The sequence below is a fragment of the Moschus berezovskii genome, chromosome 14 (assembly GCF_049115385.1).
Source record: "Moschus berezovskii isolate FMDL1 chromosome 14, NW_MosBer_1.0, whole genome shotgun sequence".
In the NCBI taxonomy this organism is placed as follows: Eukaryota; Metazoa; Chordata; class Mammalia; order Artiodactyla; family Moschidae; genus Moschus; species Moschus berezovskii.
Genome location: NC_142473.1, coordinates 11,188,212 through 11,432,004, shown reverse-complemented (window position 1 = coordinate 11,432,004; position 243,793 = coordinate 11,188,212). Strand labels below are relative to the sequence as shown.

At 38.6% G+C, this 243,793-nt stretch overlaps 1 protein-coding gene across 2 annotated transcripts; it reads right to left on the bottom strand.

Moving 5' to 3' along the window:
• Nucleotides 1-2,419: 2,419 nt before the first annotated feature.
• On the bottom strand, nt 2,420-134,110 carry PGR (progesterone receptor). Of its 2 annotated transcripts, XM_055422893.2 has the most exons (8): nt 131,923-134,102; nt 130,628-130,779; nt 74,540-74,656; nt 43,800-44,105; nt 34,844-34,988; nt 33,194-33,324; nt 22,460-22,617; nt 2,420-19,717 (listed from the first exon to the last, which is right to left on the bottom strand). In XM_055422893.2, the coding sequence occupies exons 1-8, from the start codon at nt 133,488-133,490 to the stop codon at nt 19,562-19,564; spliced, it is 2,733 nt and encodes a 910-aa protein (XP_055278868.1). In that variant the 5' UTR covers nt 133,491-134,102; the 3' UTR covers nt 2,420-19,561. The 2 variants fall into 2 exon arrangements, with proteins under 2 accessions (XP_055278868.1, XP_055278869.1); XM_055422894.2 differs by lacking the exon at nt 22,460-22,617 and having other exon boundaries at nt 131,923-134,110.
• Between the last annotated feature and the right edge of the window lie 109,683 nt (nt 134,111-243,793).

The following is a 243,793-nucleotide window of genomic DNA, read 5'->3' as shown; positions in this document are numbered from 1 at the left end:
GCTAAAACCTTTGTTAATGTAATTGAGAAGCTGATTTGTTACATTTTCTTTCAATTGCCTCTCCTGGCAATGAAAGGACTCTGACCCTGTAAGGGACCACAGTCTGCTATGGGACCAACTCACCCACCTTCCTCCCAACCTCCAGCACATGTTCAGGCTCTTTTTCTGTCTCTCTTTGGGTTGCTTGTAAAGTGAGTGGCTGCTCTGTTGACATAGTTGGGTTTGCATTTCTCAGATGTTGAAATTTTTATTTGGAAAAGAAACATAAAAATAAGTTATAATATCAGCAACAGAGCTTTGAGAAATAATTAGCTATTAAATAATTCCTAAATGAAAGGCCCATGCAGATGACTGTGGGGACAAGATTTATTTACTGTGACATTTTTCATGTGATAGTACAGTTTAATTCTTTTTCAAGTTCTAAGTTTTCTCTTTCAATAATCTTTCCTGTTTTTCTTATTTAACATCTTTTTAATGGCACTGTCAAACCATGGTAGTTTTCTTACTTAAGATACTTGTCTTAGGCCCCTTCTTTCACTGACTGTGTTTTCACAATATGAATTTCTCAGATACTCAAGCACTACTGTTTTCATTGGCTTTTTCATCACCTTGTTCTCCAAAGACTTTGTCAAAAGTTTGCAACTATGAAGCATTTCATGCTACCACTTTGACTTGCTATTTCCCTTTTTGTCAACCTTTCCAAGCCCAACAGACCCAGCTCCAGATTACTTTCCTTTGGGCTACACTAGCCTCTCTCCCTTCCCTGAATTATAACACTAGAATTGAAGCCTATGATTTAAGATTTAGTTATAAAATGGCATAAATTCCTTTGAGTTTTTATCATGTGTGCAGTATTCCTCAGCTCTAATAAGATCATGAATTAAATGTGGATGGACTTGTCTTCTACTTAGATAACCTTTTAAGATCTTGAATGGCACATGATACAACCTTGATGTATGTTGGTTAATTTCTTGGGAACTGTGGGGGACATTCCATCTTGTCATTTTTCAGGTCCTTAGATGGTCTGAAGAAATGTTTTGTATTTCATTCCCCCCCTAATCATTTTAATCCAATTTATTAATAGACCTTCATTCATAAAAGTAGGTTTCATTGGATCAAGTATTTAGTTGACAACCTACATCTTCTTTTTTTCTTTTCTTTTTTTTTATCTTGGTCACTTTTGGAAGATAATGCAGTTTCGTTCCTCTTCCAGGTCTGTAAAACTGTGATTTTAAATGCTTGAAAACGTAAAATATAGAGAAAGATCATTTATTTATTCATTTCATATATGAAATCACTCTACTGAATTCTGTGCCGATTAGTGATGAGATGTAGATAAGTTACAAATTTCTAGAACTAATAAACTCTTCATTAAACTTTATTCTGACCTTTGCTTTTGTCTTTTAGCCTGAAAAAATAAGAAAGTAAAAGATTTCACACACTTATTGATGAATAGGTCAAAGATAATCATCAGTGGAGCAGAAATGTCTACTTCTATCATTCTATCATTGTTTTTGGTTGAGAAAAAAGAATGATAGAAGTTTAATGTGTCCCAAAACAACTTCATTTATCTGCAGAAATATGAGAAATTCATTTAAACTTTTCAATAAATCCATATTTTATTGCTATACATATTAATCCATAAAATATGGATAGCAAATAATAATTATCTTATAGTTGTATCAAAATAATATTGTGAGGCTAACTGAAATGGGAGGTTAAATTCACTAACTCAAATCTATGTGAACAAAATTAAAGGGAACCCGCAATTTTCCAGCCTCTGTATCAGCTGAAAACCCACTTCTGTTGGGAATTCTACTTGAGCAATAACATTAAGTGTTCAACCTACAAATTGGTGCCTCACTCCAACTTTTACATTCACAACCTCCATGACTTTGGATGACTTGTGCACTCATTTGAGCTTCAGATTCTTTATTTGCAAAATGAGGTGGTCAAACTGTTTTGTTTCCTTACAAGTTTTTGTTGTTGTTGCTGAGTTAAAAAGTTAATGAAAGCAATGGAAGACACGAGACTGTGTTGGGATTTAAGCTGCTCAAACCACTCCTTGAACCACAAATACAGAACTCATGAACCAGAGGATTTTTAAAGGCCAGTGTAACTCTAATATCCTATGACTCTCTGAACATTTGCTTTAAATCACCTTAAATAGTATAATGAGAGAAAAAAGGGAAAACATATTACATATATAAGGAAAAAGATAATTCAAGTACAACATATATCTGGGTAAGAGGATCAATTTAGATACTAGATTGTGATGTTTGGAACGTGGTTAAAATAATGAATTTGATAGGCAGAAGTGAATAAAATATATCAACACTAATAATGCATTTTAACAGTAATGTTTTAAATGATAGATTTCTATTTATTATAAGATGAATTAACTTATACATCTCTAGAGGTACATGTTCTTTTCATGTCATTCAAAAATTCCATATAGAAAAATATACTGATTCAGAAAACAATTAAAACATAATGACTTTCAAATTAATAGAGAAGACATTATTAATTTGAAATACACATTTTGAAGATGATTTTTAAATAACTAATTTTTACCTTTATCATGCACACTGTTAATCTTAAGTTGAAATTATTTCACAATTAACTTGGACTTAATAAAATGACTTCCATATTCCCGTCTAAACCATTTATCCTCGGGGTATGGTTTGAAGCCATTCGCTTATTAGTTTAAGCAGTTATAACAATAAGATTACATGAAAATAACTGGGAAGAATTAAAATGCAAATTAACATTTTGAATTATAACATTAAAATCAACTTCAAGAAAGTATAATGGAAAACGTAATTTGTTTTTCAGAACCAAAGTGTTAATAAAGGGAAAGTGTAGAGAGGAGATGGAAAGGCGAAAGGATATTGTTTTTGCATATCAGGCACAAATCACTATTTCAGAGAATTACAATTTACTGACAATAAAGTACAAAAAAGTAGGTTTTAATGCAGGAAAAATACATTATGTTTGAAAATATCACAAGTCAGTATTTTAAGTTTCATTAGTGTTACATACTATAGCTATCCAATTTTATAACTGAGAGAGTAAAAATCACTTTGGGGAAATTTCTGTAAGTACCATAATTTTCAGATTATTGATAGATGTATAGGAAATAGAGTAAGTTTTCCTTTCATTTTTTCAGAAATTAAATGGAAACACTCAAGTTCAAATTGCATGAGGTTAAACAAAGCCAAGATATAAATTAAAAATCTGTTAAAAGTTACATTGAACTACTTTCGTCTAGATTTCAGTGTAAAGAAAAGGCAAAGTTGAAGAGTCTACAATGCAGTGAATAGAACTGTAAGTTCCAAACCTTTTGAGATACCTGTATATCATATGTCCTCAGATAGGGAAAATGAGGCTCAGACAGGTTAGGTAACTCACACTGGCGCAGTCAGAAGTGTCAGAGTACAGCATGGAACACAAGTTTTTTAAACCTCCAAACTATTTCCCCCTGTATTTGAGTCTGCACTGATGACCCTTGTTCTCTCTTGTTAAAGGAACTTAGCTACATCTTTCTCTAGATTGCTGTGTACACGAGCTTGCACAAATGCATGTATGTGGAGTTGAGACATTCTGCATCCCAGAATACTTTCACCATAAGCCCTACTTCAGTATAGATAACTTGACATTGCAATAAGTTAAAGAGTTATAGCTCCACATGATATATGCAACTTAATTCTGTGCAAGAAAGTTATTAAAATTATGAAAATGATGTAACGATGAATAGCCTCTGAATTGAGTATTTTCTTAGTTTTTGGAAGAAATTTATTTTGTATCTCCACAGCAAAGGTAAAATGAACCATCAGACAAGAATCTTAGATGGCCAACTCAGATAATTTAGAAACAAACAATAACCTCTTCCTGTCCCCAGATCACCTCTACTTGAGCCAGTTTCCTCACTGCGAAAACATATTTGTTATTAAAAAACACTCTATTAACTGAGCTACTTGTAGAGAAGATATTAAGTATACATGAACTCTAAACATGGAATTATTTTATTTTCATAAAATGTGCTTTAAATGAAGTCCTTTTAAATAGTAGTCATGAACATGAGTCTCCATTAGGAAGGAAGAAAAATTCACAAGATGTGCAAACAACCATTTTTGACAACATTCTTTTTTTTTTAAGTAAAAGCCCTCTTAGCAATCGCCTATGACAGGTTGTGGTCGAGCAGACTGAGCAGGTCCACAAGCTCAAGCCTGAGCTTAGCAGCCTGAAGGTGCACAGAGGACTGGGGAGCCCAGCCCCCAGGCAGGCTTCCACACACACTGCCTTCTCTCACGTGCTTCTGTGCCCGATCAGCACTCTCATTTGCAGGGTGAGGATTTTCACTTTTATGGCTTTTCAACAAATAAGGAGCTCTATCAGTGAGTTTACTGGTTTGTTTATTAAAAATCATATTTGTTTGGCCACCAAAGGTTGATTTACTAATGTTAACTACCTACATCATAAAATATATGTTGTAACTATTAAGGATTTTTAGCATGTGCTTATCTATTTCTTAGAAAAAATATATCTGTATAGTGTTTTACAGTGTGCAAAGGAATTTTATAGACATCTCATTTGAAAGCAAAGCTCTTTGTTGAAATATTCTCTGCTAGGTAGGTGAAGACATTGAGCTTCAAAGAATTGAAGACAGATACTATGATCACAAAGCATTACATTTTAGGGAAGTGATGAATCTTTTAAAACTAAGTGCAATATTGCTGTTTGTTTTTTCTACATGTATTTGGGTAATCTTAAGAAGGTTGGGGGCGGGAGGAGAAGGGGACGACAGAGAATGAGATGGCTGGATGGCATCACCGACTCGATGGACATGAGTTTGAGTGAGCTCCGGGAGTTGGTGATGGACAGGGAGGCCTTTCATGTTGTGGTTCATGGGGTCGCTAAGAGTCGGACTCGACTGAGCGACTGAACTGAACTGAACTGAAGAACTATTTGAAACTGATTCTTAGACCTCTATTTACGAGATAAGTATGCATGTTCTGGTTCACTCCATGCTTACCTTTTATCAACCAGGTCATTATTATTAATTATTATTTTTAGAAATTCTTAGTGATAATTATTCTTTAATAAATGAACAACATACTTCAACCAAAATTCCGAAATTTGACCAAGCTAACTGTAGATAACCTGGCTAATTAATGTGAATATAGTAGTTCTCCCCTCACCTTAAATTTTGTTGCATAATTTATAGATTTTCCCCCTTTTCTATATTTTCTCACATTTTGTGGGAATTTAGATAATATGAATTTCTTACTGTGCATAATTTCAATAATTTAAATGTCATTTAGGAACTTGAATAACTAATATTGGCATGTAAACGATAAAAATTTCACAAAAAATCTAATACTTTTTGGACATTGATCCAAATTCTTAAAATTATTCTTTCTTTTGATAAATTATTTATGATTCTATAATGTTTCAGCAAGAAGAGTACATCTTTAAATCACTGTCACCATTAGGAAATGTGTAAAATTTGTGAAAAACAAAATAACTCTTACAAATAAAAACATTTCTTCTATTCTATATCATCCACATTGGTCTGATTTAAATCTTACTTAAAGGAAGCAATTTCATCGTGCAATTCCACTAAAACCGTCACTAAATTCAGGAAGAATTTCAAAATTTAAATATGAATTCTATGAATATTTTTATATTTACCACAGTTGTTTCTCTTTACGTAGAACACGGTCCAACTTTAAGTAATTTTCAACAAAAATACTTTGTGTCTGTATCTATCTTACCTCTAAATATAGATGGTTATTTATCTTAGCCTTCTGGTACATAAGGATTAAAACACAAAGCAAGATATCTGAAGTAGGACAGGCACTAAGGCATCATTTATCAAAACCACTTAGTAAATATAATAATGGAAATATTGAGAATATATCCTCAAAATTCCAACCATTAAAAAGCACTCATTGCCAAGGCACTTGGAGCCACCCTGAGGCTACAAATCAAGAAACTCTGACTTTGAAGGATGTATATTATACTCCCTAATTTCACTTGGAGTAGGATTTTAAAATATACTTTAATATGTATATATTTCAAAAGGCACTGTATTCTAGTAATTTTTAAGACCTAGAAGCTATCAGTGAACTGTTCGATCCAAAGTTATTTCTCTATTAATAAAAGACCCGTTTTTACAACTACACAGACCATGTCAATTAACTGCTTGCATAAATCTCTGTCTTTCTCTATATATAATTTCCAGTGATTAAATCTGACTTAAATCTTTAGTAATAAATTTAGTAGGGGAGGAGTTGAGTTTCTTTGGATATTTGATGAATTCCTGAACAGAGGCTATAATGTTGGGAAATTGATGTTATTTATATTTTGGTTTCCCCAGAAAAGTGACTTCCCATTCCAGAAGCTTTTTATACTTCTAGTAAGAATTCCAAAGCCAATTCACCTTCATGAGGCTTAAACATACAGCACATCTATTAATAAGGATGATTTTGTTTCTTCATTTCTCAAATAAAAACTATTACAAAAGATTTAATATGTATGCCAGGAAAACTAATTTAATTTGGAAAAAATGTGACAGAATGTCCTTTTTTCTCTTTTTTTTGAAGAGCAATAGTGCAAGAAATTGTTTTTCAAATTTAATGAACTACTCTGAACCTCTGTCTTCTCTACTGTAAAATGTAACTCAGTATTTAACTTGCAAAATGACTGTAAGAACTAGAGATAATATATGTAAAACTCCTTCCCAATACAAGGCCTGTGCATAGCATCTACTCAGTGAAGTGAAGTTGCTCAGTCGTGTCCGACTCTTTGCGACCCCGTGGACTGTAGTCCACCAGGTTCCTCCATTCATGGGCTTTTCCAGACAAAATACTGAAGCGGGTTGCCATTTCCTTCTCCAGGAGAGTTTCCTGATCCAGGCATTGAATCCGGGTCTCCCTCATTGTAGGCAGACACTTTACCGTCTGAGCCACCAGGGAAGTCCTACTCAAGTAGCAGCTAAAAAGACTGGTAATATTTATTGAATGCATATTGATTCCTGATCTAAATAAACAGAAATTAATAAAAGAAGTAGAAGCAGTGGGATTCTATGAATGAAGAATGCATATATACTCACACCATATTTCACTGATGCTAGGGATGTTTGGAGAAGGAAATGGCAACCCACTCCAGGGGTTCTTGCCCGGAGAATCCCAGGGACGGGGGAGCCTGGCGGGCTGCCATCTATGGGGTCGCACAGAGTCGGACATGACTGAAGCGACTTAGCAGCAGCAGCAGGGATGTTTGGAGAAGGAAACGGAAACCCACTCCAGTGTTCTTGCCTGCAGAATCCCAAGGACAGAGGAGCCTAGTGGGCTGCTGTCTATGGGGTCGCACAGAGTCACACACGACTGAAGTGACTTAGCAACAGCAGCAGCAGGGATGTTTTTTGATCTTACAAGGGGCTATCAAGGGAATGTCTTTACACAACTATATATGACTTCAACAGGAACTTATTTACCAAAGGAGCATATTTGCATATGTCCAGTGTTAAATTATATTCATAGTAATGAAACCAAATTCACAGTAATTGTCTGAAATACTTTGTTAACTGGATTACATTCTTTTCACTTTAGTGTTAAGTATATTAAATTTCACATGAAAATCAATAATATTTTGTATAATAAACATTAAAACTTTTACTTCACCAGTGTGATACACTGCATTATTGAATCTTCTTAGAAAACAGTTGAGGGCATTTTGTCATCATGAACAATTAGTTGGGTTCAATGTAATTGTCTTGAGATTCAGTCCCTTCTTCATTAAAACATACACACAGTCAAGTATATTACCTACATAATATATAACCTATATAATCTCCACATTCACTACCATACAACCTGAAATGTTGATCATAAATTTAAAGTGACTGCTGACTTTTATGCATCTTGTATATAACTATACTGAGGTTTCAGGTGCTCTAATTCATTAAGAAAGACATATAGAAGTGTTTATTTTTAATATCACACAGACTAGTAATAAGAATACTAATTAATTAGTGGTAAATTGTTGTTTGGAAAATATATTTCTTTACTTTCAAACTACCAACCAATTTAATGTCAGACCCCTGTCAAGTGGAGCAGACTGACTGAGTTTTTTCATGTGAATCACAAGATATTTTCTCTGAAGTCTACCTCTAGTGTAAAAACTAAGCAGAGTTCTGAACATTAGATTGAAAAGAAGTGTGTAACGGTAGTGTCAGGCATGCACTATCACCTGATTCTTAGTTAGGCATTTGCCATTTGACCATCACCAGGGAACCAGTGCCAGGCAAACACAAAAGGAGAGTCTAATCCTCTCTGTAAGACCCTCAGATGAACTTCAAACATCGTCTCTCCACTTAAAAATGAGGAGCTAGGAGCGTGGAACTGGACTCAAGAAGTATATCAGGGCTAAAATATCTTTCAAGGTATAAATCTTCTGTATTAACACTACAATCTACTGAAGATAGGATAGGCAGTGGAAACCTAAAAGGGTATGGATCTTGAGAGAGGAAAATGATGATTCCTTGTATCGCTTGCCAAATATTACACTAGTTTAACAAGGAATAGAGAGGATTTTTCATCAACTTCAACATAACAAAATGTAAAAATCAACTATGTGTAAAGAAGTCTACTAAATCTGTCAGGTGAGTACAAAGCATTAGATTAAAAATAAGTATGTGATGATGCCATTACAAGCCCACTATGCTATAATTTTTATAGGTTTGTTACCAACCAGTAATTCCATGGACAGAGGAGCCTGGCAGGCTACCGTCCATGGTCTCACAAAGAGTCAGACATGACTGAGCACACACACACTGAGCCTGGCAGGCTACCGTCCATGGTCTCACAAAGAGTCAGACATGACTGAGCACACACACACTGAGCCTGGCAGGCTACCGTCCATGGTCTCACAAAGAGTCAGACATGACTGAGCACACACACACACACACACTGAGCCTGGCAGGCTACCGTCCATGGTCTCACAAAGAGTCAGACATGACTGAGCACACACACACACACACTGAGCCTGGCAGGCTACCGTCCATGGTCTCACAAAGAGTCAGACATGACTGAGCACACACACACACACACACACACACACACACACACACAGAGAGAGAACCAGGCATGTACAGGGGAAGGGAGAGTCTCACCCTCTTGACAGAAAAATTCACGATTCCAAAAGCACATCCAAATAATACATTTATTGAGATATGTTAATTTTTGTGTTTTTCTTTTTGACACCTGATCCTATTCTTGGTCAGTTGGAAGCGGCCATGTTGCTCCAAGAAGAATCAGAGTTGTTACAGCAGAAATGCTTAAAGGAAGTTGACATTCACCTTCTGATTTCACAATCGGTCCTTGAAATCTAGAGCAAGACAAGTCTGGAGAATGGGACTTTCCAAGAAAAAAACAATGATTGCCTAAATCTCAAAGACATCCTCAAGTGATGGACTCAAACAGAAAGGATTCCCATGAATAGATGAAGAAAACTCAGTCTAAGACCCAGGGGAAGCTTCCAACACACAGGAAGAGGAAGTGAGACGAGTCTGTGATTCAGAAGAGGGAACTGGAAGAGTAAGAAGATCAGATGATAGCATCCCAGTTTTGAAGGAAGTGGGATGAGCAAAAGAACATCCAGACTAGTCAAGGGAAATCCAAGAAAATCATGGCTTCTGTGCAAGGCTATAAAGTCTGCAAGCATCTCAGGAAAGCATGGATTCAACATGGTGCCAGCTGGGTGGGGGCTTCACAGAAAAGGTGACCACACACAGAAGCCAGATGGGTAAAGCTGCTTGGCCTCAGAAAGATGGGCTGAGCCAGGAAGGAACAGAAGATTCTTTCAAAATCAGACAAGTCAGACAATCAGACAAAATCAGACAAGTCACAGCCCCCTGCCACCCTGGACAAAAGAGAACAGATGCGATCATGAGCCGGTGTCTTAAACAAGAGGTGACAGCGGTGGGTTCTGATGACCATGCGTGGTGAGGGACGGGCAAGACCACTGAGGTCCAGAAGAAAAAAGACCCCTTTCCATCGCCACTGCCCCCATAGAAGTGTCTTCCTTTTCCCAGTTGTCATGGGTTAGTGGAAGTGAAAAGGAAGAACAGCACTGGATGGAAACTGGAGGAGGTAATTCAAAATAAGGCTCTGTGAAACGAAAAGCCATAGATACGCTATTTCCATGTGCCAAGTTCGTTCCCCACTCTCTCACTCACCAGCCCGCCTTCCTTGACTCCCCTCACTCTGTGAAGGTGTCAGGAAGAAGTCTTCATGAATAAGACATCATCAAGAAGTCAAGACTCCTTGCAGAGAACTAAGCAATTTTGTACGTACTATTTTGCAATTACACTGAATAACGGCATCTGAAGAAGGATCTATACAAAAGATGTCTTTATTTTCTTTAAGCTGAATACAATTTAGTTTCCCTCTTTTCCCATTTGCTGATTCTTAAGCTGTTTAGTCTTACCTTTGTGCAAAAACCAGGATCTTGAGATTTAACAGACGTGCAAAGGTAGAGCTGTAGATTGTTTGGTAAGATTCTAGAACTTGGTACACTAATTTTATCATCTTTTTTAATGAAAATTTTGAAATTTCAACAGTGACAGAACAGGCATCTGACCTATGTTTGACAATTTATACGGCACCTATTTCCATAAACTCTGTCAATAATTCTTCTTTTTTTTAATCTCTGGAAAACTAGGGAGGAAGAAATGATCACCTCCAACTCTTATGTTTATGGCCACTATTTTCCACTAGAATACTGCAACTTCCTAACAAATGTTCTGTCTGTCTCCAGAATCAGCCACCTCCAACTCTATTCTCCAGATGGCAGTGAGGGTGAGCTTTCTTATACACCAATCTGAATTCTACAGGCGTCAAGACTGCACGATTGGACTTGGCTACAAGACGCTTCATCTCCTGGGCCTGGTTTCTTCCGCCTCCTCATCGGCTCCCACCCCGTTCCCACACCGTCAGGTCTGGGCCTGTGCCGTCACCTCCTCCCTGGAATACTCTTCTCTTCCTGGCCTGGGCGTTTGCTGATTCTGCATGCTCAACTAATTATTAAACCACTTTTAGATCACGACTGAGAAACCTTTTATCAAGATGCCTTTGTCCACTCTTCTTCCGTTCAGCCTGGGTGCCCCTCGTGTGCTCTGACGGCTCCCTGTACTTTCTCTACAATGACATTCAATACACAACATTGTAATTATCTATTTACCCGAGTCCAGTCCCCATCCAACTATAACCTCAGAGAAGGTAGGATTGCTGTCTAATGTACTCACTGCTTATCTCCACATTCTGGTAGAATAACTGACAAGCAACACAGTAATATTTGTAACTGGTTGGTGAAGAACAAAATGATTCCTAAATAAGATAAATAAATTTTAAAAATTACTCCTAAAGTAAGACTTTTCAACTTTGCAAAAAAAAAAAAAAAAAACCCACAATTTTTTTTTTTATATTTCAGAGCTTTTTTTCCCTTTCTATTAACATAGATAACTGAGTCAGTTACTTTATATTAACGTGAACTATTAATAAAATTTTAGTTCAGGTTGAAATGGATAATTTGTTCCTAACTTTTTCCTCCCTCCCCCTCCTTCCTTCTTCCCTTCCTGCCACTTCTCTTTCTTTCCCCCTCTTGTCTCTCTCCCTGTCTCTTTCGCCCCTCTCCTTCTCTCCCTGCTTTTCACCTGTTGACACCTAACTGGCAGTAAACAGAAACTTAGAGATCAGTGATTTTTTTTCTAAACTATTTACCCACAAGTTAGAAAATGGGCATCTTTATTAAAAAGCAAAAAGTAAGCTTCTGGGCATATTTATACTTCATATGATTGGAGAGTATGTGATAATTTTCTAACACTTACCCTTGTTATCACGGTAGATAATCATTCATGTTTTGTATCATTAGCATGATTGTTCACTCCATAATAAAGGGGAAAAGCTACTGTTTAGAGTACTTCTCCATTTCACTTCTGTAAGTTGTATTTACTCCTTGCAAAATATGAAGAATTTTTATATTTTTTCTTGTTTTTGTCCCAAATTTCAATGAAAAATTAAAAAAAAAAAAAACTATGTTCTGACTTTTCTTGTGGATGTACATGTATCAGAAAAAGTGAAAATGCACATTATACTCAGTTCATAAGAAGAAACTAAATTGGTTAAAATGATGAGTTCTAAAGACTACCACTTGAAAATCTCTTTCTACCCTCAGTTATATCAAATATAGGACTCACCATTTTAAGTAAATGTTGGATACTATTCTTAGCCTACAGAGAATAAGCAAAGCTGCATGTCTCTGTTTTGATGAGAATATGGTATGATTATATTAACTTTCCATAAAACTTCTGGTGTTTCTCATGAATTTTAAAGCTCTTAAGAGAAAGCTATGATAGATGCCCGTTGATTATTTTTCTATTACATATTTAAAAAACATTTTTTCATTTATCCAGTGAAAGTTGCACAAAACCCATTAAATCAGAGTGGACATGATTGCTATCCTACTCAGCAACTCTAATTGATATGTCTTTGAATAAACAATGTGAAGAAAACAAAACAATTATTTCTTAATAGGAATACAATTTGGTGGGGAGATACTTTAAAATCTAGCATTCTGAAGGTGGGGGTTAGTAAAAGTTTAATGGCAAAAAGTTTTAAACTACTGCTTTCTATAAATAATTCATAACAACAACAAAAACCTCTCACAGGTAAGTAGATTTCATAGAAAGAGGTGTTAAGCTTTATATGTAATTGACAAGAGGAAAACATTTTAAGTAGGTTTCATTTAGAAAAAGTTATGCTTGCTAAATTGGCTATATTAGCATTTGATGTATTAAGAGCAATTTCAAAAGATTACAATACCATTTAAATAGTTTGCTCATATATATCTAAATGTTGACCATGATACTGATGTCACACTGCAGTTAATAATTTAATTTTCTTTAAAGCAATGGAGAGAGTAAGCTTTCTTAGCGGCTTAATTCATATTTCTCTGTAAGTCTTTTGTCAGTTAAAGCTTTCAACCAGCTTTAGCTTTCAAAAGCTTAAAGTAATGCCTTCCCATCCCTCTGCAAGTAGAAAGAAAGCAAACAAACTCATGTAAGGTCATCATGACATAAAGCAACAAGAGCCAGTAAATTGAAAATGAGGTTGACATTTTGGGGCTAATCCAGCTGTCCTGTAACACTCTTCCAAGCTCCACAGCTGCACAGGGCTGTGGACAAGCCAGGGCGCAGCCTCCAGGCAAGTGCCCGGAGCGCTGCCTTGGAACACCATCAACTCCAAGAAGAGGAGCAGAGCCCTTTGAGATTGTCTTTGCTTTGGCGATAGGATATTTAGGTAACGTACATGTTAAATCACTGCCACTATGAACTTCAAGGAGAACAAGTCACTCAATCTAAAGGAAAGCAACCCTGAATATTCATTGGAAGGACTGAGGCTGAACCTCCAGTACTTTGGCCACCTGATGCGAAGAGCTGACTCACTGGAAAAGACCCTGATGCTGGGAAAGACTGAAGGTAAAAGGAAAAGAGGACAGCAGAGGATGAGATGGTTAGATAGCATTGCTGACTCAATGGACATGAATTTGAGCGAACTCCAGAGACAGTGGACGACAGAGGAGCCTGGCATTCTGCAGTCCATGGAGGCACAAAGAGTCAGACATGACTTAGCGGCTGAATAACAACCATGAAATGCCGCTCTTTAACTGATCACCAATGCCCCCTTCCCTAAGTTCTCAAATCTTGTCTAATGACAGAGAGGACAAATTATTAAAGAAAGCTACACTTAGCCTCTTTTCTTTCATGTTTTTAAGGCCATACTGTTTCATGCCTAACTCTGGACGTACAGGTTTTATTGGCCCCAAGTAACTGATGGTCTGTAAACCTGAGTTTAACGGGAATGTGAGCCAACCTGAATGCAGTTGTCTAGACCCAGTTCACATTCTGGATTCATATGGACGTAGACCAATCCAGGTTGGATTGGATTCCATAATATGAAGCAAGCAGTCATTTATTTTACTGCTTTTTGTTCAACTTGTGAAATTTGATAATTTGATAAGGACCAGAGAGTGTGGAATAATGGTATATTAAATAGATAATGGATGCAAGATGGAGAGATAGAGACTGCCTTTTTCACTAAATTTTGAGTAGGGAAAACATAGTGAAACCACAGAAATCAAGCAATATTATCTTCATTAAAATCATTACATGGCTTAGTCTAGTGTGGATAAGCAATTTAGGACTTGGCAAACCTGTGAGATTTTCTGGCTATGTATTTCCTGCAAAATTTAAGAGCTGCAAAAATTCCCCATATCCAACTAGTAGTTACCCTTTCTTGATTGTCTGCTTATCCATTAACTTTATGAATGGAGACATGGTTGGTGAGTTCTCAAGTATAAAAATAAAATAGCTTTAAAATTGAGAAAAAATGCTCTTTTGAGAACTTATACACAGTTCTCTGGAGATTGCATGAATATTTAAAAGAATTCATATTCGATTCTGAAATCTGATAGGTAAAGAGTACATGCACATGAGAGAAATTGCTCAGGTATTCATAGTAAAACTCTAGAAATTTAATAGCTTTCTTACCAAAAGAATGAAAGATCAAAGCAGACATGAAGATCTCTTTTGGGAATTTTATAACATGGCCTTAAGGACAGGAATTTTTTTAGAGAGCTGATGACTTCATTATGATTTCCAGACCCGTTGTTCCTTTATGCAGAATTATTACCACAGTAAAAATAATCTGAGCATGAACTATATAGCATAGATTTTTGGAATGGCTGTGTTTTAGTCAACCTCTCTATATTTTAAAGAAATACTTTTTTTAAAAAGGTCAAAATCAGTACCTTTGTTCTTTGTATTGGAACAGGCTCTTTAGATTTTTGATAAAGCAGGCCACAAACTCAAAAGACTGTATTTTTTTCAGAGGAAGAAATTAACTGAATACTTTGAACTCTAATTTCAAATCAAATATATTAAATATTCATATGTACACAGAGGTAGCAATAAAGCAACTTCCTTTTCTAGATTCCTTGGTTTCACTATAGAATATACCAGATTAACCTGATAAAATCATAACTAGAACTATGGCTTAAAGAAAACATAAAAATAGCAGTTACTATTTCTGAACACTTGTGTATTTCTTTTCATTTTCATTTCTATTAATCACAAAACAGTTGGCACAGGCAAGTTTAATGAGACTTGCTCAGCCAGGTATTAAACAGCAGAGAAAGGGAGAGAGGGTCTAGATCAGCTCTCTGCACAGCACTCACTGTCCACTGTAGCTGTTTAGAAGTTGCAGGTTGACATGGTATGGCTATTTGAAAGGCATTCCTTCTGTAGAAAACATACTACCTACCATATTTGCATATTATCTGTGCAGCAACTAATTATTTTAATGTGAAATATGAAAAACGATAGTTCTGCCTAATTTAAAATGCCATTTTAAAAATAAAAACACAATTGTTATTTAACAACTGACACTGGAGGTCTAATTGCTTCAGACCCAAATAGCTTCTCAAACCTTTTTCAGGGAAATAGTTTTATTAACTCAATAATCTATTTCACTATCCTTCAAGTACTGTCTGAAGTATAACCTTCTTTTTCTGATTTAATTTCACTTTAGAGCCTCCAGAAAGCACATGACGTATAAAATTAAGATAAAAGTTATGTGACTACATAAGAACAGAGACATTAGTAAGCAGAAATTTGTAGAGGAAAAGATTTAGAGAATACAAATCTTCAATTTGGTGATGTCATGTTCTTTTCCAAAAGCTTTAACTTTTTTAAACCTTAGCTTGAAATATTAAATCCTAGGATTTAGACACCTTCATTTACTTGTGCTGTAACAGGCACTCAATAAATATTTATTGAATGAAATCAGAGATGAGAAAATTTTGTATACTGAGATTTTTAATACAAACCTCAATTGTATTTAGAATAAAATTTAGAGCTACTTATATTTTCTTAAGAAACAATTATATTTGTGGAATTTTTTTTAGGGAGGAAATAATATTCCATTCTGTTTTAAGATTTAGAACAGGCAGCATAAAGTGTGTTCTTACTAAATGAAAAATGTACTTATATTTTCTATGTTATAGTCAGTACAAGGAGAAAACTCACAAAGCAGGAAAAGAAAAGGTGGAATATTTAAAGAGATGAAGATAGGGGCCATGGGAAGAGAAAGTGATCAAGTCATGCACACAGGAACACGTCTTGATGCAACAAACCCACATGGGATTCACTGTAATACCGAACCCAGAGAACAAGGCATTCGACTCCCTGATGAGGAACACGACTGTCTTCTATCCAAGTGGCTCTCAGACTAGTGGTAGAGTAAGAATACAGAATAATGCACTATTGTAATCCAGATCTGCACAAAATCTGGGGAACCTTAGGAGAAAACAAGTCACTCTCTGGAAGACACAGGAAGACATGACAGAAGTGACGTTTCACAGACCCTTGAGCTGAGACAGGACTGGTATCAAAAGGGGGAAACAAAGGCAGGAGACTGACCCTAAAGATTTGTGCGGCTGGAATAAAAGGTGAATGTATGACAGTGGAGGATGAGGAGAGTCAAGTTACAGGAACCGATGTTTGAACACCATTTCAGAGTGACTCCTATGTCACTGCATTGATAAGAAGCGTAGACCAGTTAAAATACAATCTTTGAAGATGGAGCCCAGGAAAGGGTATTTGTAACAAGCTCTCCTAGAGACTGCAGTGGGCTTCCCTGGTAGATCAGATGGTAAAGACTTTCCTGCATTGTGGGAGACCTGGGTTTGATCCCTGGGGTGGAAAGATCCCCTGGACATGCGAATGGGTACCCACTCTGGTATTTGTGCCTGGAGAAGTCCATGGACAGAGGAGCCTGGTGGGCTACAGTCCAGGAGTCACAAAGAGTCGGACAGAGTTGAGTGATTAACTCTTTCAGAGACTGTAATGTGCAGCTAGCTATACATATAGTTGAGAAACTGCAGTAGGTGACTGGAAGTCAATGAATATTTTCCAGTGAGGAAATGGCAAAATTAGATCCATTTTAGGAAAATAACTTTGGCCTGGAGAATGGAGAGAGAATGAGTCTGTGTGTTTAAACTTTGAAAGACCAGATAGCCGTCAGCATTGTATTGGAACACACATGTATTCACTTAAAAAGACATGTAGATAGACACACTAAGGAAGAGACCTTTTTTTTAATAATGTTAAGACTATTTGAAATTCTTGGTTTAAACTCTTATTGAACGTTATAACCAAGCATTATGAAATTTGTTTATTACCTGTTTGGCACGTGAACCTGAAGAACTCAAGCCATGGGTCCTGGTTTGAAATTGTTTTAACCCCCATTGCAAATGCCTTATGAGGATTCACTGTTTACAGTTGCACTATATCTAATTCATTCTGAAAATGGAAACAGTTATTGGCAAGAAATAGTAATGGTAACATTATGATATGCTACGTTTTTTTGGTCAGATGAAATCACCTTGTTTTGGGGGTCTTATTATTATTCATTAAGATGATTCTATGTTATTGTCCCCTGGTAAACTTTAAGTATCCATCAGTTGAAGGGAATGGGTAATTTAAAAATGCATTAAGAAATCAAACGTTTTAGTAAATGTTTCTTATATTGTTTTCAAAATTTTTTTTATTTTTCTCATTAACAACTATTAATCTGCATAAAGTAGTATGCTTTATTTATAAGACAGTATCCAATTTTAAAGAAATTTCAAAAAGGAATTAGGTCTACTAGTTTCTCTGAACTGTTAAAAATTATATATATGCCTAAAATTGGTATAAATTATTTTATTTAGAAAAAAAATGATTGGTTTTTGTTTTTACCAGTGGTTCTTCCTGTTTTATGTGTGTGTGTGTATTTTTTAAAAAATAGGTCTATTTAAAAAAACAGTGACACCTATTTTATTTTTTACATAGACCTGTTTAAAACAGTGACATCTAGGTGTCCAGTGTTACCTCAGAAAAAACTCTTGTGTCTCCTAAAGGGGTGTTTTCAGCTCATATAACAATGTGAATTGTGTGCTTTCCAGTTATTGGTTATATTATTTTAAGCCGGTATTTAATGTTTCCTAAAATGCTTTTGAACTGTGGTGCTGGAGAAGACTAGTGAGAGTCCCTTGGACTTCAAGGAGATCCAACCAGTCCATTCTAAAGGAGATCAATCCTGGGTGTTCATTGGAAGGACTGATGCTAAAGCTGAAACTGCAATACTTTGGCCACCTCATGCGATGAGTTGACTCACTGGAAAAGACTCTGATGTTGGGAAAGGTTGGGGGCGGGAGGAGACAGGGACGATAGAGAAAGAGATGGCTGGATGGCATCAGCGACTCGATGGACATGAGTTTGAGTGAAGTCCGGGAGTTGGTGATGGACAGGGAGGCCTGGCATGCTGTGATTCATGGGGTTGCAAAGAGTCGGACACGACTGAGCGACTGAACTGAAAATATCTCTTAGACTGGATCAGAGACACTGAACACATTTTAACTGTGATTTGTCCACTATGCCCACTCAGTAGAGAAAGACAGTAATACTTCTCTCTTTTTTCCCCTCTTTTTTTTCCCCCACCTACCTTCCATACCTTTCTGCTTTGATGTGAAAAGTGAGTAACAAGCTCTGACCAAAAGGAACATCCTACAGGAAAGTTATTAGTACACCAATATTAAAGATGAGGAAATATAATAGAGACTCGGTAAGGATAAGTGACTGTCCACATGCCCTACATGTAGCGGGGAGAGTTAGACCACAGACTTTCTGGCTTCCTATTTCAATTCAGAATGCCTTGTTAAAGGACAATTCCCCCCGCAAAAGGCTAGTAGAAAACTGCAAAACTCATGATATACTTGTCATAACACTATGGCTCTCCTTCCTTAATAACCTCCTTAGAGATCTGTGTTTCAGATCTGGGAAACAGTCTTAACATATAAGCTGGTTTTCTTAGTTTGAGGAGCATCTATCTATTTCAATAATTTTAAACTCTTTTTCTATATATTTTTTGCATTAAAAACCCTTTGGAAAATATGGTTAAGGTTATAAATTACCTTCTCACAAAAAAGTATATACACTCATATAGCTACAATTTTGCATACCGATTTGTTTCATTTTTGTAAATATAATCAGGGAGACAAAAGGAGCTATATAGAAAGAACACAGAACAGCTTTTTTTTTTGCATGTGAGATTCCTCTTTTCTCTAAAGTAGATCTGTTATATGTGAAAGTTAAAAATGTCACCTAAACGATATGAAATGATAACGGATAAGATAACACTAACAATCACTTTAGTATTGTTTCAACCTTGTAAACTCAAGGGAAATATGGGTGAGCAAAAACACTAAAAATTTGAATTATGCTTTAAAAGGAAAACAATTGAACCTCACAACTTTTCTTTGAAATTTACACAGTATGGCACATTATAAATGTAAGGCTTTGAGAAAAACACAGTAAAAACTCACGACCTCATAATCATGACCCCCCAAAAAAACAGACATAGCACAAAATTTAATTTTTTAAAGATAAAAATGGAATTCACTTTTTATGAAAGAGAAGAGGTTTCACCATCCCTGCCAAGATCTTGGGTAATTGTGCAGCAATAACCTCAGACATCATTTCTGGAAATTCAACACTCAGTGCCCGGGACTGGATAAATGTATTCAAGCAGTATAGATGAAGTTGTTTGACAAGCTGTTGGTTTAACAAATGGATAAGAAACATGTAAGGAAAATAATAAATTTCTATACTATATAAACATCGCAGCTTATTTTTCTAATAATATAAATGCTTCAGATGTTGTTTTTTACCAAAATGGAAAAACTCCCTCCATTTCCAGAATAATACATACAATATTACATACATATGATGAAATATTCTAATATATAGAAAGATTTAAAGAAATTAAAGTATTCTGTAATCCTATTGGATAAGCAGTGTGAACATTTGGTATATTTCAAGTTTTTTTGTTTACACATACTCAAGTACATGCATAATATATATGCGTCATCATCATCATAATATATATGCACATATATATTTCCACAAATGAAATTACTTTATTTCTTAATCCAGTTTTTCCCACATAACAATAGGCAGACTCTTCTATGTCAATACAAACAACCCAACCCAATTCATTTTAACCTCACTTTCTTGGCCACACCACACCACATGCAGGATCTTAGTTCCCCAACCAGCGACCGACCCCATGCCCCCTGCACCAGCGGCTCAGAGTCATAACCACTGAGCTGCCAGGAAAGCGTCATTTTAATCTAATTTTAATTCTGTCAAAATAATTCATGAACATATTTTTGAAAGTCAGATAGTACAGGAGCAAAAACACAGATGCAACCTCTCTGAATACTTTAGTCTGGGTGGTTTGACATTTACCTCTGTATTTCTAATAAATTATATTTCCCAAAGTTTACATTATTAAGATCCTATTAAATAAGGATTTAGTTTTCTTGTTTTATACACCCATCTCCTCAACTACACACACTTTCTTTTCTTCCTATTCTCTATATAGATATATTTCAATTTTTGGCTAAATCAATATCTAGCATTTATATTATAAAGATTTTTATTGTTTCTTGCTGGATTTCATTTCCTTTCCTATAGGAGTTACTTTAATTTTGCTAGTGCTAATCGCCTCATGTTTCTGTGGGTTTTTTGGTATTTTTCTATATTTATCACAAAGCCATAGTCAAATTCTCTGACAGAATTGTAAAAACTTACTTCAGTGTGTTCATACAATTAGTAATGTCTCAAATCTAACTTTTTTTCCTTGGTGCTAGTACCCTGAGACCCTGTGCATTAGTTACTGTGCGGGGACGCCCCTTTGCGTCTCTCCTGGGTTGAATCTCATACCTCTTTGGCTTACGTCAGTGATCTGTTGTAAGAAATCCTGCAGAAGCCCTTGAGAAAGGCTGTATTCGAGGTAAGGTCTAAGAGACCTTGCAAGTCTGAAAATACCCTTACGATGCCATCATATTTGTTTGATGGTTTGGCTGGTATAAAACTCTTTGAAGATTTTTCTTTCCTTCAAAATTCTCCATTATTTTTTGGGTTCCAGTATTTTTGTTGAGAAGTCCTACAACATTCTGAATCCTGATGATTTGATGTGACTTGCTTCTTTTTTCACTGGTATATTTTAGGATACCCTCTTTATTCTGGGTATGCTGAAATTTTACAATAATGTGCCTTGGTTCAACTGGGTTGAGTCTGTATACTGGGTCCTTATGCTCAGAAAATTCATATCCTTCAGTTCTAGCACCCTTTCTTTTAAGGTTACTTATGCAACTTCCTCTCCTTGATTTTCTCCACCCTTTCTTTTGGAAATTACTACAAACTAAAAAATGAAGCCCTGTGGATTAATCCCCTAAATTGCTATCTCTCTATATTTTCATAGCTTTTTCTTTTTTGTTACTTTTATCTGAGTTTTCCTGAAATTTATATTTCCTGAGTTTTATATTTATAGTGAATTTTTAATTTATGCCCTCCTTTAATTATCCAAAAGTATTTTCTCACTGAATGTTCTTTTTAAAATGTTTTCTATTCTTTTTTCATGGATGCAACATCATTCTTACTTCTGTGAGTATTTTAATTTTTGATGCTTTCTTCTGTTATCTGCACTGGAGCTTTTTCCTTCAAGTTACATTTTTTTTCCTGTTTATTTTGTTCTCTACCTTACATTTGAGAGACTTCATCTGAATGGCTAATAATTCTTGGCTGTTCACATTTAGCAGTGAGGCCTCATATTTGATCTAGTGAGCAGAGAGCTTTTTATGCCTTGATTATTATTTTAGTGTTGTTTCTGAACACAGTAATGATAAAAGTTTGTGTGCAATATGTCTTGACTAACCCTATATATTTATCCAGTTTGGTGTTAGGTATTTCTACGGGGTTTTTTTTTCCCTCTTGTATAAGTAGTGAGGCATACATATCTTAAATACTTGCCTAATTATTTAAGATAAACCCTAAAAAGTGGGAATGTGAGAAGCATGTAACCTTTAACTATTGCCACACACTGCTAGATTGTCCATTAGCATTATTGCTGACTTATAACTGAACCCAAAATGGTATGAGAGTCTTATTCTCCACATCCATATCTTTGCTTTTCCAGTTTACATAAAATATTTTCTAACTTAAGACAAAAACATCTTCAAGCATTTTCAGGAATATGTATCACAATTCCTATCAACCATTAAATTACTCTCAAATTTCACAAATACTAGTAAAAGGATATTTCAGTGATCTACACTGAAAATGAAAAAAGCCCAGTATAAATTGTGGGCAGTATGATTCAAGTACTCTTTTAAAGTGTAAGTACAAACATAAATTTAACAAACACACATGAAGTAAAACTTGTACTTCACACTTAAGAAGTAACAGAATTCAGAAAATAAGCACTGATATTCTAAAAACCAAAATACTTACATCATGCAAGTTATCAAGAAGTTTTGTAAGCTGATAGAAACGCTGTGAGCTAGGGACAACTCCTTTTTGCCTCAAACCAATTGCCTTGATGAGCTCTCTAATGTAACTTGATCTCATTTCTTCAAACTGGTTTTGACTTCTTAGTCCTTCTAAAGGAACTGTAAGAAGATAATTACAAGTGGCAGTTATGTTTAAAAAGATGGCACTAGCACTTTATAATATAAATTTCTGAACTGTACAGTGATTTCTTTTGATATGCAACTCTAGAAACAAATATCTGAAATAGAAGAGTGCTACTATCAGTTTTAGGACATGTAAAACTTCTAGTTCTTTTGAAGAATATAGTAACAAAAACTAGGTAAATTAAAGAACATCTCAGCTTACTTTAGAGCCATATCAATAGATTACGCATTTGACTTAGCATCTGCTCAAAAGAGCATCTGACATTATTGTACATTCCTGTCTCATATATTTAGCTTAAGTTTACAACTACACATACGCTGCATCTTTTTTGTTTTTTGTCTCCTGACTATTGATACAAGTCACTGATGTTTGAATTTTCTCTTATATTCAGCCACTTGGCTATACTCTATTTTATTTATTCATTTATTAATATTGTTAAATCTAACAGTTTTGTTAGATTATGTTTTTTTTTTTTTTTTTGGTATATGACAATACCATACTCAAATAATATCCTTATTTTCTCCTTTCCAACAGTTGTAGCTGTCATTTCTCCTTCATGGTTCAATATGTTGTTTAAGTCTTCCAGAACAATATTAAATAATAACAGTAATGGTAAATACTCCAATTTTGTTGCTGATTTTATTGATAAAGCCTCTCATTTCCATTATGATGTTAACTGGTAATTTACACTTCTACCTCAGAAATCTTTAATTCATACTTCCAAATCTTAGGCACCACATCCTATTATAGCCCATTCTCTTACATAATCAATAAACCTACATACAGCCTTTCTCCTAAGTCTTTCCGGTTCTTCTGTTGTCACCTGTCTGAGATGTTCTGGTTGGTTTCTCTAGCAACTCTATTACCAGAACTCCCAGCTCCCTTATTTCCTTTTCCTTTGGTCGCAACTGTCCCACAAACAAATCTTCAACCATAAGTGAAGTTTCTGCAACTATACCCAGATTACTGAAAGAAAAATCACATAATCTATGGATTTATGCATCTAGATATTTATGATCTTGACCTTTAGCAATGTTTCTAGAGAGCAGTGTAATTCATTTGAGCAAAGTCAACTCTATGTCTCCAGAAAAGGTAGATAAATGAAGCTTTTTAAAAACCTCTTTATTCCCTGTATCCCAACAGACCTTGACTTCTACTTCCCTCGGAAAAAGAAGGCCAGAGATAACAAGCCAATAGAAACTAAAAGTTAACTCTGGTTTAGAGTCTTCAAGAGCTCAGATCCTCAGTATAAAAGGGCCTTAGGTAATTTGGGCAATAGGACACGTTTGCTCCAACTGAAAACTTAACTGTATGTATATGTTATGTGTATAGTATTATAACATAATACACATATATTATCATAACATATAGTATTATAACATATAGTATCATAACCCCTTCCCTCTACTTCATATAGTAACTATTTTAAACATCCATAACTCTTGTTAAACATCCCAACCAATTTTCACATCTCCCTCACTCTTCAACGTGACTATAAAATTATTTTTTCTTCTGATTACTGAAGTATTGTTTTCTCATTGGGCTTTAAAGAGCTGGAAAACTAGTAATCCAAAGCGTTCCACTCTATTAATTACCTGTTGAGGACCAGACTTGAAGCAATTATCCTCTTTACAAGAAAATCAGGCCTAATCTCATCCTGCCTCATCCTATTAGTATCAACCACTAACAACATGCTCCCAGGATATGATAATCTAATCACTAGGCTCTAATCCTATGCTCCTGGGATATCTCTGAAAATTATTCTCCTCTCCTACTCTCTTCCTTAGATTTCAGATATACGATGAACAAGCTCTAAAAAAAATTATTTCTATTTTATTTGAGCTCTTTAAATTAATTCATTGTTTTCTTAGTTATTACACTCAGCATTACATGACTGGAGAATTTTTCTCTGAGATTCTTATTGATTCCATATGAGGGTTTCCAGCATTTCTTGTAAATATATTAGTGGCAAGTAGGAGAGAGTAAGTGAAGGGCAGCTAGCCATATGCTTGCTATGTTAGATGAGAATACTTTAAATAATGCTTATTCTTGGTTTAGTTATTTAAAAATAATGTGTATCAATTAGAAAAATTTTGGAAAATACTGAAAATACAAAGAAAACTATCAGTCACCTGAGATCCTACAATCCAACAGTTTGGGGTATTTGATAATATTATATTGAGAACATTTACATAATTAAATCATTCAAAATTATTCAAAAATGAATGCTTTAATTCTCACATAAAATTTAATATCACAGAAATGTATAATAAATGCAATTTAATTATTTTATCATTCAACGCTTTCATCATGCAACATAATGCAATACTTTACTAATATAAACAATACTTGAACTCATCTCACATGCTAGTAAAGTAATGGTCAAAATTCTCCAAGCCAGGCTTCAACAGTACGTGAACTGTGAACTTCCAGATGTTCAATCTGGATTTAGAAAAGGCAGAGAAACCAGAGATCAAATTGCCAACATCCACTGGATCATCAAAAAAGCAAGAGAGTTCCAGAAAAACATCTACTTCTGCTCTATTGACTATGCCAAAGCCTTTGACTCTGTGGATCACAACAAACTGTGGAAAATTCTTAAAGAGATGGGAATACCAGATCACCTGACCTGCTTCTTGAGAAATCTGTATGCAGGTCAGGAAGTAACAGTTAGAACTGAACATGGAAAAACAGACTGGTTCCAAATCAGGACAGGAGTATGTCAAGGTTGTATATTGTCACCCTGATTATTTAACTTATATGCAGAGTACATCATGAGAAATGCTGGACTGGATGAAGCACAAGCTGGAATCAAGACTGCTGCGAGAAATATCAATAACCTCAGATATGCAGATAACCCCATCCTTATGGCAAAAAGTGAAGAAGAGCTAAAGAGACTCTTGATGAAAGTGAAAGAGGAGAACGAAAAATCTGACTTAAAACTCAACATTCAGAAAACTAAGATCACTGCACCTGGTCCCATCACTTCATGGCAAATAGATGGGGAAACAGTGGAAACACTGAGAGACTAATCTTTTGGGCTCCAAAATCACTGCAGATGGTGACTGCAGCCATGAAATTAAAAGACACTTGCTCCTTGGAAGAAAAGTTATGACCAACTTAGACAGCATATTAAAAAGCAGAGACATTATTTTTCCAACAAAGGTCCATCTAGTCAAAGCTATGGTTTTTCCAGTAGTCATGTATGGGTGTGAAAGTTGGACTATAAAGAAAGCAGAGTGCCAAATAATTGATGCTTTTGAACTCTGGTGTTGGGAGAAGACTCCTGAGAGTCCCTTGGACTGCAAGGAGATCCAACTAGTCCATCCTAAAGGAGATCAGTCCTGAATATTCTTTGGAAGGACTGATGCTGAAGCTTAAGCTCCAATACTGTGGCCACATGATAGAAGAACTGACTCATTTGAAAAAACCCTGATGCTGGGAAAGATTGAAGGCAGCAGGAGAAGGAGATGATAGAGGATGAGATGGTTGGATGACATCACCAGCTCAATGGACATGAGTTTGGGTAAACTCCAGGAGTTGGTGGTGGACAGGGAGGCCTGGCATGCTGCGGTTCATGGGGTCGCAGAGAGTCGGACACAACTGAGTGACTGAACTGAACTGAATTGACTGAATTGAACTATGAAAAATGTCATTTCTGATTTTTAAAGGATATATTCTTAGAAGTGGAATTGTTAGAGTAAAAGGCACTAACTTTCTTAACACTCAAAATATATATTTCTAAATTATCAATACTTCTTACTATTTAACTGTTGGGTGGTTGGTTCTCAGCAATTTTCATTTAGGATAATTTTTTTCATAGAGACAAATAATTATCATCTCATTTTCATTTCTCCAATTGTTAGTGAGGTTGAATAATTTTTTTAATGCTCATTAGTGATTTGATTTAAAATTTTTTGTTTTGTACTCATTTTTTTTTGTACTAAGGTACATTTAAAATATTTTCTAAGTTTGTGGTTTAAAGCCCAGTTTTAAAATATTTAATCAGTGCTGTAACTTTATTAAGGCAAAGAGTACTACCTAGGCAACCCCAATTGTCCAATGCTCAGAAAGCCAGTGCTTTCAATTTTTTCAACTATTTATTTTGATTTTTCCTTCCATAGTTTTAAGTAACACCCTTATATTGCTGTTACTCGAGTTCTTAACAGTATGTCAAATAGGGCTATAGCTCTATTTCCATATTCCAGATCATCACCCCTACACCACAATCACATACTCAAATACGAAGAACTTCCTATTCCTCATCTTCTTAATATAATTTTCATAATATTTGTTAGATCAATATTCAGTGTTTATTATTTTAGCTATGTAAAATGCTACCACAGTCAAGTCATATAGAATACACTAGTATTTCTTTTCTTATCAAGGATAATTTTTTTGTTTTACTGAGAGTAAGTAACCATACTGATGGGTGTGAATTGGTATCCACCTGTGGCTTTTGTGCTTCTTGAATGATTAGTGATGCTGAGCATCTTTTCATGTGCTTAACGGCTATTTGTAAATCTTCTTTTGAGAAATGTCTATTAAAGGCCTTTATTTTTAAATTGGTTTACTTTTTGTTGTTGTTGTTGGATTGCAGAGATTCTTTATGTCATCTGGATATTAATACTCTTACTTTAGCAGATATCTTTTTCAATATTTTCACCAAATCAATGGATTAACCTCTCTTTGTGTTGGGTCCTTTGATGCACCGAAGTTTTAAATTTTGCCAACGTCTATTTAGGGCATCCCAGGTGGCTCAGTGGAAAAGAATCTGCCTGCAGGAGATGCAAGTTCAACCCCTGGGTTGGGCAGATCCCCTGGAGAGGGAAATGGCAACTCATTCCAGTATTCTTACCTGGGAATCCCAAGGACCGAGGAGCCTGGTGGGCTACAATCAATAGGGTCACAAAGAACTGGACACAACTAAATGACTGAGCATGCACACAAACACACTTCCTTCTGAACAGTGATATTTCTTCCTCTGCTTGAGAGGTTTTCCAACTTTCAAAGTCTCTACCCACTTTAAAATTTTATATATATTTCCAAGAATTTTTTTCTTTGTGTTATTCCTTTTTCATATACTCAGTATTGTTTCATGAATAGAATATGTTCTTTTATCTTTCTAAAGAAGAGAAGTGAAAGGCAAAGGAGAAAAGGAAAGATAAAACCATCTGAAGGCAGAGTTCCAAACAATAGCAAGGAGAGATAAGAAAGCCTTCCTAAGTGAATGCTGCAAACAAACAGAGGAAAACAATAGTATGGGAAAGACTAGAGATCTCTTCAAGAAAATTAGAGACACCAAGGGAACATTTCATGCAAAGATGGGCACAATGAAAGACAGAAACGCTATAGGCCTTACAAAAGCAGAAGATTTTAAGAAGAGGTGGCAAGAATACACAGAACTATGCAAAAAAGATCTTAATGACCCAGATAACCACGATAGTGTGATCACTCACCTAGGAGATATCCTGGAATGTGAAGTCAAGTGGGCCTTAGGAAGCATCACTGCAAACAAAGCTAGTGGAGGTGATGGAATTCCAGCTGAGCTATTTCAAATCCTAAAAGATGATGCTGTGAAAGTGCTGCACTCAACATGCCAGCAAATTTGGAAAGCTCAGCAGTAGCCACAGGACTGGAAAAGGTCAGTTTTCATTTCAATCCCAAGGAAAGGAAATGCCAAAGAATATTCAAACTACCACACAATTGCACTCATCTCACACGCTAGCAAAGGAATACTCAAAATTCTCCATGTGAGGCTTCAACAGTACATGAACCGAGAACTTCCACATGTTCAACTGGATTTAGAAAAGGCAGAGGACCAAGAGATCAAATTGCCAACATCTGTTGGATGATAGAAAAAGCAAGAGAATTCCAGAAAATCATCTACTTCTGCTTCATTGACTATGCTAAAGCCTTTGGCTGTGTAGATCAAAATAAACTGGAAAATTCTTAAAGGGATGGGAATACCAGACCAACTTCCTTCCATCCTGCAAAAACTGTATACAGGACAAGAAGCAACAGTTCAACACAGACATGGAATAATGAACTGGCTCCAAATTGGGAAAGGAGTACGTCAAGGTTGTATACTATCACCCTGCTTGTTTAACTTCCATGAAGAGTACATAATGCAAAATGCTGGGCTGGATGAGGCACAAGCTAGAATCAATATTGCCAGGAGAAATTTAAATAACCTCAGATATGCAGATAGGGCTTTCCTGGTGACTCAGATGGTAAAGAATCCCCCTGCACTGTGGGAGACCTGGGTTCGATCCCTGGGTTAAGAAGATCCCCTGGAAAAGGGAATGGCAACCCACTCCAGTATTCTTGCCTGGAGAATTCCAGGGACAGTGGAGCCTGGCAGGCTACAGACCACGGGGTCACAAAGAGTCAGACATGACTGAGCGACTTTCACTCACTCATTCACTCAGATTTGCAGATGACACCACCCTTATGGCAGAAAGCAAAGAGGAACTAAAGAGCCTCATGATGAAGGTGAAGGAGGGGAGAGAAAAAGCTCGCTTAAAATTCAACATTCAAAAAACGAAGGGGAAACAATGGAAAACAGTGGCAGACTTTATTTTCTTGGGCTCCAAAATCACTGCAGATGGTGACTGTAGCCATGAAATTAAAAGACGCTTACTCCTTCAAAGAAAAGCTATGGCCATCCTAGACAGCATAATAAAAAGCAGAGATATTACTTTGCTGACAAAGGTTCGTCGAGTCAAAGCTATGATTTTTCCAGTAGTCATTGTGGCTCAGCTGGTAAAGAAAATGCCTGCAATGCGGGAGACCTGGATTTGATCCCCGGGTTGGGAAGATCCCCGGGAGAAGAGAAGGGCTACCCACTCTGGTATTCTGGCCTGGAGAATTCCATGGACTGTATAGTCCATGGGGTTGCAAAGAGTCAGACATGACTGAGCAACTTTCACTTCCAGTATTCATGTATGGATGTGAGAGTTGGACCATAAAAAGGCTGAGTGCTGAAGAATTGATGCTTTTGAACTGTGGTGTTGGAGAAGACTTGAGAGTCCCTTGGACTGAAAGGAGAAACAACCAGTCCATCCTAAAGGAAATTAGCCCTGAATAGTCATTGGAAGGACTGATGTTGAAGCTGAAACTCCAATACTTTGACCATCTGATGCGAAGAGCTGACTCGCTGGAAAATACCCTGATGTTGGGAAAGACTGAGGGCAGGAGGAGAAGGGGACGACAGAGGATGAGATGGTTGGATGGCATCACTGACTCAATGGACATGAGTCTGAGCAAGCTCTGGGAGTTGGTGAAGGACAGGGAAGCCTGGAGTGCTGCAGTCCATGGGGTCACAAAGAGCCGGACATGATTGGGTGACTGAACAACAACAAAGGACAGCTTTTAAATTTCTCCGTGGTCTCTCTTTCCTCTAAATTATTTTTCTATTTTGTCTTTATGTTTGATATCAAAGACCTTCCTCAGAAGCCCTGGTTGTTTATTTATATTCAAGCATGGAAACTAAAAAGCCGACTGCTAGTTCTGTTTGAATGATTAGTTAATATTGACTGTAAGCTTTAGTGTAGGGCATTCTGGCTGAGCTATTTCAAAGAGAAAGCCTTTCTATTAGCATATTTAGTTCTTTTTTTTTTCTAGCTTAATAAATTCTTTATAAAAGAATCTTTCAGTTTTCCTATTTGGAGAATATATATATATATATATTTTTTTTTCTCTCATCTTATATTTATTTTTTTAATTTTTATTTCATAAATGGTACAAAGCACAATGCCAAAAACATTAACAGTTAAAATTTCACCAAATGAAAAAACACTATAGAATACACAGTTGTAAAAAGCTACATTAAGTTATTTTACAACTGCCTCAGGCTGCAGAAAGAATATAAACCCGGATGAGAGTGTTCTAGAGGACTGGTGATTTTAGAAGATGTTGTTGCAACACGTGGTATATAATCTTAATCTGTTTCCACTATCCCCCTTCCCCCTCATCAGTGCCTGCAGCTCACCAACCCAACTGCCTCTTCAGGGAATAAACTTGCAATCTCTGCTTAGTTGCAGAACAACTGCACTGTTGGAGGATATTTAGAAACAGATTTTCAAGAGAACTTGGTGTTATTAATTCTACTTTCACTCTCATAAAAAAATCACCATTGTCACTACCTGCAAAACACGTCAGAGGTTCAGTGATACAAATCAAGGTGCTTGCTTTTTGACTTTTCTTACTTCTGGCTTAGAAACCACTTTCTCATTCAGCTGCATCTGACTCTTTGAGACCAAACTGTAGCCTGCCAGGCTCCTCTGTCCACGGGTTCTGCCAGGCAAGAATACTAGAGTGGGTTGCCATTTTCTCCTCCAGGGGATCTTCTTGACCCAAAGATGAAAGCTTGCATCTTCTGTGTCTCCTGCACTGGCAGGCAGGTTCTTTACCACTGAGTCACCCAGGAAGCCCTCTACCTTCTCAGCTACACTAAATTAGTTTCTGCTTGCTGGCTTGCAGAATTTTATTGCTACTGATTTTTCTTTCATTTTCATTTTTAAAATAAGTACTTAAAATTTTTGAAAGCTACTGAGGTTTAGGGCTTGTTTGGTTCCCTGCATAATGTAGCCTACCCATAAATACAGTATTATGTTAATCATATCAACTAACTTGGGAGACCTAGGACCATCTATGATATGTCTACTATTGAATTCATTACTTTCAAGAAAAGAATTGACAGGAGTTAACTGCTGCATTATTAAAGTTCTTTCAGTTGACTCTGTTGGCCAGTCTCATATCAATTCCTTTGTCTACTTTGTGCTTTTTTTTTTTTTTTTTTTTATCAAATTAGGCTTGAAGGTCTGTGCTCCAGACAGAGTTTCCAAGGGTCAGGTAAAGGGCTATGGTTCCCTGCTGCTGCTGCGTCACTTCAGTCGTGTCCGACTCTGTGCGACCCCATAGACAGAAGCCCACCAGGGTCCCCCGTCCCCGGGATTCTCCAGGCAAGAACACTGGAGTGGGTTGCCATTTCCTTCTCCAATGTGTGAAAGTGAAAAGAGAAAGTGAAGTCGCTCAGTCGTGTCCGACCCCTAGCGACCCCACGGACTGCAGCCTACCAGGCTCCTCCATCCATGGGATTTTCTAGGCAAGAGTACTGGAGTGGCTCGCCATTGCCTTCTCCATGGTTCCCTAGATCCTGTATTAATCTGTGTCTGGGCACAGACTTCATGAGGTAAACTGCCTTCTTAAGAGTTCAGTTTTTTTGTCTTTCCTCTTGATATGCTCCCCCGGCCCTACCATGTAAGATTCATGCCTCTAGAAGGAAACCCTTGCAGAAATCTTTTCTGAGAAAGACTCCTGTCTCACTTTCTACCTCAGGGCTTAGCTCTCTGTGGTTTCCTTTCAAATCACAACGACTGAAGGAGGAACCAATTCAGTCAAGCCTGAGTCTACCTATGTGTGGGAAGGGCACAGGAAAGGGTAAAAGGTGGAAGCAATTTAAAAAGTTCTCCACTCAGACCCTGGGAGATCCATGGAGGCAGAGGGGCACATGTTCTTTGTGTGTGAGAATGAATGAATGGACGTCTGCCCACTCTTGTGGTGACCAGCGCTCTTTCTTCGGGGTACACAGCTAGGGTGAGTTCCCGAGCTCTCCTGCAATTAGGGTGGACCATAGACCGTGGGTGGGAGATAGTTCCAGATCTAGTCTCCAAACCTTCTCTTACTCAGTGCTCATCTTCTAGACAGATATAACAGAAGACTCCAAGCTGATACAAAGGGTAGAGCCTCTGGATGAAAGGAGCCTGGATTTTCTTGGCCAACCCACTAGACTGACTGTGAGTGGTCCATAAAGTGTTATAATATTATGCTACTGATTCTTGCAGTTATGTGTTATAACTATTAGACCATCCTGACATAAAGTGAACAGTTACAAATAAAACTGTGTGTTTTATAGAGTAAACCTTTTGTAGGATGGGGGTTGCTGCTGCTAATTCGCTTCAGTTGTGTCCCACTCTCTGCGACCCCATAGATGGCAGCCCACCAGGCTCCCCCATCTCTGGGATGCTCCTGGCAAGAATACTGGAGTGGGCTACCACTTCCTTCTCCAATGCATGAAAGTGAAAAGTGAAAGTGAAGTCGCTCAGCTGTGTCCGACTCAGCGACCCCATGGACTACATCCTACCAGGCTCATCTGTCCATGGGATTTTCCAGGCAAGAGTACTGGAGTGGGGTGCCACTGCCTTCTCCGAGGTGAAGGGAAGCATAGTCTGTGTTTATGCAGTATTAATTAGTTTATAATATTTAATTGGATGAATATGAAAAAGTCATTTAATCATGTTTTACCTAAAAAAAGAACAGAAACTGGCTTACTTGATGGGCCATTTTAGTATTAGGTGATAGAAAAAATCTGAGAAATATGAAGTAATTTTATTATAGTCTATAGATGCTTCTCTTTTGCAGTTTCCAACTCATTAATATTCATAACTCATCTATAATCTTACAGTAGTACTGTTGTTTGAGACTTTCTTAATGAATTAAAAATTAAGAAAGTAAATCTCTTGCATTCAGTTACTTATGCTCACTCACTTGTATTAAGAAGCAGCAATACTTTCATGCAGAGGAACTCTTCTTGGCTGACTTGAAGCTTCACAAACTCCTGTGGGATCTGCCACATGGTAAGGCATAATGAATAGAACGATGACTCCTTCATCCGCTGTCTTGCACCACACACAACACACAAAAGAAAAAAACAACAGGGAAAAAAAAACACACACAGGGTCTCAGCTAGTTAATGTAATTTATGAGCGATTATGAGTTTTAGTTATTACCTGATTTATTGAACATGACTTTTTATAAACAAATTCAATATTTGGAATTTTAGATGTCTTCTAAATTTACTCACACTAATGGATTATGAGGTTAAAAATTTTTGAAGTTAGAAGTTTATGTTAAATACACATTAACTAAGATTAATGTTGCTATTTACTTTTACTATCACATTTTAAAAACCTAACCCAAGAAAAGAGAGAAAAGTTGTAGCAGTTAAAAATGTGATTCTGAGAAACACTCAGAAAATATTTACTGATTTTTTCCCCTTGTGAATAAAATATATAAAATTTTGTGTGCAATCCAATGGGAGAGTGAATTCAATTCACAGAAATTGAATAGTGTAGAATACTTTGGTGCATTCAGTTTAGAATATTCGTGTAAAATGGTTACACTCTGAATGATTTGAGAGGAAATATATGGTGGTATAGAAAAGAGAACATTAGCAGCATTAAATAATCGACAAGACAAACATGAACTTTGAATACTGAGGACATTTACGTAAGGTATTTTCTCAGCTATGTACTATTTTGTAGTAGCTACACTAGTCAAAGAAGTGATCAGGAATGGTGGGAAAAACAAGACAAAACGAGATTTGACTCAGGAGAGAGAAAATTAATCCCAACCATCACTTGGATTCTTTGGCAAATTATAAAGTCTCCTCTGCCTTAGTTTTCTGAACTGTAAAATAAAGGGTGCTGATTCCTTACAAATTTCAAGGGACTGTGGGATAAAATAGAATAAGATATATGAAAGTTACCTGCAATCTCTAAAGACTTATACAAGTATAACTTATCATTTTGTATAATTCTGAGTCAATATAATTAGGAGAGTACAAATACTTTCATGAAAAGATTCTTATTCAGTTTAAAGTTATATGTAGAAAGTTAATTATAGTAATTCCAATATAATTAAGCAAATTGGATTCAATTTTTATTATCTTTCAATGTTTTAAATAAATTACCAGTCTAATTTGTCCTCTGTGAAGACAATATTTTTACTTTTTGAAGGTAAGTCAATACTTTTAAGCAAAAATATTCCTCATTTACTTCATTATCTTCATTACTGCCAATGTAAAAATTTTAACTTGATAAACAAAACATTTATTTGGTCTTTAAGAAGACCAAATGTATTTCTTGATACAGTTCTGAAGTTTAAGAAATTTTTATTTGTGACAACTACTACATACTGAAATAAAAGAAAAAGCTCTAAATATCAAATCACTGATAATACATTTTTACTAATATTGTCAGTTCAAGTTATATTTTGGGTAGTTCTGAGAAACATTTCAGGAAAATGTTATTATTTAGGACACTAGGTGTATGATCATCTACTGAAATGTAGTTTTCAAGATTATCCTACATGTACACTTTTGATAATAATAACAACAAAAGTCAGGTTACTACTTACTCATTTAGTATTAGATCAGGAGCAAAATATAGCATCTGTCCACTGACATGCTTATAAGATCTCCATCCTAGTCCAAATACCATTAAACTCATCCAAGAATACTGGATGAGAGTTATTTGGTCATCAATATGTAAGTTGCGAAAACCTACAAAACAAATTTAAAACAGAATGATCACTGTGTCAAAAATCACCGTGTCAAAACCTGAAAAATAAACATTTGAAAACAGATGTAAGTAGGGTATGCTCCAATACCTTGGCTACCTGATGCGAAGAGCTGACTCATTGGAAAAGACCCTGATGCTGGGAAAGATTGAAGGCAGGAGAGAAGGGGACGACAGAGGATGAGATGGCTGGATGGCGTCATCGACACAACGGACACGAGTTTGAGCAAAAGTCTGGGAGACAGTGAAGGACAGGGAAGCGTGGTGTGCTGCAGTCCATGGGGCTGCAAAGGGTTGGACATGACTTAGCAACTGAACAACAACAAGGGTAATGTTTTCAGTCAAAATATTCACATACAAAAAAAAAAAAAATCAGGAAATAATAAAGTCAGAAAAAACTAAAAAGGATAAGAGACTAGAATTCATTAAAACTAGTCATTGTAAATTTAGCATTTCTGGGAACTCGCTAATTAAATCAAACATGTATCATTCATTCATGCAACATTTATTTATGGAGAGTCAATTACGGACCAGGCACTGTATTAAAACGCTGGGTTACAAAGATGAGTAAGACAAAACCCTTGCCCTAAAAAGAATCTTAATAGATAGAGAAGGTAAAAAGGAATATACCAGAAGATAGAGTAGGAAAACTGCCCCAGACAGAGACAATGCCTGAGCAGAAGAAAATAAGACAGATGAGGCATCTCAATTCTTTGGGATTTAAACATAAATTGGTTTATTTTGTAAAACCCGTTTTCAGTTTTGCTATGCCTAATTTTTCTTTAACAACTCTTAATTAAAGTTTGCGTGGATTCCACAGGTTTCTGATCACTTTTGCTTTCTGAAACTTAATCCAGTTTCATTTTAAACTCCTATATGGCTTAAGAGGTTTAGAGTCTATATGTATATGGGTGTATGTGGGGGCAGGGGGGGTGTGTGGTGGGGGGTGGTGAGTGTCCTGGTCTTTCACACCTTCACAACCTCTCCCTTTTAGACCTTTCTCTGGTTTTGGTGGCAGAGGAAGAATGGCAGGAAAAGGACAAATGCATCGTGACTTACATAGTCAGCATTTTTTCCCATCTCTTTCCAATTCTCTTTTTGCCTGTCTGGGGAAAGATAACCAGTTCAGCACTGATAACGTAAAGGAGGGTAAGGCGAAGAGGTGTTTGGAGGCGTGGGCTGGTGTGGATCATGGCTGGTCTTGCACGCCTATGAAGCAGCAAGGGGAGTGGCACAGCCTGGTTTACACTATGCACGGCTCACTGGTAGCCATGTAGAGGATGTGTTCGAGGGAAAAGGGCTAAAGTTAGGGAGAGAAGTTGGGAGCTATTGCCAAAGGCCAGGAGAGAGATGATAAAAGCACGAAATAAGTCACCAGGTAGGAGTAGAGACGACAGAGCTCACAGGAGAAAGTTTTAAAGAGTAAAATTAGAGAAACTGGCAACTGACTGTACACAGATCGGAAAAAGAGGAAGGCAAATAGATGTTTTGGTTTTCACTTGAATGGTGCGTGATGATGATGACCGCATTACTGAGACAAAACAAAGGAGAAAAAACAGGCGAGAGAGAAGATAGTAAGCTTTGGACCTGTTTGAGGGACCAATGGAAGATCCATTTGCATAGGAATTAGAGGTATGGGGAGATATCTAGCAAAAGATATAAAACTCTAAATTACTTGTACTTGAGTACCTGAAACAGTAAACATGGATGAAATATTTCATTAAAGGTATAAAGAAACAAATATTTTGGCAGGATCATCAACCATGTTCTATAAAACTTTTTAAACGACATCTATTCCTTCTAAGATTCTGCTGAAGTCCACTTACAAAGGACCTCTTTCGAGTCAAACTTAACTCCTTAGATCTCAAGTGTGAGAGAACTTCATTTCCTGATTGGGTTCGTTATCTCAAAGTAGACAGAAAAGGCTGTCTTCCCTTCATGTACTTCCTGCTATTCCCATCTCTGTATGAATAGCAGGAGGGCTACTCTTTTCTTCCTGGAAATTCTTAGTCTCAGAGGGACCGCAAACCACCTTAGCACACATTCATAATCAGCGGAACCGCAGGTACTTGCCCCTTTAGAGGCGCGGGGCCTCTCCAGTGTTTACCTTTTCTCCTCCCTCCAACTCCCTGTCTCTTTTTCCCTCTATGCGAACAGCTTCCCATTGTTTGCAGTTTGGTCAACCAAACTACAAAAGCAAGCACCCTGTGTTCCCACAAGGAAGTTCATAAGGCCTCTGGTTCCCTGGGCTTGTGATCTAAGTTTGATCCGTAGAATTAACCTACTCTCTGGACTTTGAAGCAAAAAATAGTCAAACAAAGATCAAGATTCGGTTGGGCTTTACTTCTGATGGTGGCGGTGCCTAACGACAGTGGGACCCAGTGGGGTCATTTGGGATGCTTGCCTTGGCCCTCCAGAGAGGCCTTGGTTTCTGCCTCCTCTTCAGACTTGTCCTTCTATTCAGTGAATCCCTGACGTCTTTTCAGAAAATTATGCTTTTCTTTTTTGTTTGGTTTTTGATAGCAGGATGTTTTTGGTTTTTAAAACTTAGTAGAGTTGGAGTTTATTGCTTAATTCCTGACTGACTCAGGTGCAGAAAGACTCTCTAAAAATAACTAGCCAAGAAAAACTTGACATGCAATTTTCATAATTCTCTATTTTCATGTCATACATGCATCTTGAAGTTCATGTTTGTATATTACCTGTTGTTTTGTTAATTATGAGTCACTCAATACATCTAGTACAGAAATGCCACTTGTAAACTGCATACTTTATGCTGCTAAGTCACTTCAGTCGTGTTCGACTCTGTGCGACCCCATGGACAGCAGCCCACCAGGCTCCTCCGTCCACAGGACTCCCCAGGCAAGTACACTGGAGTGGGCTGCCATTTCCTTCTCCATTTTTTAATACTTTATAGGCTTTAAAAAATGGGTAATTATTTCTTCCATTAAGTTTAGGATCATTTGATAAGAGATAAATAATAAAGCTTCCTAATTCCTGAAAAGCAAGACTCCCTCAAGGGAGGCACATATAGACTTGGCTTATTTTTGGTATGTTATAATATAAAAGGCAAATCTTGGTGAAATAAAATATAAAATTATCAATATTTATAGCAGAAAGTATATTCCTTCTATGTAACAGAATGAAAAAAAATCGGAAAAATAGCTTTATTTACTCCCCCTTTAAGTGGGTTTATCTGAGATAGGTGTATAATGTTAAATTGACTTTAACATGCTTAGTACAGAAGTGCAATTTTTTTAACCATTAACTGTAATATCATTCATTACTTTATACTGAAACAAAGAAGGGAACACTGAGATCAAATTCCCACTGATGATAATGATCAGGTAAACTTAGTACATTTGCGATGAGGATCAAAATGAAAACCTGCACACAGAGAAGTGATGGATGACCCGTAATTGTGTTCAACAAGTAGTAAAAAAAATGCTCGTTCCTTTTAAGTGACTTGACCTGATAATTTGTCACAAACTGTCCAAGCCTTAATGCCTAAAACAAATTGAAAAGAAAGTGTACGGTGACACCTGGCCTACATGACCTTCTAGGTTCTCCTGGCTTAATCCCAAAGATTTGGTAAAATATACTGGTTGTGCTCCTGTACAAACAGTCATGTACTGAAACAGTTACTCTACAACAAGGGTAGAGCATCAGCTATCTCAGCACCTTCCCACACAAGCTATGAACTTTGAGGAACACAAAGAAGCTTCAGCACAGCAAGTGTAATCACTACCATACGTCTGATGAACTTATGAATAAATGCGAACTTGAAGTGTAAAGATTTAAGGCAGCATAGTTCTTAAAAAGCTAAGGGACCTTCAACTCAGTCTGGGGAGCCTTGGGGAAATCTTCCTAGGGCAAGCTGATTAGCATCCTGAAGACTAGTTAGGGACTAGCTAGGGGAAAATGTGGGAGAAGCGAAGGGCCACCAGGTAGGGAAAACAAAGTGGATGAAGAAAGGCTGGAAACTGAGTAAAGAGCTTTGTGGGAACCAAGCCGCAGAGGTTCTTGAAGTGGGAGAGTGAGAGAGAATGTAAATTCAGGAGATGGAAGGACCTGAAATATTAAGGTTAAGAAGTTTGACGTTGTTCTGGAAAGGGAAGGGAATAATATAACAGATTATAATTGCTTTTGAAAAGATGAGCCTAGTGGCAGAATTGAGGACTATCTGCAGGTAGTGTGAAACTGTGATAATAGTGTCAGTCTGAAACCTAGGGGAAAATGATAAGGACTTAAAATAGCTCAAGGCAGTAGCAGTGTAAAGAGCACGTATAATGAATCGTACATATAATAAGCAGAGCTGACAGAGGTGAAGGAAAAAAGTGATCGAAGGATTATAAACAAGATTCTGTCTGCAGTGCCATTTCAAGATACAGAGAAAGGTCTTAGGCTTATGGAGTAGAAGGTCATGCTGGCTTGGAAGCTCATTTAGGTGGAAATGTGTCATAGCCCAAGAAATATATGGTCCAATACTTCTGTAGAGGATCTAGGTTGTCACCATATAAGTAGGAATCATGAGAATATAATGGGAGCCGAAGACAAGGCCGTAAGTGAGCACATCCAGCCTTGCAGACCAAGAAACTACTGGAATAGAAGATGGAACCAGGAAAAGGCAAATTCATGGGAGAACAAATCCACATAGGAAACAGATGTGTAAATCGAGAGAAACATATGTTCTTTGACTAGCACGGATTTGAAGATGGGTTGACTCACCCAAGACTGTTTTCAGTACTATAGTACTATATGATCCATGGCTGGTTGAATCTGTGGGTGCAGAACTGGTCTAATTTATTACTCACGAAACATACTTCTTGATTCCCTTATTTCATAGCATTAGCCACACCATTCCTTCTATTTGGAATGCTTTCTCTTAACTATACGTGGACTCTTGACTACTTGGACAGTCAGTGCCCATAACTTCCTCGCTGTACTAGGGTCAATTGTACAGTTGTTTGGGGCTTCCCTGGTGGCTCAGATGGTAAAGAATCTTCCTGCAATGCAGGAAACCTGGGTTCAATCCCTGGGTCAGGAAGATCCCTTGGATAAGGGACTGCTACCAACCCCAGTACTCTTGCCTGGAGAATTCCATGGACAGAGGAGACTGGTGGGCTACAGTCCATGGGGTTGCAAAGAGTCAGACACGACCGATCGACACTTTCACTTTTTTGCATATCTTTCATTCCACTGTTTTGAATGTTCCTTAACAGAGGGAATATATCTTGCTCATTTTTTAAACTTTGCAAATACTATGCTACTTCAAGTTTCAAAATGGAAAACATTACCCACTGAAGTTGGAGCTAAATGTCAATGTAAAATCATTCATATATAGATACAATATGTCAGAGACAATGTATCCTCAGAGATCACTTGTAAATGTACTGTAGTGAGGCATATTTTGTGAGTCTCCATTAAATAGAAAAATAAAGATATTTCTGAAATACTGTGATAAACATGTCAGATATGCTGTGATCACTGTAACCCGTCGAAGACAAAAGGAGAGCACAGACGAAGATGCAACAGGAATCCCTGAGCAGGCAGCACGAGTCCTCTCGGGGGCTTGCAGACACACGCCCCATGGCTCTCATGCGTGCTGTCACCTTGGTAATGGTCATCAGCCTGCATCTGATCTTTTTCTTCCCCAGAGAAATGTTTAAAATTATCTTTTTTTTTCTTTGCAAAGTTAAAGGGCATTGGTTTATTTGGATAAACATATATACCCAAGGAATTTTAGGTCTTGAACAGACACTTATTACATACAGTGTTTTCACTTCAAATCCCTGCTGCTGCTGCTGCTGCTAAATCACTTCAGTTGTGTCCGACTCTGTGTGACCCCTTAGACGGAAGCCCACCCGACTCCCCCGTCCCTGGGATTCTCCAGGCAAGAACACTGGAGTGGGTTGCCATTTCCTTCTCCATTCAAACGAGCCTAACCAGACAACACAGGATATTGTGAATAAGTGCTGTCCCTGTTTAGTTTAGGGCCATGATTCCTTTCCCTGGAGCTTCGGGGCAGATTTCTCTTCTCTGATGCCTTAGAAGGCCTACCATCTTATCTTAAGCTGTCTCCCAAATACACTTTCTGTTTGTGAAAGAACTGCCTGATCTACCTACATGTTTTCTGAGCAGTTTTTTTTCCACTTTAAATAAGTAAATTATCAATAAGCTTCATTTAACTAAGTCCATCTTTCAAGGACCAATAACCCTGTAGTGAGTAGATAAAAGAAGTTTCCCTTATGGACAAAACTGACGACCAGGTGCAAGGATGTGCTGCACTACAGTGCAATGCCATCATGAGCCCAGCCTGCTGGCTTCTCTAACACCACCGTGTAAGGGTTACGTCGTGCACAAAGGAAACACGCAATAGACATTTCTTGAGTGACTCATGTGAATAAAGCTGGAAGTTTCTGAGCAGCTAGTAGCTTTGAAAGCAAATTGTTATACACATGTCCTTCTGAGTCCTCTCACAGAGGTCAGTATGGTTACTCTGCTTCACTGACTGCTTTCATCATTCATTCAAGTTACTCTCAGAATTCAGACCATGAAAATATGGTTTGAAAGACCACGGGCCACTCAGTACTTTGATAATTTTAATGCTTCCCTTATTATACAGTTAATGAAAACAACATATGTAATACTGGTGATGCCATCATTCTTGTTTACTTATACGCAAATTACATTTTGCAACATTAAAAAAGTTGCCACCAAATGCAATGTGAAAATTTTCTCTCACTCTTTTGGAGGGTGTGTGGGGATCAAAAATCTAGAAAGATGGTTGTATTTCAACTTAGGAGACTCAACTAGATTTTTCCAAAATGAATAAATTATCTTTGTAATTATAATTGGTTATTTTCTAACTTTGTCAAATGATGATAGTCTTTTTTTAACAGTAGAGAATCTACAAAATGAAAACAAAAGAAATATGAGCTATTTCAACAAAAATCAAAGAAAGGACCTTTCCAAATAATAGAAAAACATAAATGTTTAAACACACACTCATATTTTAAAACAGAAAAAGTTCACCAATGTTATTGTAATATTTTAATTTAATAAAAATCTATCAAATTTGATAACCACTTTACAGTAAACTTTAAAAAAAATTCAGAACTTTTCTAATAAAAAAAAATTACCTGTCCAAAGCCTTTCAACAAGAGTGAAGCTAATAAGAACCTGGGCATTTTGATTTTTGATGTTACTTTATCTTCACTAGAATAGTGAGTTTAATTAACTTTCTCAACATGTATTTTTTAAAGAGGAATCTATATTTCTTTCTGTCTCATGTACTTGACTTTTCAATAACAATTCATCTATTATATTTCAAACCTTTCAGGTAGAATAACAGAAATGGTATTAAGGCAAATTAGGAAATGAATTCTTTTTTAAAAAAAAAAGGTTATTAAATTTACTTGGAGACTAAAATGTATAATATGTTTAATTCTTGATCAGATATTGGAAAAATAAACTAGTCTAAAGGAATATAAGGTTACTATCAGTGTGAAGAGAAAATAACTTTAAAAAAGGTATTTTATTTCTAATAATGGGATTAATGCCTCCACAAGTAATTGTGTACATGCATGTGAAATTGCTTCAGTCATGTCTGACTCTTTGTGACTCTAAGGACCGTAGCTTGTCCAGCTCCTCTGTCCACGGGATTATCCAGGCAAGAATACTGGAGTGGGTTGCCACGCCCTCCTCCAGGGGATCTTCCCAACCCAGGGATCAAACCAGCATCTCTCACATCTCCTGCATTTACCACTAGCGCCACCTGACAAGTAATTACCACCCACGTATTATTCTCTTAGCTCTGCAGTCTAAGCAGAGAACTACATCCCTGTAATTCTTTCAGTCTCTTGGCTCCTATTAAAGCGTGTTGAGAAAGCAGAAGTAACTTATAGATAAAGTGACTAAAATCCTTTCATGATGACATAATTCAAATTCTCACTTTCTGGGTATAAATTCACAAAAATAGTGACTGGAGGTTTCTCTATGTCCAAATTATTTGTTTTAGGTTTAGAAATTTTCTTAATTGACTTTAGATACTCTGCTACACTCTGAATGCTATTTTGATTTGTTATATGAACAGATACATTCAGTTTTATTTTCAACCACATGAGGTTGGTTAAATTTGGATTTGAAATGAACTAGACATTTCTGAGAAGATGGTCAATTTGTCTTTTTCTGAACTACGATACTATCTAGAAGATAATATAGAGTTATGCTATTCCTTAACTGCTTCATAGATGTAATTACTGATTCATCAATAAGACTCAAAATATTATCTATGTCTTTTTTATTTCCAAAGCACACATTAGGGTTCTAGACAAACAGTATATAATATAGGGGCCTAGATAAATATTTTGAACTGCTGAAACACACAAAAAACCCCCCTGTTTATACTCCATTTAATTTATTGCATGGCCTGTTTTATTTAGCCACCCACTAGCATGAAGCCGGAGAAGGCAATGGCAAGCCACTCCAGTACTCTTGCCTAGAAAATCCCATGGACGGAGGAGCCTGGTAGGCTGCAGTCCATGGCATCGCTAGGAGTTGGACACAACTAAGCGACTTCACTTCACTTTCACCTTCATACACTGGAGAAGGAAATGGCAACCCACTCCAGTGTTCTTGCCTGGAGAATCCCAGGGACAGGGGAGCCTGGTGAGCTGCCGTCTATGGGGTTGCACAGAGTCGGACACGACTGAACCAACTTAGCAGCAGCAGCAGCAGTATGAAGCCATAGTAAAAATTTTTATTATGTGCTATTATACACAAGTTAATATTACCTGGCAGTGACTTAGACCACTTGACCACTGAAAGAAGTTGTCTCTCGCCAAGCTGGTTCAGACTTGTCAGCAGAGAGCTGGAGGTATCAGGTTTGGTGTTGTCATGTCCTGCATAGACCACATCTGGTTCAATGCTCATGAGCAAGTTGATCAGTGGTGGGATCAACTGCAAGTCTTGACTTGGTGAAAAAGTGATTCTCTGGCTTAGGGCTTGGCTTTCATTTGGAATACCCACCGGCTGCGGGAGAGCCACGGCATCTAGTGTTCTCATAACTCTAACTTTATTGAACTTTTTAAACTTTCGGCCTACAGAGAAGAAAAAAAAGAAGAAGAAGAAAGGAAGATCATGTAAATACACAGAAACTAAATATTCCAGCAGAAAATTATTTCTAATGTCTTAAAATTACAGCATTATAGCATTTTAGGTTTTGATATCTGTCTAATACAATGAGACCTAGTAAGTAAAAATGTTAGGTCTCAGACGTGGATTGAATAATTACAGCAGCATTCATTGGATAGGTTTGGGTAATTACACCAGTATCCAAAGCAAGGCTTTGGAGCTTTTCAGTAAAAAAAAAAAAAGTAGAAAAGACAAATGGCTTTTAGTAGAGACTAAGCTCAGTGTTGGGGGCTTCCCAGGTGACGCTAGTGGTTAAGATCCCGTCTGCCAATACAGGAAACAGATGCAATCCCTGGGTCTGAAAAATCCCCTGGAGGAGGGTACAGCAACCCACTTCAGTATTCTTGCCTGGAGAATCCCATGGACAGAAGAGCCTGGTGGGGTACAGTCTGTCTATAGGGTTGCAAAGAGTCGGACACGACTGAGGTGAACTTAGCATGCACGCACGTAAGTTCAGGGTTGGTCAATATTCTGATAGGAGTATCAGAATAGTTATTGATATTCTGACCAAATTGTCCCAAAATTATTGCTAAAAGCTACATTAATTAAAACATAACCTTTAGTAGATATTGAGTCTTATTTTGAATTTTATTCTTTCAAGAATCTATTAAAGGATATGTATATACACACGCAAACCCCACAAAATCTTGTACACAATTTCAATGAGTTCACGATCAGTTGAAGTTCCTTGAAATCAATGCATGGACTAGTTTGAGATCTAAGCACCCAAAATAAAGAACTTCATTTCTAAACTAAGGAGGGAGACAGTCCACATCTTGTGCTGATCAGACAACATTTGTATTTCTAGACCATTTCTAGAATTTGTACTTCTAGAATTCTTTCCACTGCTGAAATGTGGAAATGTGTTAGGAAGAAAAACTGTCTGACAGGAAGATGAGCAGAAAGTCTGCCACATGAGGAGTGGTTGAAGGAGACCAAGATGTACAGCTGGGCCCCTGCTAGTTCCCAGAGGCCCTGGGGTGATCAGAGGGCAGGCCGGACTCCAGCCCTTGCCAACTCTTTGCCAGGCATGGGCTGCTTAATGGTATCAAGTGTCTGTGCTGTTCCGCTTGGAAAAAAAAAGGCTAAGGGAGGCCTGATAACAGTTTGCAATCATCTAAACAGAGGTTGCAGTCGGCTGTCTCCAAACACCTGTTCTGGCTCACAGACATGTTTTCTTTGGCTTACACAATTCTTCCCAGATTTATGAAAATATCTCTGAATTAGCTGGGTGGCAACAATCTGTTAAAACCAAGCTGCAGCTGCTGCTTTGGACGGGGCACAGACAGCCTGGAAATTGGTGGTAGGCCATTGGTCAATTTTCTTAAATCAGATCACCCTGCCCACTGAAGTGACCTGCCTGATCTCTGCAAGCACTTACTTGCCCTTGTGATTTCTCAGCTCAGGTATTGTTATTAAGAAAAAGGATTCTATTTATTCTATGGAGTTCCCCCAAATTGTGCTAGAACCTGCAGGGGACAAAGAAACAAACTCCAGTCACAATACAGAAAGGATCCAGAAGTGTTCAAGGAGATGAAGCAAGTTTCTTTGAGAAGAAATGAGTTCCTAGAGGGGAAGAAATTAATGTTTGTGGAGTATCTGCTTTACATATGTATCATGTTGCCTCACAGTAAGTGGGAATTATTAGTTCCATTTATAAATTAGGAAGAAGAAGAGTAAAGAAGATGGCATGCCCAATATTAGAGTGATAGAACTTGGATGATGTGGACTCTGAGTTCAAACTCTTTCTCACACAATCTCCCTGAGTTTTCAGGCAAGGACTTCTGGTCATTTGGGGGGATTCTGAAAAAGAAGTTTAGGTGAAAGATGCTGGAAAAAAGCACAAAGGTTTGATTTCTTCCAATGCTAAAATATTTTGATTAACAGAAAATAAGACATATACCCTTACCAGCCCCTTCTATCCCCAACAACTCCAACATGGATTTCTCTTTAATTTACATTAACGGCCTCTTTTTTTCATTAAAACATTAATTAAATTGGAGGATAATTACTTTACAATATTGTGATGGATTTTGCCATACATCGACATGAATTAGCCATGGGTGCACATGTGTCCCCCCATCCTGAAACCCCCTCACACCTTCCTCCCCACCCCATCCCTCTGGGTTGTCCCAGAGCACCAGCTTTGAGTGCCCTGCTTCATGCATCGAACTTGCACTGGTCATCTGTTTTCAGTTCAGTTCAGTTCAGTCGCTCAGTCGTGTCCGACTCTCCGCGACCCCATGAATCACAGCACGCCAGGCCTCCCTGTCCATCACCAACTCCCGGAGTTCACTCAAACTCATGTCCACAGTCGGTGATGCCATCCAGCCATCTCATTCTCCGTCGTCCCCTTCTCCTCCCACCCCCAACCTTTCCCAGCATCAGAGTTTTTTCCAGTGAGTCAACTCGTCGCATGAGGTGGCCAAAGTATTGCAGTTTCAGCTTTAGCATCTGTTTTACGTATGGTAATGTACATGTTTCAATGCTATTCTCTCAAATCATCCCACCATCAACTTCTCCCACATAGTCCAAAAGTCTGTTCTTTACATATATGTCTCTTTTGCTGCTTTGTATATAGGATCATCATGACCATCTTTCTAAATTCTCTCTCTATATATATATATATGTTAGTATACTGTATTGGTGTTTTTCTTTATGGCTTACTTCACTCTGTATAACAGGCTTCAGTTTCATCCACCTCATTAGAACTATCTCAAATACATTCCTTTTCATAGCTGAGTTCAGTTCTGGCTTTATCAGGATTTGACCACACTATGAAATTATGTAATTTTACTGAAAACCAAAGCAAGTATTTTACACTTTGATCAGTATAAAAGTCTTATACACAAAATAAATTCCAAGACAATTTTCTAACATGTTGATTATATAAAGTGCAATTTGAATTAATATAGAAATGTTCACATTTCTGTTTGTGATCCAGTCTTTTCATGAATCCCAGTGAAAAAGAATGGGGGACTTGTGATAAAAGCAAAATTGAAAGGTGAACTAACATTAAACTAGACCATTTACATATCTATCTTACATAATTTAACTTGATGCTCAACCATTTGAAATAAACACTAGCATTTCCATTTTTTAAGATGAGGAAGAGGTTTACAGAGGCTGAGTAACTGGCTAAGTTTATAGAGATAATAAATGCCAGAGCAGAGATATTAATCAAGGGTTAATTTCTTTTAGTCTTTCTTTTACTTACTCATAAAATATTTATTGAGTGGTTTTATGTGCTAGGCATCATTTAAGGTTCTGAAACTGCAGCACTGAATAATCAGACAAACTATCTGCTTTCATGGGGCTTATATTCTGAGGGGAAGATGGAAAGGACCTGTAAACAAATAAAGAGCAAGATAATACCAAACAATAGCGTGTTCTATGAGTGAAATGGGTAACGGTAATAGAAAGTAACCCGAGGGAACAGGACAGAATTAAAATGGTCAGGGAAAGACTATGGCCTATCCCCCAGACCAACACAGCTGCCCCTTCATATAGCCTTTATTTCTCTAAATCTGTAGGAATGACTCTTTCAGAGCAGATCAAACAGTGTATGTTAAAGGAGAACTTTGCACACCAGGAGAATTAACTTAAAGAATCGAATAAATGTACCATATTATTAAGAGATGCTTTCCTGAAGCACTCAGTTCAGTTCAGTCTAGTCGCTCAGTCAAGTCTGACTCTTTGCAACCCCATGGACTGCAGCACACCAGGCCTCCTTGTCCATCACCAACTCCTGGAGCTTGCTCAAACTCAGTTCATCAAGTCAGTGATGCCATCCAAACATTTCATCCTCTGTCGTCCCCTTCTCCTCCTGCCCTCAATCTTTCCCAGCAACAGGGTCTTTCCCAGTGAGTCAGTTCTTTGCATCAGGTGGCCAAAGTATTGGAGTTTCAGCTTTCTCATCAGTCCTTCCAATGAATATTCAGGACTGATTTCCTTCAGGATTGAGTGGTTGGATCCCCTTGCAGTCCAAGGGACTCTCAAGAGTCTCCTCCAACACCACAGTTCAAAAGCATCAATTTTTTGGCACTCAGCTTTCTTTACAGTCCAACTCTCACATCAATGCATGACTACTAGAAAAACCATAGCTTTGACTAGATGGACCTTTGGTGGCAAAGTAATGTTTCTACTTTTTAATATGTTGTCTAGATTGGTCATAGCTTTTCTTTCAAGGAGCAAGTGCCTTTAATTTCATGGCTGCGATCATCATCTGCAGTGATTTTGGAGCCCAAAATATAAACTCTGTCACTGTTTCCCTTGTTTCCCCCATCTATTTGCCATGAAGTGATGAGACCAGATGCCATGATCTTAGTTTTCTCACTGTTGAATTTTAAGCCAACTTTTTCACTCTCCTCTTTCACTCTCATCAAGAGGCTCCTTTAGTTCTTCTTTATTTTCTGCCATAAGGGTGGTATCATCGGCATATCTGAGATTACTGATATTTCTCCTGGCAATTTTGATTCCAGCTTGTACTTCATCCCACCCGGCATTTCTCGTAATGTACTCTGCATATAAGTTAAATAAGCAGGGTAACAATATACAGCCTTGACGTACTCCTTTCCCAATCTGGAACCAGTCTGTTGTTCCATGTCCAGTTCTAACTGTTGCTTCTTGACCTGCATACAGATCTGTCAGGAGGCAGGTCAGGTGGTCTGGTATTCCCATCTCTTTTAAGAATTTTCCACAGTTTGTTGTGATCCACACAAAGGCTTTGGCATAGTCAATAAAGTAGAAGTAGATGTTTTTTGGGAACTCTTTTGCTTTTTTGTTGATCCAACAGATGTTGGCAATTTGATCTCTGGTTCCTCTGGCTTTTCTTGAAGCACTTTTCCTGAAGCTCTAAATTGTTACGATCTTGCCACCTCTACACTCCACCCCCTACAAGACATGTTTGTTCTTTCCAGAACACATCTTAAGAGCTGTAATAACTCATCTATCTCATGTGTGGCATGTGGGAAAAATAAACCTTGGGTTGGCCGTATCTGTGTATGAATCCTATTATTTAAAAGCGTTATATGGGGGGTAGATTATTTTATTTATCCAAATATCGGTTAATTCAGCTTTTAAATAGGGAATTTACCTCTCAATACTGTCATCAGTCTAGGTAAGATAATACGTAAGGTATGTGGTCCAGTGCCTGGCATATAGCAGACACTCACTAACATTAGCTCTGACTTTTGAAACATGATTAGAAACAATTGAGAGAGGAAGTGAAACTATAACTTTGTTTGAATTTTCTGATATTAAAACATGTTCCTAATCACGTATATTCATCTTCCTCCAAAACCCAAGGAAACAAACAACACAGGCTTCTATGGGTATATATGTTTAAGCAATGCTGTATTAATTAAGTTAAAGTGATATCCTTACCTTACTTAGTCCTGTATCTCAGAACCTTCAATACATTGTTTGGATTATGGATCTCTAAGAGAAAAATGTTAATACACCATGCTTTCCAAGTCTATCTGGCCTTTTTACTTGATGAAAGATCTGTTAGTATCTCAGGGAATTAACAGTTTGGAAAACACTTCAGAGTATTTTTCTATATGACGTTTACACTTGAAATCAAGCCTATAGCTCATACGGTAAAGAATCAGTTTGCAATGTGGGAGACCTGGGTTCAATCCCTGGATTGGGAAGATCCTCTGGAGAAGGGAACGGCTACCCACTCTGGTATTCCTGCCTGGAGAATCCCATGGACAGAGGAGCCTGGTGTAGATACAAAGAGTCAGACATGACTGAGTGACTAACACTTTTACTTTTTCACTATGAATTGGACCTCGTTAGTTCCACTGTCCAGCATCCAGTCTCTGACTTTTCTCTTAGAAAGTTAAACAATCAGCTGTTATTAAAAATACAGTTAACTTTAACTCCTTTTGACATTATATAACATGTGAAATGTAAAAACACAGGTACATCTGCACCAAACTTACTTTTAAATTGCGTTTGTTTCATCATAGAGCAAAATATAGGAGTAGTGTTCTTTATTTCTGCCACAAATGGCAATTTTAAGTTAAGGTCCAGAGTCCAACAGAGGATAGATAGCATTAGATTAAAATTTGGATATATATTTAAATTTAGATATATAATTATTGTAACCACATACAGTGTTGTAGATACAAATCAGAGTCCCCAAGGGAAGATAATGTTAACAGAAGAAGAGTGCTAAAGTTCCCTTGTTCTTTACAGTGATCTTCAAAGAAGAGACTGCCTCTTTGTCAGCTCTGTATATTCACACAGTGTCTGGCACTGCCTCAATAAATCTCTGCTGAAAGGATGGAACAATATATGATTATGTCTCTCTGTAGTTCTTCTCCACTGCTGTACCTGCTTCCTTCCGAGAGCACAGCCTCTGCCCCTACCAGGCCCCGCGAGGACAGGGAGCAGGTCTCCTTCAGCTTCCAAAGGAGACCTGCAGTCTTCCAAACACCTACGCACAGTGGGCCACTAGGGAACGTTTCTTGAGCTACTGAAGTTATTATTTTGGCTTAAAATAGAGCTTGAAAAAGTAATATCCCAGCAAGAATACTAAGAAGAGAATGGGAACAGCGATGTGATTTTTTTTTCTGATTTGCTGAATTTCATATAAGGTGGTCTTTCAGAGAAGTGATTCCTAACCTTCATGTACAAAAATCACTGTTAATATAGTGAACAAATCTATATAATTTCATATGATTGTTGACCGAGAAAAAAGATAATGGTAAAAGCACCCAGAATTCAGTAAAAATACAGAATAACTCTGTATAACCTGTAATATTATTTATGTACTTCTGAAAAACAACAGTACCTGGTGGTTTGGTAACCTAAGTAGAGACTAGGTGTGTGAGCCCAGTAGCCACCCTTGACTAGTTTTCAATGTTCTGCTGGGAGGAGGGAAGATGGGCTCAGATGCTAAGGGATAGGTGTGGAGGTGCAAGAAATAATGTGGAGAGAAAGACTTGATAGTTGTCCCTCATTCCACCTAATGGACATCGTTTTGAGGATGGAAGCAGAAGCAGAGCAGCTAATTTTTTGAGGCTTAGGGAAAGAGGTACTCTTGCCTGGAAAATCCCATGGATGGAGGAGCCTGGTGGGCTGCTGTCCATGGGGTCACTAAGAGTCTTCACTTTCATGCATTGGAGAAGGAAATGGCAACCCACTCCAGTGCTCTTGCCTGGAGAATCCCAGGGCCGGGGGAGCCTGGTGGGCTGCCGTCTATGGGGTTGCACAGAGTCGGACACGACTGAAGCGACTTAGCAGCAGCAGCAGCAGGTAAAGAGGAGATTCATCTAGAGAGTGTTTTCTTTGTAATCAGTGTGCACTACTGGGAGCCCGGTACTCTGCCTTCTTCCTGTTGCAATGCATGGACTCCTGTGCCCCTATCACTTCAGCACTAAATCTTATTTTTCTTCATCTACTCGAGGACTTTTCTCTCCAACTGTCTGCCCTTGTGCCTGCAACCTCTAATAGTTCCCCTCATGCACAATCCATCCACTGAAGAGAGATTACTCTCTCCTCCCATTCTCCCTGGAACCCATTCCCGTCAGATTTTTCTCCCTACTCCAATAGAACTGCTCTTGGCAAGCACACCAATGTTTTCCACCAGTCAAAAAACAATGGTCTGTGCTCACTACTTATCTTAATCAAACCATCAGTGGTGCTCGACACAGTTGATAGTTTCCTTCTACTTGTAACACTCTAGTCTCTTGGCTTCCATATACCTCTTGTGGCCACTCCTTCAGTCTCTCTGACTTGTTCTTTACATCTTCCCAACTTCTAAATCGTGGCGTTCCAAAGCTCTGTCCTCAGACTTCTCCTACACAGCTGCACCCTCTTTATATGTGTCTGCATCCACTCATGTCTTTATGCCATGTAGATATGGAACGGCTGCAACTGTTTAACTCCTGCTTCAACTTTCTCAGGGAACTCGAGACTCAACTATCTTACTGACTATTCAGCATTTTTACTTGTATATCTAATAACACCCTCCTCAAGACTTAATGTTTTTTGTTTTTACTCCAGATAAGCATTAATCTATACTTATTTCTTACTTTATATATTTTTGTACTATATATTTTTTAAAAAGACTCATTATTTTTCAATGTAACACCATCTTTTATTTTTTTTTTTTTCACATTTTCATGGAGGGTCTACTTTATTTTTTTTTAATTTATTTTATTGGAGGCAAATTACCTTACATTAATATATTGGTTGGTTTTGCCATACATTGACACGAATCCGCCCCAGGTGTACATGTGTTCCCTTTCTTGAACCCCCCTCCGACCTCCCTCTTCCCCATATCCTCCCTCCAGGTCATCCCCGTGCACCAGCCCCAAGCATCCTGTATCATGCGTCAAACCTGGACTGGTCACATATGATAATATACATGCTACAATGCCGTTCTCCCCAATCATCCCACCTTCACCCTCTCCCACAGAGTCCCAAAGACTGTTCTATATACCTATGTCTCTTTTGCTGTCTCATATACAGGGTTAAGGTTACCATCTTTCTAAATTCCATATACATGCATTAGTATACTGTATTGATGTTTTTCTTTCTGGCTTACTTCACTCTGTATAATAGGCTCTAATTTCATCCACCTCATTAGAACTGATTCAAATGCATTCTTTTTGATGGCTGAAAAATACTCCATTGTGTATATGTACCAAAGCTTTCTTATCCATTCATCTGCAGATGGACATCTAGGTTGCTTCCATGTCCTGGCTATTATAAACAGAATAAATATTGTGAAAATGAGTATACTACCCAAAGTAATTTATACATTCAATGAAATCCCTATCAAGCTACCAACGATATTTTTCACAGAACTAGAACAAATAATCTCACAATTTGTATGGAAACACAAAAAACCTCGAATAGCCAAAGCAATTTTGAAGAAGAAGAATGGAACTGGAGGAATTAACCTGCCAGACTTCAGGCTCTACTACAAAGCCACAGTCATCAAGACAGTATGGTACTGGCATAAAGACAGAAATATAGATCAATGGAACAAAACAGAAAGTCCAGAGATAAATCCACGCACCTATGGACACCTTATCTTTGACAAAGGAGGCAAGAATATAAAATGGACAAAAGACAGTCTCTTTAACAAGTGGTGCTGGGAAAACTGGTCAGCCACTTGTAAAAGAATGAAACTAGAACACTTCCTAACACCATACACCAAAATAAACTCAAAATGGATTAGAGAGCTAAAGGTAAGACCAGATTCTATAAAACTCCTAGAGGAGAACGTAGGCAAAACACTCTCCGACATAAATCACAGCAGGATCCTCCAAGACCCACCTCCCAGAATATTGGAAATAAAAGCAAAAATAAACAAATGGGACCTAATTAAAATCAAAAGCTTCTGCACAGCAAAGGAAACTATAAGCAAGGTGAAAAGACAGCCTTCAGAATGGGAGAAAATAATATCAAATGAAGCAACTGATAAAGGATTAATCTCCAAAACATACAAGCAGCTCCTGCAGCTCAATTCCAAACTTAATGTTTTTAAAGCAAACTTTGATACACCTGTCCCCAAACTGAAGCTTCCGTTTGTACCTCCATTCACATTCTTGCTCTGGAAAAGCTCTGGTGTCATCCTTGCTACCTCACTTCTTCTCTCACTTCATATCCAATTCATCAGCAAATCCTGGTGCATTACTATGAAACAATAATCCAAATCCAATGATTTCTCCCCATTTCCACTCCTTCCACCACCTTTTAAGTCACCGTCATCAGAGCTGTACGACTGTAGCATGTGCTGGCTGATTTCCCAGCTTTCATCCTTGTACCTCCACAGTCTACACTCTACTCAGCTGAATGGGCCTTTCAAACCTTCAATCATGTACACACTGCTATAATTAAAATAAAATGCTTTTCCATGGGGGGAAAAAAAACTTCATTCGGATTGTTTTACACCTTGCTCAATACTCTCAGTGACTCCTCATCCTACTTAGAATGAAGTCCAAATTCTTTCTCAAACTCTGCAAAGCCTGATATCATTCTGCAAAGAGAGGGTCTCTTATAGTGTCCCCAGCTCCATCCACCTGATGCCTATGTTCTTGGAACTCGTTGAGTTCTGAGGAACTTGCTTCTGTTCCTGCCTCAGGCCTTTATTCTGTTTCCCTTACCTGAAATGGTCTTTCACCTAAATATGTACAAGATTCACTTCTCATTTCATTTAGATTTATGCCCAACTACCACTTGACCGAAATTCCCTTGTGGCTCAGTGGTAAAGAATTCATTTGCCAATGCAAGAGATGCAGATTCAACCCTGGGTTCAGAAGAGCCCCTGAAGAAGCAAATGGCAACCCACTCTAGTTTTCTTGGCTGGGAAATCTCATGGACAGGCCAGCCTGGAGCACTACAGTCCATGGGGTTGCAAAGAGTCAGACATGACTTAGTGACTAAACAACAACCATAACCACTTTATCAGGCTATTCTTTCTCATTCTATAATTAGATATTTCTAACATATATATCCACAGTATACAAAAGTGTCAGTAGCTCAGTCATGTCTGACTCTTTGTGACCTCATGGATTGCAGCCAGGCACCTCTGTCCATGTAATTCTCCAGGAAAAAATACTGGAGTGGGTTGCCATTTCCTTCTCCAGGCAGTATACAAAGAATCCCTTAAATCAGAGAGAAAGACATAAACAGACATTTTACAGAGGAAGAAAAAATAAAAACAGGGAACAAAAATACAATTGATCTCATAAGTAACTGCTGCTGCTGCTGCTGCTGCTAAGTCACTTCAGTCGTGTCCGACTCTGTGTGACCCCATAGACGGAAGCCCACCAGGCTCCCCCGTCCCTGGGGTTCTTCAGGCAAGAACACTGGAGTGGGTTGCCATTTCCTTCTCCAATGTGTGAAAGTGGAAAGTGAAAAGTGAAAGTGAAGTCGCTCAGTCGTGTCCGACCCTTAGCGACCCCACAGACTGCAGCCTACCAGGCTCTGGATTTTCTAGGCAAGAGTACTGGAGTGGCTTGCCATTGCCTTCTCCATCATAAGTAACTACAGAAATGCAAATTAAGGTCACCATGAAATACAACCTATCCAGCATGGCAAAGACACAAGAATAAGAATTTTCATATAGAACTGATATGTGATGTGAATTGGTATAACCATTTTGAAAACAGTTTGGCACTATCTAGTAAAACCAAGATGAACATATATTATAATCAGGTGCATACCTTACCTATAGAAACTCTTGCATATGAGCACCAGAAGACTCAAGAATATTCACAGCTGCACTGCATGTAACAGCCTTAAAAGTCAAAACACACTTAAGAATATATTGTTAAGGGACACATAGATAATCAGAAAGCCTGAAGAATTATACAACAGAATGAAAAACCTAAAATTCAAGCTAGAAGTTTCCTGGAAAAACTGAAAGGACCAGGAGGAAATGCACAATCAGTTTCAAGAGCATTGGTAATAAACTTTCCTAAGCCAGATGAATTCATATGTGGATTTTCATTACATTGTTTCATATAGGTCATATGCATTATATGCATAAGTTGTTGTATATCAATAATATATTTTATAGTAAAATTATGACATTCAAACAGCATGCAAAGAAAGGATAAAGTCAGTTCAGTTCAGTTCATTCGTTCAGTCATGTCCAACTCTTTGTGACCCCATGGACTGCAGCATGCCAGGCTTGCTTGTCCATCACCAACTCCCAGAGCTTGCTCAAACTAATGTCCGTCAAGTTAGTGAGGCCATCCAACCATCTCATCCTGTATTGTCCCCTTCTTCTCCCACCTTCAATCTTTCCCAGAATCAGGGTCTTTTCAAACGAGTCGGCTCTTCACATCAGGTGGCTAACGAATTGGAGTTTCAGCTTCAGAATCAGTCCTTCCAATGAATATTCAGGACTGATTTCCTTTAGGATGGACTGGTTGGATCTCCTTGCAGTCCAAGAAATTCTCAAGAGCCTTTTCCAACACCACAGTTTAAAAACATCAATTCTTTGGCACTCAGCTTTCTTTATAGTCCAACTCTCACATCATACATGACTTCTGGAAAAACCATAGCTTTGACTAGATGGACCTTGGTGGCAAAGTAACGTCTCTGCTTTTTTAACATGCTGTCTAGATTGGTCATAGTTTTTCTTCCAAGGAGCAACCATCTTTTAATTTCATAGTTGCAGTCACCATCTTGGGCAGTGATTTTGGAGCCCAAGAAAATAAAGTCTGTCACTGTTTCCATTTTTTCCTCATCTATTTGCCATGAAATAATGGGACTGGATGCCATGATCTTAGTTTTCTGAATGTTGAGTTAAGGATACAATACTGTAAAATTATTCTTGAAGTACACATAACTGAATCTGAATAGATGCTGTTACCGTGAGTAGGAAGTTATAAGATAAGTATTAAGAAAGGTTCTTGAGAGAGAAAAGATATGTAAGAGTAGGGAGGAGAAGGAATAAAAGATTATGAACTTGTCTGCTGCTACTGCTGCTGCTGCTAAGTCACTTCAGTCGTATCCGACTGTGTGTGACACCATAGACGGAAGCCCACCAGGCTCCCCCATCCCTGGGATTCTCCAGGCAAGAACACTGGAGTGGGTTGCCATTTCCTTCTCCAATGTGTGAAAGTGAAAAGTGAAAGTGAAGTCGCTCAGTCATGTCTGACCCTTAGCGACCCCACGGACTGCAGCCTACCAGGCTCCTCCATCCATGGGATTTTTCTAGGCAATAGTACTGGAGTGGCTTGCCATTGCATTCTCCGATGAACTTGTCTAGTATATGCTAATAAAACAATTGGTTAAATGATCAGTCACTTACTATTTAATTGTGATATAATAACAGGAATATAGATTTCATTATGACATCAGGATGGGATGCAAGCATTAGCAAAATGGGAAAGCAGAGTAAAACTTATAATTTAACAAGGAGGATTGAATAGGGAAAATAAAATGAAGAGAAATGTGACCAAGCCAGCAAAGTTTTCATCATAAATGCAAAAAAAAAAAATATATATATATATAGAAAAATAAGCTGAAAGTTAAAAGATGAGAAAAGATGAACCAGGAAAATACAAAACATGGCAAGCAGAAGTAACAATATTAATAATGAAATACTTAACTTCTAGATAAAATGACTACAGAAAACTGAAAGAACTACTAATAATCTATCAAAGCATTGAGATAATTAAGTTACATGGCTAGAAATAACATATTTATAAAGATCACTAGATTTATTGCTTCAAATAATTGCCACTTGAAAAATAGAAAATATTCTATCACAAGAGATGAAGTTTACAAAATACTGAAGAATATATTGAAGAAAAGCATAGGACCTGTATTAAAATTGTAAAATTCTGCCACAGGACACACAAAAAATGTGAATTAATGAAAAGACATCTGTGCCTGAATTGAAAACCTTAAAGTGTCAATATGTCCAAATTAATACATACATTTTATACTGCTTCAATCAAAATCTAATAATTTTTAGAATTAGGAATGATGGTTTTACTGTTCATTTAGAAGAATAAATCAGTACTCATGTACGGCTGTGAGAGCTGGACCATAAAGAAGGGTGAATACTGAAGAATTGGTGCTTTCAAACTGTGGTGTTGGAGAAGACTCTTGAGAGTCCCTTGGACTGCAAGGAGGTCCAACCAGTCCATCCTAAAGGAAATCAACCCTGAGTATTTGGAAGGACTAATGCTGAAGCTGAAGCTCCAATATTTTGGCTACCTGATGGAACGACAACTAGAAGAATAAATGTGTGTGACAGTAAACAAGAGAATTTCATTAAAAGAGCAACTGTGATTTTAATATATGTCACGCTATGTATTAAAATTTACAATACTACCATAACCCAAACTATAAAGTTATTAACAGTTTCATGGAATCGATACACAGATCATCAGAATAGAATGCAGAACCCAGGAACACTTAGGAAATTCATGCAGTGCACCCTAACATATGCTAAAAGCAGAGAGTGAGAGGACCCCCACTGGGGCCCACGAGGACGACAGGGGAAGCAGAGAACGTAAGTCCTTTAGTCCATTTCATAACAACGGCAACAGACAACTGAGTCAGGACTGTGTGGTCATACCAACTACTTAACCCCACGACTTGGTCTTCTAAATCTGAGGGGCAAACCAGACAAGAGGGAGAGAGAAGCAACAGAAAACTGAGAATTACCTTTGGAGTTACTGGTCATATTTGACTTAGCAGAGGCAAATGAACAGTAACCTTTTATGACTTCAAACCTGCTTCCCTGTTTTATTTTTTCTTAGTATTTATCATCTTCTATCAGGATATAATATTTTATCTCATGTACTTATTCTGATAATCATCCCTGCCTCAACTAAAACATAAGCTCCTTACTGAAAGCACAGCACTTGCATATAGTACTTCACAATCATTTTACTGAACAAATTAACAGCTACACAGCAACAAACCAATTTGTTTACCACAAGGGCTTGAACAATAATCTGGCTTCCTGCCATATTACTTCCACTTTTTGAATAATAGGAAGAACTCTAAGTGGAATTTCCCTTTAGTGAAAGATACAATCTTGGCAGAAAATGTAGTATACTTTATAGTAAATGTTTGGGTTCACATATGCCTACAAACCAGCTGTTGACAATCTTTCTAAAATAGCTACATTTATGTCCCTAAACACTGTTTCTCTCTTTCCATATCAAACCAAACAGCTGAGACTTCATACTTCTAGCTCAAATTATAAATGGATAGTCAAACAAGGAGAATCAGCTAGCAATTACTAAGTCCAATAGCAGGTCAAGTTAGAATTATATAGACTTAAATATGAAGTAAATAGCAAGCATATTTGGAATTTAAGAAAAAATATTTTGAGAAATGATAAAAAGGGAATGTAAAATAAAAAATCAAATGATTACAAAGTACAGTAAGAATTGTTGTAGGAAATGGCCTTATGCAAACCTTTCACTGTATTTCAAAGATAAGGTTGGGGGTGGGAGGAGAAGGGGACGACGGAGAATGAGATGGCTGGATGGCATCACCGACTCTGTGGACATGGGTTTGAGTGAACTCCGGGAGTTGGTGATGGACAGGGAGGCCTGGCGTGCTGTGATTCATGGGGTCACGGAGAGTCGGACACGACTGAGCGACTGAACTGAACTGAACTGAAGTTTCATGAAATCAAACAATAGAAACAAAAACATTAAATAAAAGATGAAATTAATTACAAAAAGAATGAGATAAAATGGGAGATGACAGGAAAAAAGCATTAAAAAATAAAGAAAATTAATTTATACAAACAGTTTCTACACATTAACAACAAACTATCAGAAATAGAAATTAAGGAAACAATCCCATTTACTGTGGCATCTATTTGTAAGTGATATGAGGGATATGGGGTTAACATCCAACATATACAAACAGCTCCAACTCAACATTTAAAAAAAGAAAAACAAGCAAACAACCCCATTAAAAATGGGCGTGTCTGACTCTTTGCGACCCCATGGACTATACAGTCCATGGGATTCTCCAGGCCAGAATACTGGAGTGGGTAGTTTTTCCCTTCTCCAAGGGATCTTCCCAACCCAGGGATCAAACCCAGGTCTCCCACATTGCAGGCGGATTCTTTACCAGCTGAGCACAAGGGAAGCCCAAAAATGGAGAGAAGAACTAAACAGACATGTTTCCAAAGAGGAAATGTAGATGTCCAACAGGCATATAAGAAGATGCTCAGCATAATTAATCATTGTGGAAATGCAATTCAAAACCACAATGAGTTATCATTTCAAACCTTTCAAAATGGCAATCGTCAAAAAAAACACAAATAAATGTTGGCACGGATGTGGAGAAAAGGGAATACTCAGACACTGTTGGTAGGGATGTAAACTGGTGCAGTCACTGTGGAAAACAGCGTGAAGTTGTCTCAACAACTAAAAATAGAACTATCACATAACCCAGCAATTCTACTCTTGAGTATATATATCTGAAAAAAACCCAAAAACACTAATTCAAGAAGTTACATGTACCCAATGTTCATAGCAGAATTATTTACAATTGCTGATATGTGTCCATTGACAGATGAATGGATAAAGAAGATGTAGTACATATATATAATGGAATACTACTCAACCATAAAAAGAAAGAAATATTGACATTTGCAGCAACGTGGATGGACTTGGAGGGTATTATGCTAAGTGAAATAAGTCAGACAGAGAAAGACAAACACTGGATGATATCACTTACGTGTGAAATCTAAAAAGTACAACAAACCAGTGAAAACAACAAAAAAGAAACTTAATCCCAGATATGAAGAATAAACTAGTGGTTACTAGTGGGAAGAGAAAAGGCAAAAGGAGCAACACAGGGTAGGAGATTAGGAGGTACAAATTAGTATGTATAAAATAAACTATGAGGAGACATTGCAAAACAGGAGTATAGCCAATTTCATAATAACTATAAATGGAATATAACCTTTAAAAATTGTGAATCATTATACTGTACACCAGTAACCGACATAGTATTGTACATTAACTATACTTAGATAAAAAATAAATTAAAAATATAAAAAAATCATTGTAGATTTTAAAACCTGTCATAAGAATAAGAAAGGAGAACTGCCAGTGAAACCATAGACATGAAGATTTTGAGAAAAACTGTCAGATGAAGTTTCAAACGATTAAAATGTTAATAGAGAAAAGAAGACAGATATAGAAGACAGATATAGAATCAACATATAGATTATTTTGGGGGATCATGAAAAAGAGAAAGAAAACATGAAACAGGAAAAAAGATTCAAAGGTAGTATTAAGAGAATACTTTGCTAATATCTAAGGAAACTCGAATTTTCAGACCCAGAGAAGTTTACTTTGTTTCAAGAAAATTAATAGATTAAGCTAGAGCTAAATCTTGATGAAATTACTGAAAATCGAGGATTAAGAAACACAAAGTCAGGAAAAAGAAGCAGATGATCAATAAAGAAAAATAAATTAGAACACCAGATTTATTTTCAGTTAAATTAGAAGCCTATGGATAATGGCACTGTATGCCCAGGAATGGGACTGCTGGATCCCATAAGTAGGTCTATTGTTAGGGTTTGTTTTTTTCTTTAAAAAAAAAAAAAACCTCCATATTGTTTTACACAGTGATTATACCAATTTACATTCCCACCAACAGTATATGAGGGTTCCCTTACCTTCACACTTTCTCCGGCCTTTATTATTTGTAGACTTTTTGACGATGGTCTTTTGACCAATGTGAGGTGGTACCTCTCTGTGGCTTTCACTGCATTCCTCTAATAATTAGTGATGTTAAGCATCTTTTTATGTGCCTGTTGGCCATTGGTGGAGAAATATCTATTTAGTTCTTCTGCCCACTTTTTGATTGGATTTTTTGAGTTATATAAACTGTTTATATATTTTGGATATTAAGCCCTTGTCAGAAGACAAAAACCCTAATTTGAAAAAAATGCAAATGTTCATAGCATCATTATTTACAATATCCAAGACATGGATGCAACCTAAATGTCCTTCAACAGATGAATGGATAAAGAAGATGTGATACACACACACACACACACACTTTCACACAGTGGAATACTCCTCAGTCATAAAAAGAATGAAATATTGCCATTTGTAGCACATGGATGGACCTAGGGAATATTATACTAAGTGAAGTAAGTCAGAGGAAGACAAATACATGATATCACTTATATGTGGAATCTAAAAAATAATATAAATGAATCCAAATACACAACAAAAACAAATTACAGACACAGAAAACAAACTTATAGTTACAAAACGGAGGGAGGGATAAATTAGGAGTGTAAGATTAAGAGACACAAACAACTGTACATAAAATAAGTGACAAGGACTCACGGTATAGCACAGGGAACTACATTCAATACCTATAATGGAAAATACTCTAAAAAATACACATAATTGAATGTCACCTGAAACTAACACAATACCGTAAATCAACTACACTTCAATAAAAAAGACAATGGCATTATGTACAGATTTCACGGGAAGGGCCATATACACATTTCCCATGCTTTAACAGAATTTTGGTGAAGATTTGGAAGGCCATGGGAAGTAGTACATGAAGTAGGCATCTCACTTTCACCTTCCCTTTTCACCTCACTTCTACGTTCTTCTCTTCATCCTAAACCACACAAATTCTCCTCTTTGCCTTTGATGGATAAAATTAGCAAATATCTTTCATAACCCAGCATGCTCCTGGGGTCACAGGCTCTATCCCAAACAGCTTATCAAAGCACTTATAAAAATCAATATGAACAGGACATTCTCCTCTAAAGGAAAAAAATCAAAACTCCCAAATCTTCAACTAAAGAATATTTTCAATCATTTAGAAAAATTTTTTGCCATGTGCAATATATATCATTCCTTTCAGATCATGTTCCCATGGGAAACACGGCTTGAGAATGTAAGTATATACAATGACTATTTAATAACTATTATGTTAAGGAAATACCTCTACTAGCTACTACTGTGTAAATTAATTTCAATTCCAAGATACCTGCATTGATTTTTCAATGGCTCCTACAAGAAATAATGAAACACTTTAAAAGAAATAAGAATATCTTTTGCATTAAAGTTAAACCCTTAGTCTGCCAATGACAGAGTTTGCACTACATGATGTTAAGAATGAAGGCTACTTTAAGCTACCACTAAGAAATCTTCGCATGTCAGTCATTGTGCTGTATGCTTTAGATGCGTCATTTCATTTACCTTCACAATAACTCTATGTGGTCATAATAGAAATGAAAATAGAGATGTGAAAAGTGGTGTAGGTGCCTGAGGTCCAGCAGCTGCTGATGGAGAAACTGAAATCAAACCCTACTGTTCTGATGCTATACTCTTACTTCTACCTGCAAGGTATGAGGAAAACAGAGGCAAAAAGTAAATCTGAAAAGTGGTCCTTTGCTGATGAAATCCCTATCGTAACTGGAATAAGAAAATGCTCTCTGAGAGAAACCCCCTCAATTAAGGTCACACAGAATTTAACAAAAAAATTAAAACTGATTGAGAAATATATTGAAAATATATCCATAACCAAGGATGTATTTTTAACCACCACACCAGAAGAGCACAACTAGATGATGAGTTATGGGGTTCTGAATACAAATATTTGCAATAGATATTTTATAATTATTAAAGATATATGATAGGTAATGAAAACACCAGAAATGGAAATGCTAGTAAAAGCAAATAGGTAAATTTATAAATGAACCATGTAGAATGTTTAAAAAAAAATACCATCACTAAAATGAAAGAATGGTGAACTGGAAGACAGAACTGATGAAATTACACAGAATATAGCACAGAACGGAGAAGGCAATGGCACGCCACTCCAGTGCTCTTGCCTAGAAAATCCCATGGACAGAGGAGCCTGGTGGGCTGCAGTCCGTGGGGTCGCTACTAGTCGGACACGACTGAGCGACTTCACTTTCACTTTTTACTTTCACATGTTGGAGAAGGAAATGGCAGCCCACTCCAGTGTTCTTGCCTGGAGAATCCCAGGGATGGCGGAGCCTGGTGGGCTGCCGTCCATGGGGTCGCACAGAGTCGGACACGACTGAGGTGACTTAGCAGCAGCAGCAGCATAGCACAGAAAGATGATGAAACAGGAAAAGTGAGATATGGAAGACACATGCACTAACTTATGTATAACAGGTGGTCTGGAGGCAGAAAGAGGCAATGAAAAGGAAGGAGATATCTGAAGAATACTGGGATGGTTTCAATGCTCTGGTACTTATAGAAGACATAAATTCCCAGATTTAGAAGTTACAATAATTTCCAGCAGAATAAATAAAACTAAATTTAAAACTAGTTATGTTACAGTGAAATTGGAGAACCAAGTATAAAAACCATTGTCTGTCAATTCAGAGAAATTATTACCTCACAGAAACAACTATTAGATGCATGGGAGAATTCTCAGGAAAAATCATACAAGCAAAAACAGCAGACTAACGTTAGTTAGGGGTGGTATGGGTACTCACTCAGTCATGTCTGACTTTTTGTGACTCTATTGAGTAGCCTGCCAGGCTCCTTTGTCATTGGAATTCTCTAGGCAGGAATACAGGAGTGGGTTTGCAATTTCCTTTCCATTAGTAAGGAGTAGAGGGAAAAAAAAATTCAACCCTCAATTTTATAACCAGCAAAATTATTAATTAAAAGTGCAATCGAGATATTTTCTGAAATATAAAGAGTGAATGAGTATCAGAAGTTCTTACAGAAGGAACTTATAAAGTTTATTTTAAAAATAAACTGGATGACTTTGTGAATTAGAAAAAAATCAAGCAAATAGTTAAATATGTAGGTAATCTACTAGACTGAATAAAATAATACTGAGTATTATTTCTAGATCATGTTTGAAAATGTGTGTTGTTTACTTTGCTGGGCCTTCCCTTCTGCTTTCTCTTACTCCTGGCAAAAATATTTTATATTGAATGGAGATATAAATCTTACAAGATAATGTTGGACCTGTTAAGTAGAAGTATGTGAAGAATATTATGTAGGATACTGAAATGGAAATTTTATGACAGCCAGAATGCTTTCTGAGAATCAAATGGGGAAATAGAGGGTAAAGATCAGTAGACAAGCAGTGGTGCAAATCCTTTGACATTATGAGGATTATAATAAGCATCACTGTTGTTGCTGTTCAGCTGCTAAGTTGTGTCTGACTCTTTGTGACCCCATGAACTGCAGCACACTAGGCTTCCCTATTCACTATCTCCCAAAGTTTTCTCAAACTCACGTCCATTGAATCGGTGATGCCATCCAACCATCGTATCTTCTGTTGCCACCTTCTCCTCCTGCCTTCAATCTTTCCCAACATTAGGGTCTTTCCCAATGCATCAGCTCTTTGCATCAGGAGGCCAAAGTATTGGAGTTTTAGCTTCAGCATCAGTCTCTCCAGTGAATATTCAGGGTTGATTTCCTTTAGGATGGACTGGTTGGATCTCCAAGGGACTCTCAAGAGTCTTCTCCAACACCACAGTTCAAAAGTATCAGTTCTTTGGCACTCAGCCTTCTTTATGGTCGAAATTCTCACATCCGTACATGATGCTGTAGTTTGGGTGAATTTACCAGCAACTATCCCTATGGTAGATTATGTCTAGATACATGAAGTTACTTTGGATTAGAGAAAGGATGATGTTTCTGGGATCAGTTCCCTGGGACTACGCTCTCACAACCCCTTACAGCACTGACTTAGCTTGTTTTTCCTCCTTCAGGATCTAATTCTACTTCCCATATCAAAATACTTCAAAAATGCTAGAGAATAGGAAGTATAACATTTAAATAGGTACTTGCCAAATCAAACAAGCCAGACTGCAAATGGAAGGGAATCCTTGTACCCTTCAATCCTAAATTTTTACTGTGTCTAGAGAATAGGAAATACTGATAGACACAACTGAACTGTTTAGGCTGGCAGCCACAAAAGCAGCCCCTCCAAACTCCCATAAAACTTGAAGCAAAGAAGTGAGAATGAATACTCTAAGAAATATCCTTACCAAGTGTGTATGAGATGAGGTTTAGGGTGAACAATAAGGCAGCGACCAAAATACATTACTTAGCTGCAGGCTTCAATACGCCAACGTGGGGAAGCAGTGTGAGTACTGTTTCTGCAAGGGTTGCTGATGCAAAGACTAGAGTTTGGGTGGAAAAGGAGGTGCTCATCAGAGGAAGACCATGAGAGTTCTAAAGAGGTAGGTGGCAGGCATCACCCACAGCAACTCCTGCATTAGAGAGGATAGATTTCATTTTTAAATAGTAATCAAAAGCATAGAGGAAGCATCTGAACTTCAGAAAAGGTACTTTTCAGCGTCCCAAAGTCAAGAATTTTGGAATTCTTCAGAAAAGAAATTGAGGCTCTGTTGTCTTCAAGTGTAGAAGGAGGGAAAACAAAACACTTTACCACACAGTCTTGCAGCCCAGAAAGTTGCAGCTCTTTGCCAAGAGAATGAAGCCAATCTAGGTGGAGGAGGTAAGAGAGAAACTGCTTTCAAACATAACCTTTTAAAATTGGAGGATAAGCCTCTCTACCAACAAAACAAAACAAAAACAAACCTATAAAAATAGTCTCCAGCTTTAAGAAATCAGCAATATAACTATGCATTTAATCATTCTTTTATGTAGAAAGCTACTTATTTTTGAAAGAGCTAATTATGTTTATAATAGTTTAACATTTTTACAATAAATACAAAATACAGAGTTATATTCATTTCAGAAAAAAAATTTATGAGTTGTTACACAAAATGTTTTCTAAAAGAAATAAGTTAGAAGTAGAACACTTAAACTAGAAGATATATTACCATCCTTCAGAATATAACTATCTTTCCTACTCTGTACTGTACAGCAATGAACAAAATGTAGAAGTTCACTGTGACCTGGTGAAGGTAAGGGAAGTGAGTCACTAAAAACAAGAATCAGAGGCCAAGTAACTCAAACATAACTCTTATGACCAGACCATAGCTGCTGAAGCAAACCTGCAAATCTATGTCATAACGTAAAAAACACTAATATTTCTGATCTTTGATACTCTTTCATAAGATTTTACTAACTCTTTTAAATATTTTCATGTTCTCTCTTTTTTACTGAGGCAAAATTGATATATTAGTTTTAGATGTATCACGGAATGATTTATTATTTGTGTATACTGTGAAATGATCACTGCAATAAAGTCTAGTTAACATCCATCTCATACATAGCTACTAATCATTTTATTCTTGTGATAAGAATTTTAAAACCTACCCACTTAGCATCTTTAAAATATACAATACAATATATATTATTAGCCTTAGTCACCAAGTTGTACATTACACTGTTGGTTAGTCACTAAGTTGTATCCGACTCTTTTGTGACCCCAAGAACCGTAGCTCACCAGGCTTTTCTGTCCATGAGATTTCCCAGGCAAAAGTATTTGAGTGGGTTGCCATTTACTTCTCCAGGGGATCTTCCTGAACCAGGGACTGAACGGGCATCTCATGCATTGGAAGGTGGATTCTTTACCACTGAGTCACAAGGAAAGCTCTGACTTCTTAATTTCATAACTGAAACTCTGTACCTTCTGGTCATCTTCATGCATTTCACACCCCCATCGCCTGCCTCTGGGAACCAACAATTTGTCCTCTATCTCTGAGCTCATTTTTTATGGTCCACATATAAGTGAGATAATACAGTATTTATCTTTCTCCGATTTATTTCACTTGGAATAATGCCCTTAAGGTTCAACCAATCCATGTTGCCAAAAATGATGTTTTTTATTGCTAAATAATATTTCACTGAGTGTGTATACACACACATATATATAATATCCCTCATATTTTCTTTAGTCACTAACCCATCAATAGACACTTGGGTTGTTTCCATGTCATAGCTATTGTAAATAATGTTTCATTGAAAAGGTTAACTTCTAAATGGGAGAAAATATTTGCAAATCATATATCTAACTGAAAAATAGGTAAAGGATCTAAATAGGCATTTTTCCAAAGAAGACATAGAGATGGCCAACAACAGGTGTTCAATATCACTAATATCAGGGTAGTGCAAATTAAAACCACACTGAGACATTACCTCACACCTGTCACGATGCCTATCATCAAAAAGACAAAAAATAACAAGTTTTGATGAGGATGTGGAGAAAAGGGAACTCTCATGCACTGTCGGTGGGAATTTAAATTGGAAAAACAGCATGGAAGTTTTCAAATAAACTAATAATAGAACTGCCGTATGATCCAGTAATGTCATTTCTAGGTATTTACCTGAAGAAAAAAAAAAAAACTAACTAGAAAATACATGTTCATTGCAGCATTGTTTACAATAGTCAATGTTCTCTTCTATTTCACCTATTGTTATTCAAATGACTCTATATTAGCATTTGGTCCCATCACTTCATGGCAAATAGATGGGGAAACAATGAAAACAGTGACAGACTTTATTTTCTTGGGATCCAAAATCTCTACAGATGGTGATTGCAGTCATGAAATTAAAAAATGCTTGCTCCTTAGAAGAAAAGCTATGACAAACCTAGGCAGCATATTAAAAAGCAGAGACATCACTTTTCTGACAAGTGTCCGTCTTGTCAAGGCTATGGTTTTTCTAGTACATTTCTCATGTACTAGAACTGGACAATAAAAAAGGCTGCATGCTGAAGAATTGATGCTTTTGAACTGTGGTGTTGGAGAAAACTCTTGAGAGTCCCTTGGACTGCAAGGAGATTCAACCAGTCCATCCTAAAAGAAATCAGTCCTGAATATTCATTGGAAGGACTGATGAGAAAGCTGAAACTCCAACACTTTGGCCACCTGATGTGAAGAGCTGACTCATTTGAAAAGACCTTGATGCTGGGAAAGATTGAAGGTGGGAGAAGAAGTGGACGACAGAGGATGAGATGGTTGGATGGCATCACTGACTCGATGGACATGAGTCTGAGCGAGCTCCGGGAGATGGTGAAGGACAGAGAAGCCTGGTGTGCTGCAGTCCATGGGGTCACAAAGAGCTGGACACAACTAAGTGACCGAACAACAACTATATCAAGAATGCAAAACCTCAGAAAAGTGACAAACATGAAGAAGGAAAGAAGGAAGGATGCATGGAAAGAGGGGAGGGAAGAGAACACGGGCTCTACTTTCAGCAGTGTCTAGGCAATTATTACTTCAGTGAAACTCTTCTAATTATTGAAGAACTGAACTTTGAGCACTTCTCATCATCATGAAAAGAAGTTCTCATTCTCAAAAGACCACAAGTACATCCTCCCTTACTCCAGAAATTTAACACAGGGCTAGCGATTAGAATCTGATCCAGTGAATTTACTACCTTCCTCCTGGTTTCCAGGAGTTGGATTACTGACTCCCAGACTCTTGCCACTGACTCTCCCAGGAAGAACAACATCAGGACAGACATATCAGAGTGTGCTGCCAGCTTCTTTCTAATAAACCTTTGTGAAGAGCCACTTATGAAATAATTAAATGGTATTTCCCAGTTTGTGATGACTACCACAGAATTTAAAGATTATTTGATGCGAAAAAAAGAGGCAGATAATTTTGATATATGACTAAGTCTCAGGAGTTAGAACTCATGTTTTTAAGTGTTAGATACCATTGTGAATAAACCTTTTAAGCAACAAAATTTTAAAAGTACAATTCAGAGGGGCAAGAAAAGCCAATAATTTGGAAAAAGTGTAATTTAGGGAGATTTATTCTACCCGGTATTGAAACACAGTTTGAGAGCTATAACACTTCAGAGTGTATGGCAGTGGTTCAGGTATAAACAATGGAACAGATTAGAGAAACCAGGAAGAGAAGTAAATACATATGGAAATTTGATATACATCAGATACAGCACTACAAGTTCCAGTGGAATTTGTAACTAGAGTACTAGAAAAATATTTATAATTTAGTAAGGGAATAAAAATAAAAAAGTACCATTAATATATAATTTGATAGTAGTACATATGTATAATTTACTTGTGAATAGATCTGAGGCAGTGTGGAGGCTCAGAACAGTTTTACTTCTATAGGACTACAGTATCAAAAAATACTGAAAACCATTTATCAGTAAATGTGCTCTGGTGACTGCTTACCATATAGAAAATAAAGTTTCGTTCTTGTCTCCCTACATAAAAAAAAATACTTGGATGGAAGTTAAGGACTTGAATATAAAAATAAACTTCTAAGATTTTAGATGATTTTCAGTAAATTATCTATACAATTTCAGGCTAAGAAACATAAAAGGAGAATACTGACACATGTGATCATATAAAAATTTTAAAAAGATATTATAAACAAGGTAAAAGGTCAAGATGTAGATTGTATGTAGCTAATAAAGAACTAGGAGAGTACAGAGTTAAGTTGTATCAATCAGTAACAAAAAAGACAATACTGTTGAAAAATGGCCAATAAATATGGATAGCTAAATCACAGAACAGGAAGTACAAGTGGCCAATAAATATAGCAATAATTGCTCTCACCATAATCTAGGACACACAAAGTAAAACAAAATTAGATATCAATTTTAGTACCATCAAATTGGAAGAATTTAAAAGGTTGAAAATACAGGTAAGTACATAACATTGTAACAATAAGAGCTCTCAGTAGAAGCAAAGACTTTGGTGGGTAATTTGGTGATTAGGTAACAGTAAGTTTAAAGGTACACAATATCTTAGTGAACCAGAAATTGGTTAGCTTTCTAGATATAAAGCCTAGAGAACTTCTCAATCGATACACACAAAGTTACAGGTGCAAGGATGTTTACTGCCGCTGACCCTGCTCTGATGCTTTACGCTCTGTCCCTGGAATCGAACCCTCCCCCTGCATCCTGGTTCCGAGTTCTCTCTGAATTCTCTTCTCCTCATCACTCTGTTTCTTACTGAGCAACTATTTTGTTGCTGGTTGGAACCCCCAAGTCTCTCTTCTGAACAACCTAAGGTTCTCAGTGGCTAGGTGTCTCATCATTTTTACACTGCTGCTGCTGCTGCTAAGTCGCTTCAGTCGTGTCCGACTCTTAGCGACCCCACGGACTGCAGCCCACCAGGCTCCTCCATCCATGGGATTTTCCAGGCAAGAGTACTGGAGTGGGTTGCCACGGCCTTCTCCACATTTTTACACTGGTCCATCTTAAATCACTTTTCCATTATAACAGTTAAGACCAGTAAAATAAATACAGTCATGGAATGGAAGGCTGCTTAACCGGGTTAAAACCTTTCCTCAAAATGAAAAACACTACATGAAACCACATCCCCTTTGCCTCCTCCAAACACTCTTTCTTGTGTTCTACTAATGACTACATTGGACCTTATATTCAAGAATGCATGCAAGTACGTTGTGTGCTAAGTCAAGTCCAACTCTTTGCAGCCCCATGGACTATAGCCTGCCAGGCTTCTCTGCTCATGTGACCTTTCAGGCAAGAAAACCAGAGTGATATCTCATTGTAGTTTTGATTTGCATTTCTCTAATAATAAGTTCTTGAGAAACCTGTATGCAGGTCAGGAAGCAACAGTTAGAACTGGACATGGAACAGCAGACTGGTTCCAAATAGGAAAAGGAGTACGTCAAGGTTGTATATTGTCACCCTGCTTATTTAACTTATGTGCAGAGTACATCATGAGAAACGCTGGGCTGGAAGAAGCACAAGCTGGAATCAAGATTGCCGGGAGAAATATCAATAACCTCAGATATGCAGATGACACCACCCTTATGGCAGAGAGTGAAGAGGAACTCAAAAGCCTCTTGATGAAAGTGAAAGAGGAGAGTGAAAAGGCTGGCCTGAAGCTCAAGATTCAGTAAACTAAGATCATGGCATCTGGTCCCATCACTTCTTGGGAAATAGATGGGGAAACAGTGGAAACCGTGTCAGAGTTTATTTTTTGGGCTCCAAAATCACTGCAGATGCTGATTGCAGCCATGAAATTAAAAGACACTTACTCCTTGGAAGGAACGTTATGACCAACCTTGATAGTATATTAAAAAGCTGAGACATTACTTTGCCAACCAAGGTCCGTCTAGTCAAAGCTATGGTTTTTCCAGTGGTCATGTATGGATGTGAGAGTTGGCCTGTGAAGAAAGCTGATCGCCGAGGAATTGATGCTTTTGAAATGTGGTGTTGGAGAAGACTCTTGAGAGTCCCTTGGACTGCAAGGAGATCCAACCAGTCCATTCTAAAGGAGATCAATCCCGGGTGTTCACTGGAAGGACTGATGCTAAAGCTGAAGCTCCAATACTTTGGCCACCTCATGCGACGAGTTGACTCACTGGAAAAGAATCTGATGCTGGGAGGGACTGGGGGCAGGAGGAGGAGGGGACGACAGAGAATGAGATGGCTGGATGGCAGTACCATCTCGATGGACATTGGTTTGAGTGAACTCCGGGAGTTGGTGATGGACAGGGAGGCCTGGCGTGCTGTGATTCATGGGGACATGACTGAGCTACTGAACTGAACTGAATAATGAGTTGAGGTTTGACAGAAAACAGCAAAATTCTGTAAAGCAATTACCCTTCAATAAAAAATGATTAAAAAAAAAAAAGGATACCAGAGTGGGTTGCCATTTCCTTCTCCAGGGGATCTTCCTGACTCATGGATCAAACCAGTGTCTCCTATGTCTCCTGCATTGGCAGGCAGATTCTGACTTTAAAATAATCACCACAAATATTTAGTGAGCACTTCTTAAACAAGTACTTTGGTGCTGAAACATTAAAATGAAATTCCTGTTGTAAACAACTCAAACTTTGATTAGGAGAAATCATTCAATGGGATGCAAATAAATAGTTATAAAACAAGGAAGGAAATACAAAGAAGAATGTAAATACAAGAAACTGTGGGAGGAGAGAGAGAGAGTGAATTTCCAGTCCCTCATGTGGGCTGGGATGAGGGGAACTGCTGGATCTCATTACTCCCACTTCAGTCAGTCTTCCATCGGAAGGGCAGGAATGTAAGTATCGGTAGTGCAAGGTCCAATCCAGGCTGATTCAAGGATGCTCAGCCTCCCCAGACATGAGAAGCACTACATTTAACTGTCCCCACCCCTATCTCTGCAGTGACTAGGGAGACGGGAAAATTTCACAAAAAATATGACGCCTGAACTTAATGTGAAGGAAATACAACAGTTCACAAGGAGTTTAAGAACGGCGCAGGCAAAAGTCAAAAGTGTGCAAAAACAGGTGAGTGTTGGTGACTGGAGGCAGGGTTCCCCAGGACTGGTGGGAGAAGGGCTTAGGAAAAGATAGGGAGATTCCTCGGTGAGGAAAGGGCTGGTGTGCTGCACTTAGAAATTTGGTCTCTGTTCCATGGACAGTCCACAGTTTGTCAGAAAGATCACTGGTTCCGCTGCGTACAGAACCGAGTTCAACCTCCAGAACCCAGCTGGCCCAAGGTAACTTTCAAGCTTCATTTCTTGTTGTTCCCAGTAAACAACTGACTTTCCAGAAAAATCACTGCAATGTACCATGTTTTTCATTGTAAATACTTTTCTCCTTTTCCATTGATAACATTTGTATTTATTCTTTGAAAGCCTCCTCTTGGAAGTTTTTGCCAGTTCCCTCAGATAGAATTAATTCATTCCTTTCTTTTATCTGCATAATAATGTTTGGCACCACTCTTAAATCACTCAGTCTTCTGTTTGACAATTATTTATTAGGGATAAGACTGTACATGTTCACAGGCAGTAGAGACAGAACTAAGCAGGGTACTTAACACAGTGAGCAGTCAAAAAATGTTGGTCTCATACACTCCTTCTCAGAAGGTAACAGATACCATTTACGGTATATGAACTGTGGCCGGTGGTTTATTAGATATGTATTCAATAAATTATGAGTTTTTAAAGCTCATTGTAGAAAAATTAGAACTACTACATCAAATTCAGGATTTTAGAGACACTACTCCTTAGGAAATGACTAAAATGAAAATATTAATCAGAGTAAAGGGTTCAGGAGTGAAGCCCCTCTCTGAGATTCTCATTAGTGAACCCCGCTTAATACACTGTATAGCATTTATCATCACTTGATATATATACATAATGTGTATATACATGTACATGTGTTGCTCTGCTCTGCCTAGAGTGGAAGCTCCACGAAGGCTGAGATTTGGTCCATTTTGTTCGCTGTAGAACTCCCAGAACTTAAAACAGTACCTGGTAAGTGTAAGCTCAATATTCAGTTATTTGAAGAGAATGAGGAAGGGTCATGGAAAGGGAGGGGTTGACGGGGGCGGGAAGAGATGGAGATTAATGTACTTATCCAGTTCACAGAATCAGTATTTGAGCTGGAAGGGACTTCACTGCTCTCATTTTGCAGATGGCGACTGGTGCCCAGAAAGGGCTGGTGATGTACTCAAGGCCACACGGTGGGGAGCAGAAGGGCCCACGCTTCAAACCATGTCACTTAACGAGAGGCTGGAGAAGTTCCCACGCTGCGCTCAGTCACAGCCCGCTCTGAGACCCCACGGACTGTAGCCTGCCAGGCTCCTCTGTCCATGGAATTTTCCAGGCAGGCATCCTGGGGTGGGTTGCCATCTCCTACTCCAGGGGATCTTCCTGACCCAGGGGTCTAACCGGTGTCTCTTGCATCTCCTGCACTGGCAGGCGGACTCTTTGCCACTGCGCCACCTGGGAAGCCCGACCTTCCCATTACATCTACTTACAGGCCGTACAGACAAACAGAGGTTTACTACGCATCCATAACAAACCTCAACCTGCTGGAAATCCACAGGGTTAATAAAATGGTATCGACTGCTTCATCCAGACACCAATATAATAATCAAGACAAAAATAAGAAAACCAAGATTTTCTGATCCACAGTTCTATAATACAAATATCAGACAGAATTCAGTTAATATAAATATCAGACAGTTACTGATGAAAACATCATCATTACCTCCAAGAACCATGCCAGCCTGACAGCACTTTCTAAGGCGACATGCTGGGCAGTTTTTTCTGCGGATTTTATCAACAATGCAGTCGTTTCTTCCAGCACATAAGTAGTTATGCTGTCCTAAAAAACAACAAAAAAAGGAACAGTTATTTAAAACACCTAAAGACTGCTGGAAAGCTCATGCAATGACAACTAAACAGAGGAGAGGGGCACATTAGCAAGTGCCTGACTGCCTCAGCTGGCCTCTTGCCTGGCCTAGCTGAATGCTTGGAATGCTCTAACCTTGTTCAATAAACCTGAGCCTTCAGGAGCCTAAGCGAGGGGAAAACATCTTAGAAATCAATTCCAGAACTCCTTTAAAAATCTTTCGTAAAATATTCCTGTGCATCTTATTAATGGTGTCAGCATCAGAATGTCTTTAGATCACCGTTATTTCAAGATTAGGTACATGTTGCTAATAAGCATTAGCGTGTTAAGATAGTCAAGTTCTAGTAAAACCTTTTCCTTTTAACATATAAACCTTCAAGAGAACAGATATAGACAAAGAAGTCTCTGTGATAGACTTTTTAATAAAACCTATGTGCCTAATTCTTTTGGAGAATCTTGGAGCAAATTCACTCTTAAAACAATCTCATGAACTTGAATAGCATGTAAAAACTATCACTGATTGTACTGACTTCACTGTCTGGTTTATCTTGGCTAAAATTAGAAAACAGGATGAAAAGAAATAATGATAAAGGGAGAACAATTTAAAACAATGAGAAAAACTCAATGAAGGACAGGAGAGAATTACAGAAGAAATAAGGGTAAAACATGACCCTGTGCTCATTTTGTGATGGGTTTTTGTATAAGTGGTTACTTAGACCCTTCAAAAAGTCTGGGAAAAAAGTTTGATGTTCAACGATGATGACTATTTAAACCAAAATATGTTATATTTAATAAGGCATGGAGCAATCTAACGTATTTAGGTTAAATAAAAATGAAAACATTCGTCAGCTTAGACATAAATATTAATTAACTAGAATATTTACTGCTTTGGCACTTCTTATTTTCCAATGAATTCCTATGAATTGGAAAATTGGACTGTGAGATTTTAACATCATCAGATTGCTTAAAAATAATTTTAAAAGTTGGAGTTTTCAACTTTAAAATACCATGGAATTTTCCTATAGTATTTTCTATTGTTGTTTAGTTGCTAAATCATATCTGACTCTTTTGTGACCCCAAGGGCTGCAGCCCAGCAGGCTCCTCTGCCCGTGGGATTCTCCAGGCAAGATTACTGGAGGGGGCTGCCATTCCCTTCTCCAGCGGATCTTCCTGACCCAGGGAGTGAACTCACTTCCCCTGCTTGGCAGGTAGATTCTTTACCACTGAAGCATCTGGGAAGCCCAGTATTTTGTATTAGTTGACATTAAAATCAGATCCATTCTTTTAATCAAAGTTTGTAGTAAAGGAACACAGAGGTACCTTAAATATGTGTTTAACTGAGCAAGAAAAGGCTCCGCTGCAGCGACAAACGGCACAAAGGCTGTGCCTTACGAGATAGCTGATAACAAAGTGATTCTTGACCCGGGATGTTTGTAGAAAATCAGGTAGTCTTCACTCCAAAACGGATTCCTCCACAAACTTGAATTCATGTGCTCTCACATACTGGGCTTTCCTGGTGGCTCAGATGGTAAAGAGTCTGTCTGCAATGCAGGAGACCTGGGTTCAATCCCTGGATAGGGAAAATCCCCTGGCGAAGGGAATGGCTACCCACTCCAGTATTCTGAAGAATTTCATGGACAGAGGAGGCTGGTGGGTTACAGTGCATGGGGTTGCAAGAGTCAGACACCACTTAGTGACTAAACCACCAATACCACTCTCACACACTAGGGCTCATTCTCTTGCCCCTCTCCAAAGAGCAGTTACGAAGCTTCACAACTATGCGCACTATATTAGTGGAATGCACTGCATGCTACTTTATAATTGGACTTTGGATTAATTTTTAATTTTTATTTTCAGGCTACAGGAATGACTGTGGGAGGGAAAGTGTATGTGCTGTGCTATGCTTAGTTGCTCAGTCGTGTTAGACTCTACAACCCCATGGACTGTAGCCCGCCAGACTCCTCTGTCCATGGGGATTTTCCAGGCAAGAATACTGGAGGGGGTTGCCATATCCTCGCCCAGAGGATCTTCCTGACCCAGAGAGTGAACCCAGGTCTCCCACATTGCAGGCTCATTCTTTACTGTTTGAGCCACCAGAGAAGCCCAAAAGTGTATGTAAGTGTATCTATTTATCTATGATCACTTATCTTGACTCTGCACTGATTTCTCATGAGAGAACAGAAAGCAAGATTTTTCCATCCTCTCTAGAGAACACACTTAAACGGTACTCAGAAATGTAACTGCTGTTTAAGGGCAGGCTGCTGTTCTCTCTACTCCTCGGTCAAAAACATCCAGGGAGAAAGCCTGAGCCATCTGCAGCTGGAATGCATCTAAGCTGTCTCTTTTCCGTTTCTAAACGCTTCACACTAGCACCTCCTTCCTCAGTGTCTCAGAGAAGTGCCCATTAGAGGGTGCTCACTGCATGTTGCTGAAAGCCACTCCTTCCTGCCTGCTTTCAAGCCTTCCCCATCAGTTTCCTCCTAAAATCTTCCATCTCTCCCCTTTCACGATGTCTTCCTTTCTCCTCAAGCTTTTCCATTTCAAAAATTCCAGAATCAAAAAAAAAAGGAACTGTGTGTCTCACTCTAAATTCTCCTTGACTTCATCCCTTTCTTTGTCATCTAAGTTGGTGAAAAAATCATCTGTACTTGCAGCCTTTAATCAGCTTCCTTTACTTCTCAGTTCAGTTGCTCAGTCATGTCCGACTCTTTGCGATCCCATGGACTGCAGCACGTCAGGCCTCCCTGTCCATCACCAACTCCCAGAGTTTGCTCAAACTCACGTCCATCGAGTTGGTGATGACATCCAACCATCTCAACCTTTACTTCTGAGCTTATTGGAACTGGGCTTATATGTCCACTGTGCAGAGTAATGCCATCAAAGATGTCTTCATTCTTAAATGCAGTGACTCTCTTTTGACTTTCTGTACAATCTGCCATGGGTAATTCTCTCTCCACCGGTCCCCCTGCCCCTGCTTTTTTTATTTGAAGCACTTCTCTTTTGACTCTTCATCTTCTTTCCAACAGTCCCTTTTAAGTTCCCACTGTCCATACCTTTGCCATTGCCTTTTCCTTATATGTTGTATGCTGTATGCTCAGTCGTGGCCGACTCTTTGCAATCCCACGGACTGTAGCCCACCAGGCTCCCCTGTCCATGGAATTCTCCAGGCAAGAAAGCTGGAGTGGGTTGCCATTTCCTTCTCCACCTTATATGCTGTATTCCATTATAAACACCACGGGTAGTCTCATCATCTGTGCATGGCTCCAAAATTTCATCCTAAGCTCTGACCTTCCAACCACCTCCTGGTATGCATTTCAAACTCAACATATGAAAAAGAACTCAGGAGTTATCTAGTCAAATTGTTTCCTAAACTCTGCCATTCGAGAATTTTTGTAACAGATTGAGGAAATTCGAAAAAGGAAATTATCTACAATCTCATCACCATGCAACTACTTTCATTTTCGGGTTTCCTTCCAGTCTATCTATACAGATCTAGGAGGTATCTAACATCTATTTGTTAAGTGAATATATACACATTTTTAGAAAATTATCATTAATTCAACAAGTATTTATTGAGTGTTTATTATGTCCCAATACTGCTTGAGTAATCCCTTTTCCCCACTTAACTGAAATGCATCTTAATTATTGATACTGTAGTGCAGAACATTATTTACTAAAATCAGATTGCTTGTTCAAAGCTCATATCTGAAGATTACAATGTCTGAGATGATAATTACAGCAACAGTTACTAAGCACTTACTATGTGCTGGCCACTGTTACAAGCTATTGCATGTATTAACTCATTTAACCATCACAGCAATCTTGGAGGTATTATCGATCCCATTTTATAGAGTTAACTGAGGCACAGGGAAGTTAAGTAACATGTTTAATGTCACACAGGCAGGAATTTTAGCTTAATTCACCCAAAAGGTTGTATAGGAAATTACGGGTACGCACTTTGGAGCAATACTGCATCAGTTCACATTTCAGCCTCAATACCTGCTAGCTGGTGTCCTATGGCAAGTAAAAGGAGGACACTGTTAATATTTTGGGTCACATTTAAGAACTAAACGAGCTCACACAGAGCTTGGAATAGTTTATCATATAGCAAGTACTTAGGGAATGTCCACTACAACTATGATTTACTGACACATCCCTAAATCCCCAATACAATAGATCTGTTTTAGAGGTGACCGAAGAAATGTAAAACTGAATTTATTCACTTTTAAAGTCAACAGAAAGACATTCTCAAGTATGCATAAAATCAGGAAATAAGGCCCCGATACACCACTCTTCCAAAAAGGATTCCAAAATGCCTAATTTAACTAACAGTAAGTAAGTTACAATAGAGGATGCACAAGGGACGCGGTCTGCTTTGAAAGGATAGCAAGTACTAAACACACTGAAAGATATATTTAAGTAAAATAATAAATTACAGTTACCAAATAGAACGCAATTCTTGTAAGTCTTGGGGGAAAAACAGCTGAGCATTTTAAAATTTGATGTTTGATGGGAAGGAAAATCTTTGGTAATTAAGACTACTGGCATGAAGTCTACTGTAGGAACTGGCATTCCTCATATCATCACAGATTTCCATAAAGAACGGAATGGCTTAAAGACACCTGGAAGCTCAGTGCATTCTAAGCTATGGTCATCTTCAACACTAATACTGGGCTGTCAAAACTGCAAAGCAGATACAGCATCATGCAAGCACAATATAGGACATACAGTTAGAGGTTAATCTTCTCGAAGAGATCTTTTGACCTAAGAAATGTTGCAGCCAGTCAATTCCAACCAGAGGTGACTAAGATAATTTGGCACAGGGCCCAGACCTGACTCTGTATCAAAACACTTGCCCAGGACTCAGAGCCACCAAAAAAAGGCAAGAATGCAGAAAGGACAACTCCATTATACATATTAATCCATCAAATACCTGGCTGTATATGCAGATAAGGAAAATTTACACCTAAAAGCACTAGCTCTGTTACAGCATTATTGGGGAAGTCTGCAAAAGATTAAACTGTGATGGTAGCAAATTCAGCGTGATGTCTGCTGCCACCACTTTTCTTCAGACAAATTTATATCCTTGATTCAAAAAACACTTTCATGTCCAGATCCAGCTGCTGATTTCTCATAAATCATAGACTGATGGTTCAAATTGCACACTGCCAAATTTATACACATTGTTGTTATATCACAAGTCTATAACAAGTCTCTCTATTAAACCACCCTGCATGCTACCTTCTAACTTCCTTGCTGTCTACCCACTCTTTCATTAGCAGGAGTCACAAGACATTCAGGAGTATTTATAAGCTATCAATTCAGTTTAGTTGAGTTGCTCAGTCGTGTCCGACTCTTTGAGAACCCATGGACTGCAGCACACCAGGCCTCCTTGTCCATCACCAACTCCCAGAGTTTGCTCAAGCTCATGTCCATTGAGTTGGTGATGCCATCCAACCATCTGATCCTCTGTCGTCTCTTTCTCCTCCCGCCTTCAATCTTTCCCAGTATCAGGGTATTTTAATGAGCCAGCTCTTTGCATCACGTGGCCAAAGTATTGGAGTTTCACCTTCAAAATCAGTCCTTCCAATGAACATTCAGGACTGATTTCCATTAGGATGGACTGGTTGGATCTCCTTGCTGTCCAAGGGACTCTAAAGAGTCTTCTCCAACACCACAGTTCAAAAGCATTAATTCTTCGGCACTCAGCGTTCTTCACAGTCCAACTCTCACATCCATATACGACCACTGGAAAAACCACAGCCTTGACTAAATGGACCTTTTTTGGCAAAGTAAGGTCTCTGCTTTTTAATATGCTATCTAGGTTGGTCATAACTTTTCTTTAAAGGAGTAAGCGTCCTTGAATTTCACGGCTACAGCCACCATCTGCAGTGATTTTGGAGCCCAAAAAAATAAAGTCTGTCACTGTTACCACTGTTTCCCCATCTAATTGCCATGAAGAGATGGGACCAGATGCCATGATCTTAATTTTCTTAATGTTGAGCTTTAAGCCGGCTTTTTCACTCTCCTATTTCACTTTCATCAAGAGGCTCTTGAGTTCCTCTTCACTTTCTGCCATAAGGGTGGTGTCATCTGCATATCTGAGGTTATTGATATTTCTCCCTACAATCTTGATTCTAGCTTGTGCTTCATCCAGATTCATGTTTCTCGTGATGTACTCTGCATATAAGTTAAATAAGCAGGGTGACAATATACAGCCTTGATATACTCCTTTTCCTATTTGGAACCAGTCTGTTGTTCCATGTCCAGTTCTAACTGTTGCTTCCTGATCTGTGTACAGATTTCTCAAGAGTCAGGTCAGGTGGTCTGGTATTCCCATCTCTTTCAGAATTTTCCACAGTTTGTTATGATCCACACAGTCAAAGGCTTTGGCATAGTCCATAAAGCAGAAATAGATATTTTTCTGGAACTCTCTTGTTTTTTCGATGATGCAGAGGATGTTGACAATTTAATCTTTGGTTTCTGTGCCTTTTCTAAAACCAACTTGAACATCTGGAAGTTCATGGTTCACATATTGTTGAATCCTAGCTTGGAGAATTTTGAGCATTATTTTACTAGCGTGTGAGATGAGTGCAATTGTGTGGTAGTTTGAGCATTCTTTGGCATTGCCTCTCTTTAGAATTGGAATGAAAACTGACCTTTTCCAGTCCTGTGGCCACTGCTGAGTTTTCCAAATTTGTTGGCATACTCAGTGCAGTACTTTCACAGCATCATCTTTCAGGATTTGAAATAGCTCAACTGGAATTCCATCACCTCCACTAGTTTTGTTCATAGTGATGCTTCCTAAGGCCCACTTGACTTCACATTCCAGATGTCTGGCTCTAGGTGAATGATCACACCATCGTGATTATCTGGGCCTTAAAGATCTTTTTTGTATAGTTCTGTATTGTATTCTTGCCACCTCTTCTTAATATATTCTTCTTCGGTTAGGTCCATACCATTTTTGGAAATGAGTTTAGGAAACTCTTGAAATATGAGTTTAGGAAACATGTCTCTATGACTCTCCTCCTGTTTCAAATTTATCTGCTTGGCAAATTCTTACTCATCTTTCAAGTCTGGTCTTACCTGACTGATGACAGAAAGTCTCGCCATTTCTTCTGTGTGCAATGGCATATTCACCGTATTCCTCTTGTCAATGCTATGTGCCTATTTCTCCCTACATTTTGTGAGAGTAGAAGCTGGGTCTTTAGAGTCCTGTGTCTAATAAGAGTTTGATAAATATTGTTGGAACCATGCATATCTAATTACATGCACTGTTTTACTGTCATATATATATATTCAACAATAAAAGGTTCATAATAATGTTTCACTTAATGTCATATAAAAATCATTTGCTCCGGATTTTCACTTGCCACCTTTCAACATTTACTATTACAGAATGCCTTTTATTTCAGTAAATTCCTTGCCTTTTTATACTAGTAAACCATGAGGCACATGCAGCACCTTCACCAAGCTTATTTTTAACAGATATCTTTTGAAAACCAGAGAATTTTTATTATTTTAGAAAAATTTATGTTTAATGACATAAAAAAGGGACTATTGAATAATTATATTTATATACTATTTCTAATAGGTCTCCATATTTACCATTTTAATATAACTCCAAGCACTACTATTATTTAAAAAATCATATTCTGTGAATATAAAAGTACTATTAAAATATGACCATTTTACTTGCTTAGTGACATACAAAAATTTTAGATACCTGAAAAATAAAAGTCCTTTTCTTTTTGCTTTTAAAATTTCTCTTAATACAGGTTTAAAATTCCATTTTAATTGAATCTTTTTATTATAAGCTAGAATGAGATTTACCTTTAAAACAAGAAATCTGTATTATTTGTGTTGCCTCTCAGAGCACAAGTGAACACGTATCACTTTGGTTTAAGTCAAGTCACAATTTTTCATGTCTTTTTATGATAAGAAGGGGGAAATATGTAGCAAAAAGATAAGAGAAATGAGTGTATGTTCAACAGATAAAGGAGCAAGGGAAAAATAACGTACACTATAACCTACAGAAATTTAGGCTTGAGGTGACACGAGCTGGTGCTGATGAGGACACTCTTTCCACCGGAAACACACAAATGTTGGGTAAATTACGACAGAAGCATGTCGATAAATTATAGTCAAGGAAGGAAGGAGGAGGGAAGGAAAGAGAAAGAGAGGAAGAGAGGGAAGAAAGAAACGAGGAAAAAGAGAGAAAATCTCCTAAGTCAGAGAAAAAGAACGATATGAAAGCCAGAGGGATAAATCCGAGTGAACTTTGCAGTAGTCCAAAACTAGTTGCAGATACAGATAAGGGACCCAGGAGCTGAAAGCTAGCATTTTAAGCTCATGAGGGTTTGCAGTATGTGACATCAGGCCATCTGAAGGACAGGGACAGGAACTGAAGTCTCTGTAAGATGGAGACGCTCAAAAGGCTGCCTTATTCATGAAAATAATACCAAGAATACAATACTAGACAATAATACCAAGAATATACCATTGAAGCCAGAAATGTGTCTAAAACTTTGACTTGGGAGAGGAGTTATTCATGACTAAAAATAAAACAAATAAACAAAAATCTTGATCTTTTTCAAAGGTGATTTTCACTACCATGTTATATAAACCTGCACCACAGAACAAATAGCCCGGGACCAGTGAAACTCCCAGGATCCTGGGAGAGGTAAATGAAAAAACTTATATTATAAGGATAGGTATACTTATATACAAAAAATCTGTATAAGAATTTTTATAGAAACTGTTCATAAATAGCCCCAAATTGAAAGCAATCAAAATGATCATCTATAGCATAATTTATAAACAAACTGTACTTTATTTATTTAATGCATTATACTGTAATGAGAATGAATGTCTAGCCCATGTAAAAATGTGAATGGACTCCGTAAGTGTAATGTTATGGGAAAGAAGCAGACACAGGAAAACACTGTATAATTTCAGGCATAAAAATTTACAAAACAGTTAAAACCATCTATGATATTAGAAGCTGGGATAATAGCTACTTTTAAGGAGTGACTGGATGCGATGCAAGCGGACTTTGAGAAAGTGAATGATTTAAAATATTTTTTGAGGGTGACGGTAACAGAGTATCCATGGTTTGCTGTCCATGGGGTCGCAAAGAGGCAGACATGACTGAGTGACTGACAACAATTCATTAACGTTTACATCTTTAATTAAAGCACTTTTTCTGAAGATATTTATGTCAATAAAAAATTTCCTCTTTCTTTGTAAAAATATCCACCTATGAGGACAGCGTGGAAGGCAGTGTGATCCAACAGAGAGAGTCTGTGTAGGGCTGACAACCGGAAATCCAGAGCTGAGGAGTCCAGAAAAGAACAGAAACGTCACCTGCATTACAGGATACAACTGGGGCTTCCCAGCGGCATATTCCCCAGAGTCCCACCAAAGTATACTGCCAGCTGCTGCTGCTGTTGCTGCTGCTAAGCCGCTTCAGTCGTGTCCAACTCTGTGCGACCCCATAGACGGCAGCCCACCAGGCTCCCCGTCCCTGGGATTCTCCAGGCAAGAACACTGGAGTGGGTTGCCATTTCCTTCTCCAATGCGTGAAAGTGAAGTCGCTCAGTCGTGTCTGACTCTTAGCGACCCCATGGACTGCAGCCCACCAGGCTCCTCCATCCATGGGATTCTCCAGGCAAGAGTACTGGAGTGGGGTGCCATTACCTTCTCCGATATTGCCAGAGAAACAGTCAACTATGATCTTCCACCAAACACAGAGAACTCTAGGGACAGTCATGCGTGTACATGCCATGTATATCTGTTCCTCTCCCTCCAATCCCTCTTCCCATACCTTAGCCCTGAAAAGGTCAAAAGTAGCTCTAATGGTTCTTCTGAGAGTGAGCAGGGTGAGAAGGAGGTGACCTTGTTCTTTCTTCCCTGCAGGCTTCAGGCCCCAAGCAGTGCTGAGCAGGGACAGAAGAGAGACCCTACTTAGATGAGAGTCTGCACTTTTTACTGTACTGCTGGCCAGTACATTTTGATTCTGAAATAAGACTGTTCTTCTGATTAAAAAGTATAGGACTAGACTAAGATTTCATGCAAACTATGGAAGAATAAAGTCATGCTGATAGTGGCATTTTGAAGAAAAAAATGGTGTGCATGTGTGTGAGTATAAAAAAATTAGGGAGTTATTTAAACCTTGCTAGAAAAATAAGTGTAAATCAGTGATTCTCAACTAGAGGCAATTTTGCCTCTTATCCCCACCTCTGCTCAGGGACATTACACAGTGCCTGGGGACGCTGCTGTTTTACACAAATGAGGGGTTAGCTGCTGAGGAGAAATTGGGGTGTGGCTAAAGATCCTACAATGCACAGGACATTCCGCACAATAAAGAATTAACTGGTCCAAAATGGAAATAGTGCCACGCTTGAGGAAACCTGGGTGCTAACTCATGATCGCCCCATTTTTTCAGTCAGTTCAGTCAGTTCAGTTGCTCAGTCATGTCCGACTCTCCGCAAGCCCATGAATCACAGCACGCCAGGCCTCCCTGCCCATCACCAACTCCTGGAGTTCACTCAAACTCATGTCCATAGAGTCGGTGATGCCATCCAGCCATCTCATTCTCTGTCGTCCCCTTCTCCTCCCACCCCCAATCCCTCCCAGCATCAGAGTCTTCTCCAGTGAGTCAACTCGTCGCATGAAGTGGCCAAAGTACTGGAGTTTCAGCTTCAGCATCAGTCCTTCCAATGAACACCCAGGACTGATCTCCTTTAGAATGGACTGTTTGGATCTCCTTGCAGTCCAAGGGACTCTCAAGAGTCTTCTCCAGCACCACAGTTCAAAAGCATCAATTCTTCAGCACTCAGCGTTCTTCACAGTCAAACTCTCACATCCATACATGACCACGGGAAAAACCACAGCCTTGACTAGACAGACCTTTGTTGGCAAAGTAATGTCACTGCTTTTTAATATACTATCTAGGTTAGTCATAACGTTCCTTCAAAGGAGTAAGCGTCTTTTAATTTCATGGCTGCAATCAGCATCTGCAGTGATTTTGGAGCCCCCCCAAAAAAAGTCTGACACTGTTTCCACTGTTTCCCCATCTATTTCCCATGAACTGATGGGACCAGATGCCATGACCTTTGTTTTCTGAATGTTGAGCTTCAAGCCAACCTTTTCACTCTCCTCTTTCACTTTCATCAAGAGGCTTTTGAGTTCCTCTTCACTTTCTGCCATAAGGGTGGTGTCATCTGCATATCTGAGGTTATTGATATTTCTCCCAGAAATCTTGATTCCAGCTTGTGCTTCTTCCAGCCAAGCGTTCCTCATGATGTACTCTGCATATAAGTTAAATAAGCAGGATGACAATATACAGCTTTGACGTACTCCTTTTCCTATTTGGAACCAGTCTGTTGTTCCATGTACCGTTCTGACTGTTGCTTCCTGACCTGCATACAGGTTTCTCAAGAGGCAGGTCAGGTGGTTTGGTATTCCCATCTCTTTCAGAATGTTCCACAATTTATTGTGATCCACACAGACCAAGACCATCCCCATGGAAAAGAAATGCAAAAAAGCAAAATGGTTGTCTGAGGAGGCCTTATACATAGCTGTGAAAAGAAGAGAAGCGAAAAGCAAAGGAGAAAAGGAAAGATATAAGCATCTGAATGCAGAGTTCCAAAGAAGAGCAAGGAGAGATAAGAAAGCCCTCCTCAGCGATCAATGCAAAGAAATAGAGGAAAACAACAGAATAGGAAAAACAAGAGATCTCTTCAAGAAAATTATAGATTCCGAGGGAACATTTCATGCAAAGATGGGCTCGATAAAGGACAGAAATGGTATGGACCTAACAGAAGCAGAAGATATTAAGAAGAGGTGGCAAGAATATACAGAAGAACTGTACAAAAAAGATCTTCACGACCAAGATAATTATGATAACGTGATCACTGACCTAGAACCAGACATCTTGGAATGTGAAGTCAAGTGGGCCTTAGAAAGTATCACTACGAACAAAGCTAGTGGAGGTGATGGAATTCCAGTGGAGCTATTTCAAATCCTGAAAGATGATGCTGTGAAAGTGCTGTACTCAATATGCCAGCAAATTTGGAAAACTCAGCAGTTGGCCACAAGACTGGAACAGGTCAGTCTTCATTCCAATCCCCAAAAAAGGCAATGCCAAAGAATGCTCCAACTACCACACAATTGCACTCATCTCACACGCTAGTAAAGTCATGCTCAAAATTCTCCAAGCCAGGCTTCAGCAATATGTGAACCGTGAACTCCCAGATGTTCAAGCAGGTTTTAGAAAAGGCAGAGGCACCAGAGATCAAATTGCCAACATCCACTGGATCATGGAGAAAGCAAGAGAGTTCCAGAAAAACATCTATTTCTGCTTCATTGACTATGCTAAAGCCTTTGACTGTGTGGATCACCATAAACTGTGGAACATTCTGAAAGAGATGGGAATACCAGACCACCTGACCTGACTCTTGAGAAACCTGTATGCATGTCAGGAAGCAACAGTCAGAACAGTACATGGAACAACAGGCTGGTTCCAAATAGGAAAAGGAGTACGTCAAGGCTGTATATTGTTACCCTGCTTATTTAACTTATATGCAGAATACATCATGAGAAACGCTTGGCTGGAAGAAACACAAGCTGGAATCAAGATTTCTGGGAGAAATATCAATAACCTCAGATATGCAGATGACACCACCCTTATGGCAGAAAGTGAAGAGGAACTCAAAAGCCTCTTGATGAAAGTGAAAGAGGAGAGTGAAAAGGTTGGCTTGAAGCTCAACATTCAGAAAACAAAGATCATGGCATCTGGTCCCATCACTTCATGGGAAATAGATGGAAAAACAGTGGAAACAGTGTCAGACTTTATTTTTTTGGGCTCCAAAATCACTGCAGATGCTGATTGCAGCCAGGAAATTAAAAGACGCTCACTCCTTGGAAGGAAAGTTATGACCAACCTAGACAGCATATTAAAAAGCAGAGACATTACTTTGCCAACAAAGGTCCATCTAGTCATGGCTATGGTTTTTCCAGTGGTCTTGTATGGATGTGAGAGTTGGACTGTGAAGAAAGCTGATCCCCGAAGAATTGATGCTTTTGAACTGTGGTACTGGAAGACTCTTGAGAGTCCCTTGGATTGCAAGGAGATCCAACCAGTCCATTCTAAGGGAGATCAATCCTGGGTGTTCATTGGAAGGGCTGATGCTAAAGCTGAAACTCCAATAGTTTGGCCACCTCATGCGAAGAGTTGACTCACTGGAAAAGATTCTTATGCTGCGAAAGGTTGGGGGCGGGAGGAGAAGGGGACGACAGAGAATGAGATGGCTGGATGGCATCACTGACTCTGTGGAAGTGAGTTTGAGTGAACTCCGGGAGTTGGTGATGGGCAGGGAGGCCTAGCGTGCTGTGATTCATGGGGTTGCAAAGAGTCAGACACGACTGAGCAACTGAACTGAACACAGTCAAAGGCTTTGGCATAGTCAATGAAGCAGAAATAGATGTTTTTCTGGAACTCTCTTGCTTTCTCCATGATCCAGCAGAGGTTGGCAATTTGATCTCTGGTGCCTCTGCCTTTTCTAAATCATGCTTGAACGTCTGGGAATTCACGAGAGATGTATTTTCTAGGTCTGTCCACTGAAAATGCCCAGAAGCAAAGACAACCACAGAAGCTATAAATGCTAGGATGCAGACTGATCACCAAGTCTAATATCAGTTTCATCTGAAAGCAATCAGAGCTCTGTGGAGAAATGGCTGACGCAGCACTGGGATGCGAAATGTACAAGTCGGGCGAGTTTCATGTTACTGAGAGTTAATGAAATGTGTTCAAGTCATCCTGAACAAAGATAAGACAATTTCTACATCAAAAATAACTTCGTTTAAGTGATTAAAACACTAGCCTGCCTGCTAAGTCGCCTCACCTGTTATCACTCTTTGCGACGCCATGGACTGTAGCCCACCAGGCTCCTCTGTCCATGGGATTCTCCAGGTAAGAATAGTGGAGTAGGTTGCCATGACTCCTACAGGGGATCTTCCCAACCCAGGGATTGAACCCCCGTCTCTTACCTTGCAGGCAGATTCTTTAATGCTGAGTCACTGGGGAAGCCCCATTAAAGCACAGAGACTAGATAAAAAGCCATGAACACAAAATGAACTCAATATAAACTACTGGAGGTTTCCAGGGTATAAACTTATTCAGTTCAGTTCAGTTCAGTTCAGTTCAGTCGCTCAGTCGTGACCGACTCTTTGCGACCCCATGAATCATAGCACGCCAGGCCTCCCTGTCCATCACCAACTCCCGGGGTTCACTCAAACTCATGTCCAACGAGTCGGTGATGCCATCCAGCCATCTCATTCTCTGTTGTCCCCTTCTCCTCCTGCCCCCAATCCCTCCCAGCATCAGAGTCTTTTCCAGTGAGTCAACTCGTCGCATGAGGTGGCCAAAGTATTGCAGTTTCAGCTTTAGCATCAGTCCTTCCAATGAACACCCAGGATTGATCTCCTTTAAAATGGACTGGTTGGATCTCCTTTGAAAATTGATAATTAAAAAGAAATAACTGAGTAACAAATAGGTCTAAATTGCCTTTTGGAAGAGAGAAAGAACTCTAAAAAATATTTTAAAGGTGATAAAATCAGAAGGAATACTAGAAGTAGAATATCACCCTTTCGCAATCTCTAAAGAAATGACCACCACCTGTGAAGGATGAAAAGACTATTAAAAAACTCCTCCTTTTTTCCAATTACGTATCTGTGTGATGCTGCATTTTCTTCATATGCTTCAAGCAAAACAACATATTGCAACAGATTAAATGCAAAGTTATGAGACACAGCTGCATTCAATTAAGGCAGACATTAAAATGACTTAAAAATTTAAAACAATGTCACTGTTGCCATTAAATTTTTCTGGATTTGAAAATTAACATCTCATGGGTTTGCTGCTTTTTAAGTGAGTTAATAAAATGTTTTTAAAATTATCAGTTTTGATTGTAATATTACAAATATTGATAGATATAATCCACACAAACAAAAATTCTTTGGACTCCCCATAATTTTTAAGCATGTAAAAAGATCAGGAGACCAGAGTATTTAATAACTACTTTTCTGTATATGATTCTTGTTAAAATATTTAACCAGAATCGAATCACATAGAAAAAAAAATCAGACAAATCCAGATTGAGAATTTCTCCAACTTGCCTGGACTCCTTAAAAATGTTAATGTGATGAAAGACAGAAAAAAAAGCTGGGTGATCCTTTTAGATGAAAAATTATAGAAACTTTTTACCCAAATGAAATACATAGTTCTTGATCGGACCTTGCATGGAAAAAAAAATTTTATATGGGACAGTTTGGGAACAACTGGGAAAATTTGAATAATGGCTATACTCCAGATAAAATCATTATATCAATGTTAAATTTTGGGGTGTGATAAAAATATTGTGATTACTTTGTAATTGTCCTTAGGAACACATTTGAAATCTTGAGAGGTAAGCTGATTGCCGAAGAATTGATGCTTTTGAACTGTGGTACTGGAGAAGACTCTTGAGAGTCCCTTGGACTGCAAGGAGATCCAACCAGTCCATCCTAAAGGAGATCAGTCCTGGGTGTTCACTGGAAGGACTGATGCTAAAGCTGAAACTGCAATACTTTGGCCACCTCATGCGACGAGTTGACTCACTGGAAAAGATTCTGATGCTGGCAAAGATTGGGGGCAGGAGAAGGGGACGACAGAGAATGAGATGGCTGGATGGCATCACCAACTCGATGGACATGAGTTTGAGCGAACTCTGGCAGTTGGTGATGGACAGGGAGGCCTGGCGTGCTGTGGTTCATGGGGTCACAAAGAGTCGGACACGACTGAGCGACTGAACTGATTGAAAATACTATGTCTGCAACTTAATTTCAAATAGTTGAGTTCAGATGTTCATTTACCAGTATTCTTCTGAATTTTTTTAGAAGCACAGTATTCTGCAGACACATATAGAATGAGATAGAAGTTTGAACCAGTTTTTCATATTAGCCAAACTGGGGCTGGTCGTATAAAACCAGAGTGGAGAGTGTGAGAAAGAGTAAATTTCTGGCAGAGTATAAAAAAGAGCCGGACAATAACAGAAGTTTTAAAGTATCTTATGGTAAGATTCCAGGATTTTTGGTTAAAGTGAAGAAAAAAGGTGTAAGGCGAAGAAGGAAGGAGATAAAATTTTATAGACTCACATCATGGGTGAGTATATTATGAACTTTACTGGTTTATCTCATGTAATCCTTATAAGCAAAAATACACATCGTGTTGTTGTTTAACTGGTAAGTTGTGTCCAACTGTTTGCAACCCCATAGACTGTAGCAAGCCAGGCTTCCCTATCCTTCACAATCTCCTGCAGTTTGCTCAAGTTCATGTCCACTGAATCAGTGATGCCATCCAACCATCTCATCCTCTGCCACTCACTTCTCCTCCTGCCCTCAGTCTTTCCCAGCATCAGGGTCTTTCCAATGAGCTGGCTCTTCACATCACAGCCAAAGTACTGGAGCTTCAGCATCAGTCCTTCAAACGAATATTCAGGGGTGATTTCCTTTAGGATTGATTCGTTTGATTTCCTTGCAGTACAAAGAGATCTCAAAAAGGCTTCTCCAGCACAATTTGAAAGCATCAATTCTTCAGTGCTCAGCCTTCTATATGATCCGATTCTCACATCACTACATGACTACTGGGAAAAACACAGCTTTGACTATATGGACCTTTCTCGCAAAGTGATGTCTGCCTTTAAGTATGTTATCTAGGTTTGTCATAGCTTTTCTTCCAAGGAGCAAACATCTTTTTTTTTTTTTCAGTTGCATTGTTTTCATTTTTTAAATTTTTTATTTATATATTTTTTGAGGTTTTATCTTTTTTCTCTTTCTCTTTTTTATTTATTTTAATTGGAGGATAATTACTTTACATTATTGTATTGGTTTTGCCATATGTTGACATGAATCTGCCCGGGTATACACTTGTTCCCCATCTTGAACCCCCCTCCCACCTTCCTCCCCATCCCATCCCTCTGGTTCATCCCAGTACACCAGCCCCGAGCATCCTGTATCATGCATCTTTTAATATCATGGCTGCAGTCACCATTTGCAGTGATTAAGGAGCCGAGAAAATAGTCTGTCATGTCTTTCACTTTTTCCTCTTCCATTTCCAATGAAGTGATGGAACTGGATGCAATGATCTTAGTTTTTTGAATGTTGAGTTTTAAGCCAGTTTTTTCACTGCTTTTCACCTCTTTCACCCTCATCAAGAGGCTCTTTATTTCCTCTTCACTTTCTACCATTAGAACAGTATCATCTGCATATCTGAAGTTGTTGATATTTTTCCCAGCAATCTTGATTCCAGCTTTTGATTCATCTAGCCTGGTATATCACATGATGTACTCTGCATAGAAGTTAAATAAGCACGGTGACAACATACAGCCCTGTCATACTCCTTTCCCAATCTGGAACCAGGCTGTGTATGGTTTTAACTTCTTGACCTGCACACAGGTTTCTTAGGAGACAGGCAAGGTGGTCTGGCATTCCCATGTCTTTAAGAATTTTCCAGTTTGTTGTGATCCACACAGTCAAAGGCTTTAGCATAGTCAATGAAGCAGAAGTAGATGCTTCACCAGTATTCCCTTGCTTTCTCTATGATCCAGCAAATGTTGGCAATTTGATCTCTGGTTCCTCAGCCTTTTCTAAATCCAGCTTGTACAGCTGGAAATTCTCAGTTCACATACTGCTGTATCCTAGCTCAAAGAATTTTGAGTATAAATTAGCTAGCACGTGAAATTGAGTGCAATTGTATAATAGTTTGAACATTCTTTGGCACTGATTTCTTTGGGATTGGTATGAAAACTGATATTCCAGTCCTGTGGCCACTGCTGAGTTTTTTAAATTTGCTGACACATTGAGTGCAGCACTTTAACAGCACCATCTTTTAGGATTTGAAATAGCTTAGCCGGCATTCCATCACCTTGACTAGCTTTGTTCATCTTAGTGCTTCCTAAGGCCCACTTGACTTCAGATTCCAGGATGCCTGCCTCTAGGTGAATGATCACATCATCATGGTTATCTGGGTCATTAAGACCTTTTCTGTATAGTTCTTCTGTGTATTCTTGCCACTTTTTCTTAAAGCCTTTTCTGTTAAGTCCTTACCGTTTCTGTCCTTTATGGTGCCAATCCTTGCATGAAATGTTCCCTTGAAACCTCCAATTTTCTTGAAGAGACTTCTATTCTTTTCCATTCTACTGCTTTCCTCCATTGCTTTGTATTGTTCAGTGAAGAAGGCTTTCTTATCTCTCCTTGCTGTTCTCTGGAACTCTACATTTAGCTGAGGATATTTTTCTCTTTCTCAACTGCTTTAGCTTTTCTTCTTTCCTCAGCTATTTGTAAAGCCTCCTAAGACAACCAGTCTGCCTTCTTGCATTTCTTCCTCTGTGGGATGGTTTTGGTCACCACCTCCTGTACAATGTTATGAATCTCTACCCACAGTTCTTCAGATATCTATCAGATCTAATCCCTTATATCTATTTGTTCTTTCACTGTATAATCACAAGGGATTTAAGTCACAACTGAATGCTCTAGTGCTTTACCCTACTTTCTTCAATTTAAACCTGAATTTTCCAATAAGGAGCTCATGATCTGAGCCACAGTGAGCTACAGGTCTTGTTTTTGCTGACTATATACAGATTGTACCCAAGTACTGCATTTTGCAACCTCAAAAAATGACCGAATGATCTCTGTTCATTTCCAAGGCAAACCACTCAAAATCACGGTTGAAGAAGCTGAAGTTGAACGGTTTTATGATGACTTACAAGTCCTTCTGGAACTAACACCAAAAAAAGATGGCCTTTTCATCATAGGGGACTGGAATGCAAAAGTAGGAAGTCAAGAGATACCTGGTGTAACAGACAAATTTGACCTTGAAGTTCAAAATGAAACAGAGCAAAGGCTAACCAGTTTTTGCCAAGAGAACACACTGGTCATAGCAAACACCCTCTTCCAACAACATAAGAGACAGGATTGAGATTGCACCCAAGTATTCCATTTTAAGGGCTTCCCTGGTAGCTCAGACAGTAAAGAGTCTGCCTGCAGTACAGGTTTGATCCCTGGGTCAGGAAAATCCCCTGGAGAAGGAAATGGTAACCCACACCAGTATCCTTGCCTGGAAAATTCCATGGATGGAAGAGCCTGGCAGGTTACAGTCCATGGGGTTGCAAAGAGTCCGACATGACTAAGCAATGTCACTTTCTTTCTTTCACTACATTTTGGACTCTTTTGTTGACTTGAGGGCTACTCCTTATTGAAAAATTCAGACTTAAGAAAGCAGGGAAAACCACTGGACCATTAAGGTATAACCTAAATCAAATCCCTTACGATTATACAGTGGAAGTGACAAACAAATTCAAGGGATTAGATCTGCTAGACAGAGTGCCGAAAGAAGGTTCATGACATTGTACAGAAGGAAGTGATCAAGATCATCCCCAAGGAAAATAAATGCAAAAAGGCAAAATGGTTGTCTGAGGAGGCCTTACAAATAGTGAGGAAAAGAACAGAAACAAAAGGAAAAGGACAAAAGGAAAGGGATACCCATTTGAATACAGAGTTCCAAAGCAAAAAAAAAAAAAAAAGGAGTGATAAGACAGCCTTCCTCAGTAATCAATGCAAAGAAATAGAGGAAAACAACTGAATACAAAATATTGGAGATCTCTTCAAGAAAGTTAGATACCAATGAACATTTCACGCAAAGATGGGCACAATAAAGGACAGAAATGGTATGGACCTAACAGAAGCAGATGGTATTAAGAAGGCGGGGAAAGAATACACTGAATTATACAAAAATAATCTTAATGACCCAGAATAGAGAACTTTCAGATGTTCAAGCTGGATTCAGAAAATACAGAGGAAGCAGAGATCAAATTGCCAAAATCCGTTGGATCATCAGAAAAGCAAGAGAGTTCCAGAAAAGCATCTACTTCTGCTTTATCGACCATGCCAAAACCTTTGACTGTGTGGATTACAACAAACTGTGTAAAATTTTGAAAGGGATGGGAATACCTGACCACCTCACCTGCCTCCTGAGAAACCTGTATGTAGGTCAGGAAGCAACAGTCAGAACTGGACATGGGACAATTTTCTGGTTCCAAACTGGGAAAGGAGTACATCAATGCTGTATACTGTCACCCTGCTTATTTACCTTATATGCAGAGTACATCATGCGAAATGCTGAGTAGGATGAAGCACAAGCTGGAATCAAGACTGACCCCCCACTCTTATGGCACAAAGTGAAGAAGAACTAAAGAGCCTCTTGATGAAAGTGAGAGGAGAGTGACAAAACTGGCTTAAAACTCAACATTCAGAAAACTAAGATCGCGGCATCTGGTCCCATCACTTCATGGCAAATAGATGAGGAAACAACGGAAAGACTGGCAGACTTTATTTTCTTGGGAACCAAAATCACTGTAGATGGTGACTGCAGCCATGAAATTAAAAGACGCTTGCTCCTTGGAAGAAAAGTTATGACCATATTTAAAAGCATAAAAAGCAGAGACATCTCTTTGCTGACGAAGGTCCATCTAGTCAAAGCTATGGTTTTTTCCAGTAGCCATGTATGGATGTGAGAGTTGGACTATGAAGAAAGCTCAGCATCGAAGAATTGATGCTTCTGAACTGTGGTGTTGAAGAAGACTCTTGAGAGTCCCTTGGACTGCAAGGGGATTTATCTAGTCTATCCTAAAGGAAATCAATCCTGAATATTCATTGGAAGGACTGATGATGAAGCTGAAGCTACAATACTTTGGCCACCTGATGCAAAGAACTGACTCATTGGAAAAGTCCCTGATGCTGGGAAAGACTGAAAGCAGGAGGAGAAGGTGGGGGTGTAACAGAGGATGAGATGGTTGGATGGCATCACTGACTCGATGGACGTAAATTTGAGCAAGCTCTGGAAATTGGTGATGGACAGGAAAGCCTGGTGTGCTGCAGTCCAAAGTGAAAGTCACTCAGCTGTGCCTGACTCTTTGCAACTCCATGGATTATACAGTCCATGGAATTCTCCAGGCCAGAATACTGGAGTGGTTAGCCTTTCCCTTCTCCAGGGGATCTTCCTAACCCAAGGATTGAACCCAGGTCTCCTGCATGGCAGGCAGATTCTTTATCAGCTGAGACACCAGGGAAGCATGCTGCAGTCCACTGGGTCGCAAAGTGTTGGACACGACTGAGGGACTGAACTGAACTGAACTCAAAGCAGATTATTACCCAAATTTTTCTTCTGTTTCTTTTAGCAATTCAATTCATGTATGCTTTTTCCTAAAGTTAAATCTATGCATTATTGATAGAGGTGTTAAAGAACTAGAAACACTCCAGTGGAGGAATGTGGCTGTTAACTGCGAGGCTGGAAGTCACCAAAGTTTGTTCAGGACATTCATTGAAGCTGCAAGTTAGAATGAGTTAGGTGAGCACAGTGAGTCAAGAAGTGAAATTAAAACGGGAAGCGCCAGTGGCCAGCACCCTGGGAGCTGACTTGGACTGTCTGAGCAAACTAGTAATGTGAGAGCTGCCCTCGTCAAGTGAGAATCGTGGTAGAGAGGACGGTCAGAGTGTAAAGGGGCTCAGATCCTGAAGAGCCTTGGGGACCACTGTAAGAACTTCGATTTTTCTCTGAAAGAAAACAGTGCCACTGCAGAGTTTTGATCAGAGGACTGACATGATGTAGTTTATAAAATCTAGGAGGACAAGGAAAGAAATGAGACCAGTTAAGAGGTTGTTTTGATAAATCCAAAGGAGAATAATTGTGACTTGAAACCAAGTGGTCAGTGGAGATGGTGATAAGAGATCAGATTCTGGATATAATCCAAAAAAGGAACTACACAGTTTATAGAATCTAACCAGTGACATTCCAATTTCCATTTTTTAAAGGCCTTGATGCTACTATTCAAAATTGCTTCTTCTTTCTTCTCTTCATCTCTTTTAAATTAAAATTCTTTCTGACAGTGGATCAGCTTTCATCCATTCTTCTCAAGGCTAGTTCTATGCTCTCTTTATAAACAAAATGATGCCTCTGGATCTGTTCTGAAGTCTCTCCTAACTATCCACATATCTTTTAAGTTTTAAAACACTAAATTTTATGCAGCATTCAACTAGCAACACCTGGTACTTCTAATTATCTATTTAGAAAACCCATATGCATTTAGAGGTGGTAAAGGACTACATGGCTTTCCTGGTGGCTCAAATGGTAAAGAATCTACTTGCAATGCAAGAGACAGAGGTGTGATTCCTGGGTCTGGAAGATCCCCTGGAGAAGGGAAAGGCTACCCACTCCAGTATTCTTGCCTGGAAAATTCCATGGACAGAGCCTGGTAGGCTACAGTCCGTGGGGTCACAAAGAGCCAGATACAACTGATCAACACACACACACACACATACACACGGGATTACATATACTACACAGTTTTTAAAAACCCACACAATTATATAACCTTAAGGAAATTTCACATACTACCAAAAAGTGTTTAAGATATCTATATAAAAAACATGAAAAAGAATATAAACTCTATGTAAACAAGGTTGTTTAAATCATTGCATTGACACTACTCTGATGCAAGATTATTACTGTTTATACACATGTAAATGTTTCTTTCCCTCATATTTCTGTAACTATTTTTTCTCTTGATTATAGTAATACTGAATTTATCATTGTTTAACTTCATTATTTTGTTAAAATTTCTGTTTAAGACATATCTGTGACTTAAGACTCTGTTATAATCTCTGGAGTCATCTTGGTCTCACCTTCAATTAGTGTTGTAAAAAATTGTATGTTCAATTAATTAGCATTTTCCTACATTTTAATCAGGTCTAGACTGATGACTATACTACTGCCAGATTTTTAAGCATTTTATGATAAATCTCTTAACTGTTACTACGGTGGGTGTCCTACTTCAAACTGTGCGAATGGTATGGTCAGTTTTTGCAGTCTGGCAGAACCAGCTCTATCACTAACTGGCTGAGTGACTTTAGCGAGTGACCTTCTGTCCCTGCCTCAATTCTTGCCTCTGCAGAGAGATGGTAATAAGTCCTCAAACAACTCCCATTTGAGAATTAAAGGAGATAGTGAAAACAGTACTGCATTTCTACTATTGTGCCTGGTACAGAATAAAGACAGACAGTCTTCACCCTTTCTCCCTTTCCTCTCAGTTTTTACAACTATTCCTGGAGGAGAGAGTTTTCTTTGTAGAGACAACGGCCCATCGGCCTTCTACACTTTTAACTTCACTGCCTCAGGGAATGAAAAGTAGTTTCTCAGCAAAGGTAAAGGCCCCAGATCTAGATCAAATAGTATTTTAAATAATCTCAGAGCTGCCCTCTTGGCATAACTTTCTGCCCATCTTCACTATTGCTTTTACAGTTTTCTTCTCAAAAACAAAGCGGGTCTTGGTACCTCCCAGATTAAAGACTAGCTGTCCTCTATCTAAAGCAGAAGAAAAAGTTGAGCAGGTCATTGAAATGCAGGTTTCTGAGTCCTTTTCCTAGACATTTTGGTTTAGCATATCTGGGCTGAGGCTCAAAAATCCGAATTTAATCCAGTACTCCAGGTGACTCCCAGTAGAAAGGATTGAAGACCAAAATAGGAGGAGCACTGCCTTAGGAAACAAAATCCAAAGTAAATTAGGAGCTAAGTTTTAGACTGAATAGTTCGAGATGTTCAGTAGTCATCTGTGAAGATATCAGGTTGACAGCTGGATATATGAGTCTAGAGTTCAGCGGGAAAGACTGGGTTGGAGATAAAAAGGTGGGTGTGATCAGTATATGGACGATTTATCTAAAGTCATGAGCCCAGACAGTTCTAAGGAATTAGTTTAAAAACAGAAAGGAAAGTGAAACTCACTCAGTTGTGTCTGAGGACTCTTTGAGGCCTTTGACTCTTGGAGGCCCCATGGACTGTAGCCCTTCAGACTCCTCGGTCCATGGGATTCGCCAGGCAAGAATACTGGAGTGGGTTGCCATGCCCTTTCCCAGAAGATCTTCCCAACCCAGGGATCAAACTTGGGTCTTCTGCATTGCAGGCAGATTCTTTATCGTCTGAGCCAAGTTTAAAACAGAAAGGAAGGGGTCCAAATACAGAGCACTGGGCTCTCCAACTTTAAAAGCTAAAGGGGAAGAGGAGACTAACAGAAGCTAGTGAGGAAAATCAAGAGTTGTCTTGTCCTGAAAGCCAAGTGAAGAAAGCATTTCCAGGAAGGTGGGTGGATCAACTGTCAAATGCCACCAAGATCAAGAAAGATGGGACTAAGAATTGCCAGCCAGATTTTTCAATGTGGCCAGCAAATTTGGAAAACTCAGCAATGGCCACAGGACTGGAAAAGGTCAGTCTTCATTCCAATCCCAAAGAAAGGCAATGCCAAAGAATGCTCAAACTACTGCACAATTGCACTCATCTCACACGCTAGTAAAGTCATGCTCAAAATTCTCCAAGCCAGGCTTCAGCAATATGTGAACTGTGAACTCCCAGATGTTCAAGCAGGTTTTAGAAAAGGCAGAGGCACCAGAGATCAAATTGCCAACATCCGCTGGATCATGGAGAAAGCAAGAGAGTTCCAGAAAAACATCTATGTCTGCTTCACTGACTATGCCAAAGCCTTTGACTGTGTGGATCACCATAAACTGTGGAACATTCTGAAAGAGATGGGAATACCAGACCACCTGACCTGCCTCTTGAGAAACCTGTATGCAGGTCAAGAAGCAATAGTCAGAACTGTACATGGAACAACAGACTGGTTCCAAATAGGAAAAGGAGTACGTCAAGGCTGTATATTGTCACCTTGCTCATTTAACTTATATGCAGAGTACATCATGAGGAACGCTGGGCTGGAAGAAGCACAAGCTGGAATCAAGATTGCTGGGAGAAATATCAATAACCTCAGATATGCAGATGACACCACCCTTATGGCAGAAAGTGAAGAGGAACTCAAAAGCCTCTTGATGAAAGTGAAAGAGAGTGAAAAGGTTGGCTTGAAACTCAACATTCAGAAGACAAAGATCATGGCATCTGGTCCCGTCACTTCATGGGAAATAGATGGAAAAACAGTGGAAACAGTGTCAGACTTTATTTTTTGTGGCTCCAAAATCACTGTGGATGCTGATTGCAGCCATGAAATTAAAAGACGCTTACTCCTTGGAAGGAAAGTTATGACCAGCCTAGACAGCATATTAAAAAGCAGAGACATTACTTTGCCAACCAAGGTCCATCTAGTTAAGGCTATGGTTTTTCCCGTGGTCATGTATGGATGTGAGAGTTGGACTGTGAAGAAAGCTGATCGCCGAAGAATTGATGCTTTTGAACTGTGGTGCTGGAGAAGACTCTTGAGAGTCCCTTGGACTGCAAGGAGATCCAACCAGTCCATTCTAACAGAGATCAATCCTGGATGTTCATTGGAGGGACTGATGCTAAAGCTGAAACTCCAATACTTTGGCCACCTCATGCGAAGAGTTGACTCACTGGAAAAGACTCTGATGCTGGGAAAGTTGGGGGCGGGAGGAGAAGGGGACGACGGAGAATGAGATGGCTGGATGGCATCACCGACTCTGTGGACATGAGTTTGAGTGAACTCCGGGAGTTGGTGGTGGACAGGGAGGCCTGGCGTGCTGTGAGAAGGAAATGGTAACCCACTCCAGAATTCTTGTCTGAAGAATTCCACGGACAGAGGAGTCTTGCGAGCTACAGTCCACGGGGTTGCAAAGAGTCGGATATGACTGAGCGACACAGTTTCACTTTCATTTTCAATCTTGACAAGAGAAGTTCTGGTGAAGTAAGTGGAAGAGACAAAGACTGACTGGACTAGGCTTAAGAAACAAAGGGAGAAAAAATTTTATTGGAGGAGTCGGCTGCAAAATTAGTAGAGAAATGGTTGTTACCTGAAGGATTAGAAAATCCACAGAAATATTTTGATTTTATTTTTAAGATGGGAGAAATAATAGCATGTTTACATGCTGATAATAAAGATCAATCAGAGAGAAAAATAATAATTTGAGGAGGGGAAAAATTTCTGGAGCCTGCCCATGAGTCAGCAGAAGACAGGACCTAGTACACAAGGGCCATAGGCTGTCCCTGTGGAGGACCACAGTTCCCCAGTAACAGGAGGGAAAGTCACTTCTGTGTTAGATGCTACATGTGGTGGTAGCATGTTCTGGAAGTGTTTTCAGAAAGTCAGTACGCACAGCTGAAAGTGAGGATGGGAGAGTGTTGGAAGGTTGAGAAGGAGGAGGAAGAGAGTCATCCAGAAACCACGGACAACGGAAGGACTGTTTGCAGGACAGATTATTTAGTCATAATATTCAATTTCCAATTTCACCTATCAATTATGCGAAGTCCCCCTCGCCCCGCCTGAAATTTAACTAGTGAAGTTTTACCTTCCCTGATATCAGTTAGTTTTCATTACAAACAATTAAGACAAAAAGATACTACATAATGGATAAGAAGAGATGTAATGGATAAGAAGAGATGTAACGGATAAGACAGAAGGTTCTCTGGGTTCCAATCTCAGTTTTGCCATTTAGTCATTATTGGCCTGTGCAAGTGATTTAACCACTTTGTGCTTCATGTAATACATACAGCCAAGTTCCTGGCATGTAACAAGTGTTACATAAACGCCTCCATTGTTGTTTAGTCATTAAGTCACATCAGACTTTCTTGTGATCCCATGGACTGAGCCCGCCAGGTTCCTCTGTCCATGGGATTTCCAAAGCAAGAATACTGGAGTAGATTGCCATTTCCTTCTCCAGGGGATCTTCCTGACCCAGGGATCGAACCCACGTCCCGCACTGGGAGGTAAGTTCTTTACCACTGAACCACCAGGGAAGCCCACAAACGCCTCTATAACTACTACATATAATAACCATTGACACTCTGGAAAAAAATGTTTAATAAGTAGAAAATTCTATTTTCAAGTGTATATAGTTATGAAACCTTGTATCTATAATGTACTCACAATGCCTTCACAATAAAATCATATAAGAGAATGATCTACGGACAAATGTTTTTCAAAATGCTCTTTAGATTGCAGCAAAGTCTTGCAAAAGGGGGACACTTCCATTTTTCTATCAAAACACTGTCTTTAAATTGAAGGGGCAGACGAAGTGCCCCTTCTGCTAAGTAGCATACTACTGAGACACTTGTCATCATAGGAAAGATCAGCACTTTAGGCTACATATACTTTTATACAGGAAAATAGGTAGCTTGTTTTTAAATCCTACAATTCTTTTAAAATATCGTGCAATGAGAACACCATTGTGTGGTAAAAGATTTTTGTTGTCATGCCTCATTAGATTGCAAAGTACCATTATGACTCTTCTTAAGGGCCTTGCATTAAAAATCAGTCACAGTAATGACACTTTGCAGAGCTTTGTTCACTTAAAATCCGACATGGAGGGAGGATATGGGGAGGAGGGAGGTGGGAGGGGGGTTCGGGAGGGAGAGCACATGTACACCCGGGGCGGATTCATGTCAATGTATGGCAAAACCAACCAATATATTAATGTAAGGTAATTTGCCTCCAATAAAATAAATTTAAAAAAAATTCCCACTTGTTTGTTTGCTGCAATGTCTAGCTTGCCTATGAAGGAAGTAGTAAGTCAGTTTCCTATATGAGGCTACCTGTAACCTTAACCTGGATTTGTTTTTTAATATCATAGAAAAATCCTATCAGGAGTTTATTCAGTCTTTCCATAAAACATTCTTTTAGTAATAACAGGCAATTACCATTGAGACTACATCTTTGCTTTACTGACTCATCAAAAACTTTTTCTGTGTATTTCATTATTGAAATAGAACCTAACAACCAGTAAAATCCCATCATAAAACAACTGATGATCATGTATAATGTTCACTCAAATAAACTCTCTCAAACAGCTGCAGGCCTCCACCAGCTCCTATTCTGAAAATCAAGAGCAGAGTAAGGCTGGGCAGAGAAGGGGCAGGCGACCTGGCCAACCTGTGTACGTGCCAGTGCCCCTAGGCAGACCAACAACATGGGCATTAACCACCAGCAGACTCCCTGCACTCTCTGCGCAGGAGATCCAGAATCTCTGCCACTGGTGTGAAGCCACTGGTTTTAAACCACTGGTCTAAGCACCGTGTAAAACAACAGCTGAGACTAGACGGGTCTGGGTTGCGCCGTGGACTACCTAAGACTCAAGTCACCAGGCTGTGCAAGCCTGCCCCAGTCACTTCATTAGCCTCGAGGAACACAACCACAAATTTTACTGAATTGAATTTTTTGGTGACTACGTTTTGGCAGTAACTCACTGTAACACAAACCAAGATGGGAAACTCTGTGTTCTTTCACTTGTCTGATGAAGCCTGGCAAGCTGCAGTCCATGGGGTCACAGAGTCGAACACGATAATAAACCCCAACACTGTATTTTTCTAATATTTATTTATTTAGATCTTGAGCAATGTTTCCTATCTATCTTTCAAAAGCATTTGCTGAATGCATTTTATCTGGCCATCCAGTTATTTTACATTTATTTTTTGTTTTGTTTCAGATGTAGTATTTCAGTTATTCTATCATAGGAAGAATAGCAAAAACCTGTGGTTTTTCCTTAGAAACTCTCAAAGGAGGTTTCTAAACATTTTTCATTAGGTTAAATGCAATTTGGAAATGATGAAATTGAGTATCACATGACCTTAATTTAAACCTTTGTTAAAAAATTGTACAGGTTTGTCCTCAGGTTCAGAGTACTAAATTTTAAATGTCTAATTTATAATAGTGGTTTCACATAGTTATTAGCCAACATCTCTAGCAAAACATATTCCTAAAGCAAGGTTCATTTCTTATGATAATGTATATAAATTCATATTTCAAACTGTCATCTTGGTAAATTCTAATTGTTCTGATGGCCTGACCTGCCTGACTACACTGTCCAGAGCTCTGTATCAGAGGAACTATTACTAGAGAGGCAGGAGGAATTCCAGCCCTGCCAGTTTTCTTGTTCACTATGCTTAATTAATTGGGATTATCTTTAATCTGTCGTTTCACTGCAGATCCAACTAAGCTGCAATACTTCGCTATATCCTAAACTCGAATTAAGGGGGAAGTTTGCATTCACCAACATGTCTGTAACACGGAACTTAGGCACTTCCATTAGGAGGTCGTGTGCTCCCAAAGCTTCTGATGTATACTTTGAAAGAGTGAGCTAGGACAGATACACTGATATAATTCATTTCTTATTTTGTATAATAATAGATATAAATTGTAATAACTCTTTCACGCATGTCAATGCACAGGCCCTGGGGTGGTACATCACATCAGAAAGTGGGTGGTGCAGTATGTTTGGGGAGAAACGGTTCTCTCCAGCCATAGAGAGTGCTCGTGGCTCATCAGCTACCCTCCTTTCTTTCTGGGTTTCTTGCCACCTGTACTCCATCACCAGCTTCCTTCATTTCCCCAAAGCAACAGGAAGGCACAGTGATTATGCAGTGAAAGTTCACTTAAGGTTTCAGGGGAGCTGGAGGTAATGAAAACACAAGGCAGTAAATAACGCCAAATCTGTTGCCAGACGTCACCATTCCTAAGGATTTAGCAAATATCCCCATGGAACAGGAAATTTCTCACAGGCATGCATTTTTCTTTGTACCCTAGACCTTTATTTTGCTGTTAGGTGCTCTTTTTCCTATCTCTTGCACCAGCTGACAATCCTCTCATTTTATACTAGTACAAAGTCTAAGTTCAGCTCTTCACACATTCATCTCCCTCAACCCCAAGTTTGCCCTGGACTGACTTTAGCATAAAGGAGCATTTGCTAAAGTGCTCTTCTTAATGAAAGATCAACCATCGCGGTCTCTATAGTTAACCACATGAATGCTACCACGAGCTTTGAAATTTAACGATTTTTAAAAACTGAATATTTTTATTTAATGCTTATGTCAGATTCATACTGCTCCCCTCTGCCCTCAGTCACTAAACACCAGAGTTAGCTGCCCACTATCTTATGCTTCCACAATTTGTTGTTCAAATCTACCCTAAATATTACTGTGTTTAATAATAATGTACTTCTAGTTCTTTCTCCCTAGGTTACAAACTTGACTTACTCATTTCTGAGTTGCAATATCTACTGTAAATTCTGGCTCAAAGAAGTCACTGAATATATGTTTTTGTTTATAAATGAATAAATGAACAAACAAGTGGATTTATAGACCAGAATGTCTCAATTCTCAGAGGTTATACTATGCACAAAAGATTATATTATTTCAAGATCCTGGTGAGTACATTAAGTAGCACAGAATACATACAATTTGAAATTAAACTACATCTCATAATCGATGTATCAGCTCCACAGATGTTCTCTTTGACTCAAAGGCATCTACTGAAAGTTGCTCAGTTGTGTCCAAATCTTTGCAATCCCACGGACTGGAGAAGGTTACCTTCTTCAGGGGATCTTCCCAGCCCATTGACTGAACCCAGGTTTCCCATATTGCAGGTGGATTCTTCCACCTGCTGAGCTACAAGGGAAACCCATCAGGGAGACAAGACAACCTCATAACTAAGGATAATATAGAATGTGGTTTGTCCAACTCTTGTGATCCTATGAACTGTAGCCCGCCAGGTTTCTCTGTCCATGAAATTCTCCAGGCAAGAATATTGGAGTGGGTTGCCATTTCCTTCTCCAGGAGACCTTCCTGACCCAGGATGAACCCAGGTCTCCTGCATTGCAGGCAGACGCTTTACCGACTGAGCTACGCGGGAAGCCCTCAAAGGCATCTAACCTCCGTTCAAATCCATTTTGCCTGGTGCTCTGAGGATAATCTTCTCTAAACACTACTTTCAACATTACTTCTGTATTTAATTAAATAATCAAGTACGTCTTCTTTCTCCAGGTCAAAGTTCCTCTATCTACATTTTTCTCTCCAAAATTTCTTCTGAAACTTTGGTTACGCTACTAATCTTGGCTCCTGTCTACCCAGTGAACACGTTTTTCTGGGCCACCATCCTGGTCCAGATCCTTAACACATCATTTCCAGTCTGTTCTCATGGGTTTGGAGCTTCCTGCCTCAATCCTCCCTAGACACTGCGAACATATTACATTTCCTAAACAACATACTGGAATACGTCACCACAGTGCTCAAAAAATTTTAAGGGCATCTCATTCTCCACACAATTAACTGCCAAACATCACATTTTGTCATCCCACATGTTTTCAACCTTCTGTTTAATAACACTTTTCACCATTCCTCTATGGCAGTGGCACCTAACTTTTGGGAGGAGTGTCACTGATCCCTCTGAAAATCTCCCTTTGAAAATCTCATGAGAGCAATACCCCAGGAAAAAAACATCAAGTTGTTATATATATAAGGGTAAAAGATCTGTAGATCCCTGACCATGTTTCATGCTTTAGCCAAACTGTGCTTCTGCTCCTACTTTTTGTTTATAAAAGCCATTATGACAACTCCTGCTATCAAAATCCTGCATTCTCAGCAGTCCACCTAAAGTGCTATCTTCCCCACAAAAATACATTTTGGTCTCCCTAATTACATATGATCTTTTTTCCCTTTGAAATCCCAACCACATTCTATATTATACTTAGTTATGAGGTTGTCATTTCCCTGATGAAATTAAAAACCCTATGAGGTTACATATTATGGCTCACTTATCTGTTTTAGCCTTCTGTAGAATCCAGCATGGTAGTAAAAGTATAGTGTTAATCGCTCAGTCGTGTCTGACTCTTTGTGACCCCATGGACTGTAACCCGCCAAGCTACCCTATCCATGGGATTCTCCAGGCAAGAACACTGGAGTGGGTATATGAATAATACCAATAATTGTTCAATAAATATTCATTATAATTTTCAGGGCTGTGTCAGATGTTCAGTCATGTCTGACTCTTTGTGTACCCATGGACTGTAGCCCACTAGGCTCCTCTGTCCATGGAATTCTCCAAGCAAGAAGACTGGAACAGGTTCCTACTCCAGGGGATCTTCCTGACCCAGGGATCCAACCTGAGTCTCTTGCGTCTCATGTACTAGCAGGTGGATTTTCTTCCACTGTGCCACCTGGGAAGCACTCCATACTACACTTATCTTAATCAAAAGGCTGAGACGTGATTTTTAAGGCTGCTACACTGCAAAACTGTGGACACTGTGTTCAGCAAATTTATGAATCTGTTTCTTGGTACATGTCCAAATCTCTTCACCAAAACCTTTTGAGGCTATATTTCAGAATTCAGAATTATTTAGATTTTAGATAGTTGATATGGAGCAAAACTTTGTAATAAAACACGTTAATATTTATGCAGGAAAGTGTATGAATATTCACATAGCCTATAAAACATGAGTGTGGGTTAGGTTCTGCTGTCAAGTGAATTCAGGTCAGGTCAAATTTACTGACAAGGGACTACAATGAAACTTTTGCTTGCATGTCTTTCTGAATACTGACATTGTGATAAGGAATTGTGGACCTCTGTCGGTTCTTGGCTCTGTAGTCAGGCTCAATTCGTTAATTCATGCTGCAGGGTGACCCCAGGCTTTTCTCCTGAGTATTTCTGCCGCATCACCCTTTGTTAGTTTCATTCAACTTCCTTGGGTGCCTGAAGGTGAAGAGTGGTGCACACTGCCATTAGCTACAGCTCATACTAGGTAGAGCTAGTGTGGAGGGAAGTCAGACACTAGGTTGATGTGCAACAGTGGTGTCTTCAGGAAATTTTTGCTTAAAGAACAAAACATATTATCATATCCCAGCAGTAAGCAGCTTGGTGTATTTTTTCTCAGATAGTTTTCTATACACAGTAATATCAAATGGGTGAAACTATTTTTGCCCCAAATGATACTGTTACTTTTTCTTCCCAATATACTTAAGATGCTTTTTCAAACTTGAAATATAGACAGCTAGCTCACTCTTTTAAATGCCACAGTGTATTTTATTGCAAGGGTGTGTCATAATTTCTTAACCTATAAACAGACATTTGAACTGTTTTCATTTTCTCAGTATTGCAAATAACGTAGTACTCAACATCTACCTGGAGGTATTTTTATACATTTCTAGAGTTCTTTTAAGGATGAATTTCTAGAAGTAGAATTGTTTGGCCAAAGTAATGAATACTTTTAATAGATAATATCAAATTGCTCTCCAACTTTCAAAAGGTCATTATTCATTGTTTTATCAATATGATTTTCAGCATGCTCATTATTTTAATCAATAATAGTTATTAGTACACTGAGCATTTTTTATACATCTAGACTATGTTTTATAAATTGCTTTCATACCTATTGCTTGTTTTTCTTTTTGGATTTTCATCTTTTTTCCTTTGTAACAACGAAAGTTTGAAAGAATATTCTGTATCTTAGCAATAACATCCTTTTGATTTATACATGTGTTACAAATAGCTTTACAATCTGTCCTTTGACATTTTTTTTCCTTACAGAAAAAGTTTCAAATTCACTTATGTAGCAAAATTGGCCATGTTTGATTTTGAATTCTGACCTTCATGTAATAAAAGAAAGCTTTGCCATTCCAATATTATAAATACATACCTCCATCTTTTCTTTCCATGTTTTTTAATCTTTTTTTTTCCTTAAAAAAAAAACTTAAAACCGTTGACCCACCTGAAATTTTTCTTTGGCACAGTGAGCCAGTAGTTCCAAGACTATTTACTGAATAGCCCAGCTAAAATGGAAGCCTCTTAATTCCTACTCTTTATTCTATTGTGAATAAATCCTACTATTTCCCACAAGTCACCTTTTCTAACTATTACAGGACAAAATAAACAAGCTCTTCCACCATTACCTACTAGTTTTGGTAATCTTCTTGTGAGTCTCTGCTTAGACACTAAAAAGTGGGGATAAGAAGAGAGAGAATGAATACACAGCACTTAGCATGGTTTCTGTCCCATAGGCAGTCAGTAATGACAGATACTGGTAGCTTCTCCCCTGATGTGCTTCAGCACTTCGTCTGCATCACAGAATGCAGTCAGGCACTAAACTGTCAGCTGCTTGCAAATTCCTTGAAATCAAGGCCTGTACCTTCTACTGGAGGGGTCCCCGACCATTGGGCCTTGGATCGGTAGTTGTCAGTAGCCTGTTAGGAACCAGGCTGCACCACAGGAGGTGAGCGGCGGATGACAGAGTGAAACTTCATCTGTATTTACAGTTGCTCTCCATCTCTCACATTTCTGCCTGACCTCTATCTCCCATCAGATCAGCGGAGGTGATGGATTCTTATAGGAGCACAAACCCTACTGAGCTTGAATCATCCTGAAACCATCCTCCCATTCCGCGCCCAGTCCATGGAAAACTTGTCTTGCACAAAACTGCTCCCTGGTACCAAAAGGGGTTGGAGACTGCTGTTCTACTATACAGGACACAGGATCCAGGAAAGAGTTACAGCATGAGCTCTAGAAACTGAGCTCTGCCCTACTTCTCACCAACTGGATGAACCCTATCTGTAAAATGAAGAAAACAGAACCTGCCTGAGAGGGCTGTTCTGAGGGTTAAATAAGCTAGCACATGTAGCTTAGGAGCAATGCCTAAATTTAATAAACACTAAATAGATGACACCACCCTTATGGCAGAAAGTGAAGAGGAACTAAAAAGCCTCTTGATGAAAGTGAAAGAGGAGAGTGAAAAGGTTGGCTTGAAGCTCAACATTCAGAAAACGAAGATCATGGCATCTGGTCCCATCACTTCATGGGAAATAGATGGGGAAACAGTGGAAACAGTGTCAGACTTTACTTTTTTGAGCTCCAAAATCATGGCAGATACTGACTGCAGTCATGAAATTAAAAGACGCTTGCTCCTTGGAAGGAAAATTATGACCAACCTAGATAGCATATTTTACTTTGCCAACCAAGGTCTGTCTAATCAAGGCTATGGTTTTTCCCATGGTCATGTATGGATGTGAGAGTTGGACTGTGAAGAAAGCTGAGCGCTGAAGAATTGATGCTTTTGAACTGTGGTGTTGGAGAAGACTCTTGAGAATCCCTTGGACTGCAAGGAGATCCAATCAGTCCATTCTAAAGGAGAACAGTCCTGGGTGTTCATTGCAAGGACTGATGCTGAAACTCCAATACTTTGGCCACCTCATGCAAAGAGTTGACTCACTGGAAAAGACTATGATGCTGGGAGGGACTGGGGACAGGAGGAGAAGGGGACGACAGAGAATGAGATGGCTGGATGGCATCACCGACTCGATGGACATGAATCTGAGTGAACTCCGGGAGTTGGTGATGGACAGGGAGGCCTGGCGTGCTGTGATTCATGGGGTCACAAAGAGTCGGACATGACTGAGCAACTGAACTGAACTGAAATACATAATAACCACTATTTTTACACTTTAATTTTTATTTGTTGTTGTTGTTTAGCTGCTAAGTCATGTCCAACTCTTTGCCATGTAGCCTGCCAGGATCCTCAATCCACAAGATTTCCCAGGCAAGAATACTGGAGTGGGTTATCATTTTCTTTCTCTAGGAGAGTCTTCATCACCCAGGTATCGAATCCGCATCTCCTGCTTGACAGGCAGATTCTTTACCACTGAAACCCTACAAATGTTATAGCACAATATTGAGCTCATGGTCCATATTCACTGCTTGCTTATTCTATTTCATAAATAATTCATTATATTATAGGAGAGAAAATAACATAGAAAGTATTTTTCCCTTAAGAAATAATGATTGAGTACTATGCTTCAAAAAAAAGATTGTATGATTTCTTAAAATGTTACATAAAGTACATAAGACCAACACTGTAGCTGCAACTGAGAATGAAACCAGAAATCTAACTTAATTACATTAAAAAAATTGAACATGGAAAGTTACATTTTTGCTTTGTAGAAGTCAAAGTAAAATGGAAAACACAATAGGCTAATAGATGATATGAAGTGTGCATTATGTAGTTTACTATACGAGGGTCATCCAGCAACAAGGAGACTGTGTTCATCTCCTTCCTACAAATCAGGTGGATAGAGAAGATTACAGGGGCTTCCCCTGTGGCTCACTGGTAAAGAATCTGACTGCAATGCAGAAGACGTGGGTTCAATCCCTGGGTCAGGAAGACCCCCTGGAGAAGGGCATGGCAACCCACTCCTTTATTCTTGCCTGGAGAAGCCCTTGGACAGAGGATCCTGGCCGGCTACAGTCCATGGGGTCACAAAAAGCTGGACACAACTGTGGTGATTAAGCATCAACAGATTACAGAGGATGTGACTTTCTCTCGTTGCAAATAAGGAAAAAGTTTAAAAATCCAGGGAAGTAAAAAGTTTGTGTGCCTGTTTTGAGGTCTCTGTCTTAAGAATCAACTATTTCAACCAGTCTTTTAAAGAAGTTATTAATGAGACATTTCCTGCAGTTACTTCGTTTTGCTGACAAAAGATAGAGCTCCATAACTCAGATGCAATTTTCAGGTGACAATGTTGATATTCTCTTAAAATATTGAAGAGTTAAGATTTGAAATCTTGACCAAATGTTCATCCTATCTTTGTACAGATGCCAAAAAGTTTTCAGCAAACAGTCAAGAAACTTTGTAGGACTGACTCAAGTACCTGAATAAACACCTGACTGAGGCTAACAGTTTACTGTCATAATGCAGTGGTGTTTAACAAAAACGCTGGCAGAGAATTCTTTGTTCAAATAAAATCTTTAGCGGAAGAGTCAAACAAATAAACAAACAAAAGCAGGGCTGTTCCGGGCTAAGAAGGAATGGGACTAAGTTAAGAAGCACAACTGAAAACCATTTCCCCATGAAATATGTTTTGTCTGAAAAATTATAAAGTAATTAGTATATGTTCAAGTACAAAACAATCTGGAGAGACAGTATAGAAGTGCACAAAGCACAGAAGCTGGAGTCAGATGCCCTGTGTTTGGCCCTTGGCCCCTACACTGTGTAGTAACCTTTCTGTATTATCACTGGTGAAATGCAAATAGTGAGAATGCCTTCACCTCACGGGACTCTTAGAGGAATTAAATGACTTAATACCAAAAGCACTCAGAATAGCACCTGATCACAGTCAAGTGCAGTAAGGTATGTGTTAAATGAATAAGGTTCTTATACAACAACAGGATACATTAGTGGAAAAAACTGCAACCGTTCTAGATTTATCTAACTGAACTCTAGGGGGACTCATTCATGTGGCATAACATATCAATGTATTCTTGTGTTCACTAATTTATCAACAGGGGTTTTGTTTGTGTTTTCCTCTTCTTGGTTTTGTGCATGTCAAAGACACGGACTGCATACACATTCATTCACTTGTATTACCAGCACAAGTAACTTTTAAATGCAGTTAAGTATCAACATATGCATCTGGAGTGAAAAAATTAATGAATTAAATTGTTTTAGCAGCATGAAGCAAGCCAATATTTAATTTACACAGATTTATCTTAGGAGTATAAAAATACTTAATTATGGACCTCCCTGGTGGTCCAATGTTTCAAGAATCTGCCTGCCAATGCAGGACACATGGGTTCAATCCCTAGTCCAGGAAGACTCCACATGCCTCGAGGCAACTAAGCCCATTGTCAACTACTGAGACTGCGCTCTAGAGCCTATGCTCTGCAATAAGAGAAGCCACTGCAATGAGAAGCCCATGCACCGCAACGAAGAGTAGCCCTCACTTGCCACGAGAGAAAACCCTCATGCAGCAAAGAAGACCCCACACAGCCAAAAAAAAGAAAATAATTGTATTACAGAAAAAAGAGCAAGGCACATACCCAAGTAGTCAACTGCCAAAATGCTTACTCAAATAATGGCAATGTCTTCATAAGAGGCTTTTCATCTTATAAAGTATTATGTAATAGTTAAAAGAATGTTAGGATTATACATAAACATACCAAGCTTCCAGTCATTGTTTCATGAAACAAATAAGATGAGGAGTGATACATAAATTACGATATATGACATCATTTGTGTATCAACATATCTAAAACAACATATTATACACACACAAAAAAAGGTAAAAAACTAAGAAGTGTAGAAGAATGGTAGGCAAGAACAGATTAGAGGTAGTTATAAAGAGAACTTAAGTCTCATTGGCAATGTCTTGATACTTTTTAAGAAGACTGTACTGTCACATACTTGAGTATTTAAAGTACAACAATGCAAAGTCTGGAGGAAAAGCACTACCTGTTAGCATTAGCATGCATGTCTTCACACCAATACCTCCCCTTGTGTTTCTGCAGTAGGGTTACAATGCAGGTTCTGAAGAAGAATAATAATTTAAGAATGCTACATAACCATATTCTGAGCATGTCACCAAATTTCATCGTTCTCACCATTTCTTTTTCAGTAAAGCAGAGGCTTACATCAATGGGTCACAGTGCAAAACTGTGCCTGAAACCAGCTTACTCCTCATGCTAAGTATTAACCTGAGGGACATGCAGTTTAAGAATGAATTATCCAATTTATTATCTTTGATATTAGGATGTATAATTATTTAGAGAGTTTAGAAGTAAAGTCCAGGAAATTACATGTTTAATTCCCTGGGAAACAGGAAAACCGCCACAGTTTTCTATGGAGAGAATATTAAATAAGATTATTGGCAAACTGTCTTCTTAATAGCCCAGATATAAGTCAAAGGAACTATCGTGGAAGGAGAGGTTGGATAATTTTGTGGACTAGAATAGGTGTAAAAAGCACCATAGAGTTCCAAAAGCAGGAAAAAAAGTTCATGAGTCTATCAAAAAAAGAGAAAAAAATTAACAAAGCAGACTTCAAAGCAAGGGAAATTATTAGGAATAAAGAGGAGCATTCAGTTCAGTTCAGTCGCTCAGTCGTGTCCAACTCGTTGCGACCCCATGAATCACAGCACGCCAGGCCTCCCTGTCCACCACCAACTCCCGGAGTTCACTCAAACTCATGTCCATCGAGTCGGTGATGCCATCCAGCCATCTCATTCCAGCCATCTCATTCTCTGTCGTCCCCGTCTCCTCCCACCCCGAATCCCTCCCAGCATCAGACTCTTTTCCAGTGAGTCAACTCTTCGCATGAGGTGGCCAAAGTATTGGAGTTTCAGCTTTAGCATCAGTCCTTGCAATGAACACCCAGGACTGATCTCCTTTAGAATGGACTGGTTGGATCTCCTTGCAGTCCAAGGGACTCTCAAGAGTCTTCTCCAACACCGCACTTCAAAAGCATCAATTCTTTAGCGATCAGCTTTCTTCACAGTCCAACTCTCACATCCATACATGACCACTGGAAAAACCATAGCCTTGACTAGATGGACCTTGGTTGGCAAAGTAATGTCTCTGCTTTTTAATATGCTATCTAGGTTGGTCATAACTTTCCATCATGCTAAAGAGGCCAATTTTCCAAGAAGACATAACAATTATTAATGCCTATGCATCTGACATCAGATCATCAAAATCCAGTAAGGTAAAAATGACAGAAATGTAAGGAGAGATAGATGAGTCCACTATCTGTCAGCCACTTCAACACCTCTCTTGCAGAAATAGAGAGATCTAGCAAGAAGAAAATCAGTAAGGACAGAGTTGAAATCAACAATATCGTCAATCAATTAGACATAATGACACCAATAGACTACTTCATTTAAGAGCAGCAGAATAGTCCTTCTTCTCAAGCTCACATGAAATATCCATCAGGTAAACCACATTCTATGCCATAAAACACACCTTAACAAATTCAGAGAACAGAAATCATTCAATGTCTGTTCTTATACCACAAGGAAACTAAGCTAAAAATCGTAACAGAAGGACAACTGGAAAATTTCAAAGTACATGGATATTTAACAACACACTTTTAAATAAAACATGATTTAAATAAGAAATGTCAAGAGAACTTTAAACATATTTTGAACTAAATGAAAACACAAATATCAAAATCTGTGGGATACATCAAAAGCAGTGCTTAGAGGGAATTTTTTAGCATTATATTAGAAAATAAAATAGCATTAAATATATCAGAAAAAAAAGATATAAAGTCAGTCTTCTAAACTTTCACTTTATGAAACTAGAAAGAGTAAATTAAGCTAAATAAGTAGAAGAAAAATAATAAATTAGATCAGAAATCAATTAAATTGAAAAGAAGAAATGAATAAAGAAAATAAACAAAACCAAAAATTGGTTCTTTGAAAAGATCAATAAAACTAATAAGCCTCTAGTCAGGATAGCTAACAAAAAAAGAAGAGAAAGGATACAAATTACTAATATCTGAAATGAAAGAGGAGACATCACTATAGATCCTGTGGACATGAGATGAATAATAAAGAATACTATGAACAACTCTATGCTTACAAACTTGATAACTCAGATGAAAAGGGATCAATGCTTTGAGAGACACAGTCTGCCAAATCTCACATATGAAGAAACAGACAATCTGAACAAAACTTTATTAAGGAATCTGAATCAATAATTAGCAACTTTCCAAAACAGAAAGCACCATGCCTAGAAGGGTTCAATAATGAATTTTACCAAACATTTAAGGAAGAAATTATACCAACTCTCTACATTCCATTTTAGAGATGAAAACAGAATGAATGCTTCCTAATCAGTACATGAGGCCAGCATTATCTTAATACAAAACTAGACAAAAACATCACAAGAAAAGGAAACTATATACTAATATCTCTCATGAATGTAGATGCAGAAAATCTCATCAAAATCTTAGCAAATCAAATCCAAAAAAGGTATAAAAATAATTGTACATCATGACCAAATGGGATTTAATTCACATATGCAATACTGGTTCAACATTTGAAAATTAATGTGTCCACTACATTAACAAGCTAAAAAAGAAAAATCACTTGATCACATCAACAGATGCAGAAAAAGTATTCAACAAAATTCAACATCCATTCGTGAAAAAAATCTTAGTGAACGAGGAACAGAGAGGCACTTTCTCAACTTGATAAAAAAAATCTACAAAAAAACTACAGCTAAGGTCATACTTAATGGTGAGAAACTAGAAGATTTTCCATCAGGTCAGGAAAAATCGAAGATATCTAATCTCACCATTTATTTTCAGCACTGCAGTAGAAGTCCTACAAATCCGACAGGACAAAAAAAAAAAAAGAAAAGAAAAGATACACTCATTGGGAAGGAAGAGATAACACTCATTGTTTGCAGATGATATGTTCTTCTATGTAGGAAATCCAAAAAGGACTGGCAGAACAACTCCTGGAACTAATAAACAAGTATAGCAAGGTCACAAGATACAACAGTTGCTTTCCTATGTACCAGAAATGAACAAGTGGAATTTTAGATTAAAAATACAACACCATTTAATTAGCATCCCCAAATATGAAGTACTTAGGTATAAATATAAGAAAATATATATAAAATTTATATGAGGAAAACCATAGAACTCTTCTTCCCTCCGTGGGATTCTCCAGGCAAGAATACTGGAGTGGGTTGCCATTTCCTTCTCCAGGGGATCTTCCCGACCCAGGGATCGAACCCAGGTCTCCCGCATTGCAGGCAGACGTTTTAACCTCTGAGCCACCAGGGAAGCCCAATAAATGAAATAAAAGAACTAAATAAATGAGATAGTCCATGTTCATGGATTGGAAGATTCAGTACTGTCAAGATGTCAGTTCTTCCCAAAACAATCCACAGGTGTAAGCCCAATCAAAATCCCAGAAGGCTATTTTATGGATATTGACACAATGATTCTAAAGTTTATACGGAGAAGCAAATGACTCATGATAGGCAACACAATATTGAAGTTGGAGGATTGACACTACTTGACTTCAAGACTTACAACAAAGCTACAATAATCAGACATTGTGAAAGAACAGACAAATATATCAAATGAACAGAACAGAAAGCCTAAAAACAGAACCATATAAACACAGTAAACTTATCTCTAATAAAAGAGAAATGGAGAGGTGGCGGTCCTAAGATGGCAGAGGAATAGGATGGGAAGACCACTTTCTCCCCCACAAATTCATCAAAAGTTCATTTGAATGCTGAGCAACTTCCACAGAACAACTTCTGAATGCTGGCAAATGACACCAGGCACCCAGAAAGGCAGCCCATTCTCTTCGAAAGGAGGTAGGACAAAATATAAAAGACAAAAAGAGAGATAAAAGAGTTAGGGATAGAGACCCATCCTGGGGAGAGAGTCGTGAAGGAGAAGTTTCCAAGCACCAGGAAACCCTCTCACAGGCAGGTCTTTGAGGAGTTTTGGAATCTCAGAGGGCAACATAACTGGGAGGGAAAAAAATAAAAATGAAAAAAAAAAAACAAACCCCACAGAACCGCAACTGCCAGCGGAGAAGTGGCCCAAACGCTTGCAGCCACCACCAGCCAGCGAGGGCTGGACAGGGAGGCGCAGGTTGCATGCTTAGGGCAAGGACCAGGCCTGAATTCCCTTAGGACAATCTGAGGGAGCTAACGTGAGATAGCAACCCAAACTGTGGGATAACCAGGGAGAGAGAAAAGAAAAAGGGAGAGAGAACTTTCCCATGATAAGCTCTAACAAAGGCACAGCCTGGCCTGCTCACAGAACAAAGGACTGAGCGACACCAAAGGAGAGCCAGCCAGCTGCGGACCAGCCCCTCCCCACCTCCCCTCGCTGGAGGCAGAGAGGCAGGCAGGAGGCAGCCAGAGCCAGAAGGCGAGGGGCAACCTCGGTCCCCGAGACACATCCTCCCCCTAACTGTTAGCACGCTCCCAGTTGCTAACCAAGTCTTCCTGGGATACGGGACGGTTGACATCTGCCAGGAGGGTCACAGCCAGAGATCAGCTCCCCAGAGGAGACACACGGCACACCTGGGACCGGGAAGGTGATTAAGATGCACCGCCCACCTGGGACAGCGTGCTTGCAAAGCACCTGGTCGCCTGAGCTGCTCAGACCTGGAAAGGGCACAAAATGCATGCCCAACCAAGTCTGTGCCCTTATGGAGTACCCGAGAACCTGAACCTGAGTGGCTTAGACCTGGGAAGTGCACGAAATGCAGAGCCCGCTTTGGACAGTGCCCCTGCAGAGCACCCTGGGCCTGAGCAGTGCAAACTGGGAAAGCACAGACACCGCGAGCGGGGCAGACCCAGTGTGGCCCATACCCTGTGAGCACTCCCCACACATGCCAGCAATATTTGTTTGCAGTGTTCCTCCCTCCCCACAGCACAACTGAACAAGTGAGCCTACATAAGTGACCACCTTCACCCCCTCGTCTACAGGTGGAAATTAGACACTGAAGTGACTTGCAAAGAGAGGAAGTCAAAATAAACAAAGAAGAGGGAACTGCTTTGGAAGTGACAGGTGCAACAGATTAAAACCCTGTAGTTAACACCGACTAAGCATTGGAGGGGGCCTACAGACCTTGAGAACAAGTGCAAGCTGGAACAAGGAACTATCTGAAACTGAACTGACCCCCACTACCCACAACAGCTCCAGAGAAAGTCCTAGATTTTTACTATTATCATTTTTTATTTAAGTTATTACTCCTTTAATTTTCATTTTTATAACCTATAACCTTGCAAAAAAAGATGAAAACCTATTTTTAAAGCAAATTTCATATACATATTTTTTATAATTTTTGTGATTGATTTTGTTTTGTATTTTTAATATTTATTTTTGAGAGTCTAACCTCTACTCTAGATTTTTAATCTTTGCGTTTAGGTATTTGTTATCAATTTTGTACCTTTAAGAATCTAATCTTCACTCTCCATTTTCACTTAGGGGTGTGATTGATCACTGGCTTGACTGCTCTCTCCCCTTCTGACTCTCCCTTTTCTCCCCCAGGTCACCTCTATGTCCTCCCTCCCCCTTCTCTTCTCTACTTAACTCCGTGAATCTCTCTGGGCGTTCCGGGCTGTGGAGAACACTTAGGGAACTGATTCCTGGCTAGACCGCTCTCTCCCCTTTTGACTCCCGCTCTTCTCCTCTTGGTCACCTCTACCTCCCTCCTCCCTCTTCTCTTCTCCATGTAGCTCTGTGAATCTCTCCGGGTGTCCCTCACTGTGCAGAATCTCTGCACCATTAACCTAGAGGTTGTATCATCTATGCTGTATGGATGGAGAAGTCTTGAGACTACTGTAAGAATAAGGCTGAAAGCCAGAGGCAGGAGGCTTAAATCCAAAACTTGAGAACACCAGAAAATTCCCGACTCCAGACAACATTCATCGACAAGAGCTCATCCAAAAGCCTTTATACCTGCACTGAAACCAAGCTCCACCCAAGGGCCAACAAGTTCCAGAGCAAGACACAGCACATTAGCACACTAATTCTCCAGCAAAGCAGGAACACAGCCCTGGGCATTAAGACACAGGCTGCCCAAAGTCACACCAAACCCACAGACACCCCAAAACTTCCTACGGGACACTTCATTGCACTCCAGAAAGAAGAGATACAGCTCCACCCACCAGAACACCAATGCAAGCTTCCCTAACCAGGAAACCTTGACAAACCACTAGTCCAACCCCACCCACAGGGAGCAACCTCCACAATAAAGAGGAACCACAAACTTCCAGCCTACAGAAAGGCCACCCCAAACACAGCAATCTAAAGAAAATGAAAAGGCAGAGAAACATTTAGCAGGTAAAGGACCATGATAAATGCCCACCAAACCAAACAAAAGAGGAGGAGATAGGGAGTATACCTGAAAAAGAATTCAGAATAAGAGTAAAGATGATCCAAAATCTTGAGAACAAAATGGAGTTACAGATAAATAGACTAGAGACAAGGATTGAGAAGATGCAAAAAATGTTTAACGAGGACCTAGACCTAAAAGAAATAAAAAAGAGTCAATCGATAATGAATAATGCAATAACTGAGATCAAAAGCACTCTGGAAGGAACCAACAGTAGAATAACTGAGGCAGAAGATAGGAAAAGTGAGGTGGAAGATAGCATGGTGGAAAAAAGGATGAAAGAAATGAGGACAACCGCAGAGACCTCTGGGACAATGTTAAACGCCCCAGCATTCGAGTCATAGGAGTCTCAGAAGAAGAAGACAAAAAGAAAGACCATGAGAGAATACTTGAGGAGATAATAGTTGAAAACTTCCCTAAAATGGGGAGGGAAATATCCACCCAAGACCAAGAAACCCAGAGAGTCCCAAACAGGATAAACCCAAGGTGAAACACATACTAATCAAATCAACAAGGATCAAACGCGAAGAGCAAATATTAAAAACAGCAAAGGAAAAGCAACAAATAACACACAAGGGGATCCCCATAAGGATAACAGCTGATCTCTCAATAGAAACTCTTCAGGCCAGAAGAGAATGGCAGGACATACTTAAAGTGGCGAAAGAGAAAAATCTACAACCAAGATTACTATTCCCAGCAAGTATCTCATTCAAATATGAAGGAGAAATCAAAAGTTTTACAAACAAGCAAAAGCTGAGAGAATTCAGCACCACCAAACCGGCTCTTCAACAAATGCTAAAGGATCTTCTCTAGACAGGAAACACAGAAAAGGCTTATAAACTCAAACCCAAAACACTAAAGTAAGTGGCAACGGGATCATCCTTATTCACACTTACCTTAAAAGTAAATGGACTGAATGCCCCAACCAAAGGACAAAGACTGACTGAATGGATAGAAAAATAAGACCCTTACATATGCTGTCTGCAAGAGAGCTCCCTCAAAACAAAGGACACACACAGGCTGAAAGTGAAGGGCTGGAAGAGAGATTTCATGCAAACGGGGAACAAAAGAAAGCAGGAGTAGCAATACTCATATCAGATAAAATAGACTTTGAAATAAACACCATGAAAAGAGACAAAGAAGGACACTACATAATAATCAAAGGATCAATCCAAGAAGAAGATATAACAAGTATAAATACATATGCACCCAACACAGAAGTACTGCAATATGCAAGGCAAATGCTAACAAGTATGAAAGGGGAAATTAACAATAACATAATTATAGTGGGAGACTTTAATACCCCACTCACACCTATGGATAGATCAACCAAACAGAAAATTAGCAAGGAAACACAAACTTCAAATGATGCAATGGACCAGTTACACCTAATTGATATCTATAGGACATTTCACCCCAAAACAATGAATTTCACCTTTTTCTCAAGTACACATGGAACATTCTCCAGGATAGATCACATCCTGGGCCATAAATCTAGCCCTGGTAAATTCAAAACAATTGAAATCATTCCAAGCATCTTTTCTGATCACAATGCAGTAAGATTAGATATCAACTGCAGGAAAAAAAAATGATTAAAAATACGAACATATGGAGGCTAAACAACATGCTTATAAATAACCAACAAAACACAGAAGAAATCAAAATATGCATAAAAACAAATGAAAATGAAAACACAACAACCCAAACCCTATGGGATTCAATAAAAGCAGTGCTAAGAGGAAGGTTCTTAGGAATAGAAGCTTACCTCAGGAAACAAGAGAAAAATCAACTAAATAACCTAACTTAACACCTAAAGCAAGGAAGAAATGAAGAACCCCAGGGTTAGCAGAAGGAAAGAAATCATAAAAATTAGGGCAGAAATAAATGGAAAAGAAACAAAGGAGAATATAGCAAAAATCAACAAAACTAACAGCTGGTTCTTTGAGGAGATAAATAAACAAACCATTAGCCAGACTCATCAAGAAAAAAAGGGAGAAGAATCAAATCAACAAAATTAGAAATGAAAATGGAGAAATCATAACAGACAATACAGAAATACAAAGGATCATAAAAGACAACTATCAGTAACTATATGCCAATGAAATGGACAACTTGGAAGAAATGGACAAATTCTTAGATAAGTATAGCCTTCCAAAACTGAACCAGGAAGAAATAGAAAATATTAACAGACCGATCAGCACAGAAATCGAAACTATAATAAAAAATCTTCCAACAAACAAAAGCCCAGATGTCTTCATGGGTGAATTCTACCAAAAATTTAGAGAAGAGCTAACAACTATCCTCAGACTGTTCCAGAAAATTGCAGAGGAAGGTAAACTGCCAAACTCATTCTATGTGGCCACCATCACCCCCGAATACCAAAACCAGACAAAGATGCCACAAAAAAAGAAAACTACAGGCCAGTATCACTGGTGTCCATAGGTGTGTGGAACATAGATGCAAAAATACTCAACAAAATTCTAGCAAACAGAATCCAACAACATATTAAACAGATTATACATCTTAACCAAGTGGGCTATATCTCAGAGATGCAAGGATTCTTCAATATTCACAATTCAATCAATGTGATATACCACATTAACAAATTGAAAGATAAAAATTATATGATTATCTCAATAGATGCAGAGAAAGCCTTTGACAAAATTCAACATCCATTTATGATAAAATCCCTCCAGAAAGCAAGCAGAGAAAGAACATATGTCAACATAATAAAAGCCATACATGATAAACCCAGAGCAAACTTTATCCTCAATGGTGAAAAATTGAAAGCATTTCCCCTAAAGTCAGGAACAAGCAAAGGTGCCCACTCTCACCACTACTATTCAAAATAGTTTTGGAAGTTTTAGCCACAGCAATGCAGTAAAAGAAATAAAAGGAATCCAGATTGGAAAGGAAGATTAAAACTCTCACTGTTTGCAGATGACATGATCCTCTACATAGAAAACCCTAAAGACACCACTAGAAAATTACTAGAGCTAATCAGTGAATATAGTAAAGCTGCAGGATATAAAATTAATACACAGAAATCCCTTGCATTCCTATATACTAACAATGAGAAAACAGAAAACGAAATTAAGGAAAAAATTCCATTCACCATTGCAATGAAAAGAATAAAATACTTAGGAATAAACCTACCTAAAGAAACAAAAGACCTATATATAGAAAACTATAAAACACTGATGAAAGAAATCAAAGATGACACAAATAGATGGAGAAATATACCATGTTTGTGGATCGGAAGAATCAATGTAGTGAAAATGAGTATACGATCCAAAGCAATCTATAGAGTCAATGAAATCCCTATTAAGCTACCAACAGTATTTTTCAGAGAACTAGAACAAATAATTTCACAATTTGTATGGAAAAACAAAAAAAACCTCAAATAGCCAAAGCAATCTTGAGAAAGAAGAATGGAACCTGAAGGAATCAACCTGCCTGACTTCAGACTGTACTAGAAAGCTAGTCATCAAGAGAGCATGGTACTGGCAAGAGACAGAAATATAGATCAATGGAACAAAATAGAAAGCCCAGAGATAAATCCACACACCTATGGACACCTTATCTTTGACAAAGGAGGCAAGAACATACAATGGAGAAAAGACAATCTCTTTAACAAGTCGCACTGGGAAAACTGGTCAACCACTTGTAAAAGAATGAAACTAGAACCTAACTTTCTAACACCACACACAAAAATAAACTCAGAATGAATTAAAGATCTAAACATAAGACTAGTAACTATAAAACTCCTGAGGAAAACATAGGCAAAATATTCTCTGACATAAATCACAGCAGGATCCTCTATGACCTACCTCCAAGAGTAATGGAAATAAAAGCAAAAATAAACAAATGGGATCTAATCAAACTTAAAAGCTTTTGCACAATGAAGGAAACTATAAGCAAGGTGAAAAGACAGCCTTCAGAATGGGAGAAAATAATAGCAAATGAAGCAACTGACAAAGGATTAACCTCAAAAATATACAAGCAACTCCTGCAGCTCAATTCCAAAAAAATAAATGACACAATCAAAAAATGGGCCAAAGAACTAAACAGACATTTCTCCAAAGAAGACATAAAGATGGTAACAAACACATGAAAAGATGCTCAACATCACTCATTATCAGAGAAAAGGAAATCAAAACCACAGATACCATTTCATGCCAGTCAGAATGGCTGCTATCCAAAAGTCTACAAGCAATAAATGCTGGAGAGGGTGTGGAGAAAAGGGAACCCCCTTACACTGTTGGTGGAAATGCAAACTAGTACAGCCACTATGGAGAACAGTGTGGAGATTCCTTAAAAAACTGGAAACAGAACTGCCATATAGCCCAGCAATCCCACTGCTGGGAATACATACAGGGGAAACCAGAATTGAAAGAGACATGTGTACCCCAATGTTCATCACAGCATTGTTTATAATAGCCAGGACATGGAAGCAACCTAGATGTCCATCAGCAGACAAATGGATAAGAAAGCTGTGGTACATACACACAATGGAATGTAACTCAGCTATTAAAAAGAATACATCTGAATCAGTTCTAATGAAGTGGATGAAACTGGAGCCTATTATACAGAGTGAAGTCAGAAAGAAAAACACTAATGGAGTATACTAACTCATATATATGGGATTTAGAAAGAAGGTAACAATGACCCTATATGCAAGACAGCAAAAGAGACGTAAAGAACAGAGTTTGGGACTCTGTGGGAGAAGGCGAGGGTGGAATGATTTGAGAGAATAGCACTGAAACATGCATATTACCATATGTGAAATAGATTGCCAGTTCAGGTTCGATTCATGACACAGGGTGCTCAGGGCCGGTGCACTGGGATAACCCTGAGGGATGGGATGGGGAGGGAGGTGGGAGGGGGGTTCAGGATGGGGGACACATGTACACTAATGGCTGATTCATGTTAATGTATGGCAAGAACCACTACAGTTGTAGACTAATTAGCCTCCAATTAAAATAAATAAACCAATTAAAAAATAAAAGAGAAATGGTACTACAATAGAAAAAAGACAGTGTCTTCACAAATATTACTAGAACAACCCTGGACATCCATATGCAAAAAAAATCAATCTTGACACAGACATTACACCCTTCACAAATCTACTCAAAATGGATCAGAGAACTAAACATAAAATTCTAAACTATAAAACTACTAAAAGATAACCTAGGAGAAAATCCACATGACCTTGAGTTTGATGACATTTTTCAGATATAATACCAAAATCATAATCCCTGAAAGAAAGAACTGAGAAACCATATTTCATTAAAAATGAATTTATCTACTATGTAAAAGACTCTACCAAAAGAACAAAAAGACAGAGTGGGAGAAAATGTTTGCAAAATACCTACTGGATAAAGGTCTGTTATCCAAAAGACAAGCAAAAAAAATAATCCACAAAAACCCTTTTAAAACTCAACAGAAAGAAAACCCAATTTAAAAATGGGCCAAAAACTGTAATAAACACATCACCAAGGAAGATATATAGATATCAAATAAGCACATGAAAATATACTTCACATAATAAGTCATCAGGGAAATTTCAGTCAAAACAACAATGAGCTAGCATTACACACCTGTTAGAATGGAGAAAATCTGAAGCACTAGAAACACAAATGCTGGCAAGGACATGGAATAAGACTAACTCTTATTATTGCCAGTGGGAATGTAAAATGATACAGCCACTTTGGAAGACAATTTGGTGGTTTCTTCTAAAACTAAACATACTCTTACCATACAACCAAGCCACTGCACTCCTTGGTATTTGCCATGCTGCTGTTTTTTAATTGCTAAGTCATGTCCAAGTCTTTCGCGACCCCTTGGACTGCAGCCTGCCAGACTCTCCCGACCATGGGATTTCCCAGGCAAGCATAGTGGAGTGGGTTGCATTTTCCTTCTCCAGGGGATCTTTCTGACCCAGCGATGGAACCCACAACTTCTGCTTTGGTAGGCGAGTTTGATACCACTTAGCAACCAGGAAAACCTGGTATTTGCCCTGAGGAGTTGAAAACTGATGTTCACACAAATACTTGCAGACAAATCTTTAGAGCAGCTTTATTCATAACTGCCAAAACCTGGAAGCAACCAAGGTGTCCTTCAGTAGATAAATGGATAAATAGACTGTGGTATATTCAGACAATGGAATGTTATTCAGCACTAAAAAGAAATGAGCTTTTCACATGGAGGAAGCTTCAATGCATATTGCTAAGGGAAAAAGCTAATCTGAAAAAGCTTCCTACTGTATGATTCCAACTATATGACATTCTGGAAAAGGCAAAACTATGGGGACAATATAAATATTAGTGGTTGACAGCAGTGGGGATGAGGAAGGGATGAACAGAAGAGCACAGAGGATTTGGGGAGGCAGTGAAAATATTCTGTAAGAAACTCTAACCATGGATACATGTCATCATACATTTGTCCAGATCCACTTAATGGTACAAAACCAAGAGTGAGCCCTAATGTAAACTATGGATTTTCAGTGATTAGGATGTGTTGATGTAGATTCATCAGTTGAAACAAACATACTACTCTGGTGAAGGATTTTGATAATAAGAGAAGCTATGCATGTGCAATCACAGGAGGTATATGGGAAATCTCTGTATCTTCCTCTCAATTTTGCTATAAATCTAAAATTGCTCTTAAAAATAATCTTTCAGAAATTTGAATGTTCATCATTTCTGCTTTTGAAGTCATACCATGGAGAACAATGCTACCACATCAGTTTTCATTTTTAGACTATGACACCAACTCCACTCAACTTCAGAAAGAAATATGTTATTCTTAAAAATACTTCATTTCTGTTCCGTTTCCTCTGTGGTCTGCTTATGATGTGCTCAGACGCTCAGTCGTGTCTGACTTTTTGTGACCCCATGGATTGCAGCCTGCAAGGCTCCTCTATCCGTGGGATTCTCCTGGCAAGAATACAAGAGTGGGTTGCCATTTCCTCCTCCAGGGGATCTTCCCAACCGAGAGATGGAACCCATGTCTCTTATGTCTTCCTCACTGGCAGGTGCATTTTTTACCACTAGGACCACCTGGGAAGACTGCTTATGAGGGTGTCTTTCTAATTCTAAAGACTTCTCCACCATCCCCAGCATCTGTCAGATGGGTTAAGTGACTAGTTGTCCAGGCATAACTCATTAATATATAACATGTAACTTGTTAAATGCATGCTAACTGATAGAATGTCCCTTTCCTCCAATACACTAAAAACTCCACGAGTGCTGCAGCCAGTTAGGTCTGTCCTGTTTTACTTTTCAACCTGCACCTAGCACAGTCCCCGGCATACAGCAGATGCTCAATAAATAGGTGGTTAATTCATGCAAAAGCAAACACTAGCTGAACATAGAGTATATTATGCTAAATGAAACAAGCCAGACAGAGACAAATACCACAGATATCATTTACATGTGGAATTAAAAAAATAAGTTGTATTTATAGAAACACAGAACAGAGAAGTGGTTACCAGGGGCTGGAGGGTGGGGGGAAATAGGGAGAGACTGGTAAAATGATACACACCTTCAAGTACAAGGTGAATAAGTTCTGAGATGGCTGGATGGCATCACCGACTCGATGGACATGAGTCTGAGTGAACTCCGGGAGTTGGTGATGGACAGGGAGGCCTGGCGTCCTGCGATTCATGGGGTCGCAAAGAGTCAGACACCACTGGGCGACTGAACTGAACTGAACTGAAGGTCTGAGGATCTAATGTATAACACTGTGACTACAATTGATAACTCTGTATAACATTATATAACTGAAATTTGCCAAGAGAGTAGAACTTAAATGTCCTTGCCAAAAAGAAAGGCAAATATATGAGGTATGTTAAAAAACATGGGGCGGAATTCTTTCACCATGCACCTATAATATCAAATCATTACAGGGTATACTTTAAATATCTTACAATTTTATTTGTCACTTATACCTCAAGATAGAAAAATGAGGCATAATGTAATATAATTAAAAATCCATCAACACCTACTTAGCCTAGTATCTTCTAAACACTGTTTCAACTATATTAACAATATTTCCCAACCCTATTCCATCAAATGTATTCACTACAAATGCTGTCACAGTATAAAATATGCAAAGAATAAAAGCTTGGCATCATTTTTTATGACTGGTTCATTGAGCAAACAATTACACACTGAATGTTTAGTATTCCTAGCATTGAGCGAGTCACAGTGCATACTGAGGTAAGCCAGTGAGAAATTATCTTTTCCTTCTTAATACAAGGCCTGCATTTATAGGACTGGCAGGTCATTATGACTTCTCCTTGAAAGGCATTAAGGCAATTTCTGACCACTTCCTGGTTCACTCCAAGTATTAGTAAAGGAATGCAGTGGGCTATTCAAGCAACTATTTTTTGGCTAATATTTTCTTTCTTTTTTTTTCCCCAGCTTAAGAGCTCATTTCTCTCCTCTGCATACTCCTACTTCCTGAGGGATGTCTTTTTTCTCTGCCTCTTCTCTTTTTTGTTCCATGCCAAGAGAAATCCAGTTTTCCTGAGTAACTTCTCCATACACATTATTGTCTCCCACTTCTAACTAGGATGAGGGGTGGGGAAACTGGCTCTTGGCTCCTGAATGTGTCTTTTCACTGCAGCCCTAAATGTGGTGCTAGTATCACCCATCCATTTACATTACACACTTTCAATCACCCTTGATACTGCATTCTCTGTTAGGATTCCCTCCTACCTTCTTAGATGTTTTCTCACTTGGCTCACATTTTTTCTTCCAACCCTCTATTGTTTCTTTGTGAAGCTGAAACTGAATTTCCTATTATGAGAAAGAAGGTGTAGTGGTGGAAGGCATAGATTCTGGGGTCAAACACCTGGGATTCGAATCCTATTCCACTGCTTCTTGTGATTTAAGGCAATTTACAAAAGAAGGTTCCTCATTTATAAACTGAAAGTGATGATAATGTCTACACTATATGGCTTAAAAGGATCAAGACCAATACAACATTAAAATAGTCACAGGCACATAGAAAGCACTCCTGAAGGCCATTATCATCATTATCCTTGGTATTTAATATTCATATTGTTGACTATGACATTCAATTTCTGGACATACTGGCATCCACACATAGTTCTACCCTGAAGTTGTTCATCACACAGCCCTATTTCACTCTAAGATTTCAAACCGGGTATTTCTCTTCAATTACAAATATTCTTCTACTTATCTTTCTCACTCTTGAAAACTCAAAGAACCTTCTATTTTCTTGCTTTAAATGACTGATTCAAGCAAACACTGGCAATCAAACTTCTTAACCTTTAACTCTAATAATTTCCTAATATGGATCTTCAAGTCTTAGTCTAATCTTAATCTCATCAGTTTTCCTTGAATATACACACTTTACAAGCTCTTCTCAATGTCCAGAGATCAATAATTTTACTTGTCATTTAACAGCCAAATGATTTATCAACTTTTATCTTGAGCTCCTCTTCATAAACAATGTTGAACAAAGGTGCTTCATTTCTATTACTCAAAATTAAAACAGAACCATGCCAGCAGCAGTGGTCCAACAAATGCTTTGTCATTGCAAATTTGGGAAGACATCTTTTATGTTTAGGATGGTATTCTGATAATAATGATGTGGAAACATTTATATTTTAATTAGAGTATTCTTAGTCCTATATGCACTTTTGAAGTAACTTTCCAGAATTAAGTAGCATTTGTCATATGCTACTTTTGCATACCATCTCTGATTTATAAGCATTGCAATGAAAGAAAATTTAACCTATGTTGACTAACAATCAGCTACCAACTAATTGTATGCTCTTTAGAAACTTAGATGTATGTCTTTAGGACTTGTGTATCTGTAGAAAGAGAGAGTTGGGCTAGAATAAACTGGGTTTTGGGGGTCTCCAACAGGGTTATTCACTTAAGAATTAGACTAATAAAACTATAAGTATGAAGAAAACCACATTAGTGCAGAGAGGAATGTTCAGGAAACCAGGATCAAAGTCAGATGGCAACAAGTAACTTCAATTACCCACTGGAGAATCAACTCTTCCACACAAAGGGCTTCAAACTGTACCTATGACTAAATGATGTCAGTGGAAAGTTAAGACTACCCTCAGTTGTCTCATTTTCTCACATGGCCTCTTGTGACAGCACCTCAACTAATTTAAAATGCAATTAAAGCCCCCTGAAGTTTAATACATACGCTCAACATCAGTTAAATACATCCATTCTCCGTGGGAAACAATCATGTTCTAGAAATGCACAAGAGCCATTACTTTTTTTGAAGCATTAATTTTAGTAGGAGGGGTACATATACCATTAATAGATGAGAATCATTTTCACTAAAAGGGCATAATAATTATGAAGAATTATATGTTAGCAATCTATACGGATAGTGAATTTTTTTGTTAAACATCTTTTGGGTTAATATTCTTTTAAAGTAAATGTGTATTAAATATGCATGTCAACTCCTTTGAATGCTCCCTTAAGGTAAAAATTCCCCACTCCCTCCTTTCCTACTTATATGTAGAGGACTCTTGAAATCAGAAAACTCACAAACAGGAAGCAAAAAAAGCAGACAGTCGGATCTTTGGTCCCTTGTCTATGTGTGATCTCAGAACTCCAGAGACAACCATAAACCCATGTCCGCTTGTTATAAAATACACTTATTGCTAGAATTCAAATGTGAAATATGTCTGAGTGTATTTCTATCTTCAAATATAAATGTGTTTGGCAGCTTAGAGTTTAGGGTAGACAGAAAGGATGAAATTAAAACAAATATTTTATAAAAGTTCAAATATGAAATACATTATGCAAATCAATCTAAAATCATTAGGCAAATATGTAATTTAGATGATTTTAAAAATATGAAAGCCTTACTTAAAGCAAAGTATTTCTGCAGAAATTAAATTACTGTGGAGTCCAAGTTTGTCTTTTGCTTTAAATTGTTTGCATTAAAAAGGGAACATATTTTTCTTTAATTACCATTATGTAATTATTACATAAACATCACGCAGGGAAAGGACATAATTATGAAGAAAACTTGTAACTGCATCATATATATGTACATATATAATTTTGATGACTTCTACTATTTTACTTTTGGAAGAAAATTTTAATTTAGTGTATCTTACATATAATATATGTGATAGAAATATAAAAATTCAGTCAAAACAAAGTTGTTTCTCTAAAGTTAATGAACAATGTTAACATGCTCCAAGATTCATATGCTTTTGTCTAATATTAAAAGTGTTAGTCAAATATTATGCAATTATAATATCCAACCACATTCAATAAAAATATATTGTTAAAATATCATCATATATTTTTAGTTATATGGAAATACCATTTCTTAGAAGAAGCAAGGGCTAATTAAGATCTATAAAATATTAGATGGTGTCCATTTACAATTAAACCAACAAGAAAGGAGCCTACCTTCCATTGCCCTTTTAAAGAAGACCTTACAGCTTCCACAGGTGAGGACACCATAATGACAGCCTGATGCTTCATCCCCACAGATTAAACAAATCTTCTGAGGTAATGACTCAAAGCTGTACTGTGGGCTCTGGCTGGCTTCTGAATCCGGCCTTGAAATGCAAAACAAAGTACTCAATTTATTTTTAGGTGCACCACTATCTAATACTAAAGTTTCCTTAACATAGAATAGACAGAGTGAAAAGGTTTTTAAAAATTACAGCCATATATAAATACAGATCTGAGAAACATAGCAAACTGAACTTGATATGCTACCTGTTACTGGATTCATCACACTTGCAAGTTATTAGCCTCTCATCAGGAGTACCAACAAACGTAATAAATAATTAATATTTAATTTTATGTTCAGGAAGAAAAAACTTCCTGCAAAACTCATTACAGAGAATCAATTTAGTCTTTTGATAAATGTTATAAACTTGTTGCACGGTGGGAAACAATAAACATGGTTTTGCTCTAAAAGTACAATCATTTTTAAAAGTCATCTCTGTAATTAAACAAGTACCCGTGTCTTTTTAAAGCACTGTTCAATATATTGACACTGTTTTGACTATTCACAACACAAGATTCCAAATCCAGAGCACTTTTTTTTCTTTAAAATTCCATAACTCTCGTATGTAAATTGTTTTTCAAAACTTGTATGCTAAAAGTTGTAGCGAACTTGAAACAATACTAGCCTACAGTGCACTGCAGTGATGGATGTTTAAATTAATTTTAATCTAGAGATTCGGGTGAAAATGAAGCGCTAAGTGTCCAGGCTCCTAAGATGGTTCTTCTTTGGGTTCTGGCCGGGCACCCAGCGCCACCCCGCCCGGGAGAAAGATGCGTTACCGTCTCCTCTCCGGAACGCACGTTCTCGGTAACTGTCCTAGGAAGAAAAGAATTTTATAAAACCCCCGGCTCGCCGCACCCTTTCGGCTCCGCAGGGATACGGCGGACCCAGAGTGACGCTGCACTTTTAGAACTCGCGGCTAGTTCGCCTTGGGACTGCGCAGATCTGGAAAGTTTAGAAACATGTTGTCGGGGAGGCCCGCTCCAGAAACAGCATAATCTGGGCCCGCGAGGTGCCCCCCGCCCCCCCAAAAAATAAATGAGAAGAGGTGAGGAAAAGGAAGCCAAGCTGCGCTGCTCCCCGCCCCGGCCGCCCACCCCTGGCGGCCACGCGGGGGAGCCGGGCGCCGGGGGCCGGGGGCCGGGGGCGGCCGGGCCGGTCCTCGCGCGCCGCGCCGGGCCCTCACCTCAGGTAGTTGAGATAGGGCTGGTAGACCTGCGGCAGGCCCTCCTTGAGCACCGCGGCCTGGTAGCCGAGCTGGGGGAGCCCGTTGAGGCCGAGCGGCGGGTAGAGCGCAGGGGTGGCCCCGGCGGCGGCGGCCGAGGTGGACGGCAGGTCCCGCGGCAGCAGGCAGGCGCCCGCGGCCGGAGCCTTGCAGGGCGGCGGCGCGAACGGGCCCGGCTGGGGCGGCGCGCCCTCCGCCTTGTACAGGACGCACTCCAGGGCGGACCCCGACGCGGCCGCGGACGAGCCGGGGGGCCCGGCGGCGGCCGCGGGCGCCGCCACCTCCCCGGGCCTGGACGGCGGCGCCAGCGGGAAGTCGGCGAAGACTGCGGGGCCGGCCCCCGCCAGCAGGTACGGCCGCGGGGAGCGCGCGGCGGCTTCGGCGCCCCCCTCCTCCTCCTCCTTGATCTTCAGGGCGGGCGGCTGCGGGTCCCCGTAGAGCGAGAACGCGTCGTCCTTGGGCTCGGCGTCGGGCGGGTACGCGCAGTCGGGGAAGTCGCCGGGCGCGCCTGGGGCGGCCGAGGCGGAGGGCGAGCCCCGCGGCGGGGCGAAGGCGCCTGCGGCCCCGCCGTCATAGCTGTCGCCCTCCAGCAGCTGCCGGGTGCGGGCGGCCAGGAAGGCCGAGTTGAGCGGCAGGATGGGCACGTGGATGAAGTCCATCACCGCGGTGGCCACCGGGGCGCGCCCGGGCGCGGCGGGAGCGTCATGCTCCGCCGGGGCGGCCCTGGGCGCCGAGAAGCGGGCATCTTCTTTGGGCAATGGGGCGACGCCTCCCGCGGCCGTCCCAGGAGCACCGATCGCTGCTCCTCCCGCGGGCCGGACTTTGCCCTTCAGGGGCGGCCCCGAGGAGCCCTCGGGATCCGAGTCGTCCTCCTCCAGCTCCACCACCGCGGGCTGCGGAGACGGCCTCAGTGCGGGCGCGGGCCAGGGGTGGCTCGCGGCCGTCGGGGCCAGCAGCTGCCGGCACGGCGCCAGGCCCCGGGGCAGCACCTTCTGACCGGCGGCCGCCCCGGGTGTGTCGACAGCCTTGCTCTCCGGGCGGTTCATGAGTGGGGGCAGGACCCCCTGGGCGGCGGGCGCAGCCCGGGCGTCTTGGGCAAGCTCCGGTCCAAAGAGGCACCAAGGGCTGGGGGCCTCGCAGACGGCGGGGCTGGCGGGGCTCCGCTCAGGGCCCGGGGGCGCCAGCAGGGTGTCCAGGACGCTGTCCAGCAACCCGCCGTCCTTCTCTGGGGGTCTCGCAGCAGCGCCCTCTGCGGCTTCCCCTCTGGAATACGCCCCCTCCACGTCTGCCAGGGACTCTGGGTCCTGTGTCTTCCCGTCCAGGTCCTGAGCCTGGCAAGGCTGAGGGAAGATCAGCCCGTCCAGGGAGAGGGGGAGGCCCGAGGCTGTGGGCGTCGGGCCCGACGCCTCGCCCGCCTGGAAGGGGGCCGCGTCTGGGCGTCCCCGCAGAGGGGCTCCGACCTGGGTGGGCGAGGGCGCTGTGCCCGCCACGTGGGGAGCGCGGGGACCCTTCGCCTTCAGCTCAGTCATGACGCCCTGGGCTCCCCTTTTCTCCTCCCCTGTCTCCGGGGAGGGGGGGATAGCGGGAGGACGAGGGGGCTTCGGGAGACTCGGGGCTGCGGGAGGAGAGAACGGGAGTTGAATTTGGCCCGAGCGGACAGCGGAGAGGGGGGTGAACTCTCCACCTCCTGGGTGGGAAGGGGGCGGCCCCGATGGGCCTCCGCCCTTGCCCCGGGTCCGCAGGTGGGGGTGGGGGGCGGCAGTCACTCTGTCCCTGAGGCAGGTGGGGAGACCAGGCGACGGCGGTTGTGGGGATCCCGTAGAGCTCTCCAGGGGTGTTCCCCGGCTTCCGTCTGCGGACAGGCGACGCAGAGTACTCACAAACCGCCGGGCGCACCCCAGGGGCGGTGGCTTCACAAGCACTGGACAGCGGCTGTGGCTCTTGACTTTTCCGCGCGCTCCAGCGCCGGGATGCTCCCGGTCCCGGGCTTCGGTCCCCTTCCCTTCCCCCGGACACCCCGGAGCTGCATCGGCCTCTCGGCGCAGCCCATTCTCAGGAGCAGCGCCGTCTCTGCCTGCTCCGTGTCGCTCGCCACGGGCATCTCCGTGTGTTCACATCTCTTGGCAGTCCGCGAGCACGGAGCGCCGGGAGCTGCGGGGTCCACTGCGATGCCTCGTGAAGCGAAGCCTCGCGGAGCACGCTGCTCGCGCCGCGGACCCCACACGCTCAGATACTACGAGGCTTCAGTGACAGACCCGCCCCCGGGCTTTCCCAGCACCCCGCCTTCCCGGCGGCAGCCCCCGCCCACGGCCCCGCCCACGGCCCCGCCCCGCCCCGCGGAGGGACCTGATCTGAAATTCCAAGCGCCAGCCCGAGTTAACAGGTACTGTGGGATGAGCTGCCTAAACACATTCGATTTTGTCCGGCCAGCTCAGTACCACTACCAGTCTAACTGGAAAAGTGAATGGATTATATGAGAAGCTGAATTCTCAGCATTTCAGATTTGTAAAGATTTTACACAGAGAACGGTATTTGGCTTATGTGTATTATTTTTTTTAGAATAAATATATCGAGGATGATTCTAAATAGCATGAGAGAGATTATTCTTTCTAATGACTTCCATAAAAGTGAGTGTTCAAATGTCTGTCGCTGGAACCAACATGACCTCTACTCCTCTTGAACCGGCCTCAATGTGGCAGAGAAATTTGGGAACAGGAGATAGCTGAGAACACTAATTTACCTGTACAAGAATTTTGGATGTTTTGTGTTTACACTTTTATTTGTCCTAAGGAGTACCTTCCATTTTTTAATAAATAGCCCTTTAAGGAAAGTTTCCTTTAGCTTCAGCTTCCATCCTGTGCTACATCATAAATTCCTCAATAGAGATGTTGAATACTATTTTTTCTTCCCTCAGCATTCTTATTTTTAAAAATAATCTTTGAATTTTTAAAGCAAATCACCTCTTCCTGAATATGTAGAGAGAAGGGGAGTAGTGCAATGCATTTGAGATACAGGGTTATAAGTTAATAAATAGTCTCTGTGCTGAACCCAAGATTTCTGGGTATCCTGACATCTCTTAAAGATACCATGTTCAAAAGTGAATTAATAATTTGGAAAATTCCTCGAGTTCTATCTGTGCTGATGCTCCACTGGTTTTCTCAGCCTGGTATAGAGAATACAGTGGAAGACTCCTGGGCGGGCAGAGCTGATGGAGGTAAGGAGCCTGGATCCCTGAATACCAGAGGAGTGTCTACATGAGAGAGAAGTAAACTTTATCATATTGGTCACTGGAAATCAATCGTTTGGGCTATTAGCTTACTCTGATTGACTAGTTTTAGATATGAAGGAGTTAGGCAGGCAGAGGAGGGCTGAAGAGAACTCCAGGAAGCAGATATAATATGTTCACAAGACATCAAATAGGAAGACATATTATGGGAATTGCAAGGAGGCCATTATGGATAGAGTGTGGGGTAAATTGGGCAATGGAAGAGGATAAGGCCAGAGAAGTGAACTAATTTATTATTATTAATACTGTTGTTGTTTCTAGGCTTTCCTTTTTCCAGTTTATTTTGAAGTACTTAATGTGCTTTATTGGTTATAATTCGTATACCATATGGTTCACCTGTCTTAAAGTGTACAGTTCAGTGGTTATGCACACTTGTGTAACTATCACCACTACTAATTTTAGAACATTTACATCACCCCTAAAAGAAACTCCATATTCATTAGCAGTCACTCTTTTTCCCTTAAAACCTTTCAACAGTCCACTGACTCTACTTTCCTTCTCTGCATTTGCCTATCCTGGACATTTCCTATGAATAGAATCATACCATATGTGGTCTTTTACACTGGCTTCTTTCACATAGTATGTGAAAGAAGGTTTCAAGGTTCAGTCACACAGTAGCATATATGAGCACTTCTCTCCTTTTATTGCCAAGTAATATTTCATTCTATGAATATACTTTGATTTATTATACTATGGTTTGTTAATATGCTATGATTTTGAATATCTGTTTAGAAGTCATTGGACATTTGGGCTGTTTCTGCTTGGAGGCTATTATGAATAAGGCTACTGTTAACATTCATGTACAAGTTTTCATGTGAACATGTATTTTCATTTCTCTGGGTTATATACCGAGGATTAGAATTGCTAGGTCATATAGTAACTCTCGGTTTAACCTTTTGAAGAATTGCAGACTGCTTTCCAAAGTGACTAGACATATTTCCACTGACAGTATATAAAGGTTCCAATTTCTTCACTTTCTTGGAAATGCTTGTTACCATCTTTTATTATAGCTCTCATAGTGTGTGAGATGAAGAGGTATCTCACTGTGGTTTTGATTTACACTTGCCTGATGGTTAATGCCATAGAATCTATAGATTTTGTAGAATCTGGATAGCACTGCCAGGTAGTCTTCTAAGACCTTTACATTTGTTAACTTGTATAACCTTTCAACAGTTCCACAAAGTAGGTACTGTTATCTCCATTATATAGTTGAGAAAACTGAAGCTCTCAGTTTCCCAATATTATAAAGATAGTAAGTAGCATAGCCATATTTGGCCCCTGGTGATCAAATGCCAGTATTCCTAGGAGTGTGATTTTTAAATAGCAGATGGCTCAGAATGGGGGTTCCAGGTTGCTATAGCCATAATGTTGGCACTAAGTCTCATTTTAAATGACACAGTATATTTGGCTTAATTTTGATTGACTATAGAAATTCCCTCAAACCAGATACATATGACTAAGATTTTTCCACAAGATTGAAATTCTTGAAGTAAGAAAACAATAATAAAAATTCTCAACATGTCCTAAATCACCATTATGTCATGAAATTTGATGCTGCATGATTAGCATTGTTGACAAAAGAATTCCTAAATATATTAATCTTTAAATGAAACAAACTCACTATTTAAATACACTGGTTAAAAGTAGGACTACCAAATGATCAAGCAGTTCTGCTACTGTGTATTTATTTAAAAAGTAAATGCAAACACTAATTAGAAAAGATGTATATATCTGTATGTTCACTGAAACACTATTTACAGTAGCCAATATATGGAAGCAGTCTAAGTGCCCATTAATAGATGTGATATAGATGTTATAAAAAAGATGTGATATAGATGTAATATATAGTGGAATATTACTCAACTGTAGAAAAGAATGGAATCTTGCCACCTGCAACAAGGATGAACTGTGAGGGCATTATGTTACCTGAAATAAGTCAGACAAAGAAAGACAAATATTGTATGATTTCACTTATATGTGTGGAACCTAGAAAACTAATAAGCAGACTTAACAAAATAGGAACAGAGTTATAGATACAGAGGTCAAACAGGTGGTTGCCAGAGGGAGGGGGATATTGGGAGTGGGGTATGAAAGAAATAGAGGAGGGAGATTAGGTGAAAGAAACTACCAGTTGCAAAATAAATGAGTCAGGGATATGAAATGCTCAGTGTGGGGAATATAGTCACTAACTATGTAATATCTTTGTATGGTGACATATCATAACTAGACTTATCATGGTGGTCATTTCGAAATGTATAGAAATATTGAATCACCATGTTGTGTAACAAGAATTAACATAGTGTTGTAAGTCAATTATACTTTTAAAACAAACAAACCCATATAAAAAGAGATTGGATTTGTGGGAACCAGAGGCAAGGGGAGGGGTTTCATTGAAAAATGCAGTATAAAGGTACAAACTCCCAGTTATAAATAACCACTAAATGTACAATGTGATAAGTTTAATTAACAGTGCTTATGTTATATATGAAAGTTGTTAAAAGAGTAAATCCTAAGAGTTTTCATCACAGGGAAAATTTTCTGTTTCTTTAATATTGTATCTATAAGATGATGGATATTCACTGAATTTACTGTGATAAATATTTCATGATGGCTGTAACTCAAAGCATTATACTGTACACCTTAAACTTAATATAGTCCTATATGTCAATTATATCTGAATAAAACTGGAAGAAAAAAGCTCAATGGTTAAATTCAGGTGTGATGGGGCTAACTCCAAATATTACTGCAGACTATTTTTTTAAGACAGTTCAAGTCTGGAAGTTTTAAAAATTGTTTAAGCAAGAAAAAGCCTTATTAAAATAAAATTGTCATATAATAAGCTGCTTATATTTAAAGTGTACATTTTGTTAAGCTTTACCATAAGTATATACCTTTGAAGCCATCACCACAGTAAAAAATGATAATTATACCGTCTTCCTCTAGAAGTTTCCTTTTACCACTTTTTAATCCCTTCCTTTTTTCTATCCCCTCCAATCTCTGTCACTCCTTGTGAATCTCTAGGCAACCACTAATTTTTGTCGCTATACATTAGTTTAAAAATTGTTATAATTGATTTATTAAATGTATTAAATTATATACACAATTTTTTTCAGGTAAGTATCTGATTTAATTTTTTAATTGATAGGCTTTTTAGAATAGCTTTACATTTACAGAGAAATTAAACAGATTGTACAGAGTTTCCCTACATCCTCTGTGTAATTTTTCTTATTGCCATATTAGTATGGTATATTTGTTAATTAAAGAACTAATATTGCTGTTAGGTTGGTGCAAAAGTCATTGCGATTTTGCATTGTTGGACTTTGCCATTTGAGATTGGAATACATTCTTAAATGTGGTTATATTCTGGATCATTTTAATGTGGTGCATTTCTCGCTTTTTTTTTTTTGCTAATGACTTATTACTTGCTATTTATGTCATGTTTATTTTAGACTAGGGAAATGATGTTAGGCTTCCCTTGTGGCTCAGCTGATAAAGAATCCACCTGCAATATGGGAGACCTGGATTTGATCCCTGGGTTGGGAAGATCCCCTGGAGAAGGGAAAGGCTACCCAATCCAGTATTATGGCCTGGAGAATTCTGTGGACTGAATAGTCCATGGGGTCGCAAAGAGTCAGACATGACTGAGCAACTTTCACTATCCCTAATGATGTTAGACAAAAAACAAATTCAAGCAGTTTTCTTATTCAAGTTCAAAATGGGTCAGTTCAGTTCAGTTCAGTTCAGTCGCTCAGTCGGGTCCTACTCTCCGCGACCCCATGAATCACAGCACGCCAGGCCTCCCTGTCCATCACCAACTCCCTGAGTTCACTCAAACTCATGTCCACAGAGTCGGTGATACCATCCAGCCATCTCATTCTCTGTCGTCCCCTTCTCCTCCCGCCCCCAACCTTTCCCAGCATCAGAGTCTTTTCCAGTGAGTCAACTCATCACATGAGGTGGCCAAAGTATTGCAGTTTCAGCTTTAGCATCAGTCCTTCCAATGAACACCCAGGATCGATCTCCCTTAGAATGGACTGGTTGGATCTCCTTGCGGTACAAGGGACTCTCAAGAGTCTTCTCCAACACCACAGTTCAAAAGCATCAATTCTTCGGCGATCAAAATGGGTCATAAAGCAGCAAAGACAACTCACAACATCAACAGCGCATTTGGCTCAGGAACTGGTGGTTCAAGAAGATTTGCAAAGGAGACAGAGCCTTGAAGAAGAGGAGCACAGTAACCAGTCATCGGAAGTTGACAGTGACCAATTGAGAGGATCATTGACACTGATCCTCTTACAGTTACACAGGAAATTGCCAAACTACTCAATGTCAATCATTCCATGGTCATTTGGCATTTGAAACAAATTGGAAAGGTGAAAAGCCTGATAAGTGAAAAGCTTCATGAGCTGACTGAAAATCAAAAAAAAAAAAAATCGTCATTTTGAAGTGTCTGTCGACTTCTCTTATTCTGCATAACAACAAACCATCTCTCCATATCGAACAGTCAGGGACTACTGTTGGACTGAGCTCAGTGGTTGAACTGAAAAGAAGCTCCAAGGCACTTCCCAAAGCCAAACTTGCACCAAACAAGTCCTGATTACTGTTTGGTGGTCTGCTGCCAGTCTGGTCCAGTACAGCTTTCTGAATCCCAGCAGAACCTTTGAGGAGTATGCTCAGCAAATCGATGAGGTGCACCAAAAGCTGCAGTGCCTGCGGCTGGCGTTGGTCAACAGAAGGGGCCCAATTTGGTTTTCCCTGGTGGCTCAGCAGTAAACAACCTGCCTGCAATGCAGGAGACCTGGGTTCGATCCCTGGGTAGGGAAGATCCCCTGGAGGAGGGCGTAGCAACCCACTCCAGTATTCTTGCCTGGACAGAGGAGCCTGGCTGGCTACATCCATGGGGTCACAAAGAGTCAGACGAACTGAGCGACTAAGGACAGCACAGCACACAGGGAGTTTTGCCTCATCCACCATATTCACCTGACCTCTTGCTGACCAACTACCACTTCTTCAAGCATCTCAATAACTTTTTGCAGGGAAAATGCTTCCCAAGAGTTCCATGAATCACAAAGTGAGGATTTTTATGCTACAGGAATAAACAGGCTTTTATTTCTCATTGGCAAAAATGTGTTGAGTGTAATGGTTCCTATCTTGATTAATAAAGATGTTATAATGATTTAAAATTCACAATCCAAAATCACAATTACATTTGCACCAGCAACTTACTTGGAATTCTTCTGCATGGGAGATTTACCTCTTCTCTCCCATTTACCAGTTTATTCAGGGTTTTATTTATTAATCAGTATGAACTCATGGGTATTTATTTTATACTTTGACTTACAATCTATTTTATTTTTATGCTCAAGTTGTTCCATCTTTGGACATTGGAAGCTCATGTATATATTTCTTCATGTGTGTGTCTGAGCAGTTTCTTCATTTCTGGCATTTCAAAATGCTCTTAGACTCAGCTCGTCTGTTTACTGCCCCAATCCTGGAATCAGCCATGTATTGGAAAATTATATTAGAAATTAGTATCTGACTGCTAAGTGTGTTCTACATTTATTTTTGTTTCTTAGAATCTTATAGCATATGCTTTTCTAATCTAGCTTCTTTTACCCAGCATATTTAAGATTCTAAAGGAGATCAATCCTGGGTGTTCATTGGAAGGACTGATGCTAAAGCTGAAACTGCAATACTTTGGCCACCTCATGCGACGAGTTGACTCAGTGGAAAAGACTCTGATGCTGGGAAAGGTTGGGGGCAGGAGGAGAAGGGGACGACAGAGAATGAGATGGCTGAAGGGCATCACCGACTCTGTGGACATGAGTTTGAGTGAGCTCCGGGAGTTGGTGATGGACAGGGAGGCCTGGCGTGCTGTGATTCATGGGGTCGTGGAGAGTCGGACACGACTGAGCAACTGAACTGAACTGAATCCATTGTATACCGACTCGATGGACATGAGTTTGAGTGAACTCCGGGAGCTGGTGATGGACAGGGAGGCCTGGTATTCTGTGATTCATGGGGTCGCAAAGAGTTGGACACGACTGAGCGACTGAACTGAACTGGACTCCATTGTATGGATATACCATGTTTGTTTTTTAATTTATATGTTGATAAACATTTCATTTTTTTCCAGTTTTTAAGTATCACAGGCAAAGCTACTATGAAAATGTGTCTACAGATTTTTGTGTGGACATGTGTTTTACTTTCTCAAGGGTAGATATGCAGAAATGAAATGGCCAGGTAAATTAATAGGTGTATGTTTAACTACCATACAATTTCCAAAGTTGCCATACCATTTTACATTCCCACCAATAGTATATTACAGTTCTAATTCGTCTATATCCCTCCCAGATAACAATTAATATGTTCAGTTTTAATTTTGACAATTCTAACAGATAACGTAGTGGTATCTCATTGTGGTTTTAACTGCATTTCCATAATGACTAATGATGTTTATCATCTTTTAATGTACTTACTTGCCATCTGTGTATCTTCTTTACTGTGTTTTTTAAAATATTTGTTTGCTTTTTAAGTTATTTCCTTATTGTTGAATTTTATGAGTTCTTTATGAATTCTGTTGTAAGTCCACTGTTATATATGTGATTTGAAAATATTTTCTCCTAACCTGTACCTTATCTTTAAGTTCTCTTAAGAGTGTCCTTTAAAGAGCATATGTTTTTAATGTTGATAACATCTAATTTATCAATTTACACTTTTATGAGTTTTGCTTTTCTTGTCGGTGTTATAGTTAAAAATCTTCGCCAAACTCAAGGTCACAAAAGTTTATTCTGTATTTTCTTTTGGTTTTATAGTTTTTAGTTTTACATTTACATCTATGAATCATTTTAAGTTAGTTTTTAATGTGGCGAGTGGTATAGATCAAAGTTTTCATTTTTGTTTTGTATATGAGTATTCAGTTGTTCCGGCATCATTTGCCTAAATGAATATTCTTCCCCACTCAATTGCCTGTATAATTTTGTTGTAATCAGTTATTCACCTCTGTGGGGGTCGCTTTCCAGGTTCTGCATTTTTATCTTGCTCTTCTGTCTGACAATCTTTATGTCAGTGACACACTGTCTTGATTGCTGCAGTTGTGTGATAGGTCTTAGACACTTGAAGTATTATACTGTTCCAGCTTTATTTCTTTTTCAAAATTACTGTGGTTGTTCTGGTTCCTTTGCATTTTCATCTAAATTTTAGAATCAGTTTAACAAATTCTATAAACAAGTCTGCTGCAATATTGATTGGGATTGAATTGAAATAGATCATTTTGGAGAGGAATTGGTATCTCATCAATATTAAATTATCCATTTTCCAATGAAGATGGTATGTATCTCCATTTCTTTAGGCCTAATTTCTCTCAGCAATATTTTGAAGCTTTTGCTGTACAGATCTTCTACATTTTTGTCAGTTTTATCTCCAGTTATTACATATTTTTAATGTTATTATGAACAGTATCTACATAAATTTTCTAATGCTGAGAAATAAATGACCATAATTTATGTAATTAATAATAATAATAATCCAAGTTAGTGCTTTAAGGATCACCCAGTGACTATCTGTTTCCACGGGTCAGGAATCTGGGCATGGGTTGGTTGGATCCGCTGCTCAGGGCTCACATGGCTTACCAGTGGGTCAGCCATGATTGCATCATCATGACAGGCTCAGCCTGCTCTTCCAGGTTCATTCAGGTAATGACAGAGTTTAGTTCCTTACAGCTTTCAGGCTCAGTGTGACTTCCGTCTTCTTTGAGGTTGGCAGGAGATTGTATTCAAGCTTTAAAAAAAAATACTGATTTATCTATTTGGCAGGGTCCAGTTGCAGCATGGGTGGACTCTCTAATTGTGGCACTCAGGATTAGTTGCCTGACCAAGTATCAAACCCACATCTTGGAAGACAGATTCTTACCCACTGGGTCCCTTTATTCATGCTTTTTAAGGTCTTCTGCCTGACAAAGTCAGACCCACTAGATACTCTCCATTTTGATCAACTCAAAACAAAATGACCTGGGAATCTTAATTACATCAACAGATTTCCTTTTGCCAGAAATGTAACAAAATCATGGGAGTAAATCCATCATTTTGACCAATCTTACATTCAACGGGACTAATTATACAAATCATGTACACTATGGGGAGAGTATTTTGGAGACCATTTTATAACTATGCTTAACTATTGTTTTATATTTCTCATTTCTAGTATTTAGAAATACAGTTGATTTTAAATTGAAGTGATGGATGGTGAATGTCCCTGGTGGTTTCCTGATTACATTGGGAAAAATATTCAGTCTTTCACCATTAAATATAATGTTAGCTGCAGATCTTTTCATAGATTTCCCATTTTCAGATTCAGGATGTAAGTTTCCAGTCCTCTCTTTGCTGAGAGGTAGTTCGGAGTAGATGTGCTTTCTTTTTGTCAGATGATCTACCTATTGAGATGTTCCTTAATGCTTTCTTTATTAGTTTGTTGATATAGTGAATTACATAAATTGATTTTTGATTGTTAAGCCAACCTTGTATTCCTGGGATAAACCTTAGTTAGTCATGATGTGATCTATATATATTACATTTCATTTGTTGAAAGCTTGGTAGAATTTTTAAATCTTGAGGTATATTGGTTGCTCTCTTAAACTGAAGAAAGTAGAGAAAACCACTAGGCCATTCAGGTATGACCTAAATCAAATCCCTTATGATTATACGGTGGAAGTGACAAATAGATTCAAGGGATTAGATCTGATAGACAGAGTGCCCGAAGAACTATGGACAGAGGTTGTAACATTGTACAGAAGGCAGTGATCAAAACCATCCCCAAGAAAAAGAAATACAAAAAGGCAAAATAGTTGTCTAAGGAGGTCTTACAAATAGCTGATAAAAGAAGAGAAGTGAATGGCAAAGGAGAAAAGGGAAGATATACCCATCTGAAGGCAGAATTCCAAAGACTAGCACGGAGAGACAAGAAAGCCTTCCTAAGTATTCATTGCAAAAAAAATAAAAATAGAGGAAAACAATAGAATGGGAAAGAATAGAGATATCTTCAAGATAATTAGAGATATTCATCTAGAGTCAGACATCCTGGAGTGTGAAGTCAAGTGAGCCTTAGGAAGCATCACTATGAACAAAGCTAGTGGAGGTGATGGAATTTCATTTGAGCTATTTCAAATCCTAAAATATGGTGCTGTGAAAGTGCTGTACTCAATATGCTAGGAAATTTTGAAAACTCAGCAGTGACCACAGGACTGGAAAAGATCAATTTTCATTCCAATCCCAAAGAAAGGCAATGCCAAAGCATGTTCAAACTACTATACAATTGAACTCATTAGACACGCGAGCAAAGTAATGCTCAGAATTCTCCAAGTGAGGCTTCAGTAGTAGGTGAACCGAGAACTTTCAGATGTTGAAGCTGGATTTAGAAAAAGCAGAGGAACCAGGTATCAAATTGCCAACATCCATTCGGTTCAGTTCAGTTCAGTCGTGTCCGACTCTCCGCGACCCCATGAATCACAGCACGCCAGGCCTCCCTGTCCATCACCAACTCCCGGAGTTCACTCAAACTCATTTCCACAGAGTCGGTGATGCCATCCAGCCATCTCATTCTCTGTCGTCCCCTTCTCCTCCCACCCCCAACCTTTCCCAGCATCAGAGTCTTTTCCAGTGAGTCAACTCGTCGCATGAGGTGGCCAAAGTATTGGAGTTTCAGAACACCCAGGATTTATTGGATCATAGAAAAATCAGAATTTCAGGAAATCATCTACTTCTGCTTCAGTGACTCTGTTAAACCTTTGATTGTGTGGATTGTGACAGACTGTGGAAAATTCATCAAGAGATGGGAATATCAGACCACCTTACCTGCCTCCTGAGAGATATGTATGTAGGTCAAGAAGCAGGAGTTAGAAGCAGACATGGAAAATGGCCTGGTTCCAAATTGGGAAAGGAGTACATCAAGGCTGTATATTGTCATCCTGCTTATTTAACTTATATGCAGAGTATATCAGGCAAAATGCCAGGCTAGATGAAGCACAAGCTGGAATCAAGATTGCCAGAACAAATATCAATAACCTCAGATATGCAGATGACATCACTCTTACGGCAGAAAGTGAAGAAGAACTAAAGAGCCTTTTGATGAAAGTGAAAGAGGAGAGTGAAAAAGTTAGCTTAAAGTTCAACATTCAGAAAACTAAGATCATGGCATCCAGTACCATCACTTCATGGCAAATAGATGGGGAAACAGTGGAAACAGTGAGAGACTTTATTTTGGGGACTCCAAAATCACTTCAGATGGTGACGGCAGCCGTGAAATTAAGAGACTCTTGCTCCTTGGAAGAAAAGTTATGACCAGCCTAGACAGCATATTAAAAACCAGAGATATTACTTTGCCAACAAAGATCTGTCTAGTCAAGGCTGTGGTTTTTCCATTTGTCGTATATGGATGTGAGAGTTGGACCATAAAGCAGGCTGAATGCTGAAGAATTGATGCTTTTGAACTGTGGTGCTGGAGAAGACTGTTGACAGTCCCTTGGGCTGGGAGGAGATCAAACTAGTCAATCTTAAACAAAATCAGACTTCAATATTCATTGGAAGGACTGATGCTGAAGCTGAAGCTCCAATACTTGGCCACCTGATGGGAAGAGCTGAAAGTGAAAGTGCAAATCACTCAGTTGTGTCTGACTCTTTGCAACCTCATGGACTATACAGTCCATGGAATTCTCCAGGCCAGAATACTGGAGTGGGTAGCCTTTCTCTTCCTCAGGGGATCTTCTCAACCCAGGGATCGAACCAAGGTCTACATTGCAGGTGGATTTTTTACCAGCTAAGCCACAAGGGATGCAAGAGCTAACTCATTGGAAAAGACCCTTAAGCTGGGAAAGATTGAAGGCAGAAGGAGAAGGGAATGACAGAGGACAAGATGGTTGAATGACATCACTGATTCAATGGACATGAGTTTGAGCAAGCTCCAGGAGTTGATGAAGGACAGGAAAGCCTGACGTGCTGCAGCCCATGGTGTCACAAAGAGTCGGACATGACTGAGCAACTTTTTGTGTAATGATTTTGGTTTTTGTATTATGGATTTCAATAAATAAATGGCATATTTTCATATTTTGAGAATAAAGCAAAAGGTATAACAAAATTTATGGTTTCCACAAATATATGTATTTTTGACACCAGCTGTTGTCTTTTCACTGACAGTGAAGAGAGCATGCAAAGAAAGCCATGAAGCTTTTGTAAACTTGGAAAGATGATTGACTTTTGACAAGTTTAAGCCACTTTTTATAGTGAACAAAGGAATTGTTCATTCATTTTACAAACATCAGCCTTCACATTTTCTACACTATCACATATAAGGCTCTGAAAACTTTGTAATGTAAGTATTATTATCTCAACTTTAGGGCTTCCCTGATAGCTCGGTCGCGAAAGAGCCTGCCTGCAATGCAAGAGACCCAGGTTTGATTCCTGGGTGGGGAAGAGCCCCTCGAGAAGGAAGTGGCAACCCACTCCAGTATTCTTGCCTGGAGAATCCCATGGACAGAGGGGCCTGGCTGGCTATGGTCTATGGGGTTGCAAGAGTTGGACACAACTGAGCGACTAAGCACACACAGCACACACTCAACTTTTCAGATGAGAAAATTACTGGGTCACAGACCTAATAATTAGTAGAGTCAGCACTCACTACTATGACTTTTAACTTCAAATCTAGTGCTATTTTCACTTTACATAGTGTTTCTGTATTTTTACAGTTCCATACTATTGGTAGTTGACAAGGCTCATGGAATAGTGTAGAAACATTTGCTTGATCTAAGGTCTCAGAAATATGAAACATTCAGAAAGGCATTTCACACCACTTAGACCTATGATTTAGTTAGTTTGGAATTTTTTATTTATGCAACATTGTGAGCTAGAATTCTTCTGTATTTGTAAAGGGATGATTGTCGATGAATGTTGGTCCTTGAAATGAGTATACACAGATCACTTCTATAACCCTTCTTGGCACGTCTCCCTGGATTCTGAATCTAGCGCTCCATACAACTCTTGGGTTATTCAGGCCTCTCCACAGATGTACTGACCAGCTACTAGATAATACCTGCTTTTGTACCCATGTCAAGTAGGATATATTTGGCTTCAAGTGACAGGGTACTCAATAAAAAGTGACTTAATAATAGGTATTTATCATCTCCCATGGCAGGAAAGTAGGTCTAGGGTTGGTTAACTGTGGGTCACTGTGTCCTCAGGGTTTCACACTCTTCATCTTAACAGTCAGCTGGCATCAGAGGCTTGAGGTTTATTGTTCCCTACTGCCCAAAGATGGCATCAGAGTCTTACATAACTTCATCCAAAATTAGGAATATATCAAGTTTCTCCTGACATGCCTTTTCTTTAAATCAAGGAAGAAAACCTTATCCAGAAGCTGACCTCATAGACATCCTATCAAGACTTATTGGCTAGAACTAGGTCATCTGTCCCCCACTAAACCTATTACTCAAAGGAAAATTTGATTAGATTAATTGTGATTCATCTCCTGCAGCTGAGTCCACTGTTCTGCCTACTTTGCTACCAAAATTGGGGTTATGTTAGAAAGGAGTAAAAGCTAGGGTGGAAATTCAACAAGTAGTATCTGACATTATTTGAAGTCATTTTGCTCAGAATCCTAAATGATATTTAATGTAAACTGAGAAAGAAATTCTCATCTATGAATGAATTTGATAGCCTACTTATTTTCATAAATATAATCTTCACAACTTATCTTAACAATAAATATTTTTCGTTCATACATTTATACATACTTGTGATTCTCTCTAATATAATATTTTTAAATGACTATGAATTCAGTATATCCTTCTATGTAGACTGACTTATTCTTCAACTTTTTGCACTAATTACTGCCTATGCATTCATTTTTTGGGTTTTACAGTTTAGTATGTAGTTGTCCAGAGTTTACAAATAAGTGCATTTGTTATATTTGTCTGTTCTTGGAACTATATACAATTACATACCTGGCTTGTATTACAGTTCTGAAATATTTAATTTTGTAGCCTAGTTTTTTTCCTTAAAGTAATGTGACTTTTTAGGAATTTTCCAAATTACCATTAAAAATCTATATGGAATGATGAAGAATGATTGGCAGATATATTAATAGGTACTAAAGATGTATCGTAGTTAACCTATATTGATACTGTTTAATGTGAGTCATTCATTAAAAATTTTATTATATAAACTTCAAATTTTTCTAAGAAGGAGCAAAGGAATCTAGTACTTCTCTGGGTAATTTTGATAAAATAAAAACAAATGCTGTATATTAATAAAATAGCTGTTTTTCCTAAATTAAACATCAGAAATGATACTTTCCTTATAAGGTTGCTAAGAAGATCAATGTAATTGTATAGTTAAATTAAGGGTTAATTAAAGGTTAAAATAAGGGAACTATGATAATTATAAGTTTCAAGCTGTAATACATGAAATATAAAAAGGGTTATATATATATATATATATATATATATATATATAAACTAATGGTTTGCAGTTCTACTACATACAAGTATTATTAACACTGAGAAGAACATTGGAGTGGATCCCTCCACCCCATCTGGAACAGGTGTATATCCACATAATCCATATGTGTGCTTAGTCACTCAGTCGTGTTCACCTCATTGTGACCCCATGGACTGTAGCCCGCCAGGCTCCTGTGTCCATGGGATTCTCCAGGCAAGAATACTGGAGTGGATTGCCATGCCCTTCTCCAGGGGATCTTCCCAACCCAGGGATCAAATCCAGGTCTCCCGCATTGCAGGCGGATTCTTTACTGTCTGAGCCACAAGGAAGCCCACATAATCCATATAGCTTGCAAAATATACAGTAAACAAAATTTAAAGTGTAAGATCAAGTGCAGTAATAAAAAAAATCGTACTTGATGCCAGATTATTTCTGGAACTGGAGGCATTTTTTTTTTCAGTTGTGATCCAAGCTCATTGTTCCCAAAGACAAACTTCATTTGTCCATTATTTTGGCTTTTTAAAAAAACTAACCAATTCATTGAAAATGAGGAAATCGAGGCTAAGAAGAAGCCATTACATTTTTAGAAAACCAGTTATTGTGAAAGCACAATATTAACAGCATAACTAAATTTAGAAAATAGAAAACACTAGTATTCCTCATCATAAACAGTAACCTGTGTATGCCAATTCTGGTAAGCAGAAATAAAAGAAGAAAAAAGGATGCCGGACTAGGATGGTGATTTACGTGTTATTGCTATGAGGAATCCTACCTCCCTCACTTTTCTGTTACTTGCTCTTTCCCTGTGCTGTTTCTCAGCCTGGTTCCTACAGTTAAGGCAAGAACCCTACTCTCCTGGATAGTTATTTTCAATTTTTGTCCTCTGCCGGTTTTCATTCAGCCACATATTCTTCTCATCTCTTCCCAAACTCTTGATCCTTATCCGTAAAAAGAGAGAAATAAAGTTGATTAGTATATTACTGTACTTATCAAAATGTTTGATATGACAGGCGTTGATAAAAGTTTTTGATAATCAAACACTTTAAAGAATTTTAAATGCTTCATGTAAACCACAAAAATAGCCACAGATTTACTCTTGAAATCGTATTTTTAGGATTTATGAGAAAATGATGTTGAAAACTACTTTTAAAGAAAAGTCATTTGGGGATTTCCTGGCAGTTCAGCGGTGAGGGCTCAGTGCTTCCACTGAGGAGAGCATGAGTTCGATTCCTGGTGAAGCAACCAAGATCCCTCAAGGCCTGCAGCCTGGCAAAACAAACAAAACTAATTTTACTATTCAGTTCAGTTCAGTTCAGTCGCTCAGTCATGTCCGACTCTTTGCAACCCCATGAATCACAGCACGACGCCAGGCCTCCCTGTCCATCACCAACTCCCGGAGTTCACTCAAACTCATGTCCATCGAGTCGGTGATGCCATCCAGCCATCTCATTCTCTGTCGTCCCCGTCTCCTCCCGCCCCCAATCCTTCCCAGCATCAGAGTCTTTTCCAGTGAGTCAACTCGTCGCATGAGGTGGCCAAAGTATTGGAGTTTCAGCTTTAGCATCAGTCCTTCCAATGAACACCCAGGATTGATCTCCTTTAGAATGGACTGGTTGGATCTCCTTGCAGTCCAAGGGACTCTCAAGAGTCTTCTCCAGCACCACAGTTCAAAAGCATCAATTCTTTGGCGATCAGCTTACTTCACAGTCCAACTCTCACATCCATACATTAGAATTCAAAGAACAGTTCAAGATGTTGTATCTTCCTCCTCCTCCCCTTTTTTCCACAACTCAATTTTAGTCCATAGTGTTATCTTCCCTGGTTGTTTCCCGTTGTATTACTTAATATGCTTTTACTTATATTTGATTTTCACCTTTATTCTTGGGTTCTCACTTGTACAAATGGATGAGTCATTGAGCATTTTTTATTTTTTTATCTTTTATCTCTCTTTTAATTTATATCATTCATGAATAGAATATCCTACCGTGTATCCCTTATCCCAGTGTTTGTTTTCATTTTAGATTTTCGTGGATTAAAAATCGAATGCTCACTGCTGAAGGTTCTACAGCCATATCTAGGTTTTTTTAAGTTGTTTCAGTGCAAAAGTCTGATGCTCTTTTTCTTTCCATTGTAAGTTTTTGTCTGGTTGCTGAAAGAGCCTTTATCACCAAAATCTAGTAAACTTCCCAAAGTAAATATCATGTTGACTACTCTGTATCAGATTTTTTTTGCAGTATGATGTGCTGTTTCAAAATGTAGATTCAATTATTTTCTGTTTTGAATTATAATTTAAAATATTTATTCTGTTTCATTGTTCTTTGGAGATTCCATTTATGCAAGTATTGAGTCTCTTTTGCCTGATTTATATGTTTATTTTCTATTATTTTCTTGACATTTTTCTTTCTGATAATTATCTTCTATAGCATTTATTATGTTTTTCATGATATATTATTTTCCTAGGGTTGCGGTAACAAATTACTGCAAATATGGTATCTCAAAACAACAGAAATTTATTCACTTACAGTTCTGGAGGCCAGAAATCTGAATTCAAGGTGTCAGAAGAATCGTGCTCCATCTGACATTTCCAGGAGAGAATTCTTCCTTGCCTCTGCCTAGCTTCTCGTGGCACCCAGAAATCATTGGCAGTTTTAACTTTTATCTGTATCACACTCATCTCTGTTTCTGTTTTCACATGACCATTGTGTTTGTCTTTGTCTGCTCTCCTTTTCTTTTTAAGTATACAAGGTGTGAGATTTAGGGCCCACTCTAATCCAGTGTGATATCATCTCAAAACCTTTAACTCATTACTTTTCAAAGATCTTTTTCCTAACTAAATAAGGTCACATTCACAGATACCAAAGTTTAGAACTTGAATATGTCTTTTAGGTGGGACACAATTCGCCCCCTTATACATGGTGTCTATGTTCCTTGTTTTCCCAATTTAAATAAGAATTTTTTGCCTGGAAATAATTTCAGATGTAAAGAATTTTAATGAGGGTACCCCCAAATTCCATATACCCTTTACCCAGATTCCCCAACATTTTGTGCTATTTGCTTCTTTATTCACTTAACCTAATTGAATCCATCTATCTAATCTGTGGCATTATATCTATTTGTATATATGTTAATATATAGAGATACACATTTTTTTTTCTGAACCATCTGAGACTGAGTTGCACAAATCATATACCTGTACTCATAAATACTACTTTTTGTATTTCCTAAGAACAATGATCTCTTATATGGTGTGATCATCACTTTCACAAAATTTACCATTGACACAATACTTTATACCATCATGCTCCCAATTTTTTCAGTAGATCAAATAATATTCTTTATAACAATTTTTTCTCTAGTTCAGGCCTATGTGTTACCTTTCATGGTCATGTATCTTTAGTTTCCTTTAACCTGGAATAGCTTCTCAGCTTTTCTCACTCTTTGATGACTTTGATATTTTGAATATGCAGGAATGTTTTAAAAAAGACAATATCCCTCTCATTATGATTATTCTGATGTTTCCGTATGATTAGATTTGAGTTAAGCATCACACGTTGGAGCACTACAGAAATGATGTCCTGTCTTGAGAACATCACTTTGGGATGGCACTCATGGCATATCTGCCCCTCGTTGCTCTATTGACTTTGATCATTTGGTCAAGGTCCTGTTCAGTTTACCCACCATATATTTGCTCTTTTCCTCTTACAGTCTTTATTATTACAGTTGAATTATTTTTATTTTCCTACTCCAGTTTTCTCTCCACCTTTATCAGCCAGAAAAATTCATTCATTCATCTACCTGCCCAAGCCATTCATTATCAAAGTGACCTCATAAATTCCTATTTTTAAACTTTTTATTTCTCAATACTGAATTTGAGTACTCATATTATACCAGATTTGGCCAGTGGAGTTCCTATTGCTGTTCATCAGACTTCCTTAGCTCCATTGTCCTTTTAACATGTCCCAGTCAGTTATTTTTAACATTTTCTTACTTTGTGGCTTAATATGTTCTGGGATCACTTTGCAAACCCTGTCGCGCCATTGAATCATCCATTTCTCTGAGGAAACTTGGTCATTTTAGTGGACAATGCAATTAGAAGTCAAAATGTAGATTTCAATGTGCTCATTGCTCCTGGAGTATTTATCTTTGCCTGTAGGCCCTTTTAGCAGAGTTAAGAAATATGTGTGTGTGTGTATGCACAGTGTACATATATGCATATATAATCTACTATACATGCATAATCTATATAATATTTATGTATATTATATAATCTAATCATCTACCTACAAAGATACCAGAAATTACTATTCTTACAGATACCTTGAAATCCAGTTCATCTGCATAGAGTTTTCCTTGCCCTGCCTCATCCTATGTTTTTATCTCCCTTCTACCATAGTGAGAATCCTGGTTCTTAACAACATGAAAGCATTCAAAGCATTTATTCAATTTCCTCAACCCAGCAATATACCTAAGATAATTTCAGAGTTGTTTCATCCATACTACTATAAAACTGCCTACAAAAAATTCAGGGTATTTTTTTTTTTTTTTTTTTGCTATTTCTTCCCATCTCTTCCCTCCTCCCTCTGACGGAAGAGATATAGTTAAATACCATGTTTAAACATTGTTTGAGGAGAACAAGATGGTGGAGGAGCAGGTGGACGTGGAGTACCTCTCTCTCCATGGATACATGAGGAGCACACCTTCAGACACAGAAGTGTATGCAGAACACCAGCTGAGAGCGGACAGAAGGACCTGACCAGTGGAAAAGAATATATAGAAACACACAGAACTTGGTAGGATGAAGGAACTAGGGGGAAAAACAGGAGTGTTAGTAGGACTGGACCTGCCCTCAGTGGGTGGGTGAACTGAAGCAGGGGTCTGATTCCCACATCGGAGCAATTGTCTGAGTCAGAGGAGAAGCATTTAAGGCTGAGAGTGAAACAGCTGATGTGTGGCAGGCTAAGTGGAATGAGAATCAGACAGTCCTTGCTGCAACCATACATAACCTGGATAGGGACACAGGTCCCCTGGAAGGCACAGCAGCTGGGAGCTGGAGTTTAGGGATTGTGGAGCAATCCCGTGGCGAGGGCTGCTTGTGACTGTGGAGAGATGGATTGAGGGGATGTGAAGGAGGAGATTGTGGTGGGAAATGCCCGTGGAGGAAAGCCAGGCAGCCATGGAAGCAAGGGGATACTGCTGAGTCACATGTAGGGTGTGGAGCCATCACCATAGCCTCTCTCTCCACAGGCCAGCATCAGCAGCTGAACAGTAGACAGGCTGGCCCACCAAACGCCTGAGACACTGAACTACAGAGTAGGACCCCACCCACGGTGCCCCTTTAAGTGCCTGATGCACCAATCTATAGAGTAGGACCCCAGTCAGGGGGCCCCTCTATGTGCCTGACATGAAGAACAACAAAAAGTACCCCAGGCAAGGGAGCCTTCTAAGTGCCTGAACAGGCGAAGCTACAGAGGAAGACTGGCCAAAGAGGCCTTCTGATCACCAGCTATAGGAGGCTCGAAAAAAGACTCTGATAGGGCCATAATTCCTGCAGCAGAGGCAGTCTGTGTCCCTGCACACTTGGCGCCACCAGGGTCCCCTCATGTCAAGCAGCTGTGCCACCTTCACTCAACCCTCACTGAGGCAGAGCTGCCACAGGCAAGAAAGTCTTGTGTCTGCACACAGGGACGCTTTGGTCATGTCCAACCACATGTGACCCTGTGGACTGTGGCCTGCCAGGCTTCTCTGGCAGGGGGCTTCTCCAGGCAAGAATACTGGATTGTATTGACCAATACTGGTTACCACACTCCTCTAGAGTGCTATATTTCCTACTGCCCTAGCTGCCAACTCAGCTGCACCACCTCCACACCTGGCCCTCACAGGAGCAAACCCAAGTTCTCCAGGGTAGCCTCAGGAGCAAACCCCAGGGGACAAACCACATGCAGAGGTGGAAATAAAGCCACAACTGAAAGCCAAGGGTAGTGTGGCTAAGGAAGAAGACCTAAAACCTTCTCACCAGCTGTACAAGCTGCAGGTTAAATCCACACAATCAACTAGGCAGACTATGTTTATGGAATATATAAAAAGACATTGAGAGCTCCCACAAAAGAAAACTCATTAGTTCTGATAGCTGTGGACATTGGAGGCAAGAACACACAGGAGTAGGACCAGATTAGGATCTGAACTGCCCCCACAGCAGGTCCTATTATTCCTTTGTTTGCTTTTCCTACTGTTGTTGTCCGCTTGCAGTTAATCTTTAATGTATATAAATCTTCTTCATCTACCTCTAACTTGGCATATCTATTCTTTCTTTTATCTTTCCTTTCCTCTCAACATATTTGTTAGTTTCATTTTCATTTCTTTATTCCCCACTTGGCACCTTGCTTTAGTTTTGTTTTCCAGTTTGTGCTTTAGTTAGTTTTGTTCTTAACTGGTAGATATAATTTTTGGTTTCATTGTTCACTGGGTCAATCTATTGTACTTTATTTTTGTTGGACTGTTTTGATTTTGCTTATGGGTGTACTTTTTATTGTTATAAACCTCAGTCTCTACATTGTGCTTTTGCAGTTCTCTGGAGTTTGCTTTTTTTCTTTCTTCCATTTTTTTTCTTTTCTCATTTTTTAAATTTTAATGTTTAACTTTTTAAACCTATTATATTTTTACTACCTTTGTTCCTTTGCTTTTCCTACTGTTCTTTTCCCCTTGCAGTTAATCTTTATTGTAGATAAATCTTCTTCATCTACCTCTATTTAGCTTTGCATATCAATTCTTTATTTTCTTTCTTTCCTTTGCTCTCAACATATTTGCTAGTTTTGTTTTCATTGCTTTATTCCCTACGTGGCACCTTGCTTTAGGTTTTCTTTCCAGTTCCTGCTTTAGTTTTTTTTTTCCCCCCCTTAACTGGTAGATATAATTTTTTACTTCCTTTGTTGGCTGGGTCAAACTACTGAACTTTATTTTTGATGGACTCTTTTGATTTTGCTTATGGGTGTATATGTATATGTGTACATTCCATTATTTTAACTATTATTTGCCTGATTTTGAAACCGCCATTTGTCTGGAGTTCATTTTTGGGTATTTGTTTTAATCTCACTTAATGCCATAACAAACCACTTGTGGAATCTTCATTCCTCACCAGAGATCAAGCTCTGAGCCTTTGGAGTGGGAGCACTGACTCCAAGACCCTAGACTACCAGAGAACTAACCCTAGGGAGTATCAGCTAGTGAGAACTCACACAAAGGAAACCACTTGAATACAAGACCTGACATCACCCAACCACCAGTAGCACCCTGTGCAGAATGCCTCATCTAAACAACAAAACAAAAATACAAACCCAATCATTAGCAGACAGGATTACCACCTCATTCAGCCTTGCCCATCAGAGGAAAAACAAACAAATAACAAGTCAGCACAAATCTCACCCTACACAAAGCTTGCACAAACCACTGGACCAAACTTCCGTTCCGTTCCCTCGCTCAGTCGTGTCCAACTCTTTGCGACCCCGTGGACTGTAGCCTACCAGGCTTCTCCGTCCATGGGATTCTCCAGGCAAGAATACTGGAGTGGGTTACCGTTTCCTTCTCCAGGGGATCTTCCCGACCCAGGGATTGAACCTGGGTTTCCTGCATTGGAGGCAGACGCTTTAACCTCTGAGTCACCAGGGAAGCCCGCAAACTTAGGAGGGCAGAAACCAAAGGGAAGAAAGAATTCAACCTTAAAACCTGGGGAAAGGAGACCTCAAACACAATAAGTTAAAAATAATGAAAAGGCAGAAAATACTACATAAATGAGGGAACAAACTAGAAACACAGAAATCCAAATAAATCAAGAGGAAATAGGCAAACTACCTGAAAAAGAATTCAGAATGATAGTAAAGATGATAAAAAACCTGGAGAACAAAATGGAGAAAATGCAAGAATCAATTAACAAAGACCTAGAAGAATTAAAGAATAAACATACAGAGACAAACAACACAATTACTGAAATTTAAAAAAATACTCTAAAAGGAATCAATAGCAGAATATCTGAAGCAGAAAAACTAATCAATGAGTTGGAAGATAAAGTGGTGGAAATACATTCTTAAGAGCAGAATAAAGTAAAAAGAACGAAAAAAACTGAGGGTAGTCTCAGAGACCTCTGGGGCAGTATCAAATGCACCAACGTTCGAATTATAGGGGTCCCAGAAGTAGAAGAGAAAAACAAAGCATATGAGAAAATTTTTGAAGAGATTATAGTTGAAAATTTCCCCAACATGGAAAAGGAAATAGTCAATCAAGTTCAAGAGACACAAAGAGTCCCATGTAGGATAAACCCAAGGAGAAACACACCAAGACACATACTAATCAAACTGACAAAGACTAAACACAGAGAAAGAATATTAAAAGCAGCAAGGGAAAACCCATACATTTAACAGCTGACCTTTCAGCAGAAACTCTGCAGGCCAGAAGAGAATAGCAAGATATATATAAAGTACTGAAAGGGAAAAATCTACAACCAAGATTACTGTACCTGGCAAGGATCTCATACAAAATTGATGGAGAAATAAAAAGCCTTTCAGACAAGCAAAAGTTAAGAGAATTCAGTACCACTAAACCAGCTTTACAACAAATATTAAAAGGACTTATACAGTCAGGAAATGCAAGAGACGGAAAAGATCTACAAAATTAACCCCCCAAAATTAAGAAAATGGCAATAGGTACATATATATCAATAATTACTTTAAATGTAATGGATTAAATGCTCCAACCAAAAGACAGATTGTCCAAATGGATATAAAAACAAGACCAATATATGCTGTCTACAAGAACCCACTGCAGACCTAAAGACACTTATAGTATGAAAGTGAGAGGATGAAAATATGTATTTCATGCAAATTGGAAGTAAAAGAAAGCCAGAGTAGCAATCTTGATATCAGACAAATAGACCATAGAACAAATAAGATTACAAGAGATAAGGAAGGACCTACATAATGATCAATGGATAAATCCAAGAGGAAGACAAAACAATTGCAAATATCTATGAACCCAACATAGGACCACCTCAATACATAGAGGTGTTTGTCAATAAGACAAACACTGCTGCTGCTGCTGCTAAGTCACTCCAGTAGTGTCCGACTCTGTGCGGCCCCATAGACGGAAGCCCACCAGGCTCCCCCGTCCCTGGGATTCTCCAGGCAAGAACACTGGAGTGGGTTGCCATTTCCTTCTCCAATGCGTGAAAGTGAAAAGTGAAAGTGAAGTCGCTCAGTTGTGTCCGACCCTTAGCGACCCCAGGGACTGCAGCCTACCAGGCTCCTCCATCCATGGGATTTTCTAGGCAAGAGTACTGGAGTGGCTTGCCATTGCCTTCTCTGAGACAAACACTAACAGATGTAAAAGAAGAAATTGACAGTAACACAATAATAGTAGGAGACTTTAATACCTGACTCACATCAATGGACAGATCATCAAAACAGTAAATGTTTAAGGAAACACAAGTCTTAAATAATACATTAGATGAGTTGGGTCTCATTGATATCCTCAGGACGTTCCATCTAAATGCAGAAGAATAAACCTTCTTCTCAAGTGCACCTGGAAGATTCTCCAGGATAGACCACATCTTAGGTCACAAGTCAAACCTCATTAAGTTTAAGAAAATTGAAATTATATCAAGCATCTTCTATGACCACAACACCATGAGACTAGATGTCAATTACAAGAAAAAAAAACTGTAAAAGACACAAACACATGGAGATTAAACAATACATTTCTAAATATCAGGTTATTGAAGAAATCAAAAGGAAAATTAAAAATTTTCTGAAAATAAATGACAATGAAACCATGACAACTCAAAACCTATTGGATGCAGCAAAAGCAGTTCTAAGAGGGAAGTTTATAGCAATACAATCCTACCTCAAGAAACAAGAGAAACATTGAATAGAATACCTAACTTTACACCTGAAAAAACTGGAAAAAGAACAAAAACCCCCAAAATTAGCAGAAGGAAATAAATCATAAAAATGAGACTAGAAAAAAAGGGGGGAAAAATGAAAGAAACAATAGTAAAGATTAATAAAACTAAAAGCTGGTTCTTTGAGTAGATAAAGAAAATTGACAAGCCTTTAGCCAGACTCATCAAGAAAAAAAGAGAGAAAAATCAAATCAACAAAATTAGAAATGAAAAAGAAGAGGTTACAACAGACAGTGCAGAAATACAAGGGATTATAAGAGACTATTATGAACAACTGTATATCAATAAAGTGGATAACCTGAAGAAATGGACAGATTATTAGAAAATCCCAATCTTCAAGGAAGATTCTTAGAACCAGGATTCTTCCAACCAAGAAGAAATATAAATTTTGAGCAACCCAATTACAAGCACTGAAATTGAAGCTGTGATAAAATGTCTCCCATAAAACAAAAACCCAGGACCAGATGGCTTCACAGGATAATTCTATCAAACATTTAGGAAACAGCAAATGCCTACCCTTCTAAGACTCTTTCAAAAAATTGCAGAGTAAGGAACACTTCCAAACTCATTCTACAGGGCCACCATCACCCTGATTCCAAAACCAAAGACAACACACACAAAAAACGAAAACTGCAGGCCAATATCACTGATGAACATAGATGCAAAATCCTCAACAAAATTTTAGCAAACAGAATTCAGCAACACATCCAAAAGCTCATACGCCATGATCAACTTGGGTTTATTCAGGGGTGCAAGGATTCTTCAATATATGTAAATCAATCAATGTGATACACCATATTAACAGATTGAAAGATAAAACCATAAGACCATCCCCATGAAAAAGAAATTTAAAAAAGCAAAATGACTGTCTGAGGAGGCCTTACAAATAGCTGTGAAAAGAAGAGAAGCGAAAAGCAAAGGAGAAAAGGAAAGATATAAGCATCTGAATGCAGAGTTCCAAAGAATAGCAAGGAGAGATAAGAAAGCCTTCCTCAGCGATCAATGCAAAGAAATAGAGGAAAACAACAGAATAGGAAAAACAAGAGACCTCTTCAAGAATATTAGAGATTCCAAGGGAACATTTCATGCAAAGATGGGCTCAATAAAGGACAGAAATGGTGTGGTCCTAACAGAAGCAGAAGTTATTAAGAAGAGGCGGCAAGAATACACAGAAGAACTGTACAAAAAAGATCTTCACGACGAAGATAATCACGATGGCATGATCACTCACCTGGAACCAGACATCTTGGAATGTGAAGTCAAGTGGGCCTTAGAGAGCATCACTACGAACAAAGCTAGTGGAGGTGATGGAATTCCAACTGAGCTATTTCAAATCCTGAAAGATGATGCTGTGAAAGTGCTGCACTCAATATGCCAGCAAATTTGGAAAACTCAGCAGTTGGCCACAGGACTGGAAAAGGTCAGTCTTCATTCCAATCCCAAAGAAAGGCAATGCCAAAGAATGCTCAAACTACCGCACAATTGCACTCATCTCACACGCTCCCATGGATGGAGGAGCCTGGTAGGCTGCAGTCCATGGGGTCGCTAAGGGTCGGACATGACTGAGCGACTTCACTTTTCACTTTCACACATTGGAGAAGGAAATGACAACCCACTCCAGTGTTCTTGCCTGGAGAATCCCAGGGACGGGGGAGCCTGGTGGGCTTCCGTCTATGGGATCACACAGAGTCGGACACGACTGAAGTGACTTAGCAGCAGCAGCAGCACACGCTAGTAAAGTCATGCTCAAAATTCTCCAAGCCAGGCTTCAGCAATATGTGAACCGTGAACTTCCAGATGTTCAAGCAGGTTTTAGAAAAGGCAGAGGCACCAGAGATCAAATTGCCAACATCCACTGGATCATGGAGAAAGCAAGAGAGTTCCAGAAAAACATCTATGTCTGCTTCATTGACTATGCCAAGGCCTTTGACTGTGTGGATCACAATAAACTGTGGAACATTCTGAAAGAGATGGGAATCCCAGACCACCTGACCTGCCTCTTGAGAAACCTGTATGCAGGTCAGGAAGCAATAGTTAGAACTGGACATGGAAGAACAGACTGGTTCCAAATAGGAAAAGGAGTACGTCAAGGTTGTATATTGTCACCCTGCTTATTTAATTTATATGCAGAATACATCATGAGGAACGCTGGGCTGGAAGAAGCACAAGCTGGAATCAAGATTGCCGGGAGAAATATCAATAACCTCAGATATGCAGATGACACCACCCTTATGGCAGAAAGTGAAGAGGAACTCAAAGGCCTCTTGATGAAAGTGAAAGAGGAGAGTGAAAAGGTTGGCTTGAAGCTCGACATTCAGAAAACGACGATCATGGCATCCGGTCCCATCACTTCATGGGAAATAGATGGGGAAACAGTGGAAACAGTGTCAGACTTTATATTTTTGGGCTCCAAAATCACTGCAGATGGTGATTGCAGCCAGGAAATTAAAAGACACTCCTTGGAAGGAAAGTTATGACCAACCTAGATAGCATATTAAAAAGCAGAGACTTTACTTTGCCAACCAAGGTCCGTCTAGTCAAGGCTATGGTTTTTCCAGTGATCATGTATGGATGTGAGAGTTGGACTGTGAAGAAAGCTGATCACCGAAGAATTGATGCTTTTGAACTGTGGTGCTGGAGAAGACTCTTGAGAGTCCCTTGGACTGCAAGGAGATCCAACCAGTCCATTCTAAAGGAGATCAATCCTGGATGTTCATTGGAAGGACTGATGCTAAAGCTGAAACTCCAATACTTTGGCCACCACATGCAAAGAGTTGACTTACTGGAAAAGAGTCTGATGCCGGGAGGGATTGAGGGTGGGAGGAGACAGGGACGACAGAGAATGAGATGGCTGGATGGCATCACTGACTCGATGGACATGAGTTTGAGTGAACTCCAGGAGTTGGTGATAGACAGGGAGGCCTGGCGTGCTGTGATTCATGGGGTCGCAAAGAGTCGGACATGACTGAGCGACTGAACTGAACTGAACTGAATCTGAATAGATGTAGAAAAACCCTTTGACAGATTTAGCATCCATTTACGTTAAAAACTCTTCATAAAATGGGCATAGAAGGAACCTACCTCAACATAGTAAAGGTCATTTGTGATAAGCCTACAGCAAACATTATTCTCAATAGTGAAAAACTGTAAGCACTCCCCCTAAGATCAGGAAAAAGACAAGGGTGTCCACTTTCACCACTGTTATTCAACATAGTTTTTGAAGTCCTAGCTACAGTAATCAGAGAAGGCCAAAAAAGCAATCCAGATCAGAAGAGAAGATGTAAAACTCTCACTGTCTGCAGATGACATGATACTGTACATAGAAAACCCTTAAGATAGTATCAGAAAATTACTAGAGCTAATCAGTGAATTTAGCAAAGTTTCAGGATTCAAAATCAATACACAGAAATTATTTGCATTTCTATATACTAACAATGAAAAATCAAAAATAGAAATTAAGGAATCAATCCCATCCACCATTGCAACAAAAAGAATTAAATATCTATGAATAAACTTACCTGCTCAGTCAGTAAAGAATCTTCCTGCAGTACAGGAGAGCCGGGTTCAATCCCTGGGTTGGGAAGATCCCCTGGAGAAGGAAGTGTCAACCCACTCCAATATCCTTGCCTGGAAGATCTCATGGACAGAGGAGCCTGGTGGGCTGCAGTCCATGGGGTCACAAAGAGTCGGGCATGACTGAGTGACTAACACTTCTAAGGAGACAAAAGAACTGTACACAGAAAGTTATAAGACACTGATGAAAGAAATAAAAGATGACATAAACAGATGGAGAGATATTCCATGTTCCTGGGTAGGAAGAATCAATATTGTGAAAATTACCATACTACCAAATGCAATACAGATTCAATGTGATCCCTATCAAATTACCAATGGCATTTTTCACAGAACTAGAACAAAAAATTTCACAATTCATATGGAAACACAAAAGACTAGCCAAAACAGTCTTGAGAAAGTAGAATGGAGCTGGAGGAATCAACCTTTCTGACTTCGGATTATACAGTCAATGCTACACCATGGGGCTTCCCTCATGGCTCAGATGGTAAAGAATCTGCCTGCAATGCAGGAGACCCAGATTCAATCCCTGGGTTGGGAAGATCCCCTGAAGGAGGAAATGGCAACCCACTCCAGTATTCTTGCCTGGAGAATTCCATGGACAGAGGAGCCTGGCAGGCTGAAGTCCATGGGGTCTCAAAGAGTCAGACATGACTGAGTGATTAACACCTACACAGTCATCAAGACAGTGTGGTAATGGCACAAAAACAGAAATATAGACCAAAGGAACAAGATAGAAAGTCCAGAAATAAACCCATGCACCTATGGGTACCTTATTTTTTTTACAAAGAAGGCAAGAATATACAATGGGGCAAAGACAGCCTCTTCAATAAATGGTGCTGGGAAAACTGGACAGCTCCATGTGAAAGAATGAAATTAGAACACTTTCTAACACCATACATAAAGATAAACTCAAAATGTAAACCAGAAACTATAAAACTCTTAGGGGAATACAGGCCAAGCACTCGATGACATGAATCAAAGCAAGATCCTCTATGACCCACATCCTAGAGTAATGAAAATAAAAACAAAAGTAAACAAGTGGGACCTGATTAAACTTAAAAGCTTTTGCACAGCAAAGGAAACTATAAGCAAGGTTAAAAGACAATCCTCAGAACGGGAGAAAGTAATGGCAAATGAAACAATTGACAAAGGATTAATTTCCAAAGTACACAAGCAGCTCATACCACTCAATGCCAGAAAAACAAACAACCCAACTCAAAAAGTGGGAAAAAGACCTAAACAGACATTTCTCCAAAGAATACATACAGATAGCTAACAAACATATGAAAAGGAGCTCAACTTGCTCATTATTCAGTTCAGTCGCTCAGTCACGTCCGACTCTTTGTAACCCCATGAATCACAGCATGTCAGGACTCCCTGTCCATCACCAACCCCCGGAATTCACCCAAACTCATGTCCATCGAGTCGGTGGTGCCATCCAGCCATATTCTCTGTCATCCCCTTCTCCTCCTGCCCCCAATCCCTCCCGGCATCAGAGTCTTTTCCAGTGAGTCAACTCGTCGCATGAGGTGGCCAAAGTATTGGAGTTTCAGCTTTAGCATCAGTCCTTGCAATGAACACCCAGGACTGATCTCCTTTAGAATGGACTGGTTGGATCTCCTTGCAATCCAAGGGACTCTCAAGAGTCTTCTCCAGCACCACAGTTCAAAAGCATCAATTCTTTGGCGATAAGCTTTCTTCACAGTCCAACTCTCACATCCATACATGACCACGAGAAAAACTAAAGCCTTGACTAGACGGACCTTGGTTGGCAAAGTAATGTCTCTGCTTTTTAATATACTATCAAGGTTGGTCATAACTTTCCTTCCAAGGAGAAGGCGTCTTTTAATTTCATGGCTGCAATCAGCATCCGCAGTGATTTTGGAGCCCAAAAAATAAAGTCTGACACTGTTTCCACTGTTTTTCCATCTATTTCCCATGAAGTGATGGGACCAGATGTCATGATCTTTGTTTTCTGAATGTTGAGCTTCAAGCCAACCTTTTCACTCTCCTCTTTCACTTTCATCAAGAGGCTTTTGAGTTCCTCTTCACTTTCTGCCATAAGGGTAGTGTCATCTGCATATCTGAGGTTATTGATATTTCTCCCAGCAATCTTGATTCCAACTTGTGCTTCTTCCAGCCAAGCGTTCCTCATGATGTACTCTGCATATAAGTTAAATAAGCAAGGTGACAATATACAGCCTTGACGTGCTCCTTTTCCTATTTGGAACCAGTCTGTTGTTCCATGTACAGTTCTGACTGTCGCTTCCTGACCTGCATACAAGTTTCTCAAGAGACAGGTCAGGTGGTCTGGTATTCCCATCTCTTTCAGAATTTTCCACAGTTTACTGTGATCCACACAGTCAAAGGCTTTGGCATAGTCAATGAAGCAGAAATAGATATTTTTCTGGAACTCTCTTGCTTTCTCCATGATCCAGCAGATGTTGGCAATTTGATCTCTGGTGCCTCTGCCTTTTCTAAAACCTGCTTGAGCATCTGGGAGTTCACGGTTCACATATTGCTGAAGCCTGGCTTGGAGGATTTTGAGCATGACTTTACTAGCGTGTGAGATGAGTGCAATTGTGTGGTAGTTTGAGCATTCTTTGGCATTGCCTTTCTTTGGGATTGGAATGAAGACTGACCTTTTCCAGTCCTGTGGCCACTGCTGAGTTTTCCAAATTTGCTGGTATATTGAGTGAAGCACTTTCACAGCATCATCTTTCAAGATTTGAAATAGCTCAACTGGAATTCCATCACCTCCACTGGCTTTGTTCGTAGTGATGCTTTCTAAGGCCCACTTGACTTCACATTCCAAGATGCCTGGCTCTAGGTCAGTGATCACGTTATCGTGACTATCTTGGTCGTGAAGATATTTTTTGTACAGTTCTTCTGTGTATTCTTGCCACCTCTTCTTAATATCTTCTGCTTCTGTTAGGTCCATACCATTTCTGTCCTTTATCGAGCCCATCTTTGCATGAAAAGTTCCCTTGGAATCTCTAATATTCTTGAAGAGGTCTCTTGTTTTTCCTATTCTGTTGTTTTCCTCTATTTCTTTGCATTGATCACTGAGGAAGGCTTTCTTATCTCTCCTTACTATTCTTTGGAACTCTGCATTCAGATGCTTATATCTTTCCTTTTCTCCTTTGCTTTTCGCTTCTCTTCTTTTCACAGCTCTTTGTAAGGCCTCCTTAGACAGCCATCCCACTCCTAGGCATATAACCTGCTGCTGCTGGTAAGTCACTTCAGTCGTGTCTGACTCTGTGTGACCCCATAGAAGGAAGCCCACCAGGCTCCCCCGTCCCTGGGATTCTCCAGGCAAGAACACTGGAGTGGGTTGCCATTTCCTTCTCCAATGTGTGAAAGTGAAAAGTGAAAGTGAATTCGGTCAGTCGTTTCTGACCTTTAGCAACCCCACGGACCACAGCCTACCAGGCTCCTCCATCCATGGGATTTTCTAGGCAAGAGTACTGGAGTGGCTTGCCATTGCCTTCTCCGAGGCATATAGCCTGAGGAAACCAAAATTGAAAGAGACGCATGTATCCCATTGTTCACTGCAGCACTATTTACAATAGCTAGAACATGGAGGAACCTAGATATCCACAGCCTGATGAATGGTAAAGAAGTTGTGGTACATATACACAATGGAATATTACTCAGCCATATAAAGGAATGCATTTGAGTCAGTTCTAATGAGGTGGATGAACCTAGAACCTATTTTAAAGAATGAAGTAAGTCAGAAAGAGAAAGGTAAATACATATTCTACCAGTCCTGGGTGTTCATTGGAAGGACTGATGCTGAGGCTGAAACTCCAATACTTTGGCCACCTCATGCGAAGTGTTGACTCATTGTAAAAGACCCTGATGCTGGGAGGGATTGGGTGCAGGAGGAGAAGGGGACGAGAGAGGATCAGATGGCTGGATGGCATCACTGACTCGATGCACATGAGTTTGGGTGAACTCTGGGAGTTGGTGATGGACAGGGAGGCCTGGCTTTTATGATTCACAGGGTCGCAAAGAGTCGGACACAACTGAGCGACTGAACTGAACTGAACTGAACGCATACATATGGAATTTAGAAAAATGGTACTGAAGAATTTATTTACAAGGCAACAGTGGGGAAACCGACATAGAGAATATATGTATACTTATGGCTGACTCATGTTGAATTTTGACAGAAAACAATAAAATTCTGTAAAGCAATTATCCTTCAATTAAAAATAAAAAGATTGTTTGACTTTGTTCCTTTATTTTCTTTTTAGTATTATTGTAATTTGTTTGAAATACAGTGGTATACATTGGTTTTGTTTGGTTTTAGTTTTAATATTTTTTTCCCTCGGCCCCTTGGTGATTAATTTTTATTTCTAGAATATGTAGAATATTAGCATGCTTCCAGAAGTCATAATTATGGAAATGTTATACTTTCTCAGAGAAATGCCATGCTCCCTTTTGTCCCTTTCACCTTCATAATACTCCCCCACAGATAAATTTTATTGTTGTGAAATTTTATTGTTACTAGATTTATATTCCCGTTTTTCCTTCTGTAAATATAAAAAGATAAATTAGCCATTTTATTTCTTTTTTTTTTCATACAAAGGTAGCTCTATCACTTAATAACATTTCCTGGATATCACTCTATTTTAGTTCATATGTATCTTACTAATTAATATTTAGAGCTGCATAGTACTCCATTGTGTGCATATAAACTATATTCAAACAATTCTATTGTTATTTTAATTTTTTCAAAATTGTCTAATGACAATGTGTTTAAATTTTGTTAAAGGCTTTTTTATAGTCTCTTTTCCTTCAAATTTACCCTTCTTTCTGACATCTTTTGGTCCTTTTTCTTCTGTTTTTTTTAACGCAACCTTTTCAACTTCTTGATTCATCTCCTGTTGTCACATTATTACCGACAGTTTTCTGGCCATTTCTTCCCTGAGTTTTTATATTTCTGTTTTGTGATCTTCCTTCAGAATCGTGATTGCTTCATTGTTTCTCTAAAAAGATTTGGTTTAAAATTTTCACCTGATAATGAAAATATTTTCTGGTGAATATTTTTCTATAGCCAAGTTTTATTGCTCTTTTCACATTTTGAAAACATGGTATTGTTGTGTGCATGTGGTGTCTGTTCCTTTTCTCTTTTATACTTCATTACGTTTTATTCTTTGGGGACCAGCACTTCTTTTTTTTACAAGAAGCACATGATGGGGAAGATGAAAGACGTTTCCTCTACTTCTTGATCCCGAGCTGGTTCAAGGAGATTTCTATTGCCATACCGAAACTTCTACAGGTTCTACTCTGTTGTTGCCATGAGCAGCCTTTGGGGGATTCCCTAGTGTTCGGCAGATTTGCTTTTGATTGTTTCATGGCCTTCTCTTCCTCTGTAGCCTGGGCCCTCTCCCTCTGCTTCTCCCTGTGCTCCTTCCCCTCCTCACAGTAGTTCCAGTCAGAACGGGTCCTTCTCCAGGTCTGCTGGTTCATTTTCCCAGGCTTTCCCTACTCTTCTCCTTAACTTGTATTATACCCCAGCACAGTTTTATGAAAGGCTCTGCTGCCAGCTCTGAATTCAGCATTTTTAAACAAAATTTGTAGTTTCCAGGTGTTTCTTCTGCCTTTGTTGAAAATCAAATTTGCATTTTTCTTATTGTCCTTGTTTCCTTTATGGCCTTTTAAAGAAAGAGAATGATTTAAAGCTAAGCTTCCACCAAATTTTTACTGGAAATTGAGACATGTTGTGCAGTTTCCTCTGTTTTACTTATCATATGACTCTAGACCAATTATTTAAATTCTTTGTACTGCTTTTATCTTATCTTCAAAGTGGATTAGATAATATCTAGTAATGTTCATGTAGGAATACACTGAGATACTAAAGTTGGTATAATATCTGCTATGCAGTTTATTAGATTGTAACTGCTTAATAATAATAATGGATGATGCTGACAATGGTCTTAGACCAAGTCTACGTTTACTTAATGATAGGGAAGTCAAAGACCTGGTTTGAGTTAGTATGACATTTTTAGGTGGCATATTGTAAACTTTCCACTCTGCCATTCTCCCTTTTCCTTTCATTAATTGGACCTGCAAATATTTGGTTTGATTTGGTAAAAATAATATTATAAATATGAGTATTTAATAATTGTGGCTAATTACCATGTAGAAATATAAAAATTAGGCACTAATTTGGAATGTCTAATTAATTTCATTATTTATTTGATTATAGTACTAAATCCGTTTATGTCACCTCACCTGGCTCATCTCCAATTATGATATATTTTTAGAATTAAGAGCAAAATGAGTTATATGTGCCTACTTTTATTATAGCTTTTAGAAACAACCCACAGTTCATGATGATTTGGTTACCCAAACCAAAAAAATTGTTTTCTTCCCCACTGGGACACCTTCCAGTCTTTTTTAACCAAAACGTCCACCAAACTCATTTCAAAGTTACTTGATTTTTTTCTTATTCTTCTCTTTTATGCTAACTACTCCTCAGAAGATGTGGAAGTTAGTCTGTATTTGAAATGATTACATATATTTTCTGTATTTATATGTAATCTTAATTTAAATATTAAAAACTCTCCATAATTCCACTGGTATCTCATCTTAAACAGAAGTATAATTCCTTTCACTCAAAGTCTAAATCAAATATCACTTCCTCAGTGAAGCCTTCCTTGACGTTCCCAGTGCAATTAAAGACATTTATTTTCATACTGGGGCACTGTCCACTTTATGCTATGTTTTGTGTATAGCACATGGCATTTAGTATAGAATGAGATGCATTTGTATCTTAACTAGATTCTATGTTTCTTTGAAATGTTTACTGTTTCTTTCCACATCCTCAGAACCTGGTATAACCTCTGGCATTGAGAGGTACTCAATATTTGTCATATGAATGGATACATTCCTGGAACATGCTCCTAAAATAATTTTGATTCATTAAAAGTTCTTCCCTGTAAATGTCATGATAACATTGAAGATGTGATTTTCAACTCTTAAGCATTATAACACTAGCTAGGTATATGACCCAGGCAAAGCAATGCAATCTTTATGGTCTTCATTTATTGATTTGTAAAATGAAAGGTTTGGAGAGTATGATCTCTAGAGATCCTTACGTCTCTAAAATATTTATAACTTCATGATGCTTAAGAATTGAATAAATGGGAGAGGTTGATCACATGTGTTTTCAGCCTCATTTTCTCTACTAATTTGTTTCTGGAATGACAACATTAAAATAAGTCCACATGTGTTGGTAATGAATTCTAGAGCATATAGAAAGCAAGAGTCATAAACTTCCCTAAGCATGGTTTGAGTTAATTGTGAGAGTGGCAAATTACAGAATATGCAGTGATTAAAAAATCATATAGAGACCTCAATAAGATACAATTCCACACCCATTAGAATGGCTAATATTAGAAAGACTAGTAATACTAAATTTTTATTAGAATGTGGAACAACTGAAATTCTCATTTATTACTGATGAAAATATAAAATGCACCATTTAATCACTTTAAAGAAAAGTTTGGAATTTTAAAAATAAAACTAAACCTACCTATGATCTGACAATTTCTCTCAGGTATTTTTTAATTAAGTTATTAAGATGACCATACAGTAAAGTTGATTTTTGCCATTGAGTTCTATGAACTTAACACATAAGTAGATGACATAGTTGGTCCACAATCAAGGTAAAATTGTATCACCCCAATTTCAGTGTTACCCCTTTGTAGTCACTCTCTCCCCACAACCTACCCTTGGCAACTGCTCATCTGTTCTCTGTCATATCATTTTTTTTCCAGAATATTATATAAATGGAATCATGCAGCATGTAGTCTTCTGAGGCAAGCTTCTTTAACTCACCATGATGCCTTGAAGATTCATTCAAGCTGTTACATATATCAATAATTCTGTTTTTCAAACTTCTAAGGAATGTTTCATTTTCTGGATGTACTATAACTTGCTTACGCATTCACCCATGAAGTATATTTCAATTCTTTGCAGTTTTTTGTAGTTGTGAATAGAATGACTGTGAACACCTGTGTACAAGTATTTGTGTAATGATAAGTTTTCTTGTAATATTTCTCTATAGTACATGCCTAGGAGTGGGGTGGCTGGGTTATATGTTAAGTATATGTTTGGCTTTATAAGAAACTATGATTCTCTTTTCTGAAATGTCTACACCATTTTGCATAACGACCAGCACTGGATGGGAGTCCCAGTTGTTCTGCATGCTTGCCTGAACCTGGTGTTGTAAGTATATTTCTATCTTGGTTATTCTAACAGAAATTTAGTGGGCTCTCATTCTAGTTTGCATTTCCCTAATGGCTAGTAATATTGTACATTTAAAAAGTATTTATTTTTTCATTCATATCCTCTTTGTAGAGTCTATTGAAGTCTTCAGCACACTTTTTAAACTGGGTTATTTCCTTTTCTGCCACCGAGTTTTGCGGGTTCTTTATACACTCCGTTCTCTGTTAGATGCATGATCTGTGAATAGTCCCTCCCATATGTCATTTGTCTTTTCATTCTCTTAAAAGCATCTTTTACAGAGCAAACATTCTTATTTTGATGAAGTAAGATTCATTTAACTTTTATTGATTGAGTTTTTATGTCATATCTAAAAAAATCTTTAACCTAAATCACAAATATCTTCTCATGGAAGTTTTGTAGTTTTAAGCTGTACATTTAGAACTATGGTTAATTTATAGTTAAATTTTGTATAAAATGCAAGGCTTTCATATAACTTAATTTTGTTGCTTTTGGATGTCGAATTATTCCAATGCAGTTTATTGAAAAAGTATTCTTTCTTCTTTAAATTATCTTTGCAGATTTGTAAAAAATAAATCATTAACCATCTTTGTCTGGGTCTAATTTTTTGTTCTATTCAGCTTCATTAATTTATGTATCTATTTCTTTATCATTACCACATTATTTTATCAGTTCAGTTCAGTCGCTCAGTCTTGTCCGACTCTCCGCGACCCCATGAATCACAGCACACCAGGCCTCCCTGTCCATCACCAACTCCGGGAGTTCACTCAAACTCATGTCAACAGAGTCGGTGATGCCATCCAGCCATCTCATTCTCCGTCGTCCCCTTCTCCTCCCGCCCCCAACCTTTCCCAGCATCAGAGTCTTTTCCAGTGAGTCAACTCGTCGCATGAGGTGGCCAAAGTATTGGAATTTCAGCTTTAGCATCAGTCCCTCCAATGAACATCCAGGATTGATCTCCTTTAGAATGGACTGGTTGGATCTCCTTGCAGTATAAGGGACTCTCAAGAGTCTTCTCCAACACCACAGTTCAAAACCATCGATTCTTCGGCCATCAGCTTTCTTCACAGTCCAACTCTCACATTCATACATGACCACGGGAAAAACCATTGCCTTGACTAGACGGACCTTGGTTGGCAAAGTAATGTCTCTGCTTTTTAATATACTATCAAGGTTGGTCATAACTTTCCTTCCAAGGAGCAAGCGTCTTTTAATTTCATGGCTGCAGTCAGCATCTGCAGTGATTTTGGAGCCCCCAAAAATAAAGTCTGACACTGTTTCCACTGTCTTTCCATCTATTTCCCATGAAGTGATGGGACCAGATACCATGATCTTTGTTTTCTGAATGTTGAGCTTCAAGCCAACATTTTCACTCTCCTCTTTCACTTTCATCAAGAGGCTTTTGAGTTCCTCTTCACTTTCTGCCATAAGGGTAGTGTCATCTGCATATCTGAGGTTATTGACACCTCTCCCAGCAATCTTGATTCCAGCTTGTGCTTCTTCCAGCCCAGCATTCCTCATGATGTACTCTGCATATAAGTTAATTATATTATATCTACTACTGTGGGCAGGAATCCCTTAGAAGAAATGGAGTAGCCATCATGGTCAACAAAAGAGTCCGAAATGCAGTACTTGGATGCAATCTTAAAAATGACAGAATGATTTCTGTTCGTTTCCAAGGCAAACCATTTAATATTACAGTAATCCAGGCCTATGCCCCAACCAGTAATGCTGAAGAAGCCGAAGTTGAACAGTTCTATGAAGACCTATAAGAACTTTTAGAACTAACACCCAAAAAAGATGTCCTTTTCATTATAGGGGACTGGAATGCAAAAGTAGGAAGTCAAGAAACACCTGGAGTAACTGACAAATTTGGCCTTGGAGCACGAAATGAAGCAGGGCAAAGGCTAATAGAGTTTTGTCAAGAGAATGCACTGGTCATAGCAAACACCCTCTTCCAACAACACAAGAGAAGACTCTACACATGGACATCACCAGATGGTCAACACCGAAATCAGATTGATTATATTCTTTGCAACCAAAGATGGAGAAGCTGTATACAGTTAGCGAAAACAAGACCAGGAGCTGACTGTGGCTCAGATCATGAACTCCTTCTTGCGAAATTCAGACTTCAATTGAAGAAAGTAGGGAAAACCACTAGACCATTCAGATATGACCTCAATCAAATCCCTTATGATTATACAGTGGAAGTGAGAAATAGATTTAAGGGACTAGATCTGATAGATAGAGTGCCTGATGAACTCTGGACGGAGGTTCATGACATTGTACAGGAGACAGGGACCAAGATCATCCCCATGGAAAAGAAATGCAAAACAGCAAAATGGCTGTCTGAGGAGGCCTTACAAATAGCTGTGAAAAGAAAAGAAGCGAAAAGCAAAGGAGAAAAGGAAAGATATAAGCATCTGAATGCAGAGTTCCAAAGAATAGTAAGGAGAGATAAGAAAGACTTCCTCAGTGATCAATGCAAAGAAATAGAGAAAAACAACAGAATAGGAAAAACAAGAGACCTCTTCAAGAAAATTAGAGATTCCAAGAGAACATTTCATGCAAAGATGGGCTCGATAAAGGACAGAAATGGTATGGACCTCACAGAAGCAGAAGATATTAAGAAGAGGTGGCAGGAATACACAGAAGAACTGTACAAAAAATATCTTCACGACCAAGATAGTCACGATAACGTGATCACTGACCTAGAGCCAGACATCTTAGAATGTGAAGTCAAGTGGGCCTTAGAAAGCATCACTACGAACAAAGCTAGTGGAGGTGATGGAATTCCAGTTGAGCTATTTCAAGTCTTGAAAGATGATGCTGTGAAAGTGGTGCACTCAATATGCCAGCAGATTTGGAAAACTCAGCAGTGGCCACAGGACTGGAAGAGGTCAGTCTTCATTCCAATCCCAAAGAAAGGCAATGCCAAAGAATGCTCAAACTACTGCACAATTGCACTCATCTCACACGCTAGTAAAGTCATGCTCAAGATTCTCCAAGCCAGGCGTCAGCAGTATGTAAACCGTGAACTCCCAGATGTTCAAGCAGGTTTTAGAAAAGGCAGAGGCACCAGAGATCAAATTGCCAACATCCGCTGGATCATGGAGAAAGCAAGAGAGTTTCAGAAAAACATCTATGTCTGCTTCATTGACTATGCCAAAGCCTTTGACTGTGTGGATCACCATAAACTGTGGAAAATTCTGAAAGAGATGTGAATCCCAGACCACCTGACCTGCCTCTTGAGAAACCTGTATGCAGGTCAGGAAGCAACAGTTAGAACTGGACATGGAACAACAGACTGGTTCCAAATAGGAAAAGGTGTACGTCAAGGTTGTATATTGTCACCTTGCTTATTTAACTTATATGCAGAGTACATTATTTTATAGACTGTAGTAATTCTGATCATCAGGTGGTATGATTGCTTCAACTTTTTTTTTTTTTCCAAAAGTGTTTTCGCTATTCTAGGTTGTTATGACATTTAAGCTGATTTAATACTTCAAATAGTTTTTTATGAATTCTATTGTATTTTCTAGGTAGGTAGTTCTGTCCTTTGTGAACAGGGGCAGTTCTATTTCTTCTTTACAAACCTGTATACTGTTTGTTCCCTACGGGAAAATGAGTTCCATTCCGAGAGTGCAACCATATGCCCAATTTGTTTGTAAGCTCAACAACGTTAGCCTGGGTACCCCACTAACACAGTCAGCTATGTAGTAGGTACTGTGATAGGTTCATAATACTTTTCACAAAAATAATACAAAAACAAACGAACACAAAACATTTTAATCTATAGTACCTTGAAAAGTACAGTAGTACAGTACTACAATTGGCCTACAGGAGCTGACATCAAGTGAACAGGCAGTAAAAGTTACTGATTGGAGGAGGGCAAGGTGTGGAAATTGACAGAGTGAAAATGGTGGAGCTCTGCCAGGCAACAGAGCTCCTCAACAACAGGAGACAGAGGACAAGCTGCAGTTTCACTCCTGCCTGATGTTGATGAAACAGACCTTTGCACGTTTGGAAGTTCACAGCTTGAAGACTTATATGCAGAGGACTTCCTGTACATTTCTTTCCTCCCTTTTACTCTTCCTTTCCTCCTTTCTATCTCGTTTGCCTTGTTGCACTGGCTAAGATTTCCAGTATGATGACAAGGAGTGGTATGAACAAACACTTAAGAAGATAAAAATAAACCCAAAGCAAAGACAAGGGAGGAAATAATAAAGAGCAGAAATCAATGAAACTGAAAAGCAATTATCATTATATGTTTTGGGGGAGAGCAGCATCTTTTAAGCATGATGTTAACTTCAGGTTTTATGTATGTGCTTTTACCATGATTTTTCTCCATCACTGGATATAATCATGTGATCATTTTTCTTCTTTAAAGACTTTTAGCATGGTAGATGACATTGCTCTATTTTTGAATATTGTATCACCTTGTTTTTCCTGGATACACCTCACTTTATCATGGTGTACTGTTATTCTTGTATTAATATATTGCTGAATTTGATATGCTAATACTTTGTTTAGGATTTTGGTTTATAGTTTTCTTGTGTTGTCCTTATTTGGTCTCAGGGTAGCACTGTAATGTTCCTTCTTCTATGTCTTGGGGAAAAATATATAGATTTTGTGTTATTGCTCATATATATGTTTTGGTCTAGAGATTTCTTTTTTTATAGTATTTTAACCATGAATTAAATTTCTTTAATCATGACACAATCATCTATGTTATCTATTTTCATCTTCATTGAGTTTTGTTAGTGTAAAAGATTCCTGAGGAATTGTTTTATCTCATTTAAGTTATTGAGTTTGTGCAGGTAGTTGTTCATGATAATTTTTGTTACCTTTAATATCTGTTGGGTCTGCAGTGATATCTTTAATTTCATTCCTGGTATTGGTAACTGGTATCTCACATCTCTATGTTATCTGTTTTGCCAAAGGTTTACTAAATTAATGGATGTCTTAAGGAACTAGCTTTTGGTTTCAATGATCTGTTTTATTTTTCAGTTTTAGTTTCATTGATTTCTGCTCTTTATTATTTCCTCTCATCATTGTTTGGGGTTTATTTTTATCTTCTTGTATTAGTTTCTTAAGGTTGAAGCTTACATTATTTGTGACCTTCCTTCATTTCTAATATAAACATTTAATGCAATAAATTTCTCTATAAACATTATTTCAGCTGCATCACATAAATTTTAATATGTTCCATTTTCATTTTCTTTAAGTTCAAAATATTTTTTAATTTACCTTGAAACTTCCTCCTTGACCTATGGATATTTTAGAAATATGTTGTCTGAATTCCAAGTGTATGAGTATTTTCCTATTATCGTTGTGTTATGATTCCTAGATTGAGTTCATTATTGTCAGACACAATACTTTGTATGATTTTTTTTCTTTTTAAGTGTTATGAAAGATATGGTCAGGTGAATGTTCCAGGTGCAATTGAAATGAATACCTACTCTGCTGTGTTCAGATGCATGACTCTGTAACATTTCAGCCGGTTGATAGTCAATTCTTCTACATCTTTGCAATTTTTCTTTCTACTTCTATTTATTATTGTGGGAGGAGTGTTGAATTCCAACTCCAGCTCTCCAACTTTGCTGTGGATTTATCTATTCCAGAACTAGAGAAATTCTCTCAAAGCTCTCTCTGTATGCATCCTGCCATCTACTTCTGGTTTCAAATGGTCTTGCATCCATACTAAGGGATACTGAAGTAGAAATGGGAAACTTGCCTCCAGCTTGGTGGTGCTTCAAATTTTGTCTTTTTTTTTTTTTCCCTACCACTTACTTTTCAAAGTCCTCAAATAGATGCTCCAAGTATTCTACCAAGATTTTATGGCTTCCTTCGGTGGGAGACATGCGGTAGAATATGCTTAATCTACCTTAGTGAAAATAGCTACTGCTCAACATTTACCTAAGAAAATGTGTTTAAAAAAATTTTTTTTGAAGTTATGTTCACAGCAGACTTATTTATTCTGTCAAAAAGCTAGAAACAGCACACTGTCTGATGAACAACTGAAGCACAACTCAATAAAGTATTACTTAGCAAGCAAAAGGGACATATTACTAATCTATGTTTTTAGTGTTTGACATATATGTGTATGTATGTATATATACAAATAAAATAGTTATCTATTATATAATAAATATGACCTAATATATATATACATATATAATCTATGTATGTGTGTGTGTATATATATATATATAAAATATACAGAGTACATCATGCAAAATACCAGGCTGGATGGAGCACCACCTGAAATAAAGATTGCTGGGAGAAATATCAAAATCCTCAGATATCCAGATGACACTACCCTTATGGCAGAAAGCGAAGAACTAAAGAGCCTCTTGATGAAAGTGAAAGAGGAGAGTGAAATAGTTGGCTTAAGATTCAAGATTCAAAAAACTAAGATCATGGCATCTGGTTCCATCACTTCATGGCAAATAGATGGGGAAGCAATGGGGACAATGGCAGACTTTATTTTTCTAGGCTCCAAAATCACTGCAGATGGTGACTGCAGCCATGAAATTAAAAGACTCCTTGGAAGAAAAGCTATGACCAACCTAGACAGCATATTAAAAAGCAGAGATGTTACTTTGCCAGCAAAGGTCTGTCTAGTCAAAGCTATGTTTTTTTCATGTACGGATGTGAGAGTTTGACTATAAAGAAAGCCAAAGAATTGATGCCTTTTAACTGTGGTGTTGGAGAAGACTCTTGAGAGTCCCTTGGACTGCAAGGAGATCCAATCAGTCAATCCTAAAGGAAATAAGTCCTGAATATTTATTGGAAGAACTGATGCTGAGGCTGAAACTTCAATACTTTGGCCACCTGATGTGAAGAACTGACTCGTTGGAAAAGACGACCCTGATGCTGGGAAAGATTGGAGGTGGGAGGAGAAGGGGATGACAGAGGATGAGATGGCTGGATAGCATCACTGACTCAATGAACGTGAGTTTGAGCAAGCTCTGGGAGTTGGTGATGGACAGGGAAGCCTGCAGTCCACGTGGTTGCAAAGAGTCGGACACGACTGAGTGACTGAACTGAACTGATATATATAATCTATGTATCTATTTATCCATCCATCTGTCTCTCCATCGATCCATCTATCTATGTATCTCACAGGGCCAAGCACCTAGTAGGCATTTAACGTCTACTCTGGAATTTAAAAGGAAGGATAAACAAACACTTGAGACTTTTTATTGAAAATGGGAGAGGGCAGTAAAAACTACAAGGTTTTATATTTTTGTAAGAAGAGAGCAACTTGAAGATGTATATAGGGTGAGAAGAGCCCATGGAAAGGGTAGAAATTGAAAATATCAGGAAAGAAAGAATAAGATCCTGCTGGCTATGGGGATGAGATGGAGTTTAAAACTAAGTGGAGAGATTGTTTTGATCACTCTTTGTACACTCTGTGGTATACACATTCAACTCCAGTCATTTCTGTTTTCTCCCTGGGCTTTTAAGGCATTAAGCAATTGGTCTAAAAGTTCTACGTGATATTTTCTAGCTTTGTATACATGATGTATACCAGCCAGCTGCTGAAAATAATGTTTGTTAGAAGAGCACTCTCTAGTTAGGGGTAACGACACAAATGGTAAAAGGGGGCCAAAGGAGAGCCTCTCCTTTCCTGCTGCACTCAACTACTAATACCTTCCTAAACACCATATATTAAATTCTTTTATTTTTCTGCAAAAAACACAGTCTCACTGGACATATGTTTTCCTGTACTATCAAATTTTGAAATAAAAGAGAGGTATGGCCAAAACAAAGTGGAAAGAATTATTTTGTTCTAATCTCATTCAGTCTAAATTATGTGTTGCTAACCTGTATATGGGGAGAAGGCAATGGCACCCCACTCCAGTACTCTTGCCTGGAAAATCCCATGGATGGAGGAGCCTGGAAGGCTGCAGTCCATGGGGTCGCTAAGAGTCGGACACGACTGAGTGACTTCACTTTCACTTTTCACTTTCATGCATTGGAGAAGGAAATGTCAACCCACTCCAGTGTTCTTGCCTGGAGAATCCCAAGGACGGTGGAGCCTGGTGGGCTGCCGTCTGTGGGGTCGCACAGAGTCGGACATGACTGAAGCAACTTAGCAGCAGCAGCAACCTATATATGGAAAGCTTACCATTTAGACATAGATGTTTTCATCTATGAGTATTAGAAATTACATATGAAACTAATAGAAGATATTGGTATGATTCAGAAGAAATAAATTTTTTTAGTACCTGGAAAATAAAATCAGCTCTTTAAAAATGTTTATTAGGTGTTTTAACTTTATATCCCATTCTTCCTATTCTAATGGACTATATTGACTACTGAAATGTAAACTTTAAGAGATACATCAGATAATTCAAGCCCGAAAATGATGCTCTTTCATCCAGGAAGGCCCTCCTTGCAAAGGTAGAGAAGAAGGGCAATCTTCCTGGGCAATTAGACAAGCTAAGTCAGGATCAGTCTCATAGTTTTCTTTCTTTTTCACTCCATATGCATACCTTGTTCCACACAATTATAGGACAAACATTGCAAATATGACATATGTGAAGTCTTGTTTTGCAATAATTATATATATGCATATTTATATTTATTTTCATGGAAAATTAAGAGGGATATCCTTAATTGAGAATCTTCTGTAATAAAAAGTTCAACCAATATATCAAATATAAAATACATTTCAGAATTTAATGAAATTATGTATTTATTCATTGGTACATTTCATCTTGGGATTTATTAATTGGGTTCTTTATATTCACTTCTCCTTTATTTTGGAAAAATGGCACTTTAAAAACAAGTTTTGTTAAGTTCTTTGACTACTATTGACTCTGCTTGATTAGCAACTTTAACCAATTTAATAAATTTCAATTAATTCATTTTACTTTCAAGATTCTTTCTTTGCCTATCTCCACAAACTGGCACTTGTATATGGCTCATTCTTACTTTTGAGTCACTTTTTAAATTTAATGGGGTCGTATTATTCCCCTTATGTTCCTGTGTATGTAAGATTTGAGAACCTTCTTAGTGTCTATGAACTTCAGACCATCAGGATAATGCTGTCTGTTGCCACTGTCTCAGGTCTCAGTGCCTTTCCATGGTAGCTTTTTTCACTCACTGAAAGTCTAATCAAGGTGTTTCTGATGTGGAAATCATTCTTCATGGCAGGGTGAGAAATGTGGTATGGCTAAATGCCCAGGAAGAAGAGGTTATAGGTTTGGTGAAGAGCTTACATCATGCCTTTCCTCTGCTCCTTTTCTTCTCTTAGAAACTGATCTTACTTTTTTTTTGTTTAAATCAACAGATACTTATTGAACGCATAGTATATGCTAGGCACATAATGTTGTTCTAGGCACTTGGGATATATCAGTGAACAATAGCTCCTGCTGTTGTAAATCTTATATTCTCATAGATGGAGGTAGATATTTTTATATAAATTAATTTAATAAGTAAGTAAATAACATAGAATTTTGGAAGATGACAAGTCTAATGAAAAAAATTGACTTGGGAATAGAAGGAGCAGGTTGCCATTTTAAGTAGATTAGCCAAATAAGCTACATTGAAAAACTGATATTTGAAAAAAGATTCAAAAAAAAAAAAAAAGACTGTTAACTGATGGGGTAACTGGATGAAGAGTGCTCCAGGCAGATACAGAAGCCCTGAGGCAGGAGCATGTTTGCTGAGTTAGAGGCACAGTCAAGAAGCAATATGACTGGATTTAGCATAAGAAGGGGGAGTATTAGAAGATGAAGCCAGAAAAGTAACTGAGGAGCAAATTTTATAAGGCAGAGATTCTCAAACCTTCTTTCACAAGTGCCCTTAGTGTCTACACAGTTTTTCACAATTTCTAACTGAAAAGAAGTACTCAATCATTCCATTCACTAAATAGTTAAGTCTAGACAGTTTGGATGTGAGAGTTGGACTGTGAAGAAAGCTGATCGCCGAAGAATTGATGCTTTTGAACTGTGATGCTGGAGAAGACTCTTGAGAGTCCCTTGGACTGCAAGGAGATCCAACCAGTCCATTCTAAAGGAGATCAGTCCTGGGTGTTCATTGCAAGGACTGGTGCTAAAGCTGAAACTGCAATACTTTGGCCACCTCATGCGACGAGTTGACTCACTGGAAAAGACTCTGATGCTGGGAGGGATTGGGGGTGGGAGGATACGGGGACGACAGAGAGTGAGATGGCTGGATGGCATCACCAGCTCGATGGACATGAGTTTGAGTGAACTCCGGGAGTTGGTGATGGACAGGGAGGCCTGGCGTGCTGTGATTCATGGGGTCGCAGAGTCAGACATGACTGAGCGACTGAACTGAACTGAACTGAGACAGTTTAATAACTCTTTTTTGTCCTAATAATTTAGTAACTGAAAAATACATATAAATCAAAAGAAAATTGATTAATAATAGTTTGCATGCACTTGTTGGATATTAAACAGCTTCTCTAGTCTTAAAATCACATTGGACACTACCATTGTCATTTTCTGCTTTTGTGGATTTTTATGTGGCATTTGCTTTTATCACGGCAACCGCTAAAAACCCAGCTTTGCAAAGATAAGACATAATCAAAAGGAGTATAGCCTGATCTATTGATGAAACCATGAACTGTCCCAAGCAGAGAGTTGCATGTTGTCTGCTGGATGCTGCCATACAGCCCTTATAAGTTTAAAATATCCTGCAGCGTCTCTGGCACTTTGTGTTTGCTGTAATACCTCAGATCATCCTTGCACAGTTTGGAAACTATGGTGACTGGATTGAAAAGCACACCCCTACACCAACTTAATACCACTGATATTCACTAAACATAATTAAATGGTTCATTATACTCCATAATTGTTATTATACCAATTGTTATTATGTGTTCTCAAATAAAGCAGTATCTCTTGGGCTCTCTCCAATGTATCTGACAGATAATAAATGACCTATATAAATAGGTAATAAATTTATTATGTCTTGTACCCTATGAATCATGTGGTTATTTTTAATGATTTTTTTGGCCTTTTATTATATCACATCTTGTCATCATCTGTGTATCTCCCCTTATACATTTTAATTTTATGCTTCCAGGATGCAGTGGATTTCAGAACAAGATAATCAAGGTTGCTAGAGTGTATTTAAAACACTTTATAAAAAGGAATTTGAAAAGTGCTTCTATGAGTAAAATTTATGAGCTTTATAGGATCATATTAGCTTCTTAGAGGCCTTACTTATGCCTTTTAAAAAAGTAATCTGGATAACTTAGTTTGGGTAGGTTGATATTTGATTATTAATAATAATTATTGTAAATAGATATTACTGATCTTAGCCACAAGCAAAAACTATAATTATTTAGGTAAGTATTTTGTTGTTGTCGTTTTTGGGTGTGTTTAAGTATCTGAAAATAAAGATTTTGAAAACTTTTTATGGTGAGGATAAATACTATATTCCTGGAAAAATTGCCAGTATTACTGTCTAACTGTTTGTACTTCGTTGCCTGTGCTTATTAGTAGACTTATCTAATATAACACACGTGTTAGTATTTTACCCCACCTGCTTTATCATTTATATTCTGTGTTTTTCCCTCAACCATTGGAAAGTATTTTGCATACATTGTGACTTTATTCTTAAATATTTCAGTGAGCATTTCTTAAAATAGGATATTCTCTTACATGACTATAGTATGGTTACTAACTTCAGTAATTTAAAATATCTGTAATTGTGTCAGCTAATATACCCTGCATATTCAGTTCTGCCAGTTGACCCCAAATGTTCTTTAGAGCATTTCTCTTCTCCCCTGGTACTGGATAGTATACGCTCAGGTATTACATTTATTTGTCACGTCTCTCTAGCCTTTTTTAAATTGGAATATATCCATAGGGTTTGTCTTTAATTGCATTGACATTTTGAAAAATGGAATCCTTTTTTTGTTTGTTTTTAATAGAATATTTTTTATTTGGGGTTTGTCTGATTTTTTTTTCATGATTAGATTTAGATTATGTCTTCTTAGTCAGATTACTACTCCTGGTTCTTTTATGCATTTAAATATATTATTTCTTTTTTGTTCCAAAAAGGACACAAAACTTGGAAGTGATTAAGGCAATATGAAAAATAAGGTTACATCACAGTTGTGGGAGTGTATTGTCTGGTATTATGTAGTTAATTTTAAATATGTCTAGTAGATTCTATTTGACATGCCCATCTAGAAAATAATATGTGAATATATTTGATTTATACATAAATTATGCACAGCACAGGTGCATTGAAAATCTTAGCAGTTACTGCTAATAATAACATGACTTCATTTGTATAAATAAAACTTATTTTCTCCACATGTTAGGAAAGAGATGTTCTCATTGGGAAATGTTAGTATATAAAATCTCTCTGGACCTGAGATTCTTAGATTTTAAACTTCTGCTGTTAGGCTGTGAGCACTTGAAATTAGGGTTCCAGTCTTACTTAGGTATTCCCAGTATTTATTATAGTGCTTGACGAACAGTAGTAAAGGTAATAGGTAATTGTTTATGTACTACTATGTATCAGATAATGTTCGAACATTTTACACGTACAACTTTATAAAGGTGATACTGTTTCTATCCCCATTTTAAGGTGAGAAAACTTAGGCACAGAGATTAAGTAACGTGCCCAATGTTACACACCTAACAAATGGCAAACTCAGGACTCCAACTCAGGCGGTCTGATTTCAGAGCCCATGCTCCTAGTTTCTACACCACAATAGCTTATGTGTTTATCACTCAGATGAGTGAAAAAAGAAAGAATGAATGAAGAAAATAGCATAGATTAGAACCTCTGATCTAGAGGTTCTGATGTGTCTTTTGGATCAAGGATTTTCTGATTCTGTGATATGATCACCTGTGACCTTGGGTTTTATTCCAATTGGATTATAATGGGTTTTATTTTACTTGGTGAAAATTGTGTATTTTATGATGCTAATCATGTTTTACTTTCTTTGTAACTATTGGCAAAAAGGTGTGTAGTGACTCTATTTATGTAATTATTTACTCATTAATTATTTATCACTTAAAATATCAACAGCAAAATCCAGACTCTCTGTACAGTTTATAGTGTTGAGAGTAGAGTTGAAATTGACATAAATGAGAAAAAGATTTCTATTAAAGCTTATTAGAAAGGACACAACCTAATTTAGATAGTCACAAAGTGGTCCCTGAATAAGCTCTTAAAGTTAAAAGCTGAAAAATGAGCAAGCAGCTTGTGAGCAGGGAGGTAGGAGGCTGCAGTGTTCTGGCAGAGGTCCTGAGAGCAGTCACTGAGGCCTGAAGGGGGTGATGCAGAGAGTCTTTCATTTTATTCAGTGGGTATCGACTGCTCCAGGCCCCGCACTAGGGGCTGCAAGAGGCCTTCAGTGGGTGACTGGTTCAGAAGGGCAGAGCCCTCTGAAATGGGATCAGTGCCCTCGTAAAAGAGATCTCAGCGAACTCTCTTTCCCCCTTCTTCCACGTGAGGACACAGAGAGAAGGTGGCTGTCTCTGTACCAAGATGTGGGCTCGGACCAGACATCAAGTCTGTTGACACCTGTGTCTTGGATTTCTCAGCCTCCAGAACCGTGAGAAATAAATTTCTGTTGTTTAAAAGCCACCAAGTCTATGTTATTTGCTATAGAAGTACAAACAGACCAAGACAACCTAATATATTAATATCAAAAAATCACCATTTCAGTACGTAATCAATATAAAATGCAAATAAGATATTTTACGTTTATTCATACTCAGATTTTGAGATCTGGTGTGTATTTTACACTTACATCATATCTCAATTCAGACTAGCAGCATTTCAAGTGTTCCGTACATAGTGGCTACAATAATTAAGAGTGCAGTCTAGAGAGACAGAGGAGCATCTGTCTTTTATAGGCTGAGGAGACAGAAAACATGATCTATAAATGCCCTGAATTTTAGCTTAGAGGAAATCTCCATCCTGACATATTCTCTGTGACTTTCTTATACTATTCATGGCCCTGATATGTTCCTGGTCATCTCACTTTTTGTGCATTTTGCGTGTAATAAAATAACCTAGTTTATTCATTCATTTTCAAATACTTATTGAAAATATTCTATATGACTGACACTATTTTAGGTTCCTGGAATACCACAGTGAAGGAAATATTTTGACCTTGTGGAGTTTATGCCATAGCAGGGAGAGCCAGACAATAAGCACTAAAAGTGAGTGAGTGTATGCCGTGGGTGTGAAAGGTCATAGTCCTGTATCAGAAGGGAACACTGGAGCAGCCTAAGGGGGGTGGGAGAGTGGGATGCGAAGGTGGAGTGCAGATTTAAACAGGGCAGTCAGGATAGCACCCTGAGAAGGTAAAGAGGTAAGCGATAATACCGGAAATGTACTGGGACCAAGTCCTCAGCTGGTCCTATGCTTGCTGCTACCCGAGCTCCAAAGGTGAGTCAGACGGAGCCCCGTATCTTAAAGAGGTTACTGGAGGAAATTTAGCAAGTAAACAGATAATTATTATATAATGCTAGATATAACAATTTTCATGAAAGAATTTTCAAAAGATACTACAGGAATTAAAAACAGTTCTTAGAGGAGGCAACACATGGTAACAGAACTTGAGCTTTGAAGTAAAATAGACATGGGCTTGTGTCCCAGCCATCCACTTACCAATTATCAGGAGGGTGAATGATGGTCTTGGATTGTCCAGAACTGTCCCAGTTCTAACACTGATGATGTTGCAGTCAGAGAAACCACTTGGTCCCAGTATTAACACCGAGAGAACCAGGATGGTTGGTCATTTTACAGCTGGGTGACTTTGGGCAAAGTAGGCGAGGACAGTTACCCCATTAATAATAAGTTGAGAACAAAACCAGTTTTATGAGGTTGATCTAAGGATTGTACATGAAATATCTGGCACTTTGGAGGCAGTGAATGTTTTATATCTGTGATTCAACTGATGGGATCAAGGAAAGGCTTCATGGAACATGTGGATAGACTCTGAAAGGTAAGTGAAGTATCAGTTGATAAGGGCGAAATATGTTTAATGGAAAAGTGGGTATAGATAGAAAGTTATGTAAAAGGAACAGGATCATCAAAAGCACAGAGAAAAACAGGAAATGTGGGGATGTCTTCAGGGAATTGGTGAATGTAGTTCACACTGGGCCAAGCATGGGTATGAGAAAAGAAATAGTATAATAAAGGAGCAGGGTTTAAAAAGGTGATTTAAGCCATCTTCTTGTGGATTATCAATTACAGAAAGAGGAGTTAAAATTAATATTGCTCGATTTGCCATGCATCATCTTTATAAATTTACTTAATGAATGCTTGCTTGTGTTGCTACTAAGCCAGTTAAGCCATGTTCAGAAACCAGTCTTCTATTTTTTACAGTGTTTCAGGATCATATTTTTTATGACTTACTTGGAAATTAGGCTGAGTTTTGCTTGTTTTTAGTTTGAAAAGTGTATCATTTCTTAGCCATTATTTTTGTTGATGTTATCTAACATTTGGCATTAGAGCTAAGTGACTGATTACATAAAAATTTAGAGATCTTCACTGAAAATTATGGAAATGACTATGAGCACAATTTTGAAATTTCACAGTAGGATAAGTGATATCTAGGTGATATAAGAAGAAATCAAATGACCCATAAACTTTTGGTTTTAAGAAAATTAAGGTTCAATTTCAGATTATTTTGGGTGGGTAGCATGACTCTGTTGTATTTTAATTTTCTTGTATGCAAAGTCCTTGTAGAGAGAGAGTATAGCATAGAGATTAAGAGTAAAAACTCTGATCAGACTGTCAGACTGTGTAGATCTGAAAGCTGGCTCTCCTTTGTTGTGGAGTCCTTGGCATGCTCCCATCTCCATGGCTAGCTGGTGAAAGTTGCTATATAACCCGGGGAGCCTAGCCTGGTATTCTGTGATGGCCCAGAAGCGTGGGATGGGGAAGGGATGGAGGTCCAGGAGGGAGGAGACATTATATGTTTATGTGTTACAATGTGTATCATTATGGCTGATTTGCATTATACTGCAAATCCCAACACAACATTGTAAAGCAGTTTTCTTCCAATTAAATAAAAAAAAGGGCCTGTTGTTTTAACTACTGAGAGTGCTCTTTGCAAACAGCACTAAGCTACCAGCCCCTCTCGATTGGCAAATTTGCAGTGAGAACCCTTGCCCAAATTCATTGTTCCCATGTGAGCTCACGTCTACTTACTGATTAAGGCGGTGGCGTAGAGGCATGACCATTGTTTTCACAGTGCAGGAAAACTCTCCTGGGCCATTTTTGCTTCAGCATTTTTTGATGAAGTCTGTTGTTCAACTTGCATCACAGATGAACTTCTCCCTCTGCTCACTTCTGATTCCTCCTCCCCACCGTAGATATCGATATTAGGCTATTCCCTAACAAACATTGTTCAAAAGAAACCTCATATCAGATTCTCATTCCCAGGGAACTCATTCTGCAGCAGTTGGCCCCTGGTGTGGCTCGGGAAAGCAGGTGATTGTGTTTTGGAATGAAATCGATTGATACTAAGCTGGCAGTGTCAGCTCCATCACTGGAAGGAGGTGGAGCACAGACAGTCCTGGGCACGTGGTGGTGGTCCACAGTCACAGCTTTTGAGGGCATTAAGTTGACTTGGTAAAATGGTGGAAGGAAAGGAACTATGATCTGCATCTCAAGCATTCAAAAAGTGTAAGGGAAAAGTAATTATAAGGACAGTGAGACTGGATGGCTGTTAATAAGCTCACTTGACACTCAAAAACAGACTACAAAAAGACAAACTAATTAATAGCCAAGAGAAAGCCAGTGTGCAAGCCAGTAGGCCTTCTTTATAACTTACAAGTGGCCTGTATCTCCTTTACAGGGAGGTCAGGCATAGTACATAATCATCAGAGTAGCTAAACGTCAAAGAAGGTTAAACTCCTAGTCAATGCAAGCCTGCCCTGAAAGAACAGGACCCTAGCATGTGTAGTGGGAACATCTGTCTCATTGCCCTGTGCTGCTCCTGCCATGCTCACTTGCTCAGTCAAGTCTGACTCTTTGTGACCCCATGGACTGTAGTCCGCCAGCCTCCTCTGTCCATGGGATTTTCCTAGAAGGAATACTGGAGTGAATCACCATTTCCTCCTCCAGGGCATCTACCTGACCTAGGGATCAAAACCACATCTTTGTATCTCCTGCATTACAGGCAGAATATTTACTGATGAGCCACTAGGAAGCCCCCGGCTTGTTTCCCCAAGATCTTAAATGCTTACTTTTCCCTGAAACCTCTGAGCCTGCATACCTAGCCAGCTTTCTCTGTACCTATTTACCTTCAACTAAAGAAATGCCCCCTTACCATTTAAAACATAATTAACTAGGATGAAGTATAGCATAAACAAGCTGGGAAGTACTGAGCTTGAAAATGGAGGAAAGGTACTATATTCAAAAAAGCAGCAAAACCTCAATAGCCTGGATAGGCAGAAACCAAATAACTACACATTAGAATGAATTCTGAGGATGCTTAATCAAAAGAACAGACACATAAGAATGGAGAAAGGAGTTTAATGATTTAACTTCCCAAGATAACAAAGTTTATAACCTATCCAGGACCTAGGGAGCTGACTGTGGCTCAGATCATGAACTCCTTATTGCAAATTTCAGACTTAAATGGAAGAAAGTAGGGAAAACCACTAGACCATTCAGCTATGAACTAAATCAAATCCCTTACAATTATACAGTGGAAGTGACAAACTGATTCAAGGGATTAGATCTGATAGACAGAGTGTCTGAAGAAATATGTACAGAGGTTTGTGACATTGTACAGGAGGCAGTGATCAAGAGCATTCCCAAGAAAAAGAAACGCAAAAAAGCAATATGGCTGTCTGAGGAGGCCTTACAAATAGCTGTGAAAATGAGAAGCTAAAGGCAAAGGAGAAAAGGAAAGATACACCCATTTGAATGCAGAGTTCCAAAGAATAGCAGGGAGAAATAAGAAAGCCTTCCTCAGTGGTCAGTGCAAAGAAATAGAGGAAAGCAATAGAGTGGGAAAGACTAGCAATCTCTTCAAGAAACTTAGAGATACCAAGGGACCATTTCATGCAAAGATGAGCTCAATAAAGGACAGAAATGGCATGGACCTAACAGAAGCAGAAGATATTAAGAAGAGGTGGCAGGGATACACAGAAGACCTTTAGAAAAAAGATCTTCATGATCCAGATAATCACGATGGTGTGATTGCTCACCTAGAGCCAGACATCCTAGAAAGCAAAGTCAAGTGGGCTTTAGGAAGCATCACTATGAACAAAGGTAGTGGATTGATGGAATTCCAGTTGAGCTATTTCAAATCCTGAAATATGATGCTGTGATAGTGTTGCACATAATTTGTCAGCAAATTTGGAAAACTCAACAGGGGCCACAGGACTGGTAAAGGTCAGTTTTCATACAATCCCAAAGAAAGGCAATGCCAAAGAATGCTCAAACTACTGCACAGTTGCACTCATCTCACACAAAAGTAATGCTCAAAATTCTCCAAGCCAGCCTTCAGCAACACGTGAACCATGAACTTCCAGGTGTTCAAGCTGGGTTTAGAAAAGGCAGAGGAACCAGAGATCAAATTGCCAACATTAGCTGGATCATCAAAAAAAGCAAGAGAGTTCCAGAAAAACATCTACTTTCCCTTTATTGACTACACCAAAGTCTTTGACTGTGTGTATCCCAACAAACTCTGAAAAATTCTTCAAGAGATGGGAACACCAAACCACTTGACTTGCCTCCTGATAAATATGTATGCAGGTCAAGAAGCAACAGTTAGAACCCAGCGTGGAATAATGGACTGGTTCCAAATCGGGAAAGGAGTATGTCAAGGCTGTATATTGTCACCCTGCTTATTTAACTTATATGCAGAGTATATCATGTGAAATGCCAGGCTGGATGAAGCATAACCTGGAATCAAGATTGCCAGAAGAAATATCAATAACCTCAGATATGCAAATGACACCACTCTTATGGCACAAAATGAAGAAGAACTTGAGAGCCTCTTGATTAAAGTGAAAGAGGAGAGTGAAAATGTTGGCTTAAAACTCAACATTCAGAAAAGTGAGATCATGGTATCTGGTCCCATCACTTCATGGCAAATAGATGGGGAAACAATGGAAACAGCAACAGAGTTTACGTTTCTGGGTTCCAAAATCACTGCAGATGGTGAATGCAGCCATGAATTTAAAAGATGCTTGCTCCTTGGAAGAAAAGCTATGACCAACCTAGACAGCATATTAAAGAGCAGAGACATTATTTTGCTAACAAACGTCCATCAACCCAAGCTATGGTTTTTCCAGTAGTCATGTATGGATGTGAGAGTTGGACTATAAAGAAAGTCGAGTGCCAAAGAATTGATGCTTTTGAACTGAGGTGTTGGAGGAGACTCCTGAGAGTCCCTTGTACTGCAAGGAGATCAACCAGTCCATCCTGAAGGAAATCAGTCCTGAATATTCATTGGAAGGACTGAAGTTGAAGCTCCAATACTTTGGCCACCTGATTTGAATAACTGACTCATTGGAAAAGACTTTTATGCTGGCAAGATTGAAGGGAGGAGGAGAAAGGGACTACAGAGGATGAGATGGTTGGACGGCATCACTGACTTGGAGATGAGTTTGAGCAAGCTTCGGGAGTTGGTGATGGACAGGGAAGCCACGCATGCTGCAATCCATGGAGTTGCAAAGAGTCATACACAACTGAGCTGAACGAACTGAACAGGACCCTAGAAGATGATGAGGAATTGCCTTTAGAGTGACTTCCAGAAGCATTGAGAAAGCAATCATGCTAAGTGAGGTTGAAGTGCCTGGTGTGCTGTGATGTAATAAGGGATTTAAAGATTCAGGGAAGTAGACATGTAGAGTGGATAGACCGTTTATGGCTGGAAAACTCACCAGATTAGGTTTTATTCTTTAAACCTATTATTTTATCATTATGCTTGGGTTTTATTAGTTTTTTTAATTCTTGAATTTTTCATTTCCGTAATTTTTTCTTGTTTATTTTTCAAATATACAACTCATTTTTTATAGTTTCTCCTATATTTTCAAATTCATCATTCATTTCCTTAAACATAATAGGATGCCTGTTTTATACTTCTCATGGTAATTTCCAATGTCTAAACTCGTACTGAATTGTTTTTCTATTTCTGCTGGTTCTTGCTCATGATGCCTTATTTCATATGGTTATAAACTCCTGTAATCATTCATTTTCATTATTTATGAAAATTATTTTAAGCTTAAAAGAAGGTGAATTCTTCCAAAAGGGAATTACAGAGGATATACCATTTATTAAGACTATATGGAATTCACTTGTGGGAGGGGCACTAAGATTACTAAAAATCTGGGAGTAGATTTTCCTCTGTAGAGCAGGGCTGATGGTAGGAGAGACCATTGTAGAACTAGGCTCATCAACAGCAATGGGAATGATAGGGGCAAAAACAATTGAGGCCAAATGGTAACACTTAACTTTAAGAAGCTGATTGAATACAACTGGGGTCTTCCTCAATGGCTCAGCGGAATGGGAAAGAATCCACCTGCCAACGCAGGAAACCCAAGAGACGCAGGTTCAATGCCTGGGTTGGGAAGATCCCCTGGAGTAGGAAATGGGAATCTACTCCAATATTCCTGCCTGGAAAATTGCATGGATGAGGAGCCTGGAGTGCTACAGTCCATAGGGTCACAAAGAGTGGAACACAAATAAGCGACTGCTGTCACTGTATGTAATATCTTTGTTCATCAGATTTCTTGCTACATGGTATATAACCAATGATTTGGCAAATGTATTATCTTCTCTCTATATCAGAAAAGAGAATCAGAAATAGTTTTTATTTATGAAAATTACAAGAATATGCATTTAACAACTTTGCCTCACTATATAGTCTGAAGCCATGTGAGCTGTTATGTTGACAATGTCAGTTAGATATACTGAGTAAACAAGAAGTACATACCACGTTGGAAGTCTGTGTAAGACACGTTCTTGAGAGGGCAGGAGACAGGCTCTATAAAGATTCAGGAGCTCACTACATCATAGAAATTCTCTAGTCTCCAGTTGTCAGAGGTGTATCAGGGCATCCTTCCAAAGTAAAGGACAAATCATTTCATCTTTCATCTCCCAGTACAAAGAAGAAAGACAATCTTGGTAGCCTTTTCGGGTTCTGGAAGGAGCATACTTCACAATGAGTATCTTTCTGGTCCATATACTAGAAAATAAGAAAGGCTCCCACTTTAATAGGGCCCACATGGGAAAAGGGCTTTGTAGCAGGTATGGGCTGCAGTGTAAACAGCGCCCTGTTTCTGAGGACATGACACATGAAAAATGTTATAATGTTTGAGATATCAGGGCGCTATTTTGTATATGGCAAGTTGCAGTGGAAAGCAACACAGAGACTTGGGGTCTATGAACAAAGGCATATCATCAGATTAGAGAATAATATGCCTTTTGAAGAACAACTGCTAGCATGCTACCAGGCCCTGGTAGATGGGGCATCTGACCACAGGGCACTATAGCATTCAGGACTACTCATCATGACTTTCTTTTTGTCAAACCCACCAAGTCATAAGGTTGGGCCGGAAACCCCATCACAGCCTGTGTAAATGAAGCTATGAGCTGTGCTGTGCAGGGTCATGGTGGAGAGTTCTGACAAAAAAACAAAAACATTTCTGACAACATGTGGTCCACTGGAGAAGGGAATGGCAAACCACTCCGGTATTCCTCCCTCGAGAACCCCATGAACAGTATGAAAAGGTAAAAAGATAGGACACCTGAAGATGAGCCCCCAGGTCTGTAGATGTCCCATATGTCACTGGGGAAAAGTGGAGAAATAGCTCTAGAAGGAATGAAGAGGCTGGGCCAAAGCAGATATGATGCTCAGATTTGGATGTGTCTGAAAGTGGTGAAAGTAAAGTCCGATGCAGTAAAGAACAATATCACATAGGAACCTGAAACACTAGGTCCATGAATCAAGGTAAATTGGAGGTAGTCAGGCAGGAAATGGCAAGAGTAAACATCAACATTTTAAGAATCAGTGAACTAAAATGGATGGAAATGGGCAAATTTAATTCAGATGGCCATTATATCTACTATTGTGGGCAAGAACCCTTAGAATAAATGGAGTAGCTAACATAGTCAACAGAGTAGGAAATGCAGTACTTGGGTGCAATCTCAAAAACAACAGAATGAACTCAGTTCATTTTCAAGGCAAATCATTCAACATCACAGTATTCCAAGTCAGTGACTGAACCACTGATACCAAAGAAGCTGAAACTGACAGCTTCTATGAAGACCTACATGAATTTCTGGAAGTAACATCAAAAAATATAAAAGATAACTTTTTCATCATAGAGGATTGGAATGCAAAAGTAGGAAGTCAAGATACCTGGAGTACAGGTAAGTTTGGCCTTGGAGTACAAAATGAAGCAGGGCAAAGGCTAACAGAGTTTTGCCAAGAGAACACACTGGTCATAGCAAACACCCTCTTCCAACAACACAAGAGACAACTCTACACGTGGCCATCACCAAATGGCCATTACTGAAATCAGATTGGTTATATTCTTTTCAGCCAAAGATAGAGAAGCTCTATACAGTCAGCAAAAACAAAACAAGGAGCTGACTGTGGCTCAGATCATGAACTTCTTATTGCACAATTCAGCCTTAAATTGAAGACAGTTGGGAAAAGCTTTAGACCATTTAGATATGACCTAAATAAAATCCCTTGTGATTTAACATGGAGGTGACAAATAAACTCAAGGGATTAGATCTGATAGACAGAGTGCCTGCAGAAATATGGATGGAGGTGCATAATACTATACAAGATGCCATGACCAAAACTATCCCAAAGAAAAAGAAATGCAGGAAGGCATAGAGGTTATCTAAGAAGGCATTACGAAGAGCTGAGAAAGAAGAGGAGTGAGAGGAAAGGGAGAAAGGGAAAGATCTTCCCAACTGAATGCAGAGTTCCAGAGATGAGACAAGGAGAGATAAGAAAGCCTTCTTAAGTAAACAGTGCAAAGAAAGAGAGGAAAACAGAATGGAAAAGTCTAGAGATCTCCTCAAGAAAACTGGAAATAACAAGGGAACATTTCACGCAAAAATGGGCACAATAAAGGACAGAAATGGTAACAACCTAACAGAAGCAGAAGAGATTAAGAAGAGGTGGCAAGAATACACTGAAGAACTAGAGAAAACAGGTCTTAATGACCCAGATAACCACGATGGTGTGGTCCCTCACCTAGAGCTAGATATCCTGGAGTGTGAAGTCAAGTGGGCCCTAGGAAGCATTACTACAAACAAGCTAGTGGAGCTGTTGGAATTCCAGCTGAGCCTTTTAAAATCCTAAAGAATGATGCTATTAAAGTGCTGAACTCAATAAGTCAGCAAATTTGGAAAACTCAGCAGTGGCCACACGACTAGAAGATACTAGTTTTCATTCCAGTTCTAAAGAAAGGAAATACCAAAGAATGTTAGAACTATCACACATTTGCACTCATTTCACATGCTATCAAGGTAATGTTCACAATCCTTCAAACTAGGCTTCAACAGTATGTGAACCGAGAACTTCCAGATGTACAAGCTTGAATTAGGAAAGGCAGAAGAACCAGAGATCAAATATTGCCAACATCCATTGGATCATAGAAAAAACAAGGTAATTCCATAAAAACATTTATTTCTGCTTCGTTGACTATACTAAAGCCTTTGACTGTGTGGATCACAGCAAACTGTGGAAAATTCTTAAAGAGATGGGAATACCAGACCACCTGACCTGCCTCCTGAGAAATCTGTATGCAGGTCAAGAAGCAGCAGTTAGAACTGGACAATGAACAATGGAGTAATTCCAAATTGGGAAAGGAATACATCAAAGCTGTGTATTGTCACACTGCTTTTTAAACTTCTATGCAGAGTACATCATGCAAAATGCCAGGCTGAATGTAGCATAAGCTAGAATCAATATTGTTAGGAGAAATTTCAACCTCAGATATGCAAATGATACCATGCAAATGGCAGAAAGGGAAGAGGAACTAAAGAGCCTCTTGATGAGGGTGAGAGAGTAGAGTAAAAAAGCTGGTTTAAAATTCAACACTCAAAAAATTAAGATCATGTCATCTGTCCCATCACTTCATGGCAAATAGATGGGGAAATAGTGACAGACTTTATTTTGGGGGCTCCAAAATCACTGCATATGGTGACTGTAGCCACAAAATTAAAAGACACTTGCTCCTTGGAAGAAAAGCTATGATAAACCTAGACAGCATATTTAAAAGCAGAGACATCATTTTTCCAACAAATGTCCATCTTGTCAAATCTATGATTTTTCCAGTAGTCATGTATGGATGTGAGAGTTGGACTATAAAGAAAGCTGAATATTGAAGAATTGCTGCTTTTGAACTGTGGTGTTGCAGAAGACTCTTGAGAGTCCCTTGGACTACACGGAGATCCAACTAGTCAACCCTAATGGTATTCAACCCTGAATCTTCATTGAAAGGACTGATGCTGAATCTGAAACTCCAATACTTTGGCTACCTGATTCAAAGAGCTGACTCATTTGAAAAAAAACCCTGATGCTGGGAAAGATTGAAGGCAGGAGGAGAAGGGAATGACATACGATGAGTTGGATGGCATCCACCAACTCAGTGGACATGAGTTTGAGAAAACTCTGGGAGATAATGAAGGACAGGGAAGGCTGCCTGGCATGCTACAATCCATGAAGTCACAAAGTGTTGGACATGCCTTAGTGCCTGAACAACAACAGCAAGACTAAATATGAACAGGATCAGAGTACACATATAAGATACATAAACAAATACTGTAGATCCCCTGTGTATTCACCACTTTCATTAGTTCCTCTTTATAAACTCACAGCCATGAGTTGATGAAAGAGGACAATGCCTGTTCACAGATGGATCAATTTAGTATTTGGGTACAATACAGCACTATTGCCTAGCTGGGAAGATAGTTACATACACTATAATATAGGATAAATGTATTACAGAGAGAAAATACTTGTTTTGGGCAAAGAAAAACATAGATGAGAAGCCCAAACTACTTTGTTGAGGGACGATTACCAGGAAAAGTGATATCTATGCTCATAAATGAAATATAAACAGTTCAGTTCAGTTCAGTCACTCATCGTGTCCGACTCTGAGACTCCATGGACTGCAACATGCCAGGCCTCCCTGTTCATTGCCAACTCCCAGAGCTTGCTCAAACTCATATTCATTGAGTCAGTGATGCCAACCAACCATCTCATCCTCTGTCATCCCCCTCTCCTCCTGCCTTCAATCTTTACCAGCATCAGGGTCTTTTCAAATGAGTCAGCTGTTTGCATCAGGTGGCCAAAGTATTGGAGTTTCAGCTTCAGCAACAGTACTCCCAATGAATATTCATGACTGATTTCCTTTAGGATGGACTGGTTAATCTCCTTGCAGTCCAAGGAGATTAGATTATGTCTTCTTAGTCAGATTACTACTTGCATAGTAGTCTTCTCCAACACCACAGTTCAAAAGCAGCAATTCTTCAATACTCAGCTTTCTTTGTAGTCCAACTCTCACATCCATACATGACTACTATTAAAACCATAGTCTTGACTAGATGGGCCTTTGTTTTCAAAGTAATGTCTCTGCTTTTTAATATACTGTCTAGGTTGGTCATAACTTTCCTTCCAAGGAGTAAGTGTCTTCTAATTTCATGGCTGCAGACACCATCTGCAATGACTTTGGAGCCCAAGAAAATAAAGTCTCTCATTGTTTCCCATTTCCCCATCTATTTGCCATGAAGTGATGGGACCAGATGCCATGATCTTAGTTTTCTGAATGTTGAGCTTTAAGCCAACATTTTCATTCTCCTCTATCACTATCATCAAGAGGATCTTTAGTTCTTCTTAGCTTTCTGCCATAAGGGTAGTATCATCTGCATATCTGAGGTTATTGATATTTCTCCCAGCAGTCTTGATTCCAGCTTGTGCTTAATCCAGCCCAGCATTTCTCATGATGTACTCTGCATATAAGTTAAATAAGCAGGGTGATAATATACAGCCTTGATGTACTCCTTTTCCTCTTTGGAACCAGTCTGTTGTTCCATGCCCAGTTTTAACTGTTGCTTCCTGACCTGCATACAGGTTTCTTAGGAGGCAGGTCAGGTGGTCTGGTATTCCCACCTCTTGAAGAATTTTCCACAGGTTTTTGTGGTCCACACAGTCAAAGGCTTTGGCATAGTCAATAAAGCAGAAGTAGATGTTTTTCTGGAACTCTCTTGCTTTTTCAATGATCCAGCAAATGTTGGCAATTTGATCTCTGGTTCTTCTGCCTTTTCCAAATCCATCTTGAACATCTGGAAGTTCACGGTTCATGTACTGTTGGAGTCTGGCTTGGAGAATATTGAGCATTCCTTTACTAACGTGTGAGATGAGTGCAAGATTTGGCTAAAATATTTAAGTCCACTCTTCAACAGGCTAGCACCAGTCCTGTGCCCACTCCTTATCCTACAGTCTTCACAGACAGCTGTGTGCAGAACTGGCCCAGCTCAGCAGTGGGCATTCGCATCCCCACAGCAGCCATGTAGGATGCCTACCCTGGCCTCCAGTGGGGCTGCATCCGCTGCTCGAGGCACAACCTTATACAACTCAGTTAGGGCCAGCCTGCCTACCAGTGTACTCATAATAGATGACCCCACCATAACAGAGGAGCACACATAGCCCACATAGGGCAAAACCTTGAACGTGTAACTTTGGTGACCAGAGAAAATTGTGCTGCTGAGCCTCACAGGATATTTCCTACATAAGAGCACTTCTCCAAGATTGAGTAACAAAACAAACCTAACACATTGAAATAAACCTATAGAGTTAAACAGAATGAGGAGATGGAGGAGTATGTTCCAAATGAAGGAACAACCCAGAACAGAAAAGAACTAAATAAAGTGAAGGTAAGTAGTACACTTGATAAAGATGATTGTGATGATGCCAAGGAGAAGGAAATGGCAACCCACTCCAGTGTTCTTGCCTGGAGAATCCCAGGGATGGCGGAGCCTGGTCGGCTGCCGTCTATGGGGTTGCACAGAGTCGGACACGACTGAAGCGACTTAGCAGCAGCAGCAGATGATGCCAAAGATGAAATGATCATAAAGATTCTCAGTGAATTCATGTGAAGAATGAATGCACACAGTGAGAATTTCAACAAAAAGTAGAAAATATAAAGAACCAAACAGAGCTGAAAAATAAATGAGTGAAATAAACAATAAACTAGAATGAGTAAGTTAGATGATACCAACAGATCAGCAATCTGGAAGACAGAGTAGTAGAAATCACCCATACTGAACAAAATAAAGAAAAAGGAATTTTTTAAAGTGTTGATAGTTTAAGAAACCTCCACAGCAAAGTAGATCTCTAGTTTCACTGAACTAGAACAAATAATACTAAAATTTATATGGAAACTTATAAAGACCCAGAACTGCCAAAGCAATCCTGAGGAAAAAGAACAAAGCAGGAGGCATAACCCTCTCAGACTTTAGACAATACTACAAATCTAAAATAATTAAAACAGCATGGTACTGGCACAAAAATAGACACATGGATCAATGAAACAGAATAGTGTCCAGAAATAAACCCATACACTTATGGTCAATTATTATTTGACAAAGAAGGCAAGAACATATTGTGTTGGCTAAAAAGTTCATTCATGTTTTTCTGTAATATGCTACAGAATGACCCAAATGGATGTTGTGGCTGACTGAATACAATGGGGAAAAGACAGTCTCTTTAGCAATTGGTGCTATGAAAGTTGGACAGCTGCATGCACACCAATGAATTTAGAGCACACTCTCACACCATATACAAAAGTAAACTCCAAATGACTTGAAGACTTAAATATAAGACATGACAACATAAAGCTCCTAGAAGAGAACATATGCAAAATATTCTCTGATATAAATCATAGCAATGTTTTGTAAGGTCACTTTCCCAAGGGAAAATAAATGAAAGTAAAAATAAATAGACCTAATCTAACTTGTTAGGTTTTGCATAGCAGAGGAAATCACAAGTAAAGAGACAACTTATGATTTCAAAAATATACAAATAGCTCATACAATTTAGTAACAAAAAAGCAAAAAGCCCAGTCAAAAAAATAGGCATAAGACCTAAATAGACATTTCTCCAAAGAAGATATACAGATGGCCAATAGGAACGTGAAAAAATGCTCATCATTACTAATTGTTAGAGAACTGAAAATCAATACTACTATGTGGTACCACTTCACATGAGTTGGAATGACCATCATTAAAAGATCTACCAATAACAAATGCTGTGGAGGGTGTGGAGAAAGGAATCCTTCCTATATTGTTGGTGGAAATTTAAATTGTTGCAGCCACGATGGGAAGAAAATTAAAGTGATCAGAAAGAGAAAAACAAATACCATTTGATATCATTTACATGTGGAATCTAAAATATAACACAAATGAACATATGTATAAAACAGAAGGAGACACATAGTCTTGTGATTTCCAAGGGGAGGGAGATGGAAGGAAGAACTGGGAATTTGGCATTAGCAGATGCAAGCTGTTATTTATAATATAGAATGGATGGACAACAAACTTCTCCTGTATAGCACAAGAAACTATGTTCATTATCCTATGATAAAAAAACAATGGAAAAGATATGAGAAAGAACATATATCTATATGTATATAATAATCACTTTGCTGTACAGAAGAAATGAACACAGCATCAACTCTACTTCAAAAAGTAAATTTTGTGAAAAGTTAGTTGCACAAGAACTTTAGGTAAAGTACAAAAAGGGAAAATTTTGTAATGTGGGACATTCTACCCAGCAAGGTTATCATTTATAATTGAAGGAACAATCAAGAACTTCTAAGACAAAACAAAAACTAAAAGAGTTCATCAATACTAAACCAACCCTAAGAGTAATGTTAAAGGGGCTTATCTAAGGGGAAACAAAAAGGTACAATAAGGAGAATTTATAGGAAAGGAGAATTCCCACTAGTCAAAGCAAATATATTTTGAATCTATAACTACAAGAAACCATTAAGGGATAAATATGAGGATATAAAATATGACATCAAAAGCACAAAGTGAGGTGAGGAGAGTAAAAAATGTATATCTTTATACAATGTGTTTGATCTTAAATGTCTCTCAGTTTAAAACAAGTAGTTATAGGTCAACATGTATGGTATACCTGTTATAATTCCATCATAACCACGAATCAAAAACCTACAACACATACACAAAAACCTAAAGAAATGAACAGAAACATACCACTAAAGAAAATTATCAAACCACGAGGGAAGAAAATATAATAAAATATGAGAACAAAGAAAAAATACAAAACAACCAGAAAATAAGGAAATGACAATAAGTACATACATATACACTATCATTGTCAATGGCCTATGTGCGTGAAACAAAAGACATGGAATGACTGATTGGATTTAAAAAATAGCAGAATTCATCTAAACGCTGCTTATAAGAAACTTACTTCAGAGCTAAAGACACACACAGACTGAAAGTGAGGGGTTGGAAAAGTTATTTCATGTGAATGTAAGCAATACTCATATTTGAGAAAGTAGACTTTAAAATAAAGTCTATAAAAAGAGAAAGGCATTAGATAATGATAAAGATATGAATACAAGAAGAGAATATAACATTAATTAACATATATGCATATATGTGTGTGTATTAGTTGCTCAGTTGTGTCTGATTCTTTTCAACCCCATGAACTGTAGCACACCAGGCACCTCTGTTCATGGGATTTCCCAAGCAAGAATAATGGAGTGGGTAGCAAATCCCCTCCAGGGGATCTTCCTGGATCAGGGATCAAATCCAGGTCTCCTGCATTACAGACAGATTCTTTAGCATCTGAGCCACCAGGTAAGTTCATGTATCTAACATAAGAGTCCCTAAATGTATAAGGTAAGCAGTAGCAGATATTAAAGAGAGAAATTGATAGCAACACATTAAGAGTAGGAGACCCTAACACCACACTTACATCAATGAATAGATCATCCAGACCGAAAATCAATAAGGAAACAGTGACCTTAAGTGACATATTGTATCAGTAGACTTAACAGATATCTACAAACATGCCATCCTAAAACAGTACAATATACATTCCTCTTGAGTGCACATGGAACATTTTCCATAATAATCACATACTAAGTCACAAAACATATCTCAATAAATTTTAGAAAACTGAAATCATATCAAGTGTCATTTTTGACCACAAATGCATGAAACATAAAATCACCTCCAAGGAAAAAACTAGAAAAAATTTTAAGCACATGGAGTCTAAACAACATGCTAGTAAACAGCTAAAGAAATCAGAGAAAAGAAAATCAGAGGTCACTAAATCAGAAATTTGGAAAACAGAAATCAGAGGTCACTAAAGAAATCAGAGGAAACAAAAAATATACCTTGACATAAGTGAAAAGGGAAATACCTCTTTCCAAAACCTGTGGAATGCACAAAAAACAGTTCTATGAAGGACACTCACAGAAGTACAAGTCTACCCCAGGAAACAAGAAAAATCCTAAATAAACAATTTGACCTTACATCTAAAAGAACTAGAAAGGGAAGAACAAACAAAGCCTAAAGTTAGTGCAAGACAGAAAATAATAAATCAGATTGAAAAGAAGTTGAGTAAAAATAGGGAAAAAACCCAATGAAACTAAAAGCAGTATTTTGAAAGATAAACAAAACTGAGAAAACTTTAGCCAGGCTCATCTGGGGGGAAAAAAAAGAAAGGCCTAAATACATAAAATCATAAAGCAAAGAAAAATTACAACCAACCCCACAGCAATTCTAAAGATCATAAGAAATTACTATGACCAGTTGAGTTGTTTGTTCTTTTGTTGTTGAATCATATGAACTGCTAATATATATTGGCAATCAAGCCCTTGTCAGTCACATCATTTGCAAATATTTTCTTTTAGTCCATAGCTGGCTTTTTGTTCTCACTACTTTATTCCATGTAGTATTTCAAGTTCTAGCTATAGCATCAAATATGAAAAACCAATAATAGAAATCCAGCTTGGAAAGGGAAAAAAAACTGTCACTGTTGGCAAATGACATGATACTATATACAAAAAATCCTGTAGCTGCTACCAAAAATCTGTTAAAATTAATACATTAATTCAGTTAAATTACATAATACAAAACTCATATACAGAAACCTGTTGTATTTCTGTATACTAATAACAATCTATCAGATAGAGAAATGAAGAAAGCAATCACATTTACAATTGTATTAGAAATAAAATACCTAGGAAAAACCTAAAGGAGGTAAAAGAGTTGTATTATGAAAACTATAAGACACTGATGAAAAAAAACTGAAGATTGTACAAACATGGAAAAATGTACTTAGCTCATGTTTGGAAGAATTAATATTGTTAGAATGACCATAGTACTCAAAGCAATCTATATAATTCCTATAAGGATACCCAAATTATTTTTCACAGACTAGAATGATCCTCAAATTTGTATGGAACCACAAAAGACTCAAATTAACCAAAGCAATATTGAGAAAGAACAAAGCTGGTGACATCATGCTCCCTGCTTGCAAACTAAACTACAAAACTACAGAAATCAAAATAGTATGGTACTGGTACAAAATGAGACACAAAGATCAGTAGAAAAAAACAGGGGCTGAGAAATAAATTGATACTTATATGGTCAATTAATTTGCAGCAAAGGAGGCAAGAATATACAGTGTATAAAAGACAGTCTCTTCAATAAATAGTGTTGGAAAAGCTGAACTACTAAATGCAAAATAATCAAACTGGGATACTTTCTCACACTATATCCAAAAGCTAACTCAAAATGGTTAAAAACTAAATATAATATGCAAAACCATACTATTCCCAGAAAAAAACATAGGCATTATGCTTTGATATTGGTGTTAGTAATATATATATTTTTTAAATCTGTCTCCCCAGGCATGGGAAACTAAAACAAAAATAAGTGGGGATACATCAAACTTAAAAGCTTTTGTACATTAAAGGAAACTGTCAACAAAACTGTCAAGAAAAGGCCACCTAATGAATGAGAGAAAATATTTACAAATAAAGGATTAATAACATATATATATATATATAAAGAACTCATACAACTCACCATTAAAACAAACAAATAATCTGATTAGAAAACAGAAAGAGGACCTTAATAGACATTACTCTAAAGGAGACATATAGATGGGCATCTAACACATGAAAAGATGCTAAAAATGACCAATTATCAAGGAATTGCAAGTCAAAGTCACAATGAGATATCATTTAACACCTGGCAGAATAGCTGTCATAAAAAAAATAGACATTAGTGGTAATGAAAAAGGATGAAGAGGAAACATTTGTGCACTGTTGGTGAGCTTGCAAGTTGATGCAACTGTATGGATAACAGTATGGAATTTCCTCAAAAATTTAAAAGAAGAAATATCATAGGATCCAGCAATTTTACTTCTGGGTGTTTACTCAAGGAAAACGAAACACAAGTTCCAAAGTATATATTTGAATGTACATGCAGCATTATTTTGGAGAAGAAAATGGCAACCCACTCCAGTATTCTTGCCTGGAGAATCACAGGGATGGAGGAGCCTGGTGGGCTGCCATCTATGGGGTTGCACAGAGTCAGACACGACTGAAACGACTTAGCAGCAGCAGCATTATTTACAGTTATCAAGATATGGAAGCAACCTACATATCTATTAATAGACAACTGGATAAAGAGTATGTGTGTGTATATATACATGTATGGCTTCCTGGGTAGCTCAGCTGGTTAAGAATCTGCCTGCAATGCAGGAGACCCTGGTTCGATTCCTGGGTTGGGGAGTTCCCCTGCAGTAGGAATAGGCTACCCACTCCAGTATTCTTGGGCTTTCATGGTGGCTCAGATGGTAAAAAAATCCACCTGCAATGTGGGACACCTGGGTTTGATCCCTAGGTTGGGAAGATCCCCTGGAGGAGGACATGGCAACCCACTCCAGTATTCTTGCCTAGAGAATACTCATGAACAAAGGAGCCTGGCAGGCTAGAGTCCATGGGGTTGCAAACAGACAAAATTGAGTAACTAGGCACAGTACGGTGTGTATATATATATAAATATATATATAATTACTCAGATATTAAAAATAAGTGAAATCTTGCCATTTGTAATAATATGGGTGAATCTAACAGGTATTATGCTAAGTGAAATAAGTCAGACAGTGAGAAACAAGTACTGCATCATCTCATATGTGGAATATAAAAAACCAAACAAATGAAAACAGGCTCATAGATATAGTGTGGTGGTTGCCAGAGAGTGGGGGTGGGCAAAATAGGTGAAGGAGATTAAGGGTTACAAACCTCCAATTATCAATAAGCCATGGGATATAATATGCAGAGTCAGAAATTTAATCAGTAAGATTGTAATAACTTTATATGAAGATGCATGGTTTCTAGACTTACTGTGCTGATCATTTATGTATATAAATACCAAACCACTATGTAGTATATCTGAAACTAAAATAATATTGTGTATCAACTGGATTTCAGTGTATTTCTTTTTAAAAAAAGACAATTGAAAGTTCCAGAAAACAAACAGTATCCACAAAGAAGCAGAGGAATCAGAATGGTTTTCATGAAGCACTGCAATCGGTGTGGAGAGGGGATAAAGGGGTCCAGAGAAGTAAGAAGAGAACTAATCACTCATCAAAGACTGTATTTCTGTGAAGCGGTACCCATAAAGTACTCTGTATACTTTTTTCTAGGGCAATAGAACGCCATTCCCAGGCCAGGTTTTCAGTAGAGACATTGACAGGTGATTGATATTTGTCTTTGAAAAGTTTAATTCTTGCTGCATGTTAGCTTATGGAGGAAGTTATACCAAATGTAGTGAAGAGGCTGCTAAAAATCATCCATGTTTTTGTTAGGGATGTTAGGGATGAGTAGTTTGAAGAAGAGGAGCTTTGGGGGTGGCAAGAAGTATACAGGTTCAAAGGACCCTGAGGGATGGGATGGGGAGGGAGGTGGGTTCAGGATGGGGAACACATGTACACCCATGGCTGATTCATGTCAGTGTATGGCAAAAACCATTACAATATTGTAGAGTAATTAGCCTCCAATTAAAATTAATAAATTAATTAAAAAAAAAAGAAAAACAGTAATAGTAGTACGTGGAGGAGTGGTGGGATGTGACTTTGAGGCAAAGGAACACAGAAATTCTGTTCTCAGTTCTGCAGGTTTTGCCTTGCACAGGGTGACTGCTCGGGAAATGAGTGGATGCTGGAGACTAATTTGAGCCCAGCTCACCTGAGTGTTTTCCCTGGCATGGCCTGTGTCTGCCAGGAGGAAGGAGTAAGCTTTCCTAAATTACACAAAGGTGCCTCGTGGGGTTGGTGGCCCTGGGGGAATAGTCAACAATAAGCGAGGTTTCTGGTTTGGACAATTGGTAGCACCATATGCTGAGACCAGGAACGGAAGTAGCCCTGGAGAGGAAAATAATCAGTGCAGTTTTCACTTAAATTCTAATAAAAAACATGAAGTAATATTTTTTAAAGAGCATAAATTGAGTCTTTGAAAAGGTAGATGTTTTTCTCAAGGACATATATTTACTAAATGGTGAGGATAAGATAGAGATCCTGATACTATATCTTTCATTACCTGTATTTTCAAAACATTCATTACCTGTATTTTCAAAACAATAGGAAAGACAAAAACGGCATTAACATATTCTGGGGACTATTCCGTTATGAAAATGGATGTGTATTCATTTGGGAAATGTACCTGAATAATGGTTAAATCATTTATATCTTTAAACTTTTGAGTATTTAGAAGCTATTAATTTTAATAAATGTTTTTTCAACTAAGCTTACTTTTTAATATTCCTCTCATACTTACTGTTCCATTACCTTTATCTCTTTTCTCTAAATCTTTCTCTCTGTTATACAAGCTTTAACTGCAGACTCACTTCTTCCATAAAAGTGATTCTAAGCATCCTTCTTGATATAAATATTTCTTTCATGAGCTCCCTGGCATCTTGTATATACCTCTTTTAAATGAATTATCACAGCTTCCCTAATAGTTGGTTTACTTTGGTTTTATATTCCTGCTGCTGCTAAGTCGCTTCAGTCGTGTCCGACTCTGTGCGACCCCATAGATGGCAGCCCACCAGGCTCCCCCGTCCCTGGGATTAGTACCTGGCAAATAGCTACTATTTAGTAAATGGTGTTTGATAAACTATTGTGTAAGCCAAGGCCCATCTCTTCCAATAAGCCTTTACTCAGTAGGTTCTCTAGTCCTGTGACTCACAGGCATGACTGAACACAAAAATGAAGAGGAGTTTTAAAAATTCCATATTTCCATGCCCCTCTTCAGACCTGTTGAGTCTAGGACAGGGCCAAGGAATCTGGACTTTTAAAATGTTTCTCACATGACTGTGCAGTCAGCCCAGTCTTGGCATTTGGGGGCCATAGCTCTAGTTTACCAGCATCATTTGATCCAACACTTCCACCAATGTGTGATTATAGTTATTATATTTTACATTCTATTGATATAATTTATTTTTATATCTTTATTAAATAATCTTAAGATTAGTATCTGTATCAGAACTGTTTAATATAATGCCAGACACCCAACTTCATAGTTCAGTTCAGTTCAGTTCAGTCGCTCAGTCGTGTCCGACTCTCCACGACCCCATGAATCACAGCACGCCAGGCCTCCCTGTCCATCACCAACTCCCGGAGTTCACTCAAACTCTTGTCCACAGAGTTGGTGATGCCATCCAGCCATCTCATTCTCGGTCGTCCCCTTCTCCTCCCGCCCCCAACCTTTCCCAGCATCAGAGTCTTTTCCAGTGAATCAACTCGTCGCATGAGGTGGCCAAAGTATTGCAGTTTCAGCTTTAGCATCAGTCCCTCCAATGAACATCCAGGATTGATCTCCTTTAGAATGGACTGGTTGGATCTCCTTGCAGTATGAGGGACTCTCAAGAGTCTTCTCCAACACCACAGTTCAAAAGCATCGATTCTTCGGCGATCACCTTTCTTGTTACAGGAGAATATTTGTCTATATTACATTTTGAATTTATTAATTTACTTGGAATCCTTTCATTTTAAAATCTCTACATGTCACACTTTGTATACTAAGTGATATCTGTAAACATACACGTGAAGCAGGTATTTTTCTACTTATTGCTCCAACATATATTTTTATATGATCATATTACTGAAAATAAAAAAACATTTTAATCTTGCCATCTGTTGTACACTATAAATTTGGCTAACAGAGAATCTGTCTGGGCTGAGGCCAGCAGAACTGTTTTACTTCTGCCTTGTTTGTATCATTAACAACACAGCTAATGTCAACATGGCTTTATTTGCTCTTGTTATAAAAACCCTAACCAGAATCCATGGCGATGCCTTGTAAATCATCTACACTTTCTTCTGTGCCATTAAGGAAGTGTTGACATTTTTAAAAGGAAATTTTTCAGACTACAGTAATTTTAACATTGAGCACACAAATCATATTTAAGTTGACTTTATATCTATTTTTAAAAAATGTGTTTGCTCCAGAACACCATTATTTTTCAACAAGCATAACTGAATGAAATGAGAAATTTGCCTTGACTTAATCTCATAAACTTCAGTGTCTTGACATTTTGCCATTGAAGTATATATTATCATTTATAGAGCATGTTTTGTGCTTTTGTTCCCATTTCGTTTGTTAGTAATCTGGAAAACCTAGCATTTCTTGATGCAATAAATGACTGAGTCAATAATGTAATCATAGTTTTCTGATGATTCTGCAACCCTTTGCGCTAAAGTGACATCATTCCAGCTGCTCTTACTAAGTCTTTTATACTCCCAGTACTTTCAGATCTAAGGTTTATCATTTGTTCCTCTCTCCAAAGTGTGCCGCCTTCTAGGGCTGAGGTCGCTGAAACTGTTCATGTTAATTGCAACATGCTAGGATTTTCCTATTCATTTCTGAAGTGTGACATTTCCCAAATAACCTCACAGCAATCCTTCTATAAAAGGAAAGCACTCTTCTGGAAAAAGTTACCTTTTTTTTTCTTTTTCCAGCTGATATTTCCTGTGTGGAATGAGTCACTGAACCTGTCTCTGTTGTACTGTAGGTTCATGTAATTGCCCGATCACAGCCTTGATGTCCCTGCCTGCACTCCTTCTAATTGTGCTCTATCCTCCATAAAATTGCCATGATAATTTTTTTTAACATTATGTTTAGGTCATTCTCCCTGGTGGGTTAGATAGTAAAGAATCTGCCTGCAATGCAGGAGACTGGAGTTTGACCCCTGGGTTCAGAAGATCCCCTGGAGGAGGGCATGGCAACCCACTCCAGTATTCTTGCCTGGAGAATCCCATGCACAGAGGCACCTGGCGAGCTATAGTCCATGGAGTCACAAAGAGTTGGACACAACTGAGTGACTAACACTTTCATTTTCATTCTTTTGATAACCCCACTTTATGAGAAATACTTCCTTTTATTTAAACCAAATATGAATTTCTCAGTCTACATTTCAGAGCCCTCCACTGACAGGCCACCTCAGGATCATTCTGTTTTATTGTTTGTTGCTGTCCATGTGCTCTTGTTTCCTAGCAAATCCATTTTAATTTAAATTTCTGAACTTGTTCCCACTTTCCATACTCAGTCATGTTCAGTGCATTCCACCTTAATCATTTCTTTGTTTTGTGCTCCCTCCATGTTCAGAAGCAGCTAAAGGGAGTTTAATTTCTGAAAATATTTGTGAAGCTCTAAATTTGGCAGGGCAGATCACAATTTGAATTTACTAGAGGGAGCTCAATATTTAAGATGACTTTCCGAGAAATTATTCTATTTAAGAAACTAAGAGTCGTTTTAAAAATAAAAAATTATTTTTTTCCTGTTAATTAGTTGCTGATTTTTCCTACAAATAAAGACCTACTGTACAGCACAGAGAACTCTGCTCAATAAGTGACAACCTAGTTGGGAAAACTTGAGATTGGATATATGTATGTGTATAACTGAATCATTTTGTTGGGCAGCTGAAATGAACACAATATTGATAATAAGTTATACTTCAATATAAAATAAAAAGTAAAACAAAGACAGAAAAAGAGAATAGAATAATAAAATGTTAGCTTTAGAAGATTATTTAGTCTTATATCTTGCTTTCCTCCCTGCTCCTCCTGTGTTTTCTTTTACAGTTAATGACACTATCATCTATCCATGCTAAGTCAGGAACTTAGAAGTCATCCAGATCTACTCTCTGGCTCAAATCAACACTTGGATCTCTTTCAGTAGACTATAACCCCCCTGAGGGCATTAGAGGTACCCATTTTTCATCCTGTCTCCCCTACCTAAACACAGTACCTGGAATATAGGATATAGTCAATAAACACTTCAATTAATGAATGATGATCCATATCTCTTCCCTATATGTAAACCAATATCAAGTCCTGTTGATTTTATCCTCTAGATAGTTATGCAATCTGTTTTCTCTCCTCACCCCGTTCTATTCAGGCTCTTATCATCTTTTACCTAGACTCTTGAGATAATCTCTGTATCCAATTTTGTTCCTCACTCCCACCATCGCCATTTTTCAAAATGATTCATCTTCAATTAAAATATGTCAATGCTACTACTTGATAAATCCCTTCAATGGCTTTATATCACCCACAGGGTGGTCTTTCAGCCCATCAGCACTGGAACCTTCTGAGTTTAATCTGTGTTTGGTTCCCTCCTAACTTTTCAGCTTCTGTTCATGTCATTCTCACTCTTTCCAAATAATACTGATTTAATTCCATGTTACAGCCTGAGTTATATTTATACAGGAGATCAGCTTTTAGCCTAACCTAAAGAAAGGGCCAAAATATTCCTGGAGAGGAAGACACATTGAAAGGTCTTGAAAGATTAGTAACAGTCAGTGGGAAAGAAGGAAAGCCTTAGAGAAAAAGTGTTCCTTTTACATTCTTGGTTACGATTTTTCAAATCCAGCAAATTTATTGCCTGAAGTATAAGCCAAATGCTTCATGAAGTCTCATTTAGTTAGGTCATTGTAGCTGGCTGAACGAGCTTTCAGTCATTCACTCATCCAATAATTATTCGTGTTGTTCCTTTTTTATGTGTTGCAAGCACTGTGTTACACATGAGAAGCATAGTTGTGAGAAAATAAGGCACATAGCTTGATCTCATGGAACAGAGACACAGTTATGACTCTGATGCCCTTCACAGCCTAAAACCTTAAAAGCTTGATTGGACTGAGAGATAAAACCAGAAATTCCAAATATAATTCTTTAGCCTCTTATCTATGTGAATGTTGTGCTAATTCAATAAGGAATGGATAACGAGTCACCTCCTCACTAAATGTGGTAAGAATACCAGATAATTTTAACCTTTTGCCGATGATACTATCATATAGATGAAGCACAAGAGATCAGATTAGGAGTTATTGTAGTAATGGCTAATGGACAGTTTTGGTTTCAAGCTTGGAAGCAGTCTAAGAAAAGTCATAATAGCTTTTAAATAAATGTCAGTATCATCGCAGGAGTTCTTTAGATGGAATTGATGTTTACTATACCTTTAAGGAATAAAACAGCCCTCTAAGAGGCTTAACACATCCTTAACAACTTCTCTTACCATCTTAGAAGCTCTGCAGGATACATGTGTTCAAGGTGATGTGGTTTCAATGCCAAAAGTTTCTTTAAGGTAGATTGAGACACAAAAACTAGTCTTGAAATTTTCTGGTTTTGATTTCTCAAGGAGATAAAGTTTAAAGCTTTCCTGTGTAGCTAAACTCATTCAGCGTACACTTCATATTGACTAGGTGTTTTATGAATAGCAAGAAAACATGTAAACAATATATTTGCTGCCATTCTGGAAGTATTTTATTTCAGATCTGATATGATAAGTTTACCATATTTTTTCAAATCCATATTTGCAGTATCTAAAAAGAATTTTTAGACACAGAACTTTTTAAACTAAAAAATTAAACTAAAGTTTTTTTTTTAGTTTTAAGTTTTTTTTTAAGTTTTTTAAAACTTAAAACTTTAAGTTTTAAGCTTAAACTAAAAAGAACTAAAAAAGAATTTTTAGACACAGAAATTTTAGATACAGAACTGGCCATGGAACAGACTGGTTCCAAATAGGAAAAGGAGCACGTCAAGGCTGTATATTGTCACCTTGCTTATTTAACTTATATGCAGAGTACATTATGAGGAACGCTGGGCTGGAAGAAGCACAGGCTGGAATCAAGATTTCTGGGAGAAATATCAATAACCTCAGATATGCAGATGACACTACCCTTATGGCAGAAAGTGAAGAGGAACTCAAAAACCTTTTGATGAAAGTGAAAGAGGAGAGTGAAAAGGTTGGCTTGAAGCTCAACATTCAGAAAACAAAGATCATGGCATCTGGTCCCATCACTTCATGGGAAATAGATGGGGAAACAGTGGAAACAGTGTCAGACTTTATATTTTTGGGCTCCAAAATCACTTCAGATGCTGATTGCAGCCATGAAATTAAAAGATGCTTACTCCTTGGAAGGAAAGTTATGACCAACCTTGATAGTATATTAAAAAGCAGAGACATTACTTTGCCAACAAAGGTCCGTCTAGTCAAGGCTATGGTTTTTCCCGTGGTCATGTATGGATGTGAGAGTTGGACTGTGAAGAAAGCTTATCGCCGAAGAATTGATGCTTTTGAACTGTGGTGTTGAAGACTCTTGAGAGTCCCTTGGACTGCAAGGAGATCCAACCAGTCCATTCTAAGGGAGATCAATCCTGGGTGTTCATTGGAAGGACTGATGCTAAAGATGAAACTCCAATACTTTGGCCACCTCATGCGACGAGTTGACTCCCTGGAAAAGACTCTGATGCTGGGAAAGGTTGGGGGCAGGAGGAGAAGGGGATGACAGAGAATGAGATGGCTGGATGGCATCACCGACTCTGTGGACATGAGTTTGAGTGAACTCCGGGAGTTGGTGATGGACAGGGAGGCCTGGTGTGCTGTGATTCATGGGGTTGCAGAGAGTCGGACATGACTGAGTGACTGAGCTGAACTGAAAAAGAATTTTTAATAAAATCTTTCTATGTTTCAATTCCAAATCAGTACTTCCTGAATTATAATTTTATTTCAATATTTTTATGCTTTTAATTTATTCATGTAGGAAATATGCCAAATCTTTTAATATCTTGTGTCCATTTTCTTCATGGTGAAATTATGTATACATAACCATATTAGGTCTGTCTAGTCAAGGCTATCGGAGAAGGCAATGGCAAGCCACTCCAGTACTCTTTCCTAGAAAATCCCATGGATGGAGGAGCCTGGTAGGCTGCAGTCCCTGGGGTCGCTAAGGGTTGGACACGACTGAGCGACTTCACTTTCACTTTTCACTTTCACACATTGGAGAAGGAAATGGCAGCCCACTCCAGTGTTCTTGCCTGGAGAATCCCAGGGACGGGGGACCCTGGTGGGCTTCTGTCTATGGGGTCACACAGAGTTGGACACGACTGAAGTGACACAGCAGCAGCAGCAGCAGCAGTCAAGGCTATGGTTTTTCCAGTGGTCATGTATGGATGTGAGAGTTGGACTGTGAAGAAAGCTGATCGCTGAAGAATTGATGCTTTTGAACTGTGGTGCTGGAGAAGACTCTTGAGAGTCCCTTGGACTTCAAGGAGATCCAACCAGTGCATTATTCTAAAGGAAATCAGTTCTGGGTGTTCATTGGAAGGACTGATGCTGAAGCTGAAACTCCAATACTTTGGCCACCTCATGCGACGAGTTGACTCACTGGAAAAGACTCTGATGCTGGGAGGGATTGGGGGCAGGAGGAGAAGGGGACGACAAAGGATGAGATGGCCGGATGGCATCACCGACTCAATGGACATGAGTTTGAGTGAACTCTGGGAGTTGGTGATGGACAGGGAGGCCTGGCGTGCTGATTCATGGGGTCGCAAAGAGTCGGACATGACTGAGCAACTGAACTGAACTGAACCATATTACTTCATAAATAAAATTTTAAAATATGAGTGACCTATATTTTATTAGAGAGAAACCAAAAGTAAGTAAACATGAGAGAGAAAGATGAAATGGAACCTATACATGTTCTCAGATAGGGATTGGAAGCCAAATGGAGACAGAGACAAAGTTATGAGTCAAGTGTGTAACCATGGTTACTAAGGTTACCAAATATTACCTTAACCAAGAGAAAGATATCAAAAATTCAGTTACAACTCAGAGTAAATAGTATAAAAGAAATCAGTAAAAAAAAAAAAAATTGCACCTGATTAGAAAGTAATAGGATTATGCCTTGGAAAATGAGAGAAAGCTAAAATTACAGGAAAATCAGCATTCTGTCATTAGCACCACCCTTATTATAACCCTTTTGAGGATGTAGTTTATTGGCATAGGTACATTGTAATGCCTAGATTTGATAAAGGTGTTCAGTTTGCTTGCTTTACAGGTCAAAAGCACTCATCAGGGCTAGGTACCTGACACTATTAACTAACAAAACTCTTATTATTTTCTTTGAATTCAATTCATTGAAGTAGTTTTCTTTTCATTCTTTTATAATTAGTTAGGATGAAGTAAAATCTACTTGACCCAGACAAGTTTCAACATACTTACACAGAAATAGAAAAAACAGTATAGATGAGTTTTTAAAATTCAGTTTGTTGGAAAAGCTCATGATATGTGTAGTTGGATTTAGCTGAGTGTTATCCAGTCCAATGAAATCCAGTAAGGGTTATAAGGTATTCACTGATATCAGTGAGCTATTATGTTTATAGATGATTTTAATGTCTTAGAGCATGGATCTGTTTCATATGTTCACGCTGGAGCTCTAGAAAAAATAACATGAGGAAGATTAAATAAAACCAGGAGAGTGGTTTGAAAAGAATCTCTTATAAACTGTGTACATAACCATTTCACATACTAGCAAGGTAATGCTCAAAATCCTTCAAACTAGGCTTCAACAATCACGAACCTCCATCCATAGTTCTTCAGGCGTTTTGCCTATCAGATCTACTACCTTGTATCAATTTGCCACTGCCACTGTATAATCATAAGGGATTATGGTCTAGTGGTTTTCCCTACTTTCTTCCATTTAAGTCTGAATTTGGCAATAAGGAGTTCATGATCTGAGTCACAGTCAGCTCCTGATCTTTTTTTGTTGACTGTATAGAGCTTCTCCATCTTTGGCTGCAAAGAATATGATCAATCTGATTTCAGTGTTGACCATCTGGTGATGTCCATGTGTAGAGTCTTCTCTTGTGTTGTGGAAGAGGGTGTTTGCTATGACTGTGTTCTCTTGGCAAAACTCTACTAACCTTTGCCCTGCTTCATTTTGTACTCCAAGGCCAAAGTTACCTGTTACTCCAGGTATCTCTTGACTATCTCCTTTTGCATTCCAGTCCCTTATGATGAAAAGAACATCTTTGTGTGTGTGTGTGTTAGTTCTAGAAAAACTTGTAGGTCATAGAGAACTGTTCAACTTCAGTTTTTTTGGCATTAGTGCTTGGAGCATAGACTTGGATTAGTGTGATACTGAATGGTTTGCTTTGGAAACAAATAGATCATTCTGTCCTATTGACTATGCCAAAGCCTTTGACTCTGTGGATCACAACAAACTGTGGAAAATTCTTAAAGAGATGGGAATACCAGACTACCTTACCTGCCTCCTAAGAAATCTGTATGCAGGTCAAAAAGCAACAGAACCGGACAATTTGGAACAACAGACTGGTTCCAAATAGGAAAAGGAGTACGTCAAGGCTGCATATTGTCACCCTGCTTACTTAACTTATATGCAGAGTACCTCATGAGAAATGTAGGGCTGGATGAAGAACAAGCTGCAAGCAAGATTGCCAGGAGAAATCTCGGCTATGCAGATGACACCATCCTTATGGAGGAAAGTGAAGAGGAACTAAAGACCCTCTTGATGAAAGTGAAAAAGCTGGCTTAATACTCAACATTCAAAAAAGAAAGATCGTGATATCCGATCCAATCACTTTATGGCAAATAGATAGAAAAGCAATGGAAACAGTGACAAACTTTCTTTTCTTGGATTCCAAAATCACTGCAGATGGTGACTGCAACCATAAGATTAAAAGACGCTTGCTCCTTGAAAGAAAAGCTACGACAAGCCTAGATAGTGTACTGAAAAGCAGAAATGTCACCCAACAAAGGTCCATCTAGTTGAAGTTGTGGTTTTTCCAGTAGTTATGTATGGATGTGAGAGTTGGACCATAAAGAAAGCTGAGTGCCGAAGAATTGATGCTTTTGAACTGTGGTGTTGAAAAAGTCTCTTGAGAGTCCCTTGGACTTCAAGAAGATCAAACCAGTCTTTCCTAAAGGAAATTAGTCATAAATATTCATTGGAAGGACTGATGCTGAAGCTGAAGCTCCAATACTTTGACCACCTGATGTGAAGAACTGGAAAAGACCTTGATGCCGGGAACAATTGAAGGCAAAAGGAGAAGGGGGTGGCAGAGGATGAGATGGTTAGATAGCATCACTAACTCAATGGAAATGAGTTTGAGCAAACTCCAGGCAATAGTGAAGGACAGGGAAGACTGGTGTGCTTCCTGTGTGTCCGTGGGGTTGCATAGAGTCAGACAAAACTTAATGACTGAAGAACAACAACAAATGTGGTAAGTGAATCAAATATACCACCCAGATGGTTTTTCCCGTGGTCATATATGGATGTGAGAGTTGGACTGTGAAGAAAGCTGATCGCCAAAGAATTGATGCTTTTGAACTGTGGTGCTGGAGAAGACTCTTGAGAGTCCCTTGGACTGCATGGATATCCAACCAGTCCATTCTAGAGGAGATCAATCCTGGGTGTTCATTGGAAAGACTGATGCTAAAGCTGAAACTCCAATACTTTGGCCACCTCATGCGACGAGTTGACTCGCTGGAAAAGAGTCTGATGCTGGGAGGGATTGGGGGCGGGAGGAGAAGGGGACGACCGAGAATGAGATGGCTGGATGGCATCACCGACTCGATGGACATGAGTCTGAGTGAACTCCGGGAGTTGGTGTTGGACAGAGAGGCCTGGCGTGCTGTGATTCATGGGGTTGCAAAGAGTCGGACACGACTGAGTGACTGAACTGAATTGAACTGAACTGAAGGCTTTTTATAAATGAAAAGAAGCAAGTCAGTGACACAGGCTTAGAAAAGCAAAAATTTAAATCTAAAAATAATAGCCATGGTAGCTTGAGTTTCTTATACACAGATTAAGAGACCCTCAACTCTGCAAAGTTGAGCTAGCACAGAGTCTAAAATCTTAATGTAGATAAGAAAAAATAGAGGAAGGAAATTTAAGATAGGAAAAAATAGAGGAAGATTTTCACAAACTCACACAAAGGTTTAGGCAAGAGTGGAAGATCAATCTTATTACAGTATAGGAAAGTGAACATTAAGATATATGAGTCAGAGAGAGAAAGTAATGCATGCTGTTTCCGTGTAAATAGAGAAAAAAAAATAGATTCAAGTGAACTCTAGACTATTGGATACCTAACAAGTGGAGATAAAGGAATCAAAAAACACAAAGGTATTAAACTTTGTGACTGGAAGAATGATTACAGAAGAGGGGTTAGTGGAGCCAGAGATTAATTTAGTTCAGCAAAGTGACTTAAGAATAGGTTTATGAGAGCCTTACATTTCATATCAAAGTTTGTGTATTTTAATTTGCAAGCAATGAGGGGTGAATGAAGGATGGTAGACACGAGAATATGTGCAGGGCACTGTTTTGAAAATTTCACCATGCATTCTTATGCATCACAGCTTAGAGAAAAGAAGTGCCAACAAGTAGAAAGGCTAAGTGTGTGTGTGTGTGTGTGTGTGTGTGTGTGTGTGGTGGCTTAGTCACTAAGTCATGACTGACTCTTGCAAGCTCATGGACTGTAGCCCACAAGGCTCCACTGTCCATGGGATTTATCAAGCAGGAATACTGGAATCAGTTGTCATTTCCTTCTCCAGGGGATCTTCCTGACCCAGGGATCAAACCTGCATCTCCTCCATTGCAGGTGGATTCTTTACCAGTGCATGCGTATATGCTCAGTTGCTTCAATTGTGTCCAACTCTTTGTGACCCTGTGGACAGTAGCCTAACAGACTCCTATGTCCATGGGGATTCTTCAGGCAAGAATACTGGAGTGGATTGCCATATCCTCCTCCAGGAGATCTTCCTGACCCAGGAATCAAACCCACATCTCTTATGTCTTCTGCACTGGCAGGTGGGTTCTTTACCACTAGCGCCACCCAGAAAGCCCTCTTTATCAATATGTACTATAAAACTATATGCACACATGTGCTGTAATACTATAAGTAGTGTATATAAACACTTCTAAACGATTAATCACTAATTTCCTTCTCCATTCTTTCATTTTTACTGTATCTTCTTCTGGAAAGAATTGAAAATGGTTATACTTTGTCATCTAGTTCCCATATTATTCTGTTCTCCCCAGTTGTATGGCTTGTGTAACATTTTATCACAACTAAACAAGTTGGAAAGATAAACTTATATTGTCTTTGAAAATAATATGTTATTTGTGTTGATTTGTTTGACCATTTTCACTATATTCTTTTATTTGAGCTATGATTTTGAAAGACCCTTCATTATATACTTCAGTTTAGAAATTGATTAAGATTTTTGGACTGTGAGAAGAAACTTGAACAGAAATAACATCTAATTTTTAAAATAATATTTGAAATTTTCCCATAAAACTTAATGTTTATAACTACAGATCAGTAGTCACTGAAGAATTTGCTAGGGAAGTGGCAATGAAAATGAAGAGGGAATGATCCTTTGGAGAGGTAGCTTTAACTATGCTTGTGGACTAAGTAGACTTTAGAAATACAGGAAAAGTAATGGTTACTTTTTAACCTGAAGGATTAGGAGAATGGTTTTAACCTTGTAAAGAAAGGAGGATCAAAAAAAGACAAAATTTCAAAGATTTATTTTATATTTGAATAAATGGAATTTGGTTTGGCAGAGAATTATTTATACAGAGGCTAGCAAATTTTCTGAGGGCAAAGAGAGTTAAAAGAAGACATGTTGAAAGAAATGCTCTTGACCATTTCAAAATTGGTAGCAGAATTATTTCCTTGTTGTTTGAATTGGCACAACAGTCATTCTGATAATGGTAGGATTTGTGCAACAGTTTTTCATGTGAAAGCTGACGCTCAGATAAGCAGTTGCATGCACCATGCATCATAGCAGTTTTACTAACACATATCTGTCCAGAAAAACCAGGATTTAGAAACAATAATGAAATTGTTCCATGTGCGTGATATGCTTCCATGGCTGTTTTGTGCTTTTTTTTTAATAAACGAGGTCAATGTAGGTGCAATTAGATAAACTCACTCCAACATACTTATCTCATTGTAACACAAAATACAGATTCAGGAATATCAGTTACTCTTACTTATTAAACATCAAATCTAGTTGTGTAATTTTTGTAGTTATGCTTCAAAATAATGGAGGAAATAATAGCCAAAATTATTTCTTAATGTATACAAATACGCCAGACTATAAAAGAACCTAGATTTACTATGGCATTGTTTCCAAATTGCTTGATATATTTTTTGTACTTACTCATAACTTAAGTATTAGCATATATTCTCATTATATTCTGTGATTATCCTTTAAAACAGTTTAACTTTTAAAGCAAATTTTGCTGGTATTATTATGTACTTATTTAAATAATTTGAGATGTGAGAACTTTAATGTGAAAGTATATTCTTAAACAGAATTATGGCTTGGCTACTTTAAAGAGGAAAATTTGGAAATTTTCTCATGAGTTCTTTTTTTATATACGTGATTGAAATATGCTATAGAAATTTTTTTCCATTTTTACAAGTAAATTATCAAATAGCTACAGTTAAGTATAACTGAAAAAGTATCACGTTATCAATACATATAGGTTAGAAAGTTAAACTCAGTAGCAGAGATAAAGATCCACTTTGTTAATATTTGGGAAAGCTAGATAATATGTCATGAAGAATAACATCAATCCAAATTTTAGCACTACTGTATGATTTCACAGTGCTCTATCTTGTACTAGAGAAGTCTTCTTGTCTAACCTTGATATAATTGTACCCTGTGCATAAGCAGTAACCTCATCTGGGTCATGAATGTGAATCAATAGAGTAAAACATACCACATTTGACCTTGCCGTAATGGCAAAACTTTAGATATTTAATATTGTATTGCTTATGGAATGTACTAAATTCATTTGGAGATAACATAACCATCTTCATCTTTAAAAACATAAATGAATAATGAATGAAATCAAAACAAGCATTTGAATCATCTTTTAGATTTTAATGGCCTTAAGATTGAGTTAAATAGAGGTGATGTGAGTACCTTACACTGACATAAGGAGTAAATTTATGGTGCAGATTTAACTACATTCTGTTACAAATTGTGCCTGGGGAGTTTTATAGTTTTGTTTTCAAGGAGGTGAAATTACTAGGAATTGCATCAGGAATACCAAGCATCATGAGGTTGAGGAATCTCAAATTACTATTATGACTCTTCTCTGCTACCTAGCAATGATCAAGTATTCAAGTAAAAATCCTTTTAAGTAGGAAGTAAAAACTAAGAATTGTGGTTAATAGAACTTAACATGAACCAATAGTCTCTCAAAATGCTAATGCCCCCTTTGGTTTCATGGAAAATTTAAAAAGTAATAGGTTTACAAAAAAGGAGAGAACTAATAATTTTCTTGAGCTATAATGTGACCCGACCCACATGACTTTTGCTGTGATTAGTCCTTGGAGCTAGGTTCAGAACAGAACTGGTGAACATGAACAGCTCCATGGGAAGGCAAACAGCAAAGCAATGCATCAAAAATGACTTCAAATATTAACCAAGGAAGGAGAAAAGTGATGGGGTCAACTAAAAAGCCATCAGAAAGCAGATGTGCTGAACTCATGGTTGTCCCTGCTTTGAAGACAAGTGCAACCTTTTGCTTGTCACTGGAAAGGTTCAAGAGAAGTTGATTGAACTCATTTCAGGAAAATTGTGTATCAGATATTATATTAAGTAGGGGGATCATACATAAATTACATGTAATCCTAAAATTCTTTAATTATTTGGAGATTACATATGTGTGTATATTAAATTTTGCTTTTAAATGTAAATTCAACTAAAAGTCCAATTTCACCTAATTTAAATATAAAGACTTCTTTTAGTACATCTATTACATCTTAGAAACTTCACCTGGATTATTACTGATCTTCCCAATAATTTGTAAAATGTTATTCTGTTTTGCAAATTAGAGCCTCAGGGACAGTAAACAATGTCTCAGAGCTATTAACTGACAAACGTGAGACTTGAAGCCTTTCCATTTCACTACAAAGGCTGTTTTGTTTCCATTTCATCCCTTATCTCCCTTATAGTATGTATATAGAGTAAAAAGATACTTTGATTTTTTTCTTTCCAATTGTTTTGGCATTATAGAATCGTAATCCTCCTTAAGTCCAACATATCTGATTGTATGGTATATAGAAGAATTAATGATTACGGATTCAAATAACTTCAGAGTCTTCCTGTGACATGGAATTATCACATAAACATTGACCTAGCATTATCAAATACATTGGATGAGGATTCCCAAACTTTCCTGAGTTGAGGAGTTTTGACTGTGACTTGGTATGTGACTTAATAACCATACTGAAGCAATTTTTCTGGTGATCCATTTTCATGATCAGACTCCAGCTTCATATTGATTTCCATAGCTCCACCAGGGAAGCCCAAGGATACTGGAACGGGTAGCCTATCCCTTCTCTCGCGGATCCTCCCAACCGAGGAGTATTCATCTCCGAAACCATTGTTAACTTAAAATACAAGCGTCTACTTCTGACAAACATACCTTACTTAATCATTAAGATAAAGGCCATTCAGTGTCAGGGAGCTCCCACTCAATGTGAAAAATCACATTACAGTTTTTCCCAGTTTACTCTCCTTTGAAATGAATGAAAGTCGCTCAGTCGTGTCCGACTCTTTACGACTCCATGGACTATACAGTCCATGGAATTCTCCAGGCCAGAATACTGGAGTGGGTAGCTTTTCCCTTCTCCAGGGGATCTTCCCAACCCAGGGATTGAACCCAGGTCTCCCGCATTGCAGGCAGATTCTTTACCAGCTAAGCCACACTTTGAAAGAATGGGAGTAAAAGTGGAAACCACTGCTTTGCTTTTCTCACAGCGGTATCATGACAGCAGGGGTTGGAAGAGAAGTATTAGAAAGTCATGGTCCTAAAATGGGATTGCATTTGTCCCAGTCATAAACTCACCCAGAATGTGTATTCACAACTAATTATAACTTTTGGCTTCCTGGACTAGTGCATTCTTGTGAAATCAGAAGGAAGCTCTTTCCTGGTGTGTGAAATGTAACAATTGCTTGCCAAAGTTGTATCAGACCAGGAGCTCAGATGTAAGTTGTATATTTACTTCCGTGTTTTGAAAATTCTTTATAAAGTGTAAAATTAATCTTAATAATCAAATTTAATGTAAACCTAAGGCGTATTCAGTTGTAGAACTATAAATATCATATTTATTCCCTTCAGTCAATATACCAAATTTGAAATAATAAACAAATATTATGTAACAAATCAGTAATTTTTAATAGATTTCTCTAAAGGTAATATGAGCCTGCTGAATATTTTCTCATGCCTGATGATAAATATATATGAGTTGTATCCCTCTGACACTTTATCTCTCTATTATGTATCTATGTGCCTATCTGTTTATCAATACCTATCTACTTACGTATCTATGGAGATGATCTACAGCTATCAATCTAGATAGGTAGATAGATGGTAGACATACAAGATGTATATATGTATATATTATATAAACACATGTATATACATAAAGCATTTTGAGAAATAGAAATATATATATATTACCCTTATGATGAGAGCTCTTGGGATTTACTCTCTTTTTTAAATTTATTTTTAATTGGAAGATAATTGCTTTACAATATTATGTTGATTTATGCCATATGTCAAAATGAATCATGAAATAGCTTAGACTGTAAACATAAATTTTGCATTGGCCAACATTACAGACTGAAAGAATTTTTAAGAATGAACAAAAAGTACAATCAAATAAAAAACTTATTCTACCTTGCTTTTCAGAAAAGCATGTTTTATATATTCTATCACTGTAAATTTATTTCCCTAATTGAGTGTCTTCTTGACCCCAACACTGATCCTCTTAGGAGATAGGATGCTATTGTGTGTGTGTGTGTGTGTGTGTGAGTATATATGTGTATGATTTGAGCAGTTAACTATTGCTTTAAATTTATCCTGAACTTCATATTTTGATTGGATGTTAGTGAATGTGATGAAATACATCCTTAGAAGCCAGCTCAGTTCAGTTCAGTCATTCAGTCGTATCTGACTCTTTGCGACCCCATGAACCGCAGCACACCAGGCCTCCCTGTCCATCACCAACTCCCAGAGTTAGTTTCAAATCTTGGTTCTTACAAACTATGCAAATGGGGTAGTCAGTTAGTCTCCACAAGACACAGTGTATTGCCTCAACAAAGTAGGATAGGTTTAATACCTGCTTGAAAGGTTATTGTATGGTCTAGAAATAGTGTATGTAAATTGCTTTGTTCAGTGCCTGAATGTTTTTGTAATTTCATATGAAGTCAGAGCAAGCAATTTAAAAAATCATATTGTATAAATATACAACAGCAAGCAGATCTTTTCCCTGAATTCATTAATCAATTCTTTTGAGATTACTAGATAAACATATAGTAAAAATGTTTAAAGCTTACTTCAAAATGTGTTTTTTCAGAAAACTATTCAACCCATAATCTCCTGTATGTTATTAAAATCCATTGCTTATGTGATTATACTGTAATTTATTAAAAAGATGTTAACAAATATTTTATCCAGTAGCTATGTGTTGAGGTCCTTTAATGGACCAGAACCTGGAGGTCTGGAGTCGACTGATAAGAAAGTAAAGGAGAGAGAAAGAGGCTGATATTCCTTGATTTACGCAGAAAGCCAATAAAGCCTGTGGCACAGGGCTTGCTCTGTTCACAAAGGCCTCAGACTCCCTCTCGATGGGGTGAAGGCACAGAGTGCCTTCTCAAGAGGGTCTTAGAAGCCCTGGCAGGAAAGTGAACTCAGAGAGCCTCTATGCTCCAATAATTAGCCTGAAAGAGAGAGAGAGAGCAAGATACAGGGACCAAAGCTCTGATGGAGCAAAGGTGTGGGCATATATACTATAGTTATTCTCAGCAAAGATAAAGATTAAAATTCCAGACTTACAAAACATAGGTGTTTCATATTAAAGAGAGAGAGTTGTAAATAATCACTTTTACCATATGGTTCATAAAAAGGAAGAGGGTACTTATCACCATGTAGAAAAATTAACGAAGGAAATGCCTGGATTCCTCAGCCTCGGGAGAGGCTTACCTCTCCTCTTAATTCCTGAATACTCAGGAATTAATAAGGAACAGAGAATTCCTGACATATCCAAAACAGCACACAGGAAGCCTCCTGTTAGATGCTTCCTGACAGCTATACTGAAATCCTAGCTTATTATCATGTAATAAAATACTGTTATTGTATGAAAGTGAAAAGTGAGAGTATTAGTCACTCAGTCGTGTCCAACTCTTTGCAACCCCATGGACTGTAGTCTGCCAGGCTCCTCTGTCCATTGGATTTTCCAGCCAAGAATACTGGATTGGATTGCCATTCTCTTCTCCGGGGAATCTTCCCAACCCAGGGATCAAACCCAGATCTACTGCATTGCAGGTAGATTCTTTACCATCTGAGCCACCAGGGAAGCCTATTGTTGTTTTATACTGCTAGAAAAAGGCCTTGTATTTCCCACAAGTAACAAGTGATTTCTGAATAATCAAAGTTTAAAGTTATGCAAAAAATCCACTAAATATATAAAAACTATATAAGCCTGATAGAATCTGTAGTTTTTATATATTTAGTGGATTTTTTTGCATAACTTTAAACTTGATTATTTAAAAAAAAAAGCCTAACTCTAATTCCTTTTATACTTTATACAGAATATTTTGGTGATAAAAATTCTCCCTCCTTTACTCTGATGACTCTATTTTTATTGGTGTTGAGTAAAATTCATAATTCTTTTCTTTCTCCTGTATTTATCATTGTCGCCACTTATATCACTTCCTTGTGCATTGTCATGCTTATTTTTCATCTTGTTCTCTTTTGTTTTCATACCAGGACAGGATTTTTGTAAGATCTTTTGTGTTAAATTTGTTGACACTGCATTATTTTCCTTTAATAATTAAATTTTTAAAAGTATGTCACACAAATTTGCTGTCATTATTCAGACTGTTCTTCTAGACTGAATCACCAAAGATCAGATATTTCCATTTTCAAAATTTGCTTGTATCTCTATAATTAACCTGTGAGCTTTGATTTCTCACCTGGGCTACTTGCCCAACTCCACCCACACCAACCACTCAGACTAAATTAAGGCCCAATTTGATGTTCTTATTCATCGTGCTAATTCTCCCTTAAGATTCTCTCCCTCTTTCAACACAGTCCAAAGATCATTCTTTTAAATAATTTTAGGGTAAATCAGCCCTTCTTCAAAGGTGGCAATATAAAATTTGGTCTATATTTTGCATCCTGTACACTTTTATAATCCAGTGGTGATTATGTGCTTCTGAGAACCACCATGTCTTACTACTTCCTCTTCCCACCTCAATCAATTAATTGATTTCTTCTGCACGACATTTGATTACTGTCTCCATCTAAATCTAATCTACATGTGCTTCTAGATCATAGGTGGTTTTAAAACACATTGGCAAATGTTTTGACACTCTTCCCACAAAAGTTGCAAGCTAATTCCCCTCTCCTTGAATTTCGGCAGCCCTCATTTTCACTTCCGATGATTTGGGTTGGAGAATGACTTTTTGTTCTGACTCGTTTTTATATTGCTATTTTGCTTGTTTCTTTAATTACTGTGTTTTATTTATTTTTAAATTTGTATGGTGGTGGTGATTTAGTTGCTAGGTCATGTCCGACTCTTGTGACCCCATGTACTGTAGTGTGCCAGGCTCCTTTGTCTGTAGGATTCTCCAGGCAAGAATACTGGAGTGGGTTACCATTTCCTTCTCCATGTTAAAATTGTATAAAATTGAAAAACATGACAATTTAATTATTATAAAATATTGACTATATTCCGTTTGTTGCAAAATACATTCCTGTAGCCTGTATTACACCAGTAGTTTATACCTCCCTCTCCTCACTTTGTATTGCCCCACACCCTCTCCCCACTGGTAACCACTAGTTTGCTCTCTATATTACTCAGTCTTCTTCTTTTCTATTTTATTCACTCAGTTCAGCCACTCAGTAGTTTCTGATTCTTTGCGACCCCATGCACTGCAGCACGCCAGGCCTCCCTGCCCATCACCAACTCCCAGAGCTTGCTCAGGCTCATGTCCATCAAGTCGGTGATGCCATCCAACCATCTCATCCTCTGTGGTCCCCTTCTCCTGCTCCCTTCAATCTTTCACAGCATCAGGGTCTTTTCCAATGAGTCAGTTCTTCGCATGAAGTGGCCAAAGTGTTGGAGCTTCAGCATCAGGCCTTCCAATGCATATTCAGGACTGATTTCATTTAGGATTGACTGGCTGGATCTCCTTGCAGTCCAAGGAACTCTCAAGAATCTTTTCCAACACCACAGTTCAAAACCATCAATTCTTTGGTGCTCAACTTTCTTTATGGTTCAACTCTCACATCCTACATGACTACAGGAAAAACCATAGCTTTGACTAGACGGACCTTTGTCGGCAAAGTAATGTCTCTGCTTTTTAATATGCTGTTTAGGTTGGTCATAGCTTTTCTTCCAAGGAGCAAATGTCTTTTAATTTCATTGCTGCAGTCACCATCTGCAGTGATTTTGGAGCTCAAGAAAATAGTCTGTCACTGTTTCCATTATTTCCCCATCTATTTATGCCATGAAGTGATGGGACTGGATGCCATGATCTTCATTTTTTGAATGTTGAGTTTTAAGCCAACTTTTTGACTCTCTTCTTTCACTTTCATCAAGAGGTTCTTCAGTTCCTCTTGGCTTCCTACCATAAGGGTGGTGTCATCTGCATATCTGAGGTTATTGATATTTCTCCCGGCAATCTCGATTCCAGCTTGTGCTTCCTCCAGCCCAGCATTTCTCATGATGTACTCTGCATATAAGTTAAATAAGCAGGGTGAAAATATACAGCCTCGATGTACTCTTTCCCAATTTGGAACCAGTCCGTTGTTCCATGTCCGGTTCTAACTGTTGCTTCTTGACCTACATACAGATTTCTTAGGAGGCAGGTCAGCTGGTCTGGTATTCCATCTCTTGAAGAATTTTCCACAGTTTATTGTGATCCACACAATCAAAGGCTTAGAGTAATCAGTGAATCAGAAATAGATGTTTTCTTGGAATTCTCTTGCTTTTTCTATGACCCAGTGGGTGTTGGCAATTTGATCTCTGGTTCCTCTGCCTTTCCAAAATCCAGTTTGAGCATCTGGAAGTTCTCAGTTCATGTATTGTTGAAGCCTGGCTTGGAGAATTTTGAGCATTACTTTGCTAGTGTGTGAGATGAGTGCAATGGTGTGGTCATTTGAGCATTCTTTGGCATTGCCTTTCTTTGGGATTGGAATAAAAACTGTCCTTTTCCAGTCGAGTTTCCGAAATTTGCTGGCATATGGAGTGCAGCACTTTCACAGCATCATCTTTTAGGAATTGAAATAGCTCAGCTGGAATTCTATCATCTCCACTAGCTTTGTTCAGAGTGATGCTTCCTAAGGCCCACTTTTCTTCGCATTCCAGGGTGTTTGGCTCTCGGTGAGTGACCACCGAGATAACCACCATTGTGGTTATCTGGGTCATTGAGATCTTTTTTGTACAGTTCTTCTGTGTAGTCTTGCCACCTCTTCTTAATATCTTCTGCTTCTCATAGGTCCATGCCATTTCTGTCTTTTATTGTGCTCATCCTTGCATGAAATGTTCCCTTGGTATCTCTAATCTTCTTGAAGAGATCTCTAGTCTTTCCCATTTTATTGTTTTCCCTATTTCCTTTCATTGATCACTGAGGAAGGCTTTCTTATCTCTCCTTAGTATTCTTCGGAACTCTGCATTCAGATGGGTATGTGTTTCCTTTTCTCCTTTGCCTTTCACTTCTCTTGTTTTCTCCGCTATTTGTACAGCCTTCTCAGACAGCCTTTTTGCCTTTCTGCATTTCTTTTTCTTGGTGATGGTCTTTATCACTGCCTCCTGTTCTGTGTCACCAGCCCCAATCCATAGTTCTTCAGACACTCTGTCTATCAAACATAATCCGTTGAATATATTTGTCACTTCCACTGTATAATTGTAAGGGATTTGATTCAGGTTGTACCTGAATGGTCTAGTAGTTTTCCCTACTTTCTTCCATTTAAGTCTGAATTTTGCAATAAGGAGTTCGTGATGTGAACCACAGTCAGCTCCTGGGTTTTTTTTGTTGACTGTATAGAGCTTCTCCATCTTTGGCTGCGAAGAATATAATCAATCAGATTTTGGTGTTGACCATCTGGTGATGTCCATGTGTAGAGTCATGTGTTATTCTGTTGGAAGATGGTGCTAGCTATGACCAGTACGTTCTATTGGCACAACTCCATTAGCCTTTGCCCTGCTTCATTTTCTACTCCAAGGTCAAACTTTCCTGTTACTCCAGGTATCTCTTGATTTCCTACTTTTGCATTCTAGTCCCTTATGATGAAACGGACATCTTTTTTTCATGTTAGTTCTAGAAGGTCTTGTAGGTCTTCATAGAACCGTTCAACTTCAACTTCTTCAGCATTAGTGGTTGGGGTATAAGTTGGTTTACTATGATATTGAATGGTTTGCCTTGGAAATGAATAGAGATCATTCTGTTAATTTTGAGATTGCACCCAAGCAAGCAAGATGGCAGAGTTGAAGGACGTGCTCTCATCTTCTCCTGCAAGAACTCCAAAATTGCAATTTGCTGCTGAACAACCATTGACAAGAGAATGTTGGATCCAACCAAAAAAATATATATCCCACATCCAAGGGCAAGGGAGACGCCTCAGCAAGAGTATAGGAGGGGTGAAGTCATATTTAGAATCGAATACCATACCTGCCAGAGATGCTTGGAGGGCTCAAACTAAACCTTGTTCACACCAGACTCCAGAGACCACACAGAGATTGAGCCAGACCTGCTTTTGTGTGTTTGTGTGTCTCCTGTGGAGGCACAGGTCAGCAGTGGCCTGCCATGGGGGCAGGGGCTCTGACTACAGCTGACCGGGTCATGCAGCATGTGGCTAAGCCCCCTTAAGGAGGTTGCCATTAGCCCTACCATAGAGCCGCTGAGCAGATGACCCACAAACTGCAGAACAACTATACCAGTAATTTTATTCACCAGTTTGTTGTATTTATTAGATTCCACTTGTATGTGATCTCGTACATTATTTGTCTTTCTCTCTCTGACTTATTTAATTTAGCATGATGCCTTCCAAATCCATTCATGCTTTTGCTGTAAATGGCAAAAATTCATTTTTTAAAGTGGTCGAGTAGTATTATATTGTGTGTGTACGTGCTTGTGTACATCAAATCTTCTGTATTGATTCATCTGTTGATAGACACTTAGGTTGCTTCCATATCTTGGAAATTGTAAATAATGCTGCTATGAACATTTAGGTGCATGTATCTTTTTTAATTAGAATTTTTGTGCTTGGGGGATATGTATCCAGGAATGGAATTTCTGAGTTGTATGGTAGTTTAATTTTTAGTTTTCTGAGAAACCCCCATATCGATTTCCACAGTGGCTGCAAAAATTTGTATTCCCAAGAACAGTGTACAAGGGTTCCCATTTCTTCTCATCTTTGCCAACATTGTTTTTTTGTGTTCTTTTTGATAACGGGTGTGAGGTGATATCTCATTGTGATTTTTATTTGAATTTTCATGATGATTAGTGATGTTGACCATCCTTTTGTGTGCTTGCTAGCCATCTGCACTTCCTCTTTGGAAAAATTTCTACTGCCTAATTTTTAATCAGGTTTTTTTTCTATATATTGAGTTGTATGAGCCATTTTTATGTATTGTGTATTTATTCCTTATCATTTCTATCATTTGTAAATGTTTTCTCCTATTCATTATGTTGTCTTTTCATTTTGTCAGTGGTTTCTTTTGCTATGCAAAAGCTTTTAAGTTTAATTAGGTCTCATTTGTTTATTTTTGCTTTTATTTCCTTTACTTTAGGACAGGGATCCTAAAAAGTACTGCTGTGAATTATATCCAGGAGTGTTCTGCCTGTTTTTCTCTAGAGTGTTATAGTATCCAATATTACATTTAGGTCTCATCCATTTTGAGTTAGTTTTGCATATGATGTTAGAGAATATTCTGATTTCATTCTTTTACATGTAGTATCTAGTTTTCCCAGAGACTACTTATGAAGAGACTTTCTTTTCTCCATTGTGTATTCTTACCTCCTTTGCTATAGATTAATTGACCATCAGTGTGTGGGCTTATTTCTACCCTGTTCCATTGATCTATATGTCTGTTTTGGTGCCAGTGCCATACTGCTTTTATTACTGTAGCTTTGTATTATACTCTGAAGTCTGGGCGTGCTTTTCTTCCAGCTTCATTTTTCTTTCTCAAGATTGTTTTCAAATCAAAACTACAATTTGCATCACCTCACACCAAACAGAATGACCATCATGAAAAATTCTACAAATAAGAAATGCTGGAGAGGATATGGAGAAAAGGGAATCCTCCTATGCTGTTGGTGGGAATGTAAACAGATACATTCATTATGGAGAGTAGTATTGATATTCCTTAAAAAACTAGGAATAAACTTACCATTGATGCAACAATCCCACTGCTGAGCATATACCTTGAGAAAGTCACAATTCTAAAAGATGCATGTGTTTTTGTGTTCATTGCAACACTATTTACAATAGCCAGGACATGGAAGCAACTTAGAAGCCCACTGACAGATGAATGGATAAAGATGATATGATATGATATATATATATATATATATACACAATGGAATGTTACTCAGCCACAAAAAGAACAAATTTGAGTCAGTTTTAGTGAGGTGGATGAACTTAGATCCTGTTTTACAGAGTGAAGTAAGTCAGAAAAAAACAGATATCATATATTAACATATATATATGAAATCTAGAAAAACTGTATTGATAAAGCTATTTTCAAGGAAGGAATTGAGACAAAGATGTATAGAACAGTCTTTTGGACACAGTGGAGGAAAGAAAGTGGAATGAATGAAGTAGCATCAACATATATACATTATAATGTGTAAAATAGATAGCTAGCAAGAAGTTGCTATATAACACAGGGAGCCCAACCTGGTGTTCTGTGATTACCTAAATGGGCGGGGTGGAGGAGGGGAGGGAGGCTCAAGAGGAAAAAGATAAATGTATAATTATTGCTGATTCATGTTGATGTACAGCAGAAACCAACACAATATTATAAGGCAATTTTCCTCCAATTGAAAGATTTTTTTTAAGAAAAATATTATCTTGGCTATTGGGGTCTTTTGTGCTTCCATACAAATTAGAAAATTTTTGTTCTAGTTCTGTGAGAAGTGCCAGTGATAATTGATGGGCATTGCATTTAAACTGTAGATTGCTTTGGATAAGATAATCATTTTGACAGTATTCATTCTTCCAGTCCAAGAACATGGTGTATCTTTCCATCTGTTGTATGTTATCTTCCATTTCTTTCGTCAGCATCTTATAGTTTTCAGAGTACAGATCTTTTGCCTCCTTAACTAGGTTTATTCCTGGTTATCTTATTTTTTTGATCTGTTGATAAATGAGCTTGTTTCCTTAATTTCTCTTTCTGATACTTTGTTGTTAGTATGTAGAAATGCCCAAGATTTCTGTATATTAATTGTGTATCCTGCAACTTTACTGAGTTAATTTATTAGTTTGAATAGTTTTGGTAGCATCTTTAGGATTGCCTATGTATAATATCCTGTACTCTGCAAACAGTGAGTTTTTCTTCTTCCTTTCCAATTTGAAAGTGAAAGTTGTTTCCGACTCTTTGCAACTTCATGGACTATACAGTCCATGGAATTCTCCAGGCCAGAATACTAAAGTGGGTAGCCTTTCCCTTCTCCAGGGGATCTTCCGAACCCAGGGATCAAACCCATGTCTGCCGCATTTCTGGCAGATTCTTTACCTACTGAGCACAAGGAAAGCCCAAGAATACTGGAGTGGGTAGCCTATCCCTTCTGCAGCAGATCTCCCTGACCCAGGGATCAAACTGGGATCTCCTGCACTGCAGGAGGAATTTTTCCAACTGAGCTATCAGGGAAGCCCCCTTTCCAATTTAGATTTCTTTTATTTCTTTTTTTGTTTTTCTTTTACAGCTATGGTTGTGACTTCCAAAACTATGTTGAATAAAACTGATGAAAGTGGGTATCTTTGTCTTGTTCCTGATATTAAAATAAATGCTTTCAGCTTTTCATCATTGAGTATGATGACACATTAGACCAGGGACTTAACTGTTATATATATACATATATATATATATATAGAGAGAGAGAGAGAGAGCGCATTTCATCAGAAAATTGCAGAATACATATTCTTTTCAAGTGCATATGGAAAATTCCCCAGAATAGATCACATTCTAGGCTACAAAACAAAGCCCCACTAAATTTAAGAATATTGAAATCATCTCAAGCATCTTTTGCAGCCACAATTCTATGAGATTATAAATCAATTATAAGAAAAAAAAAACTGAAGAAACCCAGACATGTGGAGGCTAAACCTTATGCTACAAACAACCAATCACTGAACAAATCAAAGAGGAAATTTTAAAAATGCCTAGAGACAAATGAAAATGAAAACACGATGATCCAGAACATTTGAAAGTGAAAGCGTTAGTTGCTCAGTCATGTCCAACTCTTTGTGACCCCATGGACTGTACCCTGCTAGGTTCGTTGGTGCGTGGACTTATCCTGACAAGAATACTGAAGTGAGTAGCCATTCCCTTCTCCAGGGGATCCCAAACTTTTGGGACTTATTAAAAGCAGTTCTAAAAGGAAATTTTATAGTGATACAAGATTACCTCAAGAAATAAGAAAAATCTCAAATAAGTAACCTAACTTTACACCTAAAGGAAATAGAGAAAAAAACAAGCCAAAGTGAGCAGATGGAAAGAAATAATAATCAGAGTGAAAATAAAATAGAGGCTAAATAAATAATGAAAAAATCAAGGAAACTAAAAGCTGGTTCTTTGAAAACATAAACAACATTGATGAACTTTTAGATAGTCTCATAAAGAAAAAAGGAAGAGAGCCTGAATTAATAAAATAAGAATGACTTATAAGGCTAGGTTAAAAAAGACACAGTTCAGCTTCTGCCCATTTACCTCTCTTGCGACACATGACTTGGAAGCTCTTAATAGACAAATGAGAAATCTGGCTACCACAAAAATTTCTGGTTACATAGAACACACAGAGACCTCTCAGAGATGGAGATATCCAAGGAGCTCCAGATACTCTAGCTTCCAACAATTTGAATCTTTCCAATGTCAAGCACCAGACGTGTGAATGAATAAAAAACTTCAGATGATTCCATCCCATATCTTTCAAGCTCCCCCATACGATTGAGTAGGCAGAAATTAGGTGTCCTTACTAAGTCCTGCCAAAATTGCAGATTCATGAGCAAAGTGATATACCCTATAAATTCCAACTGCCTTATTACTATGAATCCAGTTTCTTACCTCAGCTCAGAAAGATCACTCTCTTTTGTTTGGTTTAACCTCCAAGTGCTATCATCTTAACGTGCATCCATGGAGAATGCCTAGGTAAATATGATATTCTATGTGCATCTCCTTTCTCACAAATTAAAGTCCTGCACTTTTTTATAGTTGTGTGTGGCAGAAAGGTAAGTTCAAAATCAGTTACTCCATATGACAAGAAGTAGGGTTTCTATTAAGATAAATTTATAATACATTTATTTACTTTGATTATAATAAAATTCAAGGACAAATCCCCTGTTGGGCAGGAAAATGATTGTATTTTGGAGTCTTTTTAATTATTATAGGAGATTACAGGTGACTTCTTGGTGATTTTAATCACATAAAACTTTTTTTCATCTTGTTTCACTCCTGAAAAGTAGCAATAAATAGCATGTGAAAATTAATTTTTCCCCCTTAAAATATGAAAAACTATATTTTGAGAGTTTACTAACATATGAATATCACCTTCACATTTTGTGAGCACTTTAGCAGTGTAAAATCCTTCCACATAAAATTTTAATATAAAAATTTTTTATCTCTGCAGCCAAAAGGTGACTAAACAAGGTAATTATAGGTAAACTGTCACTTTTCTACAAGATGTTTAGAAACATTATGTTGAAGTTTTTCCATTTTGCATACAACTCAATTAAAGTTATTACTTTGCTTTTTTTTGGGAATGATTCTCTGGATTTAATTGCTACTAAACTAATTTGCTTCTGTAAACTCTTTTTGCTGTTATAATTGTAACCTATTAGTTATATGCTAAACAACCAAGGTGACACATAGCTATTCCAAATTCTGTACATAATTACACCAGTTAGAAACTGAAGCTCAGGAAAAATGGACTGTTGAATGAAAATTTAGTAATTACTAAAAGCTGGGTAAAATCTAACCTTTTTATTCAAGTTATAAATCAAATTCCCAATTTCATAAGACCAAGTAAAGAGTTTTAAATGGTTTTTAGTTTAGAATGAGAATGCAAACATCTTTGGAATATTATCTATTTAGTAATTATTATCAGCACATGGAAGCATTTTGAAAAGTAATACTAAATGCCCTAAAAATGAAACAAAAATAAAAATATAACAACCAGAGAGATAACTGATCACATAAAAAATAATATTTTCAATTAAAATATAATTCTAGACAGTGAAAAGGATGAAATCTGGAAGACTTACATAATAGTCTCCTATGCATACGTGCTCAGTTGCATCTTTGTGACTGTATGAACATCAAAGTATTCTGTCCACCAGGCTCCTCTGTCCATGGGATTTTTGCAGCAAGAATACTGGAGTGGGTTTCTGTGCTTTCCTCCAGGGCATCTTCCAGACCCAGGGTTCAAACACATGTCTTCTGCATTGCAGGTGGATTCTTTACCACTGAGCCACAGGGGAAGCCCAATGAGTCTCCTTGTTGCTCAGTTGCTCAGTCATGTCCAACTTTTTGTGACCCCATATACTTGCAGCACATCAGGCTTCCCTGTCCTTCACCATCTCTTGAGCTTGCTCAATCTCATGTCCATTGAGTCAGTGATACCATCGAACCATCTTGTCCTCATCGAACCATCTTGTCCTCTCTCATCCCCTTCTCCTCCTGCCTTCAGTCTTTCCCAGAATCAAAGTCTTTTCCAACTGATTCAGCTCTTCACATCAGGTGACCAAAGTATTGGAGCTTCAGCTTCAGCATCAGTCCTTCCAATGAATATTCAGGACTGATTTCCTTTAGGATTGACTTGTTGGATCTCCTTGCCATCCAAGGGACTCTCAAGAATCTTCTCCAACACCACAGTTCAAAAGCATCAATTCTTCAGTGGTCAGCCTTCCTTATGGTCCAACACTTGCATCTGTACTTGACTACTTGAAAAAACAGCTTTGACTATATTGGCCTTTATCAGCAAAATAATGCCTTTGCTTTTTAATACGCTGCCTAGCTTTGTCATAGCTTTTCTTCCAAGGGGCAAGTATCTTTTAATTTCATGGCTGCAGTCACCATCTGCAGTGATTTTGGAGTTTAAAAAAAGGAAGTCTGTCACCGTTTCCATTGTTTCCCCATCTATTTGCCATGAAGTGATGGGGCTGGATGCCCTGACCTTCTTTTTTTGAATACTGAGTTTTAAGCCAGGTTTTTCACTTTCCTCTTTCACTTTCATCAACAGTTTGTTTAGTACCTCTCTTATTTCCGCTTAAATGTAAGAGAAGGACTGTCCCTATGGTGGGAGGTTGAGGAAGCTCTGGGCTGTGAGTTGAGGCACATCTTATCTTTGTATCTAAATTACTCTCCAGTTCAAAGAGTTCATATTCTAATCAATGAAATAAACTTCTGCTTCTAGAAGTAAGATAAATTCTGAAGATCCTTCTGCTACAAATCAACTAGATCCTAAATAAAGCATTGCTAGATACAAGGATGTTAAGGAATATCTAAAAGAATAATTTCCTAAGTAAACAAATATAAATAAATTTATGAGTTTAGGATGGAGTAGATCAGTGAGCAGTAAGTGGAAAGCAAACTGGAAAAATGAAGTTGCCCCCCAAATTGCAAGATGGGAAATCTGATATTTACTCATTAATATCTTTAATATGAGCCTAAGTGAGTCCAGGTCGACAACAATCCCTTGGCTCTTAGCAGAAACCAATCTAAATCCTCTCTGCTGCTGCTGCTGCTGCTAAGTCACTTCAGTCGTGTCCGACTCTGTGTGACCCCATAGACGGAAGCCCACCAGGCTCCCCTGTCCCTGGGATTCTCCAGGCAAGAACACTGGAGTGGGTTGCCATTTCCCTCTCCAATGTGTGAAAGTGAAAAGTGAAGTCGCTCAGTCGTGTCCAACCCTTAGCGACCCCACGGACTGCAGCCTACCAGGCTCCTCCATCCATGGGATTTTCTAGGCAATAGTACTGGAGTGGCTTGCCATTACCTTCTCCGAAATCTTCTCTAGAAGATGGAAAATTCTATTTAGGCTGCAGAATTTTCAGATTAATCTCAAGCAAATTTATCTCACAATCAGGATCAACAAAATTACTGAAAAGGAAGCCTTTTGTGACTGATATTTAACAAAAATAACAAATTTCCTCAATTTTAGCTATTTAAATTATCAGAAATTACAAAGTAACTATGAAGGAATTGGTTAAATATATATTTTTTAAAAAGAATAAAAATGCAAAAGTAAAGATTTTAAAAATTTAAATATACATTTTAAGTGTAGAAACACAATTGTTAATATTTTTTTAAAAAGCAATAGGTAAGTTAAATAGCAGATCAGATATAGCTGAAGGAAGAATGAGTATACTAAAATAAATCATTCAGAATATAGTACAGAAAAGACAAAAGTATGGAAATATAAAAGAAATTTTTAGAAATATGGAGGAAAGAGTAAGTATAAGTAGTATAAGTTGACAACTTTGAAGAAATTGCCAGAAAATCAGAACAGAAAGTGGAAAAGAGACAATATTTGCAGAAATAATGGGTGAAAATAATATCATGAAAAGCATCAATCTATACATAAGTGGTGCAAAGAAAAAATTTAAAACCTTCACTCTTTGTGATGAAACAGAACAAAACTGAAGAGGAACTTTTTAAAATTTATTTTCTGAATCAGAGTATAATTACAATGTTATGTTAGTTTTTGCTGTGCAACAGTGTGAATCAGCTGTATGTATATCCCCTTCCTCTTGAGCCTCCCTTCCCCACCCCACCCTTCTAGGTCATCACAGAACACCAAGCTGAGCTCCCCATGCTATACAGCAGCTTCCCACTGCTGCTGCTGCTGCTGCTAAGTCGTGTCAGTTGTGTCTGACTCTGTGCGACCCCATAGACGGCAGCCCACCAGGCTCCCCTGTCCCTGGGATTCTCCAGGCAAGAACACTGGCGTGGGTTGCCATTTCCTTCTCCAATGCATGAAAGTGAAAAGTGAAAGTGAAGTCGCTCAATCGTGTCCGACTCTTAGCAACCCCATGGACTGCAGCCTACCAGGCTCCTCCGTCCATGGGATTCTCCAGGCAAGGGTACTGGAGTGGGGTGCCATTGCCTTCTCCAGCTTCCCACTAGCTAGGTGTATAGGCCAGCGCTACGCTCTCAGTTAGTCCCCCTCTCTCCATCCTCGCCCCCATGTCCACACGTGAATTCTCTGTCTGCTTCTCTATTCCTGTCCTGCAAATAGGTCCTTTGGTACCATTGTTTTCTAGATTCTATATATACATGCATTAATATACAATATTTGTTTTTCTCCTTCTGACATACTTCACTCTGTATGACAGACTCTATGTTCATCCAAAGGGGAACTCTTAAAAGCAGCCAAGGAGGCAAGGTAGATCATCTATAAAGAATGTCAACACTGGGATCTGTTAAGATAAAAATACTTCTACAAGAAAGAAGGAAAAAATAATGACCTCAGATCAGAGGTAGGAGATTAAAGAAGAAATGATACTCAAGTTGGTCAACATCACATAAACACTGTGTGAAGCAATAAAAATAGTGCCATCTTATTTATAAGTCTAAAAAGGAACAGAGGTAAAGAAAAATAAGATGTTAGTTGGGAAGAGAGAGTGTACTAAAGTGTTCTGGAGAAATGCTAAATATCTTATTCATTTGGGAATAGTTTTTTAAAAAGTTAATTCTCATTTAGCAGATGTTGTCGCCACTCTGAAGAAACTGGAAATGTGTTCACAAAAAAATTTGGTTCAGATGTCGGAATTAATGATGACACGTGCGCACACACATCCCAAGAGCAGTTGTAAAGGTTTCTTACTCGTATTATGAGGCTTGCTGGAAAGAAGAGGTTAGCTGCCAACCTTCCCAAACTGACTTGACAGAGCCAGAAGAGGAAGCTCACCTGGAGTTTTTATGGTGGGTAGTGGTGGGCTGGCTGAGGATTCTTACGAGTGGCTTTGAACTTCTCACAAGTGGCCAAGGAATGAGTACCTGGGCTTTCTTATTCGGCTTGTTCAGATGCATGGCACAAGGAGAAGAGTGAGGGATGAAGCTTAAAAACTGTCAGCAGCTCAGCGTGAAAGGAAAAATGAAGTCAGGCCCTATTACAGTTCACCCCAGTCGTCGTGTGACCGATGCCACATGTCTCCTTTAACTGATTTTAAACTTAATAAGCCGTTGTAGTGCTCCATGAAGCCAGTAAGGAAGATGAAATTTCCATTAAAAGCCTTATTCAGAAGCTCAAAATTGTCCCTTCTGAGAAGTAAAATGAGTGCCTTGGTCACTATTAATGGAATCTAGAACTCTGAAGTGTATCAGGAGTGTCTTTCGTATATGCAGAGGTACATATAACTTGTAATATGATTTATATTTTGTGCATTCATGAAGCAAGAAATTCCAAGGATTCTTCATCTAAGGGTGAAGAATCCTTATAACCTTGTATAAAGAATTGTGGTTTCTGCCATTTGTTTGTCCACACAGCCAGACCATGGACAATGGTACAAGATAAGCAGATGGAGCTGACTTTTCACAAGGTCATCTGTAAACCAGATGAGTGCCTGAAGTTTGGCCAGTTGTGCTGACATCCTGGTTAAAGGGTAAGAAGCAGTAACTCTCCATTAAACTCCATAATGTTATGTATACAGTGGTTGGACCCTGCTTGCTTGTTGCTTTATATCAAGGAACTCCCTAAGTATCTAGGAGACCTGAGAGGATTGGCCTCCTCTTACACCATAACATCTGGCAAGAGCCTAAAGATAAGGGTAGCTACCCCTTCCTGCAGGTAGGTGTGCGGGGGACCTAGGTTTGATTCCATCCTGTAGTAAGGCAGGCTTGGTAGCCAAGTAGAGATTTCAGCGTGTTGCTTTCATAACCCAGGAAAATGGGTATGAAGGGGGTCATGGGTTAGGGCCTGTGAGAGCCTCTATTTCCAAGAAAGCCCAGTATGTGGCCAGTAGTCATCACTCTAATAATACTAATATATGAGATGGAACTGAGGAGAGCAGTTTCTTATATCAGAAGCTCATGGTCAACTTAAGACCATCATGAATGACCAGCCTCCAGGAGGCACGAGAAAAGGTTGTTAAAACCTCTGCAATGAAGGAATTTCTAGGAACATACTGGGGATGTCTGTCATATTGCAGTCTGAACAAAGTCTATAGCCTTTTGCTAGAGGGGGTCCCATTCAAAGTGGGTAAATTTGCAACATAAGTAAAAATTTTTAAATAAAGAACATACTGCCTTTAAAACCCCCAAAAGCCTAAACGATATGGACTAGTTTAATGGGGTTGCTGAGAGGGTCAATAACTGTTTATTAGCACTGTCAGGGATGGAGCTACTCTCAGTTTACCAAATAATTTTCAGGGATTTAAATGAGATGGCATCTCACGCTGGTCAGAATGGCTGCCATCAAAAAATCTACAAACAATAAATGTTGGAGAGGGTGCGGAGAAAAGGGAACCCTCTCGCACGGTTGGTGGGAATGCAAACTAGTACGGCCACTATGGAGAACAGTGTGGAGAGTCCTTAAAAAACTGGAATTAGAACTGCCACATGACTCAGCAATCCCGCTGCTGGGCATACACACCGAGGAAAACAGAATTGAAAGAGACATGTGTACCCCAATGTTCATCGCAGCACTGTTTACAATAGCTAGGACATGGAAGCAACCTAGATGTCCACTGGCAGACGAATGGATAAGAAAGCTGTGTGGTACATATACACAGTGGAATATTACTCAGCTGTTAAAAAGAATGCATTTGAATCAGTTCTAATGAGGTGGATGAAACTGGAGCCTATTATACAGAGTGAAATAAGTCAGAAAGAAAACCTGCCAATACAGTATATTAACGCATATATATATGAAATTTAGAAAGATGGTAATGATGACCTTATATGCGAGACAGCGAAAGAGACAAAGATGTAAAGAACAGACTTTTGGACTCTGTGGGAGAAGGCAAGGGTGGGATGATTTGGGAGAATGGCATTGAAACATGTATATTACCATATGTGACACAGATCGCCAGTCCAGGTTCAACACATGAGACAGGGTGCTCGGGGCGGACTGGGATGACCCTGAAGGATGGGATGGGGAGGGAGGTGGGAGGGGGGTTTAGGATGTGGAACACATGTACACCCATGGCTGGTTTATGTCAATGTATGGGAAGAACCACTACAATATTATAAAGTAATTAGCCTCCAATTAAAATAAATAAATTAACTAAACAAAAAATAAAAATAAAAAACAAATGAGATGACAAGATCTTGAACTATGTGTGGACAGCGGCCATCCTTCTTTTTTGTGAGTTCCTTTGTAAGAATTTCTATGTCCTTAATGTTTGTGTCAAATATCTTCAGAGGAGGATGTCATCAGTATGATTTCATATCTGTGCCCTAGAAGAAAATTGGATGTCATTAAGATATCACCTGTCCAGATCATATGTGATGGCAAGGCTGTCAAACTGTTGAATAAAAATGCTGTATTAATCTACTAGGGCTCCCATAACAAAATATCACAGACTAGGTGGCTTAGACAACACAAATATATTTTCTTACAGTTCTGGACACTAAAAATCCAAGGTCAGACTGTTAGCAGGCTTGGTTTCTTCTGAGACCTCTCTCCTTGGCTTACAGATGATTGCCTTCTCACTGTTTGCTCTTCCATCTGTGTGTGTTCAAGGCCCTAACTGGTGTCCTTTCACCAGTCATATTGGATTACGGCTATCCTTATGACCTCATTTTACTTTAATTAACTCTTTGAACACTTAATTTCTAAATACAGTCAAATTCTAAATACTAGGGATTAAGACTTTGTCCCCTGAGACATCATCCACTGGATCATCGAAAAAGCAAGAGAGTTCCAGAAAAATATTTACTTCTGCTTTATTGACTATGTCAAAGCCTTTGACTGTGTGGATCACAACAAACTGTGGAAAATTCTTAAAGAGATGGGAATACCAGACCGACCATCTGATCTGCCTCTGAGAAATCTGCACACAGGTCAAAAAGCAACAGTGAGAACTATCCATGGAACAACAGACTGGTTCCACATAGGGAAAGGAGTATGTCAAGGCTGTTTATTGTCACCTTGCTTATTTAACTTATATGCAGAGTACATCATGTGAAATACTGGACTGGATGAAGAACAAGCTGGAATCAAGATTGCCGGGAGAAATATCAGTAACCTCAATATGTCACCTGCATATGACATACGACACCACCCTTATGGCAGAAAGCAAGAAGAGTTAAAGATCCTCTTGATAAAGTGAAAGAGGAGAGTGAAAAAGTTGGCTTAAAACTCAACATTCAGAAAACTAAGATCATAGCATCTGGTCCCATCACTTCATGGCAAATAGATGGGGAAACGGTGGAAACAGTGACAGACTTTGTTTTGGGGGGGCTCCAAAATCACTGCAGATGCTGACTGCAGCCGTGAAATTAAAAGACGCTTACCTTGGGGAGTATGCTTATTTTAACAATTAAATTCTTCCAGTCCATGAACACAATATATCTTTCCATCTGTTTGTGTCAAATTCAGTTTTTTCATCAGTTTCTTACAGTTTTCCAAGCATAGGTTTTTTTACTTCCTTAGATTTGTTCCTAGGTATTTCATTCTTTTTGGTGAGATTCTTTCTTCCTTTCTATTTTGGATGGTTTGTTTTTTAATTTATGTTGTATTTAGAAATACAACATGTTTCTCTAAATTAATTTTGTATCCTGTAAGGTTACCAAATTTATTGATGCATTCTAGTAGAATGTTCTATATGTTGTGTCATCATATAGGATGGTTTTAATTCTTTATTTTCAATTTGGATTCTTTTAATTTATTTTTCTTATCTGATTGTTATGACAAGTATTTCCAATACTATGTTGAACAAAAGTGGAAAGAGTAGGCATCATTGTGTTATTCCTGATCCTAGAGGAAATGCTTTCAGGTTTTCATCATTGAGTATGGTGTTAGTTGTGGGCTTGTAATATATAGCTTTATTATGCTGAGGTAGCTTCTCTCTATATCCATTTTGTTAAGAGCTTTTAATCATAAATGAATGTTGAATATTTTGGAGTTGTTTCTGTAGTTCTTGTTTGCTCCTTTCTTCTTTTGCTCTCTTTCTTTGTGATTTAACTACTTTTACTATTATGCATGTATATCTATTATAGGTTTTTGGGTTGTGGTTACTATGAGTTTTGTATAGGAATCACTTTACATATATATATGTAATAATCATATATACTATTATAGTAGTTTTAATATATAATATATATACACATATATAATATAATTTAATAACTGTCTTTGGTGTTATGTGTGTATCTATTATAGATTTTTGGTTTGAGTTACCATGAAGTTTGTATAGGAATGCCTAAAGATATATATAATGTTCATATATATTATATATAATAATCACATATAATCATGTATATATGTGTATATAGCATATATACATATATGTAATAATCATATATATATAATTATTATAGTTTGCTGATCTTTTAAGTTCAAATATGTTTCAGTAATCCTGTATTTTACCCCCACCCATGTTTACTGTTTCTGATATTATAGTTTACTTCTTTTTATTTTATGTTTCCTTAAGTACTTATTCCTTAAGTGGATATAGATGATTTAACTCTTTTTGTCTTTTAACATTTCTAACAGCTTTATACATGGTTTATTTGCTATCTTTATTTTACATTTTCCTGTACCAAATGCAATTTTTTCTTTCATAATTTTCAAATTTCTACTTATGGTCTTTTCTTCTTCATATAGAGAACGCCCTTTAACATTACTTGTAGAAGTGACTTGGTGGCACAGAACTCTTTTAACTTTTGCTTATTTCTGAAACTTTTGATCTCTTCATCAAATTGGACTAAATGTCTTGCTGGGCAGTGTATTCTGGGTTGTAGCTTTTTCCTTTCATCACTTTAAATACTGTATATTGTGTCACTCTTTTCTGACCTGTAGGATTTCTACTGAAAAGTCAGCTGATAGTTTTATGGGAGTTCCTTTATAAATGACATTGCTTTTCTCTCACAGCTTTTAATATTTTTTTCTTATTTTTAATTTGTTCCATTTAATTACAGTGTATCTGGGTGTGTTCCTCATTGGGTTGGTCCTACTTGGGACTTTGTATGATTTTTGTACTTGGATGTATTTTAATCTTCTAAATTTCAGGAAATTGTCAGCAACTTAGCAGCAGCAGCAGCAGCAGTGTGTTCTAAAAGTTTCAGTTATTGTATTATTCATTTCTATTTGGTTCTTCTTGACATTTTAAAATTCTTTATTGAAAACTTCTTATGCTGTTTGTTGAATTTTCTCCCAAGTTCTTTGAACATCTTTATCATCATTACCTTTACCATTACCAATGAAGCCTTTATTGGATAAATTGCTTATGTCTTCATTATTTTTTCTTTCTTCACTTATTTTTCTTTGGTGGATTTTCTCTTGTTCCTTTGTTTGGAACACAGTGCTCTGTTGCTTCATTTTGCCTGATTTGCTGCTTTTACTTCAATATATTTGGTACATTGATTACCTTTCTTGATGCTGGAGAAGTAGTCCTTCGTAAAAGACATCCTGTGCATCCAGCGTCACACTCCTCTTTGGTCACCATAGCAATATGCTCTAGGGATGCCCCCTATGTGAGCTGCATGGGTCCTTATTTCATTACAGGCTTACTACTACAAGTGGTCTGTGGGCATGGCTGGCCCCTGCCTGATTGGTTGCTGAGTCCTGCATGTGAAGAGGATATTGACTGCTGATGGGCTGGGCTGAGTCATGAGACGGCTGGATGCAGAGTCCTGGGGTCCTGCAGCTAGTGCCGTCCCACTGGTAGGCAGAGCCCTGTTCTGGGGTGAGTAGTTGTGGGGCTGGGGGTCCTAGATTTAGTGTTTGCCTACTGCTGGATGGGACTAATTCTTGATATTGTCAGTGGTGAGTGAGGCTATATCTTGGGCTGGCTGGCTGTGGGATTCAAGTTGTCTCAGAGTTGATGTTGGCCTGCTCATGAGGTGGGGCAGGGGTATCCCTGGGGGGTGTTATCATCCTACTTGTGGGTGGAGTTAGTCCCAAGGTTTCTGGCTCCAGGGTCCCAGGGCTAGTGCTGATGCCCTGGTATTTGTGCCAAAGTTCTGGGTCCTCTTGTAAACAGGGCAACTTCATCGGGTAGCTGTGGGATACGGAGGTTTTAATTTAGTTGACCTACTGGTAGGTGGGACTGGGTCCTTGTCTGGTTAGTGGCTTGGCATAAGGCATCCCAGCACTGGTGCTGACAGGTTGGTGGGTGGGGCGGGGTCCTAGGAATAATTAACTACAGGGAGGTTTCTGAAACATTGCTTGTCGGCACCAGTGTCCGCATGGTAGAACAAACTCCCCAAAATGGCTGCTGCCAGTGTCTGTTCCAAAGAATAACTCTAGTTGCCTCCTGCTGCTCTTAACGTCTCTCCAAGATCAGCAGGTGGGCTATACATAGACTCCTTTCGAATTGCCGCTTCTTCTCTGAGTCCCAGAGAATTTGATATTTTTGTGTGCACCCTTTAAGAACAGAATCTCTAGGGGCTTCCCTAGTGGCTCACTGGTATAGAATTTGCCTGTCAAAGCAGGAGACATAGGTTTGATCCCTGACCTGGCAAGATCCCATATGCTGCAGAGCAACTAAGCCTGTGTGCCA

What these genes read in the sequence shown, in the direction of transcription:
- PGR (XM_055422893.2), bottom strand. Translation starts at nt 133,490, where the DNA reads ATGACTGAGCTGAAGGCGAAGGGTCCCCGCGCTCCCCACGTGGCGGGC. An exon ending in CTTTAAAAGGGCAATGGAAG is followed by an intron (nt 74,657 to 130,627) that starts GTAGGCTCCTTT and finishes GTTGTTTTTTAG; the next exon opens with GACAGCATAACTACTTATGT. An exon ending in CCTGATCTAATACTAAATGA is followed by an intron (nt 33,325 to 34,843) that starts GTAAGTAGTAAC and finishes GTGTGGTGCAAG; the next exon opens with ACAGCGGATGAAGGAGTCAT.